The sequence below is a fragment of the Castor canadensis genome, chromosome 14 (assembly GCF_047511655.1).
Source record: "Castor canadensis chromosome 14, mCasCan1.hap1v2, whole genome shotgun sequence".
NCBI lineage: Eukaryota > Metazoa > Chordata > Mammalia > Rodentia > Castoridae > Castor > Castor canadensis.
In genome coordinates, this window is record NC_133399.1 from 94,157,999 (window position 1) to 94,446,356 (window position 288,358).

General features: G+C 35.2%; 1 long non-coding RNA gene across 3 annotated transcripts; it reads right to left on the bottom strand.

Moving 5' to 3' along the window:
• Positions 1 to 23,257: 23,257 nt before the first annotated feature.
• LOC141416918 (uncharacterized) lies at positions 23,258 to 175,697 on the bottom strand. Of its 3 annotated transcripts, none has more exons than XR_012441546.1 (8): positions 175,596 to 175,697; positions 174,885 to 175,163; positions 174,723 to 174,778; positions 168,959 to 169,082; positions 164,122 to 164,586; positions 157,562 to 157,608; positions 144,473 to 144,577; positions 23,258 to 23,977 (listed from the first exon to the last, which is right to left on the bottom strand). It is a non-coding gene; the product is annotated as an uncharacterized lncRNA (long non-coding RNA). The 3 variants fall into 3 exon arrangements; XR_012441547.1 differs by lacking the exon at positions 23,258 to 23,977 and adding an exon at positions 143,369 to 143,829; XR_012441545.1 differs by lacking the exons at positions 23,258 to 23,977; positions 144,473 to 144,577; positions 157,562 to 157,608 and having other exon boundaries at positions 163,237 to 164,586.
• Positions 175,698 to 288,358: the final 112,661 nt, after the last annotated feature.

Below are 288,358 nucleotides of genomic sequence, written 5' to 3' on the forward strand. Positions count from 1 at the left end.
ATTTTTTAGAATTGTGCTGTCCTATGCTGCAATTTGTCCTAAAATCTGTGCTGCCTAATTGAGAACAAGAAAGGATACTTTAATGTATGATTGAATTTTAAATTTTGACTGTTTATATACTGAAGCAATGTAAAAAATGTTAAATACAAGTTTATTGTTTTCATGAACTACAGTTCACTTTAGTCCTTATATCATAGAACTGTATTGTTGGTACATTCTAGTGCATGTTTGGGACTGTCATTTCTAAAAATATGTGTAGATTCTGCTCACATGATTTACTATGGGGAGTACTGAGATTTCAGTTTTTTAATTGTATATAAATTTATTCATATGTGTATCCATTATTTGGGCCACCTCTCCCTCGTCTCCAATTATGTTGAAGAGAAAACATAAGACATAATAAGAAAGACAAAGAATTTTTGCTAGCTTGGGATAAAGATAGCTATATAGAGATATTCCTAGCATTGCTTCCATGCACATGTGTATTGCAACCCACATGATTCATCTCTACCAGACCTCTTCACTACTTCCTGATCACCTTCCCATTGTGGCCTCTGTCAGTTTAAGATTACTTTATTCGATCCTCTACAGTGGATACATCAACCACTTTCAAGTTTTAGGTTTCCTTCCCTTTCCCTATTCCTCCTGTACATGTTCTCCCCTTAGCGTGTGACCCATGTCCAATAATATTACTGCTTTTGTTTTAGGTTTTTAATCAGTATATGAGGGAGAGCATACGATTTTTGGCCTTCTGAGTCTGGCTAACATCACCAGAGTTTTTTAGGTCTTTGAGGTACTGTATCATGTCATCTGCAAATAGGGATACTTTCACAATTTCTTTACCTATATATATTCATTTTATTATTTCTTCTTGCCTTTTTGCTTTGGCTAGGAATTCCATGACTATTTTGAATAGGAGTGGGGATAGTGGACATCCTTGTCCTCTTCCTGATTTTAGGGGAAATGGTTTCAGTTTTTCTCCATTGAATATGATGCTGCCTATAGGTTTGTCATAGATAGCATTTATAATGTTGAAGTACATTTCCCTCTATTCTTAGTTTTCTTAAAGCTTTTATCATGAAGTGGTGTTGAATCTTATCAAAGGCTTTCTCTGCATCTTGAGATAATCAAGTATTTTTTGTCTTTGCTTCTATTAATGTACTGTATAGATTAATATATATTGATTTATAGAGTATACTTATATCTCCATATGTTGAATCACCCCTGCATCCCTGGGATGAAGCCAACTTGGTCATGGTGAATGATCTTTCTGATACATTGTTGGATTTGGTTTGGCATCATTTTATCAAGGATTTTTGCATCAATGTTCATTAAGGAGGTTGCCCTGTAGTTCTCCATTTTTGGATGTGTCTTTGTCCAGTTTAGTAATGAGTGTAATACTGGCTTCATAGAATGAGTTAGGCAGTGCTCCTTCTCTTTCTACTTCATGGAAAAAATTTTAGGAGAGTTGGTATTAGTTCTTCTTTAAAGGTCTAGTAGAATTCAGCGGAGAATCCTTCAAGTCCTGGACTTTTCTTTTTGGGGCAAGTCTTTATTGCTGGTTCAATTTAATTTCCTGTTATAGATCTGTTTAGGTGGTTAATATCCTCTTGATTCAGTTTTGGATGGTCATTAGTATCGAGAAACTTTACCATTCTTCAAGATTTTCAAATTTATTTGAATATAGGTTCTCAAAATAGTCCCTGATGAGTCCCTGGATTTCCTTGGTGTTTGTTGTTATCTCACCTTTTGCATTTCTGATTTTACTGATCTGGGTCTTTTCCCTCCTCATTTTAGTCAGATTTGCCAAGAGCTTGTCAATCTTGTTTATTTTTTCTAAAGAATCAGTTTTTTGTTTCTTAGATTCTTTGTTTTTTTTTTTTTTTTTTTGGTTTCTATTTCATTAATTTCAGACCTTATTTTTCTTATTTCTCTGCTTCTGCTTGTTTTGGGATCTGCTTGTTCTTGTTTTCTCTAGGAGTTTGAGATGTAACATTAGGTCATTGATTTGAGAGCCTTCTGTCCTTTTAATAAATGCACTCATGGATGTAAACATTCCTCTTAGGACTGCCTTTGCTGTGTCCCATAGGTTCCAGTAGGTCGTGTTTTCATTTTCATTAACTTCAAGGAACCTTTTAATTTCCTCTTGTATTTCATCAATGACACACTGATCATTGAGCAATGTGTTATTCAACTTCCAATTGTTTGTGTATTTTCTATTGTCTGTGTTGTTGAGTTCTAGTTTTAATACACTGTGATCAGATAGGATGCAGGGGATTATTTCTATTTTCTTATATTTGCTGAGGCTTGCTTTGTGTCCTAAGATATGATCAGTTTTGGACAAGGTTCCATGGGCTGCTGAGAAAAATGTATATTGTGCAGATGTTGGATTCTGCAGACATCAGTTAGGTCCATTTGATCTATGGTATGATTTAGTTCTAGGATTTCTTTATTGATTTTTTGTTTGGATGACCTATCTATTGGTGATAGGGGGGTATTAAAGTCTCCCACTACCACTGTGTTGGAGTCTATATATACTTTAAAGTCCTTTAAAGTATATTTGATGAAATTGGGTGCACTGACGTTGGGTGCATATAAGTTGATAATTGTTATTTCCTTTTGGTGTATTTTATCTTTTATTAGTATGAAGTGCCCCTTTTTATGTTGTTTGATCAATGTAAGTTTAAAATCCACTTTGTCTGATATAAATATTGCTACTCCTGCCTGTTTTCTGGAGCCATTGGCTTGGTAAATCTTCTTCTAGCCTTTCACCCTAAGCCAGTGTTTTTTTTCTGTCAATGAGATGGGTTTCCTATAAACAACAGATTGTTGGATCTTCCTTTTTAATCCAGTTTGTCAAATGGTGTCTTTTGATGGAGGAATTGAGTCCATTGACATTCAGGGTTAATATTGATAGGTATGTGGTGATTCCTGCCATTTAGTTGTTTTTGCTGTTTAAGGGTTTGATTGTGTGCAGCTGAATCAATGCTATTCTCTGATTCCTTGTCTTTTCTTCTCTGGTGGTTCAATACTTCCCGTCCTCTTGTGGCTTTGTTTGCTTTCATCTTCCATGTGCAGAATTCTTTGGAGAATCTTTTGTAGTGGTGGCTTGGTGGTCATATATCATTTTAGTTTCTACTCATTGTGAAAAATTTTTATTGCTCCATCTATTTTGAATGATAGTTTTGCTAGGTAGAGTATCCTAGGGTTGAAGTTATTTTCCTGTAGTGCCCCAAATACCTTACTCTATGCCTGTCTTGCTTTCAAGGTTTCCATTGAGAAATCTGCTGTGATTTTGATGGGTTTGCCTTTAAATGCTATTTGTTTTTTTCTGTCTTACAGCCTTCAGTATTCTTTCTTTATTTTCTGTGCTTATTGTTATAATGATAAGATGCCATGGGGAGGTTCTATTTTGGTCAAGTCTGTTTGGTGTCCTGGAGGCTTCCTGTACCTGAATGGACAAAACTTTCTTTAGATTTGGGAAATTTTCTGTTATTATTTTAATGAATATATGCTGAATCCCTTTTGCTTGGAGCTCTTCTCCTTCAATGCCCATGATTCTTAGGTTTGGTCTTTTGATAGAGTTTGTGAGTTCTTGCATATTCTTTTCACAGCTCTTGAGTTGTTTGACTAACAGTTCTTCAGTTTTTCCTTTAATGTCTATTTTCTCTTCAAGTTCTGAGATTCTGTTTTCAACTTATTCTAGCATGCTGGAGTGGTCTTCCACTGTGTTTTGTGTTTCTGTTTGATTCTTTTTTCTGAGGTTTTCCATATCTTTGATCACATCCTCTTCAATAGTTTTTATTTTCATCTTTAATTCATTTATCTCTCTTTTTATAGTGACCTCTATTTCACTTTGGTGTTTGTTTAGGTCACCTCTGAGTTCATTTATTTGTTTCTGTGTCTTCTCATGGTCTTTATTTTTGGTATGTTGAGATTTCTTGAGTGCATGTTGTACATTTTCTTTAACCATGTCTAGTATCTTCTCCATGAATTTCTTAGTGAGTTCTTGCAAAGTTTCTTCTTTGAGGGTGTTTTTGTGGGCACACTGGGTTCCTTAGTGTCATTTATCATTGTTTTTTTGGGTCAGAAACTGGGTATCCATTTTCTTCATTTCCCTCTGAATCCTGTACTGATTTATTTTTTTAAGGAGAGTGGTCTCCATCCCTTCTTGGGTGCTGCTATCTGGTTCAGGAAATCAGTTCTGTGATCCACTGCCTGCCCTGCTTTAGGAGGTGGCTTGTCACCCCACTTCTAGTATCAGCCTTTGCTACCTTTCCTGTGTTTATTTATTGAGAGTTCTGTGCTAAGAGTTTAGCTCTTTGCCCTGCCCTCTTTCTCCAAGGTAGGTTCAGGGTTCCACCAACCCCCTCCACTGTCCATGTTTGATTACAGTTCCCTGGTTTTTGGGGGGCTGTCAATCTGCCTAGGGAATTTACTGGTTTATGTTGGGGAGAATAGGGGAGTCCCACATGGTGCATGGTGCTCACCTGTTCATTTTGCCAATTGACATGCAGGCAAGTTTGGAGCCTGTGACAGCAGGAGAAATGGTGCTGACTTTTCTCATTGCAGCATTGCATCAGGGAGGCTTTCCACACTCTAGGGGTTCAGGATGTCACAGCTTTTGATTCTGGTTAATGCACTGTATCTGCATGATGGAGGAAGGAGAAGAGAAGGAAAAAGAAAAAAAAAAAAGGAGAGAGAAGTCGCCATGGGGGAGGAGGGTTTCCTTGGGGCTGGACTCTCCTTGCTGGCTGTGCTGTGGTTCACAGCTGTTAGGTGCAATTAAAAGCTGATTTGAGGGTCAGAGTTTGAATTTGTTTTCTGCACCTAATGTCATGGCAGTTATTATCTTTGCTGGAAGCAGTCAGAATTACCTAAGTGTAGCTCCGACGTCTCAGGGAGGTTTTTGGAGTCATGGGGCTTAGGCTTTCTGCTGCCATACTCTAGTCACCATCTTAGATCTCTCTTCCAGATTTCATTTGTTGTAGTGAAACTGATAGTAAAGTTTATTAGGAAAGGAATACACTTTCAATAGACTGAAAGTGGGTCATCTCCAGAGAGAGAGGAAGTGAGAATGACCAGCATTTAAATTTTAAACAAAGTAATAATCCTGGTACAAAATTATATGGCAGTATCAGTGGCATTTTTAAAAAAGAAGAGAAAGAGAATAAACTCTGTATATTTCATGATTAATGGTCATTATATTCTGGTAAAGCTCAACAAAACTGAAAAGCTGTGTGTTGTGTAAAACAAATATGTTAAAGTTGATAAAAGAAGATATTAAGAAATAGTTTCAGCAAGTACATAATTAATATAATAAGAATTTTCATCTAACATTCAAAAATATGACTAAAACTAGTTGTATAAAATCAGAATTAAGTGAACAAAAATTTTTAAACAACAGAATATCAGCTTAAAATATGGCTGAGGTTAATGCACAAAAAGGAAAACCAGGATTCAGTGGAAACACTTGCACACTCATCTCTACTGCTATTTACAATAACCAAGCTATGAAAAAGCCCAGATGCTCTACAATTGATGAGTGGATTAAAAAAATTGGTATATATGGACAATTGACTATTATTAACCACAAAGAATAATGAAGTTATGTCCTATGAAGGTAAGTGGATAGAGCTGGAGATTTCATGTTAAGTGAAGTAAATCAGGTTCAGATAAACAAAGCCTGCATGTTTTCTCTCATATGTAAAAGACAGATCTAAGGTAAACTTACACACAAATATAAACCTGTTCATATGTATATGTATATATATATGTATACACACGTATATATACATACATATATTTGTCAGTAATGATAGAACTGTTTGAGGGAACTAAGTAGAAGAGGGAAAGGAAAAGAGGATGACAGAGAGTTAATATCAAAATACACTGCATCTGTGTAGGAAGAAGGCATAACAAAATATTCTGAAAGTTATTGAATAATAGGAGTATGGAAGAAAAAGCATGGGAGAGTAATAGAAAAGGTTAATCTGATTAAATTATAATATATTCATAGATCAAAGCATGGTGAAACCACTTTGAACAAGGAATACACATTTAAAGATTAAGGACAGAAATGTAAAACAGGTCTTGTTAGGGTGTACATACTAGTGGAGGAGGGTAAATGGAGAGGTAAAGGAGGGTGAGTATGGTCAGTGTACTTTACATACTTTGTATGAAAATAAAACAATGAAACCTGATGAAGTTATTCTAAACAGGAAGGAGGAAGATGAGGGAGAATGATGGAAGGGATGAATCTAATCAAGGTACATTATAAGAATACATAGAAATGTCACAATAAAACTCTCCTGTACAACCAATCCATGCTAATGAAAAAGATAAAGTAAATAAATAAGTAGTTTTCATTTCTGAAATACCTTCCATTAAGACACTAAATAATTTTCTATTATATATGAAACTTTTCTAACAATATCAAAAATTGATTGACTCAAAATTTGAAAGTGCTTAACTAGATGAGTCATATATTTTATTATTAATTTAATTTAACATTTTGTCATGTTTTGTCTCAAACTTCTCCCAGCTTTTTAAGTAAGTTCATTTCATGCATTAAATAATCAAGCTCATAGCATATTTTGCATAATTTCAAATTTTAAGGAACAATTTCATATAAAGAAAAATTTTCTATTATATTTCTCTAGCTATGTTACATCAAAGATCCAGATCTATTAGATTTTTTTCTTTTTTGGTGGGATTGGAGTTTGAACCCAGGGCTTCACACTTGCAAAGTTTACACTCTGGCACTTGAGCCATGCCTCCAGTCCATTTTTGCTCTGGTTATTTTGGCTTGAACTATTTGTTTGGGCTAGCCTCAAAACACAGTCTTTCTGATCTCAGTCTCCCAAGTAGCTAGGATTATAGACATGAGCTACCTCTTCCCAGCTGACTTACTGGAATTTTAAAGTATGAGCCATCTCAAAGTTAATTCTGGTTTTTTTTTTCTGAAAAAACTGAACCAAATTTGCTAGTGTGCATGCAAATAATAAATAAAAATTCATGTGATTATAGAAAAAATGTTTAAGCATGGTTGGAAGAGCTTGGGTACTTAAGTCTAACTTTTCAAATGTAAAATTTTAAAAGGAAAAAAATAAATACAGAATTTTTTTAGAAAAAAATTTAAATCAAATTGGAATATGCTGTGTAAAAATAAGTGTATGAGAAGCATCAATAAAATTATGAGCATTATACATAATATTGTATAAAATGTTAAACTTCATGTTTGAACAGCTAATAAAACATCAAACACATCAGTGTTTAACACAGTGTTTTTAAGCCATAAAAAATGTATCCAGAAGTCCAATTCCTTCTTAAGATTCTTAAAGGCTGAATGATATCTGAGTGTTAAATAATGCTTTAGATTTTTGCTGTTAAAATTAAGGTACAAATACAATAAATGAATCAAGGTTCCTAGGGTCATTAGATGGAAATAAAGATACAAACTGATATACATATCTGCACACTCACAACATATCTGTTTAATAAGATTCACACACTTTTGTACCTTGGCCGGACCTCTAGGAGGGCTAGAGCATTCCTAGTAAATACAAATGCAAGGCCCTCATGTTTATATCTTTTCCATTTCAAAAGTTATAACTTTCCTTTTAATATTTTAATTTCTATTACATCTGGAATTTTTACAATAGTCAAATTGATTTTTTACTGGTTAGGTTTTTGTTTGTTTTTCCTTTGGTGAGCTATGGATTGAATCATTAAAGCAAAATGTCTTGCATTTTTACTTTTTTCATTTATTCATTAAATATCTTCCCAAATCCAAATTTAGACACATCATAGTGGGATATCTTCACCAAAGTTGGAACACTGGCCACACCAATGGTCATAGTTGGAACATTTGTCACATCAAAATGGCAAACAATACAAATCTACAAATCAGTTCTTCCACCCCCACCAATTGCTGGTTGTAAATCAAAATTTTCCAAGATATGCATCTTTACTGAGTACTTCTGGATGCAAATGCTAAGAATAACTCTTATTCTGATCTTGAAAATGAATTAAACTTTGTATGTTTTAGTAATATAAAAATAATAGCCCAAATCCACAAAATTAGAAAAGGCTCACTTCATCCTTTTCTTTATTCTCTTTTTCCTCACTTCCATTGGATTAAGAAGTTCATACAGAAAGGGATATCCTTTGGATAGAAACCAATGGATATTTAAATAGTTTTCACATAACTGTTAAAGGGAGCTCAGACAATAACTAAGTTAGCAAATCAAGAATTTGAAACAGAATGAAATGACTGTGCTGAAAAGACCGATTTCTTGGAGTGCAAAAGTAGTGAACAAATCACCTTTGACTTAAATGGGATTCCTCATAAATGGTCTTTGACATCACTTTCACCCTCACATCCAGCCACATCTCTCGTCAAATGCTCTTCTCTACCAACAGGAACATTAGAACATTCTTAGCATTTTCATTTCATTCCTTCATGCTGAAATACATTCTCTCAGTTAAAATGCACTCCTTCCCCACTGCTAATCAGTTTTGATTTCTGGTCCTTCATGCTTTCTCATTGAGCTCCAGTCCAGAGTGCATAAAAAGCTTTTCATGGCCTCTGTGACACCCCAAGCTTACTTACTTTGTTACGTGAGCTACTGTACTACTTGGAAGGGTTTGTTTATTTCTTTGCCTCTTCACAAAACAATATAACCTTACATAGTCAAAATATGGACTTTCTAATTTTATGTTTCCATTAAATAGCATATTACATTGTATAAGTCAAACACTCATTAAATACATTTTGAAGTCTTTATCTGGTAAATCTCTGGATCTGGGCAGTTTGTTTAAACAAGTCCTTCTGGATAATATCTTTAAGCTTTGTGTAAATTCGAATGACTTCCTTCATTCCCCATCTTTTGTAGGGAATAATTTCAGTGGAATTAAGCAGTTTTCATTCATATCAATGGCTAATGTCAAAATTGACATATTCAGCCCATTAGCCGGCAATTTGGCTCTGTGTTTAAAACCGGTCTGGTTCCTTTTAAGAATAAATCTTAAATACTTTAATATAAAATCTAAAAATATCAAGTCAGTTACAGAATTGGCATATCATCAGTTTCTTACAAAGATATAAACATTCAATCAATTGTACCAATATTACTATCATCAGCATGAAAGATCAGTCGTTTCAGAAATAGCTTTATAAAATATAAAGTAATGTGAACCTGTCCATATAAAGTATATTTCCCTCAGGTTAAATGTATACTTGCCTCAATGTGGAAGGCTTGCAATTTTATGTGATCAAGGCCATCAATGCATTTTAATGCATTTTAAAATGCCTGTTCTTTTTCAGAAAGTACATTTTCATTACACTCATAAGAGAAATCATTTCTAAATTACTTTATTGCTTCCAGAAAATGATCCTACTGCTTTGCAGAGAAAAATGAAAATTAATGAAAGCCTTCTCAGGAGATGTTTCGACTATGCACCATATAGACTAAGCAGGTTGATTTCCTTGTGTTAGCTGCAGACAGAACTCAGAACAATTCCCAAGCTATATAAACAAGTCAAGAAGAACCAACAAGCAGCAGGTTACACATGTTAAGAGGAATTTGTCATTGGAATGGCATAATTTTGATAATGGAGAAGCAAGAAGGTTGGTCATTCAGGATAGAAAATTACATTTAGTGCTACACAAAGAATCAATAGAACCAAAATCTAATTAAAACTTCACCAAAGTTTTATGATATATTACAGAATGCTACATCCATGATATCTTCCAAATTTGGTACACTTTATATGGAAGTGTACATTACACAGGTCATTACACGAGACCAGCTGATGTTCATATACAGGTTATCATCAAACCACCAGGCACAAGTGTTGGCCTTGTGGACCTCTAACCACGTTCACTTCTTCAGCTGCTCATTCCATTGTTTTTAAGTTGTTTCCTTCCTTATTCTTCCCTTTTCCTTCCTCTCTTTCAAAACTATTTTCTAGTGATGAGCCAAGTACCCACTAAATAATGGGAATATAAAGATGACCACACCAGGATCTGTCCTGACTTCACAGAGATCAGAGTCCTGTGGCTCAAATAAATATTAAATACATGACTCCTCAAATACGACCCAATTATACAATGAGGCAGTAATTTCAAGAGAGGTAAAACTATTGTGAAAATTTAAAATGTAACACTAAGAAGATAGTCCTGCTCTACAGAATTTAAAAAATCTCTTTCTTGAGTCATTTGATATGAAATTTTAAAGATATGTAAGTTCTGATTAAGCAAAGGATAAAGTGGGGGCAGACCTGGTGAAAAACAGGCATGTGCAAAGTCTCTGAAGTAGAGGAAAACATAATGTGTTTTAGCACTTGAGAAAATGTCACTGGAGTTTAGCTTTAGAGAATGAAGGAGACATTGGTGGACGTTAAGGCTAGGAAGGTAAGCACAATTTATGCTCGTGTCCTCATAGATTGTATTAGAGATATACGTGTGTGTGTGTGTGTCTGTGCATGTATCTGTCTCTCATACACATACATTCTTATAGAATGCATTAAATATATAAATATTTAATTTTTAGCAATAGAAAACCAGCAAAGGCAAGAAATCCTCAGAAGAAAGCATTTATCTTTTATAAAGAACACTAGCACATGGTTTGTTGGAAGTTTGAGTACATGTGGCAAACACAAAAGGACTGCTTGTAATCACTTAGGTGGAAGTGATGGCAGTCTGAGTGTGGCAACAGCTAAACATGGTGATGAATTGTTATATTGAAGTTTTATTTAAGAAACAAAATCAGTGAATACATATGGGAAATGATAGATTAAAAGATATCAAGTTAGGATAATAGATCTATATGAAGTTTTTTAATGCTAACAAAAAGTCTAATAGAAAGGCAAGGGTAGGAATATTAATTAGATCAATTAAAGTAACAGGAAAAGGGGAATGCATTTCATTATGATTTAAGACAGCTGAAATATTGTAAAGAAAGGGATTTATTACAAAAATAACTATAGTTAATACCATCTTGGCATAAAGTACTTTATCTTCTGCATTCAAAGAAAGAAAGAAGGTAATGAATATTCTTTTGAGGTTATGCACATATATATTGATAAACTATGTCATGTGACTTTAATGAGAGTAAAGTGAATCATTGTTTATTCCTCTTTGAAGAAGCAATACTTTGATTTATGAATGATATCTTCTATATGAATCTCAGCAATGATGATGGACCATAAAGAAATGTACTGAGTTGAAACATCATTTAAGCCCTGTGATGGACAGATTTCAGAGCACAGTACCTTCAATGATTGGTCTGTCTCAAGTTCTCCATTGGCAGAAATTAAGTTTCCAACCAAAGTTCCCTTACATTTTTTATTGTAGCAGAAAGGCTACATGACAGAAGTACAGTCATGAAAGAACTAGCCCAAGTCAGAATTAGCATTTTGTCTTCTTACCTTATACCTGTGACATAAAAAGAGAGAGTAAACAGTGTGAGATCTGTTATTAAGTACACAGCCTTTTTGTCATCAATGAAAAATGCAGAAATAACAGCCCTAGAAGAACTTTTTCAAAACATATGTGAGGATTTAGAAATGACTGTTTGACTGTTTTTTTAAATTTAAAACTTCATATAACTATCTGTGGAACTTCATGTAACTTATTTTAATCCACTTAGATGCTTAAATAACCAGAAATAGATGATAGGAATGGGATCTTCAGCCATGCTCAACACTAATTATTGTCTGAAGGTGTTTCTTATCTGATTTCCATTCTCTTCATCAACTTCCAGACCAGACAGCTGTTCTTAATCTTATAGGTAATTCTGCCTAAGAGCTCACTCTGGTCTTCATCCTGTGTTTCAATTATGGAAAATCTTTTTCTACAAGTACTCAACCTTCTTAGTGGTTTATAAAGGTGACCTAAAATTTGAATTTCATGTATATTCAAATTGTACCCCAAGTCAGGAGATGTGATTGTTATTGAATGATATAGCTGTTTAAAAAGAGAGATGAGCCAATGATACCCTTTAAATTCCACAATTATCCCTCATCTCATTATTTTTGTCCATAACCACAGCATGAAAAAAATTATGCCATGAATACGATCAATATTTTTAAGACTGATGCAACTTGGATGTCAGATATTATTTAAGCAATTGAGATGTCTTTTTTGCATGATGCCCAGTTTCACATGCTTTAAACAGTATCAGTTGTGGGTACAACTTTCTTGCAGAGCCTACAAATTCCTAGAGATAACAGCATTCTTATTAAAGGGACTATTACTTGCTGAGTCAACAGTCTGCTTTGAAACATTTGTTGTTTCTACATGAGTCATACCATTTTTCTTCAAATATGTGAGGCATGTAATTGGTCATATTTTTGCCAGTTATTTGACTCATTTTTTCTTAACTTTAGATTTACACATTTTGCTTCAAGGTTAAGATGAAGGAAACTAAATGGCAAAACAATTTCCTGATATTCAAAAGGAAAGAGATTTGTTTCCATTTAGGCAATATAGATGAGAAACAATGCAGATTTTTTAAAGGTTTATATGTCTATTTTTATCATTTGCATACAGATATATAGGCATACTTATGTATGTCACTCAGGACTCTTTTTGGTCTTGCCTAATGTATTTGTTTATCTGGTTCTTTATTCTATTCCTTTTATTATATGCTAGATTTAAGAAGCCAAGTGCAGTGGTGCACACCTAAAATCCCAGTCCTTGACAGGGACAAAAAGATCACAAGTTCTAGGCCAGCCTGGGCTACATAATGAAAACGTGTCTCAAATAAACAAATAAAATGGTAAACTCTTTTCTCAAGTTTTATAAGCTGTTTTTATAAATTAATCATATATGCACATACTCATGCAAAGCTGATTATAAATGCATTCACATTTATTTTAGTTGAATTTGTTTCCATTCCCATTATTCTAAGTTAAGTAAATAAATAACACCACTCTAAGTTTGGAAGCAATAAAGCATCCTTTCCACACAGAATGATGGCTACCTTAAGCATATGACCTTGGAAAAAACTTCAGTATCATTTTGGCCAGACAGCAAGGTGACAGTTTAAATTAGAAGTATTATTCTGGTCGGTACAGTGTCTCATACCTATAATCCAAGCTACTAGGGATGCAGAGATCTGGAGGTTCATAGTTCTAGGCCAGCCCAAGCCAAATGTTGTTGAAATCCCATCTCAGCAAATAAACTGGGCAAGGTGGTTCACATGTGTAATATAAGTAAGAGAATTGTAGTCTGAAGCTTGTCCCATGCAAAAATGTGAGAATCTCAATGAAAAATAACTAAAACAAAAAAAGGGCTGGGGCCTGGCTCAGGTAGTAGAGGGCCTGACTAGCAAGCACACCCTGAGCTCCAATCCCAGGAGCATCAAAAATCTAAAGTGTCATACCATCCACCTACATTTGTATAAGTGTCTGAATATATATACTTAATGTATGCATACTGAAGTGTAAGTTGGATAAATTCCTTCAAGTCATTATGTGTGACTTTTGTGTCTTCAAAAGTTTTATTTATTTTCATTTTGATTTTATTTGCAGTACTGAGGATCAAATTCAGTGCACCATGCATACTACAAGCACTTTAACACTGAGCTACACCGTAAACCCCAATATTTTGGTGTTTTTGTTTTGTTTTGCAGTACTGGGATTTGAACTCAGGGTCTTCACCTTGAGCCACTCCACCAGCCCTACTTTTGGGGTGGGTTTTCTAAGGGTCTCACAAACTATTTGCCAGGGCTGGCTTCGAACTGCAATCCTGATCTCTGCCTCTTAAGTAGCTAGGATTACAGGCATAAACCATCAGCCTCCATCCCATATTTTGTTTTTGATGTTCTGTGTATGTATCTATGTATGGAGACAGGTTGTGGGTATGGAAGTGGGGGAGTGGTAGGGGAGAGAGAAGAAGGGGAAATTGATGGTAGAAAAAAATATGTACATACAGTCTATGTCTCTGAGGGAGAGAAAAGAATATAAATTACCAATTATAAGTTATAGTTGCTTCCTCATATGCTGGTGTATCCTACCCATTGTGTCACCATACATGTTTTACAAATAGGAAAACCAAGATGCACAGAATAACTTTCAAGGTAACAGTAGGAGTACTAAGGCAGGATTAATCCACATTTGCTGTCTGCCTACTCCAAATGCATTATATTCACACTGCATCATGCTACCAGTTCAAAACGAAAGAGGCAAGCCACACAATATTATCTTACAGTGTTGCAAAGCTCAAAAATTGTTATTTGTTGATAATAAAAATTAAATTTTAATAGTTTAAACAGAAAAGCAAAAAGATCACCTGACATATTTTTTCAGATTTCTTCTGGAAAGAAATGAAACTTATTTTTAAAAAGTATTGTTTTAAACAATAAAATAATGGCAAACCGAATTCAGCAACACATCAAAAAGATTATTCACCATGACCAAGTAGGCTTCATCCCAGGGATGCAGGGGTGGTTCAACATATGAAAATCAATAAATGTAATAAACCACATTAACAGAAGCAAAGACAAAAACCACTTGATCATCTCAATAGATGCAGAAAAAGCCTTTGATAAGATCCAACATCATTTCATGATAAAAGCTCTAAGAAAACTAGGAATAGAAGGAAAGCTCCTCAACATTATAAAAGCTATATATGACAAACCTACAGCCAGCATTATACTTAATGGAGAAAAACTGAAACCATTCCCTCTAAAATCAGGAACCAGACAAGGATGCCCACTATCTCCACTCCTATTCAACATACTACTGGAATTCCTAGCCAGAGCAATTAGGCAAGAAGAAGGAATAAAAGGAATACAAATAGGTAAAGAAACTGTCAAAATATCCCTATTTGCAGACGACATGATCCTATACCTTAAAGACCCAAAAAACTCTACTCAGAAGCTTCTAGACATCACCAATAGCTATAGCAAGGTAGCAGGATATAAAATCAACATAGAAAAATCATTAGCATTTCTATACACTAACAATGAGCAAACGGAAAAAGAATGTATGAAAACAATTCCATTTACAATAGCCTCAAACAAAATCAAATACCTAGGTGTAAACCTAACAAAAGATGTGAAAGACCTCTACAAGGAAAACTATACACTTCTGAAGAAAGAGATTGAGGAAGACTATAGAAAGTGGAGAGATCTCCCATGCTCATGGATTGGTAGAATCAACATAGTAAAAATGTCGATACTCCCCAAAGTAATCTACATGTTTAATGCAATTCCCATCAAAATTCCAATGACATTCATTAAAGAGATTGAGAAATCTACTGTTAAATTTATATGGAAACACAAGAGGCCACGAATAGCCAAGGCAATACTCAGTCAAAAGAACAATGCAGGTGGTATCACAATACCTGACTTCAAACTATATTACAAAGCAATAACAATAAAAACAGCATGGTACTGGCACAAAAACAGACATGAAGACCAGTGGAACAGAATAGAGGACCCAGATATGAAGCCACACAACTATAAGCAACTTATCTTTGACAAAGGAGCTAAAAATATACGATGGAGAAATAGCAGCCTCTTCAACAAAAACTGCTGGGAAAACTGGTTAGCAGTCTGCAAAAAACTGAAACTAGATCCATGTATATCACCCTATACCAATATTAACTCAAAATGGATCAAGGATCTTAATATCAGACCCCAAACTCTTAAGTTGATATAAGAAAGAGTAGGAAATACTCTGGAGTTAGTAGGTATAGGTAAGAACTTTCTCAATGAAACCTCAGCAGCACAGCAACTAAGAGATAGCATAGATAAATGAGACCTCATAAAACTAAAAAGCTTCTGTTCATCAAAAGAAATGGTCTCTAAACTGAAGAGAACACCCACAGAGTGGGAGAAAATATTTGCTAACTATACATCAGACAAAGGACTGATAACCAGAATATACAGGGAACTTAAAAAACTAAATTCTCCCAAAACTAATGAACCAATAAAGAAATGGGCACATGAACTAAACACAACTTTCTCAAAAGAAGAAATTCAAATGGCCAGAAAACACATGAAAAAATGCTCACCATCTCTAGCAATAAAGGAAATGCAAATTAAAACCACACTAAGATTCCACCTCACCCCTGTTAGAATAGCCATCATCAGCAACACCACCAACAACAGGTGTTGGCCAGGATGCAGGGAAAAAGGAACCCTCTTACACTGTTGGTGGGAATGTAGACTAGTACAACCACTCTGGAAAAAAATTTGGAGGCTACTTAAAAAGCTGGACATCGATCTACCATTTAATCCAGCAATACCACTCTTGGGGATATACCCAAAAGACTGTTACTCCAGAGGCACCTGCACATCCATGTTTATTGCGGCACTATTCACAATAGCCAAGTTATGGAAACAGCCAAGATGCCCCAGCACTGACGAATGGATTAAGAAAATGTGGTATCTATACACAATGGAATTTTATGCAGCCATGAAGAAGAACGAAATGTTATCATTCGCTGGTAAATGGATGGAATTGGAGAACATCATTCCGAGTGAGGTTAGCCTGGCCCAAAAGACCAAAAATCGTATGTTCTCCCTCATATGTGGACATTAGATCAAGGGCAAATACAACAATGGGATTGGACTATGAGCACATGATAAAAGCGAGAGCACACAAGGAAGGGGTGAGGATAGGTAAGACACCTAAGAAACTAGCTAGCATTTGTTGCCCTTAATGCAGAGAAACTAAAGCAGATACCTTAAAGCAACTGAGGCCAATAGGAAAAGGGGAACAGGTACTAGAGAAAAGGTTAGATCAAAAAGAATTAACCTAGAAGGTAACACCCACGCACAGGAAATCAATGTGAGTCAATGCCCTGTATAGCTATCCTTATCTCAGCCAGCAAAAACCCTTGTTCCTTCTTATTATTGCTTATACTCTCTCTACAACAAAATTAGAGATAAGGGCAAAATAGTTTCTGCTGGGTATTGAGGGGGGCGGAGAGGGAGGGGGCGGAGTGGGTGGTAAGGGAGGGGGTGGGGGCAGGGGGGAGAAATGAACCAAACCTTGTATGCACATATGAATAATAAAAGAAAAAAAATTTGTATAATGCAAGAGATCAAAAAAAAAAAGTATTGTTTTAAACGAAATGGTCTCTAAACTGAAGAGACCACCCACAGAGTGGGAGAAAATATTTGCCAGCTACACATCAGACAAAAGACTGATAACCAGAATATATAGGGAACTCAAGAAACTAAACTCTCCCAAAATTAATGAACCAATAAAGAAATGGGCAAGTGAACTAAACAGAACTTTCTCAAAAGAAGAAATTCAAATGGCCAAAAAACACATGAAAAAATGCTCACCATCTATAACCATTAAGGAAATGCAAATCAAAACCACACTAAGATTCCATCTCACCCCTGTTGGAACAGCCATCATCAAAAACACCACCACCAACAGGTGTTGGCAAGGATGTGGGGAAAAAGGAACCCTTGTACACTGCTTGTGAGAATGCAAACTAGTACAACCGCTCTGGAAAAAAATTTGGAGGCTTCTTAAAAATCAGAACATAGATCTGCCATATGATCCAGCAATACCACTCTTGGGGATATACCCAAATGAATGCGACACAGGTTACTCCAGAGGCACTTGCACACCTATGTTTATTGCACCACTATTCACAATAGCCAAGTTATGGAAACAGCCAAGATGCCCCACAATCGATGAATGGATTAAGAAAATGTGGTATTATACACATGGAATACTACTCAGCCATGAAGAAGAATGAAATCTTATCATTTGCAGGTAAATGGATGGAACTGGAGAATATCAACCTAAGCGAGGTTAGCCAGGCCCAGAAGACCAAAAATCGTATGTTCTCCTTCATTTTTGGACTTTAGATCAAGGGCAAACACAACAAGGGGATTGGACTTTGATCACATGATAAAGCGAGAGCACACAAGGGAGGTATGAGGATAGGCAAGAAACCCCCCCAAAAAAACAAGATAGCATTTGATGTCTTCAATGCAAAGGAACTGATGCAGAAACTTTAACGGGACAGAAGTGAATAAGAGAAGGGGACCAGGAACCAGAGAATAGGTTAGTTCGAGAAGAATTAATTTAGAGTGTAACACATATGTACAGGAAAGAAATGCGAGTCAACTCCCTGTATAGCTATCCTTATCTCAACTAGCAAAAATCCTTGGTCTTTCCTATTATTGCTTATACTCTGTCTCCAACAAAATTAGAGATAAGGGCAAAATAGTTTCTGCCTGGTAGCGAGGAAGTGGTGGGGGTGGGGGGCAGGGGAAAAGGAGGGGGTGGGGGTAAGAAGGGAGAAATGACCTAAACATTGTATGCACATATGAATAAAAGGAATAAACATAAATAAGTAAATAAAAGCTATTGTTTTATGAGGAGTTCATGAACTATTTGAGGCAATAATTATTTTGAGAAGTTTTCTTTTACTTTTTTAAAATGTGACATTTCATTCATAAGATAATACATTTAGCACAATTCAGAGAATCTAATTTGAATGGCAGCTTAATTTTATCAAGAAAACTTGAACCAAATGGAACAAGTAGGAACATTAATGATCAAGGTGTTCAGCTTCCAAGACTATTTAAACTTTGCAAATAATAACTAGTGTTCTCAATAAATGTGAGATTTACATAATAAAAGATGTTTGTGTAAATGTAGGGTCATAGCAATTTCTATTCTTTATTAAGCAGAATAAAATGAGAAAATATTTGTTTCTTCAATCAGTGTAAAAACATTTTAGGTATACTAAGATATTTTATGTTTCTGCCATTTGTACAAAAATATAATCACTCAGTCTAGGGCAATAGAAAGCAAACAAGACTGCAGCCTTGAGGGCAATAACTTTGAAGAACAGTGCAAATTTAATTTAAAATAATGGTACAATATTTCTTACTGACATTATTTTATAAGCATCCAAAGTGAGTGATCCTTCTCTTAAGTCCTTTGCTGGCCATTGACCATTTTGTTTTTATGTTTATACCTTTCTGCCAAAGAAAATGGCTAAGTTTGCCATGAATTCATTGAAAAACTAGGAAGACTGACACTGAAAGTCACTAGTATGTTTTGTAAAAAATGAAAAAAACATGTCATCCCATAAGTGACCTATACTTTCCAAACCAATATCACTTTCAAGTATGTAAACTAGGAGCATTTTGAGTTCCTGGGGATTATGTCTGCAAAAAACATAAATATTTAACACTTTAGCACAGCTGTCTGGAACTGAAGAACCATGGATGCTTCCACACCCATGGATCATTTTTAAAAGAATGGATAATTTAAACAACATAAATTGGAAGAATGACACAAGTTGAAACAGTGAAAACACCAAATAGTCTCCAGAGATCAGAAATGCAAGGTATGAGTGAGGTCAGCATTGCAGAACTAAGTGTTTGAAGGTAGGTCCTGAGAAACCCCAGTGTTGCAAATATAAGTGATTGGGTATCAAAGTAGGGACCAGGTGAGATAAGATCTCTAGGAAGGACCTAGGATAGCAAGGGATTTTATTTTTACCTTTATTGAACTGTTGCCTTATGGGTATGTGTTTAACAAGTGTTAGATTTTTGTTGTTGTTTTGTGGTGCGGGAGATAGAACCCAGGGCCTGTACATGCTAAGTAAGTACTTTATCACTAGGCTACACTCCCAGCCCTTAGCCTGTGGTTGTTTAAAGAACAGTGGGCAGAACAACAAAAACCATGATGATAAATAAGATGTTTTAAAAATATTGTTTGGAACACAAAAAAAAGGGAACAAGATAGTGGATAAACCATACTTATGATTCAAAAGTGGCAAGAAATCTATCTTTGCCATATTCTATGAAAACTTAAGATCGGTGAGATTAAAGGAATTTTACTACTCCATTTGTCCTCTATCCTTAGTTTTTTCCTTGCTAGTATTAGGTTTATTTTCATTTTATTTGGTTTTTCTTTTTTTGTGTGTGCGTGTGTGTGTGTGTTTAATTCTTTTTTAAAAAATCAAGAAATTACCTGAGAAATTATAGGTTACTCCATATCAGAGGCACCAGGAATCAGAAATATATGATTATTATTTTTTAAGTTTTATTTAATTCCTTCCCTTCAACCAAACCTGTGTTCATCATACGTATTCTTCTAAACAATGACTTATGATGACTGGGGCACCCAGTGCATTGGGGTTGTCTTATTGAGGGGTATCTTAAATATCAACTTTGTCTCTAATTGGAGAGAGAGGAATTTCTACATTAAATCAGAAACCACACTGTCCAGTGGGAATGCTTTATTTATTTTTACTAGTATCTAGATACACATGCCAAATCATCCTATATATCTAGTCTTCTCTCCCCTGAGGCTGTGGACCAGAATAATGCAAAAGTTTATCTTTCTTATATTTGGTTATGATTTTGTTCACATTATCACCTGGTAACATCTGGAGTTGGAGCGTTTCCCTGCAATAGTGGTCCAAAGACATCTAATATGAAACTTCTTAGTTTGATTTTCTCATGTTTTATAACACTGGATTCTTTCTTTCAGCATGAAATTCTTACCCCGGGTCTTTTGGGCAAGACTTGAGAGAAACTGTGAGCTCCTTCGTGTAGCATATGGTTTAATGTTTAAATAACGGATATAAATTAGTCCAGTATACTTGGCTCCAGGTAATGGCACAATTAATATAAAAATAAAGAAATTCAAATATAGATTGAATCTTAACTAAGTTGCTGAAACATTTAATTTCAGTCAGTTTGTTACTCCTTCTTATAGTTGTTAGACACTAGAATCCATAGAAGGTGATTTCTTTCAGAATATTAAGTTTGAAGAATGATTGAAAAGCGCTACTGATAGACTCCAGGAAGAGTTTGCAATTTGATCTGGTGATCTGCCAGCATAGCCGCTGCCTCCAAATTGAGAATCTGCCACTCCAGTTGCTAGCTTTAGAGCCACACCAAGCTGCCTACCAGAATTGTGCACAATCAGGAAGTTTCTTCCACTACTCTAAACGTTACAACTTATGTTATCTGACAAACCAGAAAAATGATGCCCCCAAATTATTCTCCACCAGGACTGCAGAGGACAATTAAATGCTTGCAATATGATAAGCACCAAGAGCCCTGGAAGCACTGCTTTCACTTGCTTTTCCATGCCTCATGTGACTGCATCTGATTGACAGAGAATCACTTCCTTCTGAATTCTTCAAGAATTTTAGCCTCCCAGTGTTGGTAGAGGAAGGAATATTCAATCAGGATGGCCGAGTGGTCGAAGGTGCTGCGTTCAGGAGGGAATACTCAGAAGCTGAATATTTGCTTCATTTCAAACCATGTCCATTATAGTACTCTCCTTGCTTATTGTGCAAAAAACTTAGAGATGAAGGCATTCATGAAAAATGGTCAAAGACCTCTGATTGATATTTTTTATAGTTACTGATGAAATATTCATTTCCTTGGCCCTCTAGACTGTGTCATTATGCTATAGCAAGTTTTGAACTATCTTACTCAAAATGGGCCTTTGGTTCTAGGTCACTGCCTTCATCACTACACTGGTCATTTCAGGCTTATTCCCAACTGAGTCTCTGGAACCTGTCTTCTGAGTCTCTGGAACCCTAAATGTTTCCGTATGTTTTCATTAAGCTCTTCTCATAATTCCAAATGCAGAAGCCTCCCACTCAAGAAAATTTAATTTAATCCCTCTCGAAAGTCTTGAAGGAGCCAGGTGTGAGTGACTCACCCCCATAATCCCAGGTACTTGGGAGGCATAAGAGCAGGAGGAACATGATTTGAGGCAGTCTCCTGCAAAAGTTTGGAGACCTCATCTCAACCAGTAGTTGGGAGCCATGGTGCACATTTGTCATCCACCTAAGTAGGAGGGTGAGATCTGGAGGATTGCAGTGCCAGGTCAGCCTGGGCAAAAAGTTTGTGAGACCCTACCTCAACAGGAAAAGCTGGAGATAGTGGCATGTGTTTGTCCTAGGATAGGAAGTCTCAATTAGGAGAATCACATGGTCCAGGCTAGCAAACAAAACATGAGACTGGTTTATCTTAGAAATAAACCAGAGCAAGAAGGGATGGGGGCATGGCTCAAGCAGTAGAGCTCCTTCCTAGCAAGCGCAAAGCCCTGCGTTCAATCCCAATACTTTCAAAAAAGAAAAGTGTTTAGAATACTTGGAAACACCTACCTCAAAAGACAAATTCCCCTTATGTGAGAGAGAAAAATAATAGTTCCATTTATATTGCTTTATTATAATACATGAATTTAAGCAAAAAGCCAAGACAGTAATTAATTTTGTGATAACATATCCCATTATAGTCTGTGCATTTCAAGACTGTAGATCAGGTAAAGAACATCTAATAACTTTCTTTGGATTATGGAAGAGGTATATGAATGCAAGATGTTAAAACCACTGCTTTAGACAACCCATTTCTACACTATGGAATTTCTTCATGACTCTGTCTCAGGGATATCAAAAAAGACTTGCGTGCCTTAAAGCCTAGGCATTCATTCCATGCTTAATTGGGCAAACTTCCTTTAGTACATTACCTTGATGCCTGTTATAAACACTTAGAATTTAATCTGTTTATTATCCTTTACAGTTTAAATTTCAGTTTTCTTCCCTGGAATTCAAATTCCACATTCCTACTCCTAATTTATGACAGCACTCAACCAGCTATACCTGTTATGTTTCTATCCTTAGGCCCAGGATTTGGTCAACATCTTCCTCCCATCATTACTAACTTTGATGCTCCTTTTGTTTGATTGAGTGAGAAAATGTAAACTGCAACTTTAAGGTTAATACCTACCAAGTATGACTAGTACATTAGTTACATGAAATGGATTTATTTAGCACATTTATTTGACATAGAATATTTAAGATATAACCTAAACTATGATCATGCCATTTATTACTTAAATGTGAACCTGACTTTCAAAATATTCATTTAAATTATTGAGAGAATGGGTGATACTGTCATATTTACTGACTGTAGGAGGGTAAGGTAAGTGTTAGCATGTCTAAGATTGATCTCCCGCAGATTGATCACCTCCTGCAATTCTCCCATAATCCATTTATGGAAGAGTGCTTAAAGCAGTCAAAAGTAAACAAAAAAAAAAAAAAAGCTTAAAATTTACCTCTGCTCCTGCTAGAGAAAAGGTTTTTTCCTCCCATTACCATGAAGGCTGAAGCAGAAAATCCTGACAGTAGCTTCCAATCACTGCGGCTGCAAATGCAAGGCTGGAGCCCTTGCACGGTGGGGGCAGAACTCCCTTTAATGGTGAACACAAGCTGTGATATCATATTACTCTTATATCCTGGACTTTGATCTCATAAGAAAGTGGACCAGTGCATTTCTACTTATGTAGTCAAAAAGTCCTGCAAAAAAACCCCAAAAAACCCATGTCTAGATTGGACATCTCCACTGTCCTAGAATACAGTGGGAAACATGCGACCTGAACATCAGGCAATATTCTTATTAACCCCATGACTTTCCTCAATAACACTGCTCCAGCAGGTCTGGAGTGTGAAGTGCTTCAATGTTTGTCTCTTTCAGAGATAGGTGGATTGAAACCGGTGAGCATTCATATCCAAGCTGGTTAATAAGGGTTAATGGAGTAGGATCACATATACTTCCTTCATCCTGCATAGTACCATATTGGATTTCCCTGCCCGTGTTTTTCTTTCTTTAGTGAAGGTGTATACGCGCATGTGCCAACTGCCACAGGACTTGGGGAGTATCAGAGTATGTGGATGACTGGATGATTGATTCCTCTGCATTCAGTGAGTTGGTCTTGATAGATATGGACCAGAGGGAATGGATATTTCCAAAATAAACAGACACTTGCAGTGAGGAAAAGAATTCAGGAAACACACAGGATGTAGGTCAGAGAAGGGGCATGTTTTAGTTGCATTCACCAAAAACTTCTGGAAGATTTGGCAGTCTTCCCTGGAATCCTTGAAGTGATTGTTCGAGTCCGCAACATTTCCACTGTTCTGTCATCACACAGACTTCACGTGAAGTGCTAGATATGGCTGCGGGGAAGCAGAGACCTACTTTAGTATTTCCCAGTACAATGTTACGTTCCTTGTACAAATTAGCCCTCTGAAAATTCTGCATGTTTGTGGAACCAGCACTTAGCTATCAAAAAAGATTTATTAGATGTTAATGAAGCTTACGATTCAGATTTAATTACATTACTCCATTATATCTTATTTCATATTACTAATATTGTTTTCTAAAAATGGCCCCCATACGCAATGTCCTTCAGGCCCTATAAATGCGGAGACACCATTGCTAGCAAAGTAATTAATTAATTATCATCAATGGACTGCAGCAAATAAGTACCACAGAATGGCTGCTCGTCCCTCTGAGACTAGCATGTGTTCCCAGGTAGAAGAGGCTTGGAAACATTTCCACATGGGCTGGTTAGCTTTTACTCTTGGGATATGTAGCTGAAGACAGTCTTGTCACACTTACCAGTTTGGACATTATAACTCTCTGGTCTGTTCCTTCAAACAGCTTACCCTGTACAGCATTATTGTGTCTTCAGCTGCATCCAATAGAAATATTAGTGACTGACCTCAATTACTTGGACTATTCCGTGGTGCTTAGAAGCTGTGCTTTTACTTCAGGGTAAATTAAGGTTAGACTGATATAAGTCTGATCTTCTCCAGAAACATGTCCCAGAAAATGCTTATAATCATTATTACTATTGGAGTTACAGTAGAACTCTTTAGGGGTGATAAACAAATGCCAGAATGGTGTTTTCTATTCAATAGAAGAACTACATTTTCTTCAATTTCCACTAACTGAATATAACACATTTTTAATTTCTCTGATTGAATAAAAATTGTCTATTTTTATATGCTTCAATTTCCCCCCCTCTTCTGGCTTTGTAGTGACATAGTTCACTTGAGAAAAAGCAAGAGAATAAGTCATTTAAGACAGAAAACCTATGAAATACACTTTGGCTTTCCAACTTGCTGCCACTTAAAATTATACCTATTCTCATTGTTTTACCTGCATAGAATATTTTTTTCACCTCAAGCTTCACCTGTGTGGGGTACATACACTACAAGATCTAAAAATGCATGTTAATATGCATGGTGTGTATGTACCACCTACTTCATCAGTGAGACTTCATTTATTGAAACCAGTTTGATTTCTCATTGTCAAGTGAAGCCAATTGTTGAAATTAATCTGAAAACTTTAAAATAAAAATCCAATGTCAAGGAATATTTGATACTACTTGAGCAGAAATTTGACGCTCAAGAGAATAATATTTTGTTGACATTTTCTTATTGATTGACATTAAGCATATATTATTGGATGAGTTGATTTCAAATTGTTTAGTATATGATAGCATTTTATTTAAAGGTATTTTAGTGAGCAAGTTGGAATTATGTTTGCTTTACTCATTTTTTTCTTCATAACAGGACAAAGTCAAATTGAATCATGGTTTGATGATGTTGCTTGTTTACTGTGCTCTCATAGGAGCACCTTTGAACATTTGCCACTTTAAAAAAAGAAAGCTGTCAATCTATCTTGATTTATAGGTCTCCTTGGGAAATCAACATTTCTTTGTAACTGAAAGGCTCAAAAAACAAACTACCCAGATGGCTGCTATCTGAGTGACACATCATGCCTTCCCTTCAGGTTGCTATCTGTAATAATATTTAGTACAACTACATGTTTGCTCCCAGTTGATATTCTGCCTTTATTGGCTTAAACTGATAAAAATCTTAGCCTTGTACCTATTTTTTTTTGCATGCAGAGCAACTGGGGATTAAAAGATAAAATAGAAGTATGTTAAGTAAACTGACTTTGTAGCAAAGCAGAAAGATTTTAAATAAGTTGAAAATGAAGCTTTGCTTTTTATTGACTTCTATGTAAGCCTTATTTTTATAGCTATTATACTTAATTATTTATTCACACATTTATACATAGGTATAATTTTGTACAAATATATCAGGGTATTTTAAAACCAATATAATATACATAATATTTCATATGTAGAATGTTATGTATAATATATATGGGGGATTTATTCAATTGGCTTACATGACTAGAAGCTGGCTAGTCAACAATAGCCCTCTGCAGCAAGAGAGCCAAAGAAACTCAGAATTGCTTAGTCCAGGAAGCTCAGAACAACAGAAAGCAATGCAGCAGTCCCTGCCCTTGACTGATGTTCTAGACGCTCCCTAAGGAGTCCTGGTGCGAGTCAGAGTTGAGAGGCAATAGAAGCTGGAGTCTGATGTCCAAGGGCAATGGCAGCAGACATAGACACAATCGCTCAGCAACAATCAAGTTTTCACATGGTAGTAGGCTTCTTCATTTTGTCCACTTTTATTCTGTACACACTCCCACCCCATTTTTGAACAGTGTTGCCCACATTCAGGGTGGGTGTTTCCTTTTCAGTTGATGTCTTGAATACCAACTGTCTCTGTAAATGCCCTCACAGACACATCCAGAAGTGTGTTCTTATCTAGGGATCTCTTGTTCCAATCAAGTAAACAATCAAAATCAATTAACCATAAAATAAATATATTTAAATACACTAAAAATCAAACTTAGTCAGGTGTGTAAACCTGAGAAAATCAAAACATATTATTTCTGTTAGCCATAGACTTCCTTTATGGTTCTACCCAGCCATTCATGCATTCATCTTTTCCCAATTACTAAGTAGTCTGCTTTCTGTCACTAAAGCTTGCTTTGTCTTTTTCAGTTTCTTCTAGAATCATACTGTATATTTTCTTTTGTAGATGGCTTAATGGTCTCTCTTTTTCATTATCATTATTATTCATTTATTCTCATGTGCATACATTTTTGGGTCATTTCTCCCTCCTGCCCCTGCCCCCACCTTCTCTCTCCCTCCTGCCTCCCTTCCAGGCAGAACCTGTTTTGTGCTTTTCTCCAGTTCCGTTGAAGAGTAGAAGTAAGCAATAATAAGAAAGACATAGCATTTTTTGCTAGTTGAGATAAGGACAGCTATACAGAGAAATCCCTAGCATTGCTTTCATGTACAAATGTGTTACAACCCAGGTTGATTCATCTCTAACTGGTTCCTGAGTCCCTTCTCCTGTTGACCTCTGTCACTTTAATGGTCTCTCTTAATGGTCTTTTTTTTTTTTTTTTTGCAATACTAGGGTTTGAACTCAGCGCTTACACTTTGAGCCATTCCACCAGCCTCTTTTGTGATGGGTTTTTTCAAGATAGGGTCTCACGAGCCATTTGCCCTGGCTGGCTTCAAAACATGAGCCTCCTGTTCTCTGCCTCCTAAGTAGCTAGGATCACAAGCGTGAGCCACTGGCACCTAGCAGCTTAATGGTCTTGAGTTTCATTTGTGTTGTGACTTGACCAGCAGTTCATTTCTTTTAAGTAGTAGTAGTAGTAGTAGTAGCTTTCTCTTGTTGAAGATATGAGGGAGTTTCCAGTGTTTGCTCATTATTTATATCTTTCTTGGGGAAATGCCTAGGAGTAGGATTGTTACATTGCATGTAAAGTATATGAGTAACTATATAACAAAATGAAAATAGAAAAATTTGTATGGAACTAAAAAAAATTTCAAATAGCCAAAGCCAACCTGAGCACACATCTCAACAAAAACAAAAAAACTGGAGACATCATACCTTACTTCACAAAAGTGGCACGTAGACCAATGTAACAGAATTGAAAACCCATAAACAAATGCAAGTACTTATAAAAAACTGATTTGCAGCAAAAGTATAAAAAAGAAAGGATATTCTCATTAATAAATGGTGCTGAGAAAATTGATTTTTTATACTTATAATGAATCTAACAGTCTCAGTTATTTAATCCTTATATTAACATAGATCAAATATTAGTTCCCATGAAAATAATGATATCATCTTTCAATTTTATATAATTGAGTTAAAGACACATGGATATACATTAAGTACACAAACACACACACACGCACACATACACCACGTTATCTCCTCAGTGAGGTATTTCAGCATTATGTTTAACAGCAGCAGTGAAAGTAGATAGTCTTGACTTCGTTCACAAATTATGAGAAAAACGTTCCTTGTTTCACAATTAGTTATTAAGTTTACTGCATGTTTTTGTAGATACTTTAATACAAATTAAGGAAATTTGACTGTACTTTGATGTAGCTTGGATCTGGGCTATCCCCAAAGGCTTATTCCTCTGAATGGAACTATTGATAGGTTGTGGAACCTTTAGGAAGTGGGGCCTCGTGAAAAGTTTTAGGTCAGTGGTGTGTGCCTTTTAAGGGGTACTGAGACCACAGTCTCTTCCTCTTTCTCTCATTTTTGCTTTCAGGCACAAAGTGAGCAAGTTTGCTTTACCATTGCTGCCATGATCTACTGCCATGGGCCCAGACCACCAGTGCCAACAGATCATGGACTGAAACACTCATAACTGTGAGCATATCAATAAACTCCATCCCTATACGTTGATTATCAAGAGTATTTGATATAGTAACAGATGGCTACCTAACACATACTTGTCGTTTCCTAAGATATTTCATTGAGAATCGATATTGATATATTACAAATGCTTTCAGCATTTGTTCTGATTTAACCATGCTTTGTTTACTGTGTTAGTTTGTGAATAATATTAGTTGATTTTCAAATGTTCAATCTTAATCTTGTTGTACTAAAGTCAATTTTATTCTGTATACTAACTGCTTCATATATCATAAGAGTTTTGCATTTGTGTTTGGATTTATGTGATTAGATTTATCAGTGAATTTGCTCCATAATTTTATTTTCTGAAAAATTTATTGTAAGGGTTTGATATTACAAGAAAATGTTAGCATCTCAAAATGAGCTTACATCTTTCCCTTTTAACATCTATGAAAGATATTCTTTAAGCCAGAGGCTATGTCTTCTGTAAATAATTCAGCATGCACATAGTTCATTTAACTCTGGAGGGTTTGTGAACTTGTGGGCAAATTTACAAATATTGTGAAACTCTCCCACAATTTTAGTAAATGATCTTTCACTTGAAATTCACCCATTTTATATATTGTTAAAATTGTATGATAAATTATTCACAATATTTATCTGTTAAACACCTGCATAATTTAAAGTAGTAGTCCTCTTTTTATCTCAGACATTATTTGTAAGTTCTCTGACATAGTTATCTTTCTAAAAATATTAATTTGGGCTTTTACTCCTAGAATTTTTCCTGTGTTCATACTAACACATTTCCATCTGGTGAGAAACTCCTTATATTATTGTCTGCATCTGAATCTGCTTCCCATAAAAATCTATTATTTATTTGTTTGTTTCCTTGTTTATTTAGTTATTTAGTTAGTTAATTTTTTTTTTTTTTTTGGAAGTAGGGTCTCACTTTGCAGCTCAGACTGGCCTTGAACAGATAGTCAATCTTCCTCTGCTTCCAGAATACTGGGATTATATGTGTGAAACACAGTAGTCAGCCAAAATTATATTAACTTTTGATTACATGAAAACAATCACCTCCATCTCTGCAGATTACTTCTACTGGGTAAAAAATAAAATCTAGTTTCACTCAGCATTTTAATAATATCCTATTTGGTTTGTCTTCTGACTTCCATAATTATTGATCAGATGTCCGTTATCATGTTATTGTTGCTACTTTGAAAGATATGACATTTCCTTCTGACTACTTTAAAGATTTCTTTTGTCTTTTGTTTTCAGTAATCTTCATATAATATTTTTTGGATGTGGTTTTCTTTACATGTATCTTTTTAGTTTGTTCATAATTTTGAATCTCTGGACTGTTGTCTTTCATTGGTTTGTAAAGTTGATCAACTGTACTTCAAATAATATTTGTTACCCACTTTATCTTTCATTACTGGTGTTATTCTAATTGCATGAATATGAGATCTTTTGATAATTTTTAAATGTCTTTAATTCTATATTTCTTCATCTTTTTATTCCTTCTATTTTTGTTTTTTTTCTACTTTTTTGTTTTTTCTTCCTTTGATCTTTATTGTCCCTATTATCTATTCTCACTCTCAGATTAGATCACAAATTTTTTATTATAAATTATCTGCACTTAAACTCCAAAATTGAGTTCTAGTATTTTTTATTGAATTTTCTTTTTATAATATTCTTTTTTTTTCCTTAGGATATAGCTTCTATACACAAAAGATAAAAACAAACACAGCCATGAAAGGATGGGAAGTATTAAACCTCAAGAGAACAACAGACAAGTACTGAGAGAATAGCATAGAATCGGCTGCACACACTCAAACTCTTAAACAACAAAAACAACTAAATGGCAGAAATCACTACATACCTCTCAATACTAACACTGAATGGACTCAATTCCTCCATTAAAAGACACTGTTTGGCAAATTTGGTTAAAAAGGAAGACCTGGGGCTGGCAGTGTGGCTCAAGTGGTAGGGTGCCTACCTAGCAAATGTGAGATCCCAAGTTCAAACCCCAGTACCACCAAAAAAATAATAAATAAAATTAAAAATAAAACCAAGTTATGGAATCAGCCTAAGTACATATCAACAGATGGCTGGATAAAGAAAATATTTTGTTGAGTGCTGGTGGTTCATGCCTGTAATCCTAGATACTCAGGAGGCAGAGATCAGGAGGATTGCAGTTCAAAGCCATCCCAAGAAAAAGTTCTGTGAGACCCTATCTTGAAAACATCCATCACAAAAAAAAGGGTTGGTGGAGTGGCTTGATGTGAAGGCCCTGAGTTCAAACAACAGTTCCACATACACACAGACACAAAAGGGAAGACCCGACAATCTGTTGTTTACAAAAAACATATCTTATTGGCAGAAACAAATAGTGTCTTAGGTAAAAGGGTAGAAGAAGATTTGCCAAGGTAATGGTCCCCCAAAACAGACAGGAGTAACAATACTTGTATCAGATAAAGTGGTCTTCAAACCTAAATTAGTTAGAATAGATAAGGAGGACACTTCATACTAATAAAAGAAGCAATATATCAAGAGAAAAAACAATTATCAACTTATATGTGCCCAATGACAGTGTACCCAACTTTATTAAACATATGTGAAAGGACTTAAAAATCACAGATAGACCCCAACACAGATATAGTGGGAGACTTTAATACTCCTCTATCACCAATAGATGGGTCATCTAGACAAAAAAATCAAAAGAGAAATTCTAGAATTCAAAGACATCATAGATCTAATGGGCCTGACAGATGTCTACAGAGTATTCTGTCCTGCAAACAGCACAATATACATTCTTCTCAGGAAAGCATGAAACTCTATCCAAAACAGACCATATCCTACGGCACAAAGCAAGTCTCAACAAATATAAGAAAATTGAACCCCCCTATCTACTGTCTGACCACAACACAGTAAAAGTAGAACTCAGTAACAAAAGAAGCAGCAGGAAATACACAAACAATTGGAGGCTGAACAACATGTTGCCCAGCAATCAGTGGGTCATAGAAGGAATAGGGGAGGAAATCAAAAAGTTCCTGGAATTTAATGAAAATGAAAGCACAACCTATTTGTACCTGTGGGACACAGCAAAGGCAGTCCTAAGGAGAAAGTTTATAGCCATGAGCGAATATATAAAAAATACAGAAAAATCTCAAATAAATGATGTAATGCTACATCTCAAACACCTAGAAAATCAAGAACACACTAAGCCCAAAATAAACAGAATGGGAGAAATAATAAAAATAAGGGCCTAAATCAATGAAATAGAGACCAAAACAACCATACAAAGAATCAACAAAACAAAAAAGTGATTCTTTGAAAACAATAAACAAGATTGACAAGCCCCTGGCAAATCTGACTAAAATGAGGGGGGAAAGACAGAAATTAATAAAATCATAAATGAAAAAAGAGCAATAACAACCAATATCTAGGAAATCCAGGGAATCATCAGTGACTACTTTGACAACCTATATTCAAATAAATTGGAAAATCTAGAATAAATTGACAAATTTCTAAATTTATATGTGACTATCCAAAAATTGAGCCAAGAGAATATTAATCACCTAAACAAATCTATAACACACAATGAAATTGAAGCAGCAATAAAGAGTCTCCCAAAAAAGTAAAGTCCAGGACCTGATAGATTCTCTATTGAATTCTACCAGATCTCTAAAGAAGAACTAATATCAACACTCCTTAAACTTTCCACAATATCAAAAGGGAAGGAACACTGCCAAACTCATTCTGTGAAGCCAATATTGCAATCATCCCAAAACTAAACAAGGATACAACAAAAAAATTGAATTAGAGGCCAATCTCCTTAATGAATATTGATGCAAAAATCCTCAATAAGATAATGGTGAACTGAATTCAACAACAAATCAGAAAGATCATACACCACTACCAAGTCAATTTCATCCCAAGGATGTAGGAAATAATTCAACATGCACAAATCATTAAATGTAATACAGCATATTAACAGAAGTAACAATAAAATTACTTTATCATCTCAATAGATGCAGTAAAAGGCTTTGATAAAATTCAACATCCTTTCATGATGAAAGTAGGAATAGAAGAATGAACCTCAACATAATAAAAGCTATATATGACAAAGCTATAACCAACATTATACTTAGTGGGAAAAAGCTGAAACCATTTGCCCTAAGGTCAGAAATGAGACAAGGATGTCCACTGTGCCCACTCTTATTCAACATAGTCTTGGAATTCCTAACCAGAGCAATAAGACAGGAAGCACAAATAAAAGGAATCCAAATTGGCAAGGAAGAAGTCAAACTATCCCTATTTACAGATGACATGATCTTAGATGTAAAAGTCCCAAAAAACTTCACCAGAAACCTCCTAGACACCATAAGCAGCTTCAGCAAAGTAGCAGGATACAAATTCAACATTCAAATATCAGTATCCTTTTCATATATTAACAATGAACAAATTGAGAAAGAACATAGGAAAATAATTCCATTTATGATAGGCTCAAAAAAATCAAACACCTAGGAATAAACTTAACAAAGGATGTAAATGACCTCTACAAGGAGAACTACAACCCACTGAAGAAAGAGATCAAAGAAGACTACAGAAGATGGAAAGATCTCTCAGCCTCATGGATTGGTAGAATCAGAATTGTAAAAATGGCTATACTACCAAAAGCAATCTATGTGTTCAATCCAATTACCATAAAAAACCCAATGACATTCATCACAGAGATTGAAAAATCAACCCTAAATTTCATGTGAAAGCAGAGAAGACTGAGAATAACCAAGGCAATACAGAGCAAAAAGAACAATGCTAGAGGTATCATAGCACTCCACTTCAAACTATACTACAGAGCCATAGCTATAAAAACAGTGTGGTACTGTTCCAAAACATATGAAAACCAGTGGAACAGAATGGAAGACCCAGATATGAATTCACACATCTACACCCACCTAATGATTGACAAAGGTGCCAAAAAAAACGCAACGAAGAAAAACAGTCTCTTCAACAAATGTTACTGGGAAAATTAGGTATCTGCTTATAAAAAATTGAAACTAGATCCATGTTTGCCACCCTGTACAAGTACCAATTCAAAGTGGATGAAGGACCTTTATACAAGACCTGAAACCTTGAAGCCAGTACAGGAAAGAGCAAAGAATTCACTGGAAGCAATAAGCATAGGCAATGACTTCCTCAGTAGAACTCAATTGGTCCTGCAACTAAGGGAAACGATCAACAAATAAGACTACATGAAATTAGAAAGCTTCTGCACAACAAAAGAAGTGTTTTCCAAATTAAACAGACTACTCACCGAATAGGAGAAAATCTTTGCGAGCTATACTTCAGAAAAGGGACTGATAGCCAGAATATACATGGAGCTCAAAAAACTAAACTCCCTAAAAAATCAATGACCCAATGAAGAAATGAGCAAATGAAATGAAAAGAGCTTTTACAAAGGAAGAAGTCCAAATGGCTAAAAAAAATCCATGAAAAAATGCTTACCATCACTGACCATAAACTACATACAAATCAAAACCACATTAAGACTCCACCTCACTCCTGTTAGAATGGCTACCATCAAAAACACAAACAACAAATGTTGGTGAGGTTGTGAGGAAAAAGGAGCCCTGATACACTGTTGGTGGGAATGTAAATTAGTACAGCCACTATGGAAAACACTATGGAAGCTCCTTAAAAAACTAAAAACAGACCTGCCATACAATGCAGCAGCACCACTCCTAGGGATACACCTGAAGGAATGCTGAGTCAGCTTACAACAAATGCACCTGCACACCCATGTTTATTGTAGAACTATTCACAATAGCTAAGCAATGGAAATAGCCAAGATGCCCTACTACTGATAAATGGATTAAGAAAATATGATGTTTATATACAATGGACTATCACTGAGCCACAAAGAAGAATGAAATTTTGTCATTCACAGGTAAATGGATGGAACTGGAGAACATTATCTTTAGTGAAGTTAACCAAGCTCAGAAAGCCAAAAACTGCCTGTTCTGTCTCGTATGTGGAATATAAACCTAATACAAATGCAACAGCATTATGGATGCTGGTCACACAAAAGTGAGGTCATGAATGTGAAGGATGGAGCAAGGGAAGAAAGCTAAAAACTTAAATGTGGTTGATGTTCTGTCTGTACAGGAATGAACATGCAAGTCTTAAACTGACTTGGGCCACATGGGAAGGAGACTAGGTGGAGTGAGGAGGATTAGAGGTGATTAACCCACTGCAGTTGCAATATAAGGAAACTCCCTGTGTATCTATCTTTATCTCAAGCAAGCAAAATGTCATGTTTTTCTTTTATGTTTTGTCTTTTTTCATCTACAAAATCAGAGAACAAGAGGGCAGAACAGGTTCTGCCTTAAGCAGGTTGGGGGGGCTTGGCATGAGTGGAATGGGAGAGGTAGTAGGGAAAGGGTATAGGAAGGTGAATATAGTGCAAAAAATCGGTGCACAGGTATGCAAATGCAAAAACGATACCTGTTCAAACTGTCCCATGAATTGGGGGAGAAGGGATGAAGGGGAGCAGTGGAGGGGGTGAATTCAAGTGTGATATATTTGATACATTGTAAGAACCTTTGCAGATTTCACAATATATCCCCAATCAGCATAATAATAAAAGGAAAAAAAGAGTTGATGTCTTTTTACCTCCCTTTGAAACTGACTGTATATTAATGACTCACTTGTCTTCAACAAAATGCAGTAAAAATAACAGTTTGTAGAACTTGACTCTAGGTTAGAAGTAATGATAGAACTTCCACTAGATCCCTTGGAATAATAACTTATTTTGCAGTCTCCATCACTGTGTAAACATTCCATACCTGATAATTTCTGGTTGAATGTTAGATACTCTGCATGAAGATTTCAGGGTCTGAAGATCATACATTCTTTTTCCAGGGAAATTTTAATTTCTCTGGAAGACAAAGTACTTACCAGAAGAGTAATAAGAATGGGTTGAGACTTTATTTCAATTATCTAAGATCTTTGTCCTTAAGGCGTTTTCATTGTAATTCTGAGTATTCTCTGCAGACTCTAGAAATGTCTTAGATGTGTGTGTGTGTGTGTGTGTGTGTGTGTGTGTGTGTGTGTGTGTGTGTGTGTGTGGTTCTCTTGGGTCTGTAAATGGCCATGAGCTCAGTCTTCTTTCTTGATTTCTTAATAGTATGATTCTGCTGGTTTTCTCCTCCTTGGACCACACCAGTTTAAGATTCACCAAATGCCTTAACAACAAACCTGAAGAGAATGTCCAGTTACTTCTCCAGTGATCCTTTGGTGTAGGAACTTGCCCAAATCCTGATTTCTTTTTTTTTTTAATTTCTATTTTTTCTTTTCCACATTTACTTACATGTATATACATTATTTGGGTCATGGTCCCCTACCCCCTACCTCCCACCCCCAGCTCCGCCCTCTTCTCTGATTTCGTTGATGAGAAAACATTAGATATAATAAGAAAGACATAGTGTTTTTGCTAGCTTGAGATAAAGATAGCTGTACAGAAAGACTCTTAGCTGCTTCCATGCTCGTGTGTATTACAACCTATATTGGTTCACCTCTACCAGACCTCCTCACTACTTTCAAGTCCCCTTCCCATAGTGGCCTCTGCCAGTTTAAGATTACTATATTTGCTCCAGTATAGTGATAACATCCACCACATCCAAGTTTTAGGCTTCTTTCCCTTTCCCAATACCTGCAGTGTGCGCTCCTGCCATAGTAGGTGACCCATGTCCAATAGTGTTACTGCTTTCTCGATAGTTCTAAATTTCAATTTCCATGCTACAGTTTCAGCTGAACTTTGGCAGACTCAGACATTTCCCTGGCAAATGATCCAGGGTAAAAAGTAGCAATAATGTGGATATTACATAAATGAGTTCTCATTTCCTCCTGAATTTGCTTCCTATTGTCAATCCATGCCTTACCTGTGACAGTTGCTTAATCATCTCACTATTATTTTTCTTCGAATGCTTATACATTTATAACCTTATGACTTTCTTTAAATTCTGCATATTTTTCTTTTTCACTATATTTTATCTCATTGAACTTATTACACAATTTTCCTCAAAGCATAAACATATACTGATCATCCACTATGAGTAGTCATTGTTTCTGGCTTTATTATGTATTAGATTTATAACGTTGAAAATTGCTTCATGTTTTTAAAATTTTGTTCCATATAAGGTAATAATATGCACCAATCCAACTCAGTGAGAAAATATATTTAAATACTGTTTTAATTAGCCTTTTCCCTCTTTTTTCTTACATCAATTGCTATTGCTCATAATTATTGAAACTTTCACTTTTATTTTTTAAGAGTATGGGTACATCATATAATGAACTATTTTCCAATTCGAGATTTTTTCCCAACATTGTGCCTTTTCAAATAGTGTTTCACAGAACATGCTTGCATGTTTGTCTTTACATATTCATACCAGTTAAACTTTAATAATTATTTTTAAATTGTCTTCCAAAATGATAACAATACTGTGTATAATTTTTGTCAATACTCAACATCTAAATCTTTACATCCTTAGTAGTTTTATATTTCTTACCCACCCTAGAAGGTAATTATAATATTAACATGCATTTCTTGGCTGGATTGTCTACACTTGTCATTTTAATTTTATAGTAACTCTTTATTGTTTAAGTGTAGCTCATGGTCTAGTGCCCATGTAGGAAATATTTTTTACTAATGTTTCAATTTTAACTTGAATGTATATGGCCTATTTTTGAAGATTTACGTTTACTTTTGTGTAGTTTTTTTGGCCTTTGATGTTGGTTTTGTGCTTTATAGTTTCTGAAATTCTTGTCTTGTTTATGGAAGCTTTTTCTTTGTAAGGACAGGTGAAAACATTCTTAGTCCATTCTTGTCTGTTCCATTTTCTATAGCAGTAAAACTGTTTTTCAAAGTTTCTAGTAAACAAGGACCGTACTTTTTCCTTCAGACTTCCATTATGATTATGGATGGGGATATATGTTCCTGAAATAACAATCAAACTTTAATAGGGATAAAATTTGGAAATAGTAATGGCTTTGTGATACATGCTTCTGCACAAAAGGATTATTTCGAAAAGAAAAATATGTGGATTAAGGGAAAAGAGATGACTGTTCCAACGCATTTTTCGAGGGTAGTTTTAAAGATATAGTCTTCTCTGTTCACGTCATATAAGACTGGGAACTTCTTAGAAAATGAGTTTAAATGATGTATAATTTTAATACCCAATCTGAAGTCCTCCCTAGTTATAAGAAATATGTATGCTAATTTATATTTTACATTGTTTTCATTTTCTCTACTGTAAACTTAATGTGAAGAGTTAATGTCCATTATATTTTAAAATAAGTAATTGACTATATTTCCCATGAATTATTTCAACCACATAAACTCTGTAAATGACCATCAGTAACAATGTGGGAGAAGTTATAGTTCAAAGCTATTCAAACATTCAAATTAAAGCAATGAGAAATCACTTTAATCTGCTACATTGAAATAATTAATGATAAAATCCTGGATTATCAGTAATTTTGGGCAATTGACATTTTTAAGTGCCGATAGTGGGGGTTTCAATCCATATAATAACAGAGAGCAATTGGGAAATATTAAAATATGAATCCAATTTAGCAAGAAAAAATCTACTTTCAGGAGTTATCTTGAAGAAATAATTAGATGAGAGACTTAAGATATATTATTAACAAACTACTGCTGTGGCACAAATTACCCGAAAACTTAGTAACTTGAAGCATTGTCAATCATTTTATAATTATCTCCCATCATTCCAGGGATTATGTGTACTCAATTAAGGATTTCTCACGCCAAATATTCTCTGTGATGAGGTTCAGCTGCAGATTAGCAGTGTGACCATCTGAAGGCCCACTCACATGTCTGGCAGTTGAGATGGTCAGTCTCAAAGAGTGGTTGGTGGAACAGCTGGGTCTTCACAGACTGTCTGCATGGCCTCTTCATGTAAGCTCTCCAAAATGGCAGTTGCTCTATAGCAAGACTTTGTATATGACTCAAGATTCCAAAATCACTTTCCAAAATGTGTATGTGTGTGTGTGTGTGAGAGAGAGAGAGAGAGAGAAAGAGAGAGAGAGAGAGAGAGAGAGAGAGGAAGGGAGGGAAAGAAAGAACTAGGTAGAAGGTGTACCATTTTTCTCAACCTAATTTTAGACCTTAATAGTCATAAAGCATCATTTCCAGATTAATCTTTCCATATATATCATTGAATACCATATAATTATGAAAATGAAGGACATATTTCTCAAAATATTAAGAGGGAAAGATATTTACCATATGTAACTTTTGAAATATTTCCATTTTTAATGTATTGTGACAATGCCAACACACATATTTTAAGTATATTAATATGTTGAAATATAACTATCTCAACCCTTTATTTTTAATCTAGTTAACAATAATACAAAGTACAAAAGTTACCATTTCTGATACTGCAGGCTTTTTATTCTTACAGTTGAGCTGAATGTATGGTTTGAAGTCATTAGAATAGTACTGATGGCATTATTATACTGATTAAGACAATTTTGTGTTATCACATCTCTAAATGTGGTAAAGTAATGGCAGAAAGCTGTACTTATTTTGATACAAAATACATGTCTGAATTTCTACGTGCACATGCAACATTATTGGATGGGACAACTTATTTCCACAATAATTTGAGTTTCTGTACTGAGCTTTAATTTAAAATATCTTAAAGACTATTGAATTATTTTATCTTATTGAATATATTCAATAATTGAATTATTTTAGTCTATTTCACTATTCTTTTGTCACTATTGTTCAAATTTTTTTCAAATGCAAAACAGTTAGTGATTCTGTGAACACCAAATAACTATAAGAATATCTTGAAAAAAGAGAAGTTAATTTGGAAAATAGATTTTTATCCAATTTTAAGTTAGAGTTCCTACAAAACCTGCTTCACATAAACAGTTAGGATAAAGGCCAATGGTAGTCATGCCAGGTACCACTCCAATATTTCTAAAAACAGTAAGATGAAAAAGGTCACAAATTCCTAACAAATATGCTACCTGTTTGCATTCTCATGTCCCAGTTTGAGTCTGTTTTTAGTAAGTGGCATATTAAGTTCACCTTTTCTAAGAAAATATTTGTAGAAAACTGAGAAAATTTAAATCTCAGTACCTCATGCTATTTCAGGTGAAAAGTCTCAATCCCATGATAGTTTAAAAAAATAAGTTAAAAGAGACATAGCCACATATATATATATATATATATACACATCTGGACTTATTGATTCTTGGTTTGCATATTCTTTACTTCCTCAGTAATATTACAAACTAGTAACACTCAAAACTCACTTCTAAACCAGGCATTGTTGTTCATGCTTGTAATTCCAGCTACTTGGGAGGTTGAGATCAAAAGGATCATGGTTCAAGGCCAACCTGAGAAAAAAATTATTTAGAACTCAACTAAACTAACAGCAGATAGAGCTGGGGTGAACCTATCATCTCAGCTACATGGGAGGCTGAAATTGAGAGGAACACAGTTCCAAGCAATCCTTGGGAGAAAAAATAAAATTTATGAAACTTCACCTCAACATGAAAAAAAGCTGGATACAGTGGCACATGTTATAATCTCAACTACTGTGGGAAGTGTAAAATAGAAGAATCCTAGTCCAGGCCTGCTAGGGCAAAAAGTGAGACCCTATCTCCAAAATAATTGGAGTAAAAAAAGCTGGCATTATGACTTAAGTGGTAGAGTACCTGGCTGGCCGGTGTACAGCCTGACTGACTGTGAGCTTTTCCCACATCAACTGTGCTGTGCAAAGTGGGTTCTGGAATTTAATTTTTTGTTTTTGGAATTTCTTTTTGATGTTTTGATTAAAACAGTGTTTAATGAATCCCTAAATAAGGAGTGCTCACTGTATTTATTGATGTTCTTATATATAGTTTCCCAATTCTTCTTTTATTTATTTTATTTTGTCAGGGGATGACAGCTCCCGGACTCATGTATTCTACAAATGTGGAGCTAAAAATGATCAAATGGTAATTGATTAAGATATATTCATATTCTGAGGGATCATATCCCATTGTTAAATGTATCATATCCAAGCTGAGTCCTCTGTTGTGTCTTCTTCAAAAGACCTTTCCGGACAGGAATAATGGTTCATGCTTATAATTCGAGTCACTTGAGAAGCAGAGATAGTAGGATCATGGTCTGAGGCCAGTCTAAGAAAAAGCAGGAGAGGCCCTATTTGAAAAACAAACAGAAACTAAAAGGACTGGTGTCATGGCCCACAGAAAGCAGGGACCTATGTCAGAGGACAATATTTCCAATGAGGGGTTTGATATCTATATCACTATGATTGCAAATCCATAGCAATAAGAAAGGCATATTGTTCATATTCAAAGGTCAGTAATTTATCTGCAAATTAGGATGAAAGATATGGGATTTCATGGTAGTTATGTTTCCCAAGATGCAGGTAGGTTTTGTAAAGTTTGATTTTGTGAAGAGTGATTGAATTTCTTCTAGTTTGATGAAAAGTTAATTTAGAGATACCACAGATTTTGAATATAAATATGTATGAAAAAATTGGTACAAGTGGGAAAAGGGAGGATATAAGGAAAATTTAAAGGAGGATGAATATAGTCAAATACTATGTATTCATATATGAAAATGGAAAATGTAATATTTTGAAACTATTCCAGGAATGGGGGAAAGGTTATAAAGAGAATAATGAAGGGGTGAACTCAACTATGATATACTTTAAGAATTTTTATGTCACAATGTATCCCCAGTACAACAATAATATAATATAAAACAATATTCTGAAAATTTAAAAAACTTTCAATTTAAGGGATTATATTGATTTTTGTAATGTAAGATAGAAGTAAAAATTATATGAAAAACCCTCCTATAAAAGAAGAAAAAATAGAGACAAAATGAATTATATTTTCCTCTGCTGCAGTAATGAAAACATTTTGTCTGTTTTAAACAAAGTTTTCTACTTCTTTGGGAAAAATTATACTTATTGTTCAGTTTAAAATATTTAAATACATATGCATTTTAAGACCACTAAAATATCCATAATTATTTAAAATCAATGTATAATAATAATAATTTTTGTCAATTACATTCCAATAGCTAGAAGATACTGAACTTAGATGGGTTTAGTGCTTTGTGATTTCTTCATGAAATTTTTAATAAGCTTATCTTGAAATGACAGCTGGTCATAGTTTGCTTTGAGATCCCTCAGGGAACTCATGAGAAAACTCTCACCAATTTGTGAAGGGGGCTGTCTTTGTTTAGTCTGATTCCAGAGTCAGGCACTGTTTAAGCTTCAACATGTTTAGCTTCAACATGTTCTCAAAATGTCATTTACCATCCACAGGCACTCTTTTTTTAGCAATCATGCTCACCATGAGGGCACTTGTTTGTCATATATGACATGTATTTCTATGATAGAGTGGGTGTCAAAGCCTCAAATCCTCCTAGAATGACATCTAATTCTTACACAAAATCACATTATAATCCCAAATCTCATTTTCGGTAAATGGCAAAAATGTTTTTATGTAAAATACTTACATCCATTATGGGAAAATTTGCTCATGCCAAAGTCAGTAAGTTGGTGTACTTAAGAGGTACACACATATATATAAAACACACATATACAAATAGATACATGCATTTACATGTTTAAGCAACGTGGCTGTTTGAGGAAACTAGGGGAGTACAAAAAGAGAAGAAAATGATAGAGTGAAAAACACTGAAATAAATCATATTTATGTAGGTATAAGGTACAACAAAACACATTGAAAACTGATGAATGATGCTAAGTAAGGGGGAAAAGAGGAGGTTAGAATAAACTAAAATGTATTTACAGCTGAAATACCAGGGCAAAACCTCTTTGAATAATGAATATATACTTAAACAGTGATGGACAGGAATGTAAAATATGTCATGTTAGGGGGAGGGCATTAGTTAGAGGCAGAGAGTAAATGAAGTTGGTAAAGGATAGTGAATATGGTCAATGTAATTTCTATACTTATATGAAGATGGAATATTGAAACCTGGCAAAGTCATTTTCAGGAGGAGAGAAGGGGATAAGGGAGAATAATTGTGGGGATGAAACTAACCCGGGTACATTGTACTCATATATACAAATGCTAAAACAAAACCCACTGTACAACTATTATATATTATTAAACAGGTTAAAAAAATAAAAAGCAACTTAAGAGAGTCTTTCTCAAAGTTTGTGTGCAACTTTTTAGCTCTACTTAACACACATCTGTCTCTTTGTTCTCAATGCAACAATCCAGGAGGGAGGATCCAAGATGGAGACTGGCACACAGCCACAGACTGCATGAGCTCTGTGAATTAGGGATCTTGCTGAGACTCTGGAGACACACTTGGCTTAGGTAAAGCACCAGGGAGAGCAAAAATTCGGCATTCTGAACTCCTAGATCATGGAAGGCTTCTCCATGCCATGATCTACTAAAAGAGCAGCTGGCCCACCAAGTCCCCACCACATAGGCCTGCAGAGAAACTGCTCTGCTCTGCCAGGATCCCGGCCCCTCAGGATCCCACCTGGCCCAGCTCCACGTGGGACCGCCAGATCTATATCCCACTGGGCCCCAGCTCCATGTGGGACCACCCAATCCATGCCACACTGGTTCCCCTGCCCCTTGGGCCCCACCCAGCCCCAGCTCTACAGGCTTGCCAGAGAGCTGATCCACCACACTCATGCACAGCAGGCTGCCACAGGAGGGCTCCAAACCTGAATAAGAGACACAGATAGACAGGACTGGATGCTAAAGTAGTAACATCAGAACAACTACGACTGTAATTCTACTGTTCTAGAACTAGTGATTTTTTTTTTTTTGTCTTTCCTTAAGGGTTTGGATGTCTGGTTTCTTTTTGATCACCCACCAGCTCTCCCATTTTTTTCCCTTTCTTTCTTTTATCTTTTCTATTCTTCCTCTTTTTTCTCCTTCTCTATTGGTTTTGTTAGTATTAATGTTGTACCTCACCTAATACTAAATTACACATAGTCCAGGGACAGAAACAGTACCTAGTGGAAATATGGGAAGACAAAAAAGGGACGGAAACCATTATCACACCCAAAATAAATTATTACAGGATTCAGAGTGAAATGAAGAAAATGGATGCCCAGATCCAGACTCCAACAAAGCAGAGATAAACTATATCAAGGAACCCAACAAAGCCCACAAGAACACTCTGAAAGAAGAAATCCTGCAAGTAATCACTGAGAATTTCATGGAGTTGTTACTAGACATAGTCAACCAAAACATATGGGAGGCACTCAAGAAATTCCAAGAGGACAAAAATAAAGAATATGAGAAAACACAGAAACAAATAAATGAAATCATAGGAGCCCTAAATGAACACCAAATTAAAACAGAGAACACCATAAACAGAAAGCTAAATGATTAAGGATGAAAATTGACAACATTAAAGAGGAAGTAACCCATGATATGGAAAACCTCAAGAAAAAGAATGAAACAGAAATACAAAACAGAATGGAAGTCCATTCCAGTAGAATAGAACAAACAAAAGACAGAATCTCAGAACTCGAAGATGAAATGGCAATTAAAGGAAAAACTGAAGAACTATTAGTCAAACAACTCAAGACCTGTGAAAAGAATGTGCAAGAACTTACAGACTCCATCAAAAGACCAAACCTGAGAATCATGGGGATTGCAGAAGGAGAAGAGGTCCAAGCAAAAGGAATGCGTAATATATTCAACAAAATAATAACAGAAAATTATTTCCCAAATCTAGAGAAAACTATGCCCATCCAGATACAGGAAGCCTCCAGAACACCAAATAGACTTGACTAAAATAGAACTACCCCATGACATATTATTATTAAAACAACAACCACAGAGACTAGAGAAAGACTATTGAAGGCTGTAAGAGAGTAAAAACAGATAACATACAAAGGTAAACCCATCAAAATCACAACAGATTTCTCAACAGAAACCTTAAAAGCAAGAAGGGCATGGAGTGAGGTCTTCCAAGCACAGAATGAAAATAACTTCAATCCTAGGATACTCTACCCAATAAAACTATCATAGAGCAATAAAAGTTTTCCATGATAAGCAGAAATTAAAACAATATATGACCACCAAGCCACCACTACAAAAGATTCTCCAAGGAATTCTGCACACATAAAGTGAAAGCAAACAAAACCATGAAAGGACAGGCAATACCAAACCACAGGAGAAGAAAAGGTAAGAAAGTAGAGAGTAACATTGATTCAGCTACACACAATCAAATCCTTAAACAACAAAAACAACTACATGACAGAGATCACTACATACCTATCAATAGTAACACTGAATGTTAACAGACTAAATTCCCCCACCAAAAGACAGCGATTGGAAAGCTGAATTAAAAAGGAAGATTCAACAATCTGCTGCCTGCAGGAGACACACCTCATCAACAGAAACAAGCACTGGCTGAGAGTGAAAGGCTGGAAGAAGATTTACCAAGCCAATGGCCCCCGAAAATAGGCAGGGGTAGCAATACTTATCTCAAACAAAGTAGACTTCAAACTTACATTAATCAAACAAGATAAAGAAGGACACTCCATACTAATAAAAGGGGAAATACACCAAAAGGAAATAACAATTATCAATTTATATGAACCCAATGTCAATGCACCCAATTTCAACAAACATACTCTGAAGGACCTAAAGACATATATAAACTCCAACACAGTGGTAGTGGGAGACTTTAATATCCCCCTATGACCAATAGATAGGTCATCCAAAGAAAATATCAATAAAGAAATCCTAGAACTAAATCACAGCATAGATCAAATGGACCTAGCTGATGTCTACAAAATATTTCATCAAACTTCTGCACAATATATATTCTTCTCACCAGCCCATGGAACCTTCTCCAAAAGTGAGCATATCTTAGGGCACAAAGCAAACCCCAGAAAATGTAAGAAAATAGAAATAATCCCATGCATTCTATCTGACCACAATGCATTAAAACTAGAAATCAACAACAAAAACAGCAGTAAAAAACATGCAAACAATTGGAAGCTGAACAACACATTGCTCAATGATCAAGATGCTGCAACCCCTCTGGAAAAAAATTTGGAGGCTTCTTAAATATCTAAACATAGATCTGCCATATGATCCAGCAATCCCACTCCTGGGGATACACCCAGAGGAATGCAACACGGGCTACTCCAAAGGCACCTGCACATCCATGTTTATTGCAGCACTATTCACAATAGCCAAGTTATGGTAATAGCCAAGATGCCCCAATATTGATGAATGGATCAAGAAAATGTGGTATTTATACACAATGGAATTTTACTCAGCCATGAAGAAGAATGAAATCTTATCATTTGCAGGTAAATGGATGGAACTGGAGATCATTATTCTGAGTGAGGTTAGCCAGGCTCAGAAGACCAAAAATCGTATGTTCTCCATCATATGCAGACTTTAGATCTAGGGCAAATACAGCAATGTGTTTGGACCAGAGATACGGGAATAGGTAGAAAACTCAAAACATGAAAGCGTTTGATGTCCCCACTCCAGAGGAGCTAATACTGAAACCTTAAAGCAACAGAAGTCAACATGAGTAGGGGATCAGAAAGCAGTGCAAAGATCAGTTAGAGATGAATCAACTTGGGTTGTAACTCATTTGTACATGAAAGCAATGCTAGGAATCTTTCTGTATATCTGTCCTTAACTGAACTAGCAAAAATGCTTTGTGTTCCTTATTATGCTTATGTCTTCTCTTCAACAAAATTACATATATATGATTCTTCTTTTATTTACTTTTTCAGGGGATAACAGTTATTTTGCTTAAATTAACAAACATTTTATATAATACATAGGGATATTTATAGGATCAGGTGTGTCAGATTCAAATAACAGGGAGGTTTATAGGATCAGGTGTGTCAGACTCAAATAAGAGAATATCACCTGGGAATGAATGTCAGTAGCACATCTGTGATCACAGGACTCAGCAGACTGAAGCAAGAGGAATATGAGTTCAAACCCAGTCTGGCTATCTAGCAAGACCAAATCTCAAAAAAAAAAAAAAAAAAACACTATAAGACTAAATTAATTGACTTTATAGTAATATATTAACATATTAATAGAATCTTGCAATTTCCAAAGTGCTTTCATTTATATTTCCATTATTCTAATAATTATTTGAGAATGCATGATGTGTTAAGTCCTGTTCCAGACACTGAAAGCATCATGAATTAATCAAATGAAAGACACATCTTCACTCATGCAATATCTGCTTACATACTAATGAGCTGGGACACTGTCAATAAGTAATATAATAAATAAAATGTATTTTATATCACATGTCAATAAGTACAATGGAAAAATCTAAAGCAAGGTAGGAATCAGACTGTGGAAACGTTTGCAATTTTAAGTATGGTGGTTAGGAAAGGCCTTCATGAGGAAACAATATATAATGAAAGTCTTATTAGAAAAGAGGGACTGCAGTTCTGCAGTTTAATCACATTTCAGGAAATGGTGGCCACAAGTTCAAGCAACCTGAAGCGATAGTAAACTGTGACATAGTGTAAAACAAATCCTGAAAAGCCTATGTAGAGCCACATCACAGAGACCACTATAAGAAATATGTCTTCCTCTAGGTCACAATGGGAAACCACTGGGATTTCAGCAACTATCTAGTCTAAAGGTGAGCTAATATTTTATGTAATAATCTAAGAGGAAAAGGACAGTGACTCAGATAAAGGTCACATAGGTAGAGGTAGTGAAATAGACAGAACAGGATTGGTTCCTAGATTGGATATGGATTGCGAGAAAAAGATTAATCATCAATAACTCATGGACTTTGGGTCAGGACAGCTGGAAAATTGGATTTTGCCATCAATTTCAATGAGGAAGGCTCCAAGAGGCACAGGATTTGTGCAGAATGATAAGAAGTTTATGTTTTAACGTATTAGGTCAGATATATTAATTATACATGTTAACAGATATGTTTAAACAATATAGATATGCTTTCTTGGAATTCTATGATGAATAGACTAGAAATTTATTTCATAACTTATTAGCATGTAAGTGACATTTTAATGTTGGAGTTGGATGGGATTATTGTACAGAAGAAAATAGAAAAGTAAGGCTAGATATCTGAGAATTGAGCTTTGGGTCACTTCAGTGGTTAGCAGAATGGGAATTAGAAAGAATAACCAAAAAAGCCTGAGAATTAGGGGGTTTGTAATAGGAACAATAATAGAATACAGTTCCTGGAATCAATATGGAGAAAAAATCAAGGAGAAAAGTGTCTAACATAAGCATGTAGAGGAAGGCTGAACATGTCGAGGAGGAACCATTTCATTTGTCAACATGGACATCATTAGTCATTTTCCAAGAGCCAATTCACTGGTAATATCTGACAATTCTAACATCAAGCATATGTAGGGGAAGCGTAGCCATAGTCAGTAAGCAATAACACTTTTAGTGAGGGGAAGAAAAAGGGACAATGACTGGAGAGGAATGTGGGATTCTCATAGACAGTAATAGAATAAGAAGCAGGTCCCCATAGGCCCAGTGGTAGTGGGTATTGATGTAGTAGTAAGAAGATTGTGGACATCTTCCTGGTTCGCATTCTATGAGTGAACTGGATTCCAGGTAATCACCCAAGGGTAAAGATGGGATCAGAAGTTTCTGATTTGAGAAGAGAGATTTATAAAACCACACAAGAGAAGGGGAAAGTAAGTAGGCTATTTGTTTGTAGTAAATTTATGGGGGGTAGGTGGAGGTAGCCCAAATAATGTATACACATGTAAGTAAATGTAAAAATGATAAAACAAAAATTTTTTAGAGTTGTTTTAGCTTTAAGGAGACATATTTGTTCTGCAAGTCCTTGATCCCTGCTCACTGTTTTTCTACAGGGTTATGCTCTTCTGCATTAATAATGAAAAATGCCTTCCTAAAATACTTGACTATTATTTCCTTTGTGCAAGTGTCAGGGATCAAACCCAAGGCCTTGTGCTTGCAATGCAAGCACTCTAGCACCTGAGCCCCACCCTCACCCCTGAAATATTTGACTCTTAAAGATCACCACTTCAGCATTTTCCACAATGATAACTCCGGGACCTCCTTTTGAGTACACATCTCTTATTTGGTGATCTCTCAGCTGAGTTCCATTGTACTCAATCCTAAATATCTGTGGATTTTCCCAGTGGTTAGCATAGTTGAAAATAAAAGTAGAAAGTATTGCACTTGCAAATGTGACCCTTGTCTTGGTTTATGTTGAACATTTCAATCTCTCCTTCTGTGTTGCTCCTTAACCATTTTCTCATTTAAAAATTCAAATTTCTCATTGGCAAAATGGAAACCTGAATTATTTTCTGTGAACATTTATCAGGCTCATATTCATCCAAGTCCACAAATTCAAAATTAATTGAAGAACTTGGTAATAAAGATTTGTTACTCAAAATAAAATTAATTTCTTATGCTATTTCTTCTTTGCCTGGTGGCCAGTGAGAGATTGGTATGGAAGGGAAGGGGGCAGGGATCCAGTTAACACTAGCAAATAAAGGAACACTGTAATCACCTAAAGTGTTTCTATGTGGGGGTTTGTGTAACAGCCTCTGCTTCAGGTACCTCTCCATGTATCAGACTACAGCTTGGCACAATAGCATCTGTGATTAATCATGGGGAAACTTCATTCTCAGCATGTCCTCAACATAATAATTTGATATAACACCCAATTTATCAAAACTGCAAGCATTAATTGTGCTTTAAATGACATCTTTTGTAATACGCAATAATGAAAAACATATAAAATCCAAGGTTCTATAGCTAAGCTTTAAAATGGATTCCATTCGAGAGTTTTGAATCTTTGGGTAAGCCATTTCATTCTGACCTCAATTTTCTTATCTACACAATAAAATTTTAAGATAACAATAATAGATCCATACTTCTTACAAGATATTTAAATGAATTATATACATAAGAGAGTTCTAAGGAAGCCTTCTTTGTAAGCAATGACTCATACGTTTGGCATAGGAGATAGACAAAGAAGAAGAAAGAAAGAGGAAAAAGGAGGAGGAAGAAAGGAAGAAGAAGTAGGAAGTGGAAGAAGAAGAAAGAAAGGAAAGAAAGAAGGAAGGAAGGATAGATGATAGATAGATAGATGAAAGATTAGTAGGTAGATGTATACTTTGTGCCTGTTTGGCACAATGCATCATGATAGGAGTGCATGGAGGAGAAGAGCTGCTTACTATCAGAAGTAAATAATCTCCATTTCTTCACAGGTAGGAATTGAAGCTCACTGGTAATGATTAGTGGATCAAAGATTGCAGAATAAGGCAATGAACAAGGCAAATGTTCAAAGGCCTGCCTGTTTAATAAAACTATGAGCATTTTCTGCTGCAGTTTGTAAGGTGCAATGGTCAATTGATGACAAGGATATTTCTGTTGTTCCACTCATGAATGCTCATGATGACATCTCATCTGCTATCAATTCTTACAATCTGTAGAGTTTAAGCATTTGGAGGACATCATATAGCAAAAGATAATTGCTTAGGATAGAGTTGAAAGAACCACTGGCAGTGGTGTAAAGGTCAATTTGAAACTTCACAAGTAGAACGAGTATTCTTGTGAAACTATAAGAGAATATTTAAAATAACCAATGCTTAACAGAGTATAAAGGAGAGAAATTTTATTAAATATATAAGCACCTTAGATAATTCAAAGTCTATTTTGAAGTTTTCATTAAGGACTTAAATCCAGCTCTTTGCACATTCTAAAAGAATGTGAAAATGTGTGCTTTCCTTCCTTTTACATTAAGAAAAAATAAAGGTAAACACCTTTTTATTTAATTGCTTTATTACTACTTATTAAGATTATACTTTAACCACAAATGAGATCATATTTCTAAAAAATTATTTTTAGTTAATAAATAAATGTATATGAAAAGATTAAAATGGCATATCTGACTATTATTCAATATCCAAGATGTCTATATCCATTCTACTTAATAACACCACCTTTATTTTCTTCAGCATAACATAAAATTGGAGAATTACTTCCTCCAAATCTGTTCTATTGCATGTCATCAATTTACTTATATCTGTCCATCCAAATGATTCTCGATGTTGGTATTGTTCAAGCTGCATAATTAACAAGTGTATTTGACAGTTTTCCATAAGTGTGACAAAGCATATGATATAATGACTTATTTTGCTCACAGTTTCAGAGATTTTAGTCAACGGGTCACCTGGTCCTGTCACTTTGGTCTGTGTGGCACAGTATGTCAAGATGGAAGTGCACGGTGGAAGATTGCTGCTCACTTCATGTCATTAAGGAAGCAAAGAGAGGAAAGGACAGGCATCCTAATGTCTCTTTTAGGGGCACCTATCTTCTCCAAAGATTCTGCCACTTCCAGTAGTGTCACATGTTGGTGACAAAGCCTGTCAAATGTGGGCTTTTAGGGGACATTTAAAATCCAAACCACAATAATGAGTATGTACTCTGAGATTTGCATTTCAGTGTCCACTTACATAAAAATTTCAAATAGTTCTTTTAATCATTATAACAATATGAATGACCCCAAGTAGGAATTTCATGCAATACAATAGAGAGAAAATAAATATCTATGTGTATCTTTATGTAAACACACGTGTGCCCTAATCAGAAATGTTAATATACATTATTAGCTGCCTTTCTCAGGATAGTAGAATCACAGGAAATTAAAACAAATTTGTGTGTGTCTTGCAGTAAGATAGGAGTTTTCTGCCAAATACATATAACTTTTATAATTAATAAGGATTATTCAATAAATAAAAAGGTACTTTCACTTAGCTCTCCTGAGATTTTTTTAATCTATAAAATTTCATTATTCAAAGCTTGGAATAGAACATTAAGTACAAGGCCATTTCCTAAGAGCTACCAAAATAAGTACATTTAACAAAATTATTGCCACTGTAAGTAATCATACAAGTGAAAGAAAAGAATTTTCTTTGGCTTCCCATCATCCCAAGTATAAATTAAATTTTCTCTTCTTTTGGTCACTTTGTTTTCATATCTGTTTTGTTTCTTTGTGGCTTAGAAAAGGATAGTTTTGCATGAATGTCTCATGTCTATGGGAACTCTAAGAAAATATAAAAAGAACTGGCAAAGTTGGAACAAACACCAACAACAAAAATTCAGGGTTTATTTGGTCTTTTTGTTGTCTGTGATTGTCCAGCACATCTATTTTTCTTTCTTTCTCTTATGCTCAAATTCTTCACTTAGTCATTTGTTATTTCATCTGCCACTGTGGGACAGATTGTCCTTCTGGGCCCTCATTGTGAGGAGGAGAGGATCTGCTATCATAGATAATAGCACCAGCAGGAAAGTTGTTTTCATCTTTGCCAAAGTGTTTGGGAATCTGAGAAAAAGAAAATGAGGGCTTTCTTGTTCTCAGGCTTTGCTCTATTTCTTTTCTTTATTCTTGATTGAAACCAAAGTTCTATAAATGGCTCCTTAGTAAAAGGTTTAGATATTCTTTTCTAGTGAAGCTAAAATGTGAGCCTTTAAAAGTGCAACTTCTCTTTGTTGACTATATATAAGCACACATATATACGTATATATGTATGGATCCGTATATACATATATGGATCCATACATATACCTATGTGTGTATATATATATTTACACACATATGTCAGAGGATGTGTGTATGCACACGTATGCAAACACACAATCTTTTCACAGAAGATAGACTTTAATAGCAAAAATCTCAAGATGAAATTGTTTAACACACCTTTTAAAAAATGTATAGTGTCATTGTGCATAAAGATGGTAGTTCTGGGGAAAACAATGTAAGCCAAGAACTTGTGTAATCATGAGAAAACAAAGTTAATTCTGATTTAAGCAAATTTTCTTAATGCTTCTTATGCTTATGTACATTTTAAAATTCACAAAGAATTTAAAAAGTAAAGTTTGTCCTTATTGTATTTGACAGTGAAAGTCATCTATCATGACATGTTTTTCACCATTACTTAAGGACATGTGACAACATTTAAAAGCAATCACTGGCAAAATAATAAATATAATATAAGAGATCAACAAGGTGATGAATATAAGTTCAATATACAAGTGGCCTCTGACTCTTGATGTTTTGACTTGTCATGATGTCTAGACTTTGCAATGAGGCAAAAGTAACAAACATTCCATTGAGGCCTTACTTCAACTTTTGAATTTTGATCTTTTCTGGGCTAGCAATGTGGGCTATGATACCATCTCTTCACATGCTGGGCATTATGAGAAAGCCGCAGCTGTAGGTCATCATGCAATAATGAAGGTGAACCACCAACAGTGTGTAGTTATTTGGCTATAATGTTCAGTAGTTTATGAAATAAATATATTTGGCTTGCAATTGCCTTGTCAGGATGTAAGTAACTCTGTCATAATTTGAGGAGTGTCTGTTTGCTAAGAAAACTGCAATGAAACAATAAGCTTCACATGTCACCAAAAAACAATAGTTGAGATCAAACTGAAGAGGCAGATACAGGTGGAGAAGGAAATATGTAGATGTATATTCAGAACTGGTACAAGATTGTTAATTGCTCTATTCTGTATAAAATAGTAATAAAGTGTTAATAAAAATTAGCAATAAGGCCGGAGGCATGGCTCAAGAGGTAGAGAGCACTAGCCCACCTCTTCATGCAAGCTTGAAGCCCTGAGTCTAAATAGTTTTGATACCATTAAAAACTAGCAATAACTTCAATTAACCAAATTAATGTCATGCAAACAATGACTGAGAATAAGTAGTTCTTCATGGGTTTCATATATTTCGTTTTTGCTTTTTTGTGAGTAATGATAGTGTATTTCATATTGTTTCTCAAGGATTTTTTGTAGTGAGCAGTCTCAAAAGACTGTGCCCATCCAGAACAAAGGCCAGCCACTATTGCTGTCAGGTAAAAACACTCAGGTTCCCCAACATCAGTGTTTCTCTCCTATAACACAAATAACTGCATGCGCAAGAGTTGTTTGGACCTTTTTACATTGCCCTGTGAGTACTGAAGCTTAATAAATAGGCACAAGAAAAATGTGATAGATTCTCCTGACTACTCTACCACTGTTGAGAATAATAACATCTATTTTCTCACCCAAGAGTTTCATCTCTTCAGCACCTGGTAAATAGCAGCAAGCTGACTTGTAAACTTCAAAGTAGCACAGAATTTCAGACCCTTCATAATTCATGTCATGAGTTACACAGAAGAAAACAAAATGAAAATTATGGCCACATACATTAATAACAGCAAACCCATAGAAGGTAATGTGGAGTGAAGTAAGCTAATTACTTCAATTAATTTAATTGTTTACATAAAGTTTTAAACTGTGCAAAATTTTCATATGTTTTATATGGGTACATACATATATAACAATTGCATAAATTACTCATACATATGATAGATGCCTGCAATTAACTGCATATTTGTGTCCCCAACAATTTACATGTTATAATCCTAATTTCCAGTATCATGGTATTAAGAGATGGGGCCTTTGGGAGAATACTGGCTCATTAGGGCAGAGTCCTTTTGAATGGGTTTAGTGCTTTTATAAAAAGGAACACAGAGAGTTTTCTCACTTTCTTTCTCCCATGTTAGTATCAAGAAGGATAAGGCAGCCTGAAAACCAGAGATGGGTCCTCACTAGAACACTGCCATGCCAGCAACTTGATCTTAGACTTTTAGACACTGGAACTATGAGAAATTAATTTATGTCCTCTTAAATTCCCAATTTATGACAATGTGCTATAGTAGCCTGTGGCAAGTTTGTCACCATGATGAGCTTGGATGAAACCCTCAGGTGGTCCTACCAAAAGAGTGTGAAGATGGGGCTGGCAGCCCTGTGGGCAGTACCAGGAGCCTGACCAATTTTGTCAATGCCCAAAGCTAGACAAAACATCTGTAATGGGATTAAAAAGAGAAGCTGAAGCTAAAGGAAAATCAGAGCATGAGAGAAGGAACAAATGAAGGAAAAGTAAATGATGTTTTAAAATTTTAATTGATCTAATAGAAAAGTTAACTCAAAGTGATTATAGTAACAATAATCATTGATAACAATGTATGTGGTGCTTACAGCTTATGGATAATCAAAATGATTGACATATGGTATAAAAGGCAGGAGGGAAAACTTGGGACCATTCTGGTTAAGGTTCTTGCACGCCACATGAAGTAGTATAGTATTTGAAAATGTACTTGAACTTGTCATAAGTGTACATGGCAAACTCTAAGACAACCACCAAATGTAAAATAAAAGTGCATAATTAGTACACTAAGAGAGAACACTCTGATAGCACCAAATGCCAGCAACAACATAGAGTAACAGGCGCTCTCATTCATTGCATGAGAGAACATGAAATGTTATAGCCATTCAACAGTCTTAAGTTCTTACAAATCTAGACATTATCTTATCATATAATCTAGCAGTCATCCTTGGTATTTATTTACCTTAGTTGAAACCTTATGTCCATATAAATACCCACAAATGAATGTTGATAGAAATTCAATTACAAAATTGGAAGCAATCTCGATGTTCTTCAATAAATGAATGGATCGAGGGACACTCACACAATGGAAAATTGTGCAGTGACATAAAGAGATGAGTTATTGTATTATTAAAAGACATGGAAGAAACATAATGTATATTGCTAAGTGAAAATAGCCAACCTAAAAAAGAGATTCTATTGTATGATTCTAAATATATGTTTTTGAAATAAGGAAAAACATACACAGTGATGTACCACTTAACAACAGGGGTATTGTGTTAGTCAGCTTTCTGTTTCTATGACAAAATGCTTGAGAAAATAAGCATAAGAAAAGGAATGATTTGTTTTGGATCAAGGTATTAGGGGTTTAAGTCAACAGTCATTTTGTACTCTGTCATTTTGCTCCTTCATGACACTGAATATCATGGCAGAAGCATGTAATAGAGCAAAGCTGCTCACCTCTTGGCAGTTGGGAAGCAGAAAGACAGAGAAAAGGACCAGAGTCCTAATACATCCTTCAGGGGCATGTCTCCAATGACCTGCTTTCTCCATCTAGGCCCTACCTACTAGTATTTTACTATCTCCCATCAGCACCACCAGATGGGAACCAAATCTTCAACACAAGAATATTCAGGGGACATACCTGTGTTCAAATAAACGAATGGTTAAGTGATTTTGTAATTGTGAGAATATCATAAGTGTACTTACACAAACTAAGATTGCTGCAGGGTCATTAGACAATATAATTTGATGGGATCAATGTTCTATATGGCAGTCTGTCACTAACTGAAATGTCATTATGTAACATGCAACTGAATGTTAAGTCACTTTTGATGCTTTCTGGTAGGGTTTCTAAAACCTTTTAATTTCCTGAGCAATTCAAGTGCTAGGAGAATCCTTTTTCCTAATTTTTGCTCTCTTATCTTGATTCCCAAGACAGAGCTCCCAAGACCTTGGTAATTTCCTGGGTGATAGGAATATTGTTTGTTCCCATGAGGTGACTCTGGGAGGAATCCTGGATGAGTGTTGATCACAAGAAATCCTAGCTATGTTATAAGCTTGAAACTTTCAGCTCCACTCACATGGTTCAGAGAGGGAAGAGGGTCTGGAAATCAATCATCCCTACATGATGAAGCCTCCATAAAATTCCCTGAACTATGGTGTTCAGGGAGCTTCCAGGTTGGCCAACATACCTGCATCCTCAATTAGACACAATAATATCTTGTTTATCTTTTTTGACTGATCCTGTGGAGTTTCAAAAGCTTCTGCTTGGTCTGTTTCCCTCTGATAGCTAATTGTCCACTGGTTGAGGAGTCAATGTCAAATATGGTATATGCTCATTTCACTTACACAATAAGTGACTGGGGAAATATACACTGGGTGTCAGTAAAACCAGTGAACCCAATATGGTCTGATCTTGGGCCTAAAATTTTCTGTATTACCTGGATCTCTTATGTCCCTCCCTAACAGAGGTCAAGTTACATAGATCCTTGAAAAATCAGTGTTAACTCAGATTTTTGCTTCTGTTAGTTCTCATAATGATTGAATACCACCCTTCTATTGCACTAAGACCCAAAAATGGCTACTGGAATATTTGAGTAAAAATGGAGGTGAAGACACCTGAAAGTTGTACTTGCAATCTTAGCCTTCCTATCCATAATCCTTCATGATTTTCTTTTCTAATTTGGACAAGAGAGATTAAGTCCTACAAAGAAGGTGGGGAGAAGAAGAAGGGTTATTCTGCCATCAATGAGGTGTGATTTGAGAATACACCATGAATATTCATGGGTGCATTCATGGAATGGGCTTTAAGCATACCCCTCAGGCACTCAAAGAGATCAGGACATATGCTATAAAACAGTTGAGAGCTTCAGATATTCATGCTGATACCAGGCTCAATGAAACTATTTTGGCCAAAGGGATAAAGAATGTTTTATATTATACCCCAGAAAATGTAATGCAGATGAAGATTAATCAAACAAGCTCTGTATTCGGTGACCTATGTCTCTGTTACCACAGTAAAAAAATCTATAGACAATCAATATGGATGAGACCACTGATTGTCAGCATTTTAAAACTTTCTTTAAAAAGAAAGAAAAAAATTCTGGACACATCATTGCTGTACACATTGACCACAATGTTGCAAGGTCTTTCTTCTCAGGGATCTGTGATTGATTGCCTGTAGTCAGTGGGTTCTAGGTCTGAAGCCTTAGCTAAGATTTAGAAGCTAGACAATGGATCACAACTACTCTTAGCCTCTAATCACTCATTTTGATTTCTTTTTTATTGTACAGATTGATCAATACTCTTGCTTGCTTCCTATTTATCTTGCTGCCAGTGATTTCCGTGTTCTGTTAAACATCTTCATGCCACTTCAAGCTTATCACTCATTACTTTATTTGTGCCCACTTTTAATTCAGAAGTTTAACTGACATTCTTCTTTGCAAAACTATTGTTCCCATTGCCATTACATAGCAATGGCATAATACTAGCAACCTACACAGCAGAAGAAAGCTTCTCAATTACAATTCTGGGACTCTTCAATATATCCAATTTACTTTCGATGCACTGAAAGGAATATGAGGTTTCAGCGGGCCCCAACCCCCTTGTTGGAGAAACCAGTACCAAACATCCCATGTAGATAAGATATAGAGTGTGAGGAATGCAAGATGTGAGGTACGAGCAAGATGTGCGGTACGTGCAAGATGTGAGGTACGTGCAAGACGTGAAGTACGTGCAGGATGTGCTCTGCCTGCTTGCCTAATGTTGATAACGAAAATATGCACGCCACTGCAGTCTATATAAGATTTCCCCTTAAGAGGCTCAGGGTCTTGCTTTCCTAACTGGTCCTGCGTGTCCGTGTGGGAGCTCGACCCTGGCTAGCCAGCCCAATAAACTCTGCTTTGTTGATTGCATTCACGTCTGGCTCTCTGTCTCTCGGGGAAATTGGAATCCGGGTCCTAACATTTGGAGGCCCCAGCGAGATTCCATTTTCATTTCCCCGAGAGACAGAACTTGCCTGCGAGAAAGCAGGGGCGATCCCAAGTCCTAGGCATAGGGAGGGGATCCCAGACCCTCATTTGGAGGAACTTGAGTGTTCCATTTGGGCCGCGGCGGGGATTCGGCCAATCTCCAGGGAGATTCATTCTGGGAATCTCGCAAGGAGGACCACAGGGTCCTATTGGGAGAGGCTTTCCTCTCATTTGGGCTCGAGCATTTTAGGAACCCTGGCGCCAGGTGAAGAACTAATTGAGCTAGTCGACCGACCACCCGTCAAGTGGACGCCTTTCGGCCTGATATCCCAGTTGGACGGTGAGGAGGTTGAATGGGGTGCGCACCAGTGTGAGAGAAGGACTGGTCCGAGCGAGTGCTGGAGAGTGTTATGTGTGTGTGGAATTATTGTTGCCTTTACCCTTTTTGTTCTATCTCTCTTGGTGTTTGAGTCTCCTTCCACAATGGGACAGGGACAAACAACCCCAAAGTCTCTGATCCTTTCTCACTTTTCAGAAGTTAAAGAAAGGGCCTTAAGTGTGGGTCTGGACATCAAGAAAGGTAAGTTCAACACCTTTTGTTCTGCAGAGTGGCCCACTTATGGAGTCGGGTGGCCCATTCAAGGTTCCCTCTCCCTAGATCTGATCACTAAGGTTAAAGCAGTCATTTTTCAGCCAGACAATCGAGGCCATCCAGACCAAGTTCCTTACATTTTGGTTTGGGAGGATCTGGTGAGGAGCCCTCCCCCTTGGTTAACAGTTTTTCTGACCCACCTCTCCAGTTCGGCCCCTGGGGCTAAAACCCCAGTCACGCCCACCTTGGTCATAAAGGAGGAGGAAAAACTTCCTCTTCCCACCTTGACCGGTCCTAAAATTAGGGCATCTCCTTTACCATCTCCGGTCTTACCAGAGAGTTCCCCCCTTTACCCATCCCTCGCAGGGGCAGAGGAAGATCGGCCACCTCCATACGTGACTCCCCCTGGCCAAGCCAGTGCCCCGGAGGAGGAAATTTCCTCATCCTCCTCAACAGGACTGGCAGCTGGAGGAGGAATGGGTCGAAGACTTCGCCCCCGAGGGATCCGGGAAAGGGAGGGGGAAGACGGGCCCTCCTCATCAACACATGGGGAGGAAACTGTCCCTACACTTCCAGTCCGGATTGTAGGCCAAGGGGGACCGGGAGGGGGGCAACAGTTTCAGTACTGGCCCTTCTCCTCCAGTGATCTATATAACTGGAGGACGCAGAACCCGCCCTTTTCTGAAGACCCCAAGTGTCTCATAGATCTCTTGGAGTCCATCATGCATACACATCGCCCCACTTGGGATGACTGTCATCAGCTGCTCAGTACTCTTTTTACGACGGAGGAACGAGAGCGCATCCTCAACGAAGCGAGGAAGAACGTCTTGGGGGATAATGGGGGACCCACAACTCTCCAACCGGCCATAGACGAGGCTTTTCCCCTACGCCGCCCTGATTGGGATTTCGGGACCGCAGAAGGTAGGGAGCGTCTTCGGATCTACCGCCAGACTCTTATGGCCGGTCTCCGAGCAGCCGCTAGAAGGCCCACCAATTTTGCAAAAGTGAAAGCAGTCATTCAAGGGGAAAACGAAAGCCCAGCCGGTTTCTTAGAGTGCCTCTATGAGGCATACCGTCAGTACACCCCTATTGACCCTGAGGCGGACCTCCACCGGTCTGCTGTGGTACTTTCATTCATTAATCAGGCAGCCCCAGACATTAGGAGAAAACTCAATAAACAGGAAAACTTAGGGGAGATGACTATAAGGGAAATGCTACAGGTAGCGGAAAAGGTCTTTACCGCTAGGGAAACTCCAGAAGAAAGGGAGGAAAGACAGAGAAAGGAAGACAGGGAAGCCCAGGAGAAATTGAGAAAGGAGGACCGGGAGTTCCAGGCTAAGGAAAACTGAAAGCAACAGAGAGAAATGGCTCGTATTTTCCTAGCGGGTGTCCGGGACCAACCCAGGGGAGGGGGCCACGCCAGGACCCCGGATAAGGAACACTGTTTTTACTGTAAGGAAGCGGGGCATTGGAAGAGAGAATGTCCTAAGCTAAAGGGAAGAAGAGGGTTTGGAAGGAGACCGGGGGAAAACAAGGAAAGGGAACGAGCAGTAGAGCAGGCCAGAGTCTTCCTAGCCGGAGAAGAGGACTGAAGGAGACGGGGCTGGGACCCCCTCCCCGAGTCCTGGGTAACAATAAATGTGGAGGGGAAGCCGATGGGGTTCATGGTGGATACCGGCGCCCAATATTCAGTTTTAAACAAGGCACATGGACCTTTAAATAAGGCACGAACAAGTGCTGTTCAGGGGGCCACCGGTACGCAATTATGTACATGGACTACCAAAAGAAAGGTGAACTTAGGAAAACACCAGGTCACACACTCCTTCCTGGTTGTCCCTGAGAGCCCCGCTCCCCTGCTCGGACGGGACCTACTCACCAAAATAGGGGCCCATATCCATTTTGAACCGGATGGAATAATTGTGACTGATCGAGAAGGGAGCCCGATTCATGTCTTGTCCCTATCATTGGCTGACGAGCATCGTCTGTTCGAGAGTCAACAGGAACCAGGAGGGGACATGACTCATTGGGTAAAAAGATTTCCCACGGCCTGGGCGGAGACTGCGGGAACCGGCCTCGCCAAACACCTCCCGCCCGTAGTTATACAATTGAAGGCTTCTGCTCTCCCCATTCGGGTGAAACAGTATCCTATGCCTGGGGAGGCCCGAAGAGGCATAGCCCCTCATATCCACAGGCTAATAAAGGAAGGAGTACTGCGGCCTTGTCAGTCTGCCTGGAATACTCCTCTGCTCCCCGTCCGAAAGCCGGGAAGCAGGGACTATAGGCCTGTGCAAGACCTACGAAAGGTAAACGAGCGGACGGAAGACATTCATCCCACCGTTCCGAATCCCTATACCTTGCTCAGCCACCTACCCCCCTCCCGAGTATGGTATACAACCCTTGATTTGAAAGATGCTTTCTTCAGCATTCCATTGTCAGAAATTAGTCAGCCGCTATTTGCTTTCGAATGGCAAGAAGATGGGGGGCAATCCGGACAGCTCACTTGGACCAGACTGCCGCAAGGATTTAAAAACTCTCCCACCCTGTTTAATGAGGCCTTGAGCCAGGACCTGGAATCTTTTCGTCGGAGTCACCCACAAGTCACTCTATTACAGTATGTTGATGACTTACTATTAGCAGCAGAAACCCGAGAGGAGTGCATCAAGGCTACTGAACACCTGCTAACGGAATTAGGTGAGCTGGGGTATCGGGCAAGTGCCAAGAAAACTCACATCTGTAAAAGGTCAGTGACATATTTGGGTTATCGGATTGCAGATGGAGCAAGATGGCTGACTGATGCCATGAAACAGACTATTCTAGCTATCCCATCCCCGACCTCCACTAGGGGGGTGAGAGAATTCCTGGGCTCCGCGGGGTTCTGTAGACTCTGGATTCCAGGATTTGCGGAAATAGCCAGACCCCTATATGAGGCCACCAAAGAAACTCCGGATTGGAGTTGGGGAGAGAGAGAACAACAGGCTTTTGTTCAGCTAAAAGACGCTCTTTTGCAGGCCCCTGCCTTAGCCTTGCCAGATCCTACAAGACCATTCACTCTGTTTGTAGATGAGAAAAAGGGGGTAGCCAAAGGAGTCTTGACCCAACAGCTAGGTCCCTGGAAGAGACCAGTGGCATATTTTTCCAAGAAATTAGACGCAGTAGCGTCAGGATGGCCCCCCTGCCTCCGCATCATAGCGGCCATTGCCATTCTGGTGAGAGAAGCAGATAAACTAACCTTTGGACAGGCCCTCTGGGTAACAGCCCCTCACCCGGTGGAGGGAATCCTTAAACAACCCCCTGGGAAATGGATGACGAATGCCAGGCTCACTCACTACCAGGGGCTCTTGTTGGATTCCCCTCGGATCACATTCACAGATCCCGTAATCCTGAACCTTGCCACCTTGTTGCCTAACCCGGAACTGCGGACACCTGTCCATAACTGCAAGGAATTTCTCTCTGAAGTTACACAGGTACGGGCTGACCTAAAGGATACCCCCCTGTCCGACTGCAAATTAAACTGGTACACGGATGGAAGCAGTTTTTTCCAAGATGGAGCCCGAAGGGCAGGGGCAGCTGTAGTCGACCAAGAAGGAAATACGGTATGGAGTAGCGCCCTCCCACCTGGAACATCAGCCCAAAAAGCGGAATTAATTGCCTTGACAGAGGCCCTGGAGAGGGCAAAAGGAAAGCGAGTCAATATCTACACCGATAGCCGCTATGCTTTCGGTACCATCCATGTTCATGGGGCCATCTATCACGAAAGAGGATTCCGCACAGCAGAAGGAAAACATCTAAAGAACCTAGCTGAAGTCCAGCGTCTACTAATGGCAGTGGAAAAACCGAAGGCAGTGGCAGTGATGTATGTCCTAGGCCACCAGTCTGCCAAGACGCCGGAAGCTGTCGGTAACAACAGAGCAGATCAAGAAGCAAAGAGAGTAGCAATGGAGAGTCCTCTCATGGAGACAGGGCAACCTTCCACGGTTGCGGCGATAGACGTGCCGGTCCCAGAGCTCCCTCCGCTACCCCCCCGACCAGAATACTCCACAGAGGATTTCACTTGGATGAAAGCCCACTTCCCCTTTAGAGAAGGGGAAGACGGATGGAAAAGCGACTTGGAAGGCAAGTTAATTCTGCCTGAAAAACTCGGACGATTCCTGTTGGCTAACTTACATAAGTCCACTCATTTGGGGCAGAGAAAATTACTAGACTTGTTGACATCTGCGCAGCTCCGATTTCCGAACCAGACCATAGCAGTCCACCAAATTGTGGAAGATTGTGCCAGCTGCAGTCATGAAACCGGGACGAAGGGAGGGGCACCATACAGGTACTCGGGAATGGGGGAGGGCTCCGGGAAGAAATTGGGAAATAGATTTTACTGAGGTAAAACCGGGGAAGTTTGGGTACAAATATTTGCTGGTATTTATAGATACCTTTTCAGGCTGGGTGGAGGCTTTTCCTACAAAAAAGGAGACGAGTCAGGTAGTGGCAAAGGCTTTGCTGGAGGAAATCATACCCAGATATGGGGTGCCCGAGGCAATTGGGTCAGATAACGGTCCGGCTTTTGTTAGTAAAGTCCTGCAGGGACTAGCCCAGGCTATGGGGGCCAATTGGAAGCTACATTGTGAATATAACCCCCAGAGCTCAGGGCAAGTAGAAAGGATGAATAGGACACTAAAGGAGACTTTAGCCAAATTGGCCCTGGAGACTGGCGGTGATTGGGTGACGCTCCTTCCCTTAGCCATCTTCCGAGTCCGGAACTCCCCCTATGTCCATGGGCTAACTCCCTTTGAGATCCTGTATGGGGCTCCACCCCCCATCATTCAGAGGACCTTAAGCCCAGAACTAGGTGATCTGGCCCCAAATTACCTGACCATGTTGCAGGCTTTAGCTAAAGTGCAACAACGGATTTGGCCTTTAATTCAAGCATACCACGCTGTTAAGAGGGACTCGGCTCCGGAACATGGCATAGTCCCGGGTGACATGGTATGGGTTAAAAGGCATCAGTTCAAAACCCTAGAGCCTAGATGGAAAGGACCTTATGTTGTACTGTTTACTACCCCTACTGCTCTTAAGGTTGACGGCATCGGACCTTGGATCCATTACTCCCACGTGCGTCGAGCCAATCATCAGAAACATGAAGAGGCCAGAGAGTGGACTGTACGGCGGCACCCAGACAACCCACTGAAGCTGAAGCTCTTGCAGCCCCAAAAACATGCAGAGTCTTCAGGAACCAACACGAATAAACTGGATGATCTCCCTGATCTTGCTCACTGCCCAGAGCGGGAGCCTTGCGGAAACCAACCCTCACCAGCCTTATAAACAAACCTGGATACTTACCGATGGGGAGACACACACCACCCTCAATGAGACCACTCACATCTCCCCATTGGGAACTTGGTGGCCAGAACTACAATTCTGCTTCAAAGACATCAATCCTGCCTACAAGGCCGCCGCCCCGGACATAGCTTGACGCTGGGGTTTTTATGCCTGCCCAGGGCACCAAAAGAACAAAGACTGTGGGGGGATACAATACTCCTTCTGTAAGTCATGGGCATGTGTCACATCTAACGATGGTGACTCGAAATGGGCAGTATCAAAGCCAGACCTGCTCACATTTGCATTTGTAAATGAGGCACCAAGGATAACACCCTGGAGAGGCAGCGGGGGGGGGGCCCAATTTTCATAGGGGGCACAGGTTTTGGGGGCCAAAGCCTTCTGAGTTCCAACCGGGGTTGCTGGCCCACAGATCTAGATAGAATCAAGGTCACTTTCACTGAAGCTGGCAAAATGGACACCCCTGGGTGGATACAAGGAAAGGTATGGGGACTTGTGTTTTATACAACTGGATATCCTGGTTCAACCATAGTAGTCAGATTAAAAGTTGAGCCCACAGGGCCGCCATCCACAGCGTTAGGCCCTAATAGGGTACTTAGGCCACCCTATGTAAAGCCACCTCCCCGACCTTCCACAACTCACCACCTTTCCTTTACCACAGCTCTGGTTAGTGTAACAACTCCAAAACCATTAGAAACCCGCCCTTCCAGGGGAAACCCAAAACCCAGTCTCAGGACCAGGTCTAAAGACCCCCTCTGGGACATGGTGGACGCTGCATTCCTGACATTAAACCACACCAACCCTAGCATGACTACCTCCTGCTGGCTGTGCTACAATGTGAGGCCCCCATTCTATGAGGCAATAGGGCTAAATATCACTTATGATAACTCAACCAGTGACAACCCCACCCAATGTGCCTGGGGAAACCGTAAAAGAGGTCTAACCATACGACAGGTAAGTGGCCAAGGAACCTGCTTAGGGAAGGTGCCAAGGGATAGACAAGGTTTGTGTACTGTTGTTACGAAAGGAAACAACAACTGGGGCAGCACTATTAAATGGATAGTTCCAAAGGGCGAGGGATGGTGGCTATGCTCACGGTCCGGGCTCACCCCTTGCCTATCAACTAAGGTGTTTAACAGCTCCAAAGAATTTTGTGTCATGGTGGCTGTGCTGCCCCGCATCCTCTATCATTCAGAGGAGAGTCTATATTCATACTGGAATACAAAAATGGTTGAAGGAAAAAGGAAAAAACGAGAGCCTATTTCTACTTTAACCATTGCTACCCTGCTTAGCTTAGGAGTGGCTGGGGCAGGGACCGGCATAGCCTCCCTGGCCACTCAACATAAAGGGATGTCTTCGCTGCGCGCAGCCATAGACGAAGATATAGAAAGAATAGAAACCTCCATTAGCCACCTGGAAAAATCCCTCACTTCTCTGTCCGAGGTAGTACTTCAAAACCGACGAGGTCTGGATTTGCTGTTCCTCCAAAAGGGGGGACTATGTGTTGCTCTAGGAGAAGAATGTTGTTTTTACGCTGACCATACCGGAGTTGTTCGTGACTCCATGTCTAAACTTCGAAAGAGTCTGGAACAAAGAAAACGAGAAAGAGAGGCCGGGGAAAGCTGGTTCCAGTCTTGGTTTAACCAGTCCCCATGGTTGGCTACCCTTTTATCTGCATTAGCAGGGCCAATAATAATCATCCTATTGCTTGTTACCATAGGACCCTGGATTCTAAACCGACTTATGACTTTTGTCAAAAGTCGAATTAATACTATCCAACTTCTGGTCCTCCGCCAACAATATCAGGCTCTTCATCCTCTTGAGAATGATTCCTCAATTTAGGCCGTAAGAAAGGGGGGAATGAAAGGAATATGAGGTTTCAGCGGGCCCCAACCCCCTTGTTGGAGAAACCAGTACCAAACATCCCATGTAGATAAGATATAGAGTGTGAGGAATGCAAGATGTGAGGTACGAGCAAGATGTGCGGTACGTGCAAGATGTGAGGTACGTGCAAGATGTGAAGTACGTGCAGGATGTGCTCTGCCTGCTTGCCTAATGTTGATAACAAAAATATGCACGCCACTGCAGTCTATATAAGATTTCCCCTTAAGAGGCTCAGGGTCTTGCTTTCCTAACCGGTCCTGCGTGTCCGTGTGGGAGCTCGACCCTGGCTAGCCAGCCCAATAAACTCTGCTTTGTTGATTGCATTCACGTCTGGCTCTCTGTCTCTCGGGGAAATTGGAATCCGGGTCCTAACAGCACTAAATGAGGCCCTTCTACAGAACATAGTGAGCTACTGGGTTCAGTAGATAGATGATACATGATAGATAGATAGATAGATAGATAGACAAATTATAAATATATAATACCTATTCTCTTGTATGGAAATATACATATATTTACCATACTTTGTATAGACAGTATATTTGCTTTTGCATGCCTACTGGTACGAACCTCATTTCTAGTTTATTGTGGGCTATTGCTTTCTGTTATCTTCCAAAAGCCATCATAAGGCCTTGTTAGTACTAACTTCCTGGGTATACCCTAAGCTACTAAATCTTAAAGTATAGGAACATGTTTCTATCTAAATAAACTCTATGAAGTTTTATGTTCCTCAGTTTGGTTCAGGAATCTCAGAATCTAGAACTTCAGGTTTGCTCTTACCTTATGCCATTGCATTTTGACTAGATCCTAGAATTGTTATGGGGTATAGAACTTCTATTTATTAGAAGGACTAGCATGGCTCTGCTATGAATTATAATTAGTCATTGGTCTAGTTTCAGGAGAGTAATAGAGTTTATCCTGAGGGCAGAGGTCATAAATCATCTTTTTTTTTTTTCATTTACTCATATATGCATACAATATTTGGGTCATTTCTCCCCCCCATCCCCAACCCCTCCCTTTCCCCCCTTACCCCTCCATCTCCCACCCCTTCTCCCTCGCTTCCAGGCAGAAACTGTTCTGCTCTTATCTCTAATTTTGTTGAACAGAGAGTACAAACAATAATAAGAAGGACAAAGCATTTTTGCCAGATGAGATAAGGATAGCTATACAGGGAGATTCCTAGCATTGCTTCCATGTACATATGTGTTACATTCTAAATTGATTCTTCTCTAACTGACCTTTTCTCTAGCTCCTGATCCCCTTCTCCTATTGGCCTCTGTTGCTTTAAAGTTTCTGCATTATTTCCTTTGCATTAAGGACATCAAATACTATCATGATACTCTGAAGGACCTAAAAACATAAATTCCAACACAGTGGTAGTGGGAGACTTTAATACCCCCCTATCACCAATAGTTAGGTCATCCAAACAAAAAAATCAATAAAGAAATCCTAGATCTAAATCATACCATAGATCAAATGGACCTAGCCGATGTCTACAGAATATTTCATCCAACTTCTACACAATTGATAACTCATCTTAAAAGGCAGAATCTTTGATAGCATTTAACTGAGTAGAAAGTGATATTGCTGTACTCCAGGAGTTTCCAGGTATTTAGAGACTCAAGGTTTTCAAGGTCATTAATTCAGAAGTCCTCATTAAGAGTTTCTGGACCTTACTCCTTTCAGTCCAGGGCCCTAATCATTGCAGAACGAATTTACCAGGGTTATGGTCTTCCTGCACAATGTACAGACCAGGTTAGATCTTCATTTTTTTTTCTTACTCTCCTGCTACTGGGAAAGAGTTTCTTTTTATATGTTGCCAACAAGATCACCATTTTTCTCTCCTGTAAGGTATCTGTTGCCTTCTGCTACCATTTTCTGATCCCACTGTCTTTATAATTGTGACTTTCTCAACACCAACCATAGGCCTGGCAATAGCTTACCACATGTCAACTTCCAGTTCAACACTTCTATAAATTTAACATCTGCACTGCTGCTATATGCCAGGTCTCATCATACTCCATCCCCCCTAAGTTAGCAGAAAGGAAACTGGTGGTCTACCACAAGCTCTCATTTTATACTTTGTTAACTTAGACCACTTTCAACCAACCCTCTGAGTTCAGATTTCCCAGGAAATAAGCTCTACAAGCAAAGTGTGTGTGTAGGATTTAAATGGTGTGTGCTTTTGTGAAGAACAGCTGTGAGTGACTGATGGAAGAAACATTGGAGAGGAGAAAAGGCTGATGAAACAACTGATGGCAAATATAAGTGTAGAATTCAGTTATGAGAGCATGGTACCTTGCATTTCCTATAGGTAGGGTGTATGTGTTTGATTATCTCTAGAAAACATAGACAACATTTACAATGTGTTTTCTTCATTTTAGAGGGTGGTTTGGAATAATACAAAAGGAATCTTAAGTTTGTATTCAAGATGAAAAACAGTGCCTGTTATATGCATAATAATTTGTCTATTTCACAGTACCTATTAAGCATGACAAGTATAATTGTGCTATACAATCTATGTTGAAATTAATATTTGCCATGAGTATTAAACTATTTCAATTATTGTAGAACTTCATTCAGGATAAAATAGTTTCAAAGATCAGCCTCAAATTTTTCTGTACAACTTTGTACCTAATATTAAGGAAACAATGTGAAAATAATTGGAAAATAATTTTTCTGATAGTTTTTATTAATCACCTCATGGCATTATTTTCATGTATTTTGAGCATAGTCATTTTAGTTAAGAAATCATATATTTTTTCCAATCAATTTTTGAATCTTTTTTCTTTGTTGCTGAAAGGGCATGCTCTCCTTATAAATTTTTATTCTTTTAAAAACACAAAACACACGGATGAGGTATCATATACTGCTCCATTTGCAAGTCATTATTCTCAGGAATGAAACCTTAACTGTGTCGACAAATCCTTTCCCTTTTATTGTGCTTGAATACCTGACTGGATTTGTCCTCTACTTAGCTCTGTGATACAATGTCCTGCTGATGTTGATGCAGCTATTACTGCTTAAAGAGAGAGCAATTGTGTTTTCAATCTCAGTGTTTTCAACTGTGTGCTTGGTATGTCCTCCGTCAGGGATATTTAAAGATACATTCTGGATCCCTGGCTTTGAAAGTTTGAAAAAAACCATTGAATGTGTTAATATAGTATCAACCAATCTATTTAGTTTTCTTGGTAACACCTCAAGCTTTAAATGACTTTTTTTTATTGCCTATGTTTGGCTGATTGTAATTAGATGACAGACTCAAAATAATTTCTAGGCTCATTTCATTCAGATTCATGGGTACATTTATTCTACAACTGTCTTTCCTTAGTGGTGATGAAACTATTTTAAGACACTCTGAGGTCACTATCTCTCTATAAAAATTATATTTTATTAATATAGAAAACACAAATTTGAGAGATCTTTCAAATGTGATCAAAGACTTTGTGTCTGTGGTAGCAAGCAAGAGTCACTCTAGTTTATCTAAGAAAAGATGGCCATAATAGGAAAATAAACTCAGGTATCATCCAGATTTATTGCTGCAACTAATACTACTTAGTTTACAAGACTTCCAACCATATAACATGCACGTTAAAAAGGAAACCTCATGATGGCCCCTCAACAATCTCAAGCAATAGTCATTAGTATAAACCTGGTTTCTATCAATGTACATTTTATAATACATAAATTAATGCATGATTTTCAACAAATATTTTCTGATTTAGAATGGAATTTACAATTTTATTCTTCCTTGAAAACTTTGTGCTATGTCATAGTGTGAGCTTGTCCCTACCATCTTTAAATGGCTGCGTATTTTTTATGGTGGTATAGTGGCTTGTACACTCCTTATGGGTGTCTCATTTTAATTCGTCAATATATATTCACTACTTTATCCTCAGTTCTAAATATATGGTGGAAAATATGATAGAATGATCCTTCTGTACTATCTAATTAATAAAATATTATTGCATATGAGTGCTGTTACTAGTTTTTCTGTATTACAAACAATTTTGCAGAAAATAACATGCATTTTATTATGTATATAAATATCTGAAAGATCAATTCCTAGAAGTAGAATTACTGACATAAAAAAGTACCTGAAATGTAAAATACAAATTTCCCATTATAGATGCCCTCTATAAATTTTTATGTTTACAAATACTTTGAGTATAGTCATTTCCTCCCTCATTTTCTAGTATTGAATATTACCAAATATTTCATCATTATGAGTCTTACAAGTAATAAAGTAATACCTCATTGGGGTTAGTTTGCTTTGACTGTGAGTGGCTCCACTTGGGGGTAATATTATTAATTTCATTTACTTTTATGAACTATTTTTACATGCTTTAAATTCAGTTTGGATATTTCTCAGTGATTTTGTGCTCTTTACATAGAAGTAGTTATTCCTTGTTATATGCTTTCTTCAACTTGTTCCGGTTGGTTATGTATCTTTTCATTCCCTTATTTCTCTTTGATATAGCTATTTAGTGACTTTTGTGGAATTATATAGTCAGTAGCACATTTTATAAGATAGGTCATTCTGTTTGTAAGATATTCTCTGTGATGATATTCTAAAATATTAATTATAGTAATCCTAGGCCCAGATAACATGGAATAAATGCATTTTTATTTATTTGTCCTGATAATTAACAAATATTCTGGACAAAAAATATTTAGAGACCTCTCAGAGGTCCCTAAAATATTTAGAGACTCTAAAATATTTTTTAAAAATGAGGTAGATTGGCAAGAGCCCTTAGATTCTTTGGAATCTTAATTGAATTCACAGTTATTTTTGAAAGTGACATTCAACTTTTGAAATTTATATGAAAATGTAAAGGATAAGGAAAGCCAAGACTAAAAGTGAGTTATTCTATTTACATAGCTATAAAGCTGCTGCAACTAAGGTAATATGACAAGAACTCAAGTTGTCTCACTAAGACCTATTGTGGGCAAATATTGTTTCAGGTCAAAAGTCATGCTTTTAATAGACATAGGATATATTGATTGAATCTCCCAATAACTCTTAGAAAATTTGGCCTTTATCCTGAGGTCTATCTCATTTCTGAAATATTTTTTACACCTTTTTCTATGACATAAATATTTTAGTTTATTATTTCTTCTATAACAAATCCCATAAACTAAGTGGCTCAAACAACGGAAATTTTTCATTTTACTCATCTGTAGGTCAAAAATCCCAGGGGACAAATGTTGTGCTGTTTATTCTACATTCTATCCTGAAAGTTGGAAGACAAAATCTGCTCTAGTGTCTTTGATTATTTTTTCATGCCAATCATCCACTGTCTCATGAACTTCAAAGATGATGGTAAGCTGGATCTTTCTCACTTCATGTCAATCAGCCCTTCCCCAAACCCTTTTAAGGATCCTTGTGATAAAATTAGGTCCACCTGCATAATTAAGAATGATCACCCTATCTAAACCTGAACAGCAATCTTAGTTCTATCTGTGTTGTTGATTCTGCTTGGTATGCAAGGTAAAATATTCACAGGCTCAAGGGATTCGAATGTGGACATCATTAGAGGGCCATTAACTGCCTATCACATATATAAGTAAACCTTAATTATTATTTAGGAGTCATGACAGAAAAGTGTTGTGGGAATAAACATATATGTGGGAAAAAATAAAATACAAGGCTAATACTAGAAGTGAAAGAGGCCCACAACTACTGATTCCATGAACACTAAAAGGATAGTTATGGAATATTATTGATGACTACATATCCATAAATTCTATAATGTTGATGCAATGAACATATCCCTTAAAAGACACCCTCTTTCAAAAGTCACTCTCAAAGAAAGAGATATTTAATAGAATTTTACCTACTAAAGAAATATTCATTAAAAAAATTTTTAAAAATTAGAAAAATTGCCACAAGAAATATTTGTCCCTGTAGCAATATATTTATTCTTCTGAAATCAAACCTCTCACAGATAATAGCTATGACCTGTTACAAAAAATTCATTTCTCGGAAATGTTCTCGGATTTGAGAAAACTATCCTAAATAAGGCCAATAAAACTGAATAGAGATTTAATATACTATTCACTTTAGTGGGGGAAAAAAATAACACACAGAGATAAGCTTACTTAACTTCCTGCTAAAATAAAATGCAAAACAAAACAAAACCCAATATAAAATTTTAAAAAATCCTTCAAGCTAACATAACAGAATCCAGAGCTTCTACAACCATGTATTATCATAGATAAAGTCCAGAGAGGAATGCAAAATTATTAGGCATAAAAAGAAACAGAAGGGTTGAAGATGTAGCTCAGTAGTAGTGTGCTTGTCTAGTATGTGTGAAGCCTGGGTTTAATTCTTAGCATCACAAGAAATAATAGAAAAAAATGCAAGTGATTAACAAAAAAGTTAATCAATGGATACTGACCCATAGTGGCACTAATGTTGACTTTAAGCATCTATAGTAGCTATGCTCAAGGATGCATAGGACAACATAGTTGTAATAAAATTGTATAAAAAGGAAATCTCAGCAGAAGAGTAGAAACTCCAGAAAGAACCAGGAAGAAATTCCAAACAAGGCCTGAGTAATGCTGCACTGGAAATAAAAACAGTGTGTTATGTATATAGTCAAAGATCATAGAAGAAAAAGTTTACAAGTCAACCAACAAAAATTATTGAATCTGTAAAAGAGAAAGAAAAGCATTTTAAAAATGAATAGAATCTCACTTTAGTAGCAATGGCACAATATTGAGTTGCAATTGGAATGCTAGAAGGAGAAGGAAAAGCAATTTGAAGATTTGTAGAACTAAGACCTGAGAGGATGATTCAATATTAGTCAACATTTTCATGGTGGGTGGTAGTTTGTTATGGTTCTGAATTTCTTACCATTAGACTACTTTAGTTCTTGAAGTGTTTTGATTTGCAAGCTCATTTTGTAAGGAAGGACTTGCTTTCTTTTTGCGCTTTTATAGTTTTGTAGTTAGCTGCCCTTTCTTTTATTCCTGCTTTACAACATGAATCAGATCTGTGCACTGATCTCATTAGAGGGTTTGTTTAGTTTCTGCTCCCTCAGCTCACCTGCATCTTCTCACCTGCTAAATCCTTATTGGCTACAAACCATACCTTAAGAAGTAGTAAAGCAATTATTTGCAGGCTTCTTTCCCAATTGCAGAGCCATCTCCTGGACCAAAGTGAAGCAGTGAGTCTGGTCATAGTTTCATGTTTCTCAGAGATCACTGTTTCCATCCCCCAGGAACTGAATTCCTTACTATTATTGAAGTTGCCCAGGCTGCAATTTAGCATGAAAGAGGACATTGATAATACTTGTGTTTACAAACTAAGTGTAAATTTAGATTGTCCCAAGCAAACAAGAGCCACAGACAGCCAGCACATGCTTTCGACACTTCTCTCTGTAATGTTGGTCCATTCCCTATATTTTCATTTTCCCGATTTGCCTACATCTTCACCTATAGAAACTGAAGAGCGCATATTGAAGTTGATATAAAGGTAAGCGTCTGCATAATTTTACTTTTTATTTTCAAATTTTGTTTGCTTTTGATGACTGCAATAAGCTTAATCTGCTTCACAAATTATCATGTGAGTTTCTCATGTTGTCACTTTTATTAAAAGGTTTCATTGTTTAACATTTGATTATATTTTACCACTTGAAGAAGCCACTTTATAAAAACTTGAGCAAAAATTGAATGTAAATAAAAGATAATTTTTGAACAGTTTTCTCATAAAAACAATGTGCAAGAAAAATGTTAACAGACCTGAGTTGCTCAAAACCCGTGTGATGCTAATAAAATCTTGTCTTCAAGACTCCTGGAGGATAACCCCTGAGCCCTTGGGATATTCTGCCTAATAAAAGTTTCTGCTTAATGAAGGCCTTATAAGAGTTTGGTCAGGCAATTTATGCCAACATTGTAATTTATGGAGAATGTTTTGTTTTTTCAGGATGTTGATGGAGTCTGAATAACTGAGATCACTCATGTGGACACTGCATGTCTGCACAACTGATGCAAAATGAACAAATTCTGAAATTCTGGACATTGAGTGAGTACTGCATGTCTAAGTGACTGACTCAAAAAATTCTGGACACCAGTTTTCAGGAGGACTTTTCTACTTGGCAACACTTCACAGGCATTCTCACAGATCATCACTGGAAAAATTAAGAGAATCTTGGTGCAGAACTAGTGAAAGAGGAAAACTAGATGTTGTATTATTATACTCTCTGGACATTTCTTTATTCGTCTTTTCACATTGCTGATTTTATTTTATTCTATTTTTTCTTTCTCCTTTTATTTTACCATTTTAGCATTTACTTACATATGCATATTGTTTGTGCCCCTCCATGTTCCCCAAATCCCTCACTTCCAGGCAGAACCTGTTCTGCCCTCTTCTCCAATTTTGTTGAAGAGAAAACATAAGAGACAATAAGAAAGACATAGTGTTTTTGCTAGCTTGGGATAAAGATAGCTATACAGAGAGATTCCTGGGGTTGCTTCCATATACTTGTGTATTGCAATCACATTGGTTCATCTATACCAGACCTCTTCACTGCTTTCTAGTTCCCTTCCCATAGTGGCCTCTGCCAGTTTAAGATTACTTTATTCACTCCTCAACAGGGAGCACATCAAACACAGTCCAATTTTAAGTTTCTTTCCCTTTCCCTATTTCTCCTGTGCATGTTCTCCCCTTAGTGTGTGACGCAGGCCCAATAATATTACTGCATTTATTTTAGGTCTATAATCCGCATATGAGGGACAGCATGTGATTTTTGGCCTTGTGAGCCTGGCTAACTTCACTTAAGATGATGTTCTCCAATTCCTTCCATTTACTTGCAAATGACAAAATTTCATTCTTCTTTGTGGATGAGTAAAATTCCATTGTGCATAAATATTACATTTTCTTAATCCATTCATCTGTAGTGGGACATCTTGGCTGTTTCCATAGCTTGACTATTGTGAATAGTGTTGAAATAAACATGGGTGTGCAGGTGTCTCTGGAGTAGCCTGAGTCACATTCCTTTGGGAATATTCCCAGGAGTGGGATTGCTGGATCATATGGTAGATCCATGTTTAGTTTTTTTAGGGAGTCTCCATAATGTTTTCCATAGTGGCTGTACTAATTTACCCTCCCACCAGCTCACTTTGCTGATTTTAATCTGTATCTTTTCATTGCACTAAGCCATAACCATGAGGATGACATTTATTCTGAGTCTTATAATTCCTTCTAACAAATAATTAAACTTGAAGAGGTTCTTAGAAACCACCAACAGAAATAAATTCAGTAAATTAGCATGGATGGTATGATTTTTTGAATTGATATATGAAATCAGGTAGGCTTTGTTAAAAAAGAAAATATAAGAGAATGTTTAAATTGAGATGAGAACAATCCAGAAGAGAGGGGAAAATTGACAAGAAATAATGGAATATACATTGTTAAGGATCATGGAGATGAAATCCAATGGGTTTATATCATACAGAAAAAATATTATTACATAAATAGTAACACAAAGAAAAGGAAAGTATATAGAATAGATATAGATTGGTAGATTTAAAAGATGGGAGAGTAGAGAAGTTCTCTTCTAATTAACTTGATTTTTCAAGTTGATATGAAAAAAAAGTAAGCATACAGCTAAGAAAAAGAGATATAAGAAATTTAAGGATAAAAGAAAAGGTGAAGAAATAATGTACTAGGATAATATAATAAGATTGTAAGCCAACTCTAATTGCTTACTTGCTGTGTGTTTTAATAAAATCCATCTTTGACAGGCTGGAAAATGAAGTGTATTTTTCTAACTGCACTAGCAGCTCTGAGGCAGATTTAGACGGTAAGATGAATTCAGAAATATGTGTGATATTTCTACGAAATTTAAAGACAGAGCAGCAGAGAGTTGTGATGGTGTTTGCAAAGGAGGAATTATAATTATGAGTCCTGAAAATTGTCCTGAGAAAAGAGGAAAGACAGTAGATGAGGACATGAAATCAAGGGGTATAACCAAAGGATTTGGGAGTCAAACATTTCTGGAATGCTGGTATAGTGGAAATAAATTGAAAAATAAAAAATATATCAGCCTGAGCTTTTGGAAATTGTGGATACTCTTGTAATGAGAAGATCTAGGATGTGACCATAGGAATAATTCACAAAATAGGTGCAGGAAAAAATTGATACACAGGATAAGGTCTAATATCTGAGTGGCCAGGATTTTGGATGACCTGGCTATGTAAAGGCAGAACACAGCATGAACTGTTCAAGAGTATATGGAAATATTCTTTATTTTCTCCCATCCTTACAATTATATATACTTCAAGGAAACAGACATTATTTCATTATTTCATTTTAAATTGTGATAAAATATATATGACACAGTTTATGTATATGTATATATGTTTAACTTAGTCATTTAATTGTACAGTTCAGTGGTATTAAATACTTTTATAATAAGCAACCATCAAAGCTATTCTTATTCAGAACTCATTTTATCTTGTAAAGTTGAAACACTGTAGACATTGTGTTAGACACTTTTCATCACTGAGGCAAAAACCTGAGCAAATCAACTTAAAAGAAGAAAACTTTATTCTGGCTCATGGCCTTCAGTCCATGATTGCTTGGTCCCTTTATTACTTTTAAAGGGCCTGAGGCCAGGCAGAACATTATGGTAAGAGGATCAGTAGGTGAAGCTAAGGAGCTCACTTCATGGTAGACAGGCAACAGAAAGCCAGAGAGGAAGGGATCAGAGACAAAGTTTGCCCTTCAAAAGTAGGCCTTCGGTGACTCACTTCTTCCAACCAGGTGTCACTTCTTAATGGTCCATTCAGCTGTGAATGATCCAACTACTTCTCAAAAATCCATCAGTTTGCAATCAAATTTGTCATACATGGAAATTTTAACAGGCATTTTAGGCTTTTGGGTTCAGACTATACATCATTAAATAAGTCCCCCCAGTCCCTGAAAACCACATTTGCTTTCCATTTCTATGATTTTTACTATCTGTAGTAGTACTTTATAACACTGGAGTGATAAAGTGTTTGTTTGCTTGTGTTTGACTTATTTCACTTAGTCTGATTGTGATGTCTGAAAGTTTATTCATTTATAGCATTTGCAGAGTTTCCTTCTTTTTAAGGCACAAAAATGTTCCATTACACACACACACATACATGCATCACACATGCAACACACACATCACACATGTATCACACGTGCATCACATATGCATCACACACATCACACATGCACTACACATACACACATCATACATGCATCACACAAATGCATCACACATGCATCACACATGTGTGTGTATATCATGTTTGTCATATTTGTTGCATTTGTCTTACCCATTTATCCACTAAAAACACTTGGATTGTTTTCATGTTTTAACCATTATAAATAATGTTGGTGTGAACACAGTATAAAATACTTCTTTGAGATGTTACTTTCAACATTTTTAGATGTAACTCCAGAGGAAGAATTGCTGAAATTTAGTAATTTTTTTATTTTTAAGGAACTACCATACATGATATTCTTTTCTTCAATGGCTGTGCCATTTTACAGTCTCACCAAAATGCACAATGATTCCGGTTTTAGTCTACATCCTCACTAATACTTGATATTTACTAGTTTTATAGTCTCTATCCTAATGGGAGGAAGGTTGTATCTCATTATCAATTTGATTTGAATTTTGCTGAGGATTACTAATGTTGGTTATCTTTTCATGTTTGTTGGCCATTTGTATCTTCTTTAGGGAAATTTCTATGCAAGTTCTTTGTCCATTATTGATTTGGGATGTTTTTTGATTATTCATTTTGTTTTGTCTTGAGTTGGTTGTTTTTGAGCTTTAGAAGTTATATATTCTGGACATTAATCCTTTAGAGACATATGATTTGCGAATATTGTCTCTCATTCTGTGGATTGCTTTTCTGCTATATTTACAGTGTCTTTTTATGTACAATTTTAAATTTGTTTCATGAAGCCCAACCTGTCTATTTTTCTTTTACCGGTTGAAACTTTTGTGTCATATCTGATAAATCATTGTCTATTGCAATGTCAAGAATCTTTTGCTCTGTGTGTTTTCTAAAAGTTTTACAGTTTCAAGTCTTTGAATCCATTTTGAGCTAACTTTTATGTTTGGTTTTAAGTTGGTTTTTAGGTCATGTGGATATCCAACTCTTCCAACATAATTTGCTGAAATGACTGTTACTCACCCTTGAATAATCTTGGTATTCTTGTATAAAATCATTTGACTATATATGTGAGAATTTATTTCTACTTCATTAAATTATTCTAGGTATGTTTGTCATTGTACAGTACCACAGTGTTTTAATTATGTTAGTTTTATAGTAAATTTTGAAATCAAGAAATGTGAGTCTTCTAGTTTTGTTCTTCAGAATCCACTGAAATCCCACTTGAAATCTAGGATGGGTTTTATATTTCTGCAAAAAATATTCTTGAGATTTTGATGGGCCACATTTCTTGTGTTTTAGTATGGAAACTGGACATTCAAATTTAATAAAGTATAACTCTATAAATTAGATTCTCCTTCGCACCACCCTAGGGTTTACAATTCTTTGTTATTATTTTTGCTTATTGTTTTTCATTTTTTGTTTGAACATACACAATAGAAGTGGTATCTTCTTGACTCTATTTTCCAATTTGTTAAAATTTGGCTATTTTCTCAGGATACTTTAAAAAATAATTCCCATTAACCTGGAATTCAAGTCAAAGAATAATTTTCATTTAAATTCTATTAATGGTATTTTTTCTTGATAATTCATGTGATTAGCCTTTTTGCATTGTTTTTCAACTGCTGCTGTGTTATAATGTGACTTTTGTATGATCTCTTTATATAAGTATACATAACTATATGTCTGTATCTGTCTGTCTACCTATTTTGAGAACTTGTTATCTGTCAGTTTTACTATAATGTTCAGTTTTACTATAATGTTCAGTTTTACTATAATATTTAAGGGCAATAGGTGCATGCTACTTTTTAATTATTCCACAGATCTTTGGAATTTAAGATATTTTGGAGGTTTAAGGGAAATAAATTGAATTATTTACCATAATTTAAAATCACTGAACATTTCTTAGGTTAGTACCATGAATCCTATCAGCTTTACTTTGGAAGATAATAGTAAGAATTGTGTCTCAAAATTATAAAGTAATTCTTGAGAGTATATAAGTTTTTGAGTAATGACTGCACTAACTTCTTTTTTAACCCTGGGGATCCTGAAGCTACCATAGGGATGATTGCTGAGATTTTGACAAGGAGTTGACAAGTTAAATATTAGTTAAATCAAGTAGAGGTTATTTCTTCTTACTTTAATTAATCTAATCCTTCCTGCAGATAAGACACAAGTCAAGGGTCTTCATTTGCCTTTGTATCTCTTCATATCTTTCACTCATAAAAATTGACAGGGAGGCAGAAAATAGCAAGACATGTTGCAAGGTTCTTGATTTTCACCAGATGAGAATTTTTAGCAAAGTATTCATTTTAGATAAAATTGAAAGATGATATTAAATGTGAAATTATATAAAGCAACAGGAAGCCCTCTGATAAAAAAATTACTTAGTTATTTCATCAAACTAGGTGAGAGGGCACTAAATGTGTAATGTAAATATAATTATAAGAATAGAATTAGATTGCTCCAGCAGTGTTAATTTCTAAGAAGAATATTAAATACATTTAAAAATGCCATGTATGTAGTATTTACATAGATAGGGATAGCTAGATACATATATAGATTCTAGCTAATGTTTTGATTTCCTATGACAATTATTTATTTATGCAATCTATGACTGGACACATAGAATATATTGAAACACTTTGTACAGTCAATGAAAGGCACAAATCAACAAATTTCCAAAGATGTCTTAATTAGAAAGTTACTGACCAAATCTAGGCACGTTAATTATATTTTTCTAGATCAGACAATTTAGAGTATTGACCACTATATGATAGAGCCAGCTGCGATCACAAAATTTCAATAGATTGAGGTTATAAGAGAATTAACTCTCTCTACCTTCCATCTTTTGTGATTTTAAAAAAAGAATCATCAGATATTATGCATCTAATAGATACTCTCTCTAAAAATAATGGTAACATGCAATTAGGTTCTTTTGCTCACATGGAGCTTGACAATTTTCTATAGACCCAAATTTCACTGAATTCCTTTGCAATGAGTCTCATGCCTCTGAATCAGCTAGTAGTAATAGCACACAGAAACCTACTTTTAAAATTCTCTATCTAGAAAACTTAAACAAACCCCTACAGGATTATATGCAGAATAAAAAAAACCCTTCATTCTAAAACATAACTTCTTAAACTTTTAATGAACTATATTGTATCTCCTGTTCATAATAAACCTTTTTAGTGTTTTAGACCATTAATATCAGAACACTAATTTAACTTCAAATATACAAGTTGAATTTAGAAAAATCTTGAGTAGAAAGGTAATCTATTTTCCCAGTTCTGATAGAGCTCTAGATAATAATTGACAGAGAAATGTGTCCTTTCCTAGTGTGTGAACACAGCTTAATTGCATTTTGTTTTCTCTTTTCTGCATTTATGTACATTTAGTCATTTAGCAATTATTTTTAAGCTAAGTTTTCTGCAGAGAACAAAAAGCTATTACATAACTTGAGGTCCTGGAGTTTAGCTAGACATTCAGTCTATTAAAATTATAATATTAAAAAACTATGGCAAAGACCTTCCTGTTCCAGGCTTGCCAGCTCCTCATTGACAGTACATGTTTTTAATAATGCAAGAACTGAAATAAAACAGAAGCTAGGAATCCACTGCTCATTTCATTTGAAATTTTTTTATCAAAACAGCATTTTAAATATTTAACAAGGAACAGTAGATCCACTGAAATCCTCTAACTCTTCTGGCCTGTAACTGTCAATTTTTGCTAGTTAGTTTTAATTTTAGCCCTGGTTTGAAGACACTATTGCAGCATAGATATGTTTGTCTATGGAGAAATCTAATTCTGAGAATATGCCTCAGACAAGATCCAGAATATTCTCCTGTTATGGACAGAATTAAAAACAAAAATAAAAATGTATGGTGGCTTGCTCTTGGTTCATAGATACAACAGGTGTATGTTTGTATGGAAGTTGCTGGGGACAAATGTGTATGGTTTTGTTTGCCTAGAAACTCCAGAATATCAATACTCATCATGTATGATTCCCAAGGAAAATAGAGGTCAAGAGAGGTCAAAGGATTTATTAGCAATTTCCTCATGGTAGTTTCTAGTGACATGGACCCAACAACATGTGGAAAAAATACCATAGCCCGGAGCCACTGCAGGCCTGGGTGCCAATTTGTCACATTTCCCATTGCAAATCTATCCCCCAAACGGAGTATCAGATCATTAAAGCCACATGCGTGATCAACCAGTGCTAATTCTCTCTATATATTTTTTTAGCTATGGACAATTCTTACAACAGTTTCATCTTCAAAGGAACACTGAGCAAAAAGTATAGCTTCTGTATAATTGCCCTAACATACTCAAATAAATATACTGTCTCCCCTATCCTACATTATCATGTAGGATCTTACATGTAAGAAATCCTGTTGATTTCCTACATCAGTGTGGTTACATTTCCTACAGTTAGTGAAGCAAACATTCATTAACCCATCATTTTCAATGAAGTACATAGTTTATTCTTTGTGTTGTGTGCTCTGTGGATTTTGACAAATGTATAATAGCATGTGTCTACTATTACAATATCATAGTGAATAAAATTTACCTGCATTTCACTTTTCCTCCTACGCCCCCACCAAATCATGCAAATTATGACTTTTTAACTCTTCCATGGTTTTATCTTTTTTCAGAATGTCAAAAATCAACTTAATATATTTGCACTGGTTTAGTTCCAGACTCTATTCTTGCCCATGAATAGATGGTATTTTGAGTTGATATCTTGCTTTCTTTGCTGCTATAATTTATGGAAATCCTTGAAGCTTGGAGTGTCAATCCTGTGACTTTGTTCTTCAGTATTGGGTTGGTGATTTTGGATGTTTTTATTCTCTATGGAAACTTTTAAATACATTTTCCAATAACCCAAAAAACTCAGTGGAATTCTCTTAGAACTGTATTAAATTCATAGATTAAGTTTGGAAGAACTGGTATCTTAACAATCAATATTGATTCATTCTATGAACATTGACTAGTTCTCCTTTGACTTAGTTCTTTGATTTTCTTCATCAGAGTTTTGCAGTTTTCTTTCTATTGACCTTTTAAATATTGTGCTAATAATATTTAGGAATTTCATTTTTTTGTGCTAATGTAATTGAAATTCTGTATTTAATTTCAATTACTAATTTTTTTACTGGTATACACTTTTTCATATTAATCTTATATTATATACAACCTGGCTGTAATTTCTTACTATTTTCAATAATTTTTGTGAATTTATTGGTATTTTTGTATATATAATCATATGTCTACAAATGTGACAATTTATTCCTTCTGTCCTGATCTAGACACATTTTGTCTCATTTTCTTTTCTTATTGCATTGACTTAGGACTTCCATTATGATCACAATCAGAAAATTTTAACTTCTCCCTGTTAACTGTGATGTTACCTATAATTTTTTTGTAGATATTCCTTATCAGATTGTAAAACTTTTTAAATTGTAATTTGCTGAAATGTTTGCTTTTAATCATGATTAATGCTGGATTTTGTCTAAATCTTTTAATGCATCAACTGATATGATTATATGATTTTTATTCTCTAGCTTGTTGATGTGATGGATTATATGAATTTATTTTTGGATTTGAAAAAACTTTCTATAGCTGCGAATAAATTCTCAGATATCATGGTGTATATCTTGTTTTTGCAATATTGGGTTGAGTTTGTTATTATTTTGTTGAGAATTTTACAACAACAATTAAGAAAGATATTGATCTTCATCTTTCCTTTCCTGCATATTTGTCTGGTTTGGGGATTAAGGTAATGCTGGCCTTGTGGAAGTAATTAGTGAGTGTTCCCTTTGTTTTTTAAATCTGGAAGAAATTGCAAAGTATTGGTATCATATTTTTCTTAAATGTTTGACTTTACCAGTGAAGCTACCTGAGCCTGGATTATCTCTTTTACTGTGTTAATAGTTATTAGTTTTATTCATTTAATAAATACAGGCCCATTCGGACTTTTTTTTCTTCTTGTGAGTTTTGGCAGACAGCTGTCTTTCAAGGAGTTGATGCAAACCATTGAGGTTGTCAAATTTGTAGATATACAACTTTCACAGAATTGCTTTATTATCTTTCTAATGTCCACAGGGACAACAGTAATGTCCCTACTGCATTTTTATATTAATAATTTTTGATTCTCTTATTTTGTTAGCTATGCTAATAACTTACCAATTTTACTAATCTTTTCAAGGAAGTACTTTTGGTGTTCATTGATTTTTCTCTATTGATTTCTTCCTTCAATTTCATTGAGTTCTACTCTTTTATTATTTTTCCTCAACTTACTTTGAATTCAATTTGCCCTTCTTTTCTTGTTTTCTTAAGACAGAAGCTTAAAATACTGAATGTATGGTATCTCTGCTCTGATGTATCTATTTCACGCTCTAAATTTCTTTCCCCTGCTTTTGCAAAATCCCACAGATTTTGAGGTTATTTGTCATGTTTGTTTAGTATAAGATATTTAAATTTTTCTCCGAATATTTTTTCTTTGACTTGTGTTATTTATCAGCTATGTGTTACTACTTTTTGTTTGAAATCCATTTTTTTTGGAGGACATTTTTATATGATCACATTTTTTAAGTACTTTTATTTTTGCTTTCCAGTCCAGAATGTAGTCTATGATTGGCAGAAGTTTCATGTGAGCTTTATAATAATGTGTATTCTGCTGTTGTCTGTCAGCTTTCTATTTCTGTGATAAATCAGTTTCAAGGAGGAAACATTTTTGGAGGCTCATAGTTTCAGAGGTTTCAGTCCATGGTAGGCTGGTTCCATTTTTTCTGAGGTTACAGTGAGGCACAGCATCATGGTAGAAAGGGTATTGTGTAGCACAGCTGCTCACCTCATGGGAAGCTGAGAGATGGAGGGAAAGGGGCCATAGATCCTTTGAGAGTGTGTCTTCAGTAATGAACTTTCTCCAGTGAGTACCCACCTCCTAATTAATTCATCAACAGATTCACGGATTAATCCATTGATGAAATTTAGAGTCTTTATAATCCAGTCACCTTTCTACATTGCTGAGGTGTTTTCTAAATATCAGTCAGATAGAGTGCTGGCTTGTCCTGTTCCCAATTTTTTGCTGTCTGGATCTTTGTTTTTTATTGATTAAGGGATATATGTGTAAGTCTCCAATTATAGTAGCTTATTGGGATAATTAACCCATTTATCATAATTTTCCCTGCTATGAAGTCACACCAAAAGCAGATTTGTCTGAAGTGAATATAGGTACTTCAACCTTCTTTTGATTAATTGTAGCATGGTATGGTTCATCATATCTTTGCTTTTAACCCATGTCTTTTTGCAGAATGGATTTTTTTTTAATAGAGAATGGATGCTTGTGTCTTGTTTGTGGCCCACTCTGTCTTTTAATTGGTGAATTTAGGCCAATTACATTAATTGATATTATTGCTACAATTGCCATAATATTTATCATATTTGTTAGTGTTTTCCATTTTTTGTCATTTTTTTTCTATTTTTTGTCCACCGCTATTTTTCTTCAATCGCTGGTTTCATTTGAACATATCTTTAGAATTTTATTCCTTTTAGTATAGCAATTTGTGCTTTTCTATTTATTTTTTTAAAGTGCTTTCCCTAATGTTTGGAACACGCATTTGCAACTAACCCAAGCCTACATTAAAATAATATATTACTTGAGCTGGCAGAATGGCTCAAGCTGTAGAGTATATCCCTAGCAAGTGAGTTCAAAACCACCAAAAATAATAAAAATAAATAAAAATTTAAAAATAACATGTAACTATTCAATCCATTGCAAGTCTTTTCCAATAGGTTCCTAATTCCTTTCTCTTATTACTTCATCTCTCAACTTATACTTAAGCCATATTCATGCACTACATTTTTGCTGTTATTATTTTAAACAAGCTATTAGCTCTTAGATCAATTAAGTACAAAATGTTTATATTTTCCTTTTTTATTTCTTCTGTAACTTTTTTCTTGCTTTTTACTTTTTTATTGTTGTGCTGGGTGGGAGTACATTGTGACATTTACAAAGATTCTTACAATGTATCAAATATATCATACTTGAATTCACACCATCTAGAGCTCTCCATCCCATCCCCCCACCCTCCAATGGCTGGAATAATTTCAACAGGTATCATGTTTGTATTTACATACACTTGTACACATTTTTTGCACCATGTTCATCCTCCTACCCCTGTCCCTGCCACCTCCCCCCATCCCATTGTTGCCAACACCCTGCCTCCCCCACAGGACCTGTTCTGCCCTCCTGTTCTTTGATTTTGTAGAAGAAAAAAGAGAAAAAGAAAAAAAATAACATTTTTTGCTTGTTTGAGGTAAAGGTAGCTAACAGGGAGTTTCCTTGTGATATTTCCATGTATTATAACCTCAATTGGTTCATTTCCTCTAATTTTCCTTATTCTGTGTTAGTTCCTTTCTTAGGGTGGTTTCAGCTGGTTTAATTGATAGAGAGTATGTCAACCATATTCAACTTCGTAGTTTCCTTCTTTTACTGTACCACTCTTGTATGTGACCTCCACTCAGTGTGACCAGTGTTTCATAATATTGCTGTATTTGTATTAGGTCTATATTCCACATATGAGAGACAACATACAGCTTTTGGCCTTCTGAGTCTGGCTAACTTCACTTAAGATGATGTTCTCCAATTCCATCCATTTACCTGTGAATGACAAATTTTCATTCTTCTTTGCAGCTGAATAAAATTCCATTGTATATTAATACCACATTTCTTAGTCTATTCATCAGTAGTGGGGCATCTTGGCTGTTTCCATAGCTTAGATATTGTGTACATTGCTACGATAAACATGGGTGTGCAGGTGCATTTGTTGCAACCTGATTCACATTCCTTAGGGTATATCCCTAGGAGTGGTATTGCTAGATCTATTTTTAGTTTTTTGAGACTATTTTAGTCTCCACTACTACAGCAGTGTATGAGGGTTCAATTTTCCCCACATCCTTGCCAACATTTGCTGTTCGTATTCTTGATGGTTCCTATTCTAACAGGAGTAAGGTAGAATCTTAATGTGGGTTTGATTTGCATTTTCTTTATGGCCAGAGATGGTGAGCATTTTTTCTTGTTTTTTTTTTTTTTTTTTTTTTTTTTATCCACTTGGACTTCTTCCTCTGAAAAGGCTCTGTTCAGATCATTTGCTCATTTCATCATTGGGCCACTTATTTTGGGAGAGTTTAGTTTTTTGAGCTCCATGTACACTCTGGTTTTCAATCCCTTGTCTGATATACAGCTGGCAAAGATTTTCTCCCTTTCTGTGGGTAGCTTCTTTAATTTAGAAACCATTTTGTTTGTTGTACAGAAGCTTTTAAATTTCATGTAGTCCCATTTGTCAATCCTTTCTCTAATTTGCTGAGCCATTTGTATTTTACTGAGGAAGTCATTGCCTATACCCAGTGCTTCCAGTGTATTCCCTCCTCTTCCCGGAACTAGCTTCAAAGTTTCAGGTTCTTAATCCACTTTGAGTTGATACTTGTACAATGTGACAAACATGGATCTACTTTCAGTTTTCTGCAGGAAGATATCCAGTTTTCCCAGCAACATTTGTTGAAGAGGCTGTCTATGGTCCATCATATGTTTTTGGTGCCTTTGTCAAAAATGAAGAGGGAATAGCTGAGTGAATTCATTTCTGGGTCTTATATTCGGTTCCACTGGTCTTCATATCTGTTTCTGTGCCAGTACCATGTTATTTTTGTTGCTACGGCACTGTAGTACAAATTGAAGTTGGGTATTGTGATATCTCCAGCATTGCTCTTTTTGCTGAGTATTGCCTTGGCTACTCACAGTCTTTTGTGCTTCCAAATGAACTGTAAGGTAGATTTTTCAATCTCTGTGATGAATGTCATTGAGATTTTGATGGGAATTGGGTTGAACATGTAGATTGCATTTGGTAATACAGCCATTTTTACTATGTTGATTCCACCAATCTAAGAGCACAGGAAATCTTTCCGTCTTCTGTAGTTTTCTTCAATTTCTTTCTTTAGGGGTTTGTAGTTTTCCTTGTACAGGTCATTCACATCCTTTGTTAAGTTTATTCCTAGGAATCTGATTTCTTTTTAAGGCCATTGTAAATGGAATTTTTTTCCTTTGTCCTTTCTCAATCTGTTCATTGTTTGTGGATAGAAAGGCCACTGATTTTGTAAATTGATTTTGTATCCTGCTACATTGCTCAAGCTGTTTATGGTTAGGAGTTTCTTTGGGTTTTTTGTTTGTAGATGCAAGTTCCTCATTTTTATCATTTCTGTCTCTCTGAAGAAATTTTTAATATTTCCTGCAAGGAAGATTTATTAGTTACAAAGTTCCTCAACTGTGTTTGAGAAAAGTTTTCATTTACCTTTAGCCTGATTTTGTTACATCAATCTTTTTTTCTTGAAAGTCATGAATATTTTTCATTCTTACCTTAAACTCTAGTGGATAAATATAAAATCTACTTTGTGTTTCAGTAAATTTTGAGTGTTTATATGGTTTTTGAGTTTGAAAGCTCTGACTTATTGCGAGACAAATGTTACTTTTATTTCTATGTGCTGATCATTGTATTTAATGGAATTCTCAAAAAGGTGTTTTTCAGAGTAGTTTTCTGAACAGTCCTATACACAGGGTTTGTATTTTCTTGCTTCCCTAGTTTAAATATAAACAAATAATATCCCAGTCCCAACACATTTTTTAATGATGCCGAAGTCAGAAAATTACTCCCGCTATTCAAAGTCACAAGTAGTTGTGACAATATACCCAGGTGCTCTATTCTAGTTCATAACAAACATGATAGTAGGACTGCAAATTGGTGACATTCTAAAATAAAAAGCTCAATTACACAGCAACTCTCAGTGCTAATAACAGTCAATACATTAGACTGCAACTTAACCTATTGATAATTTTTGTTTATTTTATTATGAAATGGAGCAAGGGGTTACCACTTGACTTTTCCAATGACAGTTTTATAACAATAAATTTTAAAGCTTTAGAATGTAGTTTTGCTTAGAGTTAGATTTAACTTTATTCTCTCTCCACCATGAACTATATATGGTAAGTAAAAGCTGAATATAAAGCTATAAAAAATAAAGGAACCTTGAAAAACTATGTAGGATGATGTTATGAACTCATTGTTAGGCAAATATTTATAAGTGACTGGTTGTCTTGGAGACAAAATATTCAGGGCCACACAGGAAGGCAATTCAGAGTTGTTTTCTCAGCAAGATCTTCCAAACAATATTATTCTGAAGTGACACAGACCTGAAAAACAACATTGCCTTGCTATAATGAATGGGTGCTCCATCACTGAATTTCATTTATATAACCTATTTTGGCCCCAGATCTTGAACCACACTACAATTTTCACATGCTATTCTTTCTCAACATAGAAACTGAGAAATGTCATTGTGAACATACCTAGAGAAAAATTATGTTAGGATTTTAGAATATATTAGTAGACAAGAAAATACTTATATTTTCATCTGATTCATTCTTCTCAAAGAAATTGGCATTTTTGTGGTATGGTTTAAATAGTGAACTGAGAACAGAATTTTTAAAGTATTTCCTTCTCTTGACCATTAACATACTCAGTATTAACACTATAATATTCTTTTATACAAATCTAAGTTCCTTTTCCTGTGTGGAGAGGAAATTAATACTGCTTGAAAATTTTCCTAAATTAATTATTTTATTTCACATTAGTATAGGTTAGGATGTACACAGAATTCTGTTGTCTATGTCAAGAGTTGGTAATATTTAAATATCTTTTTATATTTATAATATTCATGTATATACACAAATATGTGAAAATTTTAAGTTGTCTCATTGAATTTTCACCAAAGGATCACTCTGGCTCTCTAGCACCCACACCAAGAAATATATTGTCAGAAACATATCTCACCCCTTGTTATGTGACAATCACTATTTCTCAGAAAGCTAACCACAATCCTGATTTTGAACACACTAAGATGCATAAGCTTGTGTGTGAGTTTTATGTAAATGCAATCATAGTGTATGCATTGCTTTGTGTCTCTCTTATTCTGTATAACATTGTGTTTGTGCAATCCATCCGCAACAACCCATGGATTTTCACTGCTTGTTGTATTCTATTTTAATTTGTTTATCCATTTGTACATTGTGTAGTGATTTATTTTTCCATTATATATCCAGTCTCCCATTGATAGGCATAGTGAGGTTCTAGGTTTTGGTTATTATAAATTGTATTGTTGTGAACTGCCAAAATCAAACTCAATATGGACAAAATTAGCAATGGTGTTTATTGGCCACTTTGCTTCAGTGGGAACAAAAAGTATTACAAAGGATGGCGCATACAGAGTCAGAAGGGAATACTCTGAAAGACTATCTGACAGACTGGTGTTGTATTAAAGTGGGAGTTTGGGAAGTGGAAGATTTCTAATTGATTAGCAAGGACATTTTGCAGACCTTGATTGGCTGTAAGACAGCACTTCAAAAGAACTATATAGGGTTTAGAATGGAGGCATTTCTGTGGCTAAATCCTAGAAAAGTGAGAAAGTCAAACTGTCATAACAGCATTTATATGGTTGAGGTGGGGAGGTTGTTGACTGCAGAAAGAAGTGTTTCTTAACATTCTTTCATGGGTTAAGTAAAACAATTACTCTAGAATATTTTTGCCATGGGGGATGGCAAAAATTTTCTCCTAACTCTCATCAGGCTCCTCAATGCCCTCTAGGACTAGACCTTCACTGTCTGTCTTTACTGAGCTTGTCTATCACCCAGTTTTAGCAAGAATTTTGGAAAGTCAGTTTAGAAAGAACCCCCACCAATATCTGATCAAATTCACCCTCCTTAACCGTTCTCCAGGTAATGTCTAACCACACTACCCTGCCTTGAGCAATCATCCTTTTAGATTAATTTATCCAGAGTCTCCCCTTACCTTTGCTGCTTCTTATTAGCTATATTCCATTCACTGATCCAACCTCAATACTGCTCCATGCCTATAAGTCCCCACTGGTTCTCATTGTTTTCAAAATTGAGCCCAGTGCTATACTGAGGTCTCCCCTATTGCCCTATTGTAATAGCTCTTATCTAATACCAGTGTTTGCTACTCTATTATAAAGCTCTGATTTTCTTTGACAGGAAAAAACAAAAAACAAAAACACATAGGCAATTGACAATGAAGTGAACTCTGGACTAATCTCAGGTGTAAACTAATACCTTAGTGTGGCACTATGAAACCAAGACAAGGCACAGCTCCTTTACAGTCTTTTCTCTGTAGTACTAAGGAAGAGTTCCTACCAAACACTTTGCTTGGCAGACAACTGTGCACAGGCCAACAGCCCTACCTCCTCTGTCAAAAAGCAATTAACCCAGTATTTCTGGATTTAGAAAAGCAGATTTCCATGAAAGACAATTTAAACTCAAAAGGCAAAGTTTAATTTGTGCATATTTAACAAAGACCAACTTCACAAAATTCACTTTATACTCCTAAATAGAGAACTCAACAAGATACTCTGAAACAGACATGCTTTCTTTCAGTGAATTTAGGGCTCATCCATAAAAAATGACTGGGTGGTGATTTTACATGCATGTAACTGAGCAGCACAATCAAACATAACACTCCATCCTACCTTAGAGCTTTTTGCATCCCAAAGTGAATTGATTCCTCTAATTCTGGAAGATTTGAAGAATGTACAAATCCTGGGATTTCAAATGTCAGTTTTCTAAGATAACAAAAGTAAAAGCTCCTAATCCTTAATCACTGCTACAGCTAAATTTTTTCCTATTCATACATGGTCAATATTTTTTTAAAAGGCACAATCTTAATTGAAAAAGAAAAAATAAAACACAGAATTATAAAACTAAAGTTAATCATGATATTCATGTTAATAGTATTTATTAAGTACCTTTTACCAGACATTTTCTCAAGATCATTGCATCTCTGAATTCACTTTATTTCCTCAAAAGATTTTCTTGAACTATCTTGGATGTCGCTGTTACCATAATGCTGGTCTCAGGGCCCATTTATTCCAACTAGTAAATTTTAATTGACTCTAAGAAAAACATTTTTTTTCTGCTTAAACATTACATGAACATAATAATGGATTTACCTTTTATTACTCATGATAAATGAGTTCAATCTTTAAATATAGAAACTAGGCAACCCTTGTAATCCTAGCTACTCAGGGTGCAGAGAACAGGAGGCTTGTGGTGCACCATGCTGCTAAGTTGTGATGTTTAGTACATTAGGTATATTTCATGTATTTTCAACTTACAATATTTTCTGCTTCTGAAGGGTTTATGAAAATATAACCCTATCAGAAGTGGAGAAGCATCTTTACTTACAAATGAATGCATTTATTTATTCCTTTAGGGGGTTAGCAAAAAATGTCTCCTGTACTCTACATAAATATAATTCTGTGGAATAATTTAATGCCAGTCAGATTAATATGGCACTCGCCAGGCATAACCACAATGCCTGCATTTTGTTAGTGCTCCAAATACATTCATAGAATTTAAAAATGATCGTCACCCATCTATAGACCACCTGCTATACAAAGGATATTGAATTCAAAGGATAATACTAAAAGGACACAACATTATTGCACTGTGAATCTCAAATTTCACTACTTTATTTTTAAATTAAAGAAATGTATGTGAAATAGGAGTTTTAAATTTAAAACTTATATTGTGTACTATAATCTAGGAGTTTAGAAAAATGACAAATAAATAAGAATGCTCTGTTAATGTGAAGACAAAAGTTTAGGAGAATCCTACTCAATTTCTCTGTGGTCCTATTGTACCATACTTTCTGTGTGGTAGTAACCTGAATGCTTTTATTATGCTACACTAAATGCATTGACTTTTTCCCTCAGAAATGATAAATTAAGAAGGTATTCTCTGGGAATAAACATAAATAATTGAAAAAAATTTGTAGAGCACATAAATTGATTTAGTTTTTGGTCTTTGGAATCTCTCTTCATTATTTATCTGTCGTTCATTCTAAACCATTTTATTTCACAACAATATTTATGTACAAGTTTAAAGATTTGTCTTTCTGCTATCCATCTGCTAGCCAGTTGCCTAACATAAAATTAGCATACTCAGAAATGTTAATGGCAATAAAATGGTCCAATATTCCTTGCTTCCATAGCTACTAAAAGAACATTTATCAACCCAACTCCTCATGTGCACATTAAAACAATTAACAAGCTAGCTATGAGATCTCTACAAATCTGGTTTTTGGCACAAGATTCATGATAGTAGCAAACGTGATATTCACAGATCACCATTGAAAATGGTGTCCAATGTTTGTTAATAATTTCCAGTTACTTTGAAGTTTTTAGGTAATGAAAAAGTCACAATAAAGATTTCCATAACTTTTGGGTAACTCAGGAAATTATAATAATATGAAAATCCATATACCACCTTAGCTCATAAAGGAAATCTCTCTGTTTGGAACAGGAGGATAACTATGATTGACTACAATTAATTGAACATTTCAAAATTGCTAGTGGGGAGGATTTTGAATGTCTCCCATGAAAGAGATAATAAATATCTGTCAATTGTATATATTTATTGAAATGTCACATCACACCCCAAACATTTCTATGTGTCAGTTAAAACATGAGTATATTTTTTAAAGAACTGAGAGTTTCCAAAACTTGGTTGAAATAGAAATTGGTGTATGTAACTATGCAACAGTAAGAACATTGTGTGGCATGATTAATTTATAAAATTTGAAATGTCATATCTAAAATTGGTTAAGTTCATTACCTCAAAAAGTTAAAACAGAAGCTATTTTAAAGCATACTAACTAGTATGTCATATTAAAATATTATTAAGGAAATGCATGCAATAGTAGCATTAAAATCAAGAGCAAAATAATCCATTTTGATCCTGCCATTATTTACTGTTGTTACTTATGTCTAAACATTGCCCCCAGATGTTGAACGTAAATGTGATTTATTTGAGTCAAAAGAAAGAAGGAGAGAAAAGGAGAAGTAGAGAGAGAGAGAGAGAGAGAGAGAAGGAAAGATTATGAACTCATGTTTCATTGATAACTTAAAAATACTAAAGATTATACTGAAATTTACAAGGGATTTTTACCAGAAAATGAAGGTCAGCTGTTGCATGGTTATCATTTCCAAGCACTAATTAAACTTCCTTACATCAAGTATAACATTTCCACCAGTAAAAATTATGGGATGATTACTTGTAGCTTAGTTTACATAACTTTTCATACTGTATTCTCAATAATAACCATTATGAGTTCTAATTATCCCTGTGTAAAATAATAATATTTTAAGAAAGGGAAATTCTAGATTTAATGGAGAATTCTGTTACTCTGTCATTCCTAATTTAATACTCCAATTTAACTATTATTAATGAGCTAAAGGTTAAGAAACAAACAGAATACTCATGGTGACCTTGCTAAGATATCCATTGTTGTTGACGATATTTCAACTGAATATGACATTTAATGTTGCATGTCAGTGGAATGTGTAAAGAAACTTTCTAAACATTTATAAAGAGAATAAATAGCTTGGGTTTTATGAAAGACATTAAACAAAATGAGACACATTCCTTCAATATATCAGTGTCCTGAATAAACTTAATTTATTCAAAATATGCAAGTACCTGAGGGCCTGGACACTGAGAAATGGAAGAATATATTGGTAATAAAGCTAGAGCTGAGATCTGGATTCTTTTGTGGGCCAAGTTGTGGGAACTTTCACAGAAACCAGGGCAGGGGCCCAAGAGATCTGTGTTTTGGACAGGAGTGACAGGAGGAAGGGGGAACTGAGCACCAATAAAACCAACCTGGTAAGCTTTCTTTGTCTGAAAATGGAAAATATTAGAAATCTATTCAAAGTGCCCTCTTATAATTCAAAAATACCATAGTGAAATTTTAGTGTAGAGAATTAGCTCTTCAAAATTAGAAATATTTATCAATTTGCCAACAATTCTCCATATCATCCTAGAAATCATAGTCAACTGCATAGAAACAGTTCTGATTCATTCATAGGATCTTAGCAATATCTGAAATTATCAGTGACATAGTAGACTTTCTAAGTATTTTATGTAATTCAGTGTATCTAAGTAAATCAATTTATGTACTAAAATATAGAAATTCTTTTCACAAAATGTTCTTCTTTGTAAAAAGCTTTTCAAAATATTCCCATTTTAATTACAGTGACTAAGGCTACTTTCCCTTATTTGAACGTGGAAGTCAGTTTAATTTATTCTTGCTGAGCAAGCTATAAAAATAGACATTATATATCATTGCTTAAAATAACATTTTTCAGTACTTTTTCTCTTTACAGTATAAACAGATCTTATTTAGATATTCCAAGAGGGAAAAAATTTTCTTATCAATATTAATTATGGCCCCAATCCTCCTGAAACTAGAACTGAAGATAGCTGTTTCAAATTTAGAGGATGAATCCAGAATAGTGAAAGACATTGAATAGAACACCTAATAATTTTTGTGTCATTACCTAGCACTAACACAAAGCTAATCAAACATTTCAATTATATTGCTTTTAGTCCTACCCCAATGGGGGAAAATTCAAAACTTATTAACACTTAGGAATTTGAAATTAAACCAAAGGTAGAAATATGAACTCAAACACAAATCACATTATGTTTTCTCCTTTATGCAGTGCTGGGGTTTGAACTCAGATCCTACATCTTGAGCCACTCCACCAGCCCTTTTTGTGATGGATTTTTTTCAAGATAGTGTCTCTCAAACTATTTGCCCAGGCTGTGTTCAAACTGTGATCCTCCTGATCTCTGCCTCCTGAGCAGCTAGGATTACAGGGTGAGCCTTCAGTGCACTGTGACATCATGTTATTTTTAAAGAATTTTTTAATCACACAGAGGTAATTTAGTTATAATTATTTAGCCTAACTTGTATAATTAAATAACACAGGTATAGTAGTAGAGTGTTCACTGTACCTTTCTTACATTGCTTATTTGTACCTTATGTCTCTGGCAATACACTTTCTTATTTTTACAATCCCTGACATAAGTTAAATATTACCAAAAGTGCTATCCTGCATGCATGTAAAAAACAAGTTTACCAAGTAGATTCATGTTTATCTGTAGTTCATTTTGTCTCTTGCCTTAAACAATTGTTTTCCAAAGTTACTTGGGTCAGCTAACTTTCTACCCAACCCTTTCTATGATGTTAGACAATGCATTTGTAATGCAGTTAGATTCCTTTTCATTGTTCCAATGGATCTCCCCATATTCATGTTAAGTTTTTCAATTTGCATACTGTAAATTTTATGACTTTCATTTTTATAGGTTTTGAGAATAGCCTATTGTTATATGAAGAGGACTGAGAAAGGACCAGTAGATTGTCATTTAACAATGTGGATATACAATAGCAAACCCTGATGATGCAGAAAGGAAACAGGAGACTGACTAAGCATGTGCTCCTGGGATAGTAGCTGCTGGACAATGGAAACATGCAGCTTTGCTAACACCTCAGAAGGCTTTTCACAGCGATAGGCAGTAAGGGAGTGCATTGCATCGGATGAAAGTAAGTTGACAGGTATTATGCAACATCGTATAAGTTCCTTTTTGATGACTACTATTATCTCAGAAAGGTAGAATTAAAGTCAACATCTGCATCAAGGAGGAAGGAAAAGTGGTTAGAAACTTGAGGACAAAGAAACTACAATGTACTTGACTGGGAGAAGTTTTCTGTTCATAATGATAAAAGATCACTTCACAAAACTGAATATCTAAAAAACATTTTCTGCATGTGTCCTTACTTTTTAAAATAACTAATCTTTTTGAGTGTGCATTTTATTTTTAAAAAATTATAAATATTAATAATATACTATACTTATAGAATATAGTAAATATTCTCCTTTCTATAATATTTGGACTGTAAATTTATAAAAAAGTATTTCTAACTCACATGTCTTTTTATTCTGGTCATTAGGACATGCCCTTGAAGAGGGTTGTGTCCCAGCTCCTTCCTCTTCCTCTGTCTTATTTCCTAGTCATGAGGTGAGTTACTTTCTTCTGCCACATACTGTCCACCATGATGGACTGCCTGCTCACAAGCCCAAAAGCAACTGATCATGGACTGAAACCTCTAAAACTGTGAGCCACAAAAGTTTCTACTTTATAAAGTTATAGTCTCAGGTATTGATTACAGTAACAGAAAGCTGGCTAACACATCTATAATTTAACAACATTAACATTTTAGACAGGTACTGGTGGTTCATGCTTGTCATTCTAGCTACTTGGGAGACCAAGATCAGAAAAATCCAGGTTCAAGGCCAGCTTGGGCAAATAGTTCATGAGAACCCCATCACCAAAATAACCACAGCAACTCCATTCTAACAAAAAGCAAGTTGTGGCTTAAGTGGTAGAGTGCCTGCTTTGCAAGCAAAAAGCTCTCAGTTCAGACCTAATTTCCACCAAAACTAAATAAATAAAAAAAATTAACATTTTAGAATGTATTTGGAAAGAAAATGAATCAAAAAGTCCAACTGAGAGATGGACTCAAAACAAGGGAGAAGAGTCATTCCAGCTCTAGCAGATGGTTCTCTGAGGTTAACATAGTGACAACTCTTAACTAGTTTCATTCTTTGTAGATTGAAAAACAGTAGCTGTTTTTTAAATTATGCGGTTTGATGGGAATTTTTTGTTAATTATTGAGCATATAAAATATTGAGATTCCTATCTATATTCTGGAAAGATTTAATTGAATACATTTTACAGAATATATAAAATAGATATTTTCACTTCTCTGTATAGTAACAAACAAATGTGAGCTTGAGTAAAACATTGGTTCATTGACAAGAAGAAAAGAAATAAACTTGGAAAGTTTCAAAAATGTTATTTTTATATGTGCATAAAAAGATTTATTAAGAAAATGTGGTATCTATACACAATGGAATTTTATGCAGCCATGAAGAAGAACGAAATGTTATCATTCGCTGGTAAATGGATGGAATTGGAGAACATCATTCTGAGTGAGGTTAGCCTGGCCCAAAAGACCAAAAATCGTATGTTCTCCCTCATATGTGGACATTAGACCAAGGACAAGCACAACAAGGGGATTGGACTATGAGCACATGATAAAAGCGAGAGCACACAAGGAAGGGGTGAGGATAGGTAAGACACCTAAGAAACTAGCTAGCATTTGTTGCCCTTAACGCAGAGAAACTAAAGCAGATACCTTAAAGCAACTGAGGCCAATAGGAAAAGGGGAACAGGTACTAGAGAAAAGGTTAGATCAAAAAGAATTAACCTAGAAGGTAACACCCACGCACAGGAAATCAATGTGAGTCAGTGCCCTGTATAGCTATCCTTATCTCAACCAGCAAAACCCCTTGTTCCTTCCTATTATTGCTTATACTCTCTCTACAACAAAATTAGAGATAAGGGCAAAATAGTTTCTGCTGGGTATTGAGGGGGGGGAGCGGGAGGGGGTAGAGTGGGTGGTAAGGGAGGGGGTGGGGGCAGGGGGGAGAAATGAACCAAGCCTTGTATGCACATATGAATAATAAAAGAAAAATGAAAAAAAAAAAAAGATTTATTTCTTTTGAAAAGATTATTTTTATATTCATAATTCATGTCTCATGAGACAAATTATTTATTTTAGATTAAAAATAACTATCTCATCTCTGATTTTATCACAAAGAGAATATAATGTTAGAATATATTTCTATATTTTATGTGGCACATATTTGCACTGAATTTCTATGGGCTCATTTTTCTAAGGGCAAGTTATCATTATTTCCACATTTAACTAAATTATAAAATATACATCTATACTAATTTAAAATTTGTCATTTCACATTTTTACATGATTTGAAGAGCTTATTCTAATGAATCCTCATAATGTCTTTTTCCTCAAATGTCTTAATTTTTTATTGTTCTGCTGGGTTGGGGTACAATATGGCATTTTCAAAATTCTTACAATCTATCAAATATTTCCTATTTGAATTCACACCCCCACCATTCTCCTTTATCCACCTCTTGCTCCATTTCTGGAACAGTTTAAACAGCTCTCAACTTTCCATTTACATGCATGTATACACAGTATTTGCACCATATTCACCCTTCCCCACCTTTTCCCACACCCTCCCCTGCTCACTGTTATCAACCCACTGCTACCTGCCACCCAGGAAGGAACTGTTCCACCCTCCTGCTCTCTAATTTTGTAAAAAAAAAAAGGTGTTTTTCTTTGTTTAAGATAGCTACAAAGGGAGTTTCCTTGTGACACTTCTATGTATATGTAACTTGAATTGGTTCATCTCTTCTATTTTTCTAGTTTCTAAATTAGTCCTTTCTTATGATGGTTTCAACAGATTTAAAAATTCTATATACATTATTTTTTATTGTTGTGCTGAGTGGGGCATCAACAGAAATTCCTACAATATACAAGTACATCATACTTGAATTCATGTTTTCCTTTCTTTATATACGTCCTCATTCCCCCATTCCTGGAATAGTTACAGCAGGTATCATTTTTCCACTTACATACATGTATGCACAGTATTTGCACCATATTCACCCTCCTACACCCTTTCCCTACCTCCTCCTCCTCCCAATGTACCCACCCCCTTCTCACAGGAAATGTTCAGCCCTCCTGTTTTCTGATTTCATAAAGATAAAAAGTGACATTATTATATTCATTCTTGTATAGAGAGTACATCAACTATATTCACTCTCTCAATTTCTTCTTTCACCCTACCCCTCTCCTATGTGACCTTCCCTTAATGTGACCCATTTTCCATAATACTGCTATATTTGTATTAGGTCTATATTCCACATATGATAGAAAACGTGGCTTCTGGCCTTCTGAACCTGGCTAACTCTGCTTAAGATGATGTTCTCCAGTTCTATCGATTTACTACAAATGACAAAATTTCATTCTTTGTTGCTGAATAAAATTCCACTGTGTATAAACACCACTGATTCTTAATCCATTCATCAGTAGTGGGGTATCTTGGCTATTTCCATAGCTTGGCTATTGTGAATAATTCTGCAATAAACATGGGTGTGCGGGTGCCTTTATTATATCTTTTGGGTGTATCCCTAGGAGTAGAATTGCTGGATCATATGGCAGTTCTATTTTTAGTCTTTTGGGGCACCTCCATACTGTCTTCCATAGTGGTTGTACTAATTTATGTTCCCACCACCAGTGTACAAGGGATCCTTTTTCCCTACATCCTCACCTTTTGTTGTTATTTGTTTTCTTGATAATAGCCATACTAACAGGGGTGTGGTATAATCTTAACATGGTTTTGATTTGCATTTCCTTTATGGCCAGGGATGGTGAGCATTTTTCATGGGTTTTTAGCCATTTGGACATCTTCCTTTGAAAAACTTCTGTTCGGTTCAATTGCCCATTTTTTCTTGGGTCATTGGTTTTTTAAGAGCTTAGTTTTTGAGCTCCCTGAATATTCTGGTTATTAATCCCTTGTCAGATGTATAGCTGGAAAAGATTTTCTCCCATTTTTTAGGCTGTCTCTAAAATTTAGAGAAATTTCTTTTGTTGTACAAAAGTTTTTAATTCAACATAGTCCCATTTGTCAATCCTTTCTCTTAGTTGCTGAGCCATTTGAGTTCTATTGAGGAAGTCATTGCCTATGCTTATTAATTCCAATGTATTCCCTGCTCTTTCTTCTCTAGCTTCAAAATTTCAGGTCTTATATTAAGGGCCTTAATCCACTTTGAGTTAATACTTGTACATGGTGACAAACATAGGCTTAGTTTCAATTTTCTGCAGGCAGATATCCAGTTTTCCCAGCAACATTTGTTGAGGAGGCTGTCTTTTGTCCATCATATGTTTTTGGTGCCTTTGTCAAAAATGAAGTGGGAGTATCTGTGCAGATTAATTTCTGGGTCTTATATTCTGTTCCACTGGTCTTTGTATATGTTTTTGTGCCAGTACCATGCTGGGTTTTTTTGCTATGGCTCTGTAGTATAAATTGAAGTTCGAAGTCTGGCATTGCTCTTTTTGCTTGGTATTGCCTTGGCTATTTGAGGTCTTTTATGCTTCCAAATGAACTTTAGAGTTGTATTGAGACTTAGAGCTGTATCTTAAAACTGAAGACATTTAAGCTATGATCAAATCATGAAAACTATTTTTTGTTTGAGACTTCAGGTAAGGACCTTAATTTTCTAGTAAGTTTTTGAGAGGATGCAGCTATTAACTGATGCTGCTGATCAAGATGATAAAGCAGAAAAAGAGCTCTGTAAAACATCCAGAAACCAACCTCCAGATGACTAAAAGCACAGATTACCATGTATTAATCTCCTTATATTTTCTCTTTTCTTTCATGTTTTTTGATGTTTAAGAAGTTCGTTAAGTCCATAGATTTTCTATGCTTAATTTTACTTTTGGAATCTTTCATGATTCCTTTGTGTGTGCCTAATACCTGCTTCCTGATTAAAATACACATCACATGTAATTACTGTGTTCATATTTGCATTCCTTTGGATGACAGCCAGCTTGCTCTGATGCTAGTGTGTTATAACCAGATGATGTCCTGCAAATTTGGACTGAAGCACTGAATGATGTGTTAGATGACAAAGAAAACACTATCAGATGGCCAGAAATGTGAAATCTACTATCTAATCACCTAGATTTGGATATGTCTCTCTTAGCAATAACACTTTTCAAAAACCATCCAAAGGAACGAGTCTTTTCATCCAAACTTTCACAGAAAGAGAGCTTTTGTTACTTCCTATTTAAAAATTAGTACAAATCACCTCCTCATTTTAGTGTCTTCCTGTGTTACAGTGCTCAAATGTGTCATCCTTGAGTCTGAAAAATTGCTGCATGGGCAGTGATCCATCATATGTTCCAACAAATGATCTGCAAACAAACGAATCAAAAAAAAAAATCTGATGGCTGTCTTTCCATAGACCCACAAGACCAAAAAGCATTGAAAACCTAAGTTGATTATACTCACAGACTATGATGTAATCTTGCATTTTGGGCAAACAGGAGACTAAAAAGGGAAAAGGGATAAAAATTTAAACTAATGCAATTTTCTCACAGTGATTAACACATAGCCTCCAGGGTGTTTTCTGTCATTGTATTAAGTCTTAAAAAAAGAAATTTTAGAATTTAACGCTGTGAAATATTTGCGCTCTGAAAATTGAATGTAAATAAACTAAAACAGCTGTTTAACACCTGTTTAATTTAATGGCCTGTTGGCTTCACTATGTCCATCAACCTAGTGCTTTTACATCATAAACAATGCACAACCTCAAGAGCCTTCCAATCTGTAAGACTAGTCTTAAAATTGATTGCCCAGTCCAGATGCCAAAAGCCTACTGTCTTGTAATTTTCCATTTTGAGGTGTTAAGAATCTGCTAATGTATTTTTCCAACAAAGTAAGCTTTGGTTGCTTAACAGCATGTTCTTCTCATGATTTTTTTGCTAAGCTGAAAGTTGACAAAAACTAAAAACTATACATAAAATCAATAGTGTTTCTCTAAGATAGCAAGACATGCCTAGAAATAAAATCAGGACATAATTCCTTTCACAATAGATGCAATAGCAATAAAATGTCCAGAAACATCATTCAGCAAAAAGGCAAAGACGTATATAAATAAAGCATTAAAATCCTATCGATAGCCATAAAAATGCTCAATGAATGGAAAAGCACACCACATACTTAGAGGGAATATTTCATAAAGTAAAAATATCAGTTTCTCCCAAATTATCACAGGAATTATATAATTTTGAAGGTTCACAGTATTTTTTTCTTCTTAATTCTTTAAATCTGGCTGGAAGTTTTTATGAAAAATATGGAAAACAAAAACATGAAGTTTTGTCCTACCAGGTAACAGGTAACATAGTTAAATCTAGATTTATTGTCCTGGATATGTGAAAAAGTCGTTTCACAGATTGCTGGTGGATGTATATATTGTTATAGCCTCTGGAAAGCAATTTGGTAATGTCTATTAAAATTAAAAATGCATATACTCATTGCTGCATTGGCTCATCAATCTTACTCCTGGGAATCTTCCTCAACAGAAATAACAACATAATAGTCACAAATATGTAATTTCTTCAGGAATTCTCCAACTGGTAAAAACTAGAAACCTCAGAAATTGTGCTGGTGAGAAATACTTAAGTAACATCAAATCTGCACTACAAACACCATGCAGATATTTAAAAGTATGTGCTAGAATAGTACTTCTCAAAAAAGTTGGATCAATAAAATTTTGTTGACTATACACACTAAATAATATAAAGTATACATATATAAAGTATGAACATGCATGTGTAACTCTATGAATTATACTACACTTGTAATACAAACACATATGTCTAATAATTCTGTAAAATAATGACCCAAAATAATTTGGATAAAAATATGTAAGGTATTTATAACAGACTTATAATTATTAAAAGAATTTGTTGTGTGTAAAAGTGAGGAATAAGAGGAAAGGAAAGAAAGACATAAAAATGGCAGAAAATTTTTAATATGCATGTTTATGCAAAGTACTAGGTGTGTACTTGTGTACTCAATTCACACAAAAATCACCAAAGATGTTTTTTATACTTAAAATCTTCCCCAAAGTGAGAAAAAAGTTAAACAAAACATACATGAAAAAAAAATTTTTTGTAGCTAAGCTGCATTTGGATTCTTTCATTATGTAGATAAATATTCATTCACTTGTTTGTTTTTGTTATCTTGGTTTTGGTGTTCTATTTTGAGAGGCAGAGTAGGGAATTAATGCCTGCTTTTTCAATATGACTTGTTGGAGTCTTTAGGCAGAGGGCAAGAAAAAGAATGCATGGATAAATTTGAAAACAAATCCTACCAAAAGAATATTAGGATATCTCAATATAGATGGGAGTATGGAGAGTTGATATGCACTGATGTTACTATTATTTGTTATTTGTTAATTCATTTTATTTTTTTTCAGTGAAAGTAACAGTAAAGTTTATTAAGAAAGGAATACGCTTTCAACAGACGAAAGTGGGCTGTCTCTAGAGTGAGAACAAGGAGATTTGTGGAGAGTGGAAGAGAGAGAAACATTTCCTGTTCCCCACACAGGAAATGGGAGAAAAAACTCAAAATGGTGGTCTCCACCTCTTCACCTCCTAGTCTTATACTGGAGAATTAGGGGAATACAAGTGGTCAAAAGTCATGGATCTGGGTGGCTGAGATGGCTGTTAACACAGGGAGGGATCATTTTGTACCCTGGGGTAATTTCCTAGATTTGGGTCATTGTCTTGTTAAAAGAAATATTAAGTAATTTACTAGTTCCTGCTCTAATTCATAGAGAATTTCTATTTGAAATTCCTAACCTTTGCTTTATCTAGTTCTTAGGTCTTGATGTTTAAGGTGTGGATTACTCTTGGGTAAAGGGTAGTGGCTAACTTCAAAGCACCTTATGATAGCACCTGGGATCTGGCTACTTAATCTTAAATAGAGATTAGTGGAGTTAGGAAATTGAATTACAATTATTTTTTTCCCTGTGTTTCTCTTTTGGTCAGAGCTTATATTTACCTGCTACCTGTCATTCCCCAGTCAAGGAATAGAGAGTCTGAAATCTTTTAGGGAAAAGAGAAATAGCATTCTGTCATTAGCTGATTCCTGCTGACATGGGACATAGTCATAGGTCAGGAATCTCTGGTCCTTGCTGTCTATCAGAGGCCATGGAGGAAGACAAGTTGCCATGGAGAAAGACAAGTTGCCTTTCAATATTCATGTCTGTCCAGTGGTTCATGATAGTGGGAGCTATAGTTGCTGGGACAGTAATCAGCAAGAATTGCCCATCAGGATGTGGTCATAGATTATGAAGATACATAGTTTCACAGACAGAGATTAGGTTAGCACAGCAGTACCGGCAACAACAGAGCAAGATGCTTGTTATTATTATTGTGAACATTAATGCATTTTCCCAACAGGTAAATCCTGTAAATCAGGAGGAAAGTAGGTCTCCAAAGCTCTTTTTAGGATCAGACATGGCATCTATTTGGGTGGGGAGGTCCTTGAGGACCTCTGACGCATTCACTGAGTTGTCTGGAATGTACACACAGCATGTTGTTTTAATTAATGCACAAATTCCCCCTTGAGCAGAAGTTAAAATATCCAGGTCCATCTGGTTTTGGAGGATGGCCTCTCTCATCACTTGACCTCAGAGTTGAGAAGAGCTATACCCTGTGCTGTGTCATTTAATGCTTTTTGTGGCATATTAGTCATGGTGTCCATGTGCCAGATTATATATTCTAATTAAATTGACTATTTAAAATACACACACATAAGGACCCATTGTTTTTAACCGCTGGCTTTACTTTGGAAGGGCTGGCAAGAGTGACTTTATTTTGCTGTTGGTTAAATACAGGGTCTCATGTAGTTTAGATTGGCCTAGAACTCACTATGCAGCCCAGGCTAGCTTTAACTCATGATCCTTCTGTTTTAGCCTCCCAATCACTGGATTACAGACATGCACCTCCATGCCCCACATGACTTTATTTTATTCTGACAATTTTCCCCTTGTTTCTGAACAGTTTCCTACTGAAGATATCCTCCATTGACCAATCACTCTGGTCTGGTCTTGTTGCCAGGATGAGATTCCCTGATGTTCTGGAACTGAACCCAGATTGGGGGACAAGTATCAGACAGGTTTGAGAGTCCGTGCCAATAAAAACTTGTTTATTCACTTTAATATTTATGGAGGAATTATTTTAGATGACCTGCCAGGGTTCCTAGCTCATATGTTTTATATTTTATTGACCTTTGTCAAAAACAAAAAATGTATATATGTCTCTGTGTGTGTATACAAATGTACACACCTTATTTTTTCATCCCTGGGCTAACTAGAATTTTCTAAGAGGAAGAAAGGTGGGGACAGAAAGACAGAGTTGAGAAAAAATGAAGGGTAGGATTAATAATATGATCAAAGGTTTTAATTAAAAAGATTAATAAATGTAATATTACTGAGATAAGATTGGAGTTTCAGCATATAAATGGGTAATCTATTTGGATAATACGTGAATAAATCAGACTTATATTAGCTTGGACTGACATGGGTAAGTAGGAAAAGAGTGAAAATATAACTGAAGGTAGGGAGAAACTGTGCCCAAGATGAACAGTAAGTTTCTGCCATACAAAATTGGATTAATGCTATATTAGCTAACATCCAGTAGCATGGGAAGAGAAACAATCACAAGAGCAGAACTATAAGTTTAATTTTTTAAATGAATGCATTTATGTGTGAGCAGGAAAGAAATTGTATTCTATATGTTGGAATCTCAGTCTGATCTCAGCTAAACGATTCTCATGATTCAAGGTGCACTCACTCTTGTGTCTATGGTGACCTACAGGTAAATTATGTGAATCTGTTTGATGGTTGAGAGGCTGAGACTGTTGTTGGAATAGTCCTTTATCTTTCCGCAGAATAGCACAGGTCATCCAGGGCATGGTGTGGGTCCCAGACAGTAAGCATAAATTTGTCTAGAATACTGTCTGTTCTGCCACATTCTACTGATCAAAATACAGAATCAGACTGGCTAGATTCAACAAACAATGAAAGAGAATCCTGTTCCTGAAACAGAACTCTGCAGTCTTATAACAGAATGGTGTATATGTAAGAATGGAAAGGATTTGTGTCCATTTGATGCTGGCCTCGCTGTCTTTGAAAGATGACCTTTGGTTAATCCCAGCCTCAATATACTTACTGAGAAGTTTAAATTTTCTTAATTTATAGATCATATGACCATGTGCCCAAATATCTGCCAAAGGTGAAATGGTAAGTCCACATTATTTAAGTACATGGTTACATAAAAACAAGAGTTTCAGTTGAAACACCAACAGCCCACACACATGCAAACATGAGTCTCTTTCTCATGCCAGAACATGCCCACACACATAGTTGGCTCTTTATAATAATTCAACAACAAGGAAACAAACCACTATTGTATCACCAAGATATTTCTTAAGTTTCATGTCTCTCAGTCCTTCCTATAACTTTCAACTTTTTATTCATAGTTCCCCAAGTCTTGGATTATAATAGCTGGTAATAGAACTAGATCATTAAATCATTAATCTTTTCTACATCTCAACTCTTCCCATGACACATGGCTGGGTTGGCTGTGAAGGTCATACACACCAAATTGGGCATAAATGTCTGACTGAGGAAGTGAGGGGTCATTCAGCTGCCTTTCTTTTCCACAGGCTGTGAGCCTTTGATCAAGAAGTTATGAACCCAGAAGAGAGGTCCAGAGAAAGCTGCTGAAAGGGCTGGACAAAGTTCTGAAGGATTTCTCATTAAATTCTAAACCATATCCTTGTAATTTGATTAGTGATGGCTGTCAACCGCTTTGACAAATATTTTGTTTATGGAAAATGAAAACATATGGCAAGGACAGAGGTCACACCTGAGACTATTACTGAATTGACATTTCTTGTTATGTGCCAATGACTTTGACACCATGGAAATCTCAGGGGCAATACACTGACTGATTAGACATTATTCCCTGTGTTTTCACTGTAGATTCTTTCAAAAAAGAAAATCCAATATGTAATATTTATAAATGGTCAACTCTATTAATAATATCAGACAATATCAGGTACTGATTGTAAACATTACAGGAATTTGAGAAGGGCTTTTAGCTATTAATAAATATTGAAACTGGCTTTGCCCTTTTCAAATGACAATTAGAAGAAATGTATTATATAAGAAAAATGTCTTATGGGTACTGATTTTTATCATTCTATATGAAAGTTTTCTATAGAAGGCAGATAACAACATTATATTGCATTTTTAAGAGTCAAGCATTTCAGGAATATAGAGTCAAATGTGAAAATCCCTACATTCCAAGTTCCTCCTATTCTCTATGCTACAAATCAGGTCCCATAGGTCATTGTTCTTTAATGGTTGGTATGTATATTTCTTCACAGTTTTCTAGCTATGCACAAATCACATATACTCTTTTTTTGAGAAAAAAAAATGAGTACTGATTTGAATTGCCTTTATTAATCAGCTTTCTTTTCCATATAATGACCTAATGTGGAGACACTAAGGAGATTTTAAATGTAGGATTCCATATTATACCTTTGATATATGTAGCAGTTCATCAATCAATATTTCAGTTGTTTTCAACTACTCCTTAAGAACTAATGCTTTATGTAGGTCCCAATTTGCATATTATCATGATTGAAGATATTCCTGGATGTTTAATTAAAGAACTGAGGACCATGTTGTAGCCTGAGTAAATACTCTCTCCTACTCCTCTCAAGATGTCTATGTCCTAATTTCTGCAACCCATAAATGCTAATTTATGTACCAAAAAATAATTGATAGACATGATTAAATGAAATATCTTGGGATGGGAAAATCATTCTGAATTCCTCAGGTGGGCCCTACATAGGGGCACTAAAATACTCACAAGAGGGAGACAAAAAAGTCAAAAGTAGAGAAGCTAATGTGAGGATGGAGGCAAAAGGTGGATGGATAGATGATAGATAGAAGGATAGATAGATTAGATAGAAAAATAGAGATTTTCATAATACAAATGCATATATATGTGTACACTGGGTTTTATATACATACATATATCTCCTTGCCTTGTTGGCTGAGAGGGCAGAAAACCACTGATACTTCAGTAGTCTGAATCTTGACTTATAAACATTATTCTCAACTAAAAGTTAGCTGCGTCCTTGGAGAAATAGCCTATTTCATCTAAGGTCACGGCAAGAACTATGAAAGATGATTCTGGAGTATTACTTTCCTGCTAGAAAGCAATGTGCTCAAAGAAACAAAGAGAAAATGCAGAATTCAATCTGGAAAATTCTCAAATAGCCAAAGTTGAAACAAAGTATGCAACAAAATAAATAGGTATAGCCTAGGACCCTAACTCAAAGAATTTAAATAAATGGAGGGAAACGGAGAACTCCTCCTTACAAAAGTGTCTGAGTAAGACATACAATACTTCCTAAATCAGGATTGGAGCTCAATTTCTTTCTCCTTGGGATGGATTTATTGACACAGTGTAGTAAAAGGAGTATGAAAAGAAAAGCATAGGAAGTATAAAGCAGAGAAAACTGAAAGTAGTTTGCCAAGTGTTATGATTTGAACATATATCTCCTTCAGAATTCATGCTGAAACGTATGCTCATTGCCATGGAATTAAGAGGTGAGTTCTTTTGGGAAGTGAATAACTCAGGAGCATTTTCCCTCTTGAAAGACTATGAAAAAAGCTTATAAATGGGCTAATGGAAAGTGGAATAGGCCTTTCTTGGTTTTCTGTTCTTCCATGTTGACAACACAATTTTCCTTCCCATTTTCCCCTCCCATCCTTTCCATTATGTAAGGAATGCTAGGAACACTGTGTCTTTGTCAGACATTGAATCCTCCAGCATCTCGACTTAGAACAACCCAGCCTCCATAAATGTGAGAAAATACATTTCTCTTCTTTATAAACTTCCCAGTCTCAAATATTTTGTTATAGTGACACAAATGGACTAAGATACCAAGTGATCTAAGTTAACATTACCCAAGGATATTTTAGAATGGTAATATCAATGATATCCAAGAGAATCTATACATCATAGGTAGTATTATATCAATGTTAACTTCTCTATTGTGACCAAAACACCTATTAAAACAGATTATAAATACTAATATTTGAGGAAGCTGACTGAAGAGTGTCTAGGAACTCTATATTATTTTTATAACTTTTTGATAATTGAAAATTATTATAATTAAAGGATAAAAATAAGATAAATCATCACTACTTAAATATGTACCCACAAAAATTTCATCAGAGCACAAAGGCATCACAGAGCAGAACTACAAACCTTTAATAATATCAAACTTTTTTACTACCATAGCAACCAAATATTCATGGAATTTTAGTCATCCATTTCTTAAATGTTATCCTCCTTACTTCTTCCCTGTTGGAAATATTTGAGAGAAAGATTTTTGAATGTATGAAAAGACCATAGTGAACATTAAAAAATCATTTGTTTAAGGATTTTTTTCTATTAATGATAGAACCTACTACTTTATATAAAAATACCCACAGCATTCATTTAACTTACCACTGTGTTAAATACTTTCTCTTCATAAACTTTTATTTTAATGGCTCTTTTTAGACTGCAAGTCCTGCTGAGATTAGTCTAGTGAATATTTAATTTTTTACCATTATTGAAAGAACACACTGTACTCAAGTATAAGGTACTATTAAGTTTTCTATGCTGTAGCATGTAGACTTTCCCCAAAGTGTTCTAGCCTAATAACAAAGAAAAAAATTCCCACATTGCAAGTTAGAAAGTGGCCTCAGGAAAGCAGTCAATTTTCATTTCCCCTGACTTTTCATTCCACCTGAAGCTAAATATAATACACTTGGGAAAAAAGTGTTAACAGACCTAAGGACTGCCCACGGATTTAAGTACATGACTATAATCATTACCAGTTGTACAAAAAAAGAAAAATCTCAAAATATTGCCCTCCTCAGAGGAAGCATTAGAAACACAGAACTTTAGAAATTCTGAAACTTTCCATAACATGTATCATTAACCTAGCAAGATTGCAATTACACACTAGATTCAATCCTTTTCTCAACTTGAAAAGCTCAACTTGCATTTAGACTTCTCACCACACCAAACTCATTGCCCTTATTTTGATCATGAATATCCTATTCTGCCTTTTTTTCCTCTTCCCCCCTCCCCCCCGATATCAATAATATGTTGTAGACCACAAAAATTTCGCCCATAATCTCTCTTTTGTCTCCACCCTGCTTAGCAATTTTCAAGAGCGAATTTGTGGGAATTATATTGAAGCTACTAACTGATAAGTTCTGATAGTTGTATAACTGATGGAATAGTGAACATCATCAGAGATAGAAAAAGTCAAAAACAACATGCTTTTGTTTTTGCCATGCATGGACATGAAAATAATACATCCTTAACTTGCGCTATTCAGTAGTTTTTCTGTTACAAATAAGATTAAGCCCTCAAAAATCAGTCTTTACAAGTAATTTACTTTTTAAAAATTTTTTTTATTATTCATTTATTGACATGTGCATATGTTGTTTAGGTCATTTCTCCCCCTGCTCCCCCTCCCCCACCCTCTCCCACCCTCCCTCCCTTACTTCCAGGCAAAAACTGTTCTGCCCTTATCTCTAATTTTCTGGAAGAGAAGACATGAGCATAATAAGGAAGGCAAAGCGTTTTTGCTAGTTCAGTTAAGGACAGATATACAGAAAGATTCCTAGCATTGTTTTCATGTACAAATGTGTTACATCCCATGTTGATTCATCTCTAACTGATCTTTACACTGGTTCCTGATCCCCTTCTCATGTTAACCTCTGTTGCTTTAAGGTTTCTGTATTAGTTCCTCTGGAGTGGAGACATCAAACGCTTTCAGGTTTTCTACCTATTCCCATATCTCCCGTTTGTGCTCTCCCCTTGTCATGTGATCCAAGTCCAACCACATTGCTGCATTTACCCTAGATCTAAAGTCTGAATATGAGGGAAAACGTACGATTTTTGGTTTTCTGAGCTTGGCTAACCTCGCTCAGAATGATATTCTCCAGTTCCATCCAATTACCTGCAAATGATAAGATTTCATTCTTCTTCGTGGCTGAGTAAAATTCCATTGTGTATAAATACCACATTTTCTTGATCCATTCATCAGTGGTGGGTCATCTTGGTTGTTTCCATAACTTGGCTATTGTGAATAGTGCTGCAATAAACATGGATGTGCAGGTGCCTTTGGAGTAGCCTGTGTTTTATTCCTTTGGGTATATCTCTAGGAGTGGGATTGCTGTATCATATGGCAGGTCTATATTTAGATTTTTAAGAAACCTCCAAATTTTTTCCAGAGTGGTTGCACCAACTTGCATTCCCACCAGCAGTGTACAAGGGTTCCTTTTTCCTCACATCCTCACCAACACATGTTGTTGGTGGAGTTTTTGATGATGGCTATTCTAACAGGGTTGAGGTGGAATGTTACTTTTATTATGTTTTACATTTTTTGATTTACTGAGATTGTTCTAGAAACCTAAAAATGTGCCAAAACAAAGAGCTTATACTCTCAAGGTCTTAAGTTGACAATTCCCTACCTTACATATTATTAATAGTGATCATAAACACATTTTTAACTTTACTGTAAAAAGAACACAATGTTAACATGTAATTTGTTCAATATAAAAGGAATATAAACAGTGAATATATGCATTTTTGAAAAAAATTAAAATTTTTCTTAATCATTTAATTTTGTACTCAAATAATATCAACACATCATTAATTGTTTCCTCTATGTTATGTACTGGGTGCATATGGTAATTGCATAATGATACTTTATTTGGGAAGGAAATTTCTATTTATTTAAATCTCGAGTTGAGGCACAATAACCAGAGCTAAAATCACATAGCTAATAAGTAGTAAATTTAAATTTAACCCTAAACTATGTAGAAGCATATGTTCTTAAATACTCTGAAGCATGTTTTTCTTCCTACTCACATCTGAAAATGTGAAATTGTGAAGATAAAAATGATTTATTTTTTATTATAAATTTTTATTAGGATATATTGATTATATGGGGGAGCATTTGTAGTGACAATACCAATCAGACTTACACATTATTTACATTGCCCCTATTGTCTCTCCCCCTCAACCCCCTCCCCACCCCATTAAAGCAATTGCAAGAGGTTACTTAGTTCTGTTTCATATAGGTATTTGAAGTCCATCAACCATATATCATCACCTTAATCTCCTTCATTTAACCTCCCCCCCTCCCACTAGTACCCTCTCAATATGCACCCTGTACCTGTTTTTCAGTCCTGATTTTTGTTAATATTTAAATTGTCATTCGAAGGGTGTCTCAATGTATGCCCTCTGTGGGTGTGCTTTCCTTTTGTCTGTTCAATCCCTTCAAATAAGAGTATTTACCTCCCTCCCCTTGTTTTTCAACAGTTTTCAATACACATCCTTATATCCTGTAATTTTACATCTTATGGTATGTGATATTACTGATGCTCTATCATTCTCTTTCCTTTCTCTCTTTCCTGGAGTTGCACAGAGTAGTTCCACTGTTACAAACATGTTCTACATCTGAATTTGTATATGATTGTGCTTGTTTATATATATATATATTTTATATATATATATATATATATATATATATATATATATATATATATGTTTAACTTTGAATCTGTCTTTCTTGTATGAGGAAAAACATCCATCTTTTGTGTTTCTGATCCTGGCTAACTTCACTTATGATGTCTTCCAATTGCATCCATTTGCCTTCAAACCCCATGTCATTATTCCTTGTGGCTGAGTAGTACTCCATAGTGTAAACTCCATTCACCAGTTGTAGGGCATCTGGGTTGTTTCCGAAGCTTGGTTATTATGAGTAGTGATGCATTGAACAATGGTGTACAGGTGTTGCTACTATATCTTGTCTTACATTCTTTGGGGTAGAAGTACAGGAGCGGTATCACTGGACCAAATGGCAGTTATATCTCTAGTTTTTTGAGGAATTTGCACACTGCTTTCCATAGTAGTTGTACTAATTTGCATTCCCACCAGCAGTGTATAAGGGTTCCTGTTTTGCCACATCATTACCAGCATTTGTGATTATTACCCATGATTACAAACATTCTAACTGGGGTGAGATGAAGTCTAAGTGTTCTTTTGATTTGCATCTCTTTTATAACCAGGGAAGTTGAACACTTCTTCATGTATTTACTGGCCATTTGTACCTCTTCCTTTGAAAATTCCCTGTTTAATTCATGTGCCCATTTCTTCATTGGGATGTTGATTCTTTGGGAGTTGAGTTTTTGAGTTCCCTGTAGATTCTGGATATTAGTCCCTTATCAGATGAGTAGCTGCCAAAGAATTTCTCCCATTCTGTGGCCTGTCTCTTGAGTCTGACTCAAGAGACTCAAGAGTCTGACTGTTTCCTTTGCTGTGCAGAAGTTCATTAGTTTGATGCAGTCCCATTGTTCATCATTTCTCTTAGATGCTGAACCTTTTGTGTTCTGTTTAGGAAACTGTTCCCTATACTTATCTGTTCCAGTGTATTTCCTACAGGTTCTTGTAGTTGTTTCAGGGTTTCAGGCCATATATCAATGTCTTTGATATACTTTGAGCTGATTTTGGTACAAAGTGAAAGACAGGGATCTAGTTTCAGCCTTCTACATATGGATATTCAGTTTTCCCAGAAGCATTTGTTGAAGAGGCTATCTTTTCTTCATTGTGTGTTTTGGGTTCCTTTGTCAAAGATCAGTTGGCTATAGATGTGTGTGTTTATGTCTGGATCTTCTATTCTGAGCCATTGATCTTCCTGTCTGTTTTTGTGCCAATGCCACACTGTATTGTTATGGCTCTGTAATATAGTTTGAAGTTGGGTATTCTGATGCCTCTAGCATTGGACTTTTTGCTCAGAATTGCTTTAGCTATTCAAGGTCTTTTGTGTTTCCATATGTATTTCACAAATGATTTTTCTATTTCTGTGCAGAATATCATTGGAATTCTGATGGGGATTGCATTGAACATGTAGATTGCTTTTGGTAGGGTGGACATTTTCACATTGTTAATTCTACCAATCCAGGAGCATGGAAGGTCTTTCATTTTTTGATGACTTCTTCGATTTCTCTTTTAGTATAGTTTTCAGTAAAAATGTCTTTAGTTTACTTCATTAAACTTATTCCAAAGTTCTTTATTGCTTTGAGGTTATTGTAAATGGGATCGTTTCCCTGATTTCTTTTTCAGTCTGTGCATTATTGATGTATAGAAAAGCTACTGATTTATATATATTGATTTTGTATCCTGCTACTTTATGATTTCTAGTAGCTTTTTGATGCAGTTTTTGGGGTCTCTTAGGTATAGGATCTTGTCATCTACAAATAAGGATAGTTTGACTTCTTCCTTCCCTATTTGAATCCCTTTTATTTCTTGCTCTTGGCTTACTGCTCTGCCTAGGAATTCCAAAACTATACTGAATAGGAGTGGAGAAAGTGGACAGCCCTGTCTCATTCCTGACTTTAAGGGTTTCAGTAGCTCTCCATTTAATATGATGTTGGCTCTAGGTTTGTTCATATATAGCCTTCATTGTGTTAGGGAACATTCCTTCTATTCATAGTTTCTTCTGTGCTTTTATCATGAAAGGGTGTTGGGTTTTGTCAAAGGCTTTTTCTGTGTCTATTGAAAATATCATGTGGTTTTTCCCCTTGCTTCTATTTATACCTTTATAACATTTATGTATTTATGTATGTTGAACCATCCTTGCATTTCTGGAATAAAAGCAACTTGGTCATGGTGTATGATCTTTTTGACATGTAGTTGAATTTTGTTTGCCAGTATTTTGTTGAGAATCTTTGCATCTATATTCATTAAAGATGTTGGTCTATAATTCTCTTTTCTGGTTGCATCTTTGTTTGGTTTGGGAATAAGTGTAATACTGGCTTCACAGAATGAGTTTGGTAGTGTTCCTTCCCTTTCTTTTCCTAGAAAAGTTTGATGAGTATTGGTGTTAGTTTTTCTTTAAAGCTTAGGTAAAATTCAGCCATGAATTCATCAGGTCCTGGGCTCCTCTTTGTAGGGGGACTCTTTATTACTGCATCAATTTCATTGTAAGTAATAGGACTATTTAGGTGGTTAATATCTTCTTGGTTCAATTTGGTTGGTTATATGCATCTAGGAATTTACCCATTTCATCTAGATTTTCCAGTTTACTTGAATATAAGTTTTCAAAGTACTCTCTAATTATTCCTTGGATTTCATTGGTATTCATGGTTATGCCTCCTTTTCCACATCTGATTTTATTATTTTGAGTCTTCTCCCACCTCTGTTTTTGTCATTGGCTCAGGGTTTGTCAATTAATCTTTTCAAAAAAAAATAACTTTTTCTTTCATTGATGCTTTGCATAGTTTGTATGGCCTCAGTCTCACTAATCTTGGCCCTGATCTTTATTATTTCTCTCCATCTGCTGGTTGTGGGTTTGGTTTGTTCTTCTTTTTCTAGGAGCTTAAGGTACATCATTATACTGCTTGTTTGTAAAGGTCTGCTTCTTTTAATGTAGGCACTTAGGATTGATATTTCCTCTTGATAAATTGCTCCTTTCATTAATATGAAGTGACCTTCATTGTCTCTTCTGATTGATTTCAGTCTGAAGTCTACCTTGTAAGATAAATGTAGCTACTCCTGCCTGTTTATGGGTTCCATTTGCTTGGAAAACATTTTTTCCAGCCTTTGACTCCAAGCCAATGTTTATTTTTTTTTCAGTTAGATGAGTCTCTTGTAAGCAACATATGGTTGATTTTTGTTTTTTAACCCAGTTTGCTAATCTATGTCTTTTGACTGAGGCATGTAGGGCATTTATATTCAGCTTTAATATTGAGAGGTGCTTGTTTTTTCCAGTCATTCTTGTTCCCCTGTTGTTTAATTACTTATTCCTTGTTTATTTGTGTGCTTGCTCAAAATGTTTATTCTTTCTTGAGTCTTCCCATCTCACTCTAGTTTCTTCTTCTATATGTGAAAATCCTTTAAGTACTTTCTGTAGTGTTGACTTGGTGGTCACAAATTCCTCCTGTTTTTCCTTGTGAAGATCTTCATTTCTCCTTCAATAAGTAAGGATAGTTTTGCTGGATAGACTACTCTAGGTTGATGGTTGCTTTCTTTCAGGGCCTGAATTATGTCTTTCCATGACCTTCTTGCAAACTCTAATGAGTTTGCCTTTATATGTGACTTTTCTTTTCTCTTTTGCTGCTTTCAGAATTCTTTGTTCTGTTTCTGAGTGTTTTGATTATGTGTCTGGGAGTGCTTCTTTTTTTGGTTCTGTCACTTTTGTGTTCTGTAAACTTCCTGCACCTGGGTGACTCTCTCTTTCTCAATGTTAAGGAAGTTTTTTGCAATTTTCTATTTAATAGGTTGTCAATGTCTTTAGTTTGTATCTCTTCTCCTTCTTCTACAACCATGTTTCATAGGACTGGTCTTTTCATGGTCTCCCAGATATCTAGCATGTTCCACTCATATTTTCTTAGCATTCTTTCATAATCTTTTAGTGTTTAGTCTAATTCTTCTTTGTCTTCTGTTCTGATACGCTATTTTCAAATTGCCCCACTCTATTCACCAAGTTTTTAATTGTGATATTTGTTTGGGATATTGAGTTGTTTATTTCAGATTGATTATTTTTCAGGGTTTCCCTATATTTATTGATTTCCTGATACATATCCTGTGTGGTCTTCATAATTTCATTCATGTATTTTTTTTCTCTTTGAGCTCATTTGTTCATTAAGTTTCTTTGAGGTTAAATACTAACTTTTGTGTTTCTTCTTTGAGGTCATTAGTCACTTTTACTATTTTTTTGTTTTTTGTATTTTTTGCAATTCATTATTTGATAGCTCTTCCTCTATGCAGGTGTTTGGGTCTAAAGTGGTGGAATTGGCTTTTGATGGAGAGTGATTGTTTCACTGTTTCATTCTGTGTTGAGAAGTTGGGGTTTTGTGTTTTCCTACTGGTGTTCCAGCAGTGTTCCTCAGAAAGGGGCATGCTGGAAATGTTAACTTTTGTAGGGTTCTCTTTTCTCTCTTCAGTGAGGGAGCTGGAGATCCTGCTCTTTGATAAGGACACAGGGGCTCTCCTATAGTCACAGTGAGGAGCACTGAGTCTCTACACTGTGGGGCAAGCCTCCTAGCACCAATAGAGTAGTAGATTGCTCCTCAGTGGAGGATGTGGGAATCCTCTTCTTGGACAGGAGAGATGTGACTCTTCTTCATTGAGATGCAGCCTGAAGCACTGGGCTTCTGTGTATTGTGGGCAAACAGGGCGTCTGGTGCTACCTGCAGAGTGGCAGGTTATCTTTTTCCCCTCATTGGGGAATCTGGAGTTCTAGCATTTTGGTGGGGGAGCAAGGGCTGGCTCTCTTGCTGTCAGGGACAGTGCTGGGCCTCCAAGCTCAGTGGGGAGTGAAGCCTCCTTGTCTCCAAAATAGCAAAACCTGAAATCTGAGGTTCACTTGGGTGTGTGATGGCAGGCTCCTGGCACTGAGTAGCAAGTTGAGGGTACCCATGGGGCAGCAGAGGCAGAGAGCTTGAATCGTCTGGTGTTCTCAATGCAGTGGTGGCCTTGGGATCTACTTGCATTGGGCTGTGGGCTTCCAGGAACCACAGCAGCTGTTGCAGGCACAGGAGTCCCAAGTCTGTCGGTAGCACAAGCTCTGAGGCTTGCTAGCTGATACTGTGCTACCAGAGCCATGACAATTTCTGGGGACACAGGGAAACCAATCTTTTGGACATCAGGAATTCTGGGTTCTGCTTGAAGGAGGGTAGTGCAGTAGCACTGCAAGCATGGGGGCCAAGCCTTTGGGTAGCAGGAACTCTGGGTCTTGTTTTCCTGCATGGGCTTCCAGGAGTGCAGTTCAGTGGCTTCGCTTCTGGCTCAGCTCAGGAGAAGCAAGCCTGCAGGCAGTGAGAGTGAGAGATCAGGGGCCTGATTTCCTGCTTAGGCTTCAGGGAGTGCATTTCAGGGGCTCTGCTGCCAACTCAGAAGAACCAAGCCTGTGAGCAGGGGGAATTCCCAGGGCTGATCTCCTGCACTGGCTTCAGGGAACTCAGTTCCGTGGTGTTGCTTCCAGAATGGAGCCTGCTGGCTTGAGCCTTCTGTTATCAGTAGAACAATTGGAGCCAAGGGTCCTGCTTGCACAGGGACACTGGTTTCTTGGAGTTTCATGGTGAAGGTAGCAGGTTGTGTGGCAGAGGTGTAGCATGGACCTCTGAATTGCTGGGAAGTAGGATTTACCCCCAAGGAAGCACCAAGTGATGGAGCCTGGAACAGCCGGGTGACATTAGGGGCAGGGGATCCATATTGTTCAGCTGCAAGTCATTCTTCCCATTGCTTCTATGGTTAGTTGCTTCTCTATTAGCAGATTCTGAAAGGACTTTGCTTCTTGTTGGTACTGGGACTTTGTGGGTGGCTTTTGGGTTCTTCTGATCTTCCTTTTTCAGAGTAGTTAGTCATCACTGGGCTATATGGAAGTCAACAATCTGCCATCTAGAGCTAAATTCAAAAATAATTTAAATATAATCGAAGTTTGACTCAAATAAAAGCATAATCCTATAAATAATATTTATTGAGAGCACACCACAAGAGAAATACTCTTCTAGGCATTGTGCATTCATTATTCTTGTAATCTTAAAAGCAATCATGTGCAAAATAACCCTCTAGAACAAAATACAGAAAAATGTCTAATAAACAACCCAATGATGCATCTCAAGGAACTAGAAAGTAACAAAAATCCAACCCCATAATTACTAGAAGGAAAGAAATAAGATCATAAATGAGAGATTTAAAAGACAACACAAAAGATCAATGAAATCAGAAGGGTTTTTTTGGGGGGGGTTATATGTAATCAACAAACCTTTACCTAGAATAACCAGGAGCAAAAGAGAAGACAAAGATAAAATATGAGTCAAAAAAGAGATTACAATCAATACAAAAGAAATACAATATATCATTAAGGATTATTAGGACCAAACATATATTAGCAAGTTAGAAAACCTAGATAAAAATGGATCCATTTCTAGATACATATGACCTACAAAATTTGAACCAAGAAAGTACAAAAAACTTGGATAGACTACTAACAAGTAGTGAAATTAAATCAATAATAAAAGGTTTTCAAAGCTTAATTCACTGATGAATTTTACCAATTTTTTTAAAAAGAACTAATACCAGCACTCCAGAAACTGTTGCAAAGAATTGAAGGGAGGAAAACCTTCTAAACTCATTCTACAAGCCCAACATTACCTTCTTGCCAAAACTATTCAAGGAAATGACTAAAAAGGAAAACTATAGGCCAATATCTCTGATGAATAAACATGAAAATTTCTGAACAAAATACTGCCAAGTCAAATTAAATAGCATATATAAAAGATCATTCACCATGATCAAATTCATCTTCTCCCTGAAGTGAAAGATGGTTCAATACACACCAATCAATAAACATAACTCATCATATCAACAAAATGAAAGATAAAAATCACATAATCATCTCAAGAGATACAGAAAAAGCATTTTATAAAAACCTACATCCCTTTATTATAAAAAAAACTGAACAAATTAGGTATAAAAGGATTGTATCTCAAAATCATAAAGAAAATATATGGCAAAACCAAAACCAATGTAAAATTACTACAGGAAAACTGTAACCTTTTCTTCTCAGATCAAACAAGACAAGGTTGTCTACTCTCAGCATGCTTATTCTATATACTACTAGATGCTTTAGCCAGAAAAAAAGTAACCAAGAGAAGAAAATCAAAAGCACACAAAAATTAAAAATTTCCCCTTTGTTGAAAATATGTTTCCATATACAGAAAAAATGACAATTATAACTGATAAACTAATTCAGTAAGTAATGTTCCAGGATAAAAAACTGGCATGTAAGGAATAGTAGCATTTTTATACCTTAATCATGAACTTACTGAGAAAGAAATTTCATTCACAATAGCCATAAAAATTACCTACCAATGAAAAAACTACATAAAATTCACACAAAAGCATGAAACACAACAAATAATCAAAGCAATATTAAGCAAAAGACTCATAGAAAAACGCAGCTCGATACCTGATTTCAAGGAATACTGTGTAAACAAGATACCTTGGTATTGGCATTAAAACAGATACATAGACCACTGGGCTAGCAGAGATCTCAGAAATAAAACCAAAGGTATAAAATACCTAATTCTTGAAAAGAACACCAAGAATATGCATTGGGAAAAGGACAACTTCTTCAACAAATAGTGCTGGGAAAATTACATGTCTATATGCAGAACCCTGAAATCTGAACCCTAGCTCTCACTTTGTAAAAAATATCAACTCAAAATGGACCACAAAACTAAATGTAAGACATGAAACTCTGAAAGTACTAGAAGAAAATATCAGGGAAACATTTCAAAATTTTGGTACTGGCAATGATTTTTTTTTATATGATCAACAAAGTACAAAGAAGCAAAAGCATTAATAAGCAAATAGGATTATATCAAATTAAAAATGTTCTGCACAGAAAAAGAAACAATAAACTGAGTGAAGAGACAACCTACAGAAGAAGAAAAAATATTTTCAGCTACTTATCAGATATAGAACTACTATCCCAATACATAAAGAACTCAAAAAATTAATACAGAAGAATAAGAAATCCAATTAAAAATGGACAAATGATCTGAATGGACACTTTCCAAAAGAAGAAATATGAATGGCCAACCTATGAAAAATGAAAAAATGCTCAACATCATTAACCATTAAGAAAATACAAATCCACACAATAATGTGATATCATCTTATTCGGTTAGAATGGCTATAATCAAACCAGCAAAACAATAACAAATGCTGGCAAATGGGCATGATAAAAATTAGCTCACACACTGTTGGTGGGAATGTAGATTAATAAGTCATTATGGAGAACAGTAGGGAGGTTCCTCAAACCTAAAAAATGGATCTATCTACCTTATGATCCAATTTTCTAATTTCTAGGTATGTATCCAAAGGGAATAAAATAAGCTTCCCAAAGAGATACTTGTAATCCTTGTTTGTTGTGGCATGATTTAAGGTAACAGATGAATGAATAAAGATAATGTAGTGTATTTACACAATAATTCAGCCAAAATGAAGAATAAAGTCCTGTCATTTGCAGAAAAATGGACAGAACCAGAGTACATTATATTTGCTAAAATAAGCCATTTTCGGGAAGACAAGTGCCATGTGTTCTCTCTCCTATGTGGAAGCTGAAAAAAAGTTCTACCTGAATGTAGAGGTTGGGAATTTATGTGTTGGAGACAAGGAGGAAACAGAAAAGAGATTGGATTTAATCAGTGTATGCTGTGGTAATATCATGCTGAATCCTATTATCCTGATACATGTTTATCAAAAATAAAATTATCATTTAAAGAAAACTTACTCTATAAAATGAGACTATTATTGTCCCTGTTTTATGGATTATACAACTGAGCTTTACAAAAATTAAATTATTTTCCCAAAATTCGAAAGCGCATCAGAAGATACATCAGGATTATCAAGGCAGTCTGCTTTAAAAGACAATGATCTTAATTTGTATAATCTAGGCATCATAAAAATATGCCATAACACAAAAGAAAATATTCTTATGCTTTCTGATTTATTGGAGTACTTAATAAATACTTACTATTATGTCTTTAGATCTTGGAATTTGTGATGTTGTATTTATAATAATTCAAAATTTAAACAAAAACTTCAATAAATCTTTTAAAGACATTTCACAGTTTCAATTCCCATTACAATGTCACATAGAAATGCTATTTAATAGTGCTATTTCAAAAATTTTATGTAGCTATATAGCAACATATTTATTAAATTTTCATGGGATTTTTTAAAACATTAACTTCAATATCTTCACTATAAAATTGATGAAAAATCTGATACTAGTAGGAAATAAGATGCTTTATTATATAAATAAACAATACTTCAAATATGGATATTTTATACTTTAAAAGTAAAAAATTAATTTGTAAAGTAACCTGTGATTTCATACTGGAAGAAATAAAATGCGACAAACAACATGGAAATAAAAAACATCAGATTTACTTTGGGAGAGATTCAAGGGAATATGAATTTCAAGGGAAACAATAATTAATGATATTATGTAACAATGTTTCTATTATTGTTTTAATTGGAAGCCTTTCCTTTGGCATGTTTTCAGCAGAGGCTATAGCAGTTTGATTTGACTGAGTGAAGTGTGTTTATACATGTATAAGTTTGGATCTTCTGAAGCTCATAGGAAGGACTTGCAAATAGATTTGGTCTACAAAGATTTCCCTCAGACACAGGGAGAGTCAACAATTTCCAATAAACTAGACAATTTTCTTTTTCTTCCATCAAACCAAGAAGTAATTTAGAAGAGATAAATATGTAACAAAGGAAACCATTTTATAGGTCATCAGGTTTAACCTCTTAATTAATGAGCCTAAATGGATAAAAATAATAATCTTATTTGCATCCATGGCCCTAATTGTAATATTTGCTATTTACTGAGTGCTTAATGTGTACCAGACAATAGGATGAACTTTAACTGCATTATCCAATTTCCTAAATTATTTTTATACAGAAACAAATGTTTCATATTATCATTGAATATTCTGTTTTCAGCTAGCTTGCATGAGCTAAAATGACCAGAAGAATAAAGTTATTGCAGGCAAATGTGTAGTAATTGCATTTTGTGAAGTAGAACAAGAGTTCATCTTGCAATAGGCATATTCTTCCAATGTATGATGCTACTGGGCCAAATTCACAACTCATCTGAAATAAATCCCACAACAAAGAATCTGTGATGACATCGCCCATGTCTAGGCTAATTTTTCTTTTTTTAATAACTTCCCTAACCTAGGGATAAGCAAGCCAGTGTGTGCTGTCTACAGCAAGTATTTAGTTTGTTTTTGGAAAAAGGGAGTCATATCTGAATACTTCATCAATTATAGAATTGTCAAAATAGATAATATGAGAAAAACAAGAAATATATTGAATATGATCAAAATATATAAAAAAAAACTGGTGTTAGAAAGAGTCAATAGTGGTGATTATTGAAGACCCTGCTAAAATATTCAATTAGATTATGACTAGTCATTAGCATTTACAGAGAACTCATTCTCCTGAGAAGGCCGAACCAATGTTTTATAACTATCTATTCACTACATTCCTCCAAATAAAACTCTTCTCTCTTCTGTCTCCAAAATTCTCTTCCATCATTTTACTTTCATCAAAATTAAAGCAAACAAAAATGTCCTTTTTTTTCTTTTACAAAATCAGAGAACAGGAGCAGGTCCTGCCTGGGGTACCAGTGAGATGGGGAGGACATGGGGAAAAGATGTAGGAGGATGAATATGGTGCAAATACTGTGTACACATGTATGTAAATGGAAAAATAAGACCTGTTGAAAATGTTCCAGGAATGGGGGCAGGATAAAGGAGAATGATGGAAGGGGTGAATTCAAGTATGATATATTTGATATATGATAAGAAATTTTGTAAATGCCACAATGTACCCCCACCCAGCATGAGGTCACCTTAAGGCCATGTGATACTTTTAGTAACTATGGGTTCTTGATTCTCGAAAGTAAACAAGATTTCTTGAATTCTGACTTATAAATCCTTTCTTCCTCAGCTTCAACATAGTGCATGTCACTTAAGAAAATAAAAGTAAATACTATTGATAATTTTTTGGAAACACAGAAAAATATAGTCCCTTGTTCTTTCTTTTTTATGAAATTTTAATTTATGTTCATGCAGTTTAAAACATCCATAAACTCTATTCTGTCATTTTAAAATACACCATCATAGCTACTACTAGTAGGAAAGCCACTCATATCCAGAAACTCCCCATAGGTGAGGCTATAAATGAGTGTTGGTAAGAATAAAGTTTAATCTATTTGCAAAGCCTTAAAGAGATGTGATCTCATCTCTTATAAATTAAAGAAATCTTTAAAAACATTTCTCAGTTGAATCTAATAATCTGATATCTCTTGATGTTAAGCAAATTAATGCTATTATTCCATTTCTATATAGTTACATTTCAGGATATCAATTGATTATTTATGAATTTTAGTAATTATAGTTTAAATTACTGATAGTATATTAGCATGAATATATTTAACTTTATAAGTATATTTTATTACATTTGCTCTTAGATTCCTTTCCTTTCTTCTTCTGATTGTGATTTTATGGTTTTTTTTAACTTAATAACTTAGAATGATTAAAAACCACTTAATAGAGTTTTTTGGCTGTTTTCATTTTCTTTTGTAGCTGAGGCTGGCCTGGAACTTACTATACGGCTGAGGCTGGTGTCAAATGCAAGATCCTTCTGACTCTGCTTCCCAAGTACTGGGATTACAGATATGCACCACCATGGTTCTCTCTACTACATCCAGTTTGGCATATAAAATACATCCTATTATTTTTAGATAAGCACAAAGTAAGATGTTGACATATTCTACATAAAATGTTTGGCTGTCAAGGGAAATTTTCTTTGAATGTTTAGCAAAACCAAGATACAATCATTAAAGCCAACTTTACTTAGCTATTTCTTCGAAAACCTTTCTCTTGCTGCATAAGTATCTGCATATCATCAATCTCTCTTACTCTGTCCTTGGGGAAACCTGATAACAGTAAGAATGCCAACTGACTTTAAGGAAAATTCATTGTGACAAAAATGACTTTCATAGATACATTATAGCTGTATGGGATGAAATGCTAAATACCATACAAATATTTGATTAGAATCTGTGTGTGTGGATTTCACTAAAGATAATGACTTGAAACTGACTTGTTTCCTGTGTGCCACTGACAGATAGAAAATGGATAATCTAGTCAGGAGATCATTGCTCAATTATGGCCTGAGATGACCTTCTAAATGATTATGTTCAGTTGGACAAAAGATGGTCTCCTGGTGGGCAAAGCAACACTCTCTTTCACGGAACAGCATCACATTAAAGATATCATAGATTACACGGATTATGCTTTATTTTCTTGGCTTTCATGTAAACACTTTCTCTTCCCAAAGGTTGCAGGTAGAAATTTCATAGACTGAAACAAAATATATTAGAGAAAAAATATTTGACTAGTATGAAATATTTGACCAGTATGAAAATACTGGGACAAATTTGCAAATATTCATTGTGCAGATCCAATAGTTAAATCACTTCATGATTTTTCAATTTTTTTCACAATTTTTAAATGGACTAAGGTATTACCATTGGTAACTTTCATTAAACCTGATTCATTGGGCCATAATTCAGAAATGTATGTGAATAAGTTTATGTCTCTATTTTAACTTCCACTCATATTCTAATTTAAATCTTTCAGGTTAAAGAGCACATGGATATATTATCACATTTTCTCTAAGGAAATTTATTTCTTCGGTTTTCAAAATTAAATGATCATCTCATTACATGCAGAAAAAAAATTGAGAAAATTACACATAATATTGTCATAATAAAAAAAATCACTGAATTAAGTATAGAAGTAATGTACCTCAGTATTTTGATGTCCATTCATGAGAAGCCAACACATAACAATAAACTTCATATTGAATAATACCAAAGTCTTCCTCTTAGATGTGCAACAAGACAAAGATAACTACTTTCACTGAATATACTCAATACCTTATAGAAGTCCAGCCAGAGAAGTTATGTTGTAAAAGGAAATAAATGGCATGTAAATAGGAAAGAAAGAAGCCATATTGTCACTGCTTACATAAAGAAACAACAAAGAATACAAAACCAATATACAAAATCAATAGTATTTCTGAACACTAACAGCAAATTCTCTGAAAAATATATCAAGAGAAAGATCTCATTTATGATAGCTACCATAAAAATACACTTAGGAATAAATTTAACTGAGGAGGTAAAATATGTGTATACTGAAAACTAGTAAATATAGATGAAAGAAACTGAAGAACACAGAAACAAATGTAGATATACCAAGTTCTTGGACTAAAAGAATTAAAATTGTTACAATTATATGATTCCCCAAAATCTATAGATTCAATGAAATTCCTATCAAAATTCCACTATTTTTAAAGTAAAAGAAAAAAATTCTAAAGTTCATGTGAAAACTCACACACACACACACACACACACACTCACACATACAGTGTGAGTATGTGTGAGTGTGTGTGAGTATATATATATATATATATATATATATATATATATATATATATGAACCCCAAATATCCAAGACACTCTTACTCCTTGACTTCAAACTAACTACAAAGCTACAGTAATTGAAACAAGATGGTATTTGGAGAGAAAAAAAACACATCCCACCATTGGAACAATATAGAGAGTTTAGAAATGAATCAACATCTGTACAGTTAATTGATTTTTAACAAAATTTCCAGTACTGGGAAATAGAAAAAGAACAGTCTCCTCAATAGTGTTTAGAAAACTGGATTTCCAAACAGAGGAAGGAAACTGGAACCTTATCTCACACTGTGTGCAAAAATAAACTCAAAATGGATTGAAGACAAACATAAGACCTGAAATTCTTAAACAACTAGAAAAAAAGTTTCTTGAAATTGCTCTTACAATGATTGTTTTGTGATAAGGTATCAAAAGCACAGGCATCAAACTAAAGTAAATGAGCACAATTACATTAAACTAAAAAGTTTCTGCATAGCCATGGAAACAAGTAACAGTATGCAGAGAGAAAACTTCTGGGTTGAGAGAAAATATTTGCAAACCATACATTTGATTAAACTATTAAATGAGTTCAAATAATTCACTAACAAAGAAACAAAAACCCAAGTAAAAAATGAGTAAGACACCTGAATGAACATTTATCAATATGGCTACTAGATATATAGAAAATGCTGAACATTGCTAATCATTAGGGAAATGTAAATACACACTGAGATAATATTCAACCTTCAAAAAGAAGGAAATTCTTACACTTGAAACAACATGAATAGACTGCAAGAACATTGCAATGAATAACCGAAGTCAGGCACAGACAGACAAATACTGCATGCTGTTCTCAGTGTGACCCGAAATAATTGAACTCGTAAAAGCAGAAAATAGAAATAGAAGATAGGGTAGGGGAGGAGGATTAGGGAGATGATAGGCAAAGGATCAAAACTCTCAGAGAGAAGGAATATTCTTTTCCTTCAAGTTATATTGCACAGCATAAAGACTGCCATTACTAATAAAGTATTATGTATTTAAAATAACTGATTAAATTTCAAAAAGTTCTCATCACAAAATATGTTTGGTATTTGAGGTGATGAATATGCTAACTAGCTTGATTTAGTTATTCCATGTTGTATTAATGAATTATAACATCATCTTGAGCTCCATAAATTTATATATTTGTAAGTTACTAATTTATAATTAGAATATTAAGTGATTGCAATTATTATGCATATTTGAACTGAACAAGTATATCATGGGTCTAATGTATAATTCTATATGTTTTTCAAAAAACTTGGTATTTATTGTTTATTGAAACAAAATTGCCCACCAGAATTGGTACAGGGAAAAAACATGTCAGATAGAGTCAGGAAGAACAGAGGACAGGTGGGATTGAAAAGGGACACAAAGAATATGCTTCTTCCTCCAGTAAGGATTATAAATTTTTAATGCCTAATTTCAGTATTTGTTTTATCAGTGAAACAATAATTAAGCATAATGAGATAAGAATAAAATTATCTGGGGGCAGGGGAGGTGGCCCAAATAATGTATACATATGTAAGTAAATGCAAAATAATAAAATTTTTAAAAATGAAATTATCTCTAAAACTGTCTACCAAGGAAGAAATATCTCATTATATAAATGTAACATATGAAGCATTTGCATTAATAATTATATATTAACTAAAAATTCATAAGTACAAAGTATCCACATAAGACTGCTTAGGATAACAATACACTTCAGTATATTTTTCCTTTCTCAAAGTGGCTTTTGAAACTACATTTCTGTACCAGAATGATTTCTTAACTAGATTTTTTTTCATTAGCCATTACTGAATGTATTTTTCTTAAGGTGTGGTCATCTTAACCTACAACATCTGTGACTTCTTTTAGTTACACTGAAACAAAACTGTGTGCTCCTTTTCCTTCATTGTCATGCACCTTTTGGATCTCCATTTATATTTGGGGAGGGTGGTAAAGCAATAAGAATATATTACCTCCATGGTAACTTTAATTCTTGGTTTTCCACAGTAGAATGAACATTCACTATTATAATGCATCACGTTTTGTTTTGACATACTAAAAGAGCTTACAAAAATTCAGATTAAAAACAGTCATTAAAGAGCCAGTGATCTTCACTCATCCCATGTCAAACCTCTTTTTTTTAAGTGGTACTGGGGTTTGAACTCAGGGCCTCACACTTGATAAGCAAGCGCTCTACCACTAGATCCACGCTCCCAGCCCTTTTTTGGCTCTTTATTGTTGTGATAGATGGGAGTACATTGTGGCATTTACACAGATTCTTAGAAAGTATTAAGTATATCATGCATGAATTCACCCCTCAACCATTCTCCTTTATCCCTCCCTCAGTTCCTGGAGTAGTCTCAGCAGGTATCATTTTTGCATTTACTTATGTGTGTACACATAAGTACACCTTAACTGGTTCTGCCCAGGTATTTGATCACAGTGAAGTAAACTAACACAGAGATATGTGCCAAATAATGTTATACCAAGTTTCTAGGTATTCTTTAATCTAGTCAAGTTGACACCTAAAACTATCACAATCACATGGAAAATAAATTTTCTCAATTTAGCCTACTCTTTCTGAGGCTGAAAGCCAAATTTCTGATCATCTTAAGGGACTAGTTTATGTTCATTGCTAGGAATATAAGGAAAATAACATGAAGCATTTTTGTCTTACCCACCCCCACACACACCCCAAAACAAAAATAACTTCCCCATCATATCACTTTAAAAAATAAACTTAATCTGTAACATAAACTTTAAGAATTATCAAGGTGCAGCTATCACTACCTTCCTTGTGCCTTTATTGGTATTTTTTTCATCCAATCAGGTATCATTCTGTCTTCTGAAATCCTCTCTGCTCTGGACTTTGTTTCCTCACATCTTTTCTGCCTAGGAAATTAAAATGAATCTTTATCCTCATTTACCTTACCAGGGCCCTTGAAATACCTTTTTATTTAACAAGACCAGAAATTAGATCTCTCCCTACCCTTTTCTGCGCTTTTACTCAAATTTATTTCTTCTAAATTCAAATCTATGTTATTCCCCTTTTCTATCTTGTAGTTTTTGCTCCTCTCAAGTCAAAGTTACAATATGATTTCTTTCTCATTCCAGCTTTGCTCTGAGTCTAATTAATTGTTTGAGGAGAGCACCTTTTCACTGCCAACATATTTTGAATATCTTCTTACTATGTTCTTATTAAATCCCAAATTATATTCCATTTCCATTTGATATTTTCTTGAGTTGTTAATAATCAGTCACTTACATATATATGTATATGAATATATTTTCTATATTCTATATAAACGCAATGTACTTCTCAAAAACGTGAGAAATGACTGAACTTAATTGAAATTGTTAATATTTGAACATTCAACAGAGTTTATAAAGTATTGATACATGCCAAAAACTTGTGTAGGCTCTAGAGATGTGAGTAGTGTGTAAGCAATCAAAATTTCTTTCTTCACAGAGCTCAAATTCTAGTCAAGATAAAGAAAAGAGCAGGAAATTAGTAAGCATGTGAATAAACAACATACTGTGTTATATGATGATGAGTGCTATGAAAAAAAACAAAGAAGGAATCTATGAAGTATGAGGGTGATGATACAGAATTTTTACAGGTGGTTAAGAAATCTCTCCCTCTGAGAAGATAATGCTGGAATAATGGTCTGAGAATGAAGATGTGTGTGTGTAGCATGATGTGTGTGTGCATTTCTATGTGGGTGTATTGGAGAGAGAGACAGACAGAATAATCCTAAGAAGGAAGAGCAAATGCAAAGACCCCTAAGGAGAAGCAGGCTGCTGTATGTTTATAATGTATAGCCTTCAGAATTGTCTTATTAGTATCCAGTTTTAGTACTTGAGGATTTTTTTCAAATTTCTAACAAATTTTATAGGCAAGTATTTAGTGTTGTACAAAGAGTGTGATAAATAATAAATAATGTCAATATTTTTATTGTTTCCTGCAGTCTATTTTGATCTTATGGTGTTTACCTAATACTCACTTCTTATCTCTGGGGCACTGTTATGTTTAAGCTATTTATCCAGGCGGAAGATTAAATATTGTACTGTGTTATTATACTGCTGTGTGTAGTTTGCCTTTTGTGCATGTAGAAATTTATATATTCTGTTCATAACCATATTTCAAGGAACTACTAAGCATTACCATAATTCTTGTACAACCAATACCATGGGAATTTTACTCACACTAATGAAAAATCTGGCAATTCTTTAAAAGGAAGCAGATTAAATGAAGGACAACTTAGAAAAGCCCAGAGGTAAGTGGTAGCCATTGAATAAGATACTATATGTGTCTAATGAACACAAAAAAATCTTACAAAAAGATGATCACATTGTTCATTTCTCCTTTAAGCCAAGAAGCTTTTCTTTAACCACATTCTTCTTAAGAAGGGAGTTTTCTTTTTCACATTTATATATATGTATGTGTGTGTGTTTGTGTGTGTGTGTTTCAACATCAACAGAAGGCAGCTTATTCCATTATTATTTAACAAATGTATATGACTCAATGAAGGGAAAACTTTTCGTGTTATTTTTGTAAAGAAGAAAATAGATTTGTTTTTGTTTGTGCAGAGGAGAAAAGGTGGTGAAGCATTGACTTCTTTCACTCTTCTCATAACCTGGGTCTCAGTGTCTGGGAGTCTTGCAGCTACAAATCTCTCTAAGGATTTCAGTGTCTAGTGATGCACAGAATCCATACAAACGACTCCATTAATTCCTGTAGCCTTTTGGTTGTATGTTCATTAAGAGGAAAGCTATGGAGAGAATTTATTTCCAACCTGGCATCCATATAAATTTATTATCACCCCTCAGTCCAATCCCAGCAATGCCGACTCCTTCACTAGAGAGATACCCTGTGGTCTCTCTTATTGCAAAATATTACATTAGAAATAAAGACAATTATTATGAACCTATTTATTGTTGATATTCAATCGTTAGAAATGGTAGCCTAGTTATTACTGACTCAAATACATTGTTTAGCAATTTAATACTACTTAATAGGGAACCACACTAGGCATTGAAACATTTTTGTAGTCTGCACATGCTAAATGAACATGAGTTTCTATATCCATAGGTATTGTTATTAGTCATAAGTACATAAATCCAATCTTTGTCTTTTCTTGGCACACTTGGTCAAATAATCATAAGCATAACTATTTATAAGTCATAATGAATTATAAATTGTCTGTGTGCTTGATACTAAGTTTATGATTAAAAATGATATTAAATGAAATATAGCTATTATTTTTGCTTTCAAGGAATCTTTCAGCAGTAGGTATGCAACAGATGCTTCAGGCATTCTCTGGAGAAATAAGAGCTAACATATTACCTATTATATTTTACTTTATTTCCTTTTGCTTTTCTATGAACAGAATATTTTAAAAGTGGGTTTCCCAACTTTCTTTTCCTTGGAAACTGTAAAAATTCTCAAAACACAGATATTCTACAGTTTATTGTAACAAATATCTAAATCTACTGTTAAACAATTTGTTTTTACATGTCATGGGAAAACAAGGAATCCCTGTGAGGTTGTCTGAAACAAGGTCATCTGTCTGAAAATGTCTGGACAGTATTTCACTGGAGCTTGTAAATTGGGTAAAATAACCCTGAAACATAAGATCAAATTATATAAGAAAGAGTTTATTTTGTCAGTTGTAGTACATATACCATTTTTGCAATAAAATAATGGCTATATACATATTTACCTTGTTAAATGTTGTATTATAATACTTTCAATATTTTTGTTGGCATATTTCAAGAGAATCATGTTATATTTCTTTATAAGCACCTATTGACAAGTGAACTTAAATCAATATTCCTCACAAGAAACACATCCATTATTGATGGCTTATCTAAACCTCATTATCCACTCATGCTTCATATAATTAGTCTTGTACTTGAGTGTGTATTATCTGAAATAAATCCATTATACAGAATATAGAATACCAGGTACTTTTGTTACACCTCAATATGATGACAGTCAGTAGTATCTATTTGAGATCTTGGTGAGTGAATGATAAATTGTATGTGGAGCTAATCAGCACCAACTCAGGTTTACAAGGTTAGAAATTTAGAAATTATTCTCCATTCTTTCTTCCCTTAATTAGTCATTATCTCCCATGGGGACACACCGTGTACAGTTGATTAAATAGAAATATCTACTCTGTTTCAAAACATCACTGACTTTTATTAGGGCAATTGGGATAACTCCTATGAAACACCTCTTGCCTTCAGCGTAGCCTTCTCCTATCAACCTCTGCTGCAAAGCTTTTGGGGTTTCTTCATTACTGATGTGTAAAATTCAAGTCCTTTGAAATACCATCCTAATAATCTGCACATCGTGAATCTCACTCAGCCCATTCCTCACAGCAAATACTTACTTGTCTCAGATATTCAAAAGCATTTGTAATTCCTTTTTATCCTATCCACTTATCCTTGCATGTATTATATTCTTTCTTGAGTGCCTGGAATCTCCTGATGTTCTTCAGGAGTTACCAAATGTTAACCTTTCCAACAGGACTTTTTTATTCTAGCATTTTAGATCAATAGTCTTCAGCAAAATACATTTCAAACACCTTTCAAATGTTTTGTACTGAGCTCTCAAGGTCACATACTTAATGATCTACTTTCTCTACTCTTAAAAATGTCAGAGGTAAAGAACTAACTATATTCTCTTCTCTGAGTTCCATGGTACCTCATATGGACCTTACATATGGTGACAATGTGCAGCAGTGGATAACTTATGTGTCCAGTCTCCTTTCAAATTTTAAATGTTATTGCTTTAATGATAATGTCTTATTCATCAGTATGTTCCCAAACTCTGAGACAGATCATCACTAAATATTTATAAATGGATTTAAAATAAGGCTAGCTATATTTTACATAATTTGTTCAAATACTTGACAAATTTTCTTAAAGAAAAATGTCCATTTTTCTGCCATGTCAACATGATTGTAAGCTACATAAATTTAAAGCCACAAATTCTGTGTCTTTATATTCCCCTTAAATTGACTTTGAGCTCTATACTTAGTGGATTCTCAATATGCATTAGCTCTTAGCAGATTAAAGAAAATCATAATTTGAAGACACTGGTGAGAAATTAAAAGCACATTAGTATAACAATAGATTTGGGGGGATGTGAATATTTTAATATTTTATTATTGCATGAGGACTGATATTGTCACTTTGAGGAATATTTGATGTTCCTTAAGATCAAATGATTCTAATTTGAAAGTTATTTATTCCACATAAACCTGAAATAAAAATATGAATGTAGATAAAGAGTCAAATTTCAGCCATTTAAAAGTATGCTACTGAAAAGAGAGAGAAAAAAAGTAATGTTGATATTTTGAAGACTCAATTTTAATCTATAGGCAACTATAATCAGTGATGATTATTTTTGATATTTTATTCCTTGTGAATTCGTGCCTTGAAAACTCATATTGGGCATAGACTCATTAACATTCAAACAAAATTTCTTTAATATAAGGCTGCAAACATAGACCAAATTGGGTTTTGATTTTTCAGACAATTATTCAATGTTTCATGCACTTAATTCACAGCACTGATTTTTGGACTTTTTCTTTAAAGCCTAAAGTGTTAGTGTTTACATTAAAACTTACTGGGAATCTAAGGTGATAAATGAATAAAGTAGCTCAAGGCTTGGATCTTTATCTGTTCTACCCTCTCTTCCACTCAGTTTACTATGATGTTTTCACAGAACCCAAGTTCTCTGCAAAAAATAAAGCATATGGGAAGTGAGTGGCATATGTTATCTGCATGTGAGGACCAGAAATTGATTTGCCTTCACTCTCTTGTAGCTTCTACCTAGAACATGACATGCACATTGTCCCATTTGTGTACTCATCAAATGTCTGCCCGGAAGAAAGATGAGACAGTAAAGGTTTGTTTCAGAGGAATTGACATACACACATTCTAGAGATCTTTTCTTAGTATTCCTATCTTGTTGCTGATGCTTAGATTCCTTAATTAGACTTCATCTACTTGTAATGCATTATCCCTCTTTGCATTATTAATAATATATCCTCCTCAGTTTCAATACCTGAATTTACATGTTTGCAACCTGAGTTCATTGAATTTTAACCTTTTACTCAGGTCAGATTAGGCATTTATTTGTGTTTGCATAAAACCATACTTTTTTTAGCAGTACTGAGTTTTGAACTTAGGACTTTGTACGTGCTAGGTGGGTGTTCTACTGCTGGAGCCACACCTTCAGCTCTTTTTGTTCTGATTATTTTAGAAATAGGTTCTTGCTTTTTTCCCAGTCCAGCCTGGACGTCCATTTTCCTACTTTATGCTTCTTGTAGTCTCTGAGATGTCAGGCAGTCACCACCACACCCAGCTTTTTTCTGTTGGGATGGGGTCTTTTTTTTTTCTTCTCTTTCTTTTATTTTATCATTTTTACATTTACTTATATGTGGGATGGGGTCTTGCAAACTTTTTTTGCTTGGATGGCCTCAAATCATGATCCTCTTAATCTCAGTCTCCTAAGTAGCTAAGATTGCAGGTGTGAGCTACTGTTGCCTGACGGTCCCCTAAATTTTTGTCTCTGCTGTGACAATGGGCTACCCACAATGCCGCTGTTGGACTTGAGCTAAAGGGAGTGTCCTACTCAGGTCGATGTGCCTCAAAGGATCATTATGCTTTGGAGTGTCTTTGAGCTATATCCTCCTTTAGTGACTAGGATTGGCCATACAGCAAGATGTTCTGATCCCAAATCCAGCCCCGTGTGTGCATCTGAGCTCCCTTACAACGTCTGGTACTAGTAGTGGTTTGCAGTACTTTATCATGTTCCCTTTCAATAAGGAGAAACTGTGACTTGCAGATTAAACACTAAAAGGCCATGTGGTCTTTTCTGATCTCTTGCCATGTTGCTCTCCAGATACCTCCTCACAGAATGTTTGCTCTTAGAACCAGGCGCCATGCTGCCAATATCCCCAGGCACAAGGGGAAGCCATTTGTAGGCATACTACTGAGTGCATACTCTGAGTCCTATGAGAAACCTGGCAGAGGAAGAGGAAAGAAGCCTTCAGACTACTCCAGCGCCCAGCTGATGAGTCACATCCAGCCTTTCAGAGCATCTCAGCTGAAGCACAAGCATCTTGAAGTCTTGAAGAAAAAAAATGCCACCATCCCCTTTCTAGATTCCTGGAAGACAGATTCAATGAAGATAGGAAAATGGCTATTTCTTTTTCTTATACCTCCAAATTCACCTCTTCATAGAATGTTTGAGCTGTTTCTGGTCTTCAGAAAATTATATATAATGTATACATTTCTCATTATATAATAGATATTATATACTACAATATATCTTACATTTTGTTGATATATATTGTGAACATTTGCATTATTGTCTTATTGTCTTCAAGAGGATACATACTTTCATTTCACTTAAGTAAAACTCTAGAAGCTCAGGTCAAAGTTAGATAGATACATTTTTGACTTTCAAGAAAGTGCCAAACCACTTTTAAAGTTTGTATCATTTTAACTCATGGCAGTAGGGTAAGAGTTCCTTTTTCTTTATATTCAGATCAATTCTTAATACATATAGTCTTTTAAAAACAAAATCCAACCATTCCAATGGAATTACATTGTGATTTCATGTTCATTTTTCCTAATAACTAGTAACGCTGAGTATCACTTCATGTTCTTATTACCATCTGTATATCTTCTTAGGAGAAGTGTCTATCTTTCTCCTCACTATAGGTAACATTTTTCTGCTTCATGCCTGTCTGGAAATTCTAAGTACAAAGCTAGACATTAAGTAGTTTAGGGGCTGGGCATAGTGGTTCACACACAATCCCACTATGCTTAAGGCTAAGTGAAAGGATTATAGGTCAGTCCCTAACTGAAAAATAAACTAAAACCAAAATTGCAACTCAAGTGGCAGATCACTTGCCAATTCAAAACTCTGGGTTCAAAACCCAGTACTGGAAAAAAAAAATGGCAGGGTGGGGAGAGGATAAAGAAAATGAAAAAAAGAGAGTAAAATTTTTACATTGTTGGATATAGAGTTTGTTTCATTTTTTAATTTTTTTTTACTTTTTGTGATTAGTTTACTTGGAATTTATTTGATCCTTTTGATGCTTGCTTTTAAGATTTGCAAAGCCAAAACTGCAGCAGACATTAGTCTTAGACTAATTTAGCCTTATAATGAGGGTCATACCCTCTGAGAATTCTACCCTATGAATTAGCAAGTTATTGCTGCTTTACCCTTCCAAAGCATTCTACATCCTCAACTTTGAAGGAGCGCCTAAGCTGTGTTTGGCACCATCCTACACAGAGGCTTTGAAACTACCCAATGACAATAAATTAGGATAATCCTGAGCAAACCTCCTTAGGTTTCTTATCCAACAAAGACCATTGATCATATTCTGTGTAGTCTGTGTCCAATGTCTAACATGCATCACTTTCTATATCCTATTTATCCACTTCTGTAAGTGGAAGGTAAATACTCTTCCTGAAACTTATCATAGCTGAAAACTGAAATGATATTATATCTTTTCCTATTCTTTTACTTTTGAGTTCTCTTCCTTTATATTGTATTGGATTCCTACATTGTCTAATAATAACATGCAGAATGTTCTAATTTTTCCAGTTTTTTAGTCTCTGCCTATTGTACCCCCACTTAAACATAACATAATTAAATATATAAGCACTTGAGGTCACAAATACTATTTTCCTATTTTCAAAGTTTTCTCTTTGGATTTGTTTCATTTTTCTTCTTTTACTAATTATTCTTAGGTTAGCAAAATAATTTTCAGTATTTCATTTTAATTTCTAAACAGAATAATTAACTATAACTATTTTCATTCTTAAGTGATTATAGTAGATTTTAATATGCATCTTTAATTTATCATAATATATTCAAAGTTAATATTCTAAATGTGTCTTGTAGCAGTGTAATTTTATTCCACCTCTCTTTTGTGCTTAATATATATTTATTTACATTCCAGTATCCATAATATATTGCAAAAGTTCTTTCTATTAAACAAGAATATTTTAGAGGCGTGAAGACATTAAAATTTGTCATTTAATTTGTCACAGTATTTCTGTTCATGTGTAGTTATTTCTCTTTAGTCTGAGTAGTGATATGTGACTTGTCTTGTACTTCAGCTGTGTGGCTTCAAGGAATTCTTTCAATTTTCATTCATCTGAAATGAAACTATTTTTGAAAAACTTTTCCATCAGATTTAGAATTCTGATTTTATAAAGCTGCTTTTTCCAACACCTCAAATATGTTGCTACACTGTCTATCTTTGCATTGCTTGAATAATTTTTCTATGTGTGAAATTTTTTACCCTAGCTACATTTAATATTTTCTTTTAATGGATTATTTATTTTTGTAGTTTTGCTAAGAAATGCTCTAGCATGGTTTTCTGTGTTTATTCTGCTTGGATTTCAACCAAGATTTTTGTTTGAGTTTTTTTATCACAACTGGAAATTTTTTCATCAGTTATTTCTTTGAAAGTGTTTCAACATCTTTTCTCTCTCTCTTTCCTCTCCTGTTTAGACTCCAATAGCATGCAGTTAAAGCATTTATATTGTCGCTCAAGCCACTCAAGATCTGTTTATACTTCTAAATAGTTTTCCTCCTATATTTCAGTTTATACAGATTCTACCTTTTTATTTCAAGCTTAATAATCTTTCTTCTGACTTTTATAATCTGTGATTAATCTCAGGTACACATAAAATAATGGGCTTATATTTATTACCCAGAAATATAAATAGGTAATCCAAAACAGAACCAAGATTGAAATCTGATCATTTATTCTAGTGATTAAAAGATAAAATTTCTAGGACCCAGTTGCTATTAATGCAGTATTAAAATTAATACTAAATAAGAGTATTAATAGTATCTATAGAATATTAACTGAATCCATTTTTTCTACTCTGGAATGAGTATTTACTTGTAGGAAAATAGTGTTGAATCACTATCTTTTATCACAGACAAAAAGAAAGGATTTTCTTACAGTTTTCATAAATCATCATTGAATGGTAATTTCAAGATAGGATGAAGGGCTTACTAAATTCTATACCTATATTGCAAAAAATAGTTGATTTATTGACTAAGGAAATCGAGTTTTCCAACAAAACCATTTTTATTCTTGAGATTTTCCAACATAGCAAGATGAAAAATAGTTAAACATACTAGTAACTAAGATTTTGCTAGCACCTATTTTATGATAGATACAACTCATACTGAAGCGAGAGGTGTCCCTCAGAATAGCTAACTTAAATTTAGTCAGTACTTGTGTCTTGAATTTGGGGAAAATTGTAGCCAACAACTCATGGAAGATATTCTGGGGATAGTATCCAGAAATATGCCAGTCAGTCAATAATATGATGTTTGCCCCATACTATGTTTTGCTTGGACATTGCTGCTTAAGATTTGGTACTTGGGTTATCCAGAGAAATTAACTTTCTCACAAGTCCTTTCATTTCTATGAAATTCCCACGCCAGTGAGGATGCTGGGTAACTGCATTGTCTTCATTTCCAAAATCATGATCACTTTGTTCACCAGCTAACTAAGCAGCAGAATGTGGCTAGGAATGAAGATTAACTGATATTCAACTCAGTACTCTTGACCAGGTAATTGAAAATGATGTCCTAGTCTATGGATGACATGAGGTGATTGTTTGTTTAAGTTATTAATATGATTATAGTCTCATACTATTTGGTTTAAAAACAACTATTTTCAACATCTTTTATCTATAATGGTCTAATCTTTATTTTTTACAAGTCTCTAATCTTGGACCAAAACATAGAAGAAATTTTAAAGTCTAGAAATTGCACCAATCTTAAGGACAACATTAGTATTTAACTATGCTAAAATTTAAGGCCATGATGAAATAAATACATAAGTAAGTTGACAAGACGATATCTATTTTAAACTTAGACTTAGAAAGTTATATTCCTGTCTACAAGTTTGAGCACAGCAAAATATAAATTGCTTAATTATTTAAAATGAAAACTAGAAAATAATTATATTTTTATGCAAATGAACAGTTAAAGGGCTTTGTGTTAAGAAATGTGTACATTTAATATTTCTGGACATGTAGTATATAGCAAAAACTACTAAATGACACAAGAATAATTTCTACCCTCACAATGCCAACATTAAACATATGCTTGAAATTTACTAAAAAGATTTAAAATTTAAAATTTTAAATCTTAATTTTAAAATTTTAATTTTAGAGAAGAATAAAATTATTATGAATTTAAAATGAGTCCTATAAAGAAAGAATAAAGGAGTCAAAAATAGATGGTTATGTTAATGCATGATTCAGAGAATTAGAAATGATGGTAAAGGAACACTGACATAGGATGATTTCTAATGCAAGACCTAAAATATGAGAAGGTCCTAACATACAGTTTAAGGGGAAAGCACATACCATAAACTGGAATAGAATATGCAAAAAAAAATCTTACAAAGTGCACTGGAGGAAGACAGTTTGACTAGAAAACTAAATCTGGAAGGGTGAGACAGAAAACTGAAAATGATAGTCAAATTGCTAAAAGCTCCTGCTTAGAAAAATGTAACCAAACCAAAATCCAGACAAAAGTCTAGAAAAACTGACTTTCAAATGTATAACTATGTCACAATAATATCCTTAATTTCTTCTATTTTTAAAATGACTCAAGAGAAAAACTGTATATTATTAAGAGAAAGTTGGCTAAAGACATGAACTGTCAAACCATGACTTAGAACTCATAAAAATAATGATAGAACAATAAAGATTTTTAAACTAATAATAGATTTTAAGTGAGCTTGACATACATGAATCTTTTTGTTATAAAATCAAATCTCATTGCGTTTGGAGGTAAACATAACAAGTTGTCAGTATATATCAGAAACTTGAGCAAACTGTCTAGCACAGATATAGTTTATTCTTATCAGTATATAAAGAGAAGTATATGCAAAATGTTTATCATTCAATTGTATATAATATCAAAATTGGAAAACATAAAAATATCCAAAAACAAATTTTAAGATAGTGTACCAAGTGCCAATTAACTGAAAGATTCATTCCAATAATATAATGTTTGAACATTGAAGAGAAATGTTTTTGGTGAAAAATTCAAGTTATACAGGGCAAGCACACTAGTTTCCTAAATACAAGTTACACTTGAGTGTGAACCTGTTTCAAGCGATTTATTTAAAACTTTACAAATGGCTATTTGGGGATAGTGACATTTTAAAGTTTATTTTTATTATATTCATTGTTTAACTTATATTTTTACTTTAATCAGTATTGGTTATATCATTTGAACTATTAATAAATATATAATTTAAAATAAGATAATGATTTAATAGTCACTATTATAAATTCTATATAATAGCACTCTCCTGGTGCTTAATTTTATAGCAAAGTATTATTTGCTTCTAGTTATCCCAATTGTAAGGAAGGACATAATTTTCCAAAGTAAGTTGCTTTCTCCTTTCTTGTGGCAGCTGCCATCTATGAGTCCTTTGTTATAAACTAAATTGCAGTCAATTGAAATAATAGCATCAAAAGTAGTTGCTTTCTTTTTTACCTTAATGGAGAAAAATAATTACTTAGTGTTCTTTTAAGAATTTCTTTGCTTCTCTTCAGGTTACATGCAAGCATGTTCTTATATAGAAAAATTGAACACGATTTTAGATCATAAAATCTTTCATATTTCTCTCAATTTCAAAATTTAAAGCCTTCCTTTTTAATACTTTCATAGTGTAACAAGCACTTAATTTAAAAAAAATTACCATTAAGTTTTCTGTTTTAGAGAATAAGACATTAACTGTCATGGTTTTGCCCTTGGCTTTTTAAAAAGTATAGTCCTCAATAATATTCCTTCACTTAAAAAATACCAAATTGCTACCTAGTAGAATTAGCAAAGGAAGCTATGGATGTAGCTTATGGATGTAGGTACTAAAAACTACAATTCCATAAAAATGTAACTTCACTGCTGTTTTTTGCAAATATCATTAAAAGCCCTTGATCATAGACAGAAGTTTTACAAGCTGTAACAATTCTCATGTGACAATCATAACCACACAAGGTTGGAAAATCCTCTACAGGAAGAAGCCGAACACTCTTGGTAACATTCCCCGTCTTCAATCTTTCACCAACTAAAGTCCTGAGAAAGCTCAGCATACGTAGAAGAAATATGGGATGTAAGTGTTTACAGTGGGAAACACAGTCAACCACGTGGGTGTGCACTTAGAGCTCTGACAGGTGCACAGCAGGGTCAAGGCGTGTATTTGACAACTTAAGAACATTTGTGATTTATGATAAGATTGCTTACATCATGCTACACTCTAGGGATAAGGCTTAGAACCATAATTAATAGATATAAACTATCTATTAATTGAATGTTTTTAGTTTGGGCTATTAAAACACATACTCTTCTTATAAATATCCCCATTCAAGTCTTAGTGTGACATGTTTTCATTTCTCTTGGTGTAAATATTCACAAGTAGAATTGCTGGGCCATACAATCAACCTGCTTTAAAACCAGGTTCTAAGTCAAATTTAGTCAAGCTAAATTGACTGGTTTTTCTCTTTTGTATCATTAAGACTTTCCTGTTTCTTTGCAAATCTGTTTTTTTTTTTTCATGGAAAATTGACATTTAATGATATAGAAATGATGGATTACATTTTGTTTTTCCCTTTCAGTAGATAGACACCAATGTCTCTTTGCCCAATGTTTTATTCTCATCAAAATCTGGATCCCCAGTGATCAAGCATTTGTGTGGTTCAGTCACCAGTTCTGCTTTGGGAAAGATGGTGCTCCGACCTTAAGACAAGGATTCCACCCTATGGTGATTGAGGGCTGTAGGGGGTGCTGGGAACCCACACACTACAGCAGCTATTCTGAAGTTTTAATTTCACTTTCTGATGGACTCCCTTTGGTTTCCCTTCTACAAGCCCATTTAAGCAGTCAGACTGAGATGTAGAGAGAGCTTCCCTCAGCTCTTCTGTGACTCCCTCAGTTTTCACAATCTCACCATTACATTTCTGGGTAAGCCATTTCTTGTCATAAACCAGGACCACAACCTTGGTTTTTCCAATTTCCAACAAATCTACCACTTGTATTTCGCAAAGCCAGAGTTTTTTCATGTCTCTGGTTGTTGACTGAATTTTGTGTCTCTGGCACCAAAGCCACGGTTTTGGCTTTGTTTGTTTGTTTGTTTGTTGTGTGTGTATGTATTTTTACTTTTTTTTTTCCAACCAGTTCCAATTTAGCCAACCTATAATTTTATACCTGTGAACTAACTGGGGGTAGGGCTGACAGGTTAGCCCCCAGCAAGAAGAACACAGTCTTTGGCTTTCTCAGTTTGACCAATATAAACTCTTCTCAATTTGCCTTCTAATTTTGGTCAGTTCTCAGTATTCTGCAATGTTTTTGGCAAATGTCATTCAATTTTATACATTTTTCTACAGAAGGGAATTATTCAAATTGACAACCCTTTTAGTTGCTCTTATAAGGAGTAAGACTTATGATTAATTAAGGTAAGATACATTTTCAAGTATGATGTCAAAATTTGAGATTTACATGACAGAGACAGATATGGATAATATCCAAGGTTTTCAGATTTGCAGATATCTAGGAAAATAAAAATTAAAAATAGCTACCAGGCTCCCATGAATCACTAAACTTGATGGAGGAATCTAGAAGAAGGAATTATGAAGGAAAATTCATTTTTCTACTGAATCAGATTAGGCACACTTATCTGTGAAACACATCTCTTCTATCATAAAAGCATTTGTGGAAATTAGTGCTTCAAAATGTGAAGCATCAGAGTATACATTCTTAAATGAAGAGCAGATATCTGCATATATCTCACCAATGACCTACTTTGTGCTGAATTGCTTTCTCATTACTTGCCTGTGCCTCTGGCATTTTACTCCAACTGTAGACTATGGAGTGGAAAAAAATGAAAACTGAAAACTGCTAACCTCTTCTGGGAGCCAGGAAGGAATTTTAAGAACGCAAGTGTATGTAACCCGGCACAGCAATTCATATCTTTATTATCAGCTACTTGGGAGTCAGAAATCAGGAGGGTCATGGTTCAAGGCCAGTCTGATCAAAAATTAGCTAGACTCCCACCTCAATTAATAAAGTGGGCATGGTGGAGCATGTCTGTCATCCCAGCTATGTGGGAGACCATGGGTTGGAGAGTCAGTCTGAGGCTGGTCCTGGGCAAAAATGCAAGACCCTACCTGTAAAATAACTAAGCAGAAAGGTCTGGAGTTGTACATCAAGTGGTAATCACCTGCCCATCGGGCAGAAGGGTCTGGCTTCAAATCCTAGCACTGCCCAAAAAAAGAATTTAAGTAAATGGGTTTACAAAGAACAGTTCTTAACTGTTCTCTTCCCTACATCTTTCTGTTTCTCAGGACCTACCAACAGTAGTACACATGCACACACATGCACAAACACACAAGTGCACACACATGCAGAATCTCAGCTTTGCCCATAAAGCTTTTCCACTGCTCCTTAGTGAAGTCTGGATTTCTTTCCAAAAAGACATTGAAGGAGCCACCAATGAATGATCAACAAGCTTGGTGAAGGCTCTGAGGCACTTGCTGCAGCTGGCTCTTCCTCTTGTGAGCCAAGCTGAATATTTTCAAATGTCTCCACAAGAAAGCATTGTGAAGTCATTTTATTGATTGATCTGAAGAGACTTCTAAGACCATATTTGGCTATTCAATAAATGTAGTGAAGCATCAGCATGCAAAAGTGTTGCTTTTTCTCCCTCCAAGTTTGCCCAGGTATGTTTTCCTGTGGAGTAAAAATTAATGTTTGCCCTTCCCACTGATGACTCTCATCATGTTACTGATTTGAAATAAAGGCAATGTGGTATATGTACACAGTATGACATATACATACTTTATTCATCCATGAAGAAAAAAATCAGCCAGGCACTGGAGGCTCATAAGTAGTTTCAGCTACTTAGGAGGCTGAAACTGGGAGGATCACAATTCAAAGCTAGCTTGGGCAAAAAAGTTTGCAAGATCCCCATTTCAATGGAAAAAAGTAGAGTGTGGTGGTATGTGCCTGTCATCCCAGTGACTATGGGATGCTCAAATAGGAGGATCATGATTCAGGCTGGCCTGAGGAAAAAGCAAGGCCCTATCTCTAAAATAACCAGCACTAAAAAGGGCTGGGGGCATAATTCAAGAGATAGAATATCTGCCTAGCAAGTATGAAGACCTGAGTTCAAGTTCAAGTACTGCTAAAAAATTAGAAGAATGATATCATGTTGCTTTCAAGAAAATGAAAGGAAATGGAGATTATCCTGTTAAACAAAATAAGCCAGACACAGAAAATAGAGTATTGCATGTTCTTCCTCATATGATGAATCTAAAAAAGAAAAAGAAGGACATGAAAATAGAAGAGGGAATAGGAAGAGTAGAAGTGGGAATGGGAGAAGGGATAAGTGTGGGCAAGGAGAGGATAAATAGGACCAAAGTACCTTACACACAAGTATGAAAATATCATATGAAACACACCATTATGCATAATTAATATATATTAATAAAAAGAGAAAGCATGCCCCCGTGGCCTGACTTCTTCCAACTAGGCCCCACCTCTTAAAGTTTCTACCATCTCTTAACAGTGCAATAGACTGGTGACAAAGCCATTAGCAAATGAGCATTTGGGGGACATTTCAGCTCCCAACTATAGCAGAAAGTAATGCCCGTGCTCTCTCTTACTGCTCTCAGATTCCTTAAGTCATACCCCTAAAGTTCCAGACAACTGGGACTCTGTAGCTAATGTATGATGAGCTCTAAAGGCTAAACTATAGTTTCCTGAAAAACCATCTGAAGATCCGTGTCAAAACTTCCTCTTTTTCATAATGCAGTAGGCATTTCCTCTAAAATTTCCAAAACATAAGTAAACTCAAAATCAAAAGAAACCATATTTACTTTAAAATGTGAATATTATACTTTTCCTTTTATTTAAATGTAAGAAAGTGTGTCATTAAAAAAAAAAAAGAACTAACCATGAATTTGATGGAAGTAACATTTTCGATCAAATTTCTCAGTCATGGACACAACTTCAGCATATTCATTTCTTTATCATCTTGGGAAAAATCTTTATCTTTTTTCTAAACAGTAAAAGATTAGTCATTACAGGGTAATTTCCATTCCAAGCAAATAATGAGCAGTAATTATTATGCAAATAAAGGGGTTTTTTTTTTAGTATGAGAAAAGCTGTGCTCTGAACAGGAAATCATATCATTTATCACTTTATGATATGAAAGATTTTTTTCTCTCTTTGTCAGTTACCTATTTATAGTTCATAGCTGCAGGTGGAGAGGAAGAAGCAACTAACTGCTTGCATGGCTTCAAATTGATTTATACAATTCTCAGCGATGCAGACTATGCACATGATGGATGTGTTGTTTAATTATATTGTTGTAAAGCTGTAATTACATCTACTAAGTGCACTTTTATGTCTGTGTACATAAATGATTTCAAGGACTGTCATTTATACTATACAAGGCATTGTCTGGAATTCTGTAATTATTTTTAAGTATATTTGTTATGCTTCCTAGGTTTACATTCTCTAATCAATAATGACTTTTAAATGAAAGGACCTGTTCAGATATACCCTTAGACAACACAGAAGACAAAAGAAATATAAACAAAGTGATCTCTATTGTGAAACTATGGCTTTTTGGACACAGACATTATTCATTCCACAAGTTAAATTAAGCCACTTAAAAACATCTATTTTGAGCAATAAAAAAAGAAGAGTCTGATGTCTCAATCTGTTGTTCAGTGTATACAGACATTAACAGTGAAGGCTAAAGAACTAATGGTGCTTTCTATATTCAATTTAGACTAACATTTGTGTCATGCTCTTACCCTCTTTGTGATCCATTAGTAAAATGACTTTGCCTTATTACATAAAATAAAAGTGTTTTATTTTAGGGTTGCTGTTTGTCTTTGTACTCATGCTGCATCTTCAGCTGTTAGACAGCCATTGTAGCCAATAGAAATACATCCTCCATTGGAAGCTGATGAAAAGCATTTGCCATAAGGCAAAAGAAAATTGACTTGAACAATTTTGAGATTCGGTGTAAATGAGATGCTGTTCTTTTATTGTTTTTGTTTTCAGATTTTCATTTTTCAATGCAGTATATCAATCAGGTAGGCAAATTATATGTGCAGTTCTATATTAACTTTCCTTTTAAACTATTTTCAAAGCATTATAATTTTGCTATTTAAATACAACTATATGTAAATACAAGTATTATGTAATGTGGCCAGAAAACTTATTTATTGGAATAATATAAATTAGTGAAATAATTGAAAAAAAGAAAATCCTCCATCTGGAGACTTAATCAATAGCATCAATATATTGTCTCTATTCACTCTTTTCTGTTGGTCTTTTGCCCTACCTAACACTACCAACCTTGACAAATGCCCTCCATTCTACCTTAGCTACTATTGCATTGGTCATCTTGAAGTTTCCTACTAAGAAGTTTTAAAGCCAATATTATTGGCAATTTGTATGTGAGTAGGAATGTAAGGGCAAAGCTATTCTTGTTTGTGTGCTTATTTGTTTTTGAGAAAGCATCTCTTAGCTCCAGATGTCCTACATCTTAATGTAGCAGACATTAGCCTGAAGTGCACCATCCTCCTACCTAAGAGTGCTGGAATTATAGAAGAGCATCACCACACAAGGCAAGGACATGGTTCTTTTGTTTGTTTTGGTTTTGGGTGGTACTGGAATTTGAACTCAGGGCCTCATTCTTCCTAGGCAGGCACTTACTGCTTGAGCCACTCTACCAGGGATATAGATTTTAATTGATCTAATTTGCTTTGTTGATTAATCAACAGTTATTGAAGTTGTAAAAATTAATAGTATCCTCCTTTTCCTTAATTAACTACATTTTGCTAAGGTTCACTTGAGTTTCTTGAACTTGAATACTATCATAAGTAGAATTGCCTGGAAGAAATACATGGGCAATAGATGAAGATGACATACTTCTTTCCTCCTTACATGGTCTCTACCATGGTCATTCCACCATAGTGGAATTAATTACATTGACAGTTGTTTTGTATGATTAATGGATAACCTGATTCTTTTTATATATAATTTGTGTAGAAACACATTCCAACGCCTTTTTAAAATTCAAAACCTTGAGATGCCAGGTCCAAACCTATTTGGGAGACATTCAACAGAACAAACAGGTGAGCACCAAGTATCACACATTTCCCCCCAGCCACCCCTGGGATAAACCAGGATAGTCCCCTAGGCAGACTTACCACCCCCCACCCCCGCAAAAAAAAAAAAAAAAAAGAATAAACAACAAATTGAAAAGTAGCACACAGCAGGTGGGGCAGAAAGCTGAAGCACACCAGAGGAGGGGGGAGAGGCAAGGAACTGATCTCTGCACTAAATTTCAGTAAATAAAGGCTGAAAAGGCAGAAGGGCTGACAGTGGTCAGATGGTAAGCCCCCAATTGAAATAGGGCAGGTAGCGGTCCACAAAGCTCATCTCTTGAGCCAGTGAGCAACATCCAAGTCAAATGGCTCTGCAAAATTGAAAAACAATCAGCAAACCATCACAACACACTGACAGCAGGGGGCCAGCTGATGGATCACTTACTTTGCCCCAGAGAAAGGGGGCTAGGCAGAAAAACAAGCCAACAGTAATCAAGCACAGTGAAAACCCAACTCCAAAGCAGGACAGCTGGTGAGCTACAGAGCTGATCTCCAGAAACTGAGGAAAACATTCAAACTTAAACTTCTGTACCTCACTGAGGGAGGAGCTGACTAAGCAGCTGCCTCGGAAAGACAGAAGAAAAAATACACTACCCTACCACTTGCAGAGACTACAAAACCAGGACTGGATGTTGGAGGAGTAACACCGGAACTTACACTAAGACTGAAATTCTGTTGTTCCTGAACCTGGAGTTTTTTTGTGTTTGTTTGTTTGTTTGTTTGTTCATCTCTACCCATTGATTTCTTTGGGTTTTTGTTTGTTTTGTTAGTTTTTCTCTTGTGAATTAGTTAATACTAAATTACAAACAGAGCAGGGATAGAAATAGTACACACACACTTAGATAAAAACCCAATACAGCCACAAAATAAAATTAAACCAAGGAAAAGAAAACAGGTTACTGAAACCACCAACTAGCCTATCAAGTACATAGTTACATGGAAACAAGTGGAGTGATGGGAAGATGAAAAAGGGATGGAAACCATTCTCCCTCTTAAAAAAATTTAATACAGGATTCAGAGAGAAATGAAGAAAACAGATAACCAGTTCCAGACTCCAACAAAACAAAGATAAATGATGCCAAGGAACCCAACGATGCCTACAAGAACACCCTCAAAGAAAAAATCTAACAAGTAATCACTGAGAATTTCATGGAGATGTTACCAGACATGGTTAACCAAAATGTACAAGAGGCACTCAAGATATTTCAAGACACCAAAAATAAATAAGGGAAGACACAGAAACAAATGAATCAATGCATAGGAGCCCTAAATAAATACCAAAGTGAAACAGAGAACACTATAAATAAAATGAATTAAAGATGAAAATTGACAATATTAAAGAGGAAGTGAACCATGATATGGAAAACTTCAGAAAAAACAATGAAACAGAAACACAAAACACAATGTAAGGCCTCTCCAGCAGACTAGAACAAGCAAAAGACAGAATCTCAGAACTTGAAGATAAAATGGAAATTAAAGGAAAAAACTGAGGAGTTTTTTGAAGAGTTCCTTGAGTTGTCAAACAACTCAAGACCTGTGAAAGGAATATACATGAACTCACCTACTCCATCAAAAGACCAAACCTGAGAATCATGGTCATTGCAGAAAGAGAAGAGGTGAAAGCAAAAGGGACTCATCATATATTCAACAAAATAACAGAAAATTTCCCAAATCTAGAGAAATCTATGCCCATTCAGGTAGAGAAAGCCTGCAGGACACCAATCAGACTTGACCAAATAGAACTAGCCCATGACATATTATCACTAAAACAACAAACACATACAATAGAAAAAGAATATTGAAGGCTGTAAGAGACTAAAAACAAATAACATACAAAGGTAAACCCATCAAAATCACAACAGATTTCTCAGCAGAAACCTTAAAAGCAAGAAGGGCATGAAGTGAGGTCTTCCAGGCACTGAATGAAAATAACTTCAACCCTAGGATACTCTACCCAGCAAAATGATCATTCAAAATAGATGGAGCAATAAAAGTCATCCATGATAAGCAGAAATTAAAATAATATATAACCACCAAGCCACCACTACAAAAGATTCTTCAAGGAATTTGGCACACAGAAAATGAAAGCAAACAAAACCATGAGAGGACAGGCAGAGCCAAACCACAGGAGAGAAAAGACAAAGAATCAGAGAGTAACATTGATTCAGCTGTACACAATCAAACCCTTAAACAACAAAAACAACTAAATGACAATATCACCACATACTTATCAATATTAACACTAAATGTTAACAGACATAACTCCCCCATCAACAGACACCATCTGGCAAACTGCATTAAAAAGGAAGAGCCAACAATCTCTTGCTTACAGGAGACCCATCTCATTGACAGAAACAAGCACTGGCTTTAGGGTGAAAGGCTGGAAGAAGATTTACCCAGCCAGTGGCCCCCAAAACAGGCATGAATACCAATACTTATCTCAGACAAGGTAGAGTTCTAACTTACATTGATCAAGCAAGATAAAGAAGAACACTGCATACTAATAAAAAGTGAAATACACTAAAAGGAAATAACAATTATCAACCTATATGCACCCAACATCAGTGCACCCAATTTCATCAAACGTACTCTGAAGGACCTAAAAGTATATATAGCCTCCAACACAGTGGTAGTGGGAGACTTTAATACCCCTCTATAACCAATAGATAGGTCATCCAAACAAAAAATCAATAAACTAATGTCTACAGAATATTTCATCCAATTTCTGCACAACATACATTCTTCTCAGGAGCCCATGGAACTTTCTCCAAAACTGGTCATATCTTAGGGTGCAAAGAAAACCTAAACAAATGTAAGAAAATAGAAATAATCCCATGCATTCTCTCTGATCACAGTGCATTAAAACTAGAACTCAACAACACAAACAACAGAAAATACACAAACAATTGGAAGTAGAATAACATATTGCTCAATGATCAGTGTTTCATCGATGAAATACAAGAGGAAATTAAAAGTTTCCTGGAAGTTAAAGAAAATGAAAACATGACCTACCAGAACCTATGGGACAAAACAAAGGCAGTCCTAAGAGGAAAGTTTATACCCATGAGTGGATATATTAAAAGGACAGAAAGTTCTGAAATCAGTGACCTAATGGTACATCTCAAACTCCAAGAAACACAAAATGAAACAGAACTCAAAATGAGCAGACTGAGAGAAATAATAAAAATAGGACTGAAATTAATGAAATTAAAACAACAACAAAAAAACATACAATGAATCAATGAAACAAAAGGCTGGTTCTTTGAAAAAATAAACAAGATTGACAGACCACTGGCAAACCTGACTAAAATGAGGAGGAAAAGAACCCAAATCGGTAAAATCAGAAATACAAAAGGAGAGATAACAACAAACTCCACAGAAATCCAGGAAATCATCAGAGACTACTTTGAGAACTTATATTCCAATAAATTTGAAAATCTTGAAGAAATGCAAAATTTTCTAGATACTTAGGCCCATCCAAAATTGAACAAAGGGGATATTGATCACCTGAATAGATCTATACACAAAATGAAATTGAAGTAGCAATGAAGAGAATCCAAAAATAGAAAAGTCCAGGACCTGATGGATTCTCTGCTGAATTCTATCAGAACTTTAAAGATCTAATACCAACTCTTGTTAAATTTTTCCATGAAATAGAAAGTGAAGGAACACTGCCTAACTCGTTTTATGAAACCAGTATTACACTCATCCCAAAACCAGACAAAGACACTTCCAAAAAGGAGAACAATAGGCCAATCTCCTTAATGAACATTGATACAAAAATACTCAATAAAATAATGGCAAACTGAATTCAACAACATAACAGAAAGATCATTTACCACAATAAAGTTGGCTTCATCGCAAGGATGCAGGGATGGTTCAATATACACAAATCTATAAATGTAATACAGCACATTAATAGAAGCAAAGACAAAAACCACTTGATCATCTCAACAGATGCAGAAAAACCTTCAATAAGATCCAACACCACATCATGATAAAAGCTGTAAGAAAACTAGGAATAGAAGGAATGTACCTAAACTTTTTAAAGGCTATATGTGACAAACCTATAGCCAACATCACACTTAACAGTGAAAAACTGAAACCATTTACCCTAAAACCAGGAATGAGGCAAGGGTGCCCACTATCCGTACTCCTATTCAACATAGTCTTGAAATGCCTAGCCAAAGCAATTAAGAAAGAAGAAGAAATAAAAGGAATACAAACAGGTAAAGAAACTGTCAAAATATCCCTATTTGCAGATGACATGATCCTGTATCTTAAAGACCCAAAAAACTCCAACCAAAAACTCCTAGACAACATAAACAGCTACAGCAAGGTGGAAGTATACAAAATCAACTTACAAAAATAATTGGCTCTTCTATACATCAACAACGAACAAACTGAGAAAGAATATATGGAAACAATTCCATTTACAACAGCCACAAAAAAATCAAATACCTAGGAGTAAACTTCACAAAGGATGTAAATGACCTCTACAAGGAGAACTACAAATCCCTGAAGAAAGAGATCTGGGAAGACAACAGAAGATGGAAAGATCTCCCGTGATCATATATTGGTAGAAACAACATAGTAAAAAATGGCTATACTACCAAAAACAATCTACATGTTTAATGTAATTCCCGTCAAAATCCCAATGACATTCATCACAGAGATTGAAAAATCTACCCTAAAGTTCCTTTGGAAACACAAGAGACCACAAATAGCCAAGGCAATACTCAGTAAAAAAAACAGCAATGCTGGAGGTAATAGCATTTTTGCAATAGCAATAAAAACAGCATGGTACTGGCATAAAAACAGATACGAAGACCAGTGGAACAGAATAGAAGACGCAGATGTGAATCCACACAGCTATGCTGACCTTATTTTTGCCAAAGATGCCAAAAACATATGATGGAGAAAAGACAGCCTCTTCAACAAATGCTGCTGGGAAAGTGGTTATCTGCCTGCAAAAAATGAAACTAGATCCATGTTTATCACCCTGTACTAATATCAACTCAAAATGCATCAAGGACCTTAATACCAGATACAAAACACTGAAGTTAGTACAGGAAAGAGCAGGGAATACTCTGGAAACAATAGGTATAGGCAAGGACTTCCTCAATGGAACCCCAACAGCTCAGCAACTAAAAGAAAGTATGGCCAAATGGGACTACACAAAATTAGAAAGCTTCTGCACAACAAAAGAAATGGTTTCTAAACTGAAGAAACCACCCAGAGAGTGGGAGAAAATATTTGCCAGCTGTACATCAGACAAAAGACTAATAACCAGAATACACAGGGAGCTCAAAAAGTTAAACCCTCCCAAAATCAATGAACCCATAAAGAAATGGGCAACTGAACTAGACAGAATTTTCTCAAAAAAAGAAATTCAAATGGCCAAAAAACACATGATCAAGTGCTCACCATCTCTGGCCATATAGGAAATGCAAATCAAAACACCACTAAGATTCCACCTCGCCCCTGTTAGAATAGCCATCATCAAAAACACCAGCAATAATATGTGTTGGTGAAGATGTGGGGAAAATGGAATCCTTGTACCCTGTTGGTGGGAATGAAAGCTAGTGCAACCACTCTGGAAAACAATAAGATTTCTGAAAAATCTAAACATAGACCTGCCATATGATCCAGCAATCCCACTCCTAGGGATATGCCCAAAAAATGTGACTCAGATTACTCCATAGGCACCTACACTCCCATGTTTATTGCAGCACTATTCACAATACCCAAGTTATGGAAACAGCCAAATGGCCCACTACTGAAGAATGGATGAAGAAAATGTGGTACTTGTACACAATGGAGTTTTACTCAGCCATGAAGAAGACTGAAATCTTATCATTTGCAAGTAAATGGATGGAACCGGAGAACATTATCCTTAGAGAGGTTAGCCAGGTTCATAAGACCAAAAATCGTATGTTCTCCCTCATATTCTGACTTTAGATCTAGGGCAAATGCAGTAGTGTTGTTGGACCTGGGTCACATGACAAAGGGAGAGCACATATGGCAGGTATGGGGATAGGTAGGAAACCCAAACTTGAAAATGTTTGATGTCCTAACTGCAGAGGTGCTAATACAGTAACCTTAAAGTGACAAAGGTCAATACAGGAAGGTGACTGGGAAGTAGTGAAGAGGTCAGGCCGAGATGAATCAATTCAGGTTGTAATACACTTGTGCATGAAAGCAATGCTAAGAATCTCTCTATATAGCCATCCTTATCTCAACTAGGAGAAATGCTCTTTCTTATTATTGCTTATATGTTCTCTTCAACAAAATTGGAGAAAAGGATAGAACAGGTTCTGCCTGGAAGCAAAGGGGGTGGGGGGGAGAGGGATGGGGTAGAGGGCAGGGGGAAAAAATGGCCCAAACAATGTATGCACATATGAATAAACAAAAAAATTTCAAAACCTTTTGAAAACTGGAAAATTTTGTATTTTAGATTTCTTCTTTTTCAGGTCTTATTTCTAATCATAACCATATGGATTTGGAAGTATTTCTCACAAAATAAGAAAATTCTGAAATTGTTATTAAAAATGTATGTGTTTTTTATTTTACTTTATGGGGTTGTAGTTAATCTACATAGGAAAGAGGCCTGACTTAATAGCTAAAAAGAAGGTTTTTGAAGCCAAGTTTCTTGGGCTCAACTTTTTATTCTAAGATTTGTTAGTTGTGTAACTTTGAGCAAACTTGAGCTTTCTGAGACTAAGCTTCAGTTTAAGAGATGGAATGAAAAAGATCTGTGTTATATATTCACATTAATCACAGTGAGCATTTTATAAATGATATCTTATATTACCTTCTAAGTGCAAATGTTATTATACAACATAATTCCCAAAATGATATTCATATCTTTGCTCTTTTATAATTTCTATTTTAAAAGGTTTGTGCTTTATATTCACAGTAAAATACCCCTACACATCTTTCACACTGCATCAATAGCACTGAAAAAAATCAGGCACTATTTCTCATTGTAGGAAGGGGACCAAACCATCTTGAGAAACAGAATAGCCACTCATGAGTCATTTAATTCTTAGAACATTCACAGTCCAAAGCAAGATAAAAGAGTAGAGACGTCTGTATACTGGACATTCAGAATACAGGAGGAGCTAAGCTTGTGCATTTACACCTCTGTTATTTTAATGGTGGGTTTGATTAATTTCATTCAGCATTGAGGGAATCATCTGTAGGCTATACTCCTGTTCCTTTCTTGCATTCTGCATAGAAAAAATATGGAATAGGCATGCACATCAAGTCCATGCTTTCACAAAGTTCGAATACAGTAGGAATTTTAGTCTACATTTGGTAATACAAACTCAAGATTGGCCAGTTGACCACCTGTAGTGGCTCGCACCTCAAACCCCAGCTACAGGAGAGGCAGAGATAGGAGAATCACAGTTCAATGCCAGCCTAGGCAAAAACATATGAAATTAAAAAATGAAAAATAAGAAAAAATAAAAAGCTTAGTGAAACCCTGTCTTGAAAATAAGCCAAGCATGGTAGTACATGGCTGTAATCCCAGCGACATGGGAGGTATAGGTAGGAGGGGATTGAAGTCTAAAATTGCCCTAGACAAAAAGTATAAGACATTATTTGAAAAATAGCTAAGGGATTGGAGGGGCTCAAATAGTAGAGCTCCTGTTAGAAAACCCAAGGTCCTGACTTCAAAACCCAGTAGCACCAAAGGAAAAAAGTGATCAGTTAACATATTCACTAAAACGAATGATAGCAATGTCCATGTGTTCTGGCTCTCAACTTCAAGTCCTTTTTCAGCAGCTACTATGTAAAATAATGTTTACAGAGCTTTGCAGAGCAAAAAACAAATATCAGATTCTTTGCAAAGCAATCTATAATGTTCAAATTTTGAACATGACTATGCAGTATCATAACTCTGAAGTTCAGGATAATCCCTTGTTTTCTCCAAACAAAACCAACATGAAAATTTTAAATTTTACGTAGAATTCCTCAAATTACTTGAAATTTGTTGAATCTTTCTGTTTGAGAAGAATGGTTTTGATATAACCCAAACTTTGACCATTCTTGAATTTTTGTTATAATAGCAAAATATTAAAGCAATTTTTATGGACTCTAATCTATTCTCCAAGAAACTAACCCCCATAGTTTCTTTGGGGGAGGCAGTGTGAGAAAGTGTCATGAAGCTTGGTTACCGTGGAAACAACTGTGCATCAGTGAAGGAGGAAACAGGAGACACCACACTAGGGGAAGTTATGTCCTCCTCTGAGACTTAAACCGGTATTTTTTCAATTTTCAAGTATATAACACATTGTTATTAATTACAATCTCCACATTGTACATAAATGTATTCATTTAACTTGAATTTTGTATTTTTTAACCAACATTCTTCCCAGTCCCTCTATCCCAGCCACTGGTAACTACCATTGTACCATCTGCTACAGTGAATTTGATTTTTTTTCAGTCTGTGCACGTACACAAGACTATGAAAGGGTTTGTCTTCCTGTACCTGGCATATTCTCATTCAACATAGTTTCCTCCAAGTTCTACCCAGGTTGTTGCAAATGACAGAATCTTCTATTTTTTAAGCCGAATAACATCCATTTTACATACATTCCATTTTTTTATCTATTCGTCAGTTTGTGGACACAGGTCATTTCCATATTTCGGTTGTCGTAACATGGAAGTGCAGATGTTTTCGACACACTGATTTCTGTTCTGTTCTATACGTTCTCAGGAGTGAGATTGCTGGGTTGCTACTCTATTTTTAACTTTCTGAGGAATCTTCATATTGTTTTCTATGTTGTTTGTTACTAATTTACATTGCTTCACACAGTGTGCAAGAGCTTCCTTTGCTCTATATCCTCACCAACATTTATGTTTGTAATTTCGGCCATAGCCATTCTCACAGGTGTAACATAATAATATTTCCTTATAGTTTAAATGTTCATTTCTGGGGTGATTTGTCATCTTGAGCTTGTTTTCATTTACCTCTTAGCCATTTATATGTCTTCTTTCAGAAAATGTCTGGTTAAGGACTTTGTAAATTATTGTATACTTTCAATTCATTAGATTCTGAGGATACAATGGCAGGGACTTTTAAAAAATAACCTTGTTTTGTTTGAAGCAATCTGGCAAGTGACTGGTTTCATCAGGAACAGTGGGGCATGTGTTTCTGACTGATGTCATAGTAATATTCTTGATAAGCATAAAGGAGTTTATTGGTGTCCATACATATCATCTTGTATAATCTTATATCAATCAGAGAGGCAAGTAGCTGTGACAGAAAAAAAACTCTTTGCCTATTATGCTGATTATGATTCTGTGTAATCTTGTGAAAATTGTATTTTAATGAGTGTTTTCCTGTTCTCTCATCCCTCTTTCTTGAGGATTAATAGTGATCTGTGGCTTACAAAGCAGAAGCTCAGATATAATGATGTAGGGCTGCATTGTTCTCTCTTTCCTCACTGTGTCTTTTCATCTCTTCTCTATCTCTGCTCATTGTTCATCTTCAGCATTATCAGTCACCATGCAGTAGTGTTTACAAATATAAATGTGACAGAGGAGGAAAAAATTGTTGATCCAATGATGTGAAGCCTCTCAAATACCTGCTAGGCTGCAGCTTGACATACCTCTCCAAGTGAGGTCAGAAACAGATCAGGACTTAGAAAAGAGTTTTTCTTTAAAAAAGCAATTGGATTTTCCTCTTTTCTCTTTGAAGAGCTACTCTTAGTGAGATGGCTTATTCAGGGCCCTGTTCTTCCTTTGTTGGACAGAGGCTGATCAAATTTTGGAAAGTGCTGGAAAGAGAACCAGTGGCTCATGGGCTTCTCTTTGTTACAGAAAGTATACATGTGGTTACAAAGAAAACCTGTATAAATACTTGACTTTCAGGAAAAATACAAAGGAATGCTTATCACTATGGCTGAAGTGAAAAAGAAAATAGATAAACTCATTGTGGAATACTGAACTCAGAAATTGCAAATTTTGGTCCACAGAACTAGAACAAAATCATCACAGCAACAAAAAGCTTCCACTGTTTTATTAATCTCTTTTACTTTTATGATTAGTCTATTTCTATCTTAAAAATTGATTCAAACTTAATTGAAATGATATGTTGGCATACTCAAGTGTCCAGGGTTCGTTGTTCCTCGCTTAGATAGACGTCAAAAGTGGAAACTTGAGCAGTGAAAATCAGAGAAGTTTTATTTGTAGAGAAGAAAAAGGAAAGGCTTCATGGAGGACATGCAGTGGGACCTGAAAACCAGTAGTCCCCTGAGTTGTGTTGGACAGCAGGTTTTTTAGTTTTGTATTTCCAGTAGAAGGAGTTTGTTTCATCATGAAGGTTTTGGCATGAATAGGTGATTCTTGGGAAGGAGACAGGGCATTTCTCTCTATCTCCACCCATCAAGTCCCCTCTCAATCATCACCCTAACTGCTGTTAGGAACAAGGACGAGACGAAGACTATTTAGTAACTGCTTCCTGCTAAAAGGGGGCAATGAAGGGGCCCGAGGCATTAAAGCTGACCATGAGAGGGGTTATCGAGGGGACCATGGTAGAAGGTCAGCTTTATCTTCATCAGTATGATGGATTCTAGGCGAGAAGAAACAAACTTGACAAGTAAGTTTAGAATGTAAGGTCCAAACACAATTAAGAGAATAATGGCAACTATAGAACCTAGAAAGAGTAGGAACCATATTGTAGAAGGGAGCCAGGATTTTATTTGATCCCATACCTGTGTTGATACCTGAATTTTGAGGGACTGTTCCCAGGGCCACTTAGCCTGTTGGAGAATGTCATTTGTGCATTTTTCTACAATGTCTGAGTATTTATATGTGTAACAGGAACTATTGGCAATTGTACATACCTTTTTCTGCTTAACTAAAAGAAAATCCAAGGCTATGGTCCAGGAGTCTAAGAAAAAAACAAAAACATTATTTAAGTCCAAAACTAAAAACACCACCTTTAAGTACCGTAGAACATGTTTGGAGCCAGTAGAAATAGTCACTTTGTCTCTATTAGAGTAGAAGACCCTGGCTAAAAACATGAGTTTGTGCCTAGAAGGGCTTTAGTGCTAGATAGCCACGCATGTCTAAGAACCACTTCTTTAACCCTTTCTGCTTTAATTTTTTTGAGAGGTCTGGCACAAAATGACTCCATTTGAACTTTGATGGTATTTCCCCTTGTCTCCAAACTGGTTGTCTCTGAGAAGTATCATCTGAAGATTTTTGATCCTTCCTTGTGAGGAAGTTTTCCCTATAAGTATCCCATAGGGTGGGGGTGAGGCGGAAAAGCAACAAGCAGGTCAGGTGGGAGTCAGTGTCAACTAGACCTTTTTGGTAAAATTTAAGCAAAAAAGAGGCGTAGAATATATTGCTCTTAGGCAATGGGCTTCTAGATAATGACAGTAAAAGACAAAAATCTAAAGCTAACTTGGTTGACAGACTATTAGAGTCATTGTTTTATGGACTTGATTGTAAAGGTCCCAGAAGGATTAGAACTATAATGAAATAAATTTAAAAGAGCCATGGTTAAAATTCTGATGGGCAATTTAGCAACTAACAGAACAGTAGATCAGTAACATTAACATTTTTTACAGTGTTTATCTAAATTTTGTATTTTAGAAATCCTGATATACTTGGAAAATGCAAATATATTTAATTTATAGGAGCTAGCAACATCACACTTGTCTAGAGGTTATACATACATATTAGTTGTTATCCTTGGAGTAAAACCTTGGATTTCCCATTAGTTGAGGGGCAATGCCAGTGACCCCAAATAGCCTAATAACAGGCACATGTAGGGTACTAACTGCATTAGAATCACCTAAGACAAAAGTTGTTTAACCACAATTATGAGGTCATCTAGAAGATTTTACATAAACCAACTCTTAAGTGAATTTTTATTTAGTTATGACTCAGTTATCAAAGTAGTCAAAACCCTGACAAAAATCAGCAAAGACCACAAGTAAATATTCATGAGAACTAAGTGGAGAGTTAGGAAACCTGATGGCTGACATCAACAGGTGGCTTATGATATACAGCAGGGTTCTGCTGACCTGTAGCCAATGGAACCCTGTCCCTAAAGTTAACAGGTTTAATCTGATCATCCCAGGCCAAGAATTTCCTCCACCTGATATGTGGAAGGTGTTGATAATGTATAGCCCAGTGTTTGAGTGTTAATGACACACAACCCAGTTTTTTTGTTTGTTTTGAACTAACTACCTCTGTTTTGTTAACTCTAATAGAGACTTGAGGTCTCAAGACCCCTAGTGTAGTTTTTTGTTTGTTTCTTTTAATCCTATCTGTAGCATGTACTTTGGCTTTGTTTTTATTTTGTTTTATATAAGTAGATTTGTCCCAATCTGCATGTTGGTACATCAGCACTCCCTGTGTTTAGCTGCCTGTTCCCTCTCTGTATCCTACTAAACTTTCATTTTCCTACTTAATTGTCTTGGTAAATTCTTGGAGTACCAAAGATTTTGACAGTTATCTTGATAGAACAAACACCTTTCTTTAAGACCATTTTTTGTAAATGTTATCAAGAACAGAACAATATTTTTAAGACAGCCTTCTGTTATGAGCTTAGAGAATTTTTAGTTTAACATTAATACATTAAATTTTGACCTTATAAAACCTTTAGTTTAACTCTTAGATTTTAGTCAACTTAGTCACTTACATAAGCATTTATAAGCTCCATCTTTCTTTGATAACTTATTTTGTACCTTTAGTCTTAACTTTTTAAAATATCCTTTTATATTTCTTGTTACTTGTTGAAAATAACTTATAAGACCTTTTGGGTTAGAGTCTTATATTTGTCTGAAAAAAATCAGAAAGAAAGCCCCCGTAAAATTATGTTTTGTATATAAAAACAATTTATAGAAAGCCCAATTATTGATAGACCCATTTATTATAAAAGAGAATTAGATACCAGATATCATTTACAACAGAATGAAACACGCTAAGGTCATTTTTTGCCCAAATTTTAAGATTTTTGTTGTAAGCTTGAAGCCGGAGATTAAAATGGCACCTTCTTTTTTCTGCTCTGAGTTGGAGTGTTAACCTCTGAATGCCTGCATCTTAGTGAGACCTGATTGAAATAAGTTTGAAACTGTTTTTTTTTTTTTAGTAATAGTAGAACAGAGTAGAAGTAACAAGTTTTTTACATTAACTGTACAATAAGAACCATATCAAGATGTTTATATATTTACATGTAAAAAAAAAAAAAAAAACACTTACGCAGCCTACCATAGAGATCTCCAATTTAAACACCATAGATTTTTTTTGGTACATTACATTTTAGCACAAAATTTTAAATGACCTCAAATATTTAGAGAAGCCTTTAAACAAAGAATTTCAACTAAAAATTTAAATGCTTGTTACTCTGTTTAACCAGATGATAGTAAAAAGCAGCTAATGTTGGTGAGAGTGAAAAGACAAAAAAGGAAATCCCTGGAATAAAATCAATTCCAGCAGCTGCTGGGAGCTGACTTTATCTTTTTTTCTCTGTCCAGGATCAACCACAGCTGCAAGTGGCCAGTGCCTAAAGGGCACATTTTCTACAAAGCTGAAACTGGAATTTTGGACCAAGGCCCATACCCATGAGATTTTACATGTCAGTTTTTGAACCCAGTTTTTAAAGCAACAACAGTTTTTACCTATCAATTTATGCACACATACACACACAAACACACACACATAAAAAGTTTTACATGCTTAAGCTGAAGTGCCCACAAAAACAAAAAAAAATCCTGAAAATTAGCCTTAGTAATTAATCATCGGTTTTCTGGAATTCCAGGGCAAAAGAAATTTTTGCCCAATGCTTGCTAGGCCAATACATACATTTATATAGTTATATTAGCTTAGAGTACTCTTAAACAATTTAGCCACAGATTAGATATAATCTTCCCTTGGGAGGGGAGGGTAACAAGATAATGAGATCCTCTGTTTTTGGCAAGCTGTTACTTGGATGTTTTATTGAGACTTACAGAATGTTATATTTTAACTAGGGCTGGGTAAGATCACAAGACTTGAAAATGACCTTGAACCACAAAACTTTCAGCACAAGCAAGAAAGAGAAAAAAAACTGCAGACGGGAAGAATGTGCTGAGTCAAAAATCTTTGCTATCCTTATAACTGTCATTTTTCTTCCTTTAATTTTTATTTATTTATTTATTTTAAGGTTTTTCCAGGAGCTAAAGCTTGTAAGGAAGCTAACATCACCACATTATATAACATTTATTTTTTAAACAAAGTTTAGGTTTTTCCCTCTTTTTTGTAGAATAAGTCTAGCTGTAGGACGGTGTTATAGTCAGTTTTCCCCTTCTGTTAGCACTCCTGGTCTCCCAAAGTATATTTAGGCCAAGCCTGTGTGCAATAGAAAATAAAGATCTTTTTCCTTAGGCTCTCAGGGTTAAGATTTTTTCAGTGTCTCAATAAGCAAGTGAGGATGATATCCCTCAAGAATTCAGGAAATTTGAGCTCTCATCTAGAAAAAGGATAAGGGAGACTGGTCACTTTAAGGAGAGTCTCATGTGCCTAGGCATCCCAAGGGCCAGAGACCTGATTCCCCCACCAGGGACCATACTTGCCTGTGTGACATTTGACCAACTCATTATTTATTTTATAACCTTGTATGTCTAGCCATTTTTTAGCAATTATTACAAGCCTTTAGTTTAACAAGATTTTCATGAAAAGGGTCCAACAATGGCCAGGAGGACTAGCACAGATAGGGGAAGAATTCCTTCCCTAAAGGGGAGACCACAGGAACATGTTCTGGCAAGTTCTGTGTATCATGTCCACTGTGTTACTATGTACTTTTGTATTTTTTTTTCAAGGATTTTTGAGGATTTTTCCTTCCTCCTAATCAAAAGGCTGGAATTTTAACTCTAAGGGAGAAATGCCCTACTCCCATTTGTTTCTGGTGGGGGTCATTAGTCTTGTACCTGAGGGTAGTAAAACAGCTATGTCTGCCTGAAAAGTCAAGCTGTGGGGTGGACAGAAGTATTTTTTTGTCCTGGAGTATGGTATCTTGTCTAAGCCCCAGAAGGGCTCGTATCTAGAGATGCAGAATGTAGCTGAGGCAGATAAAGTTTGCCTAGGAAATATTTTTGATAAAGTCTTCCCTCGGGTTGTTTTTGACCCAAATCTAACTATTGCCTAGGATAGAAGGGACAGCCACTCATTCTGATCTGCTCAGGGAAGAAAAAGAGGAGGAAACTGGAAGTTGAGAGAAAAGCCTTGGTGCACTGAGGTTTCAGCTCTGCCCAAGTAGCATTGGCAGTCTGGTATTAGTGCTCAGCCATCCTGATCTCTCAGGTGCTTGCCTTAACAGCTGTAGTGGGCTCAGAGCTTTTTCCCCAGATTTCCAAAAGAGAACCCCCTCCTTAACAAGAGGGAGAAGAGTCAGCCTGAGCGTTCCACCATAGCTAAGCCATGGTAGGAAGGCTCTCCTGGGAAGGTAGACTCCACCAGAGTGCCAGACGGTCATGGCCACTTCCTAAGCAGCTCACTCCAGTTTGGCACAACCTGTATCGACCTCAGATGAAGAAGAAGTGTCCCTTCACGTGGTCACCACATAACAGGCTTGGATACTTGAGTGGCAAGGGTTCGTTGTTCTGTGCTTAGATAGATATCAAAGGCAGTAAAAATCAGAGACATTTTATTTGTAGAGAAGAAAAAGGAAAGGCCTCATGGGGGACATGCAGCAGGATTCAGAAACCAGCAGTCCCCCGAATTGGGTTGGACTGCAGGTTTTATGGTTTTTTATTCCCAGTGGGAGGAGTATGTTTCATCACAAAGATTTTGGCCTGAACAGGTGTTTCCTGGGAAGGCTTTTCTCCCTGGCTAATCGCCATCTTTGGGGAGCACATGTACCTCCCACAGTTTGCCCTTCAGAAATAAAGAATAATTTTAAGTAATTAATATTTTTATATTTTATGCATTTTTTGGCAGCACTGAACTCAGGGTTTCATGCTTGCTAGGCATGCACTCTACCAGTTAAGCCATAGCTACACCCCACTTCTTCTCTGGTTATTCTGCTGATAAAGTCCCACATTTTGCCAAGGTTGGCCTAATGGTCCTATTTATGCTTCCCACCATAAATGGAATGACAGGTGTGATACCAAACCCTTGAGATGGTGGTGTCGCACATTATTTTTTTTGTTTTTTGCCCATAATGGCCTGAAATCTTGATCCACCAGATCTCAGACTCCAGCATAGCTTGGGATGACAGGTACACACCACATTGTGTAGCTGTTGGCTGGGATGGGGTCTCTGGAGTTTTTTTCCTGGCTGCCTACTATGTGATCCTCCAGTCTTAGACTTCCAAGTAGCTAGGATTGTAGGCATGAGCCAACAGTGTCTAATTTTTTTTTGTACCTTCATTATAGAGAAATTTTTACTCAAAAATTAGGCAATATGATATAATTTTAAAAAAGTAATAATCCCAAACATTTCTTAGGATTACCATAGTAGGTAAATAAGATAGTTTATGAAAGTGACTTTATCCAAAGTCTAGAAATTTATGAGTCTTCAATTAATAGTAGTTATTGTAATTTTGATTTTATTGTTACAATTATTAGAATTCTAAGACATTAAAAAACTTAGTAAGAAGTACCTACAATCAGAAAATATAACACATTGCACTCAATTTTTGCAAAAAGTATACTTCATGTAAGACTTGGACTGGAGTGATCCTGTGTCATTCTACTCAAGTGTGAGAAAGGATAAGTGGTTCCCCATCTCACAGTGTATTCCGAACTGCTCTGACCTCATGTCAGATACAGTGTTCTGGCTATGCCTTCTTTATTTTTAGATACATGTAGAATGCTTTTTCACTTAAATATATACAAAAAAGTTTTAATTGTTGGAATATCTGGAAAATATACCACATAAAGCAACAATGTACGAAAAAAAATAAAATTTGGCCCTGGAAAAGAAGAATCTTAGTGAGGAAGTCATGATTTTCTTCAAATGTGCATCAAGTCATGTTAAAAATGAGTAAATACTGTATGTGAACTATCAAAGAACAACATTAGGACAAACATTTGATATAAGGATTTGGGTTCAATATTAAAGACAAAATATTTTAATTTTAATGTATGGACAATTCTCCACTTGATAACATACAAGATTCTAGTCCTTCAGCCTTCGGCAAAAACAGCCACAAATTCTGCATGATATATAAAAATCAAATATCCCAAAGATACTAAAAACTAGACAAAAGCAGAATAATCAAAAGAAGGAATAATCTGTAGCATTTAACCCTTGAAAGAAGACTGTCATCCTGGGCAGATGCTCACCTTCCCAATTAGGGCTCAACTCAGAAAGAAAACCTGTTAATCACATGGGCTTAAACAACCAAACACCAGTTGCATTCATTTCCCATTGCAACCATGACAAAAACTCAAAAGTTTAGTGGACTTACTGCAAATTTATCAGCTTAGTTCTGTAGGTAAGAAATTTGTCACAGATTTCACTGGTCTGATGTCAAAGCGTTGGCAGTGTTGCTCCCCTTTCTTCAGGCTCTAGGGGAAAATACACTTCCCTGATTCTTCTGTTTTTAGAGTCGCTTCTCATTCCTAAGATCATGGGGCTTCTTATATCCCACAAACCAGTAAGGCAATATATTGCTGAGACTTCATCACATGCCTCTCTGAACAAAGCCAAAATAATTCTCTGGTTTTAAGGATTCATGCAATTAAATCAGACCTATTCAGATAATCCATAGTCATCTTCCCATCTCAAGGTCTTTAGCTTTTTTCACAACCCTTTTTTAGCCAGGAAAGGTGGCATACACAGGTTCTGAGGATTAGGACATAGTCATCTTCTTTGTCGTGGTCATTATTCTGCTCCCCTGCCCCCATCATGGGAGCTGGAGCAACTTCAACGCCTATAAAATGGAAGAAGTGGAATTCTAGATAAGAAAGAGCCAGAGAAGGATAGGGTCAAATTTTATGTGTTAGTCTTGCCCAGTTTTCTGAAATATCAATGCATGGAACACATTCTAAATAGCCTAGCAAAGGCTAAACAAAAGGCTATGCTAAAATTTAAGCTCTTGCCCACTACAGAGAAGAGAGACTTGAGGTTTTAACTTAGCTAAGTCAACTGCAAGTTTAAATTAAAATAATAATAAACAATAATGGATGTCAAAAATCTAAAAGACAAAGAAATAATTTCTGTAATATGGAAAATATCCCCAGTGACCGTGGCTAAGAGTTTATAGAAGGCATCACCTAGGAGGCTGAGCTACATGAATATCTAAAATAACTTTCAAGTCTTTTATATAATTTCATGTGAAGTACATTTGCATAAGTCTCTTGATGCTTAGGGGTTTTAAAGGTTATGTTTTTATGTCCTTAAACATTAAGGTTTAAATCTTTTGGGAATTCAAGGATTCTTGGAAGAATTTAGAAGATTGACATAAGAATAATTGTCAATGGGATGAGAATTGTAGTGTATTTGTATTATATGTGCTTGGCAGGCACAAGACCTTGGATTTGATCCCATGAACAAATAAACAAATAAATGTATATATATACATCTTAGTCATTTGTTCTTCAAAAAATTCCTGTGAAAAATGTATTATTCTCCTTTGCAGAAGAGGAAGCTGAAAGTCAAGGAAATCAAGTAGCTCCTTGGAAGCCCCCAAATGGATAAGTATTGGCGTCTCTGGCCATTCTCTTTAGCTCCATCCTCAGCTACCCTATTGTGAGATTCACCTGGTGAACTTCAGTTGTCACAGCATTGGAAATATCGTAACAATGAGTCATTTCAATTTTGCAATTTAGTAACAAGAAAGTAGAGCCATTTTCTTATCCATGGCTGAGACATTATTTTCTCATGCATTATATAATCACTTCAGAAAAAAATTTTCTACCTATATTTTCTTTAGACAAAAAAGTAATCCAAGACTTTGTTATTCTATTTTTCAGTTTATTGAAGATTTTTTTCCTTATAATTTACACATATTCTCTTCTTAAAGTTTTCTTCATCCTTGAATATTTTATTTAGTTTATGGCAATTCTTAATATATCTGCCATATCTTCAAAAGTTCACTGAGATTTTATCCGACATTTCATTTCTCTGGGTGCCTTTCGACGAGACCTTACAAACTTGTGATTACAGTGGTGGAATAGGAAAAAATGACAGACTTATTGAAGAAAAAAGAAAGAGAAAAAAACTTATGGAAAACCAGGTAATTTCACTTTCTCATTTATACCATCTAGCTTTAACAAAGAACTAAACAAACTCTTTTCCTACAGCGGAGAAATCTGACTGCTAACAGTTTATTTGGGGGAGAGGGGGATGGGTGCAAATAAAAATCTTCCACTGGGAGGCCATATATTACTCTTCACATAAGAAGGAAGAGGCAAAAAATGTATTGCTATCCTAGGAGGAACAGTTCAATTTAGGCACAAGAAAGACTCACAATATATCTGGACTTTTAAGGTTTTCCATGAGTTAACGGTGGCATAATTGCAATATTTTGAGAGCTTGAGTTGTAGAATAGGACAAGATTTATGATATCCAATATCAAGTGGACCTTAATGCTCACCCACAATCTCTCTCAATTTTCTGGTCAATTCATCTTCCTAAAGATTATTTCAAATATCCTTTACTTCTTTAAAAAAAAAAAAAACTTCAGCTCTTCATACCACAGTAAATGACCTCCCATCTCTGCTTCATAGATAATGTCAGATAACATCTCCCTGACTTTTCAATCACAAAATTGGTTAAAAACAGCATTTTATAGACAAATTATCTCAGGCACTTATCAAATGTTATTAACTTGAAGCTAGAGAAGCAGAATTGTAATGAAATCTTTGCCATTTCAGAGAGCATATGGAACATTTCACTTATATAAGCAACTAGTTTGTCTATTTGAGTCAGAAAGTTTTGTATTATTTCACAAGTTAAAAAAATGCGTGTGTAATATCCATAAAAGTTGTTTAAAAAAAAACTGGAAGGATGTTTCAAGATAACATCTGTATATTCTACCAGAATGGAGACAGCCCAAAGAGAATGCAAAAATTAGGAATGTATTGGCGCATGACATTAGAAACACTATTTTATAATCCATCCAGCAGCAGCAGATGACCGAGTCAACAAATGGCAAAGAATGAAATAGAATCATACGGAAGTCAGAGGCTGGCTCCATGAGGCAATATATCCTAATTATTAAGAAGCAATCAAAGGTTTGGGTTTTAGCTACCACATTTACTCATTTATTATCTTTGGGACAAACTTTTCCTTTAACAAACTTACCAGTAATCTAGTTTATAGATTCTTTCTTCCCTATAATTAACAGTAGTAAATGTCAGCTTACCTCTTCCTTTTAAAATCAAATTCTTAGAGCTAGGAGCCAGTGGCTTATGCCTGTAATACTAGCTACTTGGGAGACTGGGATCTGAAGTGTCGAGGTTCCATGCAAAAATGTTTGCAAGACCTCATCTTGAAGGAAAAAAGCTGGGCATTTAGGTGCATGCCTGTCATCCCAGCTATGTGAGGAAGTATAAATGGGAGGATGATAGTCCAGGCTGGCCTGAGAAACATGCAGGAAATGGTCTTAAAAATAACCAGGTCAAAAAGTACTGGAGGTATGGTTCAAGTGGTAGAGTGCCTGCCTCACAAGGCACTTGTGCAAGCCCAAGGCCTGAATTCAAACTCCAGTACTTCCAATGAATAAAAATGAAACAAATTCTTCTTCCTTTCCTATTGACTTAATCTAACCATAAACCCTGAACCCTATAGAATCTTCAGTTGTTCTCTACTGTATTACACTAATCAGTACCTACACTCAGACTTTCTGATCTCTTTAGCTTCTGGCTTGCTTCCCTCCTTGAATCCACAAGTTAGTGAGTTGATTTTTCTGAACTTACAACTAAATTTAAATACTCTTTACAAGATCACTACAGCTGTTTCTTTTGCTAAATGCAACATACATGTATATCTATATCTGCATATATCTATCTAGCTATTCTATGTATATAAAACTTATTATTACATGTTGACTTATTAGCACAACAATATTCAACAGTTTAATATGAAAGCTGTCTTTTGGAGTGAGCTTTTTCTTGCTCCTGTTACTTCTGACTTAACTGGACTAACTGGGGGCAACGGGAGATGCAGAAAGGACAAACGATAGACAGACATGCATAAAGCCGGAGCCAGGTGTGCTGGGCACTCGGATAGAGATGCACAACAGCCTCATTGCTTCTTTTCTCTATTAGTCTCTTCTTTCACTTTGCTTCTTTTTTTCTCTATTCTTTAAGACCTTACTTCTAAAGTCTTTCTTTAAAACCTTGCTTTTAAAGTCTTCTTTTCTGTTCTTTAAAGTCTCTTTCCTTAGATTCACTCTGTCCCATGTTTTCTTTAATCTCTCTTGAAGTCTTTGCCCTCAGACTTGCAGACAAACAACAGCAGCCATGTCTAAAAACTGCATTAGCATAACTCTTAAAGTCTCGGTCCTTAGACTTGCATTTTCCCATGCACCCTTTAATCTCTAGCATAACTCAGCTGCAGCAGCAGTGTCATTCTTCCAGCAGTTTCACAAGCAGCCCACAGCCAGTCAATCAAAATCCCCCATCAAAAAACCTCCATTCGAGAAGAATTAATTTAGAAGGTAACACACATGCACAGGAAAGCAATGCAAGTCAACTCCCTGTATAGCTATCCTTATCTCAATTAGCAAAAACCCTTGGTCCTTCCTATTATTGCTTATACTCTCTCTTCAACAAAATTAGAGATAAGGGCAAAATAGTTTCTGCCTGGTCGTGAGGGGGTGGGGGGGAAAGGGAGGGGGGAAGGGGGGCTAGGATGGGGGTGGAGGAAAGGGGGAGAAATGACCCAAACGTTGTTTGCACATATAAATAAAAGAAAAAAAAAAAGACAGACAAAGATACAGGAAAAAAAAAACCTCCATCCAAAAAACCTCACATCCTCCTTCAGCAACTCTTTTATATCCAGTGGTAAACAAGGAGGTGGGGCAACAGTTCTCTGGGAGGAGCAAGACATTGTAACAAGAGAATCCTGCTTCTCTGAATGTAAACAGTTTAGGAAAAGCAGCTGTGCTGCATCTTGCCTCTTGCTCTCTTCTGTGGCTGGGGCAGGGCCATTTTCTCTCTCTCTCTCTCTCTCTCTCTCTCCTTCTCTCCTCTCTCTTCTCTTCCAAGCTCAAACTTCTGCTTATCCCAAGTGAATCCTCTCCATCCTTATTTTTTTCCCTTGAGGTTCCGTCCTTACATGAACCCTTGTTTACTCACACAATAAGACAGATGAGCTTCAACTGATCCCTTGTCTTTTTTGTTTCCTTCAGAGTGATAATTCCAATTTGCTCCAGTTCCAGACAGGAGGCCCTGGGAAATTATTCCATTCTCATAACTGAACCTATGATTGACAGAGAAAGGATACAATGACTATTAGCCTCCACAACAAACATAATATAGAATCATTCCCCAATTTCTAAAAGAATAGAGGATACTACCTAAAGGAACCAATTGACTCCCACTACAATATCTAGTGATTCCAGTCTCTATGACTCAATAGTCCATAGAAATCCAGTTTTTTATGTTTTGAATTTTTCCCCAGAAACCTAAGATAAAATTAAATTCTTTAGCTGTTTGTTTAAATGAGAAATTCTACTAAACTCAATTTTAACACTTTTTACCTTATACTTTTATTTATAAGTTTTATTTCCAAATATTAGTTTGAATAGGTGATGATGAGGGAAAAAGACTTCCTGTGTCATTCATTGCTGTTAAACACTAATTGTGACATAGTGCTTAGCTGATAATGTGTACAGTACTGTTGAATAACAAAATGAATATTGGATACATAATCTATAGCTTTGTTACAGCCTTTGAATCTAAAAATATACACCCATTCCTCTTAGGGCTCTCTAATTTAATTTATCTAGTTTTATTTATATGTGTGTGCCACCCACACACAGACTCATCAGTTTATATTTCCAACCAGTTTTTCATGTTACCCTCTTTTCTTTGTGCTTCAACTCAAATAAATCACCTGGCTACACCTCAAATATATCAGTATAGCAGGGCTGAGGGCCAGAAAAGAAACAGACAGGCTGTGTTCTGATAATGAGGCAGGGGGAAGGGATGGTAAAGCAGGGATAAAACTTAAAGAATTGAAACATAAAGAAGGTCACATAGCACTGGGAAAATGAAATAGCCAATGAAGTCACATGTAGCCACAAGTGGGTTGAGCTTTGCTTTTTGCTTCTGTAACTTGCTTACAGGGTATATAAGGTGACACCTCTTTGTTCTCTGGGCTCAGCCTTTGGACATAAGTCTGCTGGGTCTGTGCCAGCACAATAAAACGTTGCTTCCTGCTAAACTGCAGCTTAAGATTCCCGCAACAGCATAACCACTGAATTCCTACTCTACACACCTTATTATTCTTCCATGTTGGTCCAAAGCTTGTGGTCTTTTGAGGTATTCCATACAGGTAATGGCAAGACTAATTATAGTGTTTTTGTATTTTTTTTTGTATTAGTGTTTATTAAATTGCACATATTTAGGAGTAATTATGAGTTTAAATAAGTCATATTCCTATTAGTCACACATGAAAACCCCTATTATTTCCCATATAACCTCTTCATTATAACATTTTATCCATTTACCTCCAAAACACCTCCATATGATCTGCCTCCACTGTAATCCAAACTGTCCTCATATACTTGGACTGTTTATAATTTGCTGACCACTCTATACTACCCTCTCTGGCTTAACACAGATTTGTTGTTTGCAGAGCAGCCATATCTATAAAGGCAAACTTGATCAAATCATTCTTCTTCTTAAATATTTTCATGTATTTGTGGAAATGTTTTATCATATACCCAGAAACTATTCAGCATAGTTCTTTTTCAGAGGCAAAGCCTTCTTTCTCTCCTAGTAAGTGTGAGCTGAAGTAAGTTAATCACATTTAGAAATAAAATAAATATTCAGGTGCAACTTTGGATACCAAATCGTAAAAGATGATTGCTTCCTTAAGCATCTTCTCAGTCATTTGCTTAAGCCACGAAGTTTTGTTATGAATCAAGTGACAATCATTTCCATAGTCTGATAATTAAACTTATCATTGTCATCTGTAAAGATCCATGCAGTTTGGTCTCTGTCACCTTCCCAGATTTGTTATGTGCTATGATTTCTCATCTCTGTCCACTCCACACACACTGGCCTTCTCTTCATCCTAAATAGATTTTGTAATTCCTCTGACCATTGGATTTTTCACATGGTATACCTCTTTGTAAAATATTTTGTTTATCCTGTGTTATCATAATAATACCAATTCATCTTTACAAGGATTATTATCTCCAGAGTTTGCCTTGGACCTCTATTAGTCCTTAAATTGTGCATCTGTCATGTCATCGAGCTGTACACATTATAATTTTGTAATGGCTTGTGTTGTTTAATTATTACTGATATAGTTACAATTATAAGTCCATCATATTCTCATCATCTAGCAAAATGGTGGCCATTATAAATAATCCAACAATATAAAAACAAACATTTTATAGTACATTTTCATGTGTTGTAGCCAGCTGTCAGGTGAAAGCAGATGAATTCTTTTAAAAGTGTATGAATTCCTATAGATCACAAATAAATTATCCATTTTATAAACTAAAAAAATGAAGGGAGGAAGAATGAAAAAATATCCACTTTAAAAAACTGAAAAAACCAGTTTGATTAAAGTGGTGCCTAAATTTATGGTTGATTCATCCAATCAACAATCATTTCAACATTTTTTAGACACATGTATAGTTGAAAGTATTTTTTTAGGAAATCAGTTAGAAAGCCTGCAAAAAAGCACTTTGCTGAAATCCTCACTTGCACATTTCAAAGTGAAGGGAGCAAAACTGCCTACAGAGTTCCCATTAATGTCAATGAGAACCACTGACAAACTCCCAAGTCATACTTTGAAAACATCTTCATTGTTGCCTTGGGGCTCTTGCTAATGCTGTGCACAAATAAGATTTAGCTCTTAAAGAGACAATTGCTTTTATACTGCTGAGCCCATGTCTTCACTGATGCTGAACAGAGGAGGCAACACAAAAATGCGCCATTCATTTTACTTATTTGAAGGCATTATTACACTCTTTCTTCACTGTGTCCTAATTTCAAACAAGCAAAATAAATCTTTCTCAAAATAAAGCTGGGATATGATTAAGTGGAGATGACTTTAAATTTTTTCCCCAAAATAAACAACAACGCTATTTAGCCAGTCTATTTATAAACCAGCTCTGAAACTTCCCCTCAGACACATGACACAATAACTATAAATTTTATATACTGCATTTAGAATTCAAAACAATATAATTTATCTTTGGTTTTGATCCAACATTATGTTGCAAAAATCAGAAGACCAAAAATAAAGGATGCTTTTTGTGTACTCTCCAGGTCTCTGGTCCTTAGTGTGATATTTTAAGAAGACACTTTGTTTACTAGTCAATGCAAATTTTGAAATTCTGGACTCTAGGTTTTTGAGGTCATCTGTATAAAGTATTTTAATGCGAAAGAAGCAATTGAAAATGGATACTGGGGAAAATTTTAAATAGTATGAATGACTACACAAATTTGCTCTGATAATTCTTCCGTAATTGTTTTCCAGTCTTTTTAATTTACTGTTGGAAAATGAGGATTTTGAAAACAAATGGACTTGCCTTTTCCGACTGATTTATTGGAGTGGAAAAAAGAAAGGAGCAATGCCCATTAATAGAAATCAATGAAAATCTTTGGGAATTTCAAAATTGTGTCATCATTTTTAATTGTTCAGAAAATGATTTGTATAGTTATTAGCATTCAAACAATTATATTTTTATATTATTAGTGGTACATAGTTGACATTAATCCCAACAGAATGTATTAAAGTGACCTGTTCAATATTTTCAATGGAAACACAGTTGCAAAAAGCTGGATGGTGATGAGGGATTTAGTCCAATGTCCTAAACCTAATTAAGAGATGCTGAAGAACTGACAGCAAGTCACTTCCAAGTTGCCATTCCAGGTGTCATATAACAATCAGAGAAACTGGCAAGCAATCTTGGCTCAAGTACAGATTCACATTCAAGTTGTTTGTAGCATTTCTGTGAAAGATACCCAGCATTACAGCTGCCTTTCTCTTGGACAATATTTTGAAGTTCTTGGTGATAGCTTTTCTGTGGTATGAGATGGCATGGTAACATGCCATTGAGATTATCTGATTTTTGCATTAATGTTTAATTTTTCCTTTATTCTCTTTATGACTAATATAATGCAGTGACTTTTAATTATACTAATACAATACAATCTCTTTATAACTAATACAATTCAGTAATTTTAATTATAATATCTTAGTTTACTATTTGTTCATTCTTTTTGTAGGTGGCACCATATACTGTATGGGGCATCAGATTTGTGGCCTCTACATTTTAAAGCTGAATGGGAAAAGAACCATATTATGCTTATATTATAAAAAAACTTCAGGTTTTGTAGAATTAGCAACTTAAGTAACCTTGAGTCTGCATTTCAAAAAATAAATTCCACAGTTTGTTTAAGGAATCATCATGAGAGGAACTGCATCTTCTATATTCTGCTTGGGTGACCAGAGTCGGCCATATCCTTCTGATTATGACAGGCTTAATTCCATAGTAGTTTAAGTTTCATTTCAGTTCATGGCAATGAGAAAGGATCATCATAACACAGAGTTCTGAGGCAGAGAGAAGTCTTCCCTATGATGTACAAAGATAGTGGATTGTCTACCCTTCCACAACAAATCTGAACATCAGACTTGTCTTTGTCTGCCTTCATCCTGGAAAGACTATGAGTTTCATCTGTGGATATTCAAAGAGAGGACAAAACTACAAATACTAAAGAAAAAACTTCATTGAGGGAGCCCCCAAAATCAGAGTATAAAACACTAAATTGAATATATAGCATAGGTTTTTCTGAATTGCAATATTGGACGAGAAAGAGAACAAATTTAATAATTTAAGTCATGAAACTTGTTTCTGCTGTGAATTACATAATCTTAAAAATTTTGCAACTTTAAGTGCATAGATGAGTTCAAAGAAAATAAGGGGAATCCTACCCACAAACTGCAAAGTAATATTTATGGGGAACTGTACTGGAGTACTCTATATGAAACAAGAAAAGCCCTCAGTAAAACTTTACCTAGAAAAAATAATAAATCAATGTCTTAGTAGAGGCAGGTATAGTGGAAAAATGTCTTTCTTAACTAGGGATCCTTGAAATTTCAGAATCATAGTTATGGCCTCAATCAGTTTGTGATATTAATAGATATAACTCAGTTGCTTCAGGAAATTCTATAGTGAACAAGTAACATGTAAGATAGTCTTAAAATGAAAAGAGCCTTAGACACCTGGCAAAAGCAAATGCAAAATTGATTTGGACAGATACACTTTCAATCCATGTCACGTAAGACTCAAAAAGAAAATGATGCAGAATCACAAAATAACCAAAAATAATCTCCCATGAACAAAAGACATCATGTCTAATGAAAATATAACTTATAACTATCAAGTAACAAAAAAATTAAGTCAGGAGTATTAGATAAGAGTATTTATAAAGACAAAAAGTATAAAGATTTATAAAGACAAAAGTATAAAGATTGAAAACATAAGAGGCATTAAAACCATACTAAAAGAGGCCACATTTGAAAAGAATTATAAAATATCTTGATTTCAAAATCAGCCATTGAAGTGATAAAATATGGGGATGGTTAAACAGCAGATTGCACAAAGCTAAGAAGACAATTAGTGTACCTTGGACAGTTAGTATTTGTTTAGAACGCAGTACAGAATGTGATCAAAATGGAACATGTGGAGCAGAGATTAAGAAATATAGAAAACAGAAAAAGAAGACCCACTGTAAATGTAATAGAAGTTACAGAAGAAAAAAAAAAACAAAGAGGTATAGGAAACTTTCAAAGAAATAGTGAATATTTTTCAGATCTGAGGAAAGATTTGCTATTCATAACATGCTACAGAGCTGACAGTGTTTAAAGCTTTACCTGGTTGTAGTGTGAAATTAGAAATATCCAACAAGATACAATATCTTCAAAGAAATCTGAAACAAATGAAATTTCCAAAAATAATGAATGGAAATTTACTGACAGAAACTTCTTAAAATTAAAATCAGAAGAAAATAGAATACCTATTGTAATGCCGCTTACCGGAGGAACCTAGTTGACCGAAGCCATAAAAAGATGAGGGGAACAGAGAGGCAGGAGAAGCACACAGCCAACATAACTTTCTTATTTACATCTGAAGGACACGAAGCCATCTGGAACCTTGAATATTGCTTTTCTGGACGTCTGGCTTTCTCACAAGGCCAGATACCAACTCACACAGGCAAGGTCTCGTCTGAGACTCTTATCACAGTTCCTTGGAGCTTTCTCACAAGGCCAGGTACTAACTCATGCAGGCAAGGTCCCATTGCTGGCTCTGACAACCTATAAACAAAGAGGATAAAAAGAACTATCATTTATCATTCATCCAGATATTGTACAGTGGCAAAATATATACATATTATACATGTACATATATATATACAGAAAATAGATGTGTACCTACATCTTCATGTAAATTATATTATAGATACTATGATTACATATACTTTTAATCAAATATAGATGATAAATTATATTTTTAAAAATTTCTATATATTATTACATACCACATACTGTTACTAAAAATAACATTGAGAGGACTATCTACATTTTTTGTTTTGAAATCCTTTTTCATTTTGCATTTTAAGTCCTCAGCCCATCAAATACCAGCTTCTATCCACAGTGTTTCCTAGAAACTCCTCTTACCGGAGTTGCTGCAAAATACAATATCATCCCCAAGGCTAATGCATATTTTTAAAAGTTTAGCTTATTTACCAGGCCTTCAGCACTGGACAGAGTGGCATTTCTCCTTCCTTGAATTACTGTCCTTCAGTGTTTTCAGGGCTGCTACACTTGGTTTTCTCCTCTCTCTGTAACTCCTACCCAAGTTCCACTTTCTTTTCAGCCTATTAGAAACATGTGAACATTCTTCAGAGCTGCGTCCCAAAATCTCACCCATCCTTTCCTTTTGGCATTTTTTTTTTTTTGCTCTTCTCCCATGTTATATGTAATTGTTAAATACTTTTACAATTTTTGATAGGATATTCACTTTTTGTTTGATTTCCAATGCTTATACATTTATACAAATGTGTGTCCTTAAACATTAGAGATCAAGATATTGGTATAAATCCTTTCCCTAGGCAGTCAGATCTACTCCTTCAACTTTAGCCATCATCTCTATGCTGTTAGCTTCCAAATTTTTTCCTTTAGCCCAGACTTCTCTGCTGAACACTTTACCCACAAATTCAACAGACACACCCTTCTCAGGAACGTCATCAAAAACTGAATTCCTCTCTATTTCCAAATCTTTTCTCCTGATGGAAGGAGATTTGATGTTAGTATCATCTTCTCTGTTCCCTAACATAAAACTTTTACATGATCCCTTTATCCAAATACTAATGCAGCCCTAGCATTTCTACATTTCAATATCTATCAAGCCCTCCCTTCATGAGCACAAGCATTGCTCACATGTATTATCTCAACTGAATCCTAATTACCTTCATCTCTCCAATATCATTCCATTAAGGATGCTAGCCCCAAAGAGAGGCTTTAAAAATGCAAATCTCATCATGTCTTTCCCCAGCTCAATATTGCTCAGTTGTTTTGCATTGTCAGTAGAACAATGTGTAAACACCATAAAGTGGTTTACAAGACTTCTCGTGAGATAATCCCTGCTCACTTCCTCAGGCTTCAGTCCAAGTATTGTCTCCACACATTTGTTACATTCCAAAGTGTTTAATTACATTGTTCATTATAAAGATGTTTAATATGAAAAGCAAGCCTTCTCTCATTGCCTTTTGCCTACAATTAAATTTGGATAGCCCCCTTTTTATTCCTTTTCTGATAATTGAGTAAAAAATAAATCCTCTAAAGAAACTTGCCCGCAGATTTATTTTTTTTTTATTATTCATATGTGCATACAAGGCTTGGGTCATTTCTCCCCCCGCCCCCACCCCCGCCCTTACCACCCACTCTGCCCCCTCCCTCTCCCCTCCACCCTCTCAATACCCAGCAGAAACTATTTTGCCCTTATTTCTAATTTTGTTGTAGAGAGAGTATAAGCCATAATGGGAAGGAACAAGGGTTTTTGCTGGTTGAGACAAGGATAGCTATACAGGGAGTTGACTCACATTGATTTCCTGTGCATGTGACTTACCTTCTAGGTTAATTCTTTTTGATCTAACCTTTTCTCTAGTTCCTGGTCCCCTTTTCCTATTGGCCTCAGTTGCTTTTAAGGTATCTGCTTTAATTTCTCTGCGTTAAGGGCAACAAATGCTAGCTAACTTTTTAGGTGTCTTACCTATCCTCACCCCTCCCTTGTGTGCTCTCGCTTTTATCATGTGCTCATAGTCCAATCCCCTTGTTGTGTTTGTCCTTGATCTAATGTCCGCATACGACAGAGAACATACGATTTTTGGTCTTTTGGGTCAGGCTAACCTCACTCAGAATGATATTCTCCAATTCCATCCATTTACCAGCAAATGATAACATTTCGTTCTTCTTCATGGCTGCATAAAATTCCATTGTGTAGAGATACCACATTTTCTTAATCCATTCGTCAGTAGTGGGGCATCTTGGCTGTCTCCATAACTTGGCTATTGTGAATAGTGCCGCAATAAACATGGGTGTGCAGGTGCCTCTGGAGTAACCTGTGTCACAGTCTTTTGGGTATATCCCCAAGAGTGGTATTGCTGGATCATATGGTAGATCGATGTCTAGCTTTTTACGTAGCCTCCAAATTTTTTTCCAGAGTGATTTCACTAGTTTACATTCCCACCAACAGTGTAAGAAGGTTCCTTTTTCCCCGCATCCTCGCCAACACCTGTTGTTGGTGGTGTTGCAAATGATGGCTATTCTAACAGGCGTGAGGTGGAATCTTAGTGTGGTTTTAATTTACATTTCCTTTATTGCTAGAGATGGTGAGCATTTTTTCATGTGTTTTTTGGCCATTTGAATTTCTTCTTTTGAGAAAGTTCTGTTTAGTTCACTTGCCCATTTCTTTATTGGTTCATTAGTTTTGGGAGAATTTAGTTTTTTAAGTTCCCTATATATTCTGGTTATCAGTCCTCTGTCTGATGTATAGTTAACAAATATTTTCTCCCACTCTATGGGTGTTCTCTTCAGTTTAGAGACCATTTCTTTTGATGAACAGAAGCTTTTTAGTTTTATGAGGTCCCATTTATCTATGCTATCTCTTAGTTGCTGTGCTGCTGGGGTTCCATTGAGAAAGTTCTTACCTATACCTACTAACTCCAGAGTATTTCCTACTCTTTCTTATATCAACTTAAGAGTTTGGGGTCTGATATTAAGATCCTTGATCCATTTTGAGTTAATGTTGGTATAGGGTGATATACATGTATCTAGTTTCAGTTTTTTGCAGACTGCTAACCAGTTTTCCCAGCAGTTTTTGTTGAAGAGGCTGCTATTTCTCCATCGTATATTTTTAGCTCCTTTGTCAAAGATAAGTTGGTTATAGTTGTGTGGCTTCATATCTGGGTCCTCTATTCTGTTCCACTGGTCTTCATGTCTGCTTTTGTGGCAGTACCTTGCTGTTTTCATTGTTATTGCTTTGTAATATAGTTTGAAGTCAGGTATTGTGATACCTCCAGCATTGTTCTTTTGACTGAGTATTGCCTTGGCTATTCATGGCTTCCTGTGTTTCCATATAAATTTCACAGTAGATTTTTCAATCTCTTTAATGAATGTCATTGGAATTTTGATGGGAATTGCATTAAACATGTAGATTACTTTTGGGAGTATCTACATTTTTACTATGTTGATTCTACCAATCCATGAGCATGGGAGATCTCTCCACTTTCTAGAATCTTCCTCAATCTCTTTCTTCAGAAGTGTATAGTTTTCCTTGTCTTTCACATCTTTTGTTAGGTTTACACCTAGGTATTTGATTTTTTTTGAGGCTATTGTAAATGGAATTGTTTTCATACATTCTTTTTCATTTTGCTCATTGTTAGTGTATAAAAATGCTAATGATTTTTCTATGTTGATTTTATATCCTGCTACCTTGCTACAGCTATTGATGATGTCTAGAAGCTTCTGAGTAGAGTTTTTTGGGTCTTTAAGGTATAGGATCATGTCGTCGCCTGCAGATTTATTTATCAGGCTGTGCTGGTTAGGTTACAGAAAAAAGTTAAGATCAGATCTTTTGACATTTGGCTTAAGAAACTAGTCATTTCAATTTCACGTGGGAAAATTATGAAATTCATAAAATGTGTGGAGTACATGTCTAAGTAAAGACCAGCAGGAACATAACTGTTGTGCAATAACAAAGATTTCTCTGTAAAAAAGTGAGTTAGGTGAGACGTATTAAAACATTGTATTTTGTTTTGGGGGGTGCTAAAGGTAGCAGAGGTTTACTCTGGAGTGGGTACTCTCAGGAAGTAGGTGTAACTCTGTATTTGGCTATCTGAATAAGTAACAGTGGTGATTAAAGGTGTAATTGGTAAAAACAGAGTATTATCCAATTTGAAATGGAAGACAGGGTGGTTGCTTATTTTTGTAGTTTGTAAAGTTTCTTCTCTTTATCTGTCCTCGGTGAAAATTATAAGGTTGCTTCTAGCATCTCATAGTGGCCTGTTCTAATGGTATGTGTCCTGAAATTGTGTTTTTAAAAAGAGAATGCCATGGCCTGGCCATTCATGTCATGACAACTTCAAAATCAAACCTATTATAGATACTATTTCCTTTCTCAAAAAAGAGGAAGTTGGAGACTATACAGGAAAAGAAAATGAAGATTGTGTGTCTTTCTAATAATGGTCACTTCAGCTTCCTCTTCTGTGTCAAATGGATGAGAGTGAGGGCAGCAGGTGATGGGAGAGGAGAAATGCTTTTGGATAAAACATTAATCTCTCAGAATTTGTGGTAAGTGTTTCCACAAGTTGGGTTTAACTTGGCCCCTGTCGTAGGGGACGTTATGAGGGAATCATGTCTAGAATGTTCTTCTCTCCATTGGGTTCTGTTGCCAAACAGTGGTTGTAGTGGAGGGAGGAATTAGTTAATATGGTGGTCCAGTTAAATCTTGATTTTCCATTAAAAAAATATGGTAATTAAATTATACCTACTTCTATGAACATACAAGCCTTGGAGATTTTGCACATGCTGTTTGTTGCCTTAACTGTTTTCTCCCACTTCTACCAGCTAAGACCTACTGATATTTTATACAATTATTTAAAATTCTTACCTTACAATTACTTTCAGTGCCCTTCTCTGAACCTTAAACTTTGCTCATCAGACACTTGGCATAGTGTGTCATAAATATATCTCTAACTATCCACCTATGCACTGCAGGAGTCTGAGGTCAACAAGAAGCAAAAATCATTTGTCATGTTTAAAGTTATAACTCCTGCAATTAACAGAGTGCCTGGTTTGTGGTAGGTGCTGAATAAATAATGCTGAAGCAAATTATTAATAAAATATGTGAGATAGAGCTTGGCACATATTTAGTAAACTTAGATAGTCATTTGTTTCCTTCTCTTCCTATGTGTTCTTTAATGTATAAAAACCATTCATTCATTTCTATTTTTTAAAAAGTTTTTACAAAAGTATACTACGTGTGAAACATTTTGTTAAGTGATTAGATATGTTGGTAAACTCTTACCAAACAAGGTATTGATGCCCTAGACATCTTCATCCGCTGACCACAGAGGAGGAAAATTGCAATATAATGAAGATTGTTTGGAGAAAGTTCAGGTTGTTATGGAAACACATGTGAATGTGTCGAGGCAGATTTTTTGTTGGTGAGACACAAAAGAACACTTAAACTAGCATAAGCAAAGGAGTGTTTATGACAGAACTACACATGAACTGATAAGTAGAATCCCTTTGAAATGCAAAAGCATCAATGGTGCCACTGATGTCAGTATTACACAGGTTCAGTGTAGGCTCTTGAAAGAGACTGGAAGAGTTAGATTCCTGGAAGCCTCATTGCCTACCTCTATCACACTGAGGACGTTATTTCACTTTTCTGTGCCTTGGTTTCCCTATTTCTTAGAGTAGTGATAATTGTATCATCAATCCCATAAGGTGGCTGGGAAAGTAAATGTGTTAATCCTTTAGAATACTACCTGATGCAGAATTCACTTTCAGTAAATATTAGCTGTTGACTTTGACAGAGTAGGACTTTACTCAAATACGGTTTTATATGCATGACAAATCTGTGTAACTCACAGTGTCATGAACCCTGACTCTCACACTTAGCATGCCTAATTTTTCTTGTTTATTACCAATTAGCTTCTTTAGCTGGTTTTCAGTTCATTCTCCCAAGGAAGACTCTCAGTGTAAAAACCAGCCATCACCTTTTAGCTGTAACTTTTAACAATTACTGCCTAATTCTTTTTGTGTTTCATATTGTAAATTTCCAAGGAAGATAATAAGATTGCGATCCTTTCTGCATCACAGGCTACAAACATTAGAGGTCCTTGCTTTTCCTTTAGTCTGGATACACCATCTATATCCCAACAATCTTTATTCATGAAGGATTAGTACAATGCAAATGACAAAATAATGTAAAATGAACAAAATTGGCAAAATTGGCAAAATTTTAATGCCTTTATTTATATTCATAAAAGGAGATTAAAATTCTTAGGAGAAAAAATATACAAATAAAAGAAAATAAAATTAGTGTATAAGGTAATTTTATTTCTGTCTATAATATTAAAATTTTTAATATTTTAAGCCAAGTGTGGTGGGATTAGAAGCCTATCATCCCAGAATAAGGGAGGCTGAGGCAAGAGTATCTTGACCTCCAGGTCAGCCTGGGATATAGGGTGAGACCCTGTTTCAAGAAAAAAGTTCATTTTTACAGTTTTCCGGATCCATTGAAGTACAATTGGAAAATAAAATTTGCGTGTATTGAGAGCATGCAACATTAGTTTTTGGTCTATGTAACCATTGTGAAATGATTACGATGACCAAGAAAATTAACATATCCATCAGTTCATATAGTTAGCATGTTTCTATGTGGTGAGAATATTTAAGCTCTAGCTTAAGCAAATGTCAGGTATATAGTACACTATTATAAACTGTAATCACCATACTATAAGTTAACGCTACAAAATTTATTCATTTGCTTATGTAAAAACTTATTAAAAAATCACTTTGTAAAATGCATTTCTGAGCTGACAACACATTAAAGAAAATTACTATATGGTAAAAAGCTAAATGAAACCAGGAATCCATTGATTCCTGTGAATCAGATTCTGTGACTCTGACTTTCCTTGACAATCCTTGTTAACTGTGAGCTTTTATTTTGATGTCTGTCCAGAAGTGTGAAGGTGGGGATCATCCTAGTGTTTATGTGCTTTTAAGTACCATTTAAAATCTCACAAGGACTAATATTGGGTGCTGGGAAATTGATAAAATAATTTGTAAAATATTCATATAATTTTGAGACCTCATATAAGTTTTGTATCTACAAAATACCCAAACATCAAGTAGATAAATATTTATAACACTGCCCTAGACTGCAGCTATCAACCAGAAGCACCCAGTGGGGTGTAATACTAACTCTGCATACCTAGTGAGGCCAGCTAGAAGTTGGAAAGTTTGGGGCTCATGTAGGTTGCCTGGGGATGGCCCAGATCATCCACACCTGGCTAGGGACCATCCATGCTCCTCCCCATTGGTTCATTATTGGGTGGAAATCTCCTGGATCTGCCCTCCCCAAACATTAGTGTAGGTTTTTAAAGCACCTGAAAAAGAAAGGAAAATTCTCTCGGCCAGTGGATTCCACCTGCACCCTACCATGCTCCCTTTGTATTTCCTTTTCTGTAATATTTAATAAATCCCATTTATACCCATGTGTTCTGCTTAGATTCTTCCATGCTGGAGCACAAGAACCAAGGTCTTCTGAAAACACCATTTACCTTTAACATTTGGTGAGCCAGTCAGGAGAAATGGTGGGCCCCCAGACCCTACACTTTAGAGGGTCACTTTCATTCTTTTCACTATTTTTTCCTTTTGCACTGCCAATGGAATGGGCTGATCTCTGTCCTCAGGGAAACTAGCTGGGAAATTCTGGGTCAGAACCCAGTGTTATGTGCCCAATAGGTGGACCTCCCTGCAGGTCACATTGCAGAGGCGGGTGGTAGTGTCTGTCTGTCCAATATGCCCTCCACCCCAGCTTGAGGATCATGGAAAGTTGACAAGTCAGGTTACCTTAAACTGCAACATGCTTATAACCCTTAACCCCTACCCCATCCTTTCCTTTGGTGATAATGGTTGTGCTGTGGGAGAACCATTGCTGTACTCCAAGGTCTAGCTGCCACATGGACTGGTACCCACCCCCTTGCTTGCTTTCTCTTCTTCTGTTTTCTCTCTCTCTCTCTCTCTCTCTCTCTCCACTAACTGTTGGTTTTAGAGTATGAATGGAGGCACTACATCCAGGGTTATGGGAGCATGAGTCACCTCTCGCTCTGGCCATGGAATAGGGGCATGAGTGTATATTCCTTAGCAGACCTGCACTCAAGCCTCACCTAGCCAGCCACCTGGTGGTAATGCTCAGGGACTGTGACCAGGGAGGCAGTGACATGTATATTGCTGCAGCACTTGCATGTACACATACACACACTTGGACTCTCTGCCAAGCAACCTCCAGCTGGAAGGGTCCAAGTGCCTGTGTTGGCTGGAATAGGGAGCATAAAAGCACTGCTGCTCTGCTTCCACGAGTGGGAAGGCCAGGGAGACTGGGTTACTGGAGGCAAGACAGGCAATGTTTGGTAGCCCACCAGGACCACATGTGCTCTCCCCCAGTTATGTCTTGTGGGGTTCACCAGCCTCATGGCAATAAAAGCAGGAGGAAGTTGTGTACTCAAAAGCCCAGTTCCTACTCTAAGTGATGGAAAATTTCTGTTTGAGATTTCTTGTCTGCTCAGTCTAGCTCCTTGGTTTAGGTCTTTTGTTTTGCTAATGTAGATTATTTCTGGCTTTTGGATGGAACTAGAGAACATCATCTTAAGCGAAGTTAGCCAAGCTCAGAAGCCAAAAATCATACGCTCTCCCTCATGTGCAGATTATACACCTAAAACAAATGCAGTAATATTATTGGACATTAGTCACACACTAAGAGGAGAACGTGTATGGGAGGAATAAGAAAAGGGAAGGAAACCTAAAACTGGAAAGTGTTTGATATGCGTAATGTAGAGCTAATAAAGTAATCTTAAACTGACAGAGGCCACTATGATTGGGAAGTAGTGAAGAGGTCTGGTAGAGATGAACCAATTCAGATTGTAATACACATGTGCATGGAAGCAATGCTAGGAATCTCTCTGCATAGCTATATTTATCTCAAGCTAGCAAAAATGCTATGTTTTTCTTATTATCTCTTATGTTTTCTTTTCAGTGAAATTGGAAAAGAGGGCAGAACAGGTTCTGCCTGGAAGCAAGGGGGGTGGCAGGGATGGGGAAATGTGGGCAGTGGAGAGAGATGGCTCAAACAATGTATACATATATGAATAAATGTATAAGCAAAGAAAAATTTAAAAATTTAAAAATAAACAACTCCCTGTGATAGCCTCTGAGCTCTAGCTATCTGATCTTAAAAAGAGATTAATGGTGTTTAAAAAATAAAAGGTTTAATTACTTTTAAAAAGGGACAGAACTAAATGTTCAAAAGGCAACAAAATATAATTAATATGTCTGTAATTTAAAAGGTTATCTAAATAATTTCCTCAAATCAAAAGTTTGTAAACTAACTTAAAGCTAGTATCTAATTCTATCTTAATTATATTCTGCTCTTAGTAATATTTGCTAAAAACTGGCATATAGGAGAGACTTTATGTTTTATCAGTATAATTATTTATAAAATTTATTGAACTTCATTTAAATGCTATTCAAAAGTTTACAGGGCTACAGTTATATTTTTAATAAAATTAATCATTTAATTAAGAATATGACATTGGTTACTTATAAGCATGTTTGTAATAAAAAACATTGTAACTTATTTGAAATTTATTTACTCTAAAGGCAAAATTTAAAGGGGAAATGTATTCTATCAATAAAATGTCATCTTTTTACACTAAAATATGAGTTCTAAATATACTTGAGACAAGGAGCACTTACTAGTACTAATTAATGCTGTCCATCATAATTATTATTCTAAAATGAGATATGCAATAAACATTTAAAAATGTTGTAACTTTAACTGTTCTCTGCTGATAAAATTAAGCTTACTTACAACCAAAAGTTTAAAAACAATGGTCCTGTGTGTAGGTATTTTAAATAGGCAATTTAATTAGAGGTTGTATTCTTAACAATTAATTATTTTTTTAATTAATAAAACTTTGTTCTCTATAGCTCAATGTATTATGTCAGATTCTAAACTTGTTTAAGGTCCTTTCCAAACTGTAGATCTGTAAATGGCTAGGTTCCACAGGTTTGGATTTTTGGTTTTCTAGGTAATAACAAAGCTGCTTTATGAGGAAATCCAGGGTCTAATGATAAACATCTAGAGTAAACTGGACAATAAAAAATGTCCCACAAAGCTTAGAGGTTTACTGCCATTTGGTCTAGCCCTAGTAATCTTAAATTTAGATAAGCCTTTAAAACTAAAAGACAGGACAGTATATTAAAAAAAAAAAAACTTCTATAACCTATGACTAATTCTCCAAAACTATCAAGTGAAGTCACATGTAAAGAGGCTAAGAAACATTTTCAATACCACCTTAGCTTGCTTCAATTTATCTGGTCTTTTTATTAGCATGCCTAACTCATGGACACCTGTCTCTCAGGAGGAAATGTCTTTTATTGCTATTTTGAGCCTGTATGTTGCATGTAACATGTCTTTGTGTTCCATTTGAGAGACTCTTTGGAGAGACCATGTGGTCATAGAGAATGTTGCCACCATGATGAAGCCACCATGTGTCTGTCCAGCACCATCTTGCCACTCCCCAGGAATAGGAAACTCATGGGTGCTGCCATCTTGCCATTCTCTAGAAAAATTGTAACTAACTTGTAAAGTAATATTGCTGTTATACATGCAGTTTTGATACATTAATCTGTTAAGGATTAGACAAAGAATAAAGTATTTGTGTTAAAGATCTATTACAAACTACTTAGGAATCTAGATGACTAATCAATTAAAGATAATAACAAAGAAATGGTTTGCTTAAGAGTGCATTGTGAATTAATGTGATTGTTTTGTGCATCATTATGTGTGTTTACTGTACATGTCTTTGTCTCCTACCAATTGTGGCCACTTAATTTTTACTTTTTTGAGCTTATTGTCCACTCTTATGTTCTTTGGCATGCCTAGATAAAACATCTGTGTGTGTGTGTGTGTGTGTGTGTGTGTGTGTGTGTGTGTGTGTTTAGATATCTTTAGGATTTAGGATGGTTCTGAAACTGCTTTTATAAAGTTAATGTGCACAACTGTTTCAAAAGTTATCTAAAGTTCTAATCCCAACCAGGCCTAACTATCCACTGCAATGGAACTAAAAAAAAAAAAAATTCATGAACAATAATCTCAATCTGTTTCATTCTCATGAGCATAATTTACATTTAATTCTTTTATGATTAGGTTTGTTGATCCATGTGTTTGTGTAGATTGCTATTATTAAAAGATGGTTTAATTTAAAATTCTTACCAAGTCTTTTAAGGTATAAGGTCAGTAAGAGTTTTATTAAAAACAATGTTATCTAGATTTGGGTTTTTACAAAGGTTGTTTCAAGATACAAATTAAGGTCTGAAAGCTTATTAGTTTATATATGTGTGATTGGGTTGGCTGTAGCTTAAAGTTTGCTTAGAGCATTTTCTAAGGTCAAATTTTAACATATCAATGTATATTTTTTTAAAAAATGGGTTAATTCTGTTTTATCAAAATAACTATTCAAGATCTTTTGATGCTGTAGGCTAATACAAAAGTTTACCAAAAGCTCACCCTCCAGATGTAATGATAAAACCTTAAGTTATTAAGAGTCTACAAAAGGTAATTAATTCTGAAATACTAAATGACGTTATGCACATCATTAACTCCAGTGAGTGAGCCTGTTATTTTGAGGCTCCAGGGTCTACATGCAGGTCAACAACAACCCTGGTATGTGTCCCAAGTCATGTGTTAGTTAACATCAGCAGTCTAGGATGTAATCCCTTAACATTCAAGCCATGGTTACCAGTAGTTGGGTCTCGTAACTTTTCTTGTCCTAATTTTATGCTTCACCCCTCTTAGCTCTATTTCTGTATCTAATCATTTGAAACATGAATCTTAGTTGGTTTATTACATATATATATATATATATATACATGTTCCCCCATTTTTCTCAGTTTAAAGGGTGATAACAATCCCTTGGCCTGTTATAAAAATGGAACATGAGTGATGGGTTTGTATCAGCCAAGCTTCCCTTGGTGAGATTTGGATTTGATATTTAATTTTGTACTGGTTACAACAGTACATATTAAGATGTTTTCCTTTTAACACCAACAGATTGTCTTCCTACATATTGTTATCTTTTTCATTTTACATGTTTTGATATCTGCCTCTTTGCCCAGTGCATAGTAGTTCTGATGTTTTAATAGTTGGGTTAACGTTCAAGATCAACATCCAATCTAGGAATCCTTGTGCAGGGGTGGAAGAGACAGGCTCTTAGAAGAACAAATGATTCCAAAGACAGAGTACTCTGCCACTTGCTTGCTCCAAAGATGTCTGATGAAACAGGTCAGAGTGACCTGTGTTAAGGCTTTCACAAGGTATAAGAAGGATGCTTTGCAGATCTTGAAAATTCTCATTTTTCTCTCTTTGAAAGGACAACTTTCCTCCTTTCCTTTTCTTCCCACTCTCCACCAGCCAGCATAGGGAATTCCATTAAGAAGCTCTTGTGCAGGAGTGCAGGGGTGAATGGATTTACCCTTCCCTTCCCTCTCTCTTTTCCATCAACCAGCATGGGGGGGCGGAACATATCCACTTGGCTGGGCTGTATCCTTAAGTACTGGGAGATGCTTTGATTTTACTAACCAAAAATAAGATGCCTAGCTCTCTATATAGCTCATTTCAAATTATTTATTATTCCTTATATCTTGCCAAAACCTAAGGTATTTTTCTGATAGCACAAAAAAAAATACTAAGTTTAAACTAAGTAAAAATTCTTTTAAATGTTTCTTATACTGCTAGTATCTTACACGTGTATCTAAATGTTATTAATAAAGTTAAAAGTGTATATATGTAAAGAGCTATAGTTCTTTTTTCTAAGGTACATTCTATTTAATAAGGTCTTTCACATTTCTAATCTTTATAACAGATGCTAAAAGTTCTACCATTTAGGTCTGACATCTGTCAAGTAAACATTGGCTTATCTGACATTGTTTAAATAATATATATGATATACAACTGAGCATCAAAACAGGGGCTATTTAAAATTACTAAAACTGCCTTCCCCTAAATATTGGAAAAGTTGTGGTTTTTAACACTAACTTATTATTTTACCTAACCAAAATTCAAGGTTTAAATTGTAATCAACCATGGTTACTTCAAGTTTTGTCATTACAGTTCCGAACTTTCAAAAACATTTACAGGCAAGCCCATGAGAAATGACTCTGACAAGTGTTTATCTATCAACCAGGACAGACATTCTGAAGTATTGGAGTCATTTTGTATTTTCCTTGTAAAAACTCTATAACTGTTACCTGCTAACACTTTACAACAATTTAAAGGTGTCAGTACCTCCCCTATAAGACAAGCAATCAGATTAATTAAGCCCAACATAGGAGCCATTTTTTTAAATAAATCTCTTTGTTGCTTAATTTGGCCAAAATGGTGGCATTGGCACTGACTTCTGATCTGTTTAATATGTTGCTTCCATGGGACAAAATCTGACTTTCTGGACTTTCTGGGAGAAACACTGCCCCCTCCCCCCAGGGACAAAACTGCAAAATTGGCAAAGCCTTCAGAGACGACTGTTCAGAAAAACGGTTTAAAAGGATGTGACCCCTGAGCAGTCAGCATTCCCCACCTTCTTAGAGGAACATGTGGTGTTCAGCTACTCAGACAGTTCAAAAGGACTGGACAAAAGAGGGGACTTCTCCAGATGTAGATGGAGTCAATTATGCCGGACCTCTAAAAGTAACCAAAACCAAGAGATTTTAAAAGGGGCTCTTACATATGTGCTCTAATATTTAAGCTTTCTAGGCTTCTGACAAAAGGCAAAGTCATGTTTTTGGCCAAGGCCTTTTATTTAAACAAAGGCAATATAACTTTCAATGGTATCTAACTTCTGCTTAGGGATGCTATGAGTCTTCTTTCTGTACAAAATGGCAAAAATCTACTTCTTATAATATTTTACATATAAATATTGTTCCTTTATATGTGAGGTCTCTTCTACCTATTCATTGCACAATATAATGCATTATTTCTTATGTCAATCAATGTCATTATAGATATAGTTCATCACAATGAAATGATTGAAAAATAAGCCTACTTTCCCCTTATCTTTGTTATAAACCATAGCAGTTCAATGAACCATTAGCTGTCTTAGTGACAAATAGTTTAATGTTTGTATCTTTTGTAATCTTAAAGCAAGAAAATGAGTTTGATAGTGTCAGTGCTGAGTCTGCTAAGTATTCAGCTAATACTGTAGTCAATGCTTAATCTTTTCCTCATTAATGGTTTTAGTAAACATATGGTGACATCCAGTTGAGGTTAAATGTAAGTAAATATCCCCTATTAATTCCTTGAGAAATCCATTTAACACTTTGAAATTATCCTTTGAGAAAAACACAGACATTTACTTTCACACCCAAATGAACTTCATAAATCCTTCATTTCTGGATTGAATTGTCTTCTGGCATAATTTAAATCAATTTAAACATTAACCATTAAAGTCACTTATATAGTTAGTGAACTTGATCTGATGGATTTTCACAGGGATCTACCATGACTTTCTATAAATAGTATTGAAAAGTTTTATCTTGTCTCATCTTTCATTTTACCTTTACAGTTTCTTCAAAGTCTAACCTAAGAACTCCTCATTCACCTTTTGCACACTGTTTTCCATCTGACCTTGTTCTTCCATGACAGGGACCATTAATTAGGAGTAGGTTAATGGAAATGACTGACAAATTAAAAAGGATAACTGAATCTTTATCTCCTTTTCCCCACAGTTACCAAGAATTCATTTCCCTGTTGAAACAGTATGCCATCCACTTAAAAGATAATTCTCAATGTACCTTCACAATATGAAACTGCTTTAGATGTGAAGAAAATATAGCATATTGAGCATTTATTTATTTTTTAAATATTTTTATTAGCTTATTATAGTAGCACAGAGGGTCTCATTCTGACATTTCCATGCAGGTAATGTATTCCCATTTGGTTCATCTACATTGTTCTCCCTCATTACCCTCTCCCTTCCGAAAACGACTTCCCCGGGTGTCAACATTCCATATTCATTCACGTGTAGAAAGTACAACCATGTTTACCCTTCTTTACCCTCTTCATTAGATGAGATGAAGGCAAAGAAATAACACATTTAGAGAGAAAATTGATTTTATCACAAATCCTGCAATTTGATTTAGAAGAAAAATCCACATAGATTAAAATGCTTTTTGGCAGAAGTGAACAAGTGACTCTTCAAAAGTAAAATATGATGAATTAAAAACAATAGAATAATGCATCTTTACAGCACTGCTATTAAGATATGATTCTGCTATATATTACAAGGTATGATCATGAGGGATAAATAGTACTGCAGATCACTACTGTGGTCTTCAAAATGTTTGAACTCTTTATAAATTTACTTTATTAACATTCACTAATTATACCACATTGTGACATTTTCATCAATCCATAAAATGTACTTTGGTCAGATTCACCCCTTTATTAGATTCCCTTAATTCCTCTTCCCCCTATCAAATAGTATTTAGTGTCTTTTATTATGCTATCTCCATATAAATCTCTATATATGTACATGCATGTATACATATATGGTAGTACATTATACCATACCATACTATATCATACTATACATCAATTGTGTTCACCCACCAAGCACTCACTCCTTTCGTTCTCCCCATCCCACTGATTCTACCCCTTATGGTCCACCTTTTATGCTCATATCTTATTACTTTATTGTTAAAATATTTTAACTTTTTAATTTTTGCAAAAATCTCAAGAATTTTTTGCACATGTAAATACACTAATGTTACTAAGGGCATTAGAAATTTAAATAGAAAGAGGTTTAGCATAATTATGAGTTTGTTTACTTAATATTGAAAATGACATTACATGATAGCATAAGGGACAAACTTTAATGAATATAGCTATATTTTGCCAAACAAAAAGTAGCAAGAGAAGCAGCATTGTTTCACTTACCAAATCTCTTTAGTATCTGGCTTAATAGAAGAAAGTTGAATTCTTTTATCTGTTTCAACATTTAATCTATTGTGATATCATTTATCAAGCAGTTTCCAAACTTTACTAAACACTCATGAGAAAGACAAATATCACATTAATGTCACTAGGAAAAATAGTTTTGTCTTCATGGATGCTGTAAATGATTCTGCATGTATTCCAAAGGGTCTTTGGGCCAGGGTTTGAGACTGCTGACCTAGTAGTTGACAACTTGGACAGGCTAAGCTGCTTAGTCACCTCCAGTAATTGCTAGTTACTTATCTTGAATGAAATTAGTTAACCTTTGTAAATATCAAATTTCCCAGCTACAAAGTTATGTTTAGTAGCTACCTAATAATACTGTTTTAGGTTTAAAGTACATATTTTTTAAATCAATTCACATCTAATATTGAAAAATAACCTCAATAATGAGTGGTTGGATCTCATCATTAGATAATGCAAATATTCATCAAGATGAACACTTAAAATTCAAATTGAAATTAAAATAATATTATCATTATTATTATTACTTCTTTTTAGTTTTTTGACCTGCTTATGACCACTGAGCACTTTAGGAAAAATGTTTCACATGGTAATTTTCAACTTCCCTTATTCAACCATAAAACCAAATGAACCATGAGTTTTTCTTTATTGTCAACAGGTGTCTATGTATATACAAAAAAACAAGAAAGCAAAAAGAAAAAGAAAAAGATTGCCCTTCTCCAAAAAGAAAAAAACAAGAAACAAAAAATTGAAGAAGATGATTAAGGGAAAAGGAGACATTTTGAAGGTAACTGGTTAGGTAATGACTTGCTTCAAGATAGAAGTCTGGGTAGCACACAGTCTCAGTTGCTTTTCCACCCATGCATTTTCTACAATTCTAGAAAATAAAAAGGTGTATTTATCTTTAAAAGTTATGTAATGATGCTGTGTTTTACATATGCTTGAGCTATTTATTGGTAGCCATATTGTGAAAAGCATGTGAGGAATTCCAAGATGGCAGCTAGAGGGAGGAAGCAGAAAGTGAGGCTCCTATAGTGAAATCTTGGAGAGACGCTGGAGACTCTCCAAGAGTTAGTTATCACTGAGAAAAGGCATAACTTTGACCCCCTCCACACCTCCAGCTGGCACAGAGAATCTCCACTTCACGTTAAGCGGAGAAACAAGGAGGGCCCCCAGGGCCACCAGTGGCCGGCGCCCATACGGCTTGGGAAGACACGGACCAGGTGAGCTTCGTGGTATGCAGTACCCCCACAGAAAAGCCTAGGCCAGAGCAGCATAGCCCCCTGGACAGACTGACCTCCACCCGGGGAAAAAAAGAGAAACTGAGAAATAAGCAATAACAACAATTAAGACACGCTGGAAAGAGGGTGGGGCGCCCTGAGCGCCGAAGATTGGGGGAAGGGAAGCCTTCCCGGAACTGTAAATAAACAAGCCGAGCGGGCAGGAGAGCCTCTGGCGGGAGCGGGGCGCGCCAGCAACCAGGAGCAGGGACGCTTGTGAGAGTGATGGAGGGAGGAAAACTCCACAGGAGAGGAGGGAAGACCCGCCTCCCACATGAACTGTAAATAAACACTCAGGCCTGACAACACAGGGGCAGTGTCACCTTTCCCAGTGCTTGGAAAGGGGAAAGCCTGTAGCAGAGGCTCCCTCACACGAGAACTCTGAACAAACAAAGCGTGTGAGACCAGGGAGTGCTAAGTTCACCCCAGAGATCTGCATAAATAATGCCGCCAGCTACAGCAGGCTGAGAGCAGCAGGCAGGCAAGCCACAGTTGCAGATACCACTCTCAGAACTGCCTCCAGACTCTTTTTTTTCTTTTTCTCCCTAACTTTGATGAGAGAACAACCGAATTACACCTGCAAGCCAAAAAAATTACTGAAACTGTATTGCATTTGAACTTGGGACACGTGGTGGGGCTTTTTTTTTTTTTTTTTGGTGTGTGTGTGTGTGTGAGCGTGCAGTTTTGTTCTACTTTATGCATCCCCTCTGATGAGACAACTACAGAACAACATCTGAGGCAGCAACTCCAGGACTGAAGATTGAGAAGGACACCCATATTATAAAGACTGAAACTGCATTGCATACAAACTTGGAAGTTTTTTTTGTTTGTTTGTTTGGTTTTGTTTTTTAATTTTTTATTTTCCATTTTATTTTAATTCATTTTTATATATAGATATTTCTTTCATTTACTTAGTTTTTATTTTTTTATCTTTGATTTTCAATCCTCCCTCTGTCTCTCTAATGTCTGTTCAGCTTACTGTTAATTAGTACACTAACACTCCCTGTTTATACCTTTGAAACTCTCTTGTCTGATACCTTGTTCTGCTTTCTCCCTCTTGTCTTTATTTTTGTTTTCCCTTTTTCTTTAACTTCTTGCTTTCCATCTCAGCTCACCCTTCCATTCTAAATATTACCATTGTTATTATTACAAGCTAGAAAATACTTAATTGCACACAGTACAGGGACAGTAACAACACCAAAGACAATGACTGGAAGACAGAAAAAACAGGGAAACCAGTTTCCCCACAGCAAAAAATTAGTACAGGAACCAGAGGGGAATGAAGAAAACAAACTCAGATCCAGACTCCAACAAAATGAAGATAAACTATGCCAAAGGACCCAATGAAGCCCATAAGAATAATTTAAAAGAAGACATACTACAAGTACTCAATGAGAATTTTATAGAGATTATACTGAATAGGGTCAACCAAAATGTACAGGAGACACTCAAGAAATTCCAAGACAACAAAAATAGAGAATTTGAAAAAGCAAAAGAAGAAATAAAGGAAATCATAGAAGCACTGTATAAACACAAAAGTGAAAGAGAGAACACAATGAATAAATGGATAAATGAACTCAGAACAAAAATAGACAACATTAAAGAGGAAAACTGCCAGGATATGGAAAACCTCAGAAAACAGAACGAAACAGAACTGCAAAACAAACGGTAGGCCAATCCAGCAGAATAGAACAAACAGAAGACAGAATCTCAGAACTTGAAGATGAAATGGTAATTAAAGGAAAAACCAAAGAACTATTAATTAAACAACTCAAGACCTGTGAAAAGAAAATGCAAGAACTCACTGACTCCATCAAAAGACCAAACTTGAGAATCATGGGCATTGAAGAAGGAGAAGAGGTGCAATCAAAGGGAATGTGTAATATACTCAACAAAATAATAACGGAAAATTTCCCAAATCTAGAGAAAGATATTCCTATACAGATGCAAGAGGCCTCCAGGACACCAAACAGACCAGATCAAAATAGAACTACTCCATGACATATCATCATTAAAACAACATGTTCAGAAACTAAAGAAAGAATATTGAAGGCTGTAAGAGAGAAAAAACAAGTAACATACAAAGGTAAACCCATCAAAATCACAGCAGACTTCTCAACAGAAACATTAAAAGCAAGAAGAGTGTGGGGTGAGATCTTCCGGGCACTGAAAGAAAATAACTTCAACACCAGGATACTCTACCCAGCAAAGCTATCATTCAAAATAGATGGAGCAATAGAAGTCTTCCATGATAAGCAGAAACTAAAACAATATGTGACCACAAAGCCACCATTACAAAAGATTCTGCAAGGGATTCTGCACATAGAAAGTGACACCCAACTTAACCATGAAAAGGCAGGCAGCACCAAACCACAGGATAAGAAAAAGCAAGAGAGTAACCTCAAGTTAGGTACACACAATCAAACCTTCAAACAACTAAGACAACTAAATGGCAGGAATCACCACATACCTATTAGTACTAACGCTTAATGTTAATGGACTTAATTCACCCATCAAAAGACACCGTTTGACAAAATGGATTAAAAAAGAAGATCCAACAATTTGTTGCTTACAGGAGACTCATCTCACTGACAGAAATAAGCATATGCTTAGGATGAAAGGCTGGAAGAAGATTTACCAAGCCAATGGCCCCTGAAAACAGGCGGGAGTAACAATACTTATGTCTGACAAAGTAGACTTCAAACCTACATTGATCAAACAAAATAAAGAAGGACATTCCATATTAATAAAAGGAGAAATAGACTACAAGGAAATGATAATCATCAATCTGTATGCACCCAATGTCAGCGCACCCAATTTCATCAAACATACCCTGAAAGACCTAAAAGCATATATAAACACCAACAGAGTGGTTGTGGTAGACTTTAACACCCCATTATCATCAATAGATAGGTCATCCAAACAAAAAATCAATAAAGAAATCCAAGATCTAAAATATGCAATAGATCAAATGGACCTAGTAGATGTCTATAGAACATTTCATCCAACTTCTACACAATATACATTCTTCTCAGCAGCCCATGGAACCTTCTCCAAAATAGATCATATCCTAGGGCACAAAGCAAGCCTCAGCAAATATAAGAAAATAGAAATAATACCGTGCATACTATCTGATCACAATGCAGTAAAAGCAGAACTCAACAACAAAAGTAAAGACAAAAAACATGCAAACAGCTGGAAACTAAATAACTCATTACTTAATGAAGAATGGATCATCGATGCAATAAAAGAGGAAATTAAAAAGTTCCTGGAAGTCAATGAAAATGAAAACACAACCTACCGGAACCTAAGGGACACAGCTAAGGCAGTCCTGAGAGGAAAATTTATAGCCATGAGTGCATATATTAAAAAGATTGAAAGATCCCAAATCAATGACCTAATGATATATCTCAAACTCCTAGAAAAACAAGAACAAGCAAATCCCAAAACAAATAGGAGAGAAATAATAAAAATAAGAGCTGAAATCAACGAAATAGAAACCAAAAAAACCATACAAAGAATTAATAAAACAAAAAGTTGGTTCTTTGAAAAAATAAACAAGATCGATAGACCCCTGGCAAACCTGACTAAAATGAGGAGAGAAAAAGCCCAAATTAGTAGAATTAGGAATGCAAAAGGGGAGATAACAACAAACACCATGGAAGTCCAGGAAATCATCAGAGACTACTTTGAGAACCTATATTCAAATAAATTTGAAAATCTAAAAGAAATGGACAGATTTCTAGATACATATGATCATCCAAAACTGAACCAAGAGGAAATTATTCACCTGAATAGACCTATAACACAAAATGAAATTGAAGCAGCAATCAAGAGTCTCCCCAAAAAGAAAAGTCCAGGACCTGATGGATTCTCTGCTGAATTCTATCAGACCTTTAAAGAAGAACTGATACCAACCCTCCTTAAACTGTTCCACGAAATAGAAAGGGAAGGAAAACTGCCAAACACATTTTATGAAGCCAGTATTACACTTATCCCAAAACCAGGCAAAGACACCTCCAAAAAGGAGAACTATAGGCCAATCTCCTTAATGAACATTGATGCAAAAATTCTCAACAAAATAATGGCAAACCGAATTCAACAACACATCAAAAAGATTATTCACCACAACCAAGTAGGCTTCATCCCAGGAATGCAGGGGTGGTTCAACATACGAAAATCAATAAACTTAATAAACCACATTAACAGAAACAAAGACAAAAACCACTTGATCATCTCAATAGATGCAGAAAAAGCCTTTGATAAGATCCAACACCATTTCATGATAAAAGCTCTAAGAAAACTAGGAATAGAAGGAAAGTTCCTCAACATTATAAAAGCTATATATGACAAACCTACAGCCAGCATTATACTTAATGGAGAAAAACTGAAACCATTCCCTCTAAAATCAGGAACCAGACAAGATGCCCACTATCTCCACTCCTATTCAACATAGTACTGGAATTCCTAGCCAGAGCAATTAGGCAAGAAGAAGGAATAAAAGGAATACAAATAGTTAAAGAAACTGTCAAAATATCCCTATTTGCAGACAACATGATCCTATAAAGACCCAAAAAACTCTACTCAGAAGCTTCTAGACATCATCAATAGCTATAGCAAGGTAGCAGGATATAAAATCAACATAGAAAAATCATTAGCATTTCTATACACTAACAATGAGCAAACTGAAACAGAATGTATGAAAACAATTCCATTTACAATAGCCTCAAACAAAATCAAATACCTCGGTGTAAACCTAACAAAAGATGTGAAAGACCTCTATAAGGAAAACTATACACTTCTGAAGAAAGAGATTGAGGAAGACTATAGAAAGTGGAGAGAACTCCCATGCTCATGGATTGGTAGAATCAACATAGTAAAAATGTCGATACTCCCAAAAGTAATCTACATGTTTAATGCAATTCCCATCAAAATTCCAATGACATTCATTAAAGAGATTGAAAAATCTACTGTGAAATTTATATGGAAACACAAGAGGCCACGAATAGCCAAGGCAATGCTCAGTCAAAAGAACAATGCTGGAGGTATCACAATACCTGACTTCAAACTATATTACAAAGCAATAACGATAAAAACAGCATGGTACTGGCACAAAAACAGACATGAAGACCAGTGGAACAGAATAGAGGACCCAGATATGAAGCCACACAACTATAACCAACTTATCTTTGACAAAGGAGCTAAAAATATAGAATGGAGAAATAGCAGCCTCTTCAACAAAAACTGCTGGGAAAACTGGTTAGCAGTCTGCAAAAAACTGAAACTAGATACATGTATATCACCCTATACCAACATTAACTCAAAATGGATCAAGGATCTTAATATCAGACCCCAAACTCTTAAGTTGATACAGGAAAGAGTAGGAAATACTCTGGAGTTAGTAGGTATAGGTAAGAACTTTCTCAATGGAACCCCAGCAGCACAGCAACTAAGAGATAGCATAGATAAATGGGACCTCATAAAGCTAAAGAGCTTCTGTTCATCAAAAGAAATGGCCTCTAAACTGAAGAGAACACCCACAGAGTGGGAGAAAATATTTGCCAACTATACATCAGACAAAGGACTGACAACCAGAATATATAGGGAACTTAAAAAACTAAATCCTCCCAAAACTAATGAACCAATAAAGAAATGGGCATGTGAACTAAACAGAACTTTCTCCAAAGAAGAAATTCAAATGGCAAAAAAACACATGAAAAAATGCTCACCATCTCTAGCAATAAAGGAAATGCAAATTAAAACCACACTAAGATTCCACCTCACGCCTGTTAGAATAGCCATCATCAGCAACACCACCAACAACAGGTGTTGGCGAGGATGCGGGGGAAAAAGGAACCCTCTTACACTGTTGGTGGGAATGTAGACTAGTACAACCACTCTGGAAAAAAATCTGGAGGCTACTTAAAAAGCTAGACATCGATCAACCATTTGATCCAGTAATACCACTCTTGGGGATATACCCAAAAGACTGTTACTCCAGAGCCACCTGCACATCCATGTTTATTGCAGCACTATTCACAATAGCCAAGTTATGGAGACAGCCAAGATGCCCCACCACTGACGAATGGATTAAGAAAATGTGGTATCTATACACAATGGAATTCTATGCACCCATGAAGAAGAAAGAAATGTTATCATTCGCTGGTAAATGGATGGAATTGGAGAACATCATTCTGAGTGAGGTTAGCCTGGCCCAAAAGACCAAAAATCGTATGTTCTCCGTCATATGCGGACATTAGATCAAGGGCAAACACAACAAGGGGATTGGACTATGAGCACATGATAAAAGCGAGAGCACACAAGGGAGGGTGAGGATAGGTAGGACACCTAAAAAATTAGCTAACATTTGTTGCCCTCAATGCAGAGAAACTAAAGCAGATATCTTAAAAGCTACTGAGGCCAATAGGAAAAGGGGAACAGGTACTAGAGAAAAGGTTAGATGAAAAAGAATTAACCTAGAAGGTAACACCCACGCACAAGAAATCAATGTGAGTCAATGCCCTGTATAGCTGTCGTTATCTCAACCAGCAAAAACCCTTGTTCCTTCCTATTATTGCTTATACTCTCTGTACAACAAAATTAGAAATAAGGGCAAAATAGTTTCTGCTGGGTATTGAGGGGGTGGGGGGGAGAGGGAGGGGGCGGAGTGGGTGGTAAGGGAGGGGGTGGGGGCAGGGGGGAGAAATGAACCAAGCCTTGTATGCACATATGAGTAATAAAAGAAAAAGGAAAAAAGAAAAAAGCATGTAAGATGTGACATAATGAGTTACAAGGAATCTGCCTGTTCTGTTTCTTAGGTAGAGTTAAAGTGAAAGGTATAAGGGTGTAGTAGCTTATTTGTTATTGTACTTTAACAAATCTACAAAAGACTGAAGCTGACACATATGCCAAGGACTCTTGATGATTATTGTATAAACATGTTAACTAGGCAGAGTGAATTTTCTTAAATGCTGATTTCACATAAATAACTCTAATTATTATGATTATATCTTCAGTATTTAATTGCCTAAATTTAAGTAATTTAAATAAATGTTTTTGTTTTTCTTTTTTAGTTTTTTAATTCTTTCCATACCAGGGTTTCAACTCAGGGTCTCACACTTGCCAGGCAGGACTCTAACAGCTTGAGTCACTCTGGCAGCCCTTTTTTGTATTGGGTATTTTCAAGATGGGATCTCAGAACTATTTTCCCTCACTGACCTTTCCTTCAGCCTCAATCCTGAGTAGCTAGGATTTTTAGATGTAAGCTATTGGCATCCAGCTACTCTTTAAAAAAATTTTTTTGGCATATCTTGATGTGTATAAATGTCATTTTGCCAATAGTCATTACTTATAAAGTGTTGTATGTAAAGTTAAAACATTCCTGTCATCATATTAATAGGTAAATGTATTTCCATCTGTCAAAATATTTAGGCTGCCCTGTTAAGTTACTCTTACATCCTCTCTTATTCCTTTCATGTGAAGGTTTCTGCCTAACATCATGCATCACTTTATCCCTCTTCACCTTACATCTCTATTCTGATTTGAATGACCTACTTTAGTGGTCCAGAATGCCACCAACCACATGCAGGTGGAAGAACTAGTTCACAAATCTACACAGAAAGGTGGAATCAGATCAGATCTTCATTCATTCTCTTCCTAGTTGACAAAAGAGATCAGGTAAAACGTAGTGAAAGCAGAAAAGGATCTCAGATGGACTTGAGGAAATTCATGGGAAAAAATGAAAACCCTGCATTTAAAATTGCAGGTGAAAGACCAGATTGGTGGCACATACCTGTATTTCCGACACTCAGGATTCTGAGGTAGGGTGATAGCTCAAGGAGAGCCTGGGCTACATACTGTCTCCAAAACAAACAAACAAAAAAGGTGGTATCAAACATCAGAGAGGCAAAAGAAAAAGAATAAAGAAAGGCAAATCGGGAAATGTACTAAATCTGTTTCAGATAGAATTCTATGATTCTTTAACATCTGGAAACTTTCTGCCCCATCCCAGGGGCTTCTTGTAATATGTGGCACCACAGCATAGGAAGCTGGTTATTATTGGTTTTAAAATTCTGATTCAGTTTTATGGAGGGAGGAGGAGAGGGAAAGACAATAATGTTCCTATGCATTACAGATTGATTATTTCAATCTTAGTTCAGACTATGAGTAGCTTGCACTTAATGTCATGCCAGGATTTCAGGATCCCTCACTTTCCCCAAATTATACTTTCTTCATTTACTTGTGACCCATGAAATCATCTTAACACAGGTCATTGACTTTAATTCTATAATTACAATGTAAAGGGTTCAATGATAATAGTTTTACCATGAGAAAAAGCATTCTGATTATAAACACTCTTGAGTGCCTTATATCTTTCTTGAAAATTGATTGATCCTCAGTAGAAGGGGACTAAAAAAGAGACCTTAAGAAGATCATCTGAGGGAAACATAGGCATGTAGGATGTAGAAAGATAAGGCTCAAGGTGGAGAAGACAAAAATCCATGTATTTTCCATCAAGTAGATTTATTTAACTATAGTAGATATATCTTGAAAGACATGTACCAGAGGCTGGATTCCTGGCTTTCCAAGAATAGCATAAGCTACAAAAATCTCAAACTTACCTCAGATCATCATAGGAAAAAAAAGCATAAAGAGCACAAAAAAGAGCAAAGGAAAATACACATAACTTAGACCTTCAGCACAAGCAGGAAGCATGGAGAATTGTGAACTCCAAAATTCTTTTAAATAGAGAAATAATTGCCAAACTCATATCATGATTTTTCAGAAAGGGAGTGGGAAATTTAAGACCACTAGATCACAGGAAAAGAAATCAACATGTGAAAAATGTCTTACACCACATTAAAAATACAGAGAACATTTCTGAAACCTGGTAAAACAAAGCATGTATTAAGAAATTATCCAAAACTTGATAATAAGGTAAAAAGGTGACTTTTCAAGTCATTAGTAATAAGCTAGCTGGTTAGTTATCTAACTTTCTAAAAGGAAGTATATAATGTCTACTATTCACTGTTAATTAGAATCCAGATATTTATAAATTTATAGAACTATATAGTGATTTGTAGAACACTCAACATTAATCTATTCAGTGGAGCTGCAAATAATTTCTGTCTGGTTCAGAAGAATATGAATTTTTGGTTATATTTATTTCATTGTATATATTTACACACACACGTGTATATATATATATATAGATAGATTTTATATATATATATATATATATATATATATATATATATATATATTCTCTCTCACACACACCCCATACCTTTTTTTTTTAATGTTGTCATTATCCTGATGAATATTGACCTGGGATCACTTTATACTTCATATCTCTTAATTGTGGTTTTAATATATTGAGATTATATATTGACAGATCTGAGATTTGTCCTGGGAAGACATTACTTCAAGGAGGAAAAACAGTAATTTGAAAGGTAGGCAACATTTGAGATTTGGTGGTTGTAAAGACTGATTTCATTGAATGGGGTTACTTTATTGTGGGGGTTGGCCAGTCTGAAATCTGTTCAGTGGGTCAGCAGGCTAAAGACTCTGACAAGAGTCTTGAGACAGAATTTCCTCTTCTTCAGGGAAATCCGTTTTGCTCTTAAGACCTTGCAAGAGGTTGTATAAGGCCATTATTGAGGTCACCTGTCTCCTTCATTTAAATCACCTGACTATAGATGTTAGGCACTGCTACAAAATGTCTTCCTGAAAAAACTTATTTTATATTTGATTAAATGATTGGTTATTTTAGATCCTAGCCACCTTGATACAAAAAGGCAAAGAAAAGGTAAATTCACTTTTTCTCTTTTTTCCTGCAACTAGAATATCTTTCTTTTCTTGCCTTTGGAAATCAGAACTTGTTTCCCCAGCCTTTGCACTCCAGAACTCACTGCATCCAATCCCTATGTTCTCAGATCTTCAGATTCAGGCTGAGGGTTTTACCACTGGCTGAAGAGGGTGCTGTTTCTCATGCTCCCCACCCCCCCCCACCCACCCCCACCCCCCTTGCTGGAGCAAGCTTTCTCTCTCACTCCTTGGTTATTACTGGACCTAACTGGGCTTAACTGGGGTGACTGGAGATTTTAGAAAAGACACAGGATAGACAGACAGAAAGACAGAACGTTGGAGTCAGGTGTGTTGTATGTTCAGCTGGAGACTCACAACCCTCATTGCTTCTCTTCTCTATCTTGATTCTTTAAGGCCTTTGTCCTTGCAGTTCTTTAAAACCCTGCTTCTAAAGCCTTCTTTAAAACCTTGCTTAAAACCTCTTTCCCCACTACTGACAAATGGATTAAGAAAATGTGGTATTTATACACAATGGAATTTTAATCAGCCATGAAGAAGAATGAAATCTTATCATTCTCAAGTAACTGGATGGAACTGGCGAACATCATCTTGAGCAAGGTTAGCCAGGCTCAGAAGATCAAAAATCATATGTTCTCCCTCATATGCGGACTTTACATCTAGGGCAAAAGCAGTAATGTTGTTGGACTTGAGTCACATGCTAAGGGGAGAGCACATACAGGAGGAATGGGGATAGGTAGGCAACCCAAACTTGAAAGTGTTTGATGTCCCACCGCAGAGAAGCTAGTATAGTAACCTTAAAATGACAGAGGTCAGTATGGGAAGGTGATCAAGAAGTAGTGAAGAGGTCAGTTAGATATGAATCAATTCGGGTTGTAATACACATGTGCATGGAAGTAATGCTAGGAATCTCTCTGTATAGCTATCCTTATCTCAACTAGCAAAAACGCTTTGTCTTTCTTATTATTGCTTATGTCTTCTCTTCAACAAAATTGGAGAAGAGGGCAGGACAGGTTCTGCCTGGAAGTGAGAGAGGAGTATGGGGGAGAGGAAGAGGGTGGGAGGCAGCGGGGAGGAATGGCCCAAACAATGTACGCACATATGAATTAATGAAAAAAAAAAAACAAAAAACCTCTTTCCTTAGGCTCCCACTGTCCCATGTTTGCTCTTAGCTTATCTTTAGCTTAATTGCTCTTCAAGTCTTTTGCCCCCAGGCTTGCACTGTCCCATCTCTCTTTAGCTCTCTCAAAGCCTTGGTGCTCAAACTTGCAAACCAGCAAAAATCTTCATATACATAACTCTTAAGGTCTTGGTTCTTAGACTTGCCCTGTGCACTGTCCCCTGTTCTCTTTCGCTTTTCTTTAGTTTAGCTTTCCTAAGGCCTATGTATGAAGTTCTTTCTCAGCTTTGCTTCCTGAAGCCTATGTTAAAGTTCTCAGTGCAGACTTTCTGTCAAACCCTCTGTAGCATTTTCCCTTTAGCATTTTCCCTTCAACAATTCTTTTCCCTTCAACAATTTTTCCCTTTTCCCTTAAGCATTTTCCCTTCAACAATTCTTTCCCATCAGCAATTTTTCCCTTCAATAATTCTTTTCCCTTCCAAAAGCTTCCCACACCAAAAGGCCCAAAGTAAAAGCTTCTTCCCAATATTCAAAGGCAATACCCCCCAACGCAAAAAGCCAAAAGCCAAGCAAAACCTCCCAAAACCCAAAAGCCCAAAGTAAAGCCCCAAAAGACAAAAGCCTCCCTTCCTCCTTCAGGGGTCTTTTATAGCAGCAAACTGGGTGGAGCCATGGGGAGGGGCGTGACATTGCAACAAAAGAAACCTACATTCCTGCTTCTCAGAACACAATTTAGGAAACTCAGCTGTTTCATGGCCAGGGACTGTGCCTATCTAGGCCTACACGTAAAGCAAGTGACTGCATCTTACCTTGCTTGTGTCCAGTTCTCATAGGCTTTAATCCACTTCCCACAATTGGCTTCTTTTGTTCCAAAGCCTTTGGACTTGGACTAATCCATGTTATGCCAGCTTCCTTGTCTTTCCACTTAGCAAAGGGTATATCATGGGACTTCTTAGACTCCATAATTGTATAAGCCAATTCCCACAGTAAATTGCCACTCCTATTTCTTTCTATCTATCATCCATCTATCTATACATCCATCTACCTATACATCTACCTATCTACCTATCATCTATCTATCATCATCATCTATCTGTCAATCTATCCTCTATCTATGTATCTATCATCTACCATCTTTCCAAAATGTTCTGTTTCTCTGAATAACTCTAATACACTATTCAAAATCCAGTCACCAGCAAATAACTATTAATGAGAATCTACAATTTGGACAGAAATATTCTAGATTCAGACAAAGCAAATGTATGAAAGGGAATACCTGAAAAAAATACCTCTGTAAAAACAATCATAAAGCAGAATGAAGCTAGACAATACAACCTGAATTAAACCTGAAGTTGAACTCTTGTGATTAAATAAGCATGTGCAGTTTCTCACAACACAAAAAACAAGTAAAACAGGAAAACATACAAATAAATGTATTAATTTATGGAAATAGAACTGTATTTTAGTTTCCTTTTTAGCATCCTAAGGTGGAAGATGATCCCTTCATAACTGCCTTCATGTATGTAGCTGCATTATTGTTTATTTTGCTACATATTTTTGAGGATTCGTGGTCTTTTTTTTTTCAGTTTGTCTTTGGGATTACAACAAACATCTTAACTAAAGCAGTCTAAGAAAAAATAATACCAATCTACTTTCAATAGTGTACAAAAACCTTGCTTTAAGATAGCCCTGGATTTATAGTTACAAAACTTTCAAGGAGTTCTTTAAAAAAATAATTTTTTTCTTTCTGTATTATTAGCATAAAATAGAACTGCTATCCAAGAAATAATAAAGGGTACTCTTCTGACTGAAGTTTGGTCAAACAATACCTCAACTTCACAAAAAGAAATTAAGAGTATCAATAATTGTAATAGATAATATGTAAGACAACATCAAGATATTTTTGTTTGTGAAGGCTTTCTTCATCTGATATAAAATACAATGGCACAAAGTAATCTCTAACAGCATTTCTCATTGAGCAACTCTGACCTAGAGCTAATAAAGGCAACCATATCTATTGAGCTTTTTCACACAGCTGCTAGACAAGTCAAACGGTGACAAGTCCCTGGGGATGGGGTGGAGGTGGGGCTTTAAACCTACCTGTCCCCTGCAATAACTGCTAATGCCCCGATTTTCACAACTATAGTTTATAAGGTTTCTGTAGAGCTAGAGAGGGGGAAAAAGAATAGGGCAATTGGTTAACTCCAGCGTTCTAAACAAGTTTATTTTGAAAACTGTTTTTCAGTGTTCGCATTGCTTGAAGGTGGAGTGAATTTTTGAAATTCTTTCTTCCACCCCTCCAGAAGTCGTTGCACAATTCAGGGAAGACCATCTTCCCTGAACTTTGATGTTGCTTCTGGCTGGAGAAAATATATTCATTATAGTTTAATACTGAATTTTTCTAATGATGTTGGCTGAGATGAAGGGAAAATACAAAATTTAAAATAAGAAAGTAAGATTATACTTCTTACTCTATTTGTATACGACATTGTACTTACCAAGGATAGCATTGTAGGTGAAATTGTACCATGTAAAATAAAAAACATCTTTAAATTCCAATATTCCTTTGAAACATAAGTAGAATTTTTGTTTTATGCTATAGCTACACTTTTAAAGACCTCCCACTCACTTTATAACTTGGTCATGTAGTTTAGAGGACAATCAATATTCAGCAAGGTTAACTAACTGGTTATCATTTCTTATTTAAAATGAGACTGAAAATAGTTAAATGAACACATTTGTGTATTTGCTTTTTGTTTCTTCTTTAAGCTCATATATTTTCAGCATAGCGTATCATTTTATTATCTTCTTTCCTTGTATTATGAAACCCTTCCCTCAAGTCAAATTTAATATTTTAGTTTTTAAATTAATTTATATCTCCACATAGAAACATGTTTTATAATTTTTATTTTAACATTTAATTAGTTGAAGAAATTCTCAAAACTCTTTTTAAAAGACAAATAGAATGAAACCTTTTTATTTTATATTTTGTAAGAGAAATTATTTTAAATGAACCCAGGATATTGAAAAAAAAAATACATAAAAGCATCCTGTAACCCAAACTCTTGTGATAAATTTTCTGACCTCTCTGAGCATGCAAAGATAAAAATTTTTGCTTTATCTGAGAGACTCAATGCAATACACTGGAAAATGACACATTTTGGAATCATATGGCTGAATTTTTATATCAATTGTATCTGTAACAGCTAGTTGTTTTAAGAATGACTTCACTTTCTGAACCAAATTTCATGGGACATGAGAAAAAATAATGCTCGCTATTGTTTTTATTGTAATGGGTAAATTACATAATTTGTTCAACAGTATTTTGTGGGTCACTTAATGTGCCAGATAAAGCACAAATAGCTATTATTTACTGATAAGAGATGAACACACGAATAATTCAGTTCTCATAAATAATGGTCTATAGGCAATTTCAATAGCTAAATACTTGTAAAGTGTTCTATTTTATTTTGGAGGCTTTGTTAAAGTTTATAAGAGCTCCATAATACTATCAAATTCAAAGCCTTTCAAAGTAGAGAAATGTTGGTAAAAATATTAGATATCTAATCACAGTCCATTCTAGAATAGAAACACCTCAATCAGATTCTATGTGACAGCATGCCAGTTTTGGAAAAAATCTCTAGGTTTCTAAGGTAAATCAAAACAACCTAACTTAAATGAATGCAATATCAGCAAACAAAACTGTCCAAGTATTTATTAGAATTTGTTGATCAGACACCACAATTGCCAATCTCAGTATAAAGATATAAAAACTTCACATGCTTGAAAAAATAAGATTTGTTTAATGCTACAACAAACATCTGTGTTCATAATTTGTTCCCAGTTTCAATTCTTTCTGGTAATCCTTCTCACATTAAAACTCAGCAAAACCCTGAATAAAAATTACTTGAAAGATCCTTCAGTATTTTACAAGTAAAAAATATGCTGAAATTATTAATAGAAAGATTTTATGTAGCACACACACACGGTCATAATTACACTGGAGCCTGCCAAGCTAAAGTTTGCTTCCAGATTCCCAGTTTATATTTTTGTTAAAAGAAATTTCTCCTGTGTTATCACAACATTTTCTGTGTTTATAAGAAGAGGACTGCCCTGAATAGATAATCATGGTGTAATACCAGAAAAAACAGTTTAATCTATGGTTGAGGGAAAAGTTGGATTTTAAATACAAGCTGTAAGTGAAAAAGGAAAAAAATGGTGATACAAATATTTATTTCACTTGAGATTTGAGCTGTTTTTTAAAGTAATGTGATTTATAAGTGTAAAAATGTATTTTTGTTAAAGGATGTGGAAACCTAACTCTAATTACATAAAAGGAAACTGACGTTGAGTAATGGAAGATTCTCCTGTCACCACTGAGGAAGGAAGTGCACGTCAAGAGGCTGAATACCTTCAGAAACAGACTGGTTCTGAAAATGAAGTTCAGAACTCTCCTGTCTGCCATCCTCACTCATCTCCACTGACTCAGTTTTCCTGACAATGTGGAAAAGTGTGAATGATGATACCCTATGAACTTCTAATTCAAAAGTCAGATAGGAAGTCGGTTGTAGTTAAACCAGACCATCCTTCTCATCAGCATTACTGAGGTTGAACTTCCCCCACAGTCTGTGTAAGATACATTTTATAATTCTAGAAAAATCAAATCATAATTTTAGAGTGTTCTTGATAAATTTTATTACCATCACCACAATCAAAATATGCATAAAAATGATTTGGGGACAGGGGACATAAATGCTTAATAAAGGGGGTGAATTTGATCCAAGAATATTATATGCATGTATACAAGTATCACAATGAAATCCCTGTATAAAATTAATATTCACCAGTAAAGAAGAGGACAAATATACGCTAGGTCACAGGAGCACATGCTGTAATCCTGGCACTTGGAAAGCTGGGGCAAGAGGATCATGAATGGATGGACAGCCTGGGTTACATAGTAAGACCAGATTTCAAAAAAAAGAAAATGTAACCTATACCTTTTTCTGTCTCCCCGCAATCACCTTTTCAACTATAGGGTGGGCTTTTTTAGAAGTTCATGTAAAATAAAACCAACACCAAAACAATAAAGTCTGGTCTTTTGTGTTAAGCTAATGTTTTTAAGACTCATTTATTGTACCAAAAATGTAATGTATTATACCACATCCAATATTTTTACTGATGAATACTATAATCATTTATTCATTCTTTTGATGATAGATATTTGTGGATTTTTTTCCAGTTTGGAATTTAGTTGAAAGGTCTTTTTTACAGGTCATTTGTCAAATAAACATTTTGCAATCTGTCCTCTAAACTTTGGCTTGCCTTTTCTCCTTTGTTTTTTTTTTTACTTTTGTACAATGAAAAGGATTACAATATATCTTTTTCTTTTCTGACTCAGGTTTTTGTTTTATTTAAGAAGTCTTTGCCTAACTCAGTGCCACAAGGCATTGTTTTCTTACAGAAGTTGCAAAATCTTAGGTAATATATATACTTATTGCACATTATGTTAATTTTCATGTATGATATGAGGCACAGGTTGAATTTTATCCTATTTCCATAATGATATCAGTTATTTCAGTATCACTTGTTAAATTAACATGGCACCTTTGGAAAATAAAATCAAAGCATTCAGTAAGTGTCTAAAAGCTATATCCTTTCCCACCAAACCCATGTCTATCCTTATGCAAATGATGCACTGTTTTGATTACTGAAGTTGTATTAAGCACTATTCTTTACTTTTTTTTTTTTTTTTTTTTTGGAAGTACTCTATATTAAATTCAGGGCCTTAAGCTTGCTAGGTAACCACTCTATCACTTGAGTCAACCTCCAGTCCTACTATTTTTTATGTTTAATCATACATTCTTTTTATCAAACTGTATGCTATATCATGTTAGTCATTTCATCACTTTGTGTGTTATATATTTGTGTGCTACATAGTCTTCTATGTTTTTCTTTATGTTTAAAAAACATATCAGTCAGGTGCCTATAGCTCAAGCCTATAACTCTAGCTACTTGGGAGACTGAGATGAGGAGGATCTTATTTCTAGCCCAGCCCAGGCAAAAAAAGATTGTGAAGCACCATTTCAATAGAAAACAAGCTGAGTGTGGTGGTCTGTCATCCCAGCTATGGTAGGGAAAAAGCAAGACCTTATCTCCAAAATAACCAGAGCATGGCTCATAAAGTAGAACGGCTGCCTAGCAAACTCAAAGCCCTGAGTTTGAACCACAGTACCACAACAAAAAGAAAAGAACTTATAGATATCACACAATAAGTATTACTTCTAAAATCATTGTCACAAACCCTTGCATGTTTAATAAAATTATTAACACAAGTGATTTGAGTCTAATATTTTGTTATTTTCTATTTTTCTTGTCTTTAGTTTCTCTACAAATATCCTACCTTTTTGTAAGATTTTGCTATTTTTTCGAACTTTTACTATAAATCTTTAACCTTTACAGTTAAGTTACTTTTATCACTGTATTATACTACTACAAGTAAAATATATGAACTAGTGTCAAGTTTACCACCCCTACCCTGCCCTTTGTGGTATAGTTCTCATGTGCGTTATTCTCATATGTTCTGTAACCCTGCAAAATAATGGTATAAGTTCAGTTTTAAATGAATTTGTAAACTATTTAGAAATTAAGAGGAAAATAACTTCTTTGCCTGTGCCCAGATACTGACAATTTTTTTAATTCTTTTTTGAGCATGCCTTTCTCCACAAATAAACTCTCCATCAATATTTGGCTGTTTTTGCTCACTCTTCCGTGCCTCCACATAGCTGCCTTTCCACTAAGTCCAGGTTTTAATAGCCGTTTTCTGCTGACAGGACTTGGGGGGGGGTGGTCTATGTACTAGAATCTTGCACAATCAGCAGAAATGTGGCTGAATTTTAAGCTTTCATTACAGGACTAGGTTTAATGACCCTGAGACTATGGTTTTCTTGTCAGGATATCATAATTTACAAATACTAATAGGAAAGGATGAAAATTAAAATACACAAAACTCAAGACAATCTGGGTGTTGTAAAAGAAACGAACACTTCCCTAGGACAATGTGTCATCAGAGAATTGTCTGATTTAAACCTATTGATATCACATAATCTAAACAGTAAGTCAGTGATCAAGTATTTAGAAGTCAAATTTAATTATTGGAGTAAACTGAATTTAAATAGCATGTCTGACTATACAACTGCTTGGTCTCAAGGCCCTGTTTTTAATTTTTTATTTATGTTTTCAGCACACTGGGCTATAGCATCTGTGTGATGGGGACCATCCCAACAGAAAAAATGAATAAGTAGACAATGGAAAAGACCAGTCTTTTTTTCTGATGCAGTAATTTAGAATGTACTGAATGCGCTTCCTTCATCTTGAATCAGGACAAGTTTTAGCCATTGACTATGAGTGATGAAGGAATACCTTTTTGGAAGTAAATGCAAGGGTTTGCCAGTGATTCAAATTATAACTTATTTAATATGTCTTGCTTATTAATTTATGTAGAAATTCCTTCTGCTGGGTGAAAGCCCAAATTTTAGATATTAGTTTTCATGGAACAAAACAATTTTTTTTTTCCAGAAGCAGATCCATCGATTGCTTGTAACAGAAATGAACTGAAGAGGTCTAAAGTAGATTGATCTCTGAATTTGGGGTCCAAAAGGTCTGACTTAGCTATATGTTATGTTTTACTAATTTGAATTTCAAATAGCTTCCCAAAGAAGGGTGATGAGATTATATTTTAAAAACCCTAATGAAACGGAAGATTTTTGTGAGAGTCAAACAATATAATGTATCCCTTATAATGTATAATGAATATTATATCTACAATTTGCTTATGAACGTTTGTTTTCAGTTTTTACAGTTAGGAAATTCTGATTTCATAAATGGATACTAAATTTCTGAAATCATAGTAATTTGGGAAACTGGTAAAAGGAATTATATAACTGAGCATGCAAATATTTCTGCCTTACTTTGGGTCTTTTATAGATGCTACCTTTGCTACTGCAAAGGGAAAAAAATGCCTTGTGAAGTTTTCACACAATTCTGATGCCATTTCTTTAAGTACAAAACACATAAACTGAGGTCACCTCTGAGGCTCAGTGGACAAGAGGTGGTACTGCCAATGACTTGTGTGCCCTTGGAGCTCCTGATCGACAGCAGTGACTAAAGAAGATTACTGGCACTCCAGACTGCTGTTAGAACAAAATGACCAGGTTAACAAATCATTCCTATCCTGTTATTCTCAGGAACAACCCTTAACACGTGGGGATTCTCCTTCTCTTAGAAGCCATCAGGTGACCATTTTGTTGCTTTTCGAAGTAAAGAAAGAAGCCATTGGTATTTAGCTTGATTTATCTTGTGTTAAAATCCTCAATATAATGGTGAAACACTATAGGAGTTTCAGTACCCTAAATTATTGTAGTTAAGGCCATTTAGTCTACAGCCATATAAACCAATGCAATAAAATATACTGTTAGAAACGATTCACAAAGAAAATAAATCACATACACAATACTAAGAATTGGAAGTGATTCATCATTTAGTCTTTTAGCAAACAAGTAAGAATTGAATAAATTCTATTGTTAAATCCACACAAATTCCACTCTGATTTAATTCATGCAAGATAAATTTAAAAATAAAAAAAATAGAAATTGACAGTTATAGAGAAACAGGCTTATGGTCATAAATTTAAGAGTCAAAGCAGGTACCACTGGGGAGCCTAAGCAAACACATAAGGAATTGAAGACATCATTATGATTTGCATGACTTATCTCATTGAGTATTTATCAGCAAATATAAAGATTTAACATAACTCCTCAGAAAGACTGCAATCCTTTGTAGACATACTCAATTCTGGTTCTCTTCCTTCCTTGATCACAGTATGAGAGGCATTACATTTGAAGAAAATTAACAATCAGCAAGATATCTGGATATGTGTCCATAGTCCTCCTCTCCTGGCTATTTACTTGTGTTCTTTTGCAATCACCAACCCTCTTTCTTCTTCATTTCCGATTGAATAGATTTTTTTCCAATTGCCTTAATGACCATTTATGCTATTTTTGCTTTTTTAAAGCCTAAAACACCATAAAAAGATGCTTTTATTATTTAATGGAAAGCTGAAGAGAGATAACATATTTCTATGGTAAAAGGAACAAAACAACCTGTATTTTAGTCTAAATGATCCAGACTCACTACCCATGTCAATCACATTTACCCAGAATGAAATGCTCTGTGCTTGCCTTTCACACTGCCCTTCACATTGCAGTATAAATGCAGAACCACAGTTTGAATGTGAAGAAAGGAGCCCAGGGTGGGAGTTTACAGAGAGTCCTTTGGAGTATACAAGTAGATGAGTTTGTGTGTGTAAGCTCAGAGTTGGATTTCTATTCTTCTGTGAAGTTGTTTTCTACTGAGCTTTTGCTTTGCATTAGAGGACTGTCTGCTTTTGCTCATATCAAAGATCTCTTTGGATTATGAATTTGTGCCTACAGCCCAGCAATAAAATACACAACTAGAATAGTGAATAAAGGTTTTGTTTGTGTTGTTTATATTGATATCAAATAGTAACCTTCCGGTTTGTAGCCTACCAACAGTTACCATAAAAAATATATAATTGTATGGACATTATTCATAGGGCTGAGATAAATTTAGCAATATCAACTACAGGTAAAGAATATAAAAATACACAAAGAGCATATCAATATATAAAACATTAAACTACTTCTGATGTAAAAATCCATTGAGTGAGGTTATAAATAATCAGTTTAGATTGATTAAAATTCCTCTCTACTCTACTCCCTTTCATTAACTCCTTTATTCAATGTCTAAGACTTCATTGTAGCTTTTGAAGGGAACACAAAAATAAATGATTAAACATGCCACGAAAAACTTAGTTTGGAGTTAGGAAGACAAATCCATATACACCAAATAACAATATAAATGAAAAAGTAGTAGTATATACAATCAAGGGCACAGTATCACCATAGAATTTCAGAAAAGGAAGGAGAAGCAGCAAGCTTCTGAGCACAGAAGAAATCTTCAGAGGATGTGATATTTAAGCTCTCTTTTCAAGGATGGATAATACTCGAACATGTGGATCATTATGTACAAGTGACTGACGCATAGGACTCAAGAAGGGTAATGAACCAGCTTTAAGCAATCCCATCTCAATTTCTGCTCCAATCCCTTGCCATGGAGAGGAATATAATAAGAGTGAAGCAGAATTAATGGTGTCTATTTAACATCAAACTGATGGTCTCTGAATATTAAGAACATAAATAAATGAAATAAAAAACTCATAAGGCTATGTTTTGACAGCCTTCTGTGGGGTGGATGATGAGCTAGTTTATTTGACACAAACCAGTATTCTTAGGAACAGAAGTCTTGTTTCTTCCATGGTACTTCCACATTGTCAGGAATGATGGCTCTGTCTCTGGGTTTTTCAAGTATCCTGAGATGTTTAAAAGCTGAGTTACTCATACACTATAGGAGACGTTGAAATCAAGCAAATTCCTAGAAATTAGATGAGTGCCATTTCTGCTAGATGGTTACTAAGCACAAAGATGATCACACAAAAAAGGCAGAGGTCAATGAGTCACATGATAGTTTATACAGCTCCTGGACTGAGGATCTACATGGTATAAAGGAGGCTGAACAATCTGGGCACTGACATCACCCCAAAACAGGTCTCAGGAGAGAGTCCATGACCTAGTGGGCTACTGGTAACTTTTAATCTCCTTAGCCTCTGTCTCCCAAATGTGGACCAATCTCAGTGATATGTCAAGTATTGTCTCCCCAGTCTCCATCAAGACGCATCAAACCTTCCCTTACCCCTAAGTTCACTCAAGAGTCAGCCTTCTAAACTTCAGAAGACTGTGTGGGTTTTACAGAAGTAACAGTCATAATCTGGGGCACAGATTTACTATGTCCCCACATGGCAGGTGAATTGGGAGGAAGAAAAAGCAGAAATAAAGATATGAAACACAAAGCAGTGGGAGAAAAAAAATCATATTTTCTAAAATATTCTTTACATTTTTCTCAAAAAAATATTGCCTTTGCTAAGTTCAGCATTATAGAAAAATGAGCCTGACAACTTCTTTGTTTTATTTGCTTTTCACTATGAATTTCACATCCTGAGAAAAACCAGAATAAACAAATACGGAGAACTGGGGGGTATAGCTCAGAGGTAGAGCACTTCCTTTAGCATGAGCAAGACCTTGAATTGTATCCTCAGCAGACACAGAGAGATGTAGAGAGTACATTTTAGCATTTTATTCATAGTATAACACATTTGTTTTTAAAACTTTTCTTTTCCAGAAAACAGTATGAATTAATTCTAGTGCAAACTACACTAAGTTTGAAGAACCAGTACAGCAATAGAGAGAAATTTAGAAGTGTTTGTTTCTGCAAAGGCACATTTGGCCAGTATAAAAATGGTAAGAGACTTACTTTTGACATTTCTGTTTACAGGCTACAAATCCCAACATGCTTTAATTAAATCAAAGTAAAGTGAAGCTGTTTGGGAAGTATATTAGCAGTGAGAAGGACATGTGTTTACCCAAATTGTAATAACTGGAAATGATGAGTGAATAAGTTATATCTAATGAACTAGAAGGATGGATTAATCATGAATAAGTCTTGTATCTTTTTCATAAACAACAGACCCCAAATTTAACATTCATTTCTTAGGCTTTAAGCTTTTACAATTTTGGCATAGGAATATGTCAGTATGTCTGTGACCAGTACCTGCATTTACTCATGTTTATTATCATTAAAGTGTTAACATTAAATAGCATAATCTTAACTCTTATTCCTGAAAATTCAGTTTTTATTCTATGCATCTTACTTATTATATGTGAGGTTTTAATTTTTCACCACAGCTTCTTTAAATGTCATAGAATTTGGACCTTATATAAGTCAAATGTGGCAAAACTTTGGTGTGTCAAAGATCTACAGAAGTTACTTGTAATATTTATGGTAACTATGGATCCCATGTTCAGATGTTGAATGTCTGACTCTTGTTACATATCTTTACATATCCCTTTTGACAGTCATTATTCAAAACCACACTCATTTCTCTTATCCTATATCTTAAGGCTACAAAGACCAAATTATTTGAGTTAATGCAGTCACAGCCTCGAAGAAAATAAGTCACAAAACATGGCAGTAATAGCTGCTTTGACCTTGAACAGAAGTCCATTTTTCAGGTCACAATATTTATTATTGGAAAAGTCAGTGTTATGTAATCTGATCCTTAGGCAGTTTTAATGTAAATAGAGGAATGCCCTTAAATGCCCTTTTCTTCCTTGGTGTAACAAAAAGTCAGTGCTGGAATGATTGCAACTGATAAGTTTTATTATAGCAGGGAACAAAATCAATCAATGATGTTCAATGGAAACCACAAAAAAGAGAGGATTAATGCATTATTTAGTAAAAACGAAGTCTCCTCTACTTGAAGTTTATGCCAGCAGTGTGGATATGATGACGGGTTGTCTGCATTCTTTTTTCATTTGCATTCTTCTCTTCACTTAGGTTATTTTTCATTACAGAAATTCCCAGGGGTTTATTTTAGTCTCAACTGATTTTTTAAAAAACACCACAAAAGTAGCATCTAATTCCCACTGATTTTTAGGGAAAAAAAGACTGTCACTGCTCCTTCCCAGAAAGGAAATCAAGCTTAATTTTTATAAGCTTCACATGACATGAGAATATGTTTTTCATGTTGGTATATTCAGTTTTTAGAAAGGTTGTTCCATGGTATAGTGACATTTAGGATTATGTAGAAATCAGTTTATCATTTGCAAATGATTTTAAAGTTAATATCTTAATTTGTAGGACATTACTGCATGTATACAATTTTTGTAATGAACATATACCTGTACCATATTAGATGTCACAAGCTACACATGTTATTTTTTCTCCTATAGCTCACTTCATTTTCTATCTTAGATACATACACTAAAACTGCAGATCATCTGATTCTGTCTACACTATATATTTCATGGTATATTGGAAAGTCATTCTTTGTTTTACTAAATTAGTTTGATGAAAATTAACTGCTGTAACACATTTAAATAATTTTTGTGTACTACTAAAGTTATGTGCATTACAGAATGCATCTTATTTTAGTAGTTAATTATTTAGCTTATTGGCTTTCTGCTATTGTTTTATTCATTTGCTATGTTTCTAATGGTGACTTAATATAGACTAGCCCTAGTACAAGGCACTAATAAGCATATCATGGATCCTAACCTCAAAGAACTTAGTCCTTTAACAAACTCAAAAACAGAAAACATTTTCATAGCATGCATTCCAAGATTTTGCAAACTTCTTAATTATGAAAAATGGAGAGGTCAAATGCAGCAAAACTTTGGTGTATAAAAGATCTAAAAGTTACTTGTAATATTTATGGTAACTCTGGATTCCTTTGTTCAGATGTTGAAGTCTGACTGTTGTTACACAGTAACAGCTACATATCATCTACATATCACTTTTTTTGTAGTAATATCTACATATCACTTTTGACAGCCATTTTTCAAAACTACGTGTTTGATAACTCATTTCTCTTATCCTGTAGCTTAACACTACAGAGAGAAAATTATTTGAGTTAATTATTTCAATTTGTGACTAGTGAAATTTGAAAGCTAATTGCACTCAGGCATAAGAGAGTTAAGTCTATAAGAGTGAGTAAGCCTTACATAGGCAAAATCAGTATATGTTTATTAAATCACAAAGGTAGAAACTCCATGATTCATTTAAAGATTTTCAATCATCTCTTTTTGTGTACAGTCATAATATGATTGACTGCCTTTGTGCCTCTTCTCATCCAGTAGAATTTTCTCCTAAGTGACTATGGGCTTCTAACATTATTTAGGCTTCTTTGTTTTATTTTTTTTCTTGCAGTATTGGGATTTGAACTCAGGGCCTACACCTTGAGCCATTCCACCAGCCATTTTTTTTGAAGGGTTTTTTTTTGAGGTAGGGTCTGGTGAACTACTTGCCTGGGCAAACTTGGAACTGTGATCCTCCTGATCTCTGCCTCCTGAGCAGCTAGGATTACAGGTATGAGCCACATTTGCCTGGCTAGGTTTATTTCTTGTTGACTACTCATACAAATGCCATACTCCAGAAAGTTTCTTAAGATTGGTTTGCTTAAGAAAAATGAAATTTACCAAAGAAGATTCTGGTTTTTTAAAGGCACATCCTTTAGCAATGCAAATTATGAAAATAACAGCATTTTTTATTTAACAAATAAATATTTAGCACATTGATGGTTAAAACAGTAAATATTAGAACAATAAAGCACATAATATAATATAGCTTATATAGATATGCACATTTATTGTACAGATTAGATGTATATTATTAATTAGAATTTTTGTTAAATTATTTAAGATAATGTCTCTGTAACATTCTTGACTCAGTGATAGTTTTTGCTTGCTTGTTTGTTTTTGGATATGCTATTTTGTTTCTCAGAGCTGTGATAAAAGTTTTGTATCCTCCATTGCTGCTCTGTTTTGAAACACCTCCAAAGTTAAAAATCTGACAACTTACTACTTCTCATGATTCTTTGGTCCCCTAGACAGTTCTTCAACTGCTTTAACCAAGGTCCCTCTCCCGTGGTCCTCGGCTGCCATCTCGCTTTAACCAAGGTCCCTCTCCCGTAGTCCTCGGCCACCATCTCGCTTTAACCAAGGTCACTCTCCCGTGGTCCTCGGCTGCCATCTCGCTTTAACCAAGGTCCCTCTCCCGTAGTCCTCGGCCACCATCTCGCTTTAACCAAGGTCACTCTCCCGTGGTCCTCGGCTGTCATCTCGCTGGGATGGTTTAACCAAGGTCACTCTTCCATGGATCCTTGGCTGTCATCTCTCTGGGATGCTTTAACCAAGGTCACTCTTTCGTGGTCCTCTGCCGTCATCTCGCTTTAACCAAGGTCACTCTTCCCTGGTCCTCAGCTGTCATCTCGCTGGGATGCTTTAACCAAGGTCACTCTCCCACGGGTCCTCGGCTGTCATCTCGCTGGGATGCTTTAACCAAGGTCACTCTTCCATGGGTCCTCGGCTGTCATCTCGCTGGGATGCTTTAACCAAGGTCACTCTTCCACGGGTCCTCGGCTGTCATCTCCCTGGGATGGTTTAACCAAGGTCACTCTTCCGTGGGTCCTCGGCTGTCATCTCTCTGGGATGCTTTAACCAAGGTCACTCATCTCGCTGGGATGCTTTAACCAAGGTCACTCTCCCACGGGTCCTCGGCTGTCATCTCGCTGGGATGCTTTAACCAAGGTCACTCTTCCACGGGTCCTCGGCTGTCATCTCGCTGGGATGCTTTAACCAAGGTCACTCATCTCGCTGGGATGCTTTAACCAAGGTCACTCTTCCGTAGGTCCTCGGCTGTCATCTCGCTGGGATGGTTTAACCAAGGTCACTCTTCCATGGGTCCTCGGCAGTCATCTCGCTGGGATAGTTGACCACACTGCCTTGACTCTCCTACACACAGCATTTCTATGTGACTTTAAGCCTAGACTTCTTCAGAACACAATGGTTCAGAAATCAAAAAGGATGGGAGTTGTATCCATCAAGGTTTAATCCAAAATTGGCATAGTGTCAGATTCTATTTATCAAATAAGTCACTAAACCAGTCCAGATTAAGGGGAATGTAGAGACTTGTGTCCAACTATTTTACAGGAAAAGCAACATGCTCAACTAAGAATGGAAGGTGTATTTAACGGACATCTTTGATAGCAATCGACTGCTTTACTACTGGCTCTCTCATTTCTTTTGCATTGCTTTATTTCTAAATTTCAACCAATATAATCTCTAATATTCATTTTATGTAACTTTCTATTAACAGTTTATTTAGAACAGTGTTATGTAATTTACTAATATTTTGAGATTTTTTGAAAAATCTTCCTATTTTGCAATTCCTAATTTAGTGCCACTGTGATAAGAGAAAATGTGTCAGAGAGTTAATTGCATTTTAATTCACTGAGATTTTTTTAATGTCCCAGAATATAGCAAATAATTTCTGTGCACCTAGAAATATTTATGTTCTCTGCTGTTAGTGGAGTGTTCAATGACTGTTTAGTAGATCAAGGTGGTTGAAAGTGCTGTTCATGTTTTCTATATCCTTACTAATTTCAGTTTATTTATTCTATTAATTACTGAGAGAGGTGCTATAATCAGTGCATAAAATTGTTGATGTATGTATGTCCTTGCAGTTTTATCAGTTTTGTTTCATGTATGTATAACTCCTACTATCAGGCAATTAAACTCTTAAGACCTATTTATATTTAATAATGACCCAATTATCCCTGAAGATATATATTATACACATATATTCCTTCAGTTATGATATATATAAGATATATGCTACTTTTGGGTACTATTATACTCACTCTAAATATCTATAATAATATATCAGTTACCATTATTTTATTTTCAACATACTTGAGTTTTTCCAACTAAAGTGGGTCTTATAGTCAGAATATATTAGTGTCTTGGTTTATATTTAAATACGTTTGATAACCATTGCATTTCAACAGGAATGTCTAGTCTGTTTGCATTTAATTCAATTATTTATGGGTCTGATACTAAATCCGACAGTTTACTGTGTTTTCTCTTCTCCATTTGTTCTGTCTCTCCTTTTCTTCCTCTTCTCTCTTTTAAAATAACTTTTTGAGATTAGATGAAAATTTTTCAATGATTTCATGTTGTCATCTTCATTGAAATATTAATTATAACATTTTAATATTTTAGTGGTTTTTAAATATTTAATGTTTATTTCTTTAAGTCATTAACCTCTGTGATAGTATAACATATTATGTGTACTAAAGAATTCAAAATGCTTTCATTACCCTTAGCATTTCTTTTCTTCTGCAAATATAATAAGTTGCACAATTCTTTATTGCTGTTTGCTTTAATCAATTTGTTATCTTTTAGAGATTTAATAAAAAAGAAAAAATTATATATAATGTAATAAAATATATATAGTTGGCTATATATATCTCTCTATATAGAGAGATATATATAGTTGGTTATCATTTTCCTTATGCTTGAAGTACTCTAGTTATTCTAAGAATGTAGGTGTGCTGGTAGTGAATTCATTTACTCTTTGTGTGTTTCAAAGTGTCTCAAAGTCTATTTTATTTTGCTCTATAAAGTCATTTTCCCTAAATCAAAAAATTGTGGTTGGTATTTTATTTTTCTTTTAGTGCTAGGAAGATGTTATCTATTGTTCTCTAACTTGTCTTTATTTAAAGAGAAGTTGTCTTCTTATCTTTGGTACTTGGTATGCAATGTGTCCAAATTCATTTCAAAAGACCAGTATCACCTTAGAAAATAGAAAATGATAAAACATTTCCCAAATCATTTTATAAGGCTATAACATAGGCAATGCAATCTTGTGGAATCACAGTAGCATATACATTCCACTCTTGACATAAACATGGCTGATGACTGTATTTCTATTCAGTTTGACTTTAGCAGACATGTGCCTATAATCTCTATGCTAAATTTTCATTTTATTTTGTTCACTTTAAGTGTTTTGTTGTATGACAATTTTATCATCTTATGAATTGAAATGAGAGTCTCTAGTTCATTCACACTTCATATATGGAAGGAATATCTTCTTTATTTTCACATTTATTTTGCAGCTTATGGTGTCCTTTTTGAAAATTGTTGTGATAGGACCAGTATTTTTCTTGCACATTTTGTTTTCCTCTGAGTTTATTTATAAGATCTAGGTTTCATTTCCAGTTCCTTTCATCTTAATTTTCCTTATCATACTTGTTGATAAGGTTCAATTCACTATAGAGAAAAACCTTTATACCTGGAAAAGTTCATGCACTGAGAACTTCAGCTACATATCGTTCTTGAAAGGATGTCATCACAGCATTTAAAGTAAACAATTCCTTCTCAACCCAGATGCACCATTCTAGAGCCCCATTTTCCTGTCATGAGAAAAAAATGAAATTAACTTTGGTATGAGGTATCATTCTGAAAAAAAAAGATTGTCACCTGCCACTTCAGCACAATGTGCCTACACAATAGATTTACAGTACCTCTCCTATCTGTATGTTTCAACTGTCACCAACTGTATCCTTCCTTGCAGTATCAAAAATAACTGTTAGAGCCCATAATTTGTTAAAACGCATGCAACTCTCTTACATATAAAGTTGAAAGAACAGAGAATATCAGCAGAATTACACATTGACCTATTTTCAAAGTCCTCATTTAAAGCTACATCATTTGCAAAGGTGTCAGAGGATCTGCCCTATATATTTTCAGGTCAGAATAGCTGTTGAAGTAAGGGTTCTCCTGATGGATAAGCTAATTTTTGCCTTTCACTAAAACACAGTTATAAATAGATGCTAATGATTTTTTGGAAGTCTTGATGGTTTCTAGCACACTATACATATTAATTATCCAATCATTCTAAGCTCTTTGATTTTTGTCGGGAGGAAGTTGCTACAGGAAGTCAAAGAATTTATAGCTGAGCCTGAGCATTAAATAGATGCACAAAATATGTGTCATATGGATCACATGAGAAGCAAAGCTGTCAAAATGGTGCATAATAATAATAATAATAATCCTAGCCATACTGCACTAATCCAGTTTCTTTAATAGCTTAGTTCAGCTAACATATATTACAGAATTGTATTGTTATTATAAAATATGGAAAAGATGCTTCAAATCCATGGAGCAGAATATATTAATATTAATAACCTTAATAGTTAATCAACTTGATTAACCTGGATAAACTGGGTTAAGCTGATACAACAAGCAATACCCAAGTCTCAGTACCTTCAAATATCAAATATTCATTTATTACTCACCCCAATTTTCCAGTGCAAGTTGCTCAAGTGTAGTGTTGACATTATGCATATTTAAAAGCTTCAGACTGATCTAAGAGCGATTATATTGCATTTTGCTTGTTTCCTGTGAGAATTCTGGAGCATCTGGCATCATTTATTAAATGCTTTGCTTGGACAGATGCCCATTATATACATTTACAACTCATTGGCCAGAAATGGCAACTTGACCCTGCACACCCCAAAGTGACTCATGACCTGTAAACCTTTGGTGAGTAGCACTGACTACCTCATTGTATGCTCCCAAGTTATGTTTCCATTTTGTTTCCCTTGCAAGTGTATAAAACTGAGTTTATGATATGTCCAATCAGTATTATATTCTATTCTTATGAGGATTATGTAGCAGGTAGCTTGCCAAATTCAATCAAATTTGACATGTACAGACATGGTAAGAACCAAGGAATTTTTCCTTAGTCTTGCTTGCAAAAAATTATCTCTGTTTAACAATTAAATTGCAAAAATTTGGGGAGGGGCTTAATGAGAAACAAAGATTTTGATGTTGTAGAAAAAATATTCACTAAAGCATGAATAAATATAATGAACATACCACACATTTTCTAATTTGTGTGTATAAAATATGTAGTAGTCACATAATATTTTATTAAATTGATATACCATAATTTGTTTCAATTTACCAATTTTGAAGCTTTTATGTTTCATATTTTCAAGGCATAAATAACACTAAAATGGATATATTATAGCAAAGTATTTTTTTGAATTTTTACATTATTTACATGGGATAAATAGAAGTGCAAACACTGAGATAGGTATTGATTTGTTCAAAGCTCTTTATCAAACTTCTTAGCTATTGAACTATTTTCTATATTATTTTAAAAAATATAAGAGGAAAGTTTATGGCCATGAGCACCCACATCAGAAAATAAGAGAGGACTCAGGTAAATAATTTGCTAATATATCTCAAACTTTTAGAAAAACAAGAGCAAGCCAACTCAAAATGTAATAGATGGAAAGAAATTATAGCAATCAGAGCAGAAATCAATGAATTGGTGACTTAAAAACAACAAATCAATGAAACAAAAAACCAGTTTTTAAAAAAATAAAGATCAAAAAGCACCAGCCAAATTAACTAAACGAAAACCCAAATTAATAAAATTAGAGATGAAAATGGAAATATTACAATAGATACCCGTGAAATTCTGATGATCATATGGGAATACTTTCAAAACCTATACTTTTGCAAACTGGAAAATGAATAAGAAATAGACAACATTCTTGAAACAAATTACTTGCCAAAGTTGAATCAAGAGGTCATTAAATACTTAAAACAGATCTATAACAAGAAATGAGATTGAGACAGTGATAAAGAACCTCCCAACAAAGAAAAGTCCCTGTCCTGATGGATTCACTCCTGAATTCTACCAGAGCTTTAAGGAAGAACTAACACCCATGCTGCTCAAATTATTCCATAAAGTACAAAAGGAACGACTACTATGAAACACATTTTATGAAGCCAGGAAAAGACCCATCAAAAAAAGAAAATTGTAAGCCAATATCCCTGATGAATATAGATGCAAAAATCCTCAATAAAACACTTGCTAACAGAATCCAACAAATGTTAGAAGCATCATACACCATGATCAAGTGGGTTTCATTCCAGAGAGGCAAAGTTGTTACAACACACCCACATCATTAAACACAATACAACACATAAAGAGAGCCAAGGACAACAGCTACATTGTCCTATCAACAGATCCAGAAAAAATCTTCAATAAAATCCAACAACATCTCTTCATGATAAAAACTCTGAAGAAGCAAGGAATAGAAAGCACATTCCTCAACTTTATAAAGATTATAAATGACAAACCTATAGAGAACACCATCCTAAATGAAAAAATTGAAAGTATTCACTTGAAAGTCAGGAACAAGGCAAAGGTGTCCACTCTCCCCACTCTTATTTATCATAGTGCCAGAACTCCTAGACAAAGCAATAAAACAGGGGAAAGAAATGCAAGAGAAGTTAGAAGCCAAATTCTTCCTATTTGCAGATGATACAATCCAATACTTCTAAGATCCTAAAAACTTAACCAAAAATTTTTAGAGCTCATAAACATAGTCAGCAAAGTAGCAGGATACAAAATTGATACACAAAAATCCATAGCATTTCTGTATACAAACAAGAGACAATCTGAAAAAGACTATTCAAAGTAGCTTCAAAAATTAAAATACCTAGGAATAAATTTAATGAAGGACATGATGGAAACATATAATGAAAATTATGTCACTAAAAAAAAGAAATTAATGAAGACATCAGAAGGTGGAAGGACATAATATTGAAAGTATCAATATTATGAAAAGGACTACACTCTGAAAGCAATCTATATATTCAATGCAATCCCTATCAAAATTCCAACAGCATTCTTCACCAAGTTACACAAGCAAATCTTAAAATTCATATGAAAGCACAAAAGACCTCAAACAGTCAAAGCAATCTGAATCAGAAGAGCAATGCTGGAAGTACTAATACCTGACTTCAAACTATACTATGGTGCCATTGTAATAATATCAGCATGGAACTGGAACAGAAACAGTCATGAAGACCAATAGAGTAGAATAGAAGACCCTGATACAAACCCACAAAACTACAGCCATCTGATTTTCAGCAAAGGAGCCCAAAATATGCATTGGAAAAAAAGATAGCTTCTTTAAAAATGGTTTTGGGAAACCTGATTTCCACCTGCAGAAGGCTGAAACTAGACCCCAGTCTCTCACCTTGTACTATCATCAATTCAAAGTAAATTAAGACCTTAAACATAAGATCTGAAAGAGTGAAATTAATCCAGGAAAAATAGGGGACACACTGGACCACATAGCATAGGTAATACCTTTATGACTAGAACTCCAGTACTCAGCAATTAAGAGAAAGTACTGATAAATGGGACTGCATTAAACTAAAGTTTGTGCACAGCAAAAGAAACAGTCACCTGACTGATGAGAGCCTACAGAATGGGAGAAAATCTTTGTCAGCTATACATCTAACAAGAGATTAATAACCAGAATATACAGAGAGCTCAAAACACTAACTTCCCAAAAATTCAACAACCCACTGAACAAAAGGAGAAATGAACTGAAAGAAAATTCTCAAAAGAAGAAGTACAAATGGCCAATAAACATATGAAGAAATTCACAACATCATCAGGCGTAAAGGAAATGTAAATCAAAATGATGTTGAGAGTCCACCTCACCCCAGTCAAATGGCTGTCATCAGTAACACAAACGATAAATGCCTGTGAGGATATGGGGGAAAAGGAAAACTTCTGCATTATTGGTGGAAATGAGAATTAGTACAACTGCTATGAAAAACTGAAAATAGAACTACCATAAAATCCACACATACCACTCCTGGGAAAATATCTGAAGAAATGTGCTCTAGGATACAGTAGAACCGCTTGCACACTGATGTTTATTGCAGCACTATTTATAATATCTAAGCTCTGGAAACAGCCTAGGTGCCCCACAACTAATTAATTCATTTCCTTAATGAATGCATTAAGGAAATGTGGTATATGTACACAATGGAGTTTTATTTAGCCATACAGGAGAATGAAATTATGTTTGCAGGTAAATGTATGGGACTGGACAAGATCAGGTTAAGCAAAGCCAGTCTCAGAAAGTCAAAGTTTGCATCTTTTCCCTCATATGTGGATGCTAGATCCATAAGTTAAATGTATATATATATATATATATATATATACACACACACATACAGAGATACATACATACTTATATATAGTCAGAGAGAGCAAAATTGCTTTCGTGAGTCTGTCTGAAGGGACTATGAGAGGTGAGAGACAAAAATAAAATGTTAGAGAATTAAAAATATTGAAACACATCTATATATGAATATAATACAATGCACAGCACTGCAAGTTTTTGAATATTAGGGGAGCATGGTGATAGAGAATGAAGTAATGAGAGGTTAATTTGATTAAAGCATGATATATACAAGTGAAACACCCTTGGATTACCAATATGCACTTGAAAATGAAGGGCAAGAGTATAAAAAGCACATTTTTTTTCTGGGGGTGGGTACCACAGAGAAAAGGGTCGGCATAAGGAAAGGGTGAATGAGGGAGAATATGGTGGATGTATTCTGTATTTATTTATGAACAGAAGAATGAAACCTATTGAAATTGTTCTCAGAAAGGAAAACAAGATGGAGAAAGAAGATAAGTCGAAGATTTATTGTAGCACATATGTAAATCTCACAATGTATCCCCCTGCACAACCATTATATGCTAATACTATTTGTTGAAGGTGTGAAAAAGATATATATTAGTCTGGATTCTCTACAGAAACAGAACCAACGCATATTTACATACATGACTTAGTATAAGGAACTGAGTCAAACAATATGGAGTCTAATCAGAGTCAAAATCTGCAGTTAGCAAAATGGAGATCCAGGAAAGCTAGTGGTATAGTACAATCTGAGTCCAAAAGTCCAAGGGCCAGTAGAGCCAATGTTGCAAAATCTAGTCTGCATCTGCGTTTGAAGCCAGAAGACATATGTCCAGGTTAAAGTCCTTACTCAGACTTTGTTCTAATTAGGCCTTCAATGGATTGAATGAAGCCCACCCACAATGAAAAAGCAATTGATTTGCTTCATCTATGGATTAATTTGTAGTCTTATCCAGAAACACCTTCAGACACATGCAAAAAAAATGTTTAACCAGACATTTGGCCCTTGGTAATCCTAGGTTCTGAATCTACTAGTTTTGATTCATGACTGAATTCAACCAATTATGGATCAGAAATGTATGAAAAAGTTGCATTGCTGTTGATGTGTACAATGGAGTTAAGCCCACAATGTTTGCGTCTGAACTGAAAATGGACAGACTTTTTTTCCTTGTCATTATGCCCTAAACAATATAATGTAACAACTATTTCCAAAACATTCACATTGTATTAGGTCTTACAAGTAATCTTGTGATGATTTAAAGAATAAGGAAGGACATTGGTAGGATATATGCAAATACCATGTCATTTTAAATAAGGGACTTTTTCATCTGCATATGTTGTATACACAAGAGGTCCTGGAACTAATCTCCTGTGAATACTGAGAGCCAGCTGTACATTTGGGCACCCCACACCTGAGTCAATTGACTCATAAAATTAAAACATCACAAATCATCCTTTGTCAATGTGACTCCCAAATTTGTCTCCTTTTACATACTTACTTTGCAGATAAAGAAAATAACAAGGTCAAAATCTTTCCCAACATGGTACAACTATTCTGTGTAGAACCAAAACTGTACTAAAACCTTCTTTGAAGAGAACATTGGATCCTTAAGTGATATTTACTCTTCTCCTAGAGAGAGACTATCTTGGTTTATGATCACTTTCAATAGAAAGACTTCAAGACAAAATTAAAATAACCCAGAGCAGTAAAAATCATAACAGAAGTCCACCGTCTTTTGTAGAGAACCTGGAGCAGTTGGAGTACTCGATAAGTTGCAAATTGTTATACTTACTGTTTTCTGTGGTATTTGTAAGGCTCCTTTTCAAGGTACTTATACGATTGTGTTTATAGATGTTCTACATTCCTTTCTGACTAAACAAATTGTCAATAAATTTATATACTATAAATAAAGTATATTGGATTTGTCTAGTTATATTCCTGAATATTTATCACAGTGTTATAGAAAATCCCCAATATTTTTAGCAACTTATGAGAGAAAAAAATCTAATGTAATATTTTAGGAATAAACTATTTATAAAACTATACATCTAGCCTAGAATTATTACATTGTATTATATTATATATGCATTATGTGTATGGCATAGTGTTCAATTTGATAATGTTTGATGGATTCGATTTGTGCCTAAATTTTATTTTTTTAAATAAGTGATTATTTATGATTTATTTACCAATAAGAGAGGGAAATTTTATAGAGGAAAGAGGGAAAAAGTTACTTTTAGTATTTATGGAACTTAACAATGCAGTGGTTGATGAGCTTAAATTTTAGTTGAGTTGTGGCATAATGCTGAATTAAGAACCTTATTGTGATGAGAGTATTGAATTTCTGATAATCTGTTTAATATACCTTTGTTTTTAGTTTACAATTGAATATAATCCTCCCAAAAAGGCTTACAAAATTCATAAGAGGTGATGGCCTATAGGCAATATATAAATAACAACAGAGAATGAAGGCTTTACACATCCCACCACTATAACTAATATTAATATTTGCTACAATTTTAATTCTGTGCAAAACATTTTGATAGACATTTAAAAATACAATTCACAAATAACCAAATGAAGCAACATAACCATGATTGAGCTTTTTCAATCTTTTCTAGGGTTTTGCAGACACTAATGATAAAACTGAGGAGACCAGAGCTACATGGGATAACATCTGTCCTTGAACAAAAAGGATGTAACCATAAACTAACCCTTACTCTTCTCCATTCCAGAAGACTATTTGCCTGTCTTAAAAGACAAATTCCACAGTAGTTCTGCAAATCTCCATTGCTGACATTTGTAATTCTTGTTCTTCTGTTCTTTCTAAAATTATTTGTCAATTTGAGCAGAGTATTTCAGAGAGAATTACTTAAGCACTGAATCTATCTCTTTCTGAATATCTGGGTACAATTTATTGGAAAACCATTGTATTTCTTTAGCATTTTTATGGTCAGGAAAAGCTGTATGCTAGATGCAGTTACAAAGATTAGCTACTTTAGTTATGAATTACACACCACAAAAAACAACTACAATTTTGCTTCAAAGAATAGATTCTTTTATCCTCCTTTCTTGAACTTAAATTTTCTTCTTTAAAATCCTGTCACTGTAACTCATCTGTGCTGTAACATTCATGATGCTATGTTTCCACTGGGACTTAAGAAGCTTATAGTGTGTGGGTCTGGGGTGTTCTATTACAAGGGCCTTAATCCCATACATCTTTTAGTCACAGTTTGTGGAAATGACGCTAATTCTTTGTCTCCATATAAAGAAGGCAAAGCCGAAACATTCTATGTTCTGCATAATCAGTGGACACAGAGGCCAGAATGATTCCCAAGAAAAGTTCTCAATTCGTTGTTGACAGTAACTTTCTATGTCTATATGAAAATATCAGGTGATATTGAATTATAATAGAAGTGATTTACACTTGAAATGATTTTGCCAATTTGCACACTTTACCTTCGAATAGTAAGCTATGTCTCCAAGTTATAAAAACTTCATCTATCACGGATTAAGTGCACAAAAAGTAAATAAGAATGGTAACATAAAACTGCTTGATGAGGGGATAGAAATAGAAAATGCCATAGATAAAAGAAAAATAATCAGAGATCTGACTGGAAACCTTGCTTATGAGAGTTGAGAATCAGTTAAATCTTAGGCAATCTGAAGAAAAGCAGTAAAAGCAGTGTTGTATGAATGTGGGGAGACTGCTGCAAGAATTCTTTTGTTGCTGTAAAGCCTAACAAAACTCTGCCTCCTTTTCTGTCTGTGTCACGTGAAAAATTTAAGAATGAGGACAAAGCACAGCCTTCTCCATGGGCTGAATGGAATAAATGATTATGGTCTCTGTGTTATTATAGCAGGACAACATGGCAGATACTTGAAAATTTTAAAACTTTGGTTAACTGAAATTTCACTCACTCAGGAACTAACTTACCAAAAAAAAAAAAAAAAATCTTAGAATGTATAGGATAAGCTCCTTTCACTTGTCTAATGGAAAAATTACAAAGATAAAATAATAAAGTCTTATACAAATACTGAAAGAAATGTTACCAGATACAGTATGACATTTGCAAACTGAATGCATAAACAACAACGTTGTCCATATCTTTTAAATATGGGGAAATTATTAGTTAGAACAGTTTTTTCTCCCTTTTCTTTACACATTTACTTACTTAAAAAAATAAAAGTAAATCTCCCTATTTTGGGATAATATGTTAAATGTTTAGGGAATGAGAGCTGAGATTCCCTCCGAAGCATGATTTCAAGTAGAAGTAAACATTTCCTCCATTCTAGAGAGCACAGGGCCCGTGAACATAGCTCTTCTGTCTATAGAAGGGATCTGCTTGTTCCAGAGATGAGGCAATGTGGGCTGAAAGGATTTTGTTTGTTTGTTTTGAGAAGGAATATCTTCTAATGGGAATGTGGGGACTGAAGAGATAAGCAACTTTTCAATTGAGAGGTTAGGAAAGAGATGCCTACAGATGCATATTAAAATTTGAAATATATATTCTATTTTTGCATAAAGCATTCTTCCATCTATCTTAAAGAATTGCAGCACATTTTTTTTCTTGTATTTTGGCATAGATTTGCTACTGTTAATGAGGAAAAGGGTTAGATAATTATATTTCTCTTTACACAGGATTATTCTTTAGGCACAATTTGTACAATTTTATGAAAAATTATAATTTCATATATATCTATAATACGTAACAACAAAACTTGTATTTAACAACAGCTGCCTGAATTGGTTCTCAAAAGAAGTCATATATCATGTCTAAGTGCATTTCTTTCTTCTGAATCAATTTTACATCACTCCCTAAAAAATTTTTATATGGCATATGACTACTCTGGGAATAATTTCTCAATGGATTTTAAAGTATCCACTATTCTTCCAAAAGTCTTAAATGTAACAAATTAACATTAAATATTAAACTATTGACATACAAATGAATTTGTCCTATTTAACAAATCGTTTCGTGCCACAGCTGATACATTCAATGTATTATTTACAACAAATAAATCAGTTTATAGCTTTTATATTCCAGTGCATAGCCAGTGACCCTGTAGAATAAATAATTTCAACAACTCAACTTTTTCATTTTAATTGCAAAGGAGTTTACAAATACCATTAATGGTTAAAGTTGTTTGAAATTAATGCCATTCTTCAGAATGAGAGAATTATTTGTAAGGTATTTGTGTTCTGATTCAATAATTAGACTAGGTGAACTCCTAAAGAGAAAAGTTTCAGAAAAGCCCACTGGTGTATTAACACCAAACTTATATTAACTATTTATTATTAAAAACAAATAATAAAATTAGAGTAAGGATAATTAAGGTTTAGTTTTAATTTAGAGAATTGCAATATATTCTGTAAAGACCTCTGAAGCCTCAGAAAGTATCATTTTTCCCAATGTCATTTGTTATTCATTGACTTCGGGAAGTTTTAGAATCTGTCATAAGAATGGTTCTTTGCACAGGTAACTGAACAGCTCCTATTTTTAAAGCCAAAAATTATCTCAGAATAAACTGTGAGGAACATGTTCCTTTGATAACTTTCTGTTAAGACATACATTATATAGAGATTTCTATTTTAAAGGGGATTTTTTTTTTCAGGTTAGCAGAACTTTATTAAAGTTTTCTTTCTTTTTTTTTTTTTTTACTTTTCACACTGCTTTTATTTTGTTTTTGTTTTTGTTTTTTTTCTTTTATTATTCATATGTTCATACAAGGCTTGGGTCATTTCTCCCCCCCTGCCCCCACCCCCTCCCTTACCACCCACTCCACCCTTTCCCTCTCCCCCCCCACTCCCTCAATACCCAGCAGAAACTATTTTGCCCTTATTTCTAATTTTGTTGTAGAGAGAGTATAAGCCATAATAGGAAGGAACAAGGGTGTTTGCTGGTTGAGATAAGGATAGCTATACAGGGCATTGACTCACATTGATTTCCTGTGTGTTACCTTCTAGGTTAATTCTTTTTGATCTAACCTTTTCTCTAGTTCCTGGTCTAAAGGGGATTTTTTTTAATGTTTCCACTTTTTTTTGGTGGTGATAGGGGATGATTGAATGGAGAAGCTAGAGAAAAAGCTGCTTAGATATTTCTTCTAAAACATGAAACACACCATGTGATTATGAGGACCTCATTAATGAGAAAATGAGTCTTTTTCACTTAAACTCCTTTTGTCAAAATCTAACCATTGTCTATTAAAGTGTTCCTTAGAAATTTTGAGTTTTCTTTTGGGGGTTGTTGTTGTTTGAGGGTTTTGTCTTAAACAAAGCTTAAGAGGATGTAAATAACTCTTCTATGCCAAGAAATTCATTTGGATTTGTTCTAATCAGTATTGCTCTGTGCAAGTCTTCCTGAAATCCAGTGATTTAATATTGCTCCTCAAGCCCATAAGAATAGAGAGCTAGGAGCCAGAGAGAATTGACCTACTTTTGTACTAATTGGAATGCATATTAAAGTTTATTCTGCTCCTTGATTAGCACCTGCCTTTTTTCACTACTCACCTGGACAAATATGCTTGTACCTCAAATGTAGTGTAGATGCTTTGCAGTTTTCCCTGTCTACAGCTTTCACTAAACTATGGCTGGATACTTTGCATAAAACACTCAGTCTGGTGTTGTAGAATCAAATATTTGTTGATGGGAATCACAGAAGGGAATATAATGATTTGTATCCATTTGAGAGATGGAATCAATGAATTATACAGACTACTAAAGTTTATGTCATCTTCGTGGTGTTGTATTATTTCATTGAATTGTGTATATGGTATTCACAACACGTAGATGAAACTGATACATATTATCCTCCCTAAGAGTCTTAGATTTACACATCAGTGAAGAAATGAATGCATAATATGGGTTAACAAACAAAAGAAACACATTGCTATGATCTGAATGTGTCCCTCAAAGCTCACATGTTGGGAACAATCTTCAGTGCAATGCTCTTGGGAGGTGAGGCCCAATGGGGAGGGTTTAGTTTATGAAGGTTCTACTTGTATGGATGGATTAATGCTATAAAACATGGCTTGCATGAGTGAGTTCACTCACTAGCTGTTCTGTCACAAGAAGCATAGTATTTTTTTCCTCTTAAGGACCAGAATTCAAGCTGTCCTCGTGGAAGACAGACTGGAACCTCACCACACACCAAATCTGCTGCCACCTTGATTTCCCAGTCTTCAGCACTATGAGAAATGAATTTCTGTTCTGCATAAATTACATGGTCTGTGGTGCTCTGCTAAAACAACATAAACAGATTAAGGCAGAACTTAATACCAGAAGAGTAAAACATTGTTCTAAAAAATACCTTAAAATTAGTGAAAGGTCAGAAAGAGATGAATTAACTTGGGATGTAACACATTGGTATACGGAAACAATGCTAGGAATCTCTATGTATAGCTATCCTTACCTCAACTAGCAAAAATGCTTTGTCCCTCTTATTATTGCTTTTGTTTTCTCTCCAACAAAATTAGAGATAAGGACAGAAGAGGTTCTGCCTGGAAGCGAGGGGCGGGGAGAGGAAGGGGGTGGGAGCAGGGGGGAGCAATGACCCTAACAATGTATGCACGTGTAAATAAATGAATATAAATTTTAAAAAATACCTTAAAATTGGAAGCAGCTTTGGAAATATACAATGGGTAAAGGCTGGAAGAGTTCTTCCAGTGTGTCATATTACATTCACAGATATATAATGGCTAATGTTGATTGTCAACTTGACTGGATTGAGAAGCAACAGGGTATTAGTGAAGCATTCTCTAAGTGTATCTGTGATTGAGTTTCTAGAGCTGATTAGATTTTGTATGTCTAACTTAATGGATGGTTTAATACACTGACTGATTCAAGATTTGAATACATTATTGAGAAGTGGTAGAACTACAGAAGGAGGAAGTCTAACTTGGGCCTTGTTCTTGGATAATATCTCTCACATTGATATCTTTCTGTTATATCTTTTCTCTGATGCCTGTCCACCATGATATGAGCGCTTCACCACACCCTCTTTGATAGATTAAAACTTCTGAAATAGTGAGCAAAATAAATCCTCCCTCCCTTAAATTGTTTATGTCAAGCATTTTTTCACAACACAGTAAACGCTAACTAAGACACTATCTCCTACATAGAATTTTAAACTGGGCATTCAGAATCTCTTAGGAAATCCACAGCTAGAGATCCTCTTACACTTTAGTGTTTATGATAAAAACTGCTTTGTATCATAAGTAGTTTTGCTTGCATATCTCTTTCTACCACCAGACAATTCCTGAAGGAAGAGGTATAAAAGTGCCTTAAAGATTCCACATCTTTCTTGTCTTTGGAACCTTTAGACTGACTGATACCATTCTGAACTAAAACCCAATCATGCTGTTCCATAATGGTCATTATCTTTTTAACAAATTTCTGTGATCTCAAATCTCTGATCTCTTGACATTAAAGTAAACAGATCTTCTAAATTCAATCTTTCTCTTCTGCTGGAAGTCACTAAACTAAGAGCTTAGTCAAAGTATTTGCAGCAACTCACATCTCACTGTAATGCCATTGTGCTCATTTTTTGGTGATATCCTGTGGCTAATTTTACCAAAGGCACAGTTGGGGCACTGAAATAGAGACCATGTGACACACACAGACACACACAGACACACACACACACACACAAACCAAATAAAAAACAAACCCGAAACAACTCACTATTGGCCCTATACAGAAAAAGTTTGACAACTCTCATTCAAACTGTAACATCCATATTAAGGTAAAGTCAGACTATAAAAGCAGAACTATTGCATGAAGTCTTATTTTTTTCTTGATCTTCCTTCATCTGTTAAACTTCATAGAAGACTGAAAGAAGTTAGGAGAGAACTGAACATACTCAGTTGACACTAATGTGCCAATGCACGAATAACATGCTGGCGATCAGAGGCAGATTACTGACAATTTTATATACAAATTATTTTCATTTGATTTGTACAAACTTCATCTTGTAAGTAATGCAAGATTTTAAAGAGGATTCTGGCAGCATCACTAACAACTTTCTACTAACAAATGATATTTTTCAGCAATTTATGCTCTACAACTTCATTTGGTTATGTATGAGCCACTAAGAGTTAACAGCTGTCAGACAAAATCTGTCAAAATGACTCATTAAAGTCATGTTTTAAAAAAAGTCTGACCAACAGTTTTATTCCTATAGTTAGTTACTGATGAACCAGTTTGGCAAGAATCTTTTCTCCTTAGCCCGATACAAGTTTAGTCATACTACAGCCATTTTTAGCATTCATTTAGGAGAAATTTTTAGCCTCTGGGGCAAAAATAAGTATACTTAGATTGATTCTATAATTACGTGTGTGACTATGTTTGAAGAAGTGAAGATATGCACATGATTTTGTGAACTGTGATCTACAAAATTTTGATTAAAACACTTATTTGATTTTTTGTCCAGTTCAGTTAATTTTATTTAAAATTATATGTGGATTAATTATTTTTAAATAAAAAATTGCAATGTAAGATGACACTGAAGTTTTGATATGGGATCTGCTTTTATTATACCATGTGTTTTTTTATTACCCGTCAGTACTTCTTCATAGAGGATCAATCACAATTTTACCTTATTGAGAAAATTGACTCTACATATATCTATCTTGCAAGCTTTTTGTTAGGTCATAGGATTTTTATCTCATTAGTTTACCTTTCTCTAAATACATGTCTTTAACATTAATAGTACAGCTTACTGCTTTTACCATATGCACTTATTCAAGATAGTTTTTATCTCTTTCTTACTGCTAAAGTTCCTGCATCAATCTCTTGAGACAGCATGACAAAATATTATAAACCGAGTGGTTTAATTAACAAAAACATATTTTCCTAGAGTTTTGGAGAATAGAAGTCCTACATCAAGATGCAGGTACTTTTGGTTTCAGGTGAGGAAAGAAGCATCTTTCTTCACATTTCTAGAGTCACAATTGCACATGGCTCCATGAAGAACCTCAAAGATTTCAGTTGGATAAATGGCGCTGCAATTAAAAAATAGTTAATTCCATGACTTACCTGAAAGATTTTGTGCAAATCATGTAACCTAAGCCACATTGTTGCTTAAAAAAGTAGGAATAAGGATATTCATGTAAGGGTGGTATAAATTATGCCAAATAAAAAAATGTCTAAGGACACTATGAAGAGGAAAGTAAATCTAATAGACAGAAGTTTTTATGAATAGTTTCTCAATAAAAATAAATAATATGTAGATTGAAACCTGTTGTCCATGATTAACATTCAAAGGAAGTGTTGTTCTCTCTCCCTTTAACCCATCAATTTATTCTGAACCCAGGGAATAGGATCTGTCTTGGGAAATATTTTGTTACTTTACATAAGAAAGGAATTACTAAATTTTTAAATTTCATTTTCCAATGAAAGTATAGGAAATGACTCTGAGTTTGCAGTTTTTGATTGTGAAATTTTCTCTAAAACTACACATAAAATTTTCTAGTTAACATGAATTACATCAACATAGTGGGACACTGATCTGTGCTTTTTGTATGTTTTCAGTGTTCAAACAGTAAATTCATAAAAGAAATTTCACACTTTTAATTAGCTTTTGTACTAAATTAATATTTATGAAACTTTACACAATGATAACTAATACATTTTATATGAAAAATATTACTTTTACTTATTCTCACCTTTCATTACCATGTTCTATGAAGCTCCATTAGTAGCAAAATATTCTGTCTGATGTTAGAAACCATCAATTAATGATAGTGAAAATAAACATTTTAAAGCATTCTATGAGGGGAAAAGAATGGAAGGATGCAATTCCTAATCATTTTCCTTTGAAGTTTGCTATATGTTTTATACTGAGCATATGTGTGTAGAATGCTCTGGGGTAAATCTGAAAACAGAAACAAATCATGACATTTATAACCATTTGCCCACATTTAGCTAGATTATTTCAGGCTGTCGTAAATTTGTAATGGGTCACCATCTGTGACTATTTGAAATTTATACAGGGGAGAAAGGAGAATATGTTTCAAGACTTCAAAAGTTTACTCTCTGGTCATATATTTAAACCATCTATCATTTGCTTCAAACCCAGAAATCTTGTGTGCTTGTGAGTTTTCATACTTGCATGTCAACCACTACTGCATACAGATAGGATTTATATTGCAGAATCTATGTGTACATATAGTCGCTATTCAAAACTTGGGAAATTCATACTTCTTTGTCTCTTTATTATCATCTTCAATATGAGTATAATTTATGCTTCTCTACCAAACTGTATGATTATGAAAAACAATTACTACTTAGTGAAAGTTACCAAGTATGTACTTGAAACCTATTTGATGTGACTAATATGATTTTTAGTTCACATTACTTTGAAGAATTTATTCTATCAAAAATGAAGTTTTAAGTCATTTGAATGAGGAATGATGGTGATATTACCTTGAAGACTTTTAATTTCATTTTAATCATGTAAGTTTAGTACATAAGCTGAAAATATAGAGACACAGAAGGAAATGAAGATTTTTATATTATTTTAAACAATTTATCCCTCTTGATTATGTTTATAATATTTATTACTTGTGAAGTACTTGAGAAGTGAAAAATATCTCCTGTGAAATGAGAAAAGTGATTATGTACTAATGTCTGTGCTAAAGCAATTAGCCTTTCAAAGGTTAGTAATTTTATTTTAGTGTTTGAGGATTATTGGTATTTTATCTTACTGTATTTTTGTATTTCTGTATAATTGCATTACTGAAATAATTTAAGGGCAGTCACATTCTATAATGTGCATGAACAAGGCACTTTACTTCCACCTTAGTCACTAGTTGCTAAGCAACTAGTTCCTGAAAACTATCAGATCTGAGCTCTCTCTCCCTCTCTCCTAGAAACAGTGCAGTGGGATAGAGTTCTCACAATATTTTAGCATTTTCCAGTCTCTGGAGAATTAATAAGTAGCTTTCTTTTATTTTCCAGTAGCCTTTTTATTTTGCACTTCAAAGCCAAGCTCTTTAGACCTCCATTATTTGGAAATTAAATATAATCTTTACTCTATCTTTAAGAGATGTTATTCTCTGTGTGTATGTGTTCTCTCTGCCTCTCTCTCTCTCTCTCTCTTTCTCTTTCTTTCTGTCTCTCTCTTTCTCGTCTCTCTTCCTTTCTTGCTAGGATTCAATGGAAGGCCAATGAAACGTGGCTTACCACTAAGCTAAATTCCTAGTCCTCTAAATTTTTAATCCATTAACATGGTAAAAGCCAGGCACAATGGTTTATACCCATAGTGTCAGCTACTCAGGAGGCAGCTAGAAGGAGGATCAAAGTTCAAAGTTAGCCCAGACAAAAAGTTAGCAAGACTCAATCTCATCAACCCAGCTATAGGAGAGACTTAAATAGAAGGATGATAGTTCAAGTCAAGCAAATTCCTGAGGCCTGAGCCAAAAAATAACTACAGCAAGAAATGGATTTAGGACATGTCTCCAACAGTAAAAATCTTGCCTAGCAAGCATGAGGCTTGACCCCCTACAGTACCATAAAAGAATGCTATGTACTCTACTTTGATTTTTAAATTTCTGGGTTTCAATATACATCAATATTGTTTGTGGTATAATTTTTATTAGATTTATGTCCAGGTATTGATATTTCATTTTAAAATCATATATTTAAAAATTATTTTCTATTACAAACATGTTCTATATATAAGTTTGTATTATTGTTTGTTTTTGTTATAAAGAATCTCTCCCATACAATAAATATATCTTTAAATATATCTACTTTATACATTTCCTTAATGTTTTAATGATTCTTCTTAAAAATCCTGTTAGCTTTATCCACATAAAAAGCATTTTTTACTTTGAAGGATAGTTTTCACTAATTTTTTTTTTTAGTAAAGTAAATGTAAAAATGATAAAATAAAAAAAAGAAATATTTAAAAAGAAAAAAAAAACTGGAAAGTATAACAGGAAATCTACCTTATAGAGATTTATAGGCTAAAAACAGAGATGTATCTTTTCCTTGAGGGTCGTACTTTGCATGGCAACATTTCCCTTCATAAAAAGTACTGTAAAACCCCTGGTAAAATTGTTGAGATGAATAATTAAGAATTTAAGGGAATCAATTCCCCAAAAGTCTGTCTTGGCTTTTGATACACTGATGACATGCTCAGGAATTTTAGGTGCTCAGGATTCTTGAGCCCGCTCTGAGAATGAAAACACAGGCAGACTCCAGCAGCAGCGGGTAGAAAGATTTTATTTGTAGAGAAGAGAAGAGAAAGACTGCATAGTAGGGAATGCAGGGGTACCTGGTAACAGGTGGTCCTGGGTCAAGGTGGGGATTGGTTTTTACAGGCTTTTTGTGCATTGCCTGAGGGTGGAGATGTCTTTCAGATGCAGACTGGCATTTCCTGGGAGGAGAAGTGTCTCCTTGATCTCAAGGTCCTTCCTTCAAATCCCTCCTCTCAGTGACCACCCTAACTGTTAGGAATAGGGATGAAAAAGTCTATTCAGTAACTGCTTCTTGCTGACAGGGGGCAATGAAGGGGCCTGCAGCATCAGGGCTGACCATGAGAGAGGAGTTAGAGGGGACCACTATAGTAGGTTGTTTTCATCTCCATCAGAGGCATCTGTAGTTTGATGGATTTTAGGTGACAGGAAACAAACTTGACAAGTAAGTTTAAAATGCAAGGCCCAAACACAAGCAAGAGAATAAGAGCAACTATAGGCCCCAGAAAGGATAGGAACCAAGTCCTGGAAGGGAGCCAGGATTTTATTTGGTCCCATACTTGTGTAGAAACCTGAGTTTCAAGAGATTGCTACTGGAGCTACTTAGCCTATTGGAGAATGTAATCTGCACATTCCTCTACAATGCCTGAAATCTTTATATATGTGCAACAGGAAGTATTGGTGATGGAACATACCACCCCCTTGTTTGGCCAAAAGAAAATCTAGGGCCAGGCGGTGGTCCATGACCACACAGGCAAGGGACAACAGAGACCTTTGCATGTCCTTAATGGCAAGGCCTACCTGTTCTGAGGTGTCCTCTACCACTTTGGTTAGGTTTTTTGCAGTTACATGATTGGCAATCACCCCACAGCTGATTCCAGCTAGGGCTGCATTTAATGCTGTTATTAGAATAATCTCCCTTTTATCTCTACTGGAAGTTGTTCCTGCTGTAGTTAGCATTCCCCTTTCCTTCCAGATGGCTACATGAGCATGCAGGATCAGGAAGGCATACTTAGAATCTGAATCTGTATAGTTGTTGACTCTCTGTTCTTTTGACAGTTTTAGGGCTTCTGTTAGGGCCACTAATTCTGCCAATTGAGCACTTGTATCAGGAGGAAGAGGAACTGATTTGAGGGTGCCAAATTCTGTTACAACTGCAAAACCCTGCATGTCTGACACCATTCTTGACAAAGGAAATGCCATGAGTGTATAATTCTAGATCTGGGTTTTTTTAAGGGCCAATCAGTTAAGTCAGGTCAGGCAGCATAATTTTCTGTAAGTACCTCCTCACATGAGTGTTCAGGATTTCCCTCTGCCTCTAGTAGAAGAGATACAGGATTTAGGCTCTGACAGGTCCTTAAAGTTATTTCTGTCCCTCCCAGAGGCTGGGCCTGGTTTTTAAGTGGGTGGCTGTCAGATAGCCAAAGTTCTCCTTTTGAGAGATTTCCCCCTAGGTCTTGTGGGCTATAAACCATTAGGGGGCAGTTTAGGATAAGTCTTTGAGCAGGCACTATAAGGCTTATTGCAGCCACTGCTCTAAGACATCCTGGTCATACCTTGGCTACCTGATCTAATTCTTTGCTTAAGTAGCCCACTGGCTGGGGAGTGATGCCCTGGAGCTGAGTCACCACTCTCAAGGCCAGTCCTCCCTTTTCATAGACATATAATTGAAACTTGTCCTGTACCAGGAGACCCAGGGCTGGAGCTGTTAAGGGCCTTTTTAAGCTGGTAGAATGCATTTTCTGACTTGTCATCTTTAAGGGTTTGATATAAAGGCCTGGCTAGGTCTACATATCCCAGGATCCAAATTCTATAGTATCCTGTGACCCCCAAAAAGGCTCTCAATTGCTTTAGAGTTTTAGGTAGGGGAAACATCAGGCTAGACGGATTCTATCTTCTCCTTCAGCCCTCATTTCTTTCTCTAGGACAAGACCTAAATATGTAACCCTAGACTGACACAATTGGGCTTTTTCTTTAGAAATTTTATATCCTCTATCCACGAGGAAGTTTAGTAATGATTCAGTGGCTCATGAAATGACAGGATCAGTCAGTCCACAGAGCAGGAGGTCATCTACATACTGTAGCAGAGTAGCTTGTGGGTATTGTCACTCTGCCAAGTCTTGGGCTAAAGCCAATCCAAAGAAACTGGAGTTGTTTCTGATCCCTGGGGGAGGATAGTCCAGGTGACCTGTGCAGGCTTTCTTGTGGGATCCTCAAAGGCAACGATAGGTTGACTTTTAGGGGCTAAGGGAATGCAAAGGAAGGCATCCTTTATGTCCAGGACAGAGTAGTAAGCAGTACCTGGAGGTATTTGGGCTAAAAGTTTATAGGGATTTGGAACTACAGGGTGGAGAGACACTACTGCTTCATTGATCAGGCAGAGATCCTGGACTAGCCTCCATTTGTTAGGTCCCTTCTTGACAATGAGCATAGTAGTAGTATATGGGCTGAAGCATTCTATTAGCAGTCTCTGTCTCTTTAAGACATTGATTATGGGAATTAGCCCCTCCTTAACTTCTGGCTCTGGATATTGTTTTTGGTGGGGAAACCAGGAGGGGTCCTTGAGATGAATTAGGACTGGAACCGCTGTTTGTGCCCATCCCATGGTATGTCCATCCATCCACACAGTGTGTCTTCCAATGTTTTCCCCAACAATGGGGCAGGGTCCTGGAGGTAGCTTTCTCAGGGGGCACTCCCTCCTAAAATGGCCTGCCTGTCCACATTGAAAGCATGTCCTTGGGTTTGGACTTTGCCCCAGGGAAACCTCTCTGAGTGCTGCCATCAGAGCCTCTTGCCATTTTTCCTTTCTCCTTTCCTTTTCTAGGTTCTTCTTTTCTTTTTCTAAGTCCCTATTATAGTATACAGACATGTGTATGTGGACCAATTTGTCTAGATCTCTGCTCCCTTCAGCCACCATTTTTTGAAGCTTTTTATGGATATCTGGTGCTGACTGTGTTAGAAATTTATCTTTTAAGACAATTTCCTTTCCCTGTGACTCCTCTTCCTGACTTCTCTAAATGCCTGGATGTACTGGGTGTTCTGTGTAATTTCCTACATGCTTTTTTATTTCTTTGAGTTCCCTGACTCTTAAAGGAACGTGAGCCCTATCCCCTACAGGAATTAACTGGAGTGGGTAGAGTCCTGTAGGATGATGTCTGGTATGTGAGGTAGCTGGGTAAGGGAGGACAGGGGGAGCTAATGGAGCATCAGATGGGTTCTTTGGTTCAAGGGAGTTTTGGGGTTTTTTGCAAAGGGTCACCATGGCTTGGTTATCTAGCCTGCATTTGTTCAGCCATGCTAGGTGGTCTTTTAGGAAAAAGAACGGTTTAATATATGGAACTTCAGTCCACTTTCCCTCCTTTTTACAGAACATATCTAAATGAAGAATGGTATTATAATTAATGCTCCCTCCTTCTGGTCATCTTTCCTCATCTCTCAGAGGATACTGTGCCAAGCCTGGGTGTAGTAAAACTTGAGTCACTTTTGCTGAAGATTTTCTGGGTCAAGATCTTTCCAATGTTTTAATAAGCAGGCAAGGGGGGATCCTTCCTGAATCTTTGAGGCTTGGTTCCCCATCTAAAAAGGGAAACAAGGGGAAATTGGTCACCTTAAGAGAGGTTTCTCCTTTTATCCAGGTGTCCCCAGATGAGGAGAAACTCTAGTGGCAGAGGGCATCCTGCTCTCCCTTGCTCCTGCCACTGCCACCTGTGGCTAAGGTTGTGGAGGATTTTTAGGTATTTTGGGTGCAGCCACTCCACTGAAATGACCTTTGACCAATCTCTTACCTATTTCTATTTGCCTTTTTGCCCTGCAACCCAGACCCAGGTACCTGGCTCTTCTCTACCAGTTGAACACTTATAATTTAAAAATAACTCTATCAATGTAACCAAGAGGGCCTGCATGGCCAGAGGTAGGACCCCTGCAGAGGCATGGATGGGGACTCCTGATGAAATAGTCTTCGGTGCCCCTATATACCCTGTGAGGCATATATGCTTTTTATGAAAAGAGAGAGAGCATCTGAAGGCTTTTGCTGCAGTAAGGGGCAAAAACGGAGAAGACCATGAGATCTCTGCCTTTTAACTATTTTTTTCTTTTTCCTGAGGGCAGGCTGCGGAACCTGTTTAACCAGTTTAACCAGGTGCTTGACAAAGACAGTTAAGCCTAAATTAAAGACTAGCACATTCTGGAGCCTGTAGGGATTTTTCCCAAACTCCCTGAAGAAGGAAGCCCACTGCTGTTTAGAGCAAAGGGGAGGAGGAGGCACTCATCCTGAACTACTTGGGAAAGGGGAAGGAGAGGCTGAGGATTGGGGGAAAGTTTCCAGGCTCAATGCATGAGGGATTATTGGTCACCACTGCTGTCCAGGTTGATCCTGCCCGAGGGCAGTACTGGAGCACTGGAAGCAAGGGGTGACTTCCGCTCTTGGGCCATGGAAACCATGAAGGAAGCATGAGAAATCTAATTGTCTGTTTGCCGTGGACATGGCTGGAGGGGTCTGAGACTTAGCCACCTTTGCAGCCTCAGGCATGTCAGGAAGTTACATCTCCAGCCTTCAGGTGACACAGAGAGTGCCCCAGCCAGAACACCTTTATAGCTTGAAGAGAAACTTTCCTTTCCACTGGCTGTTTTCAGACCTCCTCTTAAGTGGGTTATTTCTTGAAAGAGAGAGAGAGTTTAAGGAGAGGGAAAAAAAAAAAGCCTCAGTGCACTGAAGTCTGGCTCCACCCATGTAACATTGGCAGTCTGGTATAAGTCCCAGGTCAGCCCCTGAATTCTCTCAGGTTGCCTGCTTTACAGCTGTAATGGGCTCAGAGATTTTCCTCAGATTCCCAAGGAAGAAACCCTACTTAATTAGAGAGAGAGAGAAAGAGAGAATGTTAGACCTGAGAGGTCCACTGTAGCTAGGCTGTGGTGGGGGACCTCTCCTGGAGAACAGACTCCATCAGAGTGCCAAATGGTCACATACCTAGGCAGTCTTTCCCAGTTTGGCACAACACCAACCTTAGGTGATGGCTTGTCCCTTCGTGCATGGCCAAATATGATGCAAAGATGACACAGACAGGAATTTCAGGTGCTCAGGGTTCTTGAGCCCACTCTGAGAATGAAAGTACAGAAGGACTCCAGCAGCAGAGGTTGGAAAGATTTTATTTGTAGAGAAGAGAAGAGAAAGACTGCATAGTGGGGAATGCAGGGGGACCCAGAAACCAGTGGTCCCATGGATCAAGGTGGGGATTGGGTTTTATAGCATTTTTGGTGCATTGTCTGAGAGTGGAGATGCCTTTCAGATGCAGACAGGTGTTTCCTGGGAGGAGAAGTGTGTCCTTGACCTCCTGCAGTCTGTCCTTCACTTTCATTCTCATTGTGGACCCAAGAACCCTCAACAGTGAATATTCCTGCATGTCTTTTGTGCTTCATAACTAGATCCCCCAATTCTCAGAGTTTGGGGCCAGTGTAGAGATGAGTCCATCACCACAGGATGTTTAGCCATGCATCCCAGTTAAGTCAGCTCAAATGGCACAAAATCAAGTTTCAAAGCCATCTTGATGGGCACCAACATTTCACAAGTGAGTTATGTGTTAGTCAATTGTTCCACAAAAGAAGAAGAAGGGGGAGAAGGAGAAGAAAAGAAAGAGGAGGGGAAGCAGGAGGAGGGGAAGGGAGAGGTCAAGGAGAGGAGGATAGGAAGAGGAGGAAGAAGAAAAGGAAGGGGGAGGAGGAAGAGAAAAAAAACAGATTCATAGGGCCCTAACTTTCAACCCAAGCCTCTGGTGCCTACCCCACCTGTAAGAGCAGGCTCACAATCAAGGGAAGATATTACATTCCAGGGGACTGGTTTGTTTCACTTTGTGAGAGTACTGTATAAGGAACAAATCAGATCAAATTCCTTTCCTCAGTTTATACTACCAGTAGCTATTCATTTCGATTCCTAAACTATAGACCATAAAGGAAACAACTGTCACTTCTATTGAGTTTGGGGTTTTATTTTACAAAAATATTAAAAAGTCAGCTCCAGATCCAAAAAAAGAGAGTAACTTCATGTCTCCTGGTCCTGATTCTGACAACCCTTCAACTAAATTTTCTGCCAACTGAATTTCCCTTGTCACCTCCTAAATTTAAGATAGGAAAATCACTTTTTACTTCCCTTTCTATGTAAAGCCTGTGCCCAAACTCAACTGGAAGTAGCAATAGAAGATTTGGACTGTCACCTTTCTATACCCCATTTAAGATTAAAAGTGACCAAACTCATTTAGGAAGGAAATGAAGCAGGATAGATAGATGAGGAGCCAGGGAAATTATATTTTAATCAATATTTAAAGGAATAGACCCTGACATTGGAACAGAGAGCCAGAGCAGCTGCCCCCCCATCTCCTTTTATATTCCAAGTTATGAAAACTGGGAGACAAAGGGGACCTGCCTTCTTCTGCTTTCCTCTTTGAAATGTTAAGCTGCAAGGATCCTTGAATGGGTAGAGAGTAATGAAAGGAAAGTTTTAAAGCACCCCTATTGTCTTCTGATTTCAGTGAGTCAGGATGGATTGCTCCATGTTTTAGCAGCCATCTCAGCCTCCCTGACCCATTATCTTTGACCAAGTGTATTCCCTTAGTGCTCCACTATAAAAGTAAGAGTTGGGGACCACAATTTTGAATCTTTGTTCCCATTTCCTGTGTAAGGAACAGGAAAGGTTTTTCTCTCTTTTTCTCTCCCATCCCCTTGTCTATACTTTATCCTGTTATGCTAAAATAAATCCTTGCTAAAACTTTCAAAAAGAAAAAAATTAAAAGCAAAAGAAAAACATTATTTTTTATTTTTCATTTTTAGACAGAAACTCAATGGATTTTGTACCTTGACCTTTTATGTCTAATAAGCTTCATCATAAATTTTTTAATACATTAACATATCTTATCATATGCAATCAATTATGGTTTCATTTCTCACTTGTAAATTTCTGTAAATTTAATTTTTCCTTTCTAGCCTTATTGCACTGGCTTAAACACAGTGTTTCATGGAAACTGTAAGAGTTTCATTTTCATCCAGGTTTAAAAGATCTGGATAAATTGTTGGTAATGATTGATCCCATGAACATAGTTCCTGCAATGATTATTTAATTTGTCACTAAAATAAAACACTGTGCTTTTACTAGCTCAAATAAACTGTTCATATATGTCCTTTTGCTCCATTCACAAGCATTAAAATTGAAAATTCTTCAGTATTTATGATTCAAATTATATTCTACAAGGTTACCTGGCCAAGACTACATTGTCTTACTTCATTTTATAAAAAACATTAAAAAAAACCCTCTGAGTGCAGTTTGGAGAATGTGAGCAGTTTGGGGAATAAAATAGTGTCATCTCTAAAGATATATTAGTTTTATCATAGAATATCGTAGTTATTTTAGCAAAACATACACATTTGAATATAAGATTCATGCCTTTGAGATATGAGAGTTAGATGTTAAATAGTGAACTTCTACCTGCAACACTTTTTCCATGAAGTCGTGTAAATTTGTATGAAAACCGGATACATAAAATATGGTTAATTAACTATAGAAATTAATTCATTCTGTATGTTTAATTTTAGCACTAACTTTGTTATGTGCCAATTTAAAATGTTGTGGACTGGTGTCGAAGGTCCTTGCTTTCACAGGCCAGAGGACTGGCTCATGAGGCAGCTGATTGACTTAAAAGCCAAAGCCAGCATAGAAAGTTGGATTTATTAGAGAAAAAGGAAAGGCTACAGCTAGAGCATGCAGTGGAACCTGGAAACCGGAAGCTCCCTGCTCAGGTGAAGGCTGAGGTTTTTATGGACTTTTTAACTCTGGATTAGGAGGGTTCTTTTCATTGGTCATGGACTCGAGGGTTTTCCTAGATGAACTGGTCTGTTTGCCCCTTATTGGGGGAGGGGAAACAATCTTGATGAACATTTTGCTCACCAGCCCTGTGGCAGATCTATCAGGCCCTGTATCTCCTCTTTAGGATGCAGAAATGCAGATTTTCAACTCCCTCTCAGGATGCAGGAATGCAGATTTCAGGATGCAGGAATGATATTACTCTCCAAGGGAGATGGGATACTCACTCATCTGCCTTAAGTCTCCAGATCCAACAATTTCATGTTCAAGAATTTGTTTCCACAGACATTAATATAAGCATGCAAATATATGTGTAAACATATAGTATATTTATATAGAAGTGTGTGTAAGCATTCTCAAGCTGAGCATGGTGGCATTCAGCTGTGATCCCAGCACTCCAGAGGCTAAAGCAGGAGGGTCAATGCCAGCCTGGGAAATAGGGTGAGACCTGTCACAAAAAAAGTAACAATCTCTCTAACACTCTATTTATGGTACTGAAATTTTAAACAACCCAATCAACAAATAATCATGTATAAATAAACTAAAATACATCTATAAAATAAAGGATTTTATATATTTATAAGATGTGTGAGATAAATATTAATTTTTAGATGTTTCAGTAAATGTGGATAGATTGATTGCATTTTCTAAAAATTATATGTATTTGTTAATCTAAATGTTACATACATGCATATTAAATATTCAGGTGATTCTGCATTAAGAAACAAAAGTCCTAGAAACATATCTTTTAATGTGGTTATCACTCCAGAAGGGTTTTTGTGTAAGAATATTTAGAGTAAATCTATAATTTGAATTGTATAACATTTTTATAATTTAAAATGTAGCTATTTAATATTGTTTTACTGCTGCTGCTGATCCCACATATGAGAATGAGACCTCAATCTCATTTGAATTGTATAACATTTGAATTGTATAACATTTTTATAATTTAAAATGTAGCTATTTAATATTGTTTTACTGCTGCTGCTGATCCCATGAGAATGAGACCTCAATCTATATAGGCATAAATGTAAATCTGCTTGCAATAAATTTCAAAGCAATTAATAAAAATATTTATTATTCAATACTGGCAAAGACTGTGAATAAGCTTTAGCAGAGAAATGCATTCTGAGACCGACCATCTTGGCACTTTTTTAAAAAAATAGACGATTTCTAAAACAATTGTACTGACCAAATTTATGTATGGTGTCTACTCTGAATTTAAAAGGATGATTAAATTTTGCATAATATAAGCAAGTGGTATGTAAAAAGAACCTTGTGCAATGAGAATAACATTTTAAAATACATGATTCCACAAAGTTTTTAGCATAAACCTTGTGTTCACTGAGTTAGAAAAGTAAATATTGCTGGTTAATTTTGAGTTTGCACCTGACAGAGTGATGCAATTAGAACTTTGTCCTAAAAAATCTATGGACTTCTATGCTGTCTCCTATGTGACATATGGAAGCTAGAGTGACAGCACAGGGGTTGGAGCCTGGGGAAGAGTCCTGATCTGCAGGGCTCACTTATGCTAGTGAAATTCGTAACTCCTGAACTCTTTTTCTGGGACCAATAGTTCGGTGTGGTTTCCCTACATTTTAAGCAGTCATGTACCAGGGAGGGAAATAAAACCAATTTGCTTGTTGACTGCTAACTATGGTGTAAATGCTCTATTACAGCTGATTGCATGCTACCAGTGTGAAGCCACAAAATAAAATGGATCTGGGAAGAGATATAAATAATTGATTCTTACAAGCCATTGCAAGTCAGCTTCAGCAAATCACACATGTAACACATATTTAGCCCCTGCTGCTTTATAAAATCTGGAACTATTATTCTGCTTAATTCTGAAAATATTTTTATTATGCATTATACACACAAATTTGTACATCTTATTTGTCTATATATGGGTGCCTATATACATATATATATACATATTTCCCATTCTTCCCAATGATACCATGACTGACAAAACTCTAGGAAAAGGCTGGTGAAAAGGCTTTGGTCCCATACTAAAGACATGCAGCAGGGTCACCACTAAGTCACAGTGGACTGTGTGAGTGTGTAGAAATAAGCCTTTGTTGTGAGCATTTCTCTTTTGTTCTCATGTCTAACTGATCCATTATTTAATCACACCATATACAAAATATGGCCCCTATGAATCTAATAAATTAATTCTAAGGCAGAGCAATAGCCTGACAATTGTAGAACTTCAGGCTAAATTTTCTATTATAAGGAAATATCTTTCCATAATTGGTTCAGAGAATGTCTGGCAGTGTGATGATCAAATTTTTAACGACACCTCTCTTCTTGTTAAGTAACTAGGAACACGAAATGATGACAGCTTGCAACATCTTTGTAAGTAGGTATGAATTTATTCTCAAAGTGTTTACATTGTAATCCCATCTCACGTAAAATTTTATTAACAGACAATATAACCTTGCCTTTCTTTCTAAAGCTCCTCTGAATGAGGTATGATTTAAAATCTTAAGTTATAATAATCCCTTTTACAACAAAAAGTGTAAATGCACTACTGATCTCATCAAGATAAGCCTTGAAGAGTTACCCTACTGTTCATATCCCAATTCTTTTCTCCTATAAAAATATATACTCTGATAGCATACAGGATGTGGGGAAAGGGTGTAGGAGGGTGAATATTGTGCAAACACTGTGTACACATGTATGTAAAAAAAAAATGAGACTTGTTGAAACTATTCCAGGAATGCGGAAAGGAAGGGATAAAGGAGAATGATGGAGGGGTGAATTCAAGTATGATATATTTGATACATTGTATGAACCTTTGTAAATGACACAATGTACCCCCACCCAGCACAACAATAAAAAAATTTTAAAGTTAGAATAAAAGTAAAAAGACACAAATATGTTACTATACAATATAGAAAACAAATACATGTACTATATAAGACATACCTAATAAAAACAGATTGGTATGGATTTTAAAAGAAACATAATTGTAAGTCCTGATCTTTGATTTAATGCAGTACAAAATAAAAAAGATCTGAGACAGTTCTAAGTATGTTTTTATATTTCAAGATTTTTGAAAAAAAATTACAAAGAAAAATATCAAAACAAAGCAATGTCCTTTGTATGCTGTTAGTAATACAGAACAAAGAGAGAGACTGTTTTCATGCTCTGAAAAAAATGTACAATCAGTTTCTACTGCCACGCTTCCTTAAATTAACCTAGCCCAGGTAACTTTATAATTATTGGGGTTGGAAAAGAGAATTGCAGAACTTACTACCTTTCAAAAGAAATCACAAAACCTTCCTAAAATGCCTAAAAATTCCTATTGTAAGTAGTATCACATCTATAAGTAAATTAAACTTGGCTCTTCTTCCTACTTCCTACAATTTGACTTCCTTCTAAAATCTATTCAGGGTCCTCATGCTATCTTCTCATTTTGGTTTGGTTGATGTCTATTGCTTAATTACTTTTATAACTGGTTAAAGTTTATTTTTCCAAGAGTTTCTGTCCTTACCTCTACCAAATTTTAACTTCAATGTTTGTAAAAAGTACAAAGGGACAGTAAATTCATCCCAGGGATATTTCTAATTACACAAATCTGAGAAAACTTCTCAAATTTCTGAAATGATTTCACTACATTACACAAGGAGCTTAGTATGTACTGGAGAAGCATCAGATGAATTTTGAAAAGAAAATCTTTCTCAAAAGAAGAAATTCAAATGGCCAAAAAACACATGAAAAAATGCTCACCATCTCTAGCAATAAAGGAAATGCAAATTAAAACCACACTAAGATTCCACCTCACCCCTCTTAGAATAGCCATCATTAGCAACACCACCAACAACCGGTGTTGGCGAGGAACGTAAACTAGTACAACCACTCTGGAAAAAAATTTGGAGGCTACTTAAAAAGCTAAACATTGACCTAACATTTGATCCAGCAATACCACTCTTGGGGATATACCCAAAAGACTGTGACACAGGTTACTCCAGAGGCACCTGCACACCCATGTTTATTGCAGCACTATTCACAATAGCCAAGTTATGGAAACAGCCAAGATGCCCCACCACTGACGAATGGATCAAGAAAATGTGGTATCTATACACAATGGAATTTTATGCAGCCATGAAGAAGAACGAAATGTTATCATTCACTGGTAAATGGATGGAATTGGAGAACATCATTCTGAGTGAGGTTAGCCTGGCCCAAAAGACAAAAAATCCTATGTTCTCCCTCATATGTGGACATTAGATCAAGGGCAAACACAACAATGGGATTGGACTATGAGCACATGATAAAAGCGAGAGCACACAAGGAAGGGGTGAGGATAGGTAAGACACCTAAAAAACTAGCTAGCATTTGTTGTCCTTAACACAGAGAAACTAAAGCACATACCTTAAAGCAACTGAGGCCAATAGGAAAAGGGGAACAGGAACTAGAGAAAAGGTGAGATCAAAAAGAATTAACCTATAAGGTAACACACACGCACAGGAAATTAATGTGAGTCAACTCCCTGTATAGCTATCCTTATCTCAACCAGCAAAAACCCTTGTTCCTTCCTATTATTACTTATACTCTCTCTACAACAAGATTTGAAATAAGGACAAAATAGTTTCAGCTTGGTATTGAGGGGGTGGGGGGGAGAGGGAAGGAGTGGGGTGGGTGGTAAGGGAGGGATGGGGGCAGGGGGGAGAAATGACCCAAGCATTGTATGCACATATGAATAAAAAAAAAAAGAAAAGAAAAGAAAACCAAGTAATTTTTATATGCCCACTATTCACACTGATGTAGACCTCACTTTCAACACATGCTTTAGGAATTACAAGTGCTCTAATTTAGTTGTTCACAAACCAAATTGCATCGAAGTCACATGAAGAGTTGAAAATCCAAATAACAACAAAAACAAGGTAAGGCTCACCATCCATTGAATTTTAACCTGTGGAGTTGAAGCTGAAGATCTGGATTGTGAGCATCATTCTCAGCGACCTCAGCCAGGCTCAGAAGACCAAAAATCGTATGTTTTCCCTCATATGCGGACTTTAGATCTAGTGCAAATGCAGCAATGTGGTTGGACTTGGATCACATGACAAGGCGAGAGCACATACAGGAGGAATGGGGATAGGTAGGAAACCCAAAACTTGAAAGTGTTTGATGTCCCCACTCCAGAGGAACTAATACAGAAACCTTAAAGCAACAGAGGTTAACATGAGAAGCAGATCACGAACCAGTATAAAGATCAGTTAGAGTTGAATCAACATGGGTCGTAACACATGGGTACATGAAAGCAATGTTAGGAATCTCTCTGTATAGTTATCCTTAACTCAACTAGCAAAAATGCTTTGTCTTCCTTATTATGCTTGTGTCTTGTCTTCAACAAAATTAGTGATAAGGGCAGAACAGGACCGGCCTGGAACTGAGTAGGGGAGAGCGGGAGAAGTGGGGGAGGGGGGCAGGGTGGAGAAATGACCCAAACAATGTATGCACATGTGAATAAATGAATAAAAAAAGTTTGCAACTAATTCTGGCACAGATTCACTCTTTAGATTGAGTCTATGACCGGACAGAGGGACTTGTTACTCAGTATAATCTCATATTCTGCCTTTTGGACTGCTGTCTTGTGAGATCTGTCTTTCAATATCATTTTGGGAATCTTCTAACTATGTCCCTCATGACTTCTCCTTTCCTTATTCTGACTCTTTCTTCTATTTCCTTCTTCTTGTCTGTCTGAGGAGACTATGGGAAGCAGGAGAAGGAAAGAAAATGTTAGAGAATGCAAAATATAGAAAAAAACCCATCTATATATGAATATAATATAATGCATTGTACTGTAAGCTGTTGAATATTAGAGGAGCATGGTGATAGAGAATGAGTAAGGAATGGAGAGGTTAAATTTGATTGAAGCACAAAAGTATGAATTTAATTTCGGAAGTAGACTGAAATAATACAGATAGTTTTCTTAAACATAATACTGTAGATATATATTAAAATATAATTTTATATATAATTCATAAAACTACCAAATTATTTTAAAGCAATATACAATGTAAAGTCACTTGGAAATATTGGAATTAAGGTTAGTAAGTGAAAAACATGCTAATGGGAAGAAATTAATACATATTTAACATTTAGATTAATGATGAGTTTCCCTTGCTAAGATGAAATCAAATCATCTAGTACATAGTTTTCATTATTTACTATCAGGAAACATTCTATTTCTATTTCATTATATGTCAATGGATGGAAGGGCTAGACACAGAGGAAAAAACTGACTAACAAAATGAATAAAATTTTGTTACCAAAACTTCTAAATTCTCTTTTTCAAATAAGTAATTCTTTAAGAAATTCTGAATAAAAATAAGGTTATAAGCTATGGGAGCTTGACATTCAATTAACATAGCACTTACTCTGGGGAACCTCAAACCCTCATAGTTGTCTTATCAAACTTGCCCATATGTAAAAGTTAGTTTGGATATAAGTGAGTTAATGTACTCTTTGAATTTAATTGATTATACAGAATATGAACCATGCTATGTTATAAAAAGAAACAAAATTTGCTATGGATATCAGCTAGCAAATCTTACATCTGAAAATGATTGGGCACTCACCAGAACATTACTCCAATTGGTCATGCATGTGTTTAAACATTTTCCTACCAAGGACAACAAAAAAGAAAATGGTATTTTAAGGAAAGCAGTGAACTCTGAGTACATTTAACATGTATTTCGATTTAATCTAATCATAGCTGCTTTTAGAGTTCTATGTTTTTCTTTGAATTCCATTCAAGATACCACCAAAGAGTCTTATTTATTTGGAAAGAATATTTCCTTTTTGTTCATTTAGATTGCAAATAGAAAGTGGTAGAAAAACAAAGGCAGAAAAATGTAAATATTCAAGTTTAAAAATGAGGAAAAGTCAGATAATAGAAGTTTATTGCTGTATTTGGTCTATAAAATATGTCATCAACGTTAGTCCAAAAGTAGCTACTAGGTCATAAATAAAATTTTGCTTGCCATTGTCACTGAGGATGAGACTGTGATCTCATTTGGTATTTATCAACTTTAGCCAATTTTTGAATCATAGCCAGTTTACGGCTGAAATTTCTGTTGAATGACCAGTGTTACTTTATGCCATCGATGACGAGGGGACCTTAAGCCAAAGACAATAACTACCAATTTGACATCCATAGTAAGAATTTACAGCTAGATACATGGAGGGCATCCAATTTAACTGTAGCTTGCATTTATTAAAAATTGCTTTGCTAACTATCTATAAGATAACAAATGTACGTTATCATTTAATCCTTATAGAACTACTAGTAGTAGCATTTTGGAGATGAGAGGATAAAATAACTAGATTTTTAATGTGTAGACATGTTCATTGTAATGAAAAGTTAAGAGTCAAACACAGAGACACAAAGAAAAATGTTACATTTTGATTCCTGTGCTGTCCTAAAAGCTGGTGTGCTAAATACAAAAGTAGAAACAGTTCTTAAATCTGCTTCCCCTTTACATTCAGGCATTGAGTGGATACAGTTGTCTCTCCTTTTTACTGTCCAGCTGTATTCAGTGCCATAACAATACTTTGTAAACTAGCTAATTTCACATCACATATTCACAAAAAAAAATTTAGTTTAATACCTCAGTGTGAGATGTGCCTTCTAGTTAGCCATGACCATCTCATTTAACTCAACTCCACTTTCTTCAAATAAGCTATATTTTAATACTACTAAATTCCTATCTCTTTATCACTCCTTTTCTTTAACTCCAGATAAAAATTTTAAACTTCTTCTTAGAAACATATAATAGTAACACACTAGTTCACCAAAATCAGTATATCATGGTCTGAAAAAAATGCATTTTTTGTGTATTACAGGTTAATCTATCATTTTTTAAGGGGAAACTGAGTAAATCAGATATGAACAAAAAATTATAAGGATTATGATATAACCAAACTTTTATATTTTTGTTAATCAGGTTCAATCACATAACAACAAAATGGAAGAGATATGTGTGCACAGCACTTTTCTAATATCCGCCCGCAACTACATTTGGTAATGGACACATTACTCCTAGACAAAAATTTTACTTATGCTTAATAACACTTACATGCCAGAAACAAACTAAGAACTTTCTATTAAAAGTGTTAAAGCATTTGGAGCTCAGTTGATATCTATGATAATGAATTAATTTAAATAGTTGTACAATAAGCAATAGTGAGTTTTAACAAAATAAAAAAGCAAAAATAAGTACACAACATTAACAAAACCAAAACCAAAATGGTGGCACGTGTGATTTCTGTTAAAGTTTTACTGAGAGCTGTAAAAGGAGAAAGTATTTGAAATCATTCTAGAGTACGGGCACCATATACTTGAAAGTAATAAAAAACTTGAGAGAGGGCAAGTATCAAACACTCATTCAAGTGCTTTTTCAATAATAATAATAATAATAGTGCTTTGGAAATTTCCAAACATCACCAACATCCATGAAACAAACAAAAAAATTCTGTCCTTTGCAGTATAAATTCTATTGAGTGGACACGTCAAAACTATGATAATAATAGATAGTAAAATGAATGGTGTGATGAAAGACAATATGAATGATTTGCAAAAATAGAGAAAAGTAAAGGGAATTAGGAGTGGGTAGGAATGTGTGTGTATGTGTGCAATTTGACCACATATCACATTAAATAGAGTTTCAGAAGAACACATCAATGACAAGATAACATTTGAGTAAAGATTTGAAAACTCTAAGACATTAATCATGGGATTATGTGGAGAACAGATGTTCTAGGGGGAAGGAAAACTCAAAACAGAGGTCATTAATACAGAATTATACATGAAAGAAATGAATAGGACAGTGTAGCTAGACCAGGGTGAGCAGGTAGAAATTGAAGATGAAGTTAGAGAGAAAGACAAGAATGGTGTATATTACTGTCCAGAGAAGGAAATATACCAAAATTGCCAGACAACACTAATGCTTAGTCAGTGTTCCTGTTTATGAATTTAAAGTGAGATTGTTCAGTATTGCCTTATGGTTTGTCTGAAGCCATATTCAACTGCACAGATGAAATTTGCAGCAGATGGAGAGTTGGGCATGGTTAGGGCTGAAGTTACTCCATGGTCATGTGAATAATATATACATAATATAAATACATAAATACATACATGCAGATAGACAGATAGATAGATAGATATGATGCATCCCCTCCCTGACCCAATTTTATGGCTCACTTATTTGAGCATGAGGCAAATGAAAATATATTTGAAACTAGCAAGTGCCTGTAGTATGGCAAGTAATAAACATCATTAAAGCAATAAAAATATGTATTTCATTGTGAGCTAAACTGCATACTTTCTGTTATCCAAAATCCACTGATGTGAAAGTAACATTTTGCTGTTATTAAAATTTGAGAAAATACTACAGTATCTCAAAAACAGAGACAGCTTATTTATTTGACATATATTTTTCCATCAAAGTAGTTGAAATATAAAAGTTTCTCTCAGAGTTTGTTATGAGGCATTGTAATTTTATTAAGAAGATGGTCAGTCATTAAACAATGCTATAGAGGATATTCTACAAAGTCGAGGTACAGTGCAATCCTTTGTCAGTTTTCTTTCTGTTGTAAGATAGTATATTCTTGATTGTCTAAGTGATGAATAATAGAAAATTCATAGAAATAGGTAAGACAAAAATCTATTTCTATATTTTCTTGTTTTCTAAATTCTTTTATTAGCACATAATAGTTGGACAGGTAGATATATTGTAGCATTTCTATACATGCTTATAATGTAGCTTGGTTAGTTTCATCCCCATCATAATTTTAACTCATTCCCTCAAAACTACTTAAAATGATTTTGTCAGCTTTCAATGTGCTGTTTTCATACATATATATAATGTACATTTACCCTCTTCCATCCTCATTTTACCTTTCCAGAGTTGCATGTTAGCAACACCACGAACAACAGGTGTTGGTGAGGATGTGGGGAAAAAGGAACCCTCTTACACTGTTGGTGGGAATGTAAACTAGCACAACCACTCTGGAAAAAAATTTGGAGGCTGCTGAAAAAGCTAAACATTGACCTACCATTTGATCCAGCAATACCACTCTTGGGGATATACCCAAAAGACTGTGACACAGGTTACTCCAGAGGCACCTGCACACCCATGTTTATTGCAGCACTATTCACAATAGCCAAGTTATGGAAACAGCCAAGATGCCCCACCACTGACGAATGGATCAAGAAAATGTGGTATCTATACACAATGGAATTTTATGCAGCCATGAAGAAGAACGAAATGTTATCATTCGCTGGTAAATGGATGGAATTGGAGAACATCATTCTGAGTGAGGTTAGCCTGACCCAAAAGACCAAAAATCGTATGTTCTCCGTCGTATGCGGACATTAGATCAAGGGCAAACACAACAAGGGGATTGGACTTTGAGCACGTGATAAAAGCGAGAGCACACAAGGGAGGGGTGAGGATAGGTAACACACCTAAAAAATTAGCTAGCATTTGTTGCCCTTAATGCAGAGAAACTAAAGCAGATTCCTTAAAAGCAACTGAAGCCAATAAGAAAAGGGGACCAGGAGCTAGAGAAAAGGTTAGATCAAAAAGAATTAACCTAGAAGGTAACACACACGCACAGGAAATTAATGTGAGTCAACTCCCTGTATAGCTATCCTTATCTCAACTAGCAAAAACCCTTGTTCCTTCCTATTATTGCTTATACTCTCTCTACAACAAAATTAGAAATAAGGGCAAAATAGTTTCTGCTGGGTATTGAAGGGGTGGGGGGGAGAGGGAGGGGGTGGCGTGGGTGGTAAGGGAGGGGGTAGGGGGCAGGGGGGGAGAAATGAACCAAGCCTTGTATGCACATATGAATAATAAAACAATAAAAAAAAAGACGTGTTTTTCTATTCTACTGTCACCTTTGACACTTGAATTATTCCCTCAGGGCTCTGATTTTTGCTTCTAATTTGAATTTGCATTTCTCTCCATCAATCAGCCTTGTCACATTACTATATGAGTCTTCTTATTTATTTATTTTTTTATTTACTTATACTGTAGTGCTAGGTGGGGGTACATTGTGGCATTTACAAAACTTCTTAAAATGTATCAAATACGTTGTACTTGAATTCACCTCCTCCATCATTCTCCTTTATCTCCCCTTCCCCCTACTCCTGGAATAGCTTCAGTAGGTCTTACCTTGACTTACAAATTAATCTTATGTTTAAATTCTATTTTTTTTACTGAAAAAGTTTATATTTTTAAAAATACTGCTGTAAACTATCATAATTGTCTGAATTTCTAAGATCACCCATGGTGCTTTTCAGTTAGCAGCATCATGCCCTTCTAAAGACACAGAAACTGTGGGTAGTTACAACTACCTACCACCAATTGCTAGAAAATGTTTCCATAACAACCGTGGACAACAAAGAATCCCAGCACACTAGCAATGCCCTGCACTTTAGTAAATGGTTCTCTTTTATCTATTGCTATATTCCTTGCCTATCCAAAATTAAAAATCACTCGATGCTAAAATCCACAATGCACATATGATATCAACACAGGCCTTTTCTCTCATTTCTCAGTTTTTGCAAATCATTTAAAATAGTGCTTTTCTGTATTTAGATAACTCATCATTCTATAATACCCTAATTTGCCAAAATAGAAGTAAATATAAACCCAGTAAATGCTTCAGTATCTTACGTTTAGCTTTTCTGAGTGTGTGAGTGTGAGTGTGTGTGTGTGTGTGTGTGTGTGTGTGTGTGTGTGTGTGTCTGTGTGTGTGTACTTACTTGGGCATACATCTCTTTCCCTGTTAAGTCATATGGAAAGAATGGAGGGTTGGATTCCACCAGTTAAAATTAGTTTTTCTTTTTGAGTTCATATGTAATGAGATTTCTGCCTCTGTTGAAAATGAAATCACATTACCTAAGGCAAGTGTTCAGTATCATTGTACCTAATTAGCCATCAAACTCATTCAGTTTGTATTATAAAAACAACAAGCAGTTACTAATTAAATTGAAATAAATGAGTCATTTGGATAATTCAAAACATATATTCATTAATATTTTTAGCAAAACATTAAAATTTAAGAACACCTCTCTCTAGAGTCATCATTTTAAAATTAACTAATTTATATTTATCCCATAAATCTCTCTATACTTCACCTCTCCTCCATCTTTGCTTATTTAACAGGTTGTTTGGATAATTTATTTTTTTGGTTGTTTTTGTGGGTGTGTGTTCCTTCATTTCTGTTGGAATGGTGACTTCTTGCTTTGATACTATAGGTTTTGGTCCTTGTTTCTCAACAATGAATTCACCAGCATGGTATTACTTTCCGTCTCTTCTTTGTTCTCTAACTCCTAGTTGTCAAAAGTATATCTGACACATATTTTTTTAAATTATGAAATGTGCATGATTGAACTCTATTTTTATTGCTTTAAATAAGGCAGAATTTGCAAAGTTCACAGAGAATTTTTTAATGAAAAATTTCATTATGTGATTTGCATACCATGCAAGTCATTCCTTTATAGCACACAATTCATTGGGTTTTAGTATATCTAGAAATATGTGCAACCTGACGACTACACAGTCAGATTAGAGCATTTTTATCATCTCAAAAAGAAAACTTGTACACTTTGCTAATTCTACCTGATCTTTCAGGACCATCCACTATTCCCATCCTTAAGCAACCACTGTTACACTTCTGTCTGTATAAATTTGCCAGTTTTAGAATTTCACAAGAGTGGAATCACTCAGTATTTTAATGTTTTTTTTGTGTGTGTGTGTGTGACTGACTTCTTCCATTCTGCATATAATCAAGGTTTATCCCTATCGGAACAGGTGTTGGTAACTTACCCTTTTATAAATGTCTGAGCAGTATTTCATTATATGGACATATTACTCTTTGTTCACTGTTACTGAATATTTGAGTTTCCACTTTGTGGCTATTTTGAATAATTATATGATAAACATTTGGGTACAATTTTCTTTGGAAATATGCTCACAATTTTATAGGATATATACCTAGAAGTGGAATTGCTGGGTTATATGATAGCTCCCTTATTAAATACTTGAAGAGGTGCCAGAATTTTTTCCAAAGTGATTACACCATTTTATATTCCTACTAAAAGTGTTTGAGGAGTGTCCAGTTTCTCCATATCCTCTCTATTTGTGTGTGTGTGTGTGTGTGTGTTTCTGATTCTGGAGTTTGAACTGAGGGCCTCATACTTGCTAGGCAGATACTCTACCACTTGAACCACAATGCCAGCCCTGCTTTTTGTATTGAGTAGTTTCAAGAAAGGGTCTCCAGAATTATCCTCTGGCTGGCTTCGATCCTGATCCTGATCTCTGCCTCCTCAGTAGGTAGGATTACAGGAGTAAGCCATGGGTGCCTGGCCCAATTTCTCCATATTTTCACCACTTGTTATTGGACATTTTAATTTAAGCCATCTTGTGGGTATGAAGTGGTGTCACATGGTTTTGAGTTTCATTTTCCTGGTAACTTGTTATGTCAGACAACTTTTCATGTGCTTTTTGGACATTTTTATGTCTTCTTTGGTGAAATTTTTAATCAGATCCCCTATTTTTACAATAAGCTTTCTTTTTTAATTTTTGAATTAGGTTTTCTTTATATATTCTCAATTAAAGTGTCTTATATAATAAATGTATTGCAAATATTTTCCCATTTAATAGTCTTACCTGTGTTGAAAATCAGGTGGTCATGGATTTATGATGATATATTTCTGACTCAATTCTGTTTCGTGATTCATGTGTCTATTTTCATGCAAGTACATAGTGTCTTGATTACCATCATTTGGAATAAATACTAAAATAGTGAAGTGTGAGAGCTTCTACTTTATTTTTCTCTTCCCAAATTGTTTTGTATTATTTTAGGTCTCAGGTAACCATATGATTATAAGAATCATCTTGTCAGTTTTGGAAAATGAGCTGAAAATATGACAGAAATTATATTGAATCTGTAGATCATTTTAGGAATGTTGCTATCTTAACCTTCTTAACTCTTCCATCCATGAAGATGAGATGTTTTTATATTTATTTAGATCTTATTTTTATAATTTATTTATATGATTGTTGTACTGGAGGTACATTGTGACATTCACAAAATTTCTTAAAATATAGCATAGTTGAATTCATCCCTATTTAGATATATCTTTATAAAAATATCTTTAGATATTTTTTAATTTCTCTGGAAAATGCTTTATAATTTCCACATTAAATTGTTCACTTCCTTTGTTAAGTATATATTTTATCACCTTGATACTACTGTGTATGGAATTGTTTCATTAGTCTTATTTTCAGATAGTTCATTGTAATATATAAACAGGTAATTTTTATTTAAACTTTATATCTTGCAACCTTGTTGAATGATTTATTACTTCTATAATGTTTTAATGCAATTCTTATTTAAAGATCATGTCATCTGTATACAGCAACAGTTTCACTTCTTTATTTCCAATCTGGGTGCCTTTTGTTTGTTTGTTTTGCATTGTTTGATTGCCATGGATACAACCTCTAGTACAAATTCAAACAGAAACAGTGAGAATAGAAATTCATAACTTGTCGATGATCTTAGGGGGAAGCATCCAGTCTTTCACCACTAAAAATGAAGTCAACTGTGTTTTTGCAAACACATCTCTTTGTCAGGTTGGGAAAGTTTCCTTCTACTCCTAGTTTGTTGTGCTTTTGGTTTTTCTTTTATGTTTGCTTTTTGTTGTTACTTCTGTTTTTTGCTTGTTTGTTTTGAGACAGATTTTCACCATGTAGCTGAAGCTAGCCTGGAACTCCTCACTATGTGGACCAGGCAGGCCTCAAGCTCATAATTCTCCTATCTCCGTCTTCCAAGTGATGGAAGTACGTCTGTTCAATACTGTGACCAGATATGTTGGGTATTTTTGTCAGGAAAAGATGTTGGATTTTGTCAACTATTTTTGGCAACTATAGAGATTATCATGTGACTTTTTATTACATTGATATAACGTTTTACACTAATTGATTTTAAGATGCTAAACCAATCTTTCATCCCTGGAATAAATCCCAGTCCATGCTGGATAATTCTTTTTATAATATTAAGGGATTTGGTTTCACAGTATCTTATCAAAAAATTTTTGTGTCCATATTAATAAGAGATATTGTTCTATAATTTCCTTTCCTTGTGATATCTTTTCTGGCTTTGTTATCAGGTAAATATTCAAACTCTATGTTCTTTTGAGATTATTTCTTTTGGAAAAAATTATGAGCTATATGTTTTTGCTTGCTTCCTTCCTCAAGAAATGTCCTGAGCCAAGACTTGAGCTGGAGTTGAAGACAATAGTAAGCTCCTCTCTGACTTCTCCACTCTAATAGCTGACCACTTGACAAAGGAGGGTAGCTTGTTTCCCTATTTACTTTTCTCTCCTTACTTGATCTAACAGCTGGTAAGCTTGGAGAAAGGCTATTAGGTACTCAGTATTCTAAGGTAAATTCTGCATGCCGTGGGTGGAGTGATACAGAAGAAAAGATGTTCAGCCTCTTGCCAACACTCACCTGGGACATAACCTTAATAAAAGCACTTAGGATTTAGCTGGATTTATTGAGATAATACATGTAAATTAAAAATATTGAAAATACCAAAACATGAAAGTATTTGATGTCCCCACTGCAGAGGAACTAATACAGAAACCTGAAAGCAACAGAGGTCAATATGAGAAGGGAATCAGGGACTAGTGAAAAGATCAGTTAGAGATGAATCAACTTGGGTAATAACACATTTGTACATGGAAGCAATGCTAGGAATCTCTCTGTATAGCTATCCTTATCTCAACTAACAAAAATCCTTTGCCTTTCTTATTATTGCTTATGTCTTCTCTTCAACAAAATTAGAGATAAGGGCAGAACAGGTTCTGCCTGGAAGCAAAGGGAAGGAAGAGGGAGGGGGCAGGAAGTAGGGAGGAGAAATGGCCCAAACAATGTATACACATGTGAATAAATGGAAAAAAAAAATTCCAATGACATTCATCACAGAGATCGAAAAATTGACCCTAAAGTTCAAATGAAAGCACAAAAGACCGCATAGCCAAGGCAATACTGAGCAAAAAGCAATGCTAGAGGTACCACAAAATCCAACTTCAAGCTATACTACAGAGCCATAGCAATAAAAACAACATGGTTATTCACATAAAACAAACATGAAGACCAGTAGAACAGAAGACTCAAATATAAATCAATGCAGCTACACCCACCTGATTTTTAACAAAAGCACCCAAAACATATGATGAAGAAAAGACAGACTCTTCAACAAATGTTGCTGAGAAAACTGGATATCTGCATCCAGAAAACTAAAACTAGATGTATGTTATTCACCCTGTGCAAGTATCAACTCAAAGTGAATTAAGGACCTTAATATGAGACCTGAAACATTGAAGCTAGTGCAGAAAAAAGCAGGAATACATCGGAACTATTAAGCATAGGCAACGACTTTCTAAATAAAACTCAAATGGCTCAGCAACTAAAAGAAAGGCTTGACAAATGGGACTACATGAAACTAAAAGCTTCTGTATAACAAAAGAAATGGTCACCAGATTGAAAAGGTAGCCCACAGAATGGGAGAAAATCTTTGCCAGCTATACATCTGACAAGGGATTAATAACCAGAATACACAGGGAGCTCAAAAAACTAAACTCCCCAAAAATCAGTGACCCAATGAAGAAATGGGCAAAAGAACTGAACAGAGCTTTTTCATAGGAAGAAGTACAAATGGCTTAAAATGCTCAACATTTCTGTCCATAAAGGAAATGCAAATCAAAACCACCTGAAGATTGCACCTCATTCCTGTTAGAATGGCTACTATCAAGAACACAAACAGCAAGTGTTGGCAAGGATGTAGGAAAAAAAAGGAATGTAAATTAGTAACCACTATGGAAAATAGTATGAGGGCTCCTCAAAAAACTAAAAGTAGAACTGCCATAAGATCCAACAATACCACTCCTAGGGACATGCCAGAAAGAATATAAGTCAGGTTGCAACAAAGGCACCTGCACACCCATGTTTATTGCAGCACTATTCACAATAGCTGAGCTATGGAAAATGACAAGATGCCCCACTACTGATGAATGAATAAAGAAAATGTGGTGTTTATATACAATGGAATTTTATTCAGCCATCAAAAAATGAAATTTTGTAGTTTCCATGTAAATGGATGGAACTGGAGAACATCATCTTCAGTGAAGTTAGCCAGGTTCAGAAAGCCAAAGGCCACATGTTGTCTCTCATATATGAAATATAGACTCAATGCAAAATACAAGCAATATTATGAAAAACAGGTTACACTAAGGAGAGGTCACATATGAGAGAAGGAGGGTAAATGACAGAAATTAAGAAAGTGAATATCATTGATGTACTTCCTATACAAGAATGAATATAGAATTTTTAAACCTGTTAAAAACACCACAAAAAAGGTAGTAAGGTAGAAAGGAGAAAAATAGAGGGGATGAACCAATTTGGGTTATAATACATATATATGTATTTATGGAAATGTCACAATGAAACACCCTGTAAAACTATCTTAAACAAACAAAAATGTCTTTTATTTGTCAAAAACAGAGAACAGAAAGGTAAAACAGGTCCTGTCTGGGGTTAGTACTACTGGGTGAAGGAGGATATAAGGAAAAGATGTAGAAGGGTGAATGTGGTAGAAATATTATGTACACATGTATGAAAATGGAAAAATGAGACCTGTTGAAACTATTCCAGGGATAGGGGGAGGGGGGATAAGGGAGAATGATGGAGGGGGTGAATTCAACCATGATATATTGTAAGAACTTTTGTAAGTGCCACAATGTACCCCCAGTACAACAATAAAAAATAGTAATAATCAATAAAAAATAAATAAAATATTGAGAATAAATACTTGTAAGTATTGATGAAACAAGTAAATTGAACCCTGAACATTTATGTAGGGTTACACTGCAAAGCAGGTATTAGAAACAGAAGTTAGGAACATTCATAGTTGGTAAACAACTCATAACCTTTTATAGCTGAATTCTTTCCTAACCTTAAACCTAACCCTAGTGAAATGGCCCAGAGATAAGTGTGCTGTGGATACCATTGTTTGTTTTGGTTTGGCAAATAGAACTGCTCCCTGAACAATCCAAGGTTTAAAATGAGGGACCAGGTAGCTGTTCTGCTGACAGGCAGTGAGATTGCAGGGTTAAAAGTGACATGTATTCTTTAAGTTACCCAGGACAACAAATATGTCATCTGTAGAACAGGTATGAACTATGTACCAAAGAGAATTGGTATCTTACAATTTGTTAAAGAAGAGTGCCTGGGTAGGAAACAAAGAAATGAAAAATAGGCAAGAATTCTGAAACATCACTATGGGCTGAAAGTAAAATAAATTATCAGAGAAAAAAGATGAATTTACCCTTCTGCAGGAAATTGAGTTGAAAGATGCACAGCCATGGTTTGATGTATTTGATATATTGTACAAACTTTTGTAAATGCTTCATACCCAATCCAATAATAAAAAACAAAAATGGAAAGAAAAAAAGAACTGAAAACATCCAGTAGTGAACAGGTCAGGATAAAACCTTATCAGTTTTTTTCAAGGAAATATAAGACTTAAAAAAAGAAAAGAAAATCTTATCAATTCTAAGTGCTTCCAAGGTTAACACTACAAACTCAGTTCATCTTCTTCCAAACCTCAATCCTGGCAGTTTCAGAAACCAAGGTTATTTGGATTAGGAAGAAAATGGTGGCAATTGGTGAAAGAGAAAAAAGAAACCAATAATAAGAGAGAGTAACAGGGGAAGTGATGAATATGATCAAAATGCATTATATACATGTATGAAAAGTCATGATTAAATTCATTATATTATACAATTAGTATATGATAATAAAAAATAATATTTACATTTCTCTAGTTATAGCAGGTTTGAACTTAATGAAAGGAGATGGAGTATAATTTCAAAGTACAAAGATGGAAACCATACTTTGTAAGGAACCAAGGCAGGACCAGTTAAATAGCTCTGAATAAAGTTAACTTGGATTGTAAAATATCTGCTTCAGCAGATTTGACAAGGGGATAGGTGAATATAAGAACACATGTAGAAATTGCTTTACTTGATTTACAAAAGCATTTTAGTTTGATGTAATAACATTTGTTTATTTTTGCTTTTGTTTCTTGTACTTTTGATGACATATCCCAAACACTATCACCCAAGCCAATCTCAATGATCTTTTTCCTTTTCTTATAGTAATTTTGTAATATTAAGTCTTATGTTTAATTCTTTGATCAATTTTGAGGTAAGTTTTGTATATGGTATGAGATCATCAGTTCCATATAGACATCCAGTTTTCTCAATACCAATTATTTGAAGAGACTGTCCTTTCCCCATTTGGTATGCTTGGCATCCTGGTGAAAGATCATTGAACATATAGCTTCATGGATTTATTATGGGCTCTTTTTTCTGTTCCATTCATGTATGTATGCCAATACAATACTGCTTTGATTTCTACACCTGTGTAATGTATTTTGAAATTAAGTAGTTTGATGTCCCCAATTTTGCTTTTCATGTTTAAATTAGTTTTCCAGAGTTTTTTGTGATTCAATATAAAATATTAAGATTGCTTTTCTATTTCTAGAAAAAGTGACTGAAAGTTCAATAGGAATTGAATTGAATTTATAGATTACTTTTAATAATATTAATTTTTCCAACCCATGAATCTAGGTTATCTTTCCATTTATTCGTTACTTCATTGATTTACTTCTTTGATGTATTACAATTTTCTGTGTACAAGTTTTTCATGTCATTGGTTAATTTTACTCCTAAATATTATTCCTTCTAATGTTATTGTGAGATTACTTTCTTAATTTCATTTTCAGATTTTTGTTCTTAGTGCACAGAAATGAAACTGCTTTTTTATGTTGATTTTGTTTCCAGTAACTTTACTAAATTTGTTTAATAGTTTTAAGAGCTTGTCTTTGAGTCTTTAGAGTTTTCTGCATATATGACCCTATCATCTTCAAACTGGAATAATTTTACTTCTTACTAGCTTTGGGGAAATTTTACATTTCTTTTCTCTTCTTTCAATGCTCTGACTAGGACTTTCATTAATATGTTGTATGAAAGGTGTGAGAATGGGCATTCTTGCATTATATACTGAATCCTAAGGATAAATATTTCAAATTTTCCCCTTAATTATGATATTAGCTGTGACCTTTTCACAAATGGCTCTTAAAACTAAGTTTGATTGTATCTGTTGATATACTTATGGTAATTTGTTTTCTTTTGTTATTGTTGTGTTGGGTAGTGGTACATTGTAGCATTTACAAAGCATCTTACAATATATCAAATTGATCATACTTGAGTTCACCCCCTCCACCATTCTCTTTTATTCTCTCTCTTCCCATTATCTGTGTATCTAGATGGTCATTTGTTGGCTTCATTTTGTTAATGTGGTATATTACAGTAAACAATTTTACATGTTAAAACATTTTTGTAGTCCATGGATAAATCTTACTTGAGCCTCATGCTTTCTATGCAAGAGTTCTACCACATTAATCACACCCCCCATCCTTTTTTGCTTTAGTTTTTTAGATAGGGTTTTACATTTTTGCCTAGGGCCAGCCTCCAACAGGATCCGTCTACCTATGCCTCCCACATAGCTGGCATTACAGCAGTGCACCACCAGTCCTAGCCCTTAATGTGCTCTTGGATTTGGTTTGCTTTTATTTAATTTAGGGTTTTTTGCATCAATGTCAGTCATGAATATTGGCCTGTAGTTTTGATTTCTTATGATGTCTTTGCTTGGTTTTGGTATCAAGTTGAAGCCAGTCTCATGAAATCAGTTTGCAAGTATTCCTTCAAATTCTGAGTTTTTAAGACAGGTATGTATTCATTCCTTAAATGCATGGCAGAATTTATGTGGGAAGTCATCTTTTACTGGACTCTTTCTTTGTTGGGAGTTTTTAGATTTCTAACTCAATCTGTTATTTGTTATGGCTTTCTCTTTCTTCGTAATTCAGTTTTTAGTAAGTTTTATATTTCTATAAAGTTATTTATTTCTTCTAGCCTATCTACTTTGCTGATGCATAGTGCCCGTAACAGTTCTTTATGATAATTTTAGTTTGGAGGTATCCACTATAATGATTCTTCTTTATTTCTCAGTAGTTAATAATACTGTATTGTATACTTGAACTCTTCTAAGAGAATACTTCTTTCTTCTAAGAGAATCAATATTACATGTTCTCCCCATGAAAGCATCAAAATTAGGTGAGATGATGTACATATTAATCAGCTTGTAAGAATTTCACAATTATACTTCAAAATATCACATTCAATGCCTCAAAAATGAAAAAGTTATTTGTCATGTTTATCTCAATCAAACTGGAAAACATGTAAAAAAATTAAGAATTATGAAATTATCACAAATAAGTTTGACCCAGCAAAACCATCACTAACTTTATGTCATACCATTGTCTTTAGGAGGATAGGCATTCTACACATATTGAATGAGTGAAGAAAAGTTAGTGAGAAAGTCCAACATCGAAGAAATACATTAATTAAGTTCAAATATATTTAACAACAATAATTATTTTTTAAAATGATTAAATAAGCCATAATTTAAAGCATCACCTGCAAAAATATCTAAATCTAAATCAAACAAGAAATTCTAAACAGAATCATTAGGAGTAAAAATTAATTTTTAGATGAAAGGGAAAATTTGAGTAAAATGAAAATTTAAAGAACATGTTCCTGATGTTAAAACAAAATAATGTTTATTCTTTTCCTCTCCCTAAGGGCTGCTCGACCTAAAAGAAATCAATTATAGTTAACCGCCTAAAGGAATTGTTCTACTTGACAAAATCACTCTGATTCATTTGGAATTGCAATGCATAAGGGAGTTAATATACACTTCAAATTTAACTTGTGGGATAATTTAAAATTAGAATTATAATCATGTTATTGGTGTATAATAAATAAAGCAGAATTGTTACAACAAAAAACTTGGTTATTTTTGTCAGAGTAAAAGTTCTGAATTGTATAAAGGCATATATATTTAGTATATGGTAAAATAACATTTCAAATAGAATTTTTTCAGTAAATTTTAAAGTAGCTCATTAAATAATATATCTTAAAATATAGGGTAGACTACAAAATAAAATGAAGACAGAACAGAGCATGTTACAAAGGAAAGTTAACTCCCTAAAGGAATGAAAGAATAACAGAGAAAACTCACAAAGTAAATAGTTATACATTTATTTGATTTCAAAATAGGGAGAGACTTTTTAATCATTTAAACCATGAAAGAACTAATGAAGGAAAATTTGAAAAACCAATTATACTCAATTTGTTTAGTTCTTTATTTTAAATATCTACAAAATAAAAGAAGTCACTATGAACAATATCCATTCAAACATTTTTAGATGGTGCATTTTTGTAGAATCTATAATAAACAACTGATTTGTAACATTAATGTACAAAGTAATATAATAAAACAAAAATGCTCTAAGGGTATTGATATATGTTCTTCAGAATAAAAAGTAAAAATGTTTAGTATGAAAGGATGTTTAACTTTGTTGACCATACAATTCTACTATGTATTGGTGTTAGCAATGCTCAGTGTGACAACACTTAGCATTTCAAACTGTATCACAGCAGTTTGAAAGAATGAAAAATATATTCTTATTCCAATTCATAGTCTATGAGGTATATTCATTTTTTAGGGCTACTATGAAAGGTACCTTAAGCCAGGTGGCATAAGCAACACAAATTTATTTTCTTACAATTTTGGAGTTCAGAAGTCCAAGCCCAAGATGTCAGCAGGGTTGGTTTCTTCTGGGGCCTCTCTCCTTGGCTACAGATGGTCAATTTCTCCCTGAGTGTTAACAAGTCACTCTGTACTTGTCTTGTACCCTATTTTTTTCTTTTTAAAAGGATACCTTATATTAGCTTGATTATCCTTTTAAAGTCCCAGTCTCCAAATACAGACAAATTCAGTGTGAGGGCTTCAACACAAGTTTAGGAGAACACACTTCAGCCTATTACACATGGGTCTGATGTTCCTTCTGCATCTTGTAATCAAGCCATGGAGAATGTATGGTTTCACAGGATCATATGACACACACAGCATTGGCTCAGTAACATGTTGTTAGATGCATGATTTCTAGATCAGGAACTCAACTTAAAGAAATAATCATAGGCAAATGTCCAGCAAATAAACAAAGGTATTCAGTATAAAGTCATAACATTACAAACTTTATAAATGAACCATTTTAAGAAAAGAGGATAACTGTATCAATTTGTATATTATATAACAATTTAAGATCGTATTTTAATATCATATATTATGAGAAGTGAAAATGGTCTTGATACAATGTACATGAAATGAAAATAGTGATTTATGGCATATTACAAGTCATTATATTTTTAAGGAAACACCTGGATAATAAAGTGCAGAATGGAAAACATTTTACAATTTTAATTATGGTTAATGTTATGTAATGAATCCTTTAAGTGGATTTATATTATTCTTCATAACTAGGTCATAAAGGGGACCTTATCCTGAGATCTTAATGGATAGAAATTTTACCATCTACTTCGAAGGTAGGAGCATTTCAAGCAACATTTTTGAGGTATCAATTGTTTATACAATTCACCACTTTAAGTTTAAAATTAATGATTGTTTGATAAGTTTGTGAATTTATACAATCAACACTGTGATTCAGTTTTAGAGCATTTCCATTTCTAAATAAGATACTTTACAACCATTATAATCAATCTCCATTCCCCCTCTTAGCCACAGGCAACCACTAATCTAATTTCTATCCCGTCTGGACATTTCAAATGAATGAAATCATACAATATTGAATTTTGTGTGTCTGACTTTGTTTTAGCATAATGTATTCACATTTGAAGAGGACTTTCTCAATTTGGTTGGGAAAGCGGATAGTTTTGAGTTTTCAAAGACAGAACCCTTACTCTGAGGGTCGAAACAGCTCCCAATCAGCATACGCAATGTTTCTATTCTTACAAAATTGTATTTCCACAGATTATGTAGAAATATTTCCACAGATTATGTTTCATTTTGGAATCACTGTTTATTTGCTACTTTTGTTTTATACTGTTTTGCTCCTATAGGGAAGGTCAGTGTGTTCAGAGATAGGAATAAACTATAACATCAGCCTCTAGATTTTTTCCAAGCATATTCTCCAATTCTCTACAAAATTTTTACTCAGGTAAATTAATTGAAGATTGCATGTATAGTGGAAACCCAGCATCTCAGCCCATAAACCTAGGTAGTCTGGACAAGCCATGCTTAATTTTCTTGTTACCTTTAAATTTATGTATTTCACACTTTAGATTTTATCCAACGTAATTCATTAAGTTAAAATGGACTAACCAGTGAAGGATAGATAGCTTTATTTAGTTTGGGCAGGGTGTTACATGACTAGAAAGTATAGCCCAAAACTGAATGTTGAATGTTTGACATTCCAAATTATTAAAAATAATTGGAAATTTTATGCTAGAGAATCTTGTTTTGGAGCTCTTGCCTACAATTTTATTAATGGGGGCATTCTACCTCAATGAGTTACTTTTTTTGTCTCTACTTATCTTAAGACTTTATTATGCTAAGAAAAGTTTAATACATAATAAGTGATGAATTTATACTAGCATTTGCTTTTGTTTTTTGGTGGTTTATAAGTATTAGGGTGACTTCAATTATAGTTATTTATTATATACATTAAATATATATCCATGATTTTCAATAGTGAAGATGAGTTACTTTCACAATCAAAATACTGTGTATATAATTGTTCTAAATGAAAATTATATAAAATAAAAATTCACAAAATGAAATCTCCAACCTGAAAATATCTAGAGTAAATGGCATGACTTCTTCCTGCCCCTTCAAAGCAGTTATTACTAAGTTAAAGTTTCTACTCTAAATAGGGTAAGCACAAAAAATCTCTAGTGACTTTTCTGCTGACTACAGACTTGAGGTCAGAGCAATATCATCTCATAGATTAATTGCCTATGGTGATGAAATTAGGTTGAGACCCTGGGGAACCCTCACCCATTCTTGTTCTAATATTTTGTTGAACCTTTATATTTTTTCTCCAGAAGCTATTGATATTCATTCTTGACCTTATATCTTAGACACAGAAAAGTATATTAAGTTTCACTAAATGCCAATAAAAGAGATGGTTCACAATTAACATAGGTTGCAAAAGGTTTTGGAATTATTTTATCTTAATTTATGAAAAAAAGCTATTTGATGTAAAAGAGCAACTAAAGCAGAAAACAGGTAAAAGATATACACACAACATTATTAATACATGGAGAAGAATACTTTTGAACTGATGCTTAAGTCTTAGCAAAGACTAAGAAATATAATACATTTGGATTAGGATATCTTAAGTCATGAATTTATAATTTCACCAAAGATAAGTAGACGTAAAATACTTCAGATAACATTTTGTTACTGGGAAGGAACTGGATCAGATAAATGTTTTGTATTTGTCATATTAGGTAATTTAACTTTTATAGTAAATATATATAGTAACCTTGTATTACAATATATTTGTGAATGTGTGAGATACAATTCAATATGAATATCTCCTTTCATTATTTTACATTTGATTGAAACTATGAAATGAAAGGATTCTAATATCTAATTCTCTACATTTGTAATCAAGTCTTTATTCTATGTAGGGAGCTTAAGCAATTCTCATGTTCCAGGGGTAATGTTAACCTTACCAAATATAAATTAAACATTATATTTTTTCTGAAGAATTTCTCACCCAAAGTTTATCAATGTAATTTAATAAATTATAGAAGCCAGATTATGTTAAGACTTTCTTTTTATATGTCTTTATAGAAGACATGTAAAAGCAGTTTTTAAAAATACATAATTACATTGATCTTTTTAAAGTGTAAGATGTGTAAAAAACAGTCTTTTGAAATATTTCTTGTTCTTACAAATACATCAATAATTCAAAAGCGATTACAATTTACAATGGCTAAACTGAGATTTGACTTAAATTTAGAGTAATTGTATGTTGAGTTTAGAGCTAAAAGGCTTACTTTAACTTCACAATGAAATTCTTCTCTTCTTACAGAGCATCAGAAAGCTCACCTCTAAGCCTCAGCAAGGACCTTATAGATGTTCTCAGAGAAAACTGTTCAACGCCCTTACAGAGCTGGTCACATTTTAGATCAATCAATTTCTGTATCCTTGGTATTGTCTTTGGGAGTCACATAGAATTATAATTCATGTGATAATCTTTCAGCAATTTGAAAGCATCAGCTTTTACATATATCTGCCATATCTATCCTCAGTGTTTTTCCCATTGCTAATGTGTTGTTTATAATCCCTTTCAGTGTCATGATTACTCTTGCCAATAAACTCCAATTACTAATAATGTCTTAGAAAGAGGTCTCTAAAAATGAACTGAATATTGTATGACAAGTTAAAAATCACATCAGACTTTCTTACTTGCTTGACTCCCCAACAAAAATAAGAAATTAAAAAAAGAAAGCACATGAGAGTAAGATTTTTAATTGACAAACCTTTTCCTATTAAAATGAAATGTGATAATTTCACTTAATTTTATTTTGAAAATCTAAATCATAAGTTCCAAGCATGAAGAGCAGAAAGCAGAATGACACTAGATACCACTGAACAGCAATTTATATATAAACAGTATATGTATATATCATAATATAAAATATAATATACATAATATATGTAATATGCATGTATATGTGCATGCATGTATATGCTTGTGTGTATATATATGCATATTTATATATGTACATGATTTAGTTTGGTTTTCTGGGAAGGGGTAATTTTTTTCTTTTCCTTAGTCAAAGCAATCCTAAAGAAGACAGTATATGAAATTTCCTCAATGCCATCTTCCCTTCTGATATTCATAACTTTGAAAGATTGGAGTATTTGCATAGCATCATATATAACCTACAATGGGACCAAGATTTTTTTGAACCCTTTGATTTACTTTTTTTTCAAAATTAGCAGGTATGTTTAAAAATGTTATTCAGGGAAATAAAATTTGTACTGGAATAGAAAAGCATTGAAGAGACCCATAGCTCTAAAACTCAAATTTGTTGAAACATGTGTATTAGTCATAAATAAAATGCCATGTGTGGCAATGTTCTCTTGTAAAAGTACTTGTTCAAGATAGGTATTCTAGATACAAAAAAAAGAAAGTAACTGTTAAATTAATTAAGCTAATATCTTGGTATATTTCTAATTGAGAATACAAATTCTATCAGCAGAATTTGAATTTACCAAGTACTTCAGTGGTTAGAACATATTCTCATTTTGTTTCTGTAGTACTGGTGATTAAACCGAGGGCCTCTCGGATGCTCAAGTACCATGCACCACTGAGCTATATCCCCAGCTCCTGTATTCTCAATTTATAGCACTATTGTTTACAAAGAAAGTAAGCTCTTGGTGTAAATCATTTAAAATTTATGAAACATAAATTTCGAATTTTAGAAATTATGAGTATTTCATAAAAATGAAGATAATAAGAACATTTAAATTTTGAGAAATATATAAATTTCATGTTAAAGATACATGTGGTTATGAAAATGATTAAACTATCAAGTATCAAATACTGCATTCCTTTGTTACTATTTTAATAAAAAAAGACAGAATGAAGTGTTTATTTTTCTAATCTGATATAATACATATATATTCATTTTTAGATATAATTGTGATATTTGAAGTAATTTTAATGGAATAATTTCATAAGTCCATAATATAGTAAAGCCAACTGAACAAATAAGGCATTTTAAAATTAAATATTTTTAATTATATTAGCAACTCATTTTACTCTAAAAAATGTCCAGGTTTAGATGATAAATTACAATGTTGTCCCATCTATAGAAGTAATACAGTATTTAACTGATAACTTTATTCTAAACATTAAAAAGAATGCATGTATAGTAATTTTACACAAATTTCTTATGATGCTGATTTGTTTGTTTACCCTCTAGGCTGCTGTACTATTCACATTCATCAATTCAAACAATAAATATCTGTCCATTCATTAGCACAAGTGGAAAACACAAACCACTGGGTATATGACAGTCTTTCTGCATATTGATAGATAACTAAGAACATACTAATAAGACTTGATAAAAACGTGACAACGTAAAAATGGTATACACTCTATTTTCAGTGTAATGTTTTGAGCATTGCTATTGTAACTATTTTGTTGAATTTTATAGCAGAATATTTTAGACTACATTACTGTTACTGGTTACAACAGTAAAGCCTCCAGAATTTATTTGACAATTAAATGCCATTGTAACTTTTGTGCCACGCAAATCTGCAGAACATTATGTTGCATGTTGTGTAGTTGTTGGAAGTGGTCAGTTTTGTAAACAAGCCCTATTTGGGAGTCTGAGAAATTTCTCCCTGGATTTGACCAGCATTCTTGTTTCAAATGTTAATGTAAAATATCCTCAAAACAAAAGAGCTGCATTGAAAGATATTTGCTTTAAAAAATTACTTAGAACACAATTTACTTAAAGCATTACAACAATGCAATATACAAAATGATAAAGGTTATGAAACAGTTCAGTCATTTGAGGAATGATGGCATGTGCCTGACACTCAGAGACAGCTAAGTGTCCACTGTTGACACTTTATTCATTTGGAGAAAATGAATTGCTTTTTGCATTATTTATTCAGTTGGGTGTTTATATTTGATTTTTGTTTGTTTTATAACAGACAATTTATTGTATGAAAATATTTATTAATGATTAATAGCTAAAATATGAAATCATTTAGTGAACATAATGAAATACTAAAAATATAATAGATTATTTGCAGAACTAGGTTTGCAGGAGTATCTGATAGGTATTAATATACTTGTAGACTTACATGAGCATTTTTAAAAGTGTATGTAGATTGTTTAGATAGGATCACTTGTTACAATTCAGGGATTGTTCAGATAGGATCACTTGTTATAAAGATGGGGGAGGGGAGCAGGGGGAAGAAATGACCCAAACAATGTATGCACATGTGAATAAATGAATAATTTAAAAAAATAAATGAATCACTACTTTCATAGGTACTGGTGCTGATTCCTAAGGAGACCAGTTGAAATTGACAGGTCTATTTATGGCTGTGAAAATGATGAGTGTATGTGTGGTGGGGAGGGCAAATGAGTGCAGAAATTGTACTACGCCTTGTGCAGGAAGCCGATATTAATTATGCTTCATATGTTGCATTGTGTAGGTGCACAAACACAGCTGCACAAATGAAGAATTTCTTCATCATTGGGCAATAAACACCCCTCACTGCAAAGCCCAACTCATTGGTAACACAAATTCAATATTAACCAATATCATTCTTATATTCATGTTTTTATTAATAAATATTTTATTTATATGCTTTTAAATTCTAAGTGTTTACTTGTGCAGTGAGAATGTAAGGAGGAAAAATATTCCTTTTTAAAAAGCTTAAACATCTACAAGAGTAGAGAGAAAAAAATTATTTATTACTATTCCTTTCGAATTAGAATGGTTCAGCCTTAATTCTCCTCTCTCCAAAACTTTGGTTTTTGTATGGATTTATCAACACATGCTAATTACTCTTACAATAAAACTTGTCATTCAAAAATATATATTCTTTATTGCTTGCATTCATCAATCCTAAATTATAGACTTTCAACTAGCAAAATAATGCACATTTACCTCACACTCTGTTCAGAAGACAGATAAGTTTAGAGTCACTTTTATCCTGTTACATTAGGCTTCTAGTAGTTGGGATTTCTTTCCAGGTTAGGAGATTGGGAGCAGCCCAGCATGGTCCTTGGGATGATTAGCTACCATGGACTAAAGGTAAGACTATATCAAAATGACCACTTTTTCTTATCTGAACAAAAAAGAAAGTTTTATAAGGTTTTTTAGCATTAACTCATGCCTTACCATTTGGTGACACAATCCCACAGGAATATCAAATAAATTTGTGCATGCAGTAAATACAATTTAAACAATCTATTTTACCATGACTCAAGTTTCTTGCCCTCCTGGTTTAATATGTTGTATAATTCTTATTCTTTAGTATTGCAAGAATGAATGGAATTTCATTCTCATTATTAGGTTAGATCATATAGCAAAAGTGAAGGGATTTATTAAATATAATTAGGATGCCTAGTCAGTTGACTTTGTATTCATCAAAACAGACATTAGCTTGTGTGTACACTCCCCTTCACCTCTGTAGGTAATCAATGCATGTAAGGCAAATAGATTGTAACATTTGATACCTTTGTTTCTGTGATTCAATAGAAATAACAATTATGTAATTTATCTTCACAGTTCAATGTCAATCTTGACATTCCTTTCTCCCAAGTTCTTACTTCTGCAGTGCTGATGTTTCTAGGATCACATGATTTTGACTGTTTGCTTCTTTGGTACAATTTTTCCATTTCAATTAAGATATGCACTTTAAAGGTGTGCCCAGCTCCTTTGTGAAAGAGAAATTCAAAGCAAGATAGATTTTTCTGCTGGTTTTGAGAAAAGAAAAAATACCATGTTATGAACTGCTTATTTATGTGGTTATTGTAAAGTACTGCCAAGTAAAGACCACGCCACATGTGGAAAAGAAATATTTACTAGGAACCACACCACAGGGCTGTCACTCTTTCAGATTCAGAGTGAAGCAGCTTGGCTGAATTGGGTAGTGGACTTCATAGGAGGGGCCAAGCCATGGGGGAGAGAGAGAGAGTATCCTCTCTGATTATCTGTGACCATCAGATGGAACAGGTGGACATTCCTGGCTAGGTTGAGTAACTGGAAGTTTCTGAGTTGTTTTGCAAGCAGAAAAACAATCAGGCAGGGAGAAACAAGCGGTCATAAATCAGGGGGTCTGGTTTTGGTGCTAGCCTCGGGACCTTCTGTCCATCCTAAAAATGCCAGGGATCTAACAGTCATATGGCAGAGGATAGTGACCTCAAGTTGCTGTGAGAATATCTTAGCCCATAGACATCAAGAATATGGGAAACAGCCCCACAGCTTCAAGAAACTAAACTCTTCCAATGACCATTTGAGTTTAGGAGAGAGCCTCTGACCACAAGTAGGACTCAAGTGTGGTTCACACATTGGTTTCAGTCTTGTGAAACCTGAACAGAGACTTGCTCAGATTCTTAATCCATGGAAATTGTGCGGTCATAAGTGTGTGTTGTTTTAAGCTCCTAAATTTTTTATCCAGCAAAGGAAGCTAATCTGCCATTCAAATGGATTAAAATGTAATTTTTTCCCTGTGGAAGAATTCTCTTTATAAGAATCAATTTAAAATCATTAAACATGCAAATTCTTCTCCCTGAAGTACATCATTTCAAAGGAAACAAGTTCCGATCATCACACACATTTCATTTGAATATGTGATTGCTACCAGACCAAAATTTAAATTTCTATTAAAAATAATCTGTTACTTATCAAACTATTGAAAGGATTTCTGTGAAATAATCACCTAAAAATATGTTGTGAAGCATTTTGCCAGGAGCACATTGACCCTTTAAAAAGAATGCCAGACTTGCCCCAGGATAAGTTATCATGTTTTATCATGTCTTGTTAATTCATGTATTGATATGTGTCTTTTTGAAGAAGAGAAATGAAAGCTAATATTCTGATGAATTGTTAACAAAATGCATACATTTAGTGAACTGCTTTGGAGTAGAGAGGTAAAACACTACAAGATCTATAAAATCAGGGACTCTTTTCTGGATTGCACCTACAATGGGCTCAATTCTTAGAAAAACTCTGGACACTATAAGACACTGATGAATGCTTATTGAATGTAACCAAAACCCAGTTCAGAAACACCTAACTGCTGATCATAAGCAATTCTGGAAGAATATTACAACTTAAGCTGAATAATGAAAAGAGAGAATAATGGCAATTTGTTGTGTTTAGGTTAAAAAAAAACAGGGCAGAAGATATTCCAGATATTCCAAGAAGATGGAAGAGGAGTTGGAAAGACATGGGGGCAACAAAAATAATTAAACTTTGGAAAGAATAATATCTGGCAGAGTTATAGCTCATAGAGTGATATGAAGTGATGTGAAGTGAAGGAAAATAAAGCTTAAAAGAATCAAAGAAACCCATGTAGCATTCCCCATTCTCAGACACCTCCACAAACAAAATAGATAATAAGTAAAAGGTGCTATTTGCTTAGAAATAGAAGGTTATATATTAAAATATAATCAAATACTATAAAAGTGAATTTAAATTTTGACTGCAATCAATAATTTCCATGAAGGGTGATGATTTTAATTGTGCTCATTTTAGAATTTACTTCACAAAGCCAGAAAAGTCTGGAAAAATGAGGCCATCAAGAAGACGAATGGATTAAGAAAATGTGGTATCTATACACAATGGAATTTTATGCAGCCATGAAGAAGAACGAAATGTTATCATTCGCTGGTAAATGGATGGAATTGGAGAACATCATTCTGAGTGAGGTTAGCCTGGCCCAAAAGACAAAAAATCATATGTTCTCCCTCATATGTGGACATTAGATCAAGGGCAAACACAACAATGGGATTAGACTATGAGCACATGATAAAAGCGAGAGCACACAGGGAGGGGTGAGGATAGGTAAGACACCTAAAAAATTAGCTAGCATTTGTTGCCCTCAACGCAGAGAAACTAAAGCAGATACCTTAAAAGCTACTGAGGCCAATAGGAAAAGGGGAACAGGTACTAGAGAAAAGGTTAGTTCAAGAAGAATTAACCTAGAAGGTAACACCCACGCACAGGAAATCGATGTGAGTCAATGCCCTGTATAGCTATCCTTATCTCAACCAGCAAAAACCCTTGTTCCTTCCTATTATTGCTTATACTCTCTCTACAACAAAATTAGAAATAAGGGCAAAATAGTTTCTGCTGGGTATTGATGGGGGGGGAAGAAGGAGGGGGTGAAGTGGGTGGTAAGGGAGGGGGTGGGGGCAGGGGGGAGAAATGAACCAAGCCTTGTATGCACATATGAATAATAAAAGTTTAAAAAAAAAAAAAGAAGAAGAAGACTTTCCAGAGTGGTTATACTAGTTTACATTCCCACCAGCAATGTAGAAGGGTTCCTTTTCCCCCTGCATCCTTGCCAACACCTGTTGTTAGTGGTGTTACTAATGATGGCTATGCTAACAGGGGTGAGGTGGAATCTTAGTGTGGTTTTAATTTTCATTTCCTTTATTGCTAGAGATGGTGAGCATTTTTTCATGTGTTTTTTGGCCATTTGAATTTCTTCTTTTGAGAAAGTTCTGTTTAGTTCACTTGCCCATTTATATATTCTGGTTACCAGTCCTTTGTCTGATGTGTAGCTGGCAAATATTTTCTCCCACTTTGTGGGTGTTCTCTTCAGTTTAGAGACCATTTCTTTTGTTGAGCAGAAGCTTTTTAGTTTTATGAAGTCCTATTTATCTATGCTATCTCTTAGTTGCTGTGCTGCCGGGGTTCCATTCAGAAAGTTCTTACGTATACCTATTAATTCCAGAGTATTTCCTACTCTTTTCTGTACCAACTTTAGAGTTTGTGGTCTGATATTAAGATCCTTGATTCATTTTGAGTTAATATTGGTATAGGGTGATATACATGGATCTAGTTTCAGTTTTTTACAGACTGTTAACCAGTTTTCCCAGCAGTTTTTGTTGAAGAGGCTGTCTTTTCTCCATCATATATTTTTAGCACCTTTGTCAAAGACAACCACTCTGGAAAAAAATTTGGAGGCTACTTAAAAATATAAATATGATCCAGAAATACCACTCTTGGGGATATACCCAAAAGACTGTGACACAGGTTAATCCAGAGTCACCTGAACACCCATGTTTATTGCAGCACTATTCACAATAGCCAAGTTATGGAAAAGCCAAGATGCCCCACTACTGATGAATGGATTAAGAAAATGTGGTATTTATACACAATGGAATTTTATGCAGCCATGAAGAAGAACGAAATATTATCATTCGTTGGTAAATGGATGGAATTGGAGAACATCATTCTGAGTGAGGTTAGCCTGGCCCAAAAGACCAAAAATCATATTTTCTCCCTCATATGCAGACATTAGATCGAGGGCAAACACAACAAGGGGATTGGAGTTTGATCACATGATAAAGCGAGAACACACAAGGGAGGTATGAGGATAGGTAAAACACCTAAAAAACTAGATAGCATTTGTTGCCCTCAATGCAGAGAAACTAAAGCAGATACTTTAAAGCAACTGAGGTCAATAGGAGAAGGGGACCAGGAACGAGAGAAAAGGTTAGATCAAGAAGAATTAACTTAGAAGATAACACACATGCACAGGAAAGCAATGCAAGTCAACTCCCTGTATAGCTATCTTTATCTCAACTAGCAAAAACCCTTGTTCCTTCCTATTATTGCTTATACTCTCTCTTCAACAAAATTAGAGATAAGGGCAAAATAGTTTCTGCCGGGTAGTGAGGGGTAGTGGGAGAGAGGGAGGGGATGGGGGAGGGGGAGGGGAGGGAATGGGGGAAGGGAGGAGAAGTGACCCAAACATTATGTGCACATATGAATAAAATAAAAATAAAAATAAAGAAGACTTTCCAGTAAGCATGAGCTAATTTCCTTTCTGTCTCTTCTGTTCGATTTAGAAAGCATTAAAGTAAATAATCCTATCATCAGAGAGCCAAACAATTAACACTTTTCCTTACAGCAGATCCTTTGTGTATGTGTGTACATACACGTGCATGTTAATTATACAAATAGAAGGTTTCACTGGATATCTCCATACATGTATGCAAGGTGCTGTTTATCACAGTCACCTCCTCTATTACCCTTTCTTCTCCTCCCTCCTTTTCTTCTTCCTTATCCCTAATAGTCTCCCTTTAAATTTCATGTCCTTTTTTTCTTAGATTCTATATTTCAGAGAAAACACATGATACTTATCTTTCTTAGTCTGACTTGCTTAACATGATGATCTCCATTTTCCTGAAAAATGACATAATTTCTTTATTCTTTATGGCTGTATAAAGCTCTTTTGTGTGGTGGTATGTGAACATGTAAACATTTATGTACATCATATATATATTATATATATACACATAAGGATTTGTGTGTACATACATTCATTTTCCTTAGCCATTCATTTCTTAATGGGCATCAGGTATAGCTGTCCCTTTTAAATTGTGAAACTTCTGTACCTGATGATCTAAGACTCTCAAAAGTTGAGTTTTGAAGGTAAACAGTACATTATTATTATTAAGAATGCTGAAATATACTAATGCAACATTAATTACTTAAATATATTACCTTACAGTGGAGAATATGTCTACCTATGATAAAACCTTTCAACAAAGTAGAAAGATTCAACTAAAAAAGAAAAACTAAGTGTCTGTTCAGTCCACACTGTAGATATCTCATAGTATTCGTACATTTTAATTTTATTTTGAGAGACAATGTCTCACTGTGTGACCCAGGCTGGGCTTGAACTCAAGATCCTTCTACTTCTCCTGCCTCAACCTACCAACTGATACAAAAACAGACCTGTGCCACCATACACAGATGTGTTTATACAGTTTAAGATTAATATAATTATGTCTTTTTCTTGGATTATTTCAACAAATTGAATATTGTGTAATCCTTGTGTCAGTCCCTGCACTATTTGTTGCAGAAGCAAAATTAAACAAGACAAAATTCTTGCTAGTTGGGTCATTAATTGTAGTCGAATAGACATTTTTAATAAATATGGGCAAATAAAACAAAAGAATACTTATAATAATATTTGTAAAAAAATCCTATGAAAGACATAAACAAGATGACAAAATAGAGTATTAAGTAAGATGTTGCATGTGAAAATGAAGAACGGTCTATTTGGAAGATGTAGCATTTAAGCCTAAAACCCTTAGAACACAAAGGAGCTGGTCATGAAACAGTGTAGGGAATAGCATTCCTGGCAAAGGAAACAGCCTGTGCCAAGGGCTTGGGCTAGGAAAGGACTTGGCGTATTAGAAAAACAAAAAGAATAATATAGCTGGAAAAAAGGCAAGAGATAATGTTTTCATAAGTACATACTCTGTGCCCCACCACCACCAAATACAAAATTGCTGGAACCAATATTCTGTCAAATAATTCTAGACCGAGATTGAATATCAAAATGACCTTTGAGGCATGTATATACAATATCTAGAGCAGCAGAAGCCAGTCACTACAAAATACATTTCATACCCCATCTCGTATATTCTGATACTAACTCTAGGCAGAGGCTGACATAGGGAAATCCACTATAGATTTCTTGACCTTACATATGAGAGACTGATAAATACATGAAGAAACCATTGATGTGAGTTTAGTATTAAGAGTCTATATTGTATAGCTGGCAAAGATTTTTTTCCCATTCAGTGGGCAGCCTCTTCAATTTAGAAACCATTTCTTGTGCAGAAGTTTTTTAATTTCATGTAGTCCCATTTGTCAATCCTTTCTTTTAGTTGCTGAGCCATTTGAGTTCTACTGAGGAAGTCATTGTCTATGCCTATTAATTCTAGTGTATTCTATGCTCATTCCTCCACTAGCTTCAAAGTGTCAGGTCTTATATTAGTAAATAAAATAAAATTAAAAAGAATCAATAATATGAAAACACAGTCTGTTATGATAATATATTATACCTTGTTGGAGAGAGTAAGAAGAGAATCAAGAAGTCAAATTATTGTCTTACTACCACAAGTGTTTTGGATGAATAGCTTACCTAAGTTTTATATAAAGGTATAGTGTGCACAATTTTAAATAAATGTGAAAAAATGAAAAAGTTTGATGAAAACAAACTCTAAAAACAAAGAGTAAAGATCTGCTTAATATTCATACTGACAAGGATTATATTTTTCTTAGTGGAATTTTCTTCATAGTTTAGGAACCAGGAGATTGTCCCTATTGACACTGAGCATTTTTATGACAAGGGAGTTGATGAGAAGCCTTTTTTGGGTTATTTTGTATCTCTAACAATAATTATTTTCTTATGCTTAGCTCTCCTGGGGTCTAAAACTTATCTTAGGGTTATTAAGAGTGTATTGCACTTTTTAAAAATTCTCTCAAGGCCTTCTTGTTTCTCTTCTGTTTTTGTATCTTAGCACAAAGTCCTTTCAATGAATGTATTCTGCATGTGAAGCAACTTGAGACAATGCAACATCTCAAGAAATATCTTAGGCACTGTCCAGAAAATATAAAACAGTGCTCTAGAAGACATCCACTTTTATAAGACTTAGGAAAATCACCCTAATATTTCCAAATGTCTTGTGAATAAATATTCTGTCATAGCTATGTTTATTTAGTATAGTCATATTGCTGTGCAATTAACTGGAAATACAAAGCCAGCATTATTAACTAATTCTTCAATAGGTAATCACTTTTATTTGTTAGGAAGGGTACACAGGTTGTATAGGAAACTGATCCATTGTTACTTGTTTGCTATGTAGGTAGAAGGTTTATATTTGGTGGTATAGTGACATTGAGCTTCTTACTTCAAACACTCCACACAATGAACAACTCAGAAGAGTTCTTTGTGGCAAATTATTAATCTAGTAGGAGATTTTGTAGTGTCTTTGTCACTTCCATTTCAATGTGGACACCAAATACCACTTCCATAGAATTTATATGCTAAGAAATAAACATTTGCACATATAACATTGCATCTTAGTTAAAAGTCAAGTAAGTACAATCAATGTAGAATTTTTTAAAATTTGGTTTAGATAGCAAAATTAAAATTACTTATACTACTATTACAAAAAGTAACCATAGTTAAATAATTTGTTCTGTAACTTAATAGTTTTTTACTTAAGCATATTTTTATACATATATTTGTATAATGCTTTAGTCAATCAAATCACATTGCGTATGCATTAGTGAAGTATATTCTTAGAGAAAATAACCTTAATATAGTAATTTTATTGAGAAAACTAGTTTTTTTACATCTACATACCTACAAAACAAAATATTAAATTATTATATATTTAATTCCTACCTCTCAGGCATTCATTATACACAAATATTCTTGCTTTTATTCTTCTCCTCATTTAATGTTAAGCATGCAGATTCAAGTTTACTTCCCTAAAATACTGCTAATATTATTGACTAAAATGAAAATATAATTTTCAGAGTCAGTTCTTTAATTTGGAAAGAAATAATCAATATATCAGTAGTCATTACATTACTAAAATGATAATGCAAATGAAGATACTATCACAGTGTTTGTCAAGTACTAAGTGCTAAATGAGTTAGTTATTCTGTGGTTGATACTATTACAGTCAGCATACATTTTTATGCTCATATGCTACACAAAAAAGATTAAATTTTACACAAAGAATAAATTCCTACTGTAGTATCACCAGAATGAAAGGGAAAAAATTTGAAAGCTTATTCTATATGTTGCTAAATGGTCATCCTCTGATAATTTGTGATTTGTACTTTTTTAAAAACTCATTTTGTTTTTTTCCCACAAACCAGACTTTTTAGAGTCTTTCTTGCAATATTTTGCAAGAAAACTTTTTATATGTTATTGTGTAGAATGCTTCTTTGACAAGACACATGGAAAGAACTCAGAAAGCAGAAGCAATGAAACAATGATGAGACAATGGAAAAAATAACCAGGGAAATGACATTTAAAAAGAAGACATTTCAGGTGATAGGGAGAGGAAGTACAGAAACCCAAACAGTGTGTTCATATAATGATGAAAGGAGAGTGGGGAGAATGAAGGCCTACTGCTCATGTGCCTGGGAGAGAAGGGGTGCGTGGGGTCCTGTAAATTCTGATAACACACTTCCTTCTCCGAGAGCCTGGGTTGCTGGGAGCATTTTCTTCCTCCTTCCTCTCACAGATGGTAAACTTCTATTTTCCAAAGTAATCCAACTGTCTTTCTGTTTCCTGACACTTGAAAAAAACCTAACTCAGTCCGATGTAGAAAGCAGCAGCAAGCTATTAGCCAGACTGATGAGCAACAAACATGAGCAGACTTCTATCAGCCCTGCCAAGAATGAAGTCCATTCAGCAGGCACTAGGGAGGAAATTTCTACTTCAGGCAAAAGATTTATGTGTTGGGCATTTGTTACCAGTTGGCAGTGGTTTGTGGTTGTGATGGCATTGTAATGACCTCAGTTTCTTGGATAGAGTGTTCTAAGATTAGAACATCTCATATAGCAGGAAAAGGAGAATAAGCAACCAGGTGAGAGCACAGTAGAGAAAGAGACTTTCTATTATGAAAAGAAGAGGTTTTTATACAAGGTGACAGAATACTTTTGAAAAGATGTGAGACCTTTAAGTCAGGAAGTAGAGCCTTCTGCCCCAAACTTGCTACTGTCTAACTCTTCAGGCCACTTTTGACTCTCCATAAATAGGCCAGGGCATGTGTACATGTTGCCCTGTTGCAGGGTTCCTATATGACAGTGTTCCTTAATCATAAGTCCAGGGTGCTTGTTACATTTGAGATGCCTCACATGTGAGCTGGATCCTGTTCCCTGCTAGCTCAGTTTTAGCTGTCTGCCTACTCTAACAGATTGATGTCACCAATAGGAGATTTGGTTCTTTAAAAACTAGTTTTAAATAAACAGAGAGACAGTGAAGACATAAATATAAAACTGTGGTTAGAAAGAAAGGAATGTTAGGAAAAGGATTCACTAGAAAGATACTGAAGAGTTGGAAATGAGCCAGATTTTTAGATTAATTATCATCAAAATTAATCCTTAGGTTTATCACATGATAAACTGTAACACATACAAACTATTGTTGGAAGTGGAGGAGGAAGAATGGTAGACTTATGGTTCATTGATGGGCTATGATAAAATAAAAAAGAAGATTGAACCTTGGACAGGCCATGTTTGAAGTGTTTCTGGAGCAAACTGGTGTTAATGTCTTTTAGAAAGTTGGATATTTGAGTTGAGAAAACATTCTAAAGAAGTCTTTCTCAGAATTGCAGAATGAATGTCATTAGTCTTAAAATGATGAATATTTATAACAAGAACATAGGCCATAGACTATAACCAAGCATCTTGAGTATGTTCACAAGATCAAATATATAACCAGAAGACATCTAGAGAAGAAAATTCTACAAAGTGTTTCTAAGAAAGAACACATTTTAAGCAATACTTTACATTAGGACAGTCTAAAACAGATATTTTAAAAGTCATATTCATGTTCTGAATTTAAGAAAATAACATTATACCAGGTTTTGCCACAATGCTAAATATATATTTTCATATAACTGTTCTCAGTTGTTGAGAAAAAATTCTGTCTATACATGCAAGCAATGAATATGTTTTCTACATATTTATAGAGAATACATTTGCAATCAGCAGTGTTTGTCCTTAACTGGGTCTTTACTTTTTTCTTTAATGTTCCTTTTCACCTTTGTTTTGACAGAAGTGAAGTATTTATAAATATAATAAAAATACTATTCATTCTGATAGATGATTTATATCATGTTTGTGCTATTCCAAAGGCTATTGCTAACTTAGTGAACTGCATGACAGTAAAACTATGTGACGTTCTTGCTAGAAAATGGTAGAAAGGTAATCAAGGTATCCAGAAATGTAAGTGCACTTCTTCAGGAATCCAATGGAGTAGAGGAATACCTAAACACCAAGATAAACACAAGTTAACACACATCATTTATTTTTACAGAACTACTGAGAGAATGTAATACTTTTAGGAAAAACATTGCTGAAACAGCACATGTAAAGAATTTAAATTATATGAAATTCACATTGAAATAAATCAGTGACTAATGGCTAAGTTTTGCTGAAATTGGCAGAGATTGAATTTAGTTTAATATGCAGGACCCAAGCTGCTTTTGTTTTCACATTCTACTTATTTAAAAACTATTTTATTTAAATAACAAATGCTACTTGGTCATCAGAAATGCCCATCTTCCATCATAATAATTAAACAAATAAGAACAAGAATAGAATAATGTTCACTTTGCTAAATATTAAACTTAATCCTAAAATATTTTCATTTCAAATAAATTTCATTGTCTTGGAAAAAAAGGTGCTAGCTTTTAGAAAAAAAGGTGCAATACTGATTCTATGAACATTGTGGGAAGATACAATTTTCTGAGAATAATAATTATGAGAAAAAATATATAAGCCCCCATGTGATTTCCAAGAGCTATGATAATGTAATTAATGATCTTTTTACCCTTGTTTAGACCAATTATGAAAAACCAAGATTTATCACCACCAAAATGCAATTTTTGAACAAAAAGGAGAAATACAAGAGGAAATATCAAATAAATAAATCAAATAAATCCATGAGAATTAAAGTTAGAGTAATTAAAAGGAGAGTAAACCTGAAGAGAAACGCCAGATGCATTTCCACCAAGATGAGAAACGAGC